The 265845-nt window shown below is 56.2% G+C and overlaps 15 protein-coding genes, 2 long non-coding RNA genes, 2 other non-coding genes and 1 pseudogene across 52 annotated transcripts in view; 13 read left to right on the forward strand and 7 right to left on the reverse strand.

The window, feature by feature from the left end:
- Positions 1-7313: 7313 nt before the first annotated feature.
- MRPL28 (mitochondrial ribosomal protein L28) lies at positions 7314-10529 on the reverse strand. 4 transcript variants are annotated; one of them, XM_032606334.1, is made up of 6 exons: positions 10444-10529; positions 9779-10076; positions 8943-9095; positions 8488-8622; positions 8306-8392; positions 7314-7676 (listed from the first exon to the last, which is right to left on the reverse strand). In XM_032606334.1, exons 2-6 carry the CDS (start codon positions 10064-10066, stop codon positions 7590-7592), a joined length of 750 nt encoding a protein of 249 aa, XP_032462225.1. In that variant the 5' UTR covers positions 10067-10076; positions 10444-10529; the 3' UTR covers positions 7314-7589. The 4 variants fall into 4 exon arrangements, with proteins under 4 accessions (XP_032462225.1, XP_032462222.1, XP_032462224.1 ...); XM_032606331.1 differs by having other exon boundaries at positions 7314-7697; XM_032606333.1 differs by lacking the exon at positions 10444-10529 and adding an exon at positions 10404-10424 and having other exon boundaries at positions 7314-7697.
- A 1357-nt stretch (positions 10530-11886) lies between these two features.
- PGAP6 (post-glycosylphosphatidylinositol attachment to proteins 6) lies at positions 11887-21059 on the reverse strand. Of its 5 annotated transcripts, none has more exons than XM_032606328.1 (13): positions 20794-21059; positions 17098-17275; positions 16824-17016; positions 16501-16595; positions 16032-16300; positions 15629-15948; positions 15142-15229; positions 14944-15067; positions 14389-14525; positions 13803-13981; positions 13588-13734; positions 12651-12767; positions 11887-12302 (listed from the first exon to the last, which is right to left on the reverse strand). In XM_032606328.1, exons 1-13 carry the CDS (start codon positions 20921-20923, stop codon positions 12006-12008), a joined length of 2274 nt encoding a protein of 757 aa, XP_032462219.1. In that variant the 5' UTR covers positions 20924-21059; the 3' UTR covers positions 11887-12005. The 5 variants fall into 5 exon arrangements, with proteins under 5 accessions (XP_032462219.1, XP_032462218.1, XP_032462217.1 ...); XM_032606327.1 differs by having other exon boundaries at positions 13588-13713; positions 16501-16628; XM_032606326.1 differs by having other exon boundaries at positions 16501-16628.
- A 2440-nt stretch (positions 21060-23499) lies between these two features.
- Positions 23500-23606, forward strand: LOC116741057. The gene has a single exon (XR_004346032.1). It is a non-coding gene; the product is annotated as a U6 spliceosomal RNA (small nuclear RNA).
- A 5714-nt stretch (positions 23607-29320) lies between these two features.
- On the reverse strand, positions 29321-40232 carry LOC116740312. Its single transcript, XR_004345858.1, has 2 exons — positions 39589-40232; positions 29321-29495 (listed from the first exon to the last, which is right to left on the reverse strand). It is a non-coding gene; the product is annotated as an uncharacterized LOC116740312 (long non-coding RNA).
- Positions 35813-39254, forward strand: NME4 (NME/NM23 nucleoside diphosphate kinase 4). 3 transcript variants are annotated; one of them, XM_032605821.1, is made up of 5 exons: positions 35813-35989; positions 37611-37744; positions 38016-38117; positions 38215-38327; positions 38715-38851. In XM_032605821.1, exons 1-5 carry the CDS (start codon positions 35899-35901, stop codon positions 38734-38736), a joined length of 462 nt encoding a protein of 153 aa, XP_032461712.1. In that variant the 5' UTR covers positions 35813-35898; the 3' UTR covers positions 38737-38851. The 3 variants fall into 3 exon arrangements, with proteins under 3 accessions (XP_032461712.1, XP_032461711.1, XP_032461710.1); XM_032605820.1 differs by having other exon boundaries at positions 35821-35989; positions 37614-37744; positions 38818-39134; XM_032605819.1 differs by having other exon boundaries at positions 35824-35989; positions 38818-39254.
- Positions 40233-40343: 111 nt separating the features above from the next.
- DECR2 (2,4-dienoyl-CoA reductase 2) lies at positions 40344-60114 on the forward strand. 5 transcript variants are annotated; one of them, XR_004345857.1, is made up of 10 exons: positions 40353-40642; positions 46517-46585; positions 47674-47725; positions 48311-48446; positions 49946-50070; positions 50139-50232; positions 50379-50483; positions 51010-51227; positions 51784-51934; positions 52263-53318. XR_004345857.1 is itself a non-coding variant. In XM_032605816.1 (9 exons), exons 1-8 carry the CDS (start codon positions 40563-40565, stop codon positions 51225-51227), a joined length of 879 nt encoding a protein of 292 aa, XP_032461707.1. In that variant the 5' UTR covers positions 40353-40562; the 3' UTR covers positions 57241-58959. The 5 variants fall into 5 exon arrangements, 4 of the variants coding, with proteins under 4 accessions (XP_032461708.1, XP_032461709.1, XP_032461707.1 ...); XM_032605816.1 differs by lacking the exons at positions 51784-51934; positions 52263-53318 and adding an exon at positions 57241-58959; XM_032605814.1 differs by lacking the exon at positions 51784-51934 and having other exon boundaries at positions 40359-40642.
- LOC116739788 (small nuclear ribonucleoprotein Sm D2-like) lies at positions 48451-49026 on the reverse strand (the record flags this gene model as incomplete). The annotated part of the gene is made up of 1 exon (XM_032604493.1): positions 48451-49026. A coding segment is annotated over exon 1 (492 nt), but the record flags the coding sequence as incomplete, so codon positions are not given.
- Positions 60115-64514: 4400 nt separating the features above from the next.
- RAB11FIP3 (RAB11 family interacting protein 3) lies at positions 64515-143653 on the forward strand. 4 transcript variants are annotated; one of them, XM_032605560.1, is made up of 15 exons: positions 64515-65208; positions 104776-104869; positions 112624-112718; positions 121074-121231; positions 125171-125320; positions 127788-127922; positions 131118-131153; positions 134820-134913; positions 135627-135730; positions 138581-138721; positions 140859-140940; positions 141488-141625; positions 141719-141874; positions 141983-142123; positions 142197-143653. In XM_032605560.1, exons 1-15 carry the CDS (start codon positions 64642-64644, stop codon positions 142308-142310), a joined length of 2205 nt encoding a protein of 734 aa, XP_032461451.1. In that variant the 5' UTR covers positions 64515-64641; the 3' UTR covers positions 142311-143653. The 4 variants fall into 4 exon arrangements, with proteins under 4 accessions (XP_032461451.1, XP_032461453.1, XP_032461452.1 ...); XM_032605561.1 differs by having other exon boundaries at positions 64609-65208; positions 112627-112718; XM_032605562.1 differs by lacking the exon at positions 127788-127922.
- Positions 143654-147942: 4289 nt separating this feature from the next.
- CAPN15 (calpain 15) lies at positions 147943-169069 on the forward strand. Of its 5 annotated transcripts, none has more exons than XM_032606229.1 (13): positions 147943-148335; positions 156165-156459; positions 161962-163387; positions 164172-164380; positions 164469-164652; positions 164732-164955; positions 165708-165833; positions 165905-166057; positions 166404-166565; positions 166668-166894; positions 167049-167227; positions 167309-167487; positions 167573-167716. In XM_032606229.1, the coding sequence occupies exons 2-13, from the start codon at positions 156278-156280 to the stop codon at positions 167580-167582; spliced, it is 3261 nt and encodes a 1086-aa protein (XP_032462120.1). In that variant the 5' UTR covers positions 147943-148335; positions 156165-156277; the 3' UTR covers positions 167583-167716. The 5 variants fall into 5 exon arrangements, with proteins under 5 accessions (XP_032462120.1, XP_032462119.1, XP_032462117.1 ...); XM_032606228.1 differs by having other exon boundaries at positions 147944-148335; positions 166737-166894; positions 167569-169069; XM_032606226.1 differs by having other exon boundaries at positions 147946-148335; positions 167569-169069.
- Positions 169070-174530: 5461 nt separating this feature from the next.
- Positions 174531-180410, forward strand: PRR35 (proline rich 35). 4 transcript variants are annotated; one of them, XM_032605822.1, is made up of 3 exons: positions 174531-175108; positions 178179-179310; positions 179576-180410. In XM_032605822.1, exons 2-3 carry the CDS (start codon positions 178217-178219, stop codon positions 180195-180197), a joined length of 1716 nt encoding a protein of 571 aa, XP_032461713.1. In that variant the 5' UTR covers positions 174531-175108; positions 178179-178216; the 3' UTR covers positions 180198-180410. The 4 variants fall into 4 exon arrangements, with proteins under 4 accessions (XP_032461713.1, XP_032461717.1, XP_032461714.1 ...); XM_032605826.1 differs by having other exon boundaries at positions 179744-180410; XM_032605823.1 differs by lacking the exon at positions 174531-175108 and adding an exon at positions 175316-175363.
- A 2539-nt stretch (positions 180411-182949) lies between these two features.
- NHLRC4 (NHL repeat containing 4) lies at positions 182950-183351 on the forward strand. Its single transcript, XM_032604058.1, has one exon. It carries the CDS (start codon positions 182980-182982, stop codon positions 183349-183351), a length of 372 nt encoding a protein of 123 aa, XP_032459949.1. The 5' UTR covers positions 182950-182979.
- Positions 183352-183827: 476 nt separating this feature from the next.
- Positions 183828-204160, forward strand: PIGQ (phosphatidylinositol glycan anchor biosynthesis class Q). Of its 8 annotated transcripts, XR_004345882.1 has the most exons (12): positions 185002-185136; positions 188539-189234; positions 191049-191180; positions 191322-191442; positions 192956-193082; positions 193392-193545; positions 193683-193794; positions 194389-194469; positions 195017-195131; positions 196659-196720; positions 197185-197405; positions 197551-197689. XR_004345882.1 is itself a non-coding variant. In XM_032606051.1 (11 exons), the coding sequence occupies exons 2-11, from the start codon at positions 188546-188548 to the stop codon at positions 197701-197703; spliced, it is 1746 nt and encodes a 581-aa protein (XP_032461942.1). In that variant the 5' UTR covers positions 183828-183879; positions 188536-188545. The 8 variants fall into 8 exon arrangements, 7 of the variants coding, with proteins under 7 accessions (XP_032461942.1, XP_032461943.1, XP_032461941.1 ...); XM_032606051.1 differs by lacking the exons at positions 185002-185136; positions 197185-197405 and adding an exon at positions 183828-183879 and having other exon boundaries at positions 188536-189234; positions 197551-197703; XM_032606052.1 differs by lacking the exons at positions 185002-185136; positions 197185-197405 and adding an exon at positions 183857-183879 and having other exon boundaries at positions 197551-197703.
- Positions 204161-204670: 510 nt separating this feature from the next.
- Positions 204671-235313, forward strand: RAB40C (RAB40C, member RAS oncogene family). Of its 4 annotated transcripts, none has more exons than XM_032604999.1 (7): positions 204716-204846; positions 205606-205824; positions 222626-222686; positions 223170-223230; positions 232296-232373; positions 232657-232879; positions 233411-235313. In XM_032604999.1, the coding sequence occupies exons 2-7, from the start codon at positions 205683-205685 to the stop codon at positions 233689-233691; spliced, it is 846 nt and encodes a 281-aa protein (XP_032460890.1). In that variant the 5' UTR covers positions 204716-204846; positions 205606-205682; the 3' UTR covers positions 233692-235313. The 4 variants fall into 4 exon arrangements, with proteins under 4 accessions (XP_032460893.1, XP_032460890.1, XP_032460889.1 ...); XM_032604998.1 differs by lacking the exon at positions 204716-204846 and adding an exon at positions 205389-205513; XM_032605002.1 differs by lacking the exon at positions 205606-205824 and having other exon boundaries at positions 204671-204846.
- On the forward strand, positions 223782-229390 carry LOC116739981 (annotated as a pseudogene).
- Positions 235314-235748: 435 nt separating the features above from the next.
- WFIKKN1 (WAP, follistatin/kazal, immunoglobulin, kunitz and netrin domain containing 1) lies at positions 235749-239673 on the forward strand. Its single transcript, XM_032604997.1, has 2 exons — positions 235749-237386; positions 238095-239673. The coding sequence occupies exons 1-2, from the start codon at positions 237216-237218 to the stop codon at positions 239571-239573; spliced, it is 1650 nt and encodes a 549-aa protein (XP_032460888.1). The 5' UTR covers positions 235749-237215; the 3' UTR covers positions 239574-239673.
- A 337-nt stretch (positions 239674-240010) lies between these two features.
- On the reverse strand, positions 240011-241817 carry METTL26 (methyltransferase like 26). Its single transcript, XM_032605665.1, has 6 exons — positions 241491-241817; positions 241176-241338; positions 240895-240954; positions 240469-240536; positions 240302-240380; positions 240011-240222 (listed from the first exon to the last, which is right to left on the reverse strand). The coding sequence occupies exons 1-6, from the start codon at positions 241685-241687 to the stop codon at positions 240175-240177; spliced, it is 615 nt and encodes a 204-aa protein (XP_032461556.1). The 5' UTR covers positions 241688-241817; the 3' UTR covers positions 240011-240174.
- A 352-nt stretch (positions 241818-242169) lies between these two features.
- On the reverse strand, positions 242170-242240 carry TRNAG-CCC. Its single transcript has one exon. It is a non-coding gene; the product is annotated as a tRNA-Gly (tRNA).
- Positions 242241-245114: 2874 nt separating this feature from the next.
- On the reverse strand, positions 245115-248475 carry LOC116740805. The gene is made up of 2 exons (XR_004345953.1): positions 248341-248475; positions 245115-248040 (listed from the first exon to the last, which is right to left on the reverse strand). It is a non-coding gene; the product is annotated as an uncharacterized LOC116740805 (long non-coding RNA).
- Positions 248476-248720: 245 nt separating this feature from the next.
- On the forward strand, positions 248721-253958 carry MCRIP2 (MAPK regulated corepressor interacting protein 2). The gene is made up of 5 exons (XM_032606745.1): positions 248721-248900; positions 249006-249123; positions 252877-253004; positions 253240-253341; positions 253570-253958. Exons 1-5 carry the CDS (start codon positions 248849-248851, stop codon positions 253638-253640), a joined length of 471 nt encoding a protein of 156 aa, XP_032462636.1. The 5' UTR covers positions 248721-248848; the 3' UTR covers positions 253641-253958.
- An 852-nt stretch (positions 253959-254810) lies between these two features.
- WDR90 (WD repeat domain 90) overlaps positions 254811-265845 on the forward strand; it is a 16405-nt gene continuing 5370 nt past the window's right edge. The window contains 34 exon segments of the mRNA XM_032606091.1: positions 254811-254926; positions 255167-255258; positions 255388-255564; positions 255654-255762; positions 255975-256136; positions 256395-256509; positions 256598-256665; positions 257045-257142; positions 257220-257438; positions 257577-257639; positions 257903-257971; positions 258615-258725; positions 258795-258940; positions 259011-259068; positions 259515-259633; positions 259726-259774; positions 259776-259870; positions 259973-260103; positions 260175-260291; positions 260581-260816; positions 261023-261162; positions 261369-261499; positions 262023-262153; positions 262443-262604; positions 262804-262932; positions 263115-263245; positions 263334-263373; positions 263532-263697; positions 263843-264001; positions 264086-264175; positions 264305-264402; positions 264974-265076; positions 265304-265425; positions 265598-265757. Of these exon segments, the coding sequence (XP_032461982.1) occupies positions 254917-254926; positions 255167-255258; positions 255388-255564; positions 255654-255762; positions 255975-256136; positions 256395-256509; positions 256598-256665; positions 257045-257142; positions 257220-257438; positions 257577-257639; positions 257903-257971; positions 258615-258725; positions 258795-258940; positions 259011-259068; positions 259515-259633; positions 259726-259774; positions 259776-259870; positions 259973-260103; positions 260175-260291; positions 260581-260816; positions 261023-261162; positions 261369-261499; positions 262023-262153; positions 262443-262604; positions 262804-262932; positions 263115-263245; positions 263334-263373; positions 263532-263697; positions 263843-264001; positions 264086-264175; positions 264305-264402; positions 264974-265076; positions 265304-265425; positions 265598-265757 (4006 nt within the window). The 5' untranslated portion in view covers positions 254811-254916.

Raw genomic sequence — 265845 nt, forward strand, 5'->3', positions numbered from 1 at the left:
TCTGCAGCAGGCCATCATCCCATCAACGGTCAGTATAAATTAATCCATCAGAGTGAGGCCAGCCTCAGGTGAGGATCCTGGGGTATGGGACAGAGCTGACCCATGGGGCAGTGTCAGGCAGGGTGTGACTGCCGTGGTCGCCCCGAGTCGGCCTTGGGACCAGCAAGAAGGTGCCACCTTGAGCTTCCTGGGCTGGCCAGCTCCATGACCACCCTGGGCTGGGGCCTCCCTGGGCCCCGACTCTGCCTCAGGCAGGTCCCCCACCTCTTTCCACCTGTGTCTGGCTCCTCTCACCCTTCCCACCTGGGGGCAGGTGTGTCCTCCAGGCTGCCATTTTGCATCTCTCTTGTTGCCTGGAGTTCTCTTGCCAGCCTGCAGCTGAAGCTGCCGCAGACAGACGCCCAGGAGCAACCCCAGTCCCAGTGCCAAGCTAGGGAGGTGAGGGGACAGGAGCAGGGCTTTGCTTCAGACAAAATGGCTTCAAGGTCACCTCAGTGGTGCAAGACACTTTCTGACCCTGCTGCTCTCTGTCATCCAGTCCTGGTGGCCCCTGCTCCTCGGAAGCACTTCATCCTGCCCTGGTCTCTTACAGGCCAGGAGGTCCCACCCACAGAGATGGAGAGCTGAGCACTCTGCCATTGCCGGTGCTGGCAGTACGCTCACAAATGGGCACGGTGTGCACCTGCTTGCTCCCGCTCGCTCAGAGCCCGGAGTCCCAGGCCCCGCAAGCCGGTGGCATGCTTGTCTCAGGGTCCCTGCACAGACCACTCACCCAGCAGACCTGACACAGCTCCCCTCATGCCTGCCGGCCCCCAGGAGTCAAGGGCAAAGCCCCAAAGCCAGCACACTCCATGCCAGGGTGCCCTCCACACACCCCCAACTCAGGTCTCACCCTGTGTCCTGAGGGGGTCCTGTCAGTCCAGGCTGAGGGGCACAGCAGGGACACCTTTCTGCACTGCCTCTCTGGAGGATTCTGACTGCAAGGGTGTGTCTAGTGGGCGCAGGGATGGAGGATGGGCATCGAAGTCTCGATGGCCAAGACGGCTCCCACCAGCCCCAGGGGCTTGGGAAAGAGGAGGGGTGAGCAACCCACCCACCCCCAACCCAGCACCTCCCCAGCTTGGGGGCCTCAGCGTCACCTGCCCTGCTCCTGCCTCCCTGGACACTTAAGCGTCTGCCTGTGTTTTGGGCCCGCCAGAGACTCTGGGCAACTCCTCGAGCCAGAGTATCCTCCTTAGCAAAGTGAGAGTCCCAGCGTGATCCTGCTGGCCTCAGAGGTCTGTGTGTGACCCTCCATGAATGGGCCCAGGCCACGAGATGGAGCCCACACTGGCTGTGGTCTCAGACACATCACAAACAGAGGACTGGGCCTCCTGGCCTCGCCCACCCCCAGTGCTATTTCCCCAGGAGCACTGGTGTCCACATGGAAGGGCCAGGTTCCTAGGGACCTCGGCCCAACTTCTGGAAGCAGCAGGTAAAGTCCCACCTACCCAGTCAGCCTCAGGCTACTCCCCTTCTGGTCTTGGGGCTGCCTGCCCGCCTGCTGCACTGACCCTCACGCCGGGCAGACTCCCCCTCTGTCCTCTCTGTCCCTGTCCTGGCTGCCCCATCCCCTAAGGCCTCTCCCAGTGCTGTGAGCACTCACACCCATCTGAGGGTTATTGTTTCTCCTTCCACCTGACACACCTCATTCCAGCCCCAGCCCCCACCCCGGCCAAGTCCCCATAGTCCTGGGGACCAGGGCCACCCCTCGAGCTGATAGCTAGGGGCCTTGGTGGTGGGAGGCAGGGAAGTGCTGCCCCAGGTGGGCCAGCTGCCCCTGTCCCCAGCCCACCCCTCCAGGTCTGCCTCCGCCACCCGCCCTCCACTTTGCCATCCTTCGATGTCTCTCTCGGCTGCCTAGGAGCCCTGCGGCTGCCGCGGACCAGTTGTAAGTATGTGATTATGTATGCCGGGTCCCTCTGGCCCCTTTGTTGCTGCAGAATCTGTCATGGCAAACAAAAGTGCACTGGATTAGCCACAGTGGATTAAAAGATTTGCTTCTCAGAGTTTACCTAATAACCTAACAATCGCACTGACAGAGGCTTTGAACCTCCGAGACACACTCGCCAGGCCATCTGGGAGCCCTCAGCCTCTGCGGGCAGCAGGACGGTTGGGATGATTATAGGCAGCCTCCGCCCGTCTTCACACCCGGCTCGGCCGTGGCGGGCCTGAGCGCTTGGCTCCTGCCAGGCCCGTCTGGGCCCAACGTGGAGACGAGACCAGACTCCAGGAGAAGAAGACGGAGGCCCAGGTTGGGGGCCAAGGCCCAGGCAGGACATCCTTCCAGAGGGCCCGCTGCCCAACGCCAGGTGTGGGTGGTGGGCACCAGCCTTCGCCTGCACGGGCCCACCCCCCCAGGGGCATCCACACGTCACACACAGCAGCAAGGACACTGCAACATGGAGTGCGGCCATGGCCGGCAGGTGACACTCTGGGCTCCACCATGCCATGGCGCACAGCCCCACAGCCAGCGCCCCTCAACGCGCGTTCCTGCACACACGCGTGCACACGCGCACACACACACGAGCGCGTCCCTCTTTGATCTCCAAAGGACATTCCATTTACAAGCTCTTAATCGCAGCTGCCTTTTCGGGCCCGTCCTCTGAAGTCCCGAGTAATGGGATTTGGCGCTTCTGATCCATCTTGGGCTGACCACTCCCCATTATAGGTGGACGTTTTTTCCTTTTTTTCCGCCTTTTTTTTTCTTCTCGAAAAAATGCTTCTGAAATCGCACTGCCTTGACATGCCTGTTGCCTAGCCCTGGGAGCAGTGGCCGGGCAGCTGTTACGCCCAGGGCCTCGGCCAGTTGGGGGTCTTTGATGCCGCCTCTACGTGAAATCTGCCGAGAAAGACCCACGAGAGCGATTTTCGGACCTCGGTGCACTGGGATTCACCCTGCCTTGCGCCGTTTCCTTTGTCTCTCTTCCCATGACCCTTCCTTGGGGTACCTGGGGAGAGGGGCCCGGGGTGAAGGTGCAGAGGGTGGGGTGGGCTGAGGGCTGTGGGCTCAGCCACAAGAACAATGGGCAGCAGGGAGCACGTCCACCTGTCTGCCTGTCTGCCCGTCTATCCGTGCGCCCACCCAGCTTACCTCACCTGCCTGGCTCCGTGTGCCTGCTCCCGCCCCACCGGCCCGCGCTCCGCCATGCTGGGCCTGGCTGTCCGTCCGAGCACTCTGAGCCACTCCAGGAAGCGGGTCCCTGCTCTTGGCCACTGTGTGGCTGCAAGGAAGAAGCGTGACTCTAGGCTGCAGCTCGGGCTCCCACCGCCGATTGGCTGAGGCAGGGACCAGATGACGGCCTCGGAACCCTATGGTAGCCATGGCAACCAGCCCCTTTAGACACCGCCACCCCCGAGCCACTCCTGACTGCGGAGGGAGCAGGCGGCACCGCTGGTGGGCCCGCGCCAGGGTCCCCTTGGAGGGTCGGGTCAGACGTGGCTGGATGGTTGCTGCTCCTGCACCAGCTGTTGGGTGTTTTTTTGTGTGTGTTTCATGCATGTCCAGTGTTAGGGGTCCCCGTCCCTCTCTTGGGACATGTGCTAGGCCACTCCATGAATGCCCTTCCTGATGCCCTGGCAGTGGCAGGAACAGTGTCCTTGCAGCCCCTACTGAGAGGAAGACTTCAGGTCAGGCTTGTCCCAGGAGCTGAAGGCCAGGCCCAGTCTGGTGAGAAAATCATGTGTGAGGGCAGCAGGAGGAGGAGCAGGAGGAACTCCCCACCCCCAGGAGGCAGATCCAAGCTCTCCTCCACCTCAGACCCCACAGGGCCTCCAGGCCTCACCTCTGCCTGCCAACCCCTCCGCAGCCCTCTCCTTAGTCCTTTGGACACACAGACACACACAGCCCCAGCATGGCCCTGCTGCCCCACAGACCTTGTGTCTCCACCCAATAGGACCCTGGGACACTTTCCAACCCTGTATCTTTGCATCCGCTCTCCCTGTGGCCTGTCCCAGGGTCTGCTGGCCTCAGTGAGGCCTTCCTTGATGTCTCAAGGCCACAGCTATTCAGCAAGGGCACAATGCAGCATCACTCCAAGAACTGGCCATCCTGGGTGTTGCAGGACAGAGAGCAGCCCAGAGCCACCCCCACCCCATCTCCATGACAACCCCTGGCCTTTCAAAAAGCCCGCGGGGTCAGCACCTCCTGGTCAAGGCCCCCACGTAGGGCACCTCAGAGCCCTAGGAGGCCCAGCCCCACCTGCTGAGAAGATGGAGGAACAGCTGCAGGGCTTGGAGAAGCAGGTTTGGGCCTCAAGCCCCCAGGAAGAAGCCAAGGCTGAGGCAGGCCCCTGCCAAAGCCAGAGGGACCCAGGAGTAAGGGGGAGCACGGAACAGGAGTCCAGAGTGGTCACACATCTGAGGGAACAGGCACAGGGCAGGCTGGGCTGGGCCCAGAGTCACAGGGCACAGACGCTGCTCGGCCAGCACCCTGGACTTGTCCTGAACTCTTCACACTGGCCTGGCCACACCCCAAGCTGCCCAGTCATGGGGCTTCCACCCCTAGCCTTGGGGCATCCCCTGCTGTGCTGGATGCCATGCGCAGACAGATCTTGTCCAAGGGCAAAGTGGGCTGGGTCACCTGTGGGTGGTAAAGGGGCCAGGGCCTGAAGCCTCATTCTGGGGCTCAGGGTGAGCAGGGGAGGACTCTGGCGTGCTACGGCACAGAGTGCCAATCTGCACAGGGCTGGTGCTGCTGGGCAAGTTCTCCTGACCCAGGGCTCCAGCTAGGGGGCAGCCAGTGGCGGTGGGAGGAGAGGGGCTCAAGGGGGCAGCAATGGATGGTGAAGGTTGAGGTGGGTCCCAGTGCGTGTGGATGGGCCCCACAGCGGCTCCCTTATGCTCCCAGCACCCTGACAGGGCTCCAGTTTCCCTCTGCACACCTGCCACCCTGTAGACCCTGATAGTGAGGGGTCAGGCACAGAGCCCTAGACTGAGCCCTGCCCCTCTCAGCCTAGGCTGTCCCCTCTCTAGGTAGGGTTGGTCCTTTTGCCTGCCCTGGGACACAGGGACAGTGGAATCAGGCAGTGGACACAACAGGGCCTTGACACATCACGGTGTTGACAGCCATGCTACTGTCAAGGCCTCCAGTGCTGGTCCTGAGGGCCCGTCCCCAGTCCATAGCCATAGTGATGCTTCACCCTCCTGTCCACAGCCCAGCATGGAAGCTGACTGGTTGAGCTGTTGTCATAGAAACACACAGGAGGGTCGACCCAGCTGGTGCAGACAGGGGCATGGCCTGTTTGCAGCCATGGGTCAGTGCAGGGCAGCTCATGCTTCCACAGGTTCGACCTTGATCAGCACAACCCCCTGCCCTGCACCAACCCAGGGTTCTGATGGGCTGCAGGGCCTCAGCCAGGGCAGAACTGGAGCTCTGACAGAGCAACAAAGAGGCTGTGGTTGAGACTGTGCAGAGGTGTGGTTGACGGAAATGAAGGCAGCTCAGGGGCCTCCGCCTGACCAGGGCCGGGAGGGCAAGGACATGTGGCTGATGGGCAGCTCAGCTCCTGGCTCCATGCTTGTGGGTGAGTGCAGCCCTTGTGTCCTCTCCCCACTCCCACCTCCCAGAGGAAACCGGAAGGTCTGGGTTATTGTTTTCTTGGGGCTGGGGAGTGAGTCTGTCACTCAGTGAGGGCTTCTGAACCTTTCCTGAGTCAAGGATTTTTGTGAGAATTTGATGAAACTGATGCTGCACCACCAGAAAAATGCTCATGTTTTAGTTCTGGGGCCAGGACCACACTCAGACCCCCACCTCAGTCCAGCCTCAGGCTATGCAGGGGGCAAGTGACCTGCTAAGGGCATGCCAAGCTCCTCCCAGGAGCCAGCAGAAGCCAGCCTGGGCCCACCAGTGCTGACAGGGAGGCCAATTCCACCCTCCATCCACCTCTCCCCTCCCCCGTACTGCTCACACCTGGCCCAGCCCCCACCCTGCTCAGGCCACAAGCCCTAGGCCAGCGCCAGGTCCCTCAGTTCCCTCAAGGCTCCAGGAATGGCACAGGTACCCCCTCAGCCTGTGGTCTTAGTTGGGGCGGGAAGGAGCAAGCAAGGAGGGGTACCTGAGTCAATATCAGTGAACCGGGGATGTTCTGGGTATGCATTGCAGGGGTACCCAGGCAACAGACTGGGGGTGGGGGTGGGGGGAAGGGGGGCGGGGCACAGAAAGAGGATCCTGAACATGGGAGGGAACCAGGAGGTGGAAGCTGGGGAGACTGGCCCACCGAGAGCACCAGCAGTCTGTGTGGTTCAGACAACTGGGCTGGGCATTGAAAGCCCACAGAGCCGGGCCAGGCGTGAGCTGGGCATCATCAGCTTTTGGTAAAATTCTTAAAAAATTAAAAGGGTCACAGAATAGGGATAAGGACACGTGGGGTCTCAAGGCATCCCCGGAGGAGACTGGGACTGGTGACCTCTGGGGCATTCCCCCCAGGGCGCTGACCCAGAGGCAGCCCCCAATCCTGGATGACATCCTTGCAAGCCACGGAGCCTCCAGGGCCCTCTTGCAGCTGTGCCCACTGGCCAGCTGCATGCTCCCTATGGCCTCCCGCCCCATAAACACAGCCCAGGTGGCATCACTTCCACGGCTCCCTCAGGGGAGCCTGGTGCCCCTCAGTCAGTTGCCAGGACCAGGTCAGGGGAACCCACCTGTGTCCTCCCAAAGAGACCCAAATGGGTCTCAGTGCTCAGGACTTCCAGGTAGGGTCAGTGAAGAGGGTCATGCCACCCCCAAATCTCAGAGCAGTAAAGGCCTCAGGTGCCTGGTCCAGTCTCCCACTGGGGGCCACATCCCCACCCAAGTTCAGGTCTGGGTCAGCTAAAGAGGGAACATCTGTGTCACAGGCCCCACAGGCCATGTCGCTTCTGCCTCCTTTTGGACTGTGACAGGGAGGTGCTAACAGAAGCTCCAGACTCAAGGCCTTCCCTGCGAGACACTGGCACCAGCAGCACCTTCTGGGGCCCCTGCACCTCCCAGAGCTGGGGGGGTGGTGCTCGCCACCCCAAAGGCAGTGCTGGTGTGGACACCATATAGCCACTCCCAGAGCCAGAGCATAGCACCAGGTCTCTGCTCTGGAGAACATTCCAGGCAATGTGCCTTGAGCAGGAGCGAGCACAGTCCTACTCTATCCTAGGATGCCTCCCACAATGCTGGGTTCTCCCAGAGAAGAGAAAAGCACCAAAACCTTGCACACCTAGGGACCACCACCCACCTCAGCTGCGTCCTGGGTCTCTGAGGCATGGGGTGAGCCTGATCCTCTAAGCAAAGCAGCACACACACAGCCCAGCTCAGACTTTACTCACACTGTCCCCCGAGTGTGGTGACCTGCCTTGGCAGGGCCTCCACTGCGGGGAGGGGGGGACAGAGGCAGCGAGAGGGCCCCAGGCCTCTGGGGATCCTGGGACAAGAGACCTCCTGGGGCCTCCACAAAGCCCACCCCACCCGGGAGCTGCACGGCCAGCACACACGACCATGGGTGGCCCTCACCACCACCCCAAGCTCTGTCCACGGTGCCAAAGGTGCTGAGCCTGGCTGCCAGGTCCAGGTCCCAGTGCGGCTACGTCCTGCTGGCTCTCTTCTGCATCACTGCTGGCTCAGACAGCGCTTGCTGCTGAAGCTGCTCGATCAGCTCTTCCACGTAGACCTTGAACAGAGGAACGGGGTCCTAGGGAGACAAGGCAGGTCACAGTGAGGCGCTCTGGGGAGGGTGGGGATCCAGCTCCTGACCAAACACCGAGAGGAATCGAGCATGAGAGGACCAGGCCCCTCCGGCTTGGCCACGGGGTCAAGCAAGGCTACTTGCCATCTGCTAGCCCCCAGCCCAGAGGACAGTGCTCTGTTCGTGGGAGAGGGGCTGCAGGGCCCTTGGCTGCAGAGACTCCGGGCAGAGAGAAGAGGCAGCAGCTGCGACGGGCCCCCTGTCCTGGCAGCTATCACACGCTCCAGACTCCTCTAGTGGACAGACACAAAAGGCCTCAGTGCAGTACTGGGCAGACCCTGGGGAATACTAGGTGGCCACAGAAATCGATGGTGCCAAGCATCCAGCTCTTATCCATCTTCCCATCCACGAAACCAGCCAGCAGGGGCAGGAGAGAGTCAGGACCTGGAGGGGAGGGAGTGGGCCACGCGGAGACCACAGCCCATGGCTCCCGCTGGGCAGCAGTGCCTTCCCAAGCCCACCCAGTGCCCCTGTCAACGCACCCCAGCGGCTGCTGCTTGGCAGCTGTGCCCACTCCTGAGAGGGCAGGGCAGCTGGTGCTCACACACGCTCACCTTCTCTTCCAGGAGCCTCTGCTTCTCCACGGCCTCGTCCAGCGTCAGGCCAACCCACTCGGCTTCTGCCTCCGGGATGACAAACGCCTGGGCAGACAGAGATGGGCTCGTGGGTGAGGTCAGGGTCAGGCAGCCGGCCAGGGGGCCCATGAGGAGCAGTAAGTAAAGGCTGGAGCCCTGACCTTGTACTTGTCGTAGATGGCCGCCCTCCTGTCGGGGTCATCTGGGTGCAGCTGGGGGTCCTGTCGGGCGAGCCGCAGCAGCATCCCTCGCTTCAGGTCCATCCCAAACTTGGAGCACAGGTCCTCCTTTGGGGTCTGGCAAGAGTCTCTGCATGGGGCCAGGTGCTGTGGGCAGGGCCCTGCCCACCCCACCAGCCGGCCCTTCCAGCTTCCTCCCCAGCAGCTGGCAGCCCCCAGGCCAGCCTGGTGGAGCACTTTAGGCCAGGTGGGCAGCCCCAGCACCCAGACCAGAAGCGAGGAAGGTCTAAGAGCAGAGAAGGAGACAGCTGTGCTCCCTTGGCCACATGGGCAAGATGGCCATCCACAGTGATGGACTCCCACTGGGGCTGCCCAGAAAGGGACATGGTCTCATTTACATCTCACAAGGAACCCCAGTGTGGTGCAGATCTGCTTGCCTTGAGAATGTAGAAGTCAAACCCGTAGGCCTCGTCGATGAGGTCCAGGGTGCGCATGGTCACGGTCACGGTGAACCTGGTATCCAGGATCTCACTGTAAAGCTCACGCTGGAACAGCTGCGGCTTCCACACCTTCTTCACCCTCTTGGAGAGCTGAGGGAGCAAGAATCTTGGTGAGCGTTGCTGCTTCTCCCCACACACTAGAGTGGGGAGACTGGGCATGTGGAGTTGCACGAACCAGTCCCCACCTGGGGACCCAGTTGCCCACCCAGAGGTCAGCTTCTCCCCAGACCCTGCCCAAGTTGCTGGTGTTTATTCCAGACACACCGCACACACAACCATAACTCCACGGTTCACAGGTCATCATATCCCAAACCAGGGACCAAGGGGCCAAAAGCAAAGGGAGACTCTAGCCTAGGTCTCAAAGACATAAGCCCCCTCCTCCCCCCTGCCTCCCCACCAGAGGCAACACAGCTCAGGGAGCAGACTCAGGAGACCTGCTCCCAGGTGAGCCTCTCAGCCTTCCCAAATGCCAGCCCTGTAGGTGTCACAAAAAGTAGGGAAAGTATGGCGGTCAAGCTGATAGGTGACCTTAAACCTCATTCTCCATCTCTTCTCTCCACTCAGGGCTCCTCATCTATACACTTAATCTGGCTGCCAGAACTGTGACTTTTTACTCCTGAGGATACTCTTCAGATGGAGCTGTGTCTCCACCAGACTATAAGCTCCCTCTCCCCGAGGGGTGGGGGTCCCTTTCACTGTCCAGGTACTTCCAGAGCCCGGAGCAAGGCAGCGAGGCCCAAGAAGTACCGCTCAAGCCCGTCCTGCTCACCCACCTTGTCGTTGTTGATGTATCTGTGACCCTGCACCCAGCCCTCGCCGCCCCAGAGCCCCAGCTGGGACTCCGGGGGATAGTGAACGGGAATGGGCACGTCCTCCACGCGCTCCCGCTGTCCGTTCTTGGGGTTGATCTTGATTTTGACCCCGTGTGGCCTGTAGTGAACGGGAGTGGGCGTCCGCGCCTCCTCCAGGGAACGCAGGTAGTGCTGGGGCAGGCGGGAATAGATGCCCTCCCGCAGCCGGAGCTGCTTCCACAGGCCGACTGGGACCTTGTGCAAGGGCATCGCGGCGAGCCTGGCAGGAGGCAGGGGCCACCGTCACGCGCGCCCGGCCGGACGCGGGCCCCGACCCCCACCCCCGACTCCAGCCCCCGGCGCCCCGCCCCATTCCTACCCTCACGCGCCGCCTCGACCCCTGCCCCATGGCCCCGCGCGGCCCCGAGCCCAGCGGCGTAACTCCAAGCGGCCCGACCCCCCGACTCCCGCCCCCGGCCCCCAGCCCCATCCCGACCCCCGGCTCCGCCTCCGTGCCCCCCGCGCCCGGCCCCCCGCGCGGCCCCAACCCCGACCCCGAGCCCCCGCGCGGCCCCGACCCCAGCCGCGTGACCCCGGGCGGCCCAACCACCGCAAGACCCCAACTCCACCGCCGGGCCACCACCTACCTAACCGAGTCCCGCTCCCCGGCGGAACCGGAAGTTGTGTCGGGGCACCTTGCCCTCCACTCGCCGCTGACTGGCTGCAAAGCCGGTCGGTCTACACCCACCTCGTCCCGCCCCCTTTCACGTCTTTAGGGACCGTGGAAAACTCGCTGCGGAAACGGCGGCAGCTGCAGGCACCGTCGGCAAGTGTGGGCCCATTTCCCGGGAGCAGGGACTTGTCATTCTCGGTCCCACCTCCCCTCCTCCCGGAAGAAGAGCAGAAAACAATGTAAAAACTCTTTTGCCTTGAAACATCATGTGGAATATTAAATTCACCAATCACAGTGCAATCAGAGCTACAGAAAAATACGTCTTAAATGTCTTGAAAAAATTCCTCCCCAAAATACTGTATACAAATGTTTCCGCTTTACAAGCCTAGAGAATGCTCCAGTGGCCAAGTGCTGGGTGACTGGGGGTACGGGAAGCCTCCAGGGAGGCCGCAGCCTGGACAGGACTCAGAAGGGAAGACGCCAGGGCCAAAAGATGGGAGAGTGCGTGCCCCCCACCCTGGGCTCCGCAGCCCTGTCCAGCACCCTCACATAGACAGCAGCCCCTTAGGGAGGGGCAGGGCACTGCTCCTGGGGCAGTCAGCAGCCCTTACCGTGCTTCCACCACAGAGGAAGGAGAAAGGCAGGGCCAGGCCTCCAGGAGCCCCTCCCCAAACGTGTGGTTGGGCCAGTGGGGGGCGGCAGCCATCACCTTCTCTCCTGGGAGTAACTCAAGGAGATGCTCCCTAGACAGGGCCCAGGAACCCAGGGGTCAGTGGGACACAAAGATGGGACAAGGTGTGTCCTGCAGGCCCAGCACTCCCAGAGCATCTTGGCAGCCCCCTCCCCAGGAACCTCATCTCAGGGGCCTGCAGCTCCAAAACTGAGAGCCAAAGGGAGTGAAGGGGGAGGGCTGGACAGCCAGAAGTCAGCCTCCCCCATGCTACCCATGGCAGCTGGCCCTTACGGACACCCCAGTGACATCAGCTCCCTGGTAAATGTGGTCACTCCTTCACATGGCAAATGTATTAGCAGGGGGAATCCCCATGCCCGCGGCAGGCTGGCATTCAGGGGCACAAAGTGTCAGTGAGCCAGGGATGGCATAGCTCCCAGCCTATGGGGCAGGGGCCCATGGGAGGTGGGCTCAGGCCTCCTCGGCCCACCTGGGTCTCTCATACCACAGCCTCACAGGGGAATAGGGCAATGGGGGACTCTTACACTATATCTCCCTCCAACCATCCCCAGGCCAGAAGAACTCAGAACCTGACCCCACATGGTACCTGTGGTCTCCAGGCAGCGAGGCCCAGGCCCCAGGGGCCACTGCAGATACCAGCTGGGACCTGCAGAGTGACCAAGTCAGCTGGCAGTCAGTGGGCACAAGGGAGTTGGGGGTGTGGTCCTCTCCTCAGAAGGAGAAAGCAAGAGTGCTCAGGGCAATTTTATTCAGTTGGAAATGGATCTGGACGTGGTCCCTCTCCCTTGGTCCTGCCCCTGGCTAGAGAGATCATCAAAGCTGCAGATGTCCCCAAGCCGGCTGTGTCATGTCACTGTGTACAGCTCGTCCCGGTGGTTCTTGCAGATCTCATAGTGGCAGGTGAGCTTCTGGGAGCAGGCCCAGGGCTTGGTGTGCTGTTCACGTGGTGGCAGCAAGAAGGCTGCGCTCCCTGCCAGCAGCATGTGCCAGATGCTGTGGGTATAGTAATAGTTGTCGCTGGTCATCATGGAAGTGTAGATGGTGATGGCCACAGCGGCCATGGAGATGCCGGGCAAGAGGTAGAAGACCCAGCGCTGCCAGGAAGGGGGGTAGCAGTGGCGCCGGCGCCCGCAGCGGTACACCTGGAGAAAACCACCGCCCGAGTGTTGGCACAGGGGCTGCAGCCACAGCTCCCAGGGGCCTGCCCTGGTCTGGGAGTGTGGGCTGCTTGGAGGGGTTCAAGGGCACAAAGATCTATGGGTTCCTCAGGCCCAGGCCCTGGGCATGAAGCCACACTGAGCCCCTGTGGGTGCCACTGGCAGCCCTCAGCAGATCTGGAGGACCCAGGCCCAGGACTGAGAACATGGCCAAAATGAGGGACCATGCTCTCTCCTCCCAGAGTGAGGGTGTATGGAGAGCCCATGCTCTTTTACCCCAATTACCAGGAGAGGGAGCCTGGGCAGGACCCCAGGCCTGCCCTAGTTCCTTACCCACATGGTGACCATGACCACAATGGCAAAGAGGCAAGGCCCCATTGTGTTCCAGGCGGCCCTGCGGTCCAGCTGCAAGGACATGGCGAAGACCAGAGTGCCCAGGAGAAACAGAACCTGGGCAAAACACAAGGACGATGGCAGGGTCACAGGAGCCCTAGGCCTGGTTCGTCTTTAATGGCACAAGGTCCAGCAGAAGCAGGTGGTTTGGGCCTGCTGGTCATCCCACTGTCCCTACTGCCCCCCAGCACCTCTGCCAGTCCCCTTGGAGCAACTGGCACACCCTGCCCTGCTCCGCTGGCTGGGAGGGAGGTGCCCCTCCTCCAGCTCCTGTATTGCTGGGATCCATCAGTCCCAAGGGTCCATCTACAGGTGGATTTCTAATGTGTTTTGTTTTGGCCACGCTGCACAGCTTGTGGGATCTTAATTCCCTGACCAGGGATTGAACCCACGCTGCCCTCAGCAGTGAAAGCACGGAGTCTTAACCACTGGACTGAGAGGTAATTCCCCACAGGTGAATTTCTGGGGCACAAACTTGGGCAGGCAGGGCACCAGGGCACGCATCTCCATCAGCCAAGCCCAGCTACAGCAGAAAAGTCCCTGAAGTGTCCTCAGCACCAGGGACTCCAGGAGCACAGCTGGGTGCTTCTCAGGGAGGTCTGGTCCAGGGTTGGGGCTCCAGGCCTCCTCTCTGAATGGGGCCCTGGGAGAGAAACAGGCCTCGCCCAACCCTGCCCACCACCTTCCTTTCTTGGCATCCTCCGAGCAGCAGTCCCTTCAAAACTGGAGGCAGCCTCTTCCAGCAGGCGACTGGTCAGTACAAGAGGTTTTGAAGGGCAGCGGCCAAACTCCCTTTCTGGTGTCTCCCTCGACACGCTGTGCACAAGGGCCTCCACCCACCCAGAGCCCAGACCCCGGGTATCAGGAAATTGCTCACATATTTCAGGGCAGCCTTCAGCCGGGCCATGCAGAGGACGGTGACCCAGATGGACACTCCAGAGCCCAGGAAGTCGCAGTACTGCAGTGTGTCATAGTTGAGGATGCACAGCACCGCTTCACCCGGCTGGTCGCAGGCATGGTAGAACTGTGGGGCCGGGCGGTGAGCGGCAGCCCAGGTCCCCCTACCACCCCCAGGGGAGGAAGCAGGCCTACCGTGGAGAAGAACATGGTGTAGGCGTAGACGGAGGCCTCCACCAGGAGGGAGCGGTGCACGGAGATGGCGATGGGGGCCAGGAACACGAGGTTGCTCAGGGTAAGCAAGAGGGCAGCCGCCTTCTGCTGGGCCGCCGACTGGGCTGTGCTGTTGTCTGTGCAGCTCCACCCACGCCAGCCTGTGGGCCAAGGCAACGCAGGGGGTCTGAAGCCGGGCAAGTCGGGCAGGCTTGGCAGGGGGCGCTTTGGAACCTCAGGGCCCGCCCCTCACCCAGGGCCCTGCAGAGAAACCCCTTCCTCACCCCTGAGCAGGCCGGGACAGGTGTGGGTAGGTGTGGGGCACATGTGGGTAGGTGGATGCCAGTGTGGGTAGGTGGGGGCAGGTGTGGGCAGGGGAGGCCAAGATCAGAAGGCAGTACCATCTCTGGAGGTGCCTCTCTGTGCCCGCACGGGGGCACGGTAGGGGTGGGAAGGGGGCATCTGTCCTTGCTCTTCGGGGGCAGAGCTGGGATGGGCTCCCAGAGGAAGGTACAGGGCTGGGAGGCCAAGGGCACGAGTGGGGGGAGACATCAGGACTGTCCCTCACCTGCCTTGCAGCTGCAGCCCGCATACAGGTAGCCATGTCTGCGCAGCAGGAGGCACTGGCCGTAGGGTCCACAGTCATTCAAGCAGGGCACCAAGTTCAAGGTGGTCTCCACGAGGACCGAGGCCTGCTCACACTCCCTGTGAGGAAGGGGCCATAGGAAGGCTGGCTGCTGAGGTCTGCCGGTCAGTCCCCCACCAGTGCTCCCAGCAGGGTCTTGGACACATGAACCCAGAGTTGAGGCCCCCCGAGCTCCGAGCCCTGGAGGACAGCAGCCACAAGCTCTGCGAGGCCAAGATGCCCCTCTTCCTCCCGCTGCCCGAGTACCAGCCTGTCTGGGGCTGTGTCCTGGACCAGTCCCCCTGCTTGTGTCCGGACTCTCAGAGCTGCCACAGGAAGAGTGGCCAGGTGGAGGTGGGGAACCCTTTAGAACTCCCAGAAGTCAACTGACCCTGCACGGCTTGCAGGAAGTTGGGTCAGTCCCAAACTGGGATGCGGGCAGCCCTGTCCATGGTCCCAAGCGCAACCATGTGGCCGGCTACCCTCAAGTTTACTTACTCAGGTCTCTCAGGGCACATGAGCTGCAGGGAGAGGTACCAGTTGTCTGTCTCTGGGTAGGGGATGATGAGGTTGGCCGTGGGAGAAGAGGCACTCAGAGACAGGGGGTGGCCCTGGAAGAAGGCTGCAGGGGAGGAGGAAGCCTGGTCATAGGGAGCCAGAGGGCCTGCTGGTCCCTGGGCCGGATGCCGCCTATACCTGTGGTGCAGCTGAGCGAAGCGTTGAAGCTGAGCAAGGGTGAGGCAGCAGTCACACAGGCTACCACTGAGGTGTTGGCAATCGCAGTCTGGAAAGGAGGCCGTTCAGGGTCAGTCCCTGGCCTCCACCTCAAGTTCACCCCTGGTGCTGGGTGCTGTTCTCTGTGGCCCCCGCTGGCTCAGGGCCTACCAGGACCCTTCCTCTCCCAGCCTGGGGCACCCAGCTTCTGACCCTACCTGCAGCCCTGGGCCTGCTGACGGGGACCTGCTGCCCCGCAGAACAGGCCTTCTGTTTCTCAGATGGTGCCTGTTCTGGCCCAAGGCGTGCTGGGCTCACTTTGTTGCCCGAAAGGCCACCCCAATCCCGTCTCTGTGCCAAAGTCGGCACAGGGAGGCCTGAGCAGCATCACTCCCCCCAGGCAGGTCTGAGCCCTGGGCCCTGAGCCCTGATCCGAGCCAGGCCTCTAGGAGCTCTTGAACCAAGGTACCTTGTTGACCCGCATGGAGATGGTGAGGGAGCCCCCGCTGTCCATGCCTGTGTTGAGGTTCAGCCGCATCACTGAGGGCATGTCTGACTGCACGACCACCGAGACCCTGTCCAGGGGCTGGAAGCGCACAGATACCACGTCCACGTCTTCCCGCAGGACGGGGAAGCTCCTGAGGCAGAAGGAGCCGCCGCCCACCCTGCCCGTCCGGTCCAGGTCCTGGTAGCTGGGGGTTGGGGGCAGCAGAACAGTGGAGGCGTTGCTGCTCTGGTTTGGGGTGCTCTGCAGAAGGTGCTGGAAGTTCACACTCCACGGCCTGCAGGCTGTCAGGACCACAAGGGGCTCAGCTGGAGGAAGGCCTGAGGGCGGAAGGCAGGGGGCAGAGCCATCTCCCCGCTCAGCCCACCTGTGAGGGCAGCCACAGCACTGAAAGCCACGGACACACGGGGCCCGGCAAGGCTCTTGGCCGTCACTTGCAGCCACCGGTCCCAGGGTGGTGAGGGCAGCAGCAGGTGGCAGGCCTGGGTGGGGCTGCTGCAGGTGAGCACCTTCTGGAAGTTTCCAGGCAGGGTGGCCGAGCCCACGGTGAGGCGCACAGGGCAGCCCAGGCTCCCGTTGGACGCGCAGCCCTGCAGCTCCAGCCGCAGCTCCTGGGTGTACTCGGGGACAAAGACTCTGCAGCCAAAGGGATATGGCCTCACTTGGGCCCTGCAGCTTCAACCAACCTCCCCATATACTTCACCCTCAGAGTGGTAGCCAAAGGGGGCGAGACACCTAGCCCCCACTTCTTAGCACGACCCAGAGACGCAGACCCACCGCTCTTTCACCCACAGTGAGGACAGCAGTACCACCCACTCCACCCAACCTCCACTCACTTGAGGTAGCTGGGGTGGGAGAGAAGGGTCTGTGGAAGAGGCACGTCAGGATCCAGGATGGAGACCTCGACCACTCGCACGACCAGCATGTCAGGCTGGAAGATGTAGGCACAGGTAGGAACAAAGCCCTAAGGAGAGAGCAGGAGAAGGGGAAGCAGGAGGGGGCAGCAGGGCTGGACCAGAGAGCCCTAGGGTTGGGGGAGGTGGGGCTGGGCAACAGAGCCCTGAGCAAAGTCTGCCCTGGGGAGATGAAAAATAGGGACTGGCCATTCATGCATTGTGGGGTCCTGCCCACCCCCTGTCCCTGGAGGGAGCCCCCTTACCTTCACCTCAATCTTATGGGATGAGGGGGGCAGGTGGGCGGCCACAAACCAGTCCCCGGGTGCTGGGTGGGAGATGTTGATGGAGGCGTTGCTGTGCAGCATCTTGAGGAAGAAGGAAGGCTGAACGGAGGTGTTGTCAGGGAAGCTGGTGCCCAGTGGGTTGATAACCGGAGGGGCACCATAGCGGAAGTACCTGGAGGCAGGGAGAGCAGGGCAGGCTCAGGTGTCACCCAGGCAGCTCAGGCGGGGGTGGGGGCAGTGGGCAGGCACCTACACGGTGATCTCCACGTTGGTGCAGGTGGGGCCACTGCCCCTGGACACCTGCAGCAGCCAGCGCAGCAGCACTGTGTCTGGGGGTACCCGGAAGTGGAAGAGCCTGGCGCTGCCATACCAGCTGTAGAAAGCCAGCTTCTGTGGGGCCTGCGAAAACTGCTCCGACACCAGCCTGGCATCTGCGGAGAAGGCGCTGTCAGCCGGGCCAGGGTGCCCAGGATCCCCCTCCCCTGGGGAGAAGATGGAGGCCCTCATGCCTGGCCTGGGCCGGAGAAAAGGGGCGAGGGAAGCCATGGAGCCCCTGGGATGCCTGGCATGCCCACTCTGACCTCGGAAAGGTCACTGCTCCCCCCCAGCCCTTGGCAAGGGCCCTGGGCTCAGAAGTTTTCACTCAGGCATCACGTTCCCACTCACGTGCACACATCCATCTTTCTAAACCCCTCCAGCTCTGCCAATGATCTCTAGCTCACAGGCTCAGTCTCCCACAGCCATTCCTCTGCCAACTTTCCCCAGATCTCCACATCCCAACCACCAGCCACCCCTTATCAACAAGGCCCAAGCCACCCAACACCGATCACCCCAACGGTCTCAGACCTTAGAAGCAGGAAGAGCCCCACTCAGATGGCAGCTCCTCTCCACACTGGTCACAGCCCCCCTCCCCTCCCTCCACTGCAGCCCTGGCACATCCAGGGCTGAGGGATGGAGTCTGAAGGGCACAGGAAGTGGTCAGGGTGGGAGCCCCCCCAACTGCCCTGGGCACTGGACGCCAGGACACTCTCCCCCACCTCCTCTGAGCCTCCCCAGCTCCAGCATCCTTGATCCTGGTTCCACTGGACAGGCCAGGGAGTCCAGGTCTGGAGGCTGGCCGCCTGCTCAGGCCATGATTTGGGATACAGTTGCACCAGAGCCGTCACCCCTCCTCACCCAGACAGGAGGCAGGCAGAGACCCTGTGGGGAGGGGACCTAGGCTGGAATGGCTACGCCCCAGCTCCAGTGGGCACAAGCCCCTGCAGAGTGGCCCCAGCCCGGGGCTCCCCTGCGCCCCAGTACTGGCAGTAGCTCCCAGGCCCCCACCTCCGTGACTCCCCAGCTGCCCTCCCCCACACACTCCAAAAGTTTGCACTTGCAGCCCCCTTTTGTCATGCCAGCCTTTCCCAGACCAGCTCTGAAGGTCTGCTGGGACTGGGCACAGAGGCCTGTGGCCCCAACCTGGATTAGGACCCTCCTGGGAGTGTCCGGCACAACCTCGGCTGGAGCATGTGTCTGGGCCCCATGGTGTAACCCCCTGCCCCATGAGTGGGTGAAGGTGCCCACTCAGACCCCCCCTCTAGGGCCTCCCAGAGAACAGGCATGCTCTGGTGCTCTCTGTGTCCCAGGGGTGGCTGACAAGGCACCTGGGCTGCATGGTAGGAAGCGTGGCCCCAGTGGCCCCAGCGCCAGCTCAGGCCTTGTTCTCCGCGTGACCTTGACCATCCCTTCCCCTCTCTGGGTCCTAGCTTCCTCTGAGTTGGCTGAGGCGGACAGCACCTCCCTTTGGCTGCCCCTCCCTCCATGGTTAAAGGATGTTAAAGTGCTTTAAGAAGAAAGGCATTGTGGACACAGCAGGGTGTGGTCTCCCTCTCCTCTGAGCTGGGTACCTCCCCCTGCCCCACTGGGAAACTGGCAACTCACACCACCCCAGCAGCAAGCCCGGGCCCTTCCAGGTGGGCCAGGTGAGCAGGTAAGGGAACCAGGTGAGCAGCTGGCTTTCCTGCCAGCCTCCTGACCCTGCCATGGAAACACCCTGAGAAAAGATAACAGCCCACTTGCAAAGCCAGTCTGAGCTCAGAGGAGCCTGGTATGGGGGGCTGGGCAGGGGTAGGCATCACATAGGACACACTCCAGGCTTTCCAGGTGTCTACTGGCCACCAAGTCCCAACTGCCAACTGTGGCCTGAGTGCCAGGAGACTAGCAGCCACTGAGCTAATACAAACTTTCTCCTGAGGCTGCTGCAGCCCTCCCCCCACCCCACCCACCCCACCCCAGGACCACAGGACCTTAGAGAAACAGTCAGCCAGCCCACCGGGCACCCAGCTTCTAGATGGGGCCAGGCAGGGGAGGTCCTGCTGCAGTGTGCAGCCCCCTGACCAGAGAGTGTCCAGGTCCTCTGGCCCCTGCCAGCCCTGGACACCTGCAACCCAGCTGGTGGCTGTGAAGTTTCAGCAGGTGCATGAGAGGTAAGAGAGGTCACCCTAAGACCCAGTGGTCCCCACTCCCAGGCCACACAGCCCCTCCAGCACCCCACCCCCAGCTCTGCAGCTCTCCATCTGAGCCAGATGTGGAAGACACATTTCTGATATCAGGGAGCACCAATCACATGCACACCTGCTCTGCCCACAACCCCCTCCAAGGACACAGGGCTGGGGGTAGGAGAAAGAAAGTCCCTGAGCCTGTCCTGGGAACCCTAGTAAGGGCACCCTGTCCCACATCCTCCAAACCAGGACAGGCACACAGTGCGGAGACCCTGCCCACCCAGAGACCCCAGAAGCCAGGATCACACAGAAACCAGGATCACTTCAGCAGGCCTGGGAGGTGAGCGGCTGCCCCAGGATTTTCATCTCCATAAACTCTTCACCAGTGACCCCTCACCTAGCCCTGATCCCGGAAAAGGAGGAAAGGAGAAATTAAGCATGACTTTCTCATCTGTACCCGATGGAGCAATTTCATCAGGGGCCCTTCTCGGGGAAACTGCCTTTCATTTCAAGCTGTGCCAAGCTCAGAAACCAGAGGCACAACCCTCAAAGAAACAGGAGCTTGAAGAAGCAAGATTTCAGAGAAGGGGGGATGGGCTGGGAGCCAGCCCCAGGCTGTGCTGGGTAAGCTGCCTACTGCCCGGTGGGGCATCTGGGCCCTCCCAGCCCCACCAGCCCAAGGCCTCAGGAATCAGGCAGTTTACTCAGCATCCTCAGGTATCCTGCAGAACCCCAAGGACAGCACCTTCTGGTCTAGCCACCGCCTTGGGCCTTCGTCAAAGGGAGTGGAAGTTCCCAGACAACACAGAGGTGCCCATTTCTCAGAACCACTCTGGCCTGCTAGTGTTCTGAGGACGACTGGGAGTCTAGCCTCCAACAAGCAAGGCCAGCTGTTGAAAGTGACCGCAGTAGGGCGGTGGTCACCTTGGGAGGGGTGGAGGCATTACACCCACCCCAGCTGCTAACTCTAGGATCTAAGCAACTTTTTCCCAACTCTGGCCCTCTCCCAGACCAGATGAGGACCCAGGAATCCCACGGACCAACGTTTCTTCCCAGGGGGTCTTAGCTCCCCCCCGCAGCTCTTGGAGTCCCAGAAGAATCCCCCTGGGCCACTTCACCCCCACGTTCTGGTGTGCGAGGCTTGTGCCCGACCAGAACCCGTTGGGAGGAGGAGGAGCAGGAAGGAAGGGAGGACTCGCTCCAAGGGGACCGTCTGGCTGAACCCGGCCCCGAGGACAGAGGAGGGGGCGCGGGTGTCCCTTCTACCGCCCGCTGTCACACTCGGTGCCCCGCAAGGGGCCGCCCTGCGCCCCCAACCCAGGGTGGGGACCTGGGCCCTACGTCCGCGCCAGGTGAGCGCACAGGTGCCCCTAGGTGACTCACAATCCCGGCCGCTCCCCCCGCTGTTCCCTCCGCCCCCCAGCCCGAGCCCCCGGGATGGCGCCCACGGGTCCGCGCTCGCTCACCGTTCTTTTGGCCGTCGCCGGCGGCGGCAGGCGGGGACCGAGCGAGCAGCAGCAGCAGCAGCAGCGGCACAGCCACCGGCACCACCACCGCCACCGCCGCGCCCCCGGTCCCGGTCCCAGCCTGGCGCATGGCTCCGCGCTCGGCCCGGCGCTACCCGACCCGCGTACCCGGCCGCCCACCCCCGCCGCCGCTCGGGCAGCCACGGCCGCCACTGCGGCCCCAGCCGCCGCCTCTGCCCTGGGTTCCCATCGTCCCGGCCGGTCCCAGCCGCCGGCGCCCCGGGCACTTCCGCCTGAGAGGCCCCGCCCCACCGGGAGCTGGGCGGGAGAGGGGCGCCGGGCGCACGGCGCTGAGCTGGGCTCGGGGAGCGCGCGGGGAAGGCGATCTTAAGGAGAGTGTGGGGCGGGGGTCGACGCGGGGCGGGGGTCGATGCGGGGACCAAGAGGGCGCGCAGGGAAAATGGGTCGGAGGGAGGTCCGGACTGGTGGGGAACTCGGGCCCGCGACAGTGCGCAGGTGGGGGAGGCGGGGCGGGATGGAGTGGGGCGGAGGGAGGAATGGGGGCGAAGGGTGGCGCGGGACCCCGGGGGCCGCGGGGGTCTTGGTTCAGAGGGAGAAATGGTGGGGCGTGACTTGGAACGCGCAGGAGATTCGAAGCGTCCGCGGAGTGTCCCCACATGCTTTCTGGATGCGCTGGGGGGACGCCGGGACGCCAGTGTCTTTCGGTCCCTGCTCGTGGGCCGGGCGCCGCGCGAGGTCCGGCCAGCCTGCGCCGGCTCCTGCCTCCCGGAGCTGGACTCCCCGGCCGGCCTCCCGGCGCGTCACACCACAAAGGCGCTACGAGTATGTGTGAAAAACACTTTCATGGAAAAATGAAAAGGCTCCTTGTACATATTTCGTACACTGTGAAGGTGGCGATTCACGTCAGTGGGTGGGACTCACTCACCCTTGACATCCGGGTAGATTCCAACAGATTAAGAGTACCTGGGGAAACTTTTTCACAGTTTAGGGGAAGCGAAGGCTTTTCTACATGTGACCCAGTAGGCTAGAGGCAAGATAGAAATTCAGCTACGAGCAAAACTGAGTAACCACACTCAAAAAACAAGCCTCAAATGGGAGGACACTTGCAACTCACATCACAAAGAGCCGATCTTAATGAGATTACTAATAATAAAAAGTTCCTACAAGTAAATAAGAAATATCAACTCTCCCACAGCAAACCACCAGAGAAGATTCCTGGAAAGGATATGCAGATGAATATTTCCCTCCTTAGAGAAATGCAAACTGAAAAGCACCCAGAGGCCTTCTTTCACCTAACAAATCTGCAGAGATCAAAAAATTTGATCCTACCGAAAGGGTGGCATTGCCCACAGACTTGCTTAGGTTTGCTGAGCCTCCCGGGAGCCTCAGTCCTGCCACCGCTGTGCATTTTCCCTGCAGATATGGTCACAGAAGCGTGAGGCTGCATTCGAACGCAGCATGCAACCAGATATTGGTCATGAGGATATGGGCATTAGAGTCATGGGTACCCAGATCGAAATTCAAACACTGTGATATTATAAACACTGATCCAGTGGGCTGTAAAAGGAAAACCAGGAAGCTCTGTGTACTAATTGGGAATGGTCTACCAGGGGGACTATTAGCTGAAAAAAGGGAAGGGCAGAATAATGTGTTCAGAAAGCTACCATTTTTGTAGAAAAAAAATTTTTTTAATTTGCATATCTTAAAGACATAGAATGCCTGGAAGCATCCAGCAGCCAGGGAGGGAAGGGAGCCCTGTGGCCGAGGATTGGTAAGAGGGGCTATACCTGTTTGCACCTTTCGAACTTTGTATGTGTGGGTGTGTTCGAGCGTGCGTGAGGGTTTACCGGTCGGGAGGGAAAAGAAGCTGACCGGGGAGCCCAAGGGCACTGAATGCTGGGGGGTAAGGGGGGGGGTGAGGCATGGTGGGAGGGTGGGGGAAGGAAGTCCCAGGTGTGAACCCTTAAAAGAGACCCTTTATTCCTCTGGAATCTAGGCTGGACCCCCCTCACCCCTGGCCGCAGGGGGCTCCCAGATTCTCAGTTTAAAGGGACAGAGACCAATTCTGGATTTTGCTGAGCTTCGATTTTAGTGCACTGTACTGACCCAGATCATGCTGGGGACAGCAGCTGTGGTCAGCACTGAGCCCTGCAGACTGTTCCAGCCGAGATCCATCCCTGCCCCAGGCTGGGCTCAGCGGTCCCCCAGCAGCCCTACCCACTCTGAGGGTCACCTCAGTGTGAGGTTCCCGGGCCAAGCTCCCCAAGCAGGCAGGAGAGGAGGCATCGGTGCTCCATCTAGGGGGCTCAGGAGAACTCTGCTACGTAACAGAGTATTAATAATGGAAAGGAGGGACTTCCCAGGCGGTCCAGTGGGTAAGACTCCATGCTCCCAATGCAGGGGGCCAGGGTTCAATCCCTGGTCAGGGAACTAGATCCCACATGCATGCCGCAAAAAGGTCCCGCATGCCACAACTGAGGCCCAGCGCAGCCTAAATAATAAATATTTTTTTAAAAATGGAAAGGACCCACCTGGGAGGCCAAATGTGAAGATGGAAACAGGCCCAGTGGCAGGAGGCCCCTTCTCGAGGTCTTGCGAATACACGGTTCTGTATCCTACCTCACACTACACAGAAAAATGAATTCCAACTGGATCAGGCTGTCAACTGTCAAGAATAAAATGATAGTGCTCACCTCAGCAGCACATATACTAAAATTGGAACGATACAGAGAAGATTAGCATGGCCCCTGCACAAGGATGACATGCAAATTCGTGAAGCGTTCCATATTTTTAGGCGGGAAAGAGGGGAGGGATAAATTGGGAGATTGGAACTGACATTTACATACTACTATATATAAAATGGATAATTAATAAGGACGTACTTTATAGCACAGGGAACTCTACTCAATACTATGTAATGACCTATATGGGAAAAGAAACTAAAAAAGAGTGGATATATGTATATGTATAACTGATTCACTTTACTGTACACCTGAAACTAACATAACATTGTAAATCACCTATAATCCAATAAAAAATTTTTTAAAAGAATAAAATGATAAAAATATTAAAAGGAAACTAGAACACGTCCCTTAGAATACAGTCATGGGAAAGAATTTCTTGAGCAAGACAGGGAACCGGGGAACATGAAGAAAAAGTTACTTATTTGACTACATTTTTTAAAATGCTATGTAATTATAAAAAGTGTGAAAGGATAGACGTCATCAATTAAGTCAAAAGACAAATGGGAGAAAACATGTGCTTTGTGTGATAAACGGTGAATATACCTAAGATAGAAAGGAAATTCACACACTGAAAAAAAGACAGTCCAAAAGAAGACACTGGAAATATCCCATATCCCGGCAATTTACAGGAGAAGATGAGAAAGATGAAAGTGGTCCCCTGGTGGCAGTGAGTGACAGGGGCAGATGTTGCCAGGGTAGGATGCCCCAAAAGTGATGCTCTGGTTTGAGTGCTCCCCCTTGGCAGCCCTCACCAGCTTCCCTGGGCTGGCAGATGCAGGTCAGGCTACCTGGGACCCCAGCTCCGAGAAGAAGCCACCCACACTGGCTCCTCCTGCAGTGACCCGAGTAGGGGTGAAAAGAGGTCTAACATGTTTAAAGTTGCAGTCCCAAAAGGATAGGAGAGAACGAGGCAGAAAAAACATGAGAAATTTCGTGAAAGACATTAATGTACAGATTCAAGAAGCTCAGTGAATCCTAAGAAGAAATTGTACAAAGAAAATCACACCCAGGCACATAATAGTCAACTACTGAAAACCAAACAAAAAGAGGAAATATTGAAAGCATCCAGAGAAAAATGACATTCAAGGGAATAACAATTCAAACAACGTATGACTTCTCTGCAGAAACAATGGAGCAGACAGGACAGGGGGGAGGAGAAAACAGACCTACATGGTTGCAAGATTCTTGCATCTTACATGAAGTGGCACAGTATAAATTCTAAATAGTCTGTGAAATGTTAGGGATGTAATTACAATCCCTAGAGCAACCAGTATAAAAATAATGCTAAGGTATACCTAAAGATCCAATAAATAAATTAAAATGTATTTTAAAATATTCATTTAATCCGAAAGAGGTCAGGAAAGGAGGAAAATAATATAAATCAGAGGGGGCAAACACAAAACAAATAATAAAATAGGAGACCTAACTCCAACCATATCAATAATTACATTAATTATTCATGGACTACACACTCCAGTTAAAAGGCAGAGATTATCAGACTGGATTTTTTTAAAAAGCAAGACCCAGCTATCTACATCCATAAAGACACAGATGGGTTGAAAGTAAGCAGATGGACAAAGACCCAGCATGCAATAATAAACATGAAAAAAAAAAAAAAAAAAAAAAACATGAGAAACTGGAGCCCCTATATTTCTATTAGATAAAGTGGACTTCAAGGCAAAAGGTATCACCAAAAAAAAATTTTTTTCATAACCATAAAAGGGTCAATTCATAAGGAAGAAATAAATATGTATGCACCTATTAAAAGAGCGTCAAGGGACTTCCCTGGTGGTCCAGTGGTTGAGACTCTGTGCTCCCAATGCAGGGGGCCTGGGTTCGATCCCTGATTGGGAAACTAGATCCTGCATAACACAGCTGGGAGCCCGCATGCTGCAACTAAGACCCAGTGCAGCCAAATAAATAAATAAATAAATAATTTTAAAAAACCAGTTCTTGGGCTTCCCTGGTGGCGCAGTGGTTGAGAGTCCGCCTGCCGATGCAGGGGACACAGGTTCGTGCCCTGGTCCAGGAAGATCCCACATGCCGTGGAGCAGCTAGGCCCGTGAGCCATGGCCGCTGAGCCTGCACGTCCGGAGCCTGTGCTCCGCAACGGAAAAGGCCACAGCAGTGAGAGGCCCGTGTACTGCCAAAAACAAAACAAAACAAAACAAAAAACCAGTTCTCCATAAACTTCAAAGAATTTGGGTGATACAGAATATGTTCTCTGACCACAATGGAATTAAATTAGAAATCTATAACAATAATTAGGTAACTAGAAATCAGTGAAAATCAGACTCAGGGTCTCCTGAGAGACATGCTGGTTTGCAGGTGATGGGGAAGGGGCAACCTGGAAACTTCCACGTTTACCCAAAGAGGCACAAGATTAGAAACAGCTGGAGAGCCGGTGTAGGGCAAGGAGACAGCAGCAGCAGGGCTGGTACGGAGTCTGGTTCTACTGGGTTGCCCCCTCCTCCCACCCTGCAGGGCAGGGTCTCTCCAAGCAGGAATGTCCCAGAAATCCAAGGCTGTCGCCCCTCATTCCCCACCCACCTCATCCTTAGTCAGGCTGCAAAAGTGTCAACCGGGGCTTCAGTCATCTCAAGGCTAGACTGGGGTAGGATCTGCTTCTAAACTCACATCCGTGGCTGTGGCCTCAGGTCCACACTGGTTGTTGGCCAGAGACCTGGGTTCCTTGTCACGTGGACCTGCCCGTAGGGCAGCTGGAGCTCCACGCAGGATGGGGGGGAGGAGAAAGGAAGAAGCAGATCAGCGGGTCTGGTCACCAATCCCGAAGGCAACCTCCCATCTCCTTCTGTTTTCTCCTTGTCACTGGGTGCAGCCCACACTCAAGGGGAGAGGGTTACGGGAGGGTGTGGGCGGAGTGGTTTTCTGTTATTAACTTGTAAGAGTTCTTTATAAATTCTTCATACTAGACCCTGATCAGATTTATGAGTTGCAAATATTTTCTCTGGCTCTGTAGCTTGTCTTTTCCCTTTCTTGATAACTCCACGCTGTTCATCTAAATGGGTTTGGTCAGCTGAGATTCTCACTAGCAGTGAGGGGTTCTAGTGGTCCACATCCTCGCTAATATCTGGAATTTTCAGACTTGGAGATTTGTACCATGACTTTATTTGCGTTTCTCTGATTACTCCTGAGGCTGAGCACCTTTGCGTTATTTACTGGCTGTTAAAATTTCCTCTTTGGAGAAATGAATCTTCAAGTATTTGCTGTGCTGTTGGGCCATTGGTCTTTTACTCACTGATTTCTGGTCATAGAGCACTAGACGTGCATAGGTTTTAAGTGGTGGAAATGTTCTTTCCTGTTCTGTGACTTGTCTTTTTCTTTCTTCATGGTCTGTGTGTGTGTATTTAATATATTTTAAAGAGTTTTAGATTCATAGCAAAATTAAGCAGAAAGTGCAGAGAGTTCCCATATACCCTCTGCCCCCAAACATGCACAGCCTCCCCCACTATCACCATCCCCCATCAGGGCGGTCATTTGTTACAGCTGAAGAACCTACATCCTAATCATCCACAGTCCGTAGCTTACATTAAGGTTCACTCTTGGTATTGTACATTCTATGGGTTTGGACAAATATATAATGACATGTATCTATCATTATAGTACCATACAGGGTAGTTTCACTGCCCTAAATATCCTCTGTGCTCTGCCTGTTCATCCCTTCCAGTGCCCAACCCCCGGCAATCATTGATCTTTTTACTGTCTCCAGAGTTTTGCCTTTTCCAGCATGTTATATAGTCAGAATCATACAGTATATAGCCTTTCCAAACTGGCTTCTCTCACTAAGTAATATGCATTTAAGTTTACTCAATATCCTTTTAGGACTTGATGGCACATTTCTTTTTTCTTTTCTTTTTTTTAAAGACCTTTTTTTTACCTTTTATTATAGAAATTTTCAAACATACACTGAAATCAAATCATACACTCAAGCCCTCACATACCTATCACCCCAGTTCAACAATCATCAACATTTTGACAGCTTTGTTTCATCTACTCCCCACCCTTTCTTCTTTTTCTTTTAATATTTTTATTTTTTTAATTTATTTATTTTTGGCTGTGTTGGGTCTTTGTTGCTGCGCACGGGCTTTCTCTAGTTGCGTCGAGCGGGGGCTACTGTTCATTGTGGTGCACAGGCTTCTCAATGCGATATCTTCTCTTGTTGCAGAGCATGGGCTCTAGGCGCGTGGGCTTCAGTAGTTGTGGCACGCAGGCTCAGTAGTTGTGGCTCGTGGGCTCTAGAGTGCAGGTTCAGTAGTTGTGGCGCATGGGCTTAGTTGCTCCGTGGCATGTGGGATCCTCCTGGATCAGGGCTTGAACCCATGTCCCCTACGTTGGCAAACGGATTCTTAACCACTGGGCCACCAGGGAAGTCCCCTGTATTTTTTTTTATTGTTGAACAATATTCCACTGTCTGGATACACCACAGTTTATTTATCCATTCACCTACTGAAGGACATCTTGGTTGTTTCCAAGTTTTGGCAATTTATGAATAAAGCAATTATGAATAAACCTGCTATAAACATCCATGTGCACTTTTTTGGGGACATACATTTTCAACTCATTTGAGTAAATACCAAGTATAATGATTGCTACAGCACATGGTAAGAGTATGTTTAGTTCTGTAAGAAACCACCAAAATATATTCCAAAGTAACTTCCATTTTGCATTTCCACCAGTGATGAACTAGTGTTCCTGTTGCTCTACATTCTTGCTAGCACTCGGTATTGTTAGTGTTTTAGATCTGGGCCATTTTAATGTCTTCATGGTGTTTTTTATGAAGTTCTTCATTTTAATGTAGTTGAATTTGTCAATCATTTTCTTTATGATTAGTGCCTTTCGTGCCTAAAGAAATTCTTCCCCTTAGAAGGTCCTGCTTATAGTTTCTTAACTTCTGAAAGCTTTATAGATCTGCCTTTCATATTTAGGCCTTTAACCTACCTGAAATTTATTTCTGTGTATGTAGGATTAGGTCTCTCTCTCTTTCCATATGGATACCTGATTGACCCAGCAATGTTTATTGAAAAGTCTGCATTTCCCACTGATCTGCAGCAGCTCCTCAGTCATATATTTGGTGCTCGTACATGTATGAGTCTGTTTCTGGGTTCTCTATCCTGTTCCCTTGGTCTACTTGTCAATACCTGGGCCAACACATGGTCGGAATTATTACAGCTATGTAACAAGGACTGATAGCTTGCAGAACAAGCCCTCTCACCCTCATCTTCTTCAGAGAGTCTGGGTAGTCAGGCAACTTGCATTTCCACATTGTAATTCGAGACCACAAAACAATCCTGTTGGAAAATTGATTGGGGTCTGTGGGTCAAGGTGAGGACAGCTGACCACTGGCCCTGGGCCCTGGCTCTATCTGAAGGGCTCAGGGGTGCAGGGTCCGAGACAGGATGTCTGTCGTCCTAAGTCTCAGAAGGAACTAAGGCTGCCTTGCCAGGAGGAAGCTGAATGTCAACAACTTGGAGACAAGAAAGTCATGCACCAGATGAGGACAGAGACTGAGAGAAAGGACGTTGTTGCAGACCAGCCTCACTTGGACCAAACCCGGGTGGCATGGGGGAAGGAGAGAAAGGACTCTTCAGGTGGATACATGGCGGGGGTTTTAACCCACGTGAAACTGGACCTGTAACAACTGAAAATGATGTGAGGGCTATGAGATCTACTCCTCAAAAGATGCAAGAGGAGAGTCTAGAAGGGAGGAATGCAGTCACGGAGAAATAAATACCGAGCAAATGTATTGATAAAGTGCTTCCACGTTTAGTGCTGGATGCGGGAGGAGAGTCAGCATCAGAGGAGAAATGAACAGCCTCATGTTTGTGCTCTGCTGTATCAAATGTGGTCATAAAGTGCTTCCTTCTTGTATCTTCCTTTCTGAGGCTGGGTTTCCTGGATGTGGACCCTGATGTGGACCTGTGTGAAAATGTGAGAACGATGTTTTAGGACGTGGTCCCAGAGAACACTCAGGGGGAGTAGGAAGTGGGTCTGGAAAGGGAAGAGAAGGAGGCCCAGGTCATGGAACTCTGGCCTGATCTCTCGGGAACATCTGAAGGCACCCCAGAACTGTTGCGATATGGGGGCCAGGGAGATGCGGGGTGCACATCTCTGCCTCTGGGGGAGGTAAATCCCTCCAGCAATCCCATCTGACACAGTGGCAGTGGGTCTGGAAGCCTGAGGAGGGCGTCAGGGTGCAGGAGAGGGACAGGAGCAGGGACCAGAGGGGACAGGACGAGACAGGACAGAGCAAGAAGCAGCCCATGTGCCAGAACCCTATTCCCTGAGGCACCGTCAGCAGCACTTTACAGAGGAGGGGATGGGGGCTCAGGGCGGATAAAGGTGTAGCCTTAGAAGAAGGACCAGGGTCGAAACTCAGGTCTCCTAACTCACTCAGCCAGCCACCTGTGAGCCTGAAGTCTTCACACAGAAGCTGCACAGATCCTGGACAGAAGAGGATGCAGGGAACTGTGGTCGGAGGAGCAGTGGACCTAGGGCCACTCTTCTACTTGAGCCCTGGCTTGGCCACAGAGAAGCCAAGGGATTCCACATCTCAGATGAGCTCAGTTGAGCCAGGCTTGGTTGAGTAGGAGGCATCTCAACAAATTACCCCAAATCTGAACGGCTTCACACAACAGCCAGGATATTTTCTGCTGATTCTTTGCTGAGTCAGGGAGTTGGGCAGGGTTCAGCTGGTGGCTCTTCTGCTCCCTGAGGCATAAGCTGGGGCTGGAACTCTCAAGATGACTACCCACACTTATGGTGCTTTGGTAGGGATGGCTGGGGGCTGGTGGCTCTTTCTTTCTCTTTTTCTGTGGCTGCCTTAGGCTTCTTTACACAGAAAGGAAAGTCCAAGCCCGTGCACCCCAAATGGCAAAGGCAGAAGTGTAGATCTCTAAGGCCCAGATGAGGATGTTACCCAGCGTTTGTGCAGACACAACCAGCCACAGGGCCAGCCCAGATGCAAAGGGGGTGGGGAAGCAGGCTCACCTCCCAACAGGAAGTGGCCACCTTGCACAGAGCAGTGCTGTGAGCCATGTGCTGCACTGTCTCTGGGAACAGGGATCAGTCTGGGGCTGGGCTACAGCAGCCTCAGAGTCCCAGAGCAGTGTAGGGCCTGGCCTGTGCAGGGTTGGAAGTGGTTTGATGAAACAGCCAAGATGTCTCAAGACATTTAAAATATGTGACATAATAATAAATGCTTTTTCATTTTTTTGGTCTTTTTTTTTTCTTATTTTTTGCTTTTTCATCTTTGAAAAACCAGCTTTGTTGAGAAATAATTCCATACTAAACCATTCACCCATTTAAAATTTACAATTCAGGGGCTTCCCTGGTGGCGCAGTGGTTGAGTCTGCCTGCCGATGCAGGGGACACGGGTTCGTGCCCCAGTCCGGGAGGATCCCACATGCCACGGAGCTGCTGGGCCTGTGAGCCATGGCCACTGGGCCTGCGCGTCCGGAGCCTGTGCTCCGCAATGGGAGAGGCCACAACAGTGAGAGGCCCATGTACCGCAAAAAAAAAAAAATTAAAAAATGAAATAAAATAAAATTTACAATTCAATGATTTTTGGTGTGCTCACACATATGTGTAACCATCACCACAGTCAATTTTAGAACATTTTCATCTCCTAAAAAGAAGCTGCAGGGACTTCCCTGGTGGTCCAGTGGTTAAGAATCTGCCTTCCAATGCAGGGGATGCAGGTTCAATCCCTGGTCGAGGAACTAAGATCCCACATGCTGCAGGGCAACTAAGCCCGCATGCCTCAACTAGAGGGCCCGCACGCCGCAATGAAGATCCTGTGTGCCACAACTAACACCTGAAGCAGCCCAAAATAAAATAAAATAAATATTAAGAAACTCCATACCATTTAGCTATCACCCTCCCATTTCCCCACCACTCCCCAGCCCCAGCCCTAAGCAACCACTAATACTACTTTCTGTCTCTGTATACTTCCCTATTCTGTACTTTCACATGAATGGAATCATACAATATGTGGCCTTTTGTGACTGAATTCTTTCACTCAGCATAATGTTTCCAAGGTTCCTTCAAGGGAATTCCCTTGCGGTTGAGTGGTTAGGGGAAAAAAAAGTTCATTCAGGTTACAGCATGTGTCAGTATTTCCTTCCTTTTATGGCCGAACACTATTCCACTGCATGGACTGACCACATTTTGTTTATCTATTCATCAACTGATGGACACTTGGGTTATTTCCACCCTTTGGCTACTATAAATAATACTGCTGTGAAAATTTGTGTACAAGTTTTTGTGAACATGTACTTTCATTTCTTTTGGGTATATACCTAGAAGTAGAATTTCTGAGTCATATGATTCGATTTTTAATCATTTGAGAAATTGCCAGACTATTTCCCAAAGTGGCTGCATTATTTTACATTTCCATCAGTAATGTAGGAGGGTTCCAATTTTTCCACATCCTCACCAACACAGGTTATTATCTGACCTTTTGGTTCTAGCCATGATAGCGGGTATAAAGTTGTCTCTCGGGGTTTTGATTTGCATTTCCCTGATGACTAATGATGTTGAGCATCTTTTCAGGTGCTGAATCAAAGTGATTCAGTTATATTGTAAAGCAATTATACTCCAATAAAGATGTAAAAAAAAAGTGATTCAGTTATATATTCTTTCTCATATTCTTTTCCATCATGGTTTATCACAGGATATTGAATATAGTTTCCTGTGCTATGCAATAAAATCTTGTTGTTTATGCATTGCATACATAATAGTTTGCATGTGCTAATCCCAAACTCCCAATCCATCCCTTCTCCACCCTCCTCTCCCTTGGCAAGCACAAGTCTGTTCAGTGAGTCTGCTTCTGTTTCACGGATAAGTTAATTGTTTTAAGTGATACTTTTTTTAATACATTTTTATTGGAGTATAATTGCTTGACAATACCGTGTTAGTTTCTGTTGCACAACAAAGCAAATCAGCCATATGCATACACATGTGCCCACATCCTCTCTCTCTTGAGCCTCCCTCCCACCCTCCCTATCCCACCCCTCTAGGTCATCACAAAGCACCAAGCCAGTCTCCCTGTGCTATGCTGCTGCTTCCCACCAGCCAACTGTTTCACATTTGGTAGTGTATATACGCCAATGCTACTCTCACTTCGCCCCAGCTTCGCCCTCCCACCTCACGTCATCAAGTCCATTCTCTATGTCTACCTCTTTATTCCTGCCCTGCAACTAGGTCCATCAGTACCTTTTTTTTTTTTTTAGATTCCATATATATGCGTTAGCATACGGTATTTGCTTTTCTCTTTCTGACTTCCTTTACTCTGTATGACAGGCTCTAGGTCCATCCACCTCACTACAAATAACTGTTTCATTCCTTTTTATGGCTGAGTAATATTCCATTGTATATATGTGCCACATCTTCTTTATCCATTCATCTGTCAATGGACATTTAGGTTGGTTCCATGTCCTGGCTATTGTAAATAGTGCTGCAATGAACATTGTGGTGCATGGCTTTTTTTTTTTTTTTTTTTTTAATTATTTATTTGGCTGCACTGTGTCTTAGTTGTGGCATGCGGGATCTGATTCCCTGACCAGGGATCGAACCTGAGCCCGCTGAATTGGGAGCACAGAGTCCTAACCACAGGACTACCAGAGAAGTCCTGTAGATAAGTTAATTTGTGTCATATTTTAGATCCCACATATAAGTGATATCATATGGTATTTGTTTTCTCTTTCTGACTTACTTCACTTAATATGATAATCACTAGGTCCATCCATGTTGCTGTAAATGGCATTATTTCATTCTTTTTTATGGCTGAGTTATATTCCATTGTATATGTATATCACAACTTCTTTACTTATTTATCTGTTGATGGACATTTAGGTTGTTTCCATGTCTTGGCTACTGCAACACCATTTGTTGAAAAGACTATTCTGTCTCTCATTGAATGGTCTTGGCTTCCTCACCAAAATCAGTTGACTATAGATGTATGGTTTTATTTCTGGACTCTCTATTCTATTCCATTGGTCTATATGTCTGTCCTTGTGCTGGTACCACACTGACTTGATTTTTATTGTTTTGTGATAAGTTTGAAATCAGGAAGTGTGAGTTCTCCTGCTTTGTTCTTTTTCAGGAGTTTCTGGTTATTCCGGGTCTCTTGCAAACCCACTGAATTTGAGAATCAACTTAACAATTTTTACAAAGAAGTCAGGATTTTGACAGGGATTGAGTTGAATCTGTAGATCAGTTTGAGGAGCATTGACATATTAACATGTTAATTCTTCCAATCCATGAATGTAGGATGTTTTGTCATTTATTTAGATTTTCTGTAATTTCTTTCAACAATGATTTGTAGTTTTTAGAGTATACGAAATCAAAAGGGAAATCAGAAAATACTTTGAGATGAAAGAAAATGAAGACACATCAAAACTTATGGAATATGGTTAATGCAGTGTTTAGAGGGAAATTTATAGCTGTAAATGTCTATACTAAGAAAGAAAAAAATATTTCAAAACAATAATCTAATCTCCTGTCTTAAGACAGTGGAAAAAGAAGGTCACTTGTATTTAACATTGTACTGAAGATTCTAGCCAAGCAATTGATTAATAAAATGAAAAAAAAAAAAGACATCCAGATTGGGAAGGAAAAAGTCAAACTATCTCTATTCCTGTATGACATAACCTTGTATGTACAAAATCCTGAGGAATCCACTAAAAAACTATTAGAATTAATAAATGAGTTCACCAAAGTCTTTGGATACAAGATCCATATACAAAACTCAATTGTATTTTTATATGCTTGTAATGAACAACTGAAAATGAAATTAAGAAAACAATTCCATCTACAACAGTATAAAGAAGTATATATGCTTTTTCAAAAACTCATTACAGGGCTTCCCTGGTGGCGCAGTGGTTAAGAATCCACCTGCCAATGTAGGGGACATGGGTTCGAGCCCTGGTCCGGGAGGATTCTACATGCCACGGAGAAACAAAGCCCGTGCGCCACAACTAGTGAGCCTGCACTCTAGAGCCCGTGAGCCACAACTACTGAAGCCTGTGTGCTACAACTATTGAAGCCCGCGCGCTTAGAGCCCGCCTGGGCTCCGCAACAAGAGAAGTCACCGCAATGAGAAGCCCGCACATTGTTATGAAGACTAGCCCCCACTCCCCACAACTGGAGAAAGCCCGCGTGTAGCAACATCCAACGCAGCCAAAAATAAAATAAATTTAAAAAAAGAAAAGAAAAGAATCCACCTGCCAATGCAGGGGGCACGGGTTTGAGCCCTGGTCCGGGAAGATCCCACATGCCACGGAGCAACTTAGCCCGTGCTCCACAACTACTGAAACCCGCGCGCCTAGAGCCTGGGCTCCGCAACAAGAGAAGCCAATACATTTAGAAGCCTGTGCACCCCAACGAAGAGTAGCCCCCGCTCGTCGCATCTAGAGAAAGCCCGCGCACAGCAACGAAGACCCAACACTGCCAAAAATAAAAAAAATAAAATTAAAAAAAAAAGAAAACGAAAACTCATTACATAAGATCTTGCAGTTGATCTCATATTTCAGACAGTACTGCGCCATCTTCTCAACTGGAACAATATAGTAAATGAGAATATCTGTGATTTCTGCTTGCGATAAAGTCACAGGCACCGTCATGGTTTCAGTGGAAGCTAAATTCCTTCAGTTAGAGGAATGCAGTTACATGTCCACTTGAGAATAAAGGTGGGATTTTCCCCATCCAAATGCAGAGATTTCCTGCCTAACCTTGCCTGACCATCCAGGTCCACCCTCCCCAGATACAGGGTGTAATTTCCGAGGGAGACTCAGGTGGGAGGACACCCCCTGCCCCAGAAGCAGGTCCTCCTGCCAGGACGGGGTGCAGCCCAAGACAGGCGCAGGAGGACTTGCATGAACTCAAAACTGATACTTAAGGACTGTGTTGGTATAAAGACGAATACAATCCATGCTGCGTTCATCATCATTGTTTTTTTCTTCTGATTTTAACAGAAATTGACATTAAATACTTCCCGAGGCCGCCTGAGTGAATCAGGGTCGGTGTGGGGCCGCGAGGGTAGAGGCCATGGGGGCCTTGCGCCGCTCTCCCTCCCTCCACCCCTCCTCCTCTCCCCTTTCCCCTCCCTCCCTCCTACCTTTCTCCCGCTGCCCGTTCCCCGGGTTCCTTTTCTCCCTCTGCCCCTCCACCTCCCTCCCCCTTCCCTCCCTCCCCCTTCCCTCTGTCCCTCCAACCCTTCCCCAGGTTCCTTTTCTCCCTCCACCCTCCTCCCTCTGCCCCTCCCCCTCCATCCCCGGGCCTCTCTCTTGCGCTCTCAGACAGCACTCGCGGGCAGGGAGTCATGCGCGGTCTCTCCGGGCGCGCGGCGCTGCGGGGGCTGATGTGCCGCACGCGGGCCTCGGTCGCCAGCCTGCTTGCGCGCTCCAGCTCTGGTGAGTCCGCCCACCCGGCGGCCATGCGCGAGGTGGGGCGGGCTGAGGCGCCGCAGGCCTCTGCTGGCGCACGTGCGGGCCCTGGCGCAGGGGGCTTGAGGCCTCGGGACTGGCTGGTTGGAGCTGCGCGACCGTCGGGTTCTCGCCGGGCTGGGGCCCTGCGCGCACCCCCCCGCCCCCGCACCGCTCACTCCCACCCAGCCCCCCACGGCCCCGCTCACCTCCTCACCGTGCTCAGGGCAGGGGGTCCCCAGGGTTCCAGGGCAGGAGGAAGCCAGAAGCCTGGTGGCCACACTTTGCGGCGGACTTGGGGCTCCTGAGAGGGGTCATTCTCAGCAGATGAACACTGCCGTCCTGGGGCGTTTTTCCCTCTGGCCTATCTCTGCCCGCTGGGACCTCTGCCCTAGCTGCTGACCCTCAGGCCCTTCGTGAGCGGCAGATGTCCTGGCGTTCCAAATGCTGGCAAGAGTGAACTGCCACCGGCTGAGGCACAAGCCAGCTGGCAGCAGGGCGCCCAGGCACTGGGCTTGGGGGATGGAATAAGGATGGGGGGACTTCCTCCAGCACGGTTCATTGAAGGGATGTGGTGGGTACCCACTGCCTGCTCTCCAGGCCCTGCACAACTTTGGTTTATTTTCCTCCTGGGGATGGGAAGGCAGCTGCAGATGCCTCCAGGGACACTGGCCCTCCTGGACCCTACGTCTTATCTCTCCTCCAGTTTTCTCTTCCCTCTTTGCAAGAATTAGCTGGACATCCAGGGTCTGGGCTCCTCTCAAAATTACACTTGACCCTGGACCCAATGCTGAGGGTCAGCATAACTCTGGAAGTGGCCTGAGGCTGTAGGAGGGTGATGATGCTGGGGGGTCTTCCGGGCAGTGTCTCCCCAGAATGGGGAAGACTGTGGCAGTGTTGACTTTAGGTCTGGAAGCATCCCACCCTGGAACCCCACAGCAGCCTGGTCAACAAAGGTGTGAGGGGAGGAGCCCTCTCAACTCTCCCCACCTGCAGACAGGAACCCCTCCACCTTTCTCCTCAATCCCCAGGTCCCTTTGTCCTGCTGTCTGTGGCCCAGCCAGTGGGGAAAGTGCACTTCTGTCTCCCTGGTCCCCTGCCATTCCTTCACCTGAGACCCAGAAGATGGGTGGTAGTTCCTTCCTGATGTGGCAGGTTGGGGGTTCAGACATTGTCTGTGCTAGCGCCACAAAGGACAAGAGTGAAAATCAGGCCAAGACTTGTACTTTCTTTCCAGTGTGGCATCTTTGGGCCTCCGGGTGGCCTCTGAGCTGGACTGTGCCTCCCTAGGCCTCCAGGCCTTCTAAGATAGATGCCTTTTCAGGGGACATCAGCTCTATCATGGGCAGCTTCTGCCACTGCCTGGGAGGGCCCATGGCCCCTCTGACAGGCTGAAGTCCCCAGGGACCCCCTGTGCTGCTTGTCCCAAGGGGTAGCACCATGCTAGACAGTCCTGGCTGTGGACACCACACTACTCCCCTCCAGAGCTGCTCTGCCTGAGGCAGACACTCTGAAGTCCAGGTGACACCTGGGTCCTGGCAGGGGAACCCAGGTCCGGGAGACATGAAAGGGTGAGGCCTCGGCAGCCCCGAACCCCCCTCTTCTAAAGGAGGACCCTCCTGGACCCTGGAGCGGACCCTGGTTGCGGTGAAGCCAGACGGGGTGCAGCGGAGGCTCGTTGGGGATGTGATCCAGCGCTTTGAGAGGAGGGGCTTCAAGCTGGTGGGGATGAAGATGCTGCAGGTACCAGGGCTCTTGGCCTGTGGGTATCCCTGAGGGGACTGGGATGGGGGGCTTCTCACATCTCAGCCCTGCCTCAGGAAGACATCCTGGTGTTGGCAGTAGAAGGGGAGGGGTGGGGAGGTGTCTGCCTTGTGCTTTTGTGGCTGGAGTGCTGCCCCATGTAGGTGTCATCTGCAAAGGGCCCTGTGATCATACACCATGTCACTGTCCCAGTGCCTGGTGGGGCTCCCTCTCCAGGGGCTCCTCTCACCCCCTTCCCCCAATGCACCAGGCACCAGAGAGCATCCTTGCCGAGCACTACCACGACCTGCAGAAGAAGCCCTTCTACCCAGCCCTCATCAGCTACATGAGCTCTGGCCCGGTGGTGGCCATGGTACAGCGGGGCAGGGGTGGTGGGAGGGGTGGAGGGTCCTGGACTGAGCCCTTGGTGATACCCACCTCTCCCCACCTCCTTTATCTCTGTGCTGCAGGTCTGGGAAGGCCCCAATGTGGTCTGCACCTCGAGGGCTATGATAGGACACACCAACTCGGCTGAGGCTGCCCCTGGCACCATCCGGGGAGACTTCAGCATCCACATCAGCAGGTATGGGGGCCCTAACACACTCGGCCACTTGGAGCTGAGGGCCAGCTCACTAGGGGCTTAGGGTGGTGGCTTGCTGCTAAGGCAGATCCACCAGACCTGGGCTTCTTGCTCAGGGGAAAGTAAAGCCAGAGGAGACTTTTACTGATGGCCCATCACACCTAACGTTTGCTAGTGCAGTTTTTTTAAAAACCCTTTCATGCACACAGGAGAAGATAAAGCATTCCCTGTATGTTTTATATGTGCTCTGCCATCGTTGTCTGTCACCTCACTTTATCGCCAGACACCCCGGGGGTTGGCACGGGACAGATGACGTTGTGGGTAAGAAGCTGACATCAGGCTGGAATCCAGTTTTGCAGCTCCCCTGTTCTTCCTTTCACCTCTGTACAGTCACCCCGCTTGCTCCCCTTGACAGTAGGGGATCAGCAGACTGTCCCTGGGACCCCCAAGGTGCACACTGAAGCCTGTGTCCTACCTCTGCCACCTGGCACAGGAATGTCATCCACGCCAGCGACTCCGTGGAGGGGGCCCAGAGGGAGATCCAGCTGTGGTTCCAGAGCAGTGAGCTGGTGGACTGGGCAGACGAAGGCCACCACAGCAGCATCTATCCAGCCTGAGCACTCAGGGTGCCCTCGGTCACGCCAGCATCCACCCAGGACCAACTACCTCTGTCGACAAGACCTTGAGCCCACACCCATGCTCTGCCCATCTGTCCCAGACCCACCCGCCTGTCTGCCTGCTGCCCCACCCCCGCCCAGAGGGGTTGAGCCACCAACTTTATGTGCCTTTTAGTATTATCCGAAGCAAGCAAGTGATTGGACAAAATCCTTTCTGTACCAAAGTGCCAGACAAGCTTTGGGGTGCCTCCAAAAGCTGGTAGTGTGACCTCCCTTCCCCCAGAGTGGGGACATTAAAATTCACTGTGCTGTGCGTGGGGGTGGAGTGCTCATTACAGCCTCTGCCATCTCTGAGGTAAGGATGAGGCCTTTATGCAAAGTTGTAAGCAGCTTGAAAGTACAAATGAAGCTTACCATCTCTCACACACCAGGAGGAAATCAATAACTTTGTTGAATGTATGAGACAGGCAGAGGTCCAGAGACCTCCAGCCTAAAATCTGGAGAATCCAAGCTGAGCCCCTGAGCTAGTGCTCTCCCTGGAGGAGGAGCCCTAGGCAGGACTGGAGGGTTGCAGGAAGGGTAGGCAGGGAACTGAAGCCGCCCCCAGGGCAGAAAGGCTGGTGACCACACTGACACTACACACTTACGCCTGGTCCTCAGGTGTGTCCCCGGTCACTTGTCACAGGTACTGGACACCACACATCATTACACCTGCTCAGGCCGACTTGGTCCTCACTCAAATTTGACGTCTTGCCGACGGAAGCGCTGGTCCCGGATTCCCGGCTTTGGTTGCTCTCTGTGCCTACGCATGAGGGCACGGATGAAGTGTACTGACTTTACTGGCCGCGAGAGGGTCGTGTTGGGAGCCAACCCTGGGACTGGCCATTCGAGAGAAGGGCCTTCCTTGTTTCCCATGGCTTTTCTGGGCTCTACTCTCCTACCCTCTTCTACGTCACACTTATGCAACAGGAAAGGGAAGCGTCCAGGAGGCGAGGAACTCTAAATGCTGGGCGAGTCCGACCAGGTGTTTTAAATGCACAGCAGGGCCCAGGGCGGTGAGGGAAGCCGAGGGGCCCTGGGCCGGCCCGCGAGCTCCACCTTAGCCCAGGAACCGAGTGTCCCCTGTGTCCGGCCGGCTCCGACCCCGGCACTGACGCCCAGTCTTGTGAAAAGCAGTCGGGAAAGCGGATAGCTCCCAGCCGCGTTCACCGCGCCTACGCCGCGAGAACCTGCCCGCCGCACTGCGCCTGCGCACACCTTGGCGCCCAGAGTGATTTCCAGTCCCAGCCGGCCGCGCGGCTATGGGGCCGGACGTCCTGGGAGAAGCGGGGGGAGGGCCGGGAAGGACTCGGTTGTCCTGGGAAGAGGGAGGGCCGGGGTGGTTGGAGCGTCCTGGGAGGAGCGAGGGGACGCGGAGGCGGGGCTTCCTGGGAGGAGCGAGAGCACGCGGAGGCGGGGCGTCGCGAGAGGGGCGAGCGCCGGGTGGGCCGGGCCTCCTCTTCCCAGGCCAGCCAGAGAGGAGGGCGCGGGCACAGCGCCACCTGTCCCCGGAGGACGAGGTCGGAGTACTGATCCCGGCGGTCCCGTGCTGTTCTAGCCTCCCAGGCCCGCACCGGGCGCCATGGCCCAGCCACCGCCTGACGTCAGCGAGGACGACTGTCTCCCGGAGTACCGCCACCTCTTCAGTCCGGACTTGCTTCGGTGAGGGCCGTGTCGGGGGCGCCCCAGGGAGCCGGGCAGGGGGCGGGGGCGCCTGCGGTGCGGGCTGCACGGGGACTGCGGTTTTACTGGGACGCGTGAGGACCCCATGCCTGGTTGCCAGACTGTCCGGAGGTCCAGGTGCCCCAGAGATGCAACTGCTGGTGTTCTGATCTTTGCATGGCTGTGAGCACGGTCTGTTTGTCCTGTGGGTGGTGGTGGGTGTTCATTAGCAATGCTCCGAGGTGGGGGTGAGTGTCAAAGGACACAACCAAGCCAAAGGTCAGGAGAGGGAAGGATTTATTATTGCCAGCAGCAAGTAAGGAGAACATTGGAGATTTTCCCCAAAGCGGAGTCTCCCCGCACAGCAAATTTGGGGAAGTTTTAAGCTAAAGGTGCATGCATATTCATGAAGGGTTTGGGCGGTTGAGAGACCAAGCTTTAATTGATTGAAGTCACAAGGGTCATCATCCCTGAGGTTCCAGTTGATCTGATGGTTGCGCACTTCAGGCTAATCTTTACCATGGAAACAACTGGGAGTCTTTAAACCTGATTTATTATCTTTGCTATTGTTACTTCTCTTGATGATGACAATCGTTAGTTTCTGTATTCTTTTTTTTTTTTAACTTGGATAGAGTTTGACCCCTACCCATTTTTTAAAAATTTTATTTTATTTATTTTTTTATACAGCAGGTTCTTATTAGTTATCTATTTTATACATATTAGTGTATATATGTCAATCCCGAAATCCCAATTCATCCCACCACCACGCCTCCCCGCCACTTTCCCCCCTTGGTGTCCATACGTTTGTTCTCTACGTCTGTGTCTCTATTTCTGCCCTGCAAACCGGTTCATCTGTACCATTTTTCTAGGTTCCACATATATGTGTTAATATATGATATTTGTTTTTATCTTTCTGACTTACTTCACTCTGTATGGCAGTCTCTAGGTCCATCCACGTCTCTACAAATGACCCAACTTCATTCCTTTTTATGGCTGAGTAATATTCCATTGCATATATGTACCACATCTTCTTTATCCATTCGTCTGTCGACGGGCATTTAGGTTGCTTCCATGACCTGGCTATTGTAAATAATGCTGCCATGAACATTGGGGTGCATGTGTTTTTTTGAATTATGGTTTTCTCTGCATATATGCCCAGTAGTGGGATTGCTGGGTCCTAGGGTAATTCTATTTTTTAAGGAACCTCCTTAAGTTTTAAGTTTTTTAAGGAACCTCCATACTGTTCTCCATAGTGGCTGTATCAATTTACATTCCCACCAACAGTGTAAGAGGGTTCCCTTTTCTCCCCACTCTCTCCAGCATTTGTTGTTTGCAGATTTTCTGATGATGCCCATTCTAACCGTGTGAGGTGATACCTCATTGTAGTTTTGATTTGCATTTCTCTAATAATTAGTGATGTTGAACAGCTTTTCATGTGCCTCTTGGCCATCTGTATGTCTTCTTTGGAGAAATGTCTATTTAGGTCTTCTGCCCATTATTTGATTGGGTTGTTTGTTTTTTTTAATATTGAGCTGCATGAGCTGTTTATATATTTTGGAGATTAATCCTTTGTTGCTTCATTTGCAAATATTTTCTCCCATTCTGAGGGTTGTCTTTGCATCTTGTCTGTAGTTTCCTTTGCTGTGCAAAAGCTTTTAAGTTTCATTAGGTCCCATTTGTTTATTTTTGTTTTTATTTCCATTACTCTAGGAGTTGCGTCAAAAAAGACCTTGCTGTGATTTATGGCAAAGAGTGTTCTTCCTATGTTTTCCTCTAAGAGTTTTATAGTGTCTGGTCTTACATTTAAGTCTTCAATCCGTTTTGAGTTTATTTTTGTGTATGGTGTTCGGGAGTGTTCTAATTTCATTCTTTTACATGTAGCTGTCCAGTGCTCCCAGCACCACTTATTGAAGAGACTATCTTTTCTCCATTATATATTCTTGCCTCCTTTGTCATAGATTAGTTGACCATAGGTGCATGGGTTTATCTCTGGGCTTTCTTCCTGTTCCACTGATCTGTATTTCTCTTTTTGTGCCAGTACCATATTGTCTTGATTACTGTAGCTTTGTAGTATAGTCTGAAGTCAGGGAGTCTGATTCCTCCAGCTCTGTTTTTTTCCTTCAAGTATGCTTTGGCTATTCGGGGTCTTTTGTGTCTCTACACAAATTTTAAGATTTTTTGTTCTAGTTCTGTAAAAAATGCCACTGGTAGTTTGATAGGGATTGCATTGAATCTGTAGATTGCTTTGGGTAGTAGTCATTTTCACAATATTGATTCTTCCAATCCAAGAACATGGTATACCTCTCCATCTGTTTGTGTGATCTTTGATTTCTTTCATCAGTGTCTTACAGTTTTCTGAGTACAGGTCTTTTACCTCCTTAGGTAGGTTTATTCCTAGGTATTTTATTCTTTTTGTTGCAACGGTAAATGGGATTGTTTCCTTAATTTCTCTTTCTGATCTTTCATTGTTAGTGTATAGGAATGCAGAGATTTCTGTGCATTAATTTTGTATCCTGCAACTTTACCAAATTCATTGATTAGCTCTAGTAGTTTTCTGGTGGCATCTTTAGGATTCTCTATGTATATTATCATGTCATCTGCAGTGACAGTTTTACTTCTTCTTTTCCAATTTGTATTCCTTTTATTTCTTTTTCTTCTCTGATTGCAGTGGTTAGGACTTCCAAGCTATGCTGAATAATAGTGGCGAGTGTGGACATCCTTGTTTTTTTCCTGATCTTAGAGGAAGTGCTTTCAGGTTTTCACTATTGAGAATGATGTTGCTGTGGGTTTTTTCATACATGGCCTTTATTATGTTGAGGTAGGTTCCCTCTATGCCCACATTCTGGAGAGTTTTTGTCATAAATGGGTGTTGAATTTTGTCAGAAGCTTTTTCTGCATCTATTGAGATGATCATATGGTTTTCATTCTTCAATTTGTTAATATGGTGTATCACATTGATTGATTTGCATATATTGAAGAATCCTTGCGTCCCTGGGATAAATCCCACTTGATCATGGTGTATGATCCTTTTAATGTGTTGTTGGATTCAGTTTGCTAGTATTTTGTTGGGGATTTTTGCATCTATATTCATCAGAGATATTGGTCTGTAATTTTCTTTTTTTGTAGTATCTTTATCTGCTTTTGGTATCAGGGTGCTGGTGGCCTCATAGAATGAGTTTGGGAGTGTTCCTTCCTCTGCAATTTTTAGGAAGAGTTTGAGAAGGATAGGTGTTAGCTCTTCTCTAAATGTTTGATAGAATTCACTTGTGAAGCCATCTGGTCCTGGACTTTTGTTTGTTGGAAGATTTTTAATCACAGTTTCAATTTCATTACTTGTGATTGGTCTGTTCATATTTTCTATTTCTTCCTGGTTCAGTCTTGGAAGGTTATACCTTTCTAAGAATTTGTCCACTTCTTCCAGGGTGTCCATTTTATTGGTGTGGAGTTGCTTGTAGTAGTCTCTTAGGATGCTTTGTATTTCTGTGGTGTCTGTTGTAACTTCTCCTTTTTCATTTCTTTTTTTTTTTTTTTAGTGTTTATTTATTTTTACTTGTTGACAGTTTGCTTTATTTATGGCTGTGTTGGGTCTTCGTTTCTGTGTGAGGGCTTTCTCTAGTTGTGGCAAGCGGGGGCCACTCTTCATCGCGGTGCGCGGGCCTCTCACTATCGCGGCCTCTCTTGTTGTGGAGCGCAGGCTCCAGACGCGCAGGCTCAGTAATTGTGGCTCACGGGCCCAGTTGCTCCGCGGCATGTGGGATCTTCCCAGACCAGGGCTCGAACCCGTGTCCCCTGCATTGGCAGGCAGATTCTCGACCACTGCGCCACCAGGGAAGCCCTCCTTTTTCATTTCTAATTTTATTGATTTGAGTCCTCTCCCTCTTTTTCTTGATGAGTCTGGCCAGTGGTTTACCAATTTTATTTATCTTCTCAAAGAACCAGCTTTTAGTTTTATTGATCTTTGCTATTGTTTTCTTTGTTTCTATTTCATTTATTTCTGCTCTGATCTTTATGATTTATTTCCTTCTGCTAACTTTGGGTTTTGTTTGTTCTTCTTTCTTTAGTTCCTTTAGGTGTAAGGTTAGATTGTTTATTTGAGATTTTTCTTGTTTCTTGAGGTAGGCTTGTATTGCTATAAACTTCCCTCTTAGAATTGCTTTTGCTGCATCCCATAGGTTTTGGATCATCGTGTTTTCATTGTCATTTGTCTCGAGGTATTTTTTATTTCCTCTTTGATTTCTTCAGTGATCTCTTGGTTATTTAGTAATGTATTGTTTAGCCTCCATGTATTTGTGTTTTTTATGTTTTTTTCCCCTGTAATTGATTTCTAATCTCATAGCGTTGTGGTCGGAAAAGGTGCTTGATATGATTTCAATTTTCTTAAATTTACCGAGGCTTGATTTGTGACCCAAGATGTGATCTATCCTGGAGAATGTTCCATGTGCACTTGAGAAGGAAGTGTAATCTGCTGTTTTTGGATGGAATGTCCTATAAATATCAATTAAATCTATCTGGTCTATTTTGTTATTTAAAGTTTGTGTTTTGTTATTAATTTTCTGTCTGGATGATCTGTCCATTGGTGTAAGTGAGGTGTTAAAGTCCCCCACTATTATTATTATTTTTTTAAATTTAATTAATTAATTTATTTTTGACTGTGTTGGGTCTTCGTTGCTGCATGCGGGCTTTCTCTAGTTGCAGTGAGCAGGGGTACTCTTCGTTGTGGTGTGCAGGCTTCTCATTGCAGTGGCTTCTCTTGTTGCAGAGCACAGGCTCTAGGTGCACAGGCTTCAGTAGTTGTGGTGCGTGGGCTCAGTAGTTGTGGCTCACAGGCTCTAGAGCACAGGCTCAGTAGTTGTGGTGCATGGGCTTAGTTGCTCCACAGTATGTGGGATCTTCCGGGCCAGGGCTTGAACCTGTGTCCCCTGCATTGGCAGGCGGATTCTTAACCACTGAACCACCAGGGAAGCCCAAAGTCCCCCACTATTATTGTGTTACTGTCGATTTTCTCTGTTATAGCTGTTAGCAGTTGGCTTATGTATTGAGGTGCTCCTATGTTGGGTGCATATCTATTTATAATTGTTATTTCTTCTTCCTGGATTGATCCCTTGATAGTTATGTAGTGTCCTTGTCTCTTGTAACATTCTTTATTTTAAAGTCTATTTTATCTGATATGAGTATTGCTACTCCAGCTTTCTTTTGATTTCCATTTGCATGGAATATCTTTTTCCATCCTCTCACTTTCAGTCTGTATGTGTCCCTAAGTCTGAAGTGGGTCTCTTGTAGACAGCATATATATGTGACCCCTACCCATTTTTATTTTAAAAAAATTTTTATTTATTCGGCAGCACCGGGTCTTAGTTGTGACATGTGGGATCTTCAGTTGTGGCATGCGGGATCTAGTTCCCTGACCAGGGATCAGGCCCCTGCATCAGGAGCACGGAGTCTTAACCACTGGACCACCAGGGAAGTCCCAGTTTCTGTATTCTTTTGAGACCTGTTCGAGGACAAGACTGTGACCAGGCTTAGATCATAGAATGGCTTAGGCCAAAAATGCTTCTCTTATGTCAAAAAAGCCATGCGTGTTTCTCTTTCTCCAGGAACCGTCTACTCTATCCACTTAGCAGGTGGCTGGAGGAAGGCTTGTATGTTTTGAAAACATTTCTCACTTAATTGATAACTTTCTGCATGGAGACTTTTATGCATAGAGACATTCTTCCCAAAGATTCAAAAAGCTGAGGAATGCAGGCTTTAAAAAGCAGCATTTCTCAAATTTGACAGAAGTGCCCAGTGCAGAGGGTCAATGTCCTTCAGGAGCACCTCCTCCCCACCCCCATTTAACAGGGGCCTCTTTAAAGAGCCTCTATTTTCTTCTCTCAGGGACAAGGTAGCCTTCATCACAGGCGGTGGCTCTGGAATCGGGTTCCGGATTGCTGAGATTTTCATGCGGTAAGCACTGCTCTGTGTGCTCTGTGCCCCATCTTGCTCCCCACCCCCTTGCATGGACCCCACTGGACCCTAGGATCTTGGGCAAAATGCCGGTGGGTGGTGGGAACCCCTCTAGCCCCAGGGCTATCAGAGAGCATCTGAAAGGGGTCAAGTGCTGTCCGGGGAGAGGCAAGACTACAGCCTCTCCTAGAGATTAGTCTAGACTGTTGGGCTCTGGCCTCAGCACCCCCATTTGTACAAAGCGGGAGGATCCAAAGGTTGAGGTAATTCTACTGCAGTGTCCCCCAGGGTCTTGCTGAGCCAGGGTCAGGGTGGGCCGAGTTGGACCCTGGCACCATGCAGAGCACAGTGTCTCCTGGGACACAAGGTCTGTGGTCTCAGGCCCAGGTCAACAGTTTGTCACCCCCACCTAGGAGAGGCCTAGAGTTAGGCTGGGGTTAGGGGAGGTGAAGCTGGTTTCCTCCAGGACCCTGCTTTTCAGAGATGTCCCACTGGATGAGATTTTGGGACTCATCCATTCCAGGTGAATTTGTTTTCCGAGCTGGAAGCTTTGTTGCTTCTCTGAGCAAAGCGTGGCCAGCTGTGTTATGATGTTCTGAGGATTCAGTGGAACTGGCTTAGCAGGTGGTAGCTGGTACTATTACTGAGTTTGAGGCTGGGTTTGTCGGGAGGTAAGGCAGGGGAGTTGCCCTGGCCCTGGAATGGGCTCTCTGTCCTTCACTCCAGCCTCCCGGGGAGACCCAGGTGGACCCAGCAGGACTCATGCAGAGTCTGGGCCCTGTGTCCAAGACTCACAGCTGCTCACATGGTATTTGGGGCAAGGCCCACATCCCCACATGGCTGGCATACCTCATGCCAGAGAGACCCAGCCCAGAAACCAGTGGTGCCTGCCTGAGGTCCTGCCACAGTCACTCAGCCCCACAGAGGCCCCTGTGTCCTCTGCTAGATGTGCCTTTAGCCCTAGGCTGGTGTTTAAGCCTGAGAGACCCTTTGGGGAGGGGGACCTTTGCTTCAAGCGCCAGGCAGGAGCCCGGCTGGGCGTGTCCCTTGCACCTTGCTGCCCTCACGCCTGCCCTCTGGCTTTGCAGGCACGGCTGCCACACAGTCATCGCCAGCAGAAGTCTTCCCAGAGTGTCGATGGTAAGGGGTCTCTCCTGTGCCCACATGTCCATGGGTAGCTTTGGGGGCTGGGAGCCTGGGCCTGGAGGGTCCTGAGATCCAGAGGATGATTACACCAAAACCTGCCCCTCTTCCAAATACAGAGCTTCCATGGAAGTGGCCCGCAGGGACATCCTTATCTTTTTAAAGAATCTACTTATTGGGTCCTGTGTGGGAACCCTTATGTTGGGTGGTACTGTGGCCCCAAGACAGATATCTGGGCTCACCAGGGTCATGAGGGTGGAGAGTCTCTCCACTGCCATGGCTGGTCTCGGGGCAGGGACTGGACGTCAGCTGGAGCTGCCGTTGACCTGTGACTAGTGACCAGGGGCCTGGAGGGTGATGAAAGGGGAGAGGGTGCAGGCTGTCTTAGCAGCGTCCACCAGGGGTCATGGCCCTAGGGAGTGGCCCCTTGCCAGCTGTGTCTCTGCAGAGTGGGTTTCAGCAGCAGAGCCCGGCTTCCTGGCAGAACCTGGCTCATCATCCTTATCAGATTCTGAAGGGCTGTTCCTCCAGGCTGAGGCCACCGGCCTGCTGCCCACCTCTCTCTTCCTGTCCGGCTTCTAGGCTGCCAGAAAGCTGGCTGCTGCCACTGGCCAGAAGTGCCTCCCTTTATCTCTGGACGTCCGAGCTCCCCTGGCCATCGTGGCAGCCGTGGAGCAGGCTCTGAAGGAGTTCGGGAAGATCGACATTCTCATTAACTGTGAGTCACTGTTGAGCGAGGCCAGGGGGCTTCCGTTTTTTTTTTTTTTTTTAGAAAAATCACAGTACTTTATTATTCCCAGCGCAAAGGGCAGGTCTTTGAAAAACGAGGGGGCAAGTTCTGACTGCGGGGAGGAGGCCCCTTCTTGCTGGCTATGCATGAGCGAGTTCCACAGGACCACAATGACCGAGTCCCCACACAGGACCATCTTGGAGATGTAGTGGTGCTTGTTGACTGGCTTGGACTTCTTGCTCCTGCCATTCTTGGGGACCTCGGTCCACACCTCCTTCACTTTCTCCAGCACCATGTTGCGGTGCCTATCAAAGGCCTTCACACGGCCCAGGAGCTTCTTGTTGTGGCAATTGATGAGCACTTGGGTGTTGTTCTTGACCGACTGTGTGAGCACGGGGAGTGGACCCATGTTAAATTCTTCCTCCTCCCGCTTCTGCAGCTCCTCTGGGGTCATCTCACCCTTGGACTTGTTGAGGAGGCACATGGTGGCAGTGGTGGTAGCCGTGCTCTCAAGTCACTAATGTCTCCTCCACGTTGCTTCGGCGTCTGGCCTGGGGGCTTCTGACAGGTCAGCAATACCAGATCTCCCTGTTTGGAGGCCCCAGGACTGTCCTGGCTCCAGGCCACTGTCTCAGCCCAGCTCAGCTCCTTCCGGGTCAGTGCAGCTGTGGCTCAAGAGGATGCCCTGTGAACTAGGCTGAATCATAGAGTAGGACCACTCTTGTGTCCTGAAATTCCCCCTTAAAGAAAAAGGACTACACGTTACTGTTTTAGTATAGTTTTAGATTCGCAGACTAATTGAGCAGATAGTACAGAGAACTCCACATACTATGAACACCTTGCATTTGTTACAACCGGGGAACCGATATTGATACATACGGTTAACTATAGTCCCTATTTTACATTCAGGTTCATTTTTGCTGAAATTTCCTTTAAAAACATCCTGTGTCTTATTTTCCTGCCACTAACAAAGTCATAAGCTGGGCAGCTTAAAACAACAGAAATATATTCTCTCACAGTCTGGAGGCCAGAAGTCTGAAAACAAGGCTCGGCGGAGCTTCTGTCCCAGGCCCTGCCCTCAGCTCCTGGAGTTGCTGCCTGGTCAGCCTTGGCTCTGGGCTGCACCCCTCCAGCCTCTGCCTCCTTCACACTGCCATCCCCTGTGCACGTCTGTGTCCCCTTCTTTTTAAGGATGCCAATCCTTGGGCTTAGGCCACCCTAATTCAGTATGATCTACTCTTACCTTGATGACATCTGCAAAGACCATCTTTTCAAATAAGGTCACGTTCACAGGCACCAGGGGTTGGGACTTCAGCGAATTTTTTTTAGGGACACAATCCAACCCATAAAACCCATCCTGCCCGTCATTCAGGAACTTGTCCAAGTGCTCAGGTTTCCTTCCCTGGCGAACCTGGGCCACCCCGAGGGTCCAGATGCTTCAACTGCCCGGGGCTCCAGCACCATCCACTCTCTCCTTCCACTGGCAGGTGCAGCCGGGAACTTCCTGTGCCCTGCCAGTGCCTTGTCCTCCAACGCCTTCAAGACCGTGATGGACATCGACACCTTGGGAACCTTCAACGTGTCTCGCGTACTCTACGAGAAGTTCTTCCATGTGAGTGTCCCGCAGCCAGGGCCTCCCTGCTTCTGGCCACTGCTCACTGTCCCTCTCGTGTGTTGCAGGGCCATGGAGGGGTGATCGTGAACATCACTGCAACCCTGGGTACCCGCGGGCAGGTGCTCCAAGTGCATGCAGGCTCTGCCAAGGCGGCCGTGGGTACGGGCGCCCCCTCTGGTCTGCCCACGTGGGTTCCTCCCCATCCCTGTCCCCGGAGGCCGGCAGTGTCCCCCCACCCCCACCTGGGCCTCCCTAAAGGCAGAGCAGCCCTGCTTCTACCTCATGCCTGCCGGCCTCCCATGCAGATGCGATGACACGGCACCTGGCTGTGGAGTGGGGCCCCCAGAACATCCGCGTCAACAGCCTTGCCCCTGGCCCCATCAGCGGCACAGAGGGCTTCCGGCGGCTGGGTAAGGCTCCCGGGGAGCCCAGGCCCCCCAGCGGGTGCTCCCCTAAGCACAGGCACCCCCGCCCCCTCCACCGTGCCTCCGAGGGCTCCCCTCCACCGTGCCTCCGAGGGCTCCCCTCCCACCTGGCTGGGACAGGCCTGGGATCAGTGCCAAATCCTCATGGCTTCCCAGGGTGGGCAAAGAGTCCGTCTCCAGGCTGGGGACAGTTCGCACAGCCCTGCAATGGACTAAGGGTCAGCTGGACTTGGGCAGCTGCCCCCTAGAGCTAGAGGCCAGGGGCTGCTGGCCTTGACGTGTGAGCCGGACACAAAGTGGGCCTCCAGAGCCTTGGCAGGGTGAGCAGAGAAAGGCCCTGTGCTGGTTCTGTAGTGGTGTTACTGTACCTGGCCTGTTCCTGCTCCCCCAGGATGATGCTAACGATGCCCCCAACATTCCCGGGTGTGGTTCAGGGAAAGCTGGGCAGGGGAGGGTGGAGGGCCCCGGCGTCCTGGGGCCCACAGGGGCTGAGCCTCCCACTGCTTCCCAGGTGGCCCACAGGCCAGCATGAGGGCAAAGGTCCTGGCAAGCCCCCTGCAGAGGCTGGGGAACAAGACGGAGATCGCCCACAGCGCCCTCTTCCTGGCCAGCCCTTTGGCATCCTATGTGACGGGGGCCCTGCTGGTGGTTGATGGTGGGGCCTGGCTGACATTCCCTAATGACATCCAGTCACTGGCGGACTTCTCATCCTTCTCTGCTAAGCTCTAGGTGATGTGCCACTCCCACCTTCAGGGGTCACCTGTGTCCTTGGCCCCCTCCCCAAAATACCCACCTAGTGGACTGATGGTCACTGTGCTGGGCCTGATGCCTTTCTCCTCAGTCTCTTACGTGTATTTCTAGATGTATTCTCAGGCACTGTTGGGTTCCCCTGCTCCACACGTAGGGCAAGGCTCGAGCCTTCCAGGGCAGATGGGTGGTGCTGGGAGGGGCCAGCCCCACGGAGCTGCACCGCAGACCTCGGGGCCTCCCTGAAAACCAGAACCTGTATGGTTTGCCTGAAGAGGCTGGGAACCCTGTCTCTCTTTGGGAGCTCCCCTGGGTGACCCTCTCTGGGGGCCTGAGGGCTTGCTGGGCCCATGGGGGTGGGGGAAGGTGCCACTGCTCTCTGCTTCCCCTCCTCCTCCACCAGTCCCAGGGGTATGGCCAGCCCTTGAGACCTGCTCATCCTAGTCCTCTGAGCAGCAGCTTCCTTTGAGGATGGCTGAGGAGATGTAACCGCCCTGGTTGGGACCTGGCCTCTAAGCCTCCTGGGTCCCCATCGCAGGGTGGTGGCAGGAACGTTCTAGGACTTTGGCTGGCTCCTGTCCTGTCCTGGGGGCGGGAGTGCTGGAGGGACACCCAGGAGCTCACAGCGTTCAGTCACACCATGAAGCTGCAGTTGGCGTGGGCTTCTGTGGAGAACCCCAGTCTCAGAGGTGGGCTTGTTTGTAGGACAGGAGCTGCTGATTGGCCATCTGTGGTTTGGTGGCCGGCAGACACGTTCTCAGTGCCTGGGGCATGCGGGTGACCAGGCGGCGGGAGGGTGTGGGTGCTGGGCAGGCCCCCCGGTCGCTGGGGTGAGGAGTACTGATGGAGGGCTGGGAGGGGGCAGAGGGGGCCACTGTATCCACCTCCAGGAGACGCACATGGCCTGGTGGCCTGCTGCCCGCCCCAGCCTGGCCACTCACACCCCCAGGGCTGTGCAGGAGGTGGGTGCCCCTCAGTGCTCTCCAGTGACCTTGTGTCTGCTGGCATTTCTGACAGGCAGGGGACAGTGTGCTGCAGAGGAGCTAGTCCACACCTGCTCTCGGATCCCTGCGACCTGCCTCCCGCCTGCCCAGCCTGAGCGCCAAACCTGACAATTCCAACAAGAGTGTCTGAAGCAGAGACTGGCCTTTCCTCTAGGAACCGTGCTGCATCCACATTCCCTCCCCATGGCCCTGTCTCCCATGCTTGGGGGGCAGGGACTAGGCAGTGTGGCTGGCCTGCTGACCTGCTCACACACGCCGGGGAGGTCTGGGTTCCAGCGCTTCGAGAGTGTTGAGGCCAGGACGCAGGGGTGTCCCCCTTGCACAACCCAGGGTCAGGGCTGTCCCGCCACCCCAGCCCCTGCCTAGGCTGGCCTCCTTTCCCCTCCTGCCTGCATCCAGTGGGTGTCCTGAGGTGGCTCCCATGGCCTGGGTGGAGAGAAGGGGGCATTTCAGGCTATCTTCTCTTCCTTGCTCTCCCGCTTTGAGACCTTTGCTTGGCAAAGAGATGCCAAACTAGGGAGGCTGGAGAAGCGTGTTTAAGCCTCTCCACAAGACCTGTGTCCTGGGTCCTATCCCCGGGGGTGTAGGCTGCAGAAGGGACCTCTGCCGGCCTCCAGTGACACGGGCAGGGTTGCTCCCCATCTGCCCTGGAGTCTGTCCTTTGCTGGGACATCCCCAGAGGACTTAGTCCTTGGTCATTTAGGGGCTCACTTTCTAGGTCCTCCAGGTGGCCTGTCCCCATTGTCACCAGCACCCTCCCTCAGGCCCAGGGGGTGGGGGATCTCTGGACCCTCAATTCTTCCCCAATGACCACTCTTTGACACATACCCAGGCCAGGACCTAAGGGGGCCACTTGGATCCTGGGCTTGTTTTCTGTGCTGTTTGTTACAAACTTCAAGGTGCTCAAAGCTGTTGGTCTGCCCTCGGCTGGACATGCGGCTTGGGTGCCCCCTTCCTCCCTGCCTCCCACCCTGCCCCCATCTGTACCGTCCATTTGCATAAGCATGGGTCCTAGAGTTTTGCCAGCAAATGCATTTACTTAAAAAATAATCATTTTCCTGTGAAAATATCTATTCATTGGACTTCACAAATGTTTTTAGAAGGAGGAGGAGGGCACCTGAACAGAATCACTGGTGATCTGGGCGTTTAGTGGTGTGTCTACTTCCTGTCTTTTTCCTGTGAAGAGTTTAGAAAACACTTTTTACCTAATGCGTGAAGCCCTGGTCCTGAGGCAGGGGGAGCCCACCCTGAGGCGAGGGGAGGCTGTCTGCTCCCCTGGTGGGAGGGGTGTCCTCCACAGCTGGTCCTGGAGGGGGGCGGGGGGCGCTGCCTGCCCTGCAAGCTCCTGGTGCTGCCACTAGAGTCCTGAACTTGAGCCCTCTGCCCCAGATATCCACACCCACCTGAGTTCCTTCCCGCCTTCATGGGTGCAGGGGCATGGCAGGGAGGCCACCGGGCAGAAGGAGCTCCGCTTGCCATTTAAACAGAGACCAAGGTGTGGTGGCATCAAGTCTACCACCAAGGCAGGCAGATGGGCACTTGTGATGCCACGGGAGGAGGAAAGAACCATGAAGGCAGTTCCTGGGGAGCTGCAACCATAGACCCCACGTGCCAGAGAGCTGAGGCCTGCCGTCCCTGGAGGAGACAGAGAAGGCCCTGGGGAGGGTGTCCCGCCAGCCACATTCAAAGGCCTGGGACTCAACAGCAGCGTAGCTCCAGGAGGACAGAAGAGAATGAAAGGAGTGAGCCTTTTATTACTGTTAGTCAGGATTCTCCAGGAAACAGAGCCAGTAGGATATATATAGATCTGCAGGAGGAGATTTATTATAGGGACTGGCTCATGTGACTGTGGGGGCTGAGAAGTCCCATGATCTGCCAACTGCAAGCTGGAGACCCGGCAAAGCAGATGGCGTGATTCAGTCTGAGCCCGAAGGCCCAAGAACCAGGGGCTCCGACAGCCAAGGGCACCGGAAGGTGGATGTCCCCGCTCAAGCAGAGAGCGAGGGAACTTGCCCTTTCTCAGCCCACATTGATGAAGTCAGGTCTTCCATCTACTGAATCAAATGCTAATCTCTGAGAAATACCCAGAGATACTGATTTACCAGCTATCTGGGCACACATTAGCTCCGTAAAGTTGACACAGTTAAACATCACAGTTGCACACACCATGAGGTCCGTGCCCATGCTCATCGTCTGCATGTGGTGGTCAGTTTGGCTGTAAGGAATCTGCCTCGCTGTTTGGCTTAGTCCACCAGCCCCGGCTGTCATCCTGCAGGTCCAGGACACCTGCTGGGGGCTTGTGGGTCATGGGCACACCTGGCGCGTGTCACTTGCCAGGTGGGCTCTGGGACGGGCTGGCAAGGAGGGCCAGGTGCACGTGGTGAGGGGGTTAACACCGGCCCCAGCAGTGGCACTCGGACTTGGTGGCAGTTGGCAGAAAACTAGGTTGTCCCCTTCCACATTAACAATCTCTACAATTCCCTTAGAAAATGCCAGGTTCTCTGAAAGGAAGGATCATCTTTTATGTGTGAACCTCAGCTGTGGAAGCTGATTTACAGACCCTGCCCACTCCGAGTCCCCCTTCCATGGCATGAGGATGCCTCACGTCTTTTCAGAACTACACATAAAAACATCATGGGCTGGCTTCTCTGGTGGCACAGTGGTTAAGAATCCACCTGCCAATGCAAGGGACATGGGTTCGGGCCCTGGCCTGGGAAGATCCCACATGCTGCGGAGCAACTAAGCCCGTGTGCCGTAACTACTGAGCCTGTGCTCTAGAGCCCGCGAGCTACAACTACTGAGCCCGCGTGTCACAACTACTGAAGCCTGTGAGCCTAGAGCCTGTGTTCTGCAACGAGAAGCCCGCGCACCGCAACGAAGAGTAGCCCCTGCTCTCTGCAACTAGAGAAAGCCCGTGTGCAGAAATGAAGACCCAACACAGCCAAAACAAAAACAAAACAAAACAAATAATTAAAAAAATAAACAGGAAACATCATGGCTACAGCATAGGGCTGCCTACCACTGGGGTGCAGCCTTCCAGCCCCTGCTCCACGTTGTACATTTTTATTTTTATTTTATTTTATTTTTTTGGCTGTGTGTCTTCGTTTCTGTGCGAGCGGGGGACCACTCTTCATCGCTGTGTGCGGGCCTCTCACTATCGCGGCCTCTCTTGTTGCGGAGCACAGGCTCCAGACGCGCAGACTCAGTAGTTGTGGCTCACGGGCCCAGTTGCTCCGCGGCATGTGGGATCTTCCCAGACCAGCGCTCGAACCCGTGTCCCCTGCATTGGCAGGCAGACTCTCGACCACTGCGCCACCAGGGAAGCCCTGTACAGTTTTTTGAATGAATATGTGAATGACCCCTGTGTGTTGTGAGCCACACAAGGTGTCCCCGAGGCGTCGCCATGATGCAGTGAACTTTAAAATTCACTTAACTGTTAACTTGGGGGAGTTTCTCTGCCGACTCCTGTTGCCATGGTAACTTGGTAAAACTCACTGGCTTGCCTGTGCTTTGTCTGCGGTCACCGTGGAAAGGGCTGGAGGTCATGCTGCTTTGTTTCTTGGTCCCTTGGTTGGCATCCTCCACATGTAGGTCTCTGGTGGCCCCACGCACTGTGGGACCTGCCAGGGGTGGGCCACCCCGATGGAGGAGGAGACTTGGGAGGCTGAGGCTGACCTCGCCCGGACGTGGTCCACCCACCAGGTGCACATTGAGCCCTTTGCCTGGTGCCCTGGCTGGGGGCTGGCACAAGCACGACTGTCCCTCTGGAACTTCCTCTCGGCCATGCATGTGGGCTCACGGAGTGAAGCAGGGAGAGATGGTAAATCCCCAAGCACCTTGCCAGTTGGAGGCTCAGCAGATGTTCCCCTCTCCTCTGACCCTCACACTGCTTTGTCCTTCTCGTGTGGGTCAGACTGAGCCTGCCTTGCAGTGGTCACGCCCCCACCCTGGGCTGTGTATCCAGGCGGGGTCCTGCTCGCCCCTGGCTCTGCCCTGAGGCCCGATCATGCTGCAGCCGGGCAGCCGTGTCCTCTTGAGCAGGGCAGAGGGGCTCTCCGGGGTCAGGGCTTCCCAGGCCGGGTAGGGGGCTGGGCGTGGGCCCCTTGGGGCATTTCCCTCTGGGCACTTAGGCTGGTCTCTGCCGGATGCTGCGACAGATACAAAGAGGGGATGTGGGGGGAGATCCTGGGAAGTTCACAGGCTCCAGGGGTGGGATGCACTGGAGCTTGGGGACAAAGCTGGGGCCCAGGGCTCGGGGGTTCTTCCTTCTCCCACTTGACCTGCCCTGTGAACCTGCCCCTCCCCTCGCTGCCCTTCTGCTCTCTCTGCCCAGGTCCCAGCCGCCCTGTGTGCAAGCTGTAGCCCAGCCCCCTGAAAAGAGATGGCATTCCTTGTGTCAGACACACATCCCCGTTCTTGGGAAAGGTGCTCCCTTCGGGTCAGGGTCTGGCTCTTGCTCAATAAACCATGGCCAAGGGTTGACTGCATTATATGAACCTGGCAACTCCCACTGCTTCTAGAAAACGTGTGTGAGCAGGCATCCCATGTGGGTCCTGACTCACATCAAACACACTCACTAGAAACCAATGTGTAGACCAGCGTGCTGAGAATGTGTGTGTGCGTGTGTGCGTGTGCGTGTGTGTGTGTGAGATCACATGAGTCTCAGGTCCCCTCTCTGGCAAAACCCGAGGGCCAGTGGGAGATGGCAGAGGCTCCCTGCTCACCTCTTGGGCCAGAGTTCTGCCCAACTCGGCTCTTCTGTCCTAGGGGCCGTGGGGGACCGGATCCTTCTTTGGACTTCCCTTTTCCTTGATTGTGCTAATTGGGCCCTTCAAGGGAACAGCCCCTCAGATGGGATTGCTGGATTTCATGTTTACCACTGCATCCTGGTTCAGGTCTCTGGGATTAAACCCACATTACCCTGTCAGCAGACAGAGGTTTCTATAACTCTTTAGTCATTTATTTACTGATTATCTTGCATTATTTCCTAGGTGACACATGTTATTAGTATGGAGTTCCTTAACTCAACTCCCAGAGGATAACTTTATTTTCACATTTTGGAGTATTTGGGGGGCACCTCATCGCATCCCTACATCAGAGCATCTCAATGAGACAGCACCTGACAGGTGTCTGCTGAAGAAGGAATAAGGAATGTTAGGAATATGCAGAATTAACGTTTAACTTTTCCACCATCACATGTAATTTGGACAATTTTTACTCCATGGGAGGAGAATGGTGTGAATTATATCTTCACCTCTGGAAAATGTGACCCGAGGCTAAGAAAGGAAGTTCTGAATCTGCGTACAAACCTCGCCCCGCCTGGTGCTTGGCGCCCATCCCCCCGCCGTGGGCTGTGATTCTGGCTGCAGGGGAGGCGTGGGAGGTGTGGGATTTGGGCGCTGTGGGGACTGGAGATGCCTGTCCTCACAGGAAGATGGGACCAGGTGCCAGCAACTGCAGAGTGAAATGTTAAAATAAGAAAATCATCCAAACCTCGGCTGAGTCAGGAGGAATTAAATTGTGCCTTACAAACTCATGGTCTATTTTTACTCTAAGAAATGTACTTTACTAAACTTGAAGGTGAGAAAAAAATCCTTCCCCACGAATATCAGTAAACAGAAGTATGGACTGTGCTCTTGGCTTCAGGAGGCCACGGGGAGGGTGCGTGTGATCTAGACCTAAAATTGACTCTGTTCTCAGTTTACCTACCCTACACAAAATGTATATGTAGTTTTTAAAATTTTTAAATTGAAAATATTTGGCCAGCAGTTTGTAGCTTGATTGAGGTATAACTGACATTCAGAAGAAGACTGCACATGAGTGAAATCTACAGTTTGGTGAGTTCTGACATTTCTACATCCGTGAAACCATCACCACAATCAAGAGGATGAACATACCCATCGCCTGTAAAACGCCTCCTCCCGCCCCTTGGAAACCCCCTCATTTCTCCCTGCCCCTTCATCCCCAGGTGACCCAGCCAGGATGGCAGTTCAGGACTGGGAGGGGGAGGCCAGCCTCTTCTGGGTGGGAGGAGAAGGTGGGACAGGAGGTAGAGGTGCTGAGCCCTCAGCCAGGTCCAGAACCCCTTTCCTGGGGCGCCCAGTGGCAGGCTGTTTGGTGGCCCTGCTCCTCCCTTGCTCTGGCCCCATCACGGGCCTGTGGCAGGTCACTTCGTCCTCCAGAATAAAGCTCTGCCCCCTCCTGCTGTCCATCTCCAGGGCACATCCATGGCCTCCCTGGGGCACTAGGTCCACCGCTGGCCAGCTGAAAGGCTTCCCCTTGACTGCGGGCTGGCTCCTCCTGGAGCTCTGGGTGGAGGGCTTGCTCCAAATGCAGATGTCCGGCCCAGCACAGCCCGTAGTGCTCGCTGAGAAGGGACCTGTCACAGAAGCATCTGTCCTGTCCCCATGGGAGGTGGGCTTCTTTAGACCCCCCGAGAACTGCTCCACAACTCCCTGGTCTGGGTTCCCAACATCACTCCACCTTGGACACAACTTACTTTCAATCTTCAAATGGCTGATAGGGATGGTCTCACAAATAGGTGGTGGAAGAAAAGATGGTTCTGGGAAACCGGCTCATTAAGTGAGAGAAACAAAAGTAGGTCCCTATTTTACATCACATTTTTAAAAAGTCCAGGGACTTCCCTGGTGGTGCAGTGGTTAAGAATCTGCTTGCCAGGGCAGGGGACATGGGTTCTAGCCCTGGTCCGGGAAGATTCCACATGCCGCAGAGCAACTATGCCCATGTGCGCCACAACTTCTGAGCCTGCGCTCTAGAGCCTGCGAGCCACAACTACTGACCCCATGTGCCACAACTACTGAAGCCCGTGCACCTAGAGCCTATGCTCCGCAACAAGAGAAGCCACCACAATGAGAAGCCCGCGCACAACAACAAAGAGTAGCCCCCGCTCGCCACAACTAGAGAAAGCCCGTGCCAGCAATGAAGACCCAACGCAGCCAAAAAAAAAAAAAATTCCAAATAGCTTAACGACATACTTGAGAAAGGAAAAGCTTTCCTAAATAGAGGTGGATATCTTTGAGACTTTGGGTACAGGATTTACTTACTGAATTTAAAAAGTGTTTAATTATGAAATCCTTAAAATATGTGGACAAGCCCGGACGCACATGTACTCACCCGCCAGGTTTACCAGATGTTGGTACTGTGTCCTGTTTATTCCCAGTCTGCCTGTTTTGGGAGGAAATAAATGTTACAGGTACAGCTACCTTTTACCACTTTCCTCCTCTGTCCCCCTCAATATAATTCCCACTTTCGTTTTGGTATTTTTACTACAAATGAAGGTGTTCGAAAACAATATATGTATTGAAACTTTGCAAAAATGGTATTACACAGTATCTGTTCTGTAACTTGCTTTCTCACACAGCTTGTTTTAGAAGTCTGCCCATGTGGTTGTGTGAGGATGTGATCCATTTGCTGAAACTGCTCAGTATTCCATCGCAACAGACTTCCCCTCAGCCAGCCAGCAAGCTCTTCACGGGACTATGGAAACCAGGGCTGCCTCAACACCCCTTTCCTTCCTCCTCTTGGACCTGAAGGTGGAGAAGCAGGAGTGCCAGGTTAAGGGGACACTGAGCTTCAGATGTATTAGTTCTGTGAATCCCCACAGTTGGTTGACCTCAGACTAAATTTCTACTGATTGATGTCAAATGCTTACTCATTCCCTTGATTATCAGTGTGGTTAAGCATCTTTTTATATGTTTATTGGCCAATTGAGTTTCTTCCTCTGGAACTGCTTATTTGTATTCACTGCTGATTTTTTTACTAGGTTGCTGTTCTTTTACTGTTTTTTGAGGAATTCTTGTGTATTCTGGAAATAAATCCATTGTCAGTTACATCTGTTTTAAATATCTCTTCCCAGTTGCTATGGACTGAATTGTGTCCCCCCAAATTCATATGTTGAAGCCCTAGCCCCCAAAGCAATGGTATTTGGAGATGGGGCCTTTTGGGAGATAATTACCATTAGATGAGTTCATGTAGATGACCTCCCATGATAGAATTGCTGCCTTATAAAAAGAGGAAGAGGGAGAGATGGCTCTCTTCACCATGCTAGGACACACCTAGAAGGAGACCCTCACCACAAGCTAGGAAGAGAGCTCTCAACAGGAAGGAATTTGCTGGTGTGAAAAGTAATGAAAGGAAACCTCACCAAAATGGAACCAGGGTGCCAGACGGGGGAGCTTTCATGTGCATACCACTCAACATCAGCACAGACCCCAACATGTCCCAGCAGGAAGGGATACTACTTTACTACCCAGCAGGAGGAAGAAACAATTTCTCTTCCACCAGCAACAGTCCAGCCAATGAAAGACTGTCACAACTCAGCCAATGAAAAGCCACTGCACCTAGAACTCCCAGTTTCCTCCAATGGGCTCTTTGTTTATGACAGCTCCTCTCAACTCCTCCTTCTCTCCTATAAAAGCATTTCCTTTCCTTTGCTGGACATAGTTGCATGTCTCCAATTACAACTCTTTGTGGCTTCTGAGTAAACCCATGTTGCTGGTAAAATAACTGGCTTTTTAATTGTTTTAGGTTAACACTGGCATCTTGATCTTGCATTTCCCAGACTGCAGAATTATGAAAAATAAACGTGCTTTTTAACGAACCAGTATATGGCATTTGGTCACAGCAGCATGAGCAGACTAAGACACCAGTCTATGATGTGTCTTCCATCAAACAGAAGGATAATTTTTTTAAATTAATCTTTACTAAGGCATAATTTACATACAGTAAAATTCATTCTTTGTAGTGTACAGTTCTGTGAATTTTGACAAACACATTCAGTTATAGAACCACCATTACAATCAAGATATGAAACAGTTCCTTCACTTCAACAAATTTCCCTCTCCCCCAGCCCTCCCACTCCCTATTTGATTTGTGTCCCTTTACTTTTGGAAAGCTTAAATTTTAATGTATTTAACTTTAAATCATTGTCTTTTTTTAAATGGTTTGTAATTTTTATTCTTGTGTAAGAAACTTTCTTTCTCCAAGGTCATAAAGATATTTTTCAATGTCTTCTTAAAGTTTTGCTTTTTTTTTTTTTCTGGCCACACCTTGTGGCTTGCAGGATCTTAGTTCCCTGACCAGGAATCGAACCTGCACCCTCAGCAGCATGAAGTCCTAACCACTGGAGTGCCAGGGAATTCCCTTGCTTTCCACTTTTATGTCTTTGATGGCTCTAATTATTTTTGTATCTGATATGACATAGGGATCTAGTTGTAAGGTTTCTGTACAGACAACTAGCACCAGCTATAGAAAAGTCCATCTTCCTTATGATTAGCAAAGCCACCAAGGATAAAAATGATGGGTTTGACTACCCAAAATGAAAGATTTATGTCTAATCTTCCCTAACAGGTAGAGTTCATGAAGGTGTCACAGGCAGGGAGAAGATACTTGCAACATCAAAAACATATGAGGGATTTTACCTAAAGAAGAAGTCAGAGAACCCAAAAGAAAAGCAAGTGCTACAATTGGGCAATTCACAGATCCTTGTGGTCAGTAAACACAGTAAGAAACACTCAACCACATTAGCATTCAGCTAAATTCAAATAAGACAAGATGAGCTGCCGTTTTAAGTTCATCAGACTAGCAAAAATGGGAGAAATCATATGTAATCTCTTTTGTAATTTTGGTGTATTTCCACATTTTTAAAATGTGCATTAAATAAGATAGATTTGTGATCAAATTTATCCTTGCCTGTCACCTTCCCCTTCCTCCTGTCAGTGGCCAGATCTCATCCAGGTGGTGGAGAGGCCCTATCCCAGGAGAGACATGTGCATTCTTCCACTGAGGCTTCTTGACCTACTTTCCCGTTGCTCCCTTGTCAGGTCCAACAGGGCTGTGCTACACAGCTAAGAATCTGCTGAGTCACCTTGCTGGTCTTCATTTTCCCATCTTTCTCCGTAGGTCAGAGGTCACCAGGGAAGAGGGATCAAGGAGACCCATTTGCTTGAGAGTTCCAAAAGATAACTGTTTAACCCAGGTACCTTTCAAAAAGAAAGACTCACAGAGGGAGGTTTTCACAGACATTCACTCAGACTCAAAAGCCAACAGATGTGAGCTGCACCCCACCCTCTCCCTTCCTCTTCTGGGTACCTGTTACATGGCTAAATTAAAATGTGCATGGGGTGGGCATGGAGGAGCAGGTTAAAATGGCAGCAGGGGCTGCTTCCCTTGAGCTGATTCATTTCATCCTGAATGTTAGAGATCAAAAATGTCTAAAGGGAGGACTTCCCTGGTGGAGCAGTGGTCAAGAGTCCACCTGCCAATGCAGGGGACACAGGTTTGCTCTCTGGTCTGGGAAGATCCCACATGCAATGGAGCAGCTAAGCCCATGCACCACAACTACTGAGCCTCCACTCTAGAGCCCGCGAGCCACAGCTACTGAAGCCCACATGCCTAGAGCCTGTGCTCCGCAACGAGAAGCCACCACAATAAGAAGCCCGCGCACTGTAACGAAGAGTAGCCTCTGCTTGCCGCAACTAGAGAAAGCCTGTGCGCAGCAACGAAGACCTAACGCAGCCAACAGTAAATAAATAAATAAATTCATATATTAAAAAAATCTCTACAGGGTATGCTTGAGGTCCAAACGCCCAGTCCAAGTGCCCAGGAACTTGTTACCTTTAATATTTCAAGAACAGAGTTTCTTGAAGTGGTCTAAGCAGGTAGGTGCATGCTTTCCATGCTGGGGTTCTGTTTGGGTGCATCAGCCAGCCAAGGAATGCAGATTTTTCATGAACTGGAACAGTAGCAGTAGGAGTGCTGCTTCCTCGGGGCACAGCCCTCGCCTCATTTGGTTTTACCTCCTCCACATTAATACCCTCATTTAGAAAGGTTGACACATCATTGTAACTACCTCTGAAAACTGTATCTGGCCAAAGGCACCAGTCCAATTTCAGATTCTTGCCAAACTGGAGATAATTTATTTTCTTTGAATGCAGTATCTTCCTCATGAAAGCATACAGCTCTTATAAGAAATTGAGAATATAGTTTTTGGGTTGCGGGGTGTTATTCCTTTGCCCTTCTTTTCCCCAATGCCAACCTCACAAAATCTGGTGCCATGTGCCCTGGGATTTTGTCATGGGAGATGAATCAGTTAATTAACACACTGCTCCTCACGGTACACTTGGAAACAGGTTCAGTTTCCTTTGGTTCTTGCCAAAGATGCTTATGAACATACCTAGTGCTGGTGCTTTCCCCGATACATCTCATTACAGGCTCTAAATGAAGCCTGTAATGTTAAGTGCACCTCGCCTGAGGCCTGGCAGCTCACCGGCTCCTATCCAGCATGTCTCCGCTTTCATGCCTGCTTCAAGGTTCCCATGTTGCTGCCTGGCACCCTGTGTCCCCACTGACGATAGTGACATCTAGAGAAACACATGTCAGTTGTCAAAGACAGCCGCAGTGCTTGGGAGGCTTGACCGTACACCGGTGATGAACACTGGATATCCTACGGGAAAAAAAGCACTTGTCATAGATTTTTAAAAAGGTATCAGTGTTTGGCCACGCGTTCCTTCGGTCACAAGTGATGGACCTCATTTTCAGGGCCCTTCCACACTCAGGCGGGGGCTGCTGCTCTTGCTGCCGCAGGTCAACGCCTGGACTTTTCCGCGCGACGGGCGTCTGCGGAGGGCGCCACTTGCACTTCCCCCGCCCCATTAGAATCGTGTTCGTTGCTTATCAATTTGTGGGAGCGCTTTACACTTTCAGGACTCAGTCCATCCGTCCAGGGCGTGGGTCTATGACGTCACGCCCGGGCCCACAGCCTCTTGCTCCCACCTCTTGCTCCCAAATATCGGTACACGGCGAGGGACCGAAAACTCCAAACCACGCAGCCGCGCCGGCGCCTGCCTTTATAACAAGGCGGCGAGGGGCGGGGCGAGCGTGCAGCGCGACGTGATGACGTCAGGCCGAAACGGGGGGCGGGGCGAGGGCGGTGGCGTGCGCTCCGGTACCTCGGGTGCTTTCTCGTCGTCTGCCTAGGCTGCGTCCCCCTCAGCGTACAACCCCGCGTCGTCCTCCTCATCAGGGTCTTCTTCCTCCTCCTCCTCCTCAGGGTCCCCTCCTCGGCGTCCCCCTCCTCGGCGTCCTCTCCCCGCTCTCCCCCCTCGACTTCCCTCGGCCGCCCGCCGCCGCCATGGGCCCGCGCCCGCCGCGCCGCCGGGCCGAGGACAGCTGAGGCGCGGCGCGAAGATGGGCGAGGGCGAAGCAGGGCCCGAGCGCCAGCCCGAGCAGTCCGGGCGCCCCGCGCGCGCCCGCCCGCGCCGCCGCGGGGATGCCCGCGCCCGCCGCCGCGCCCTGAGCGCCTTTGTCTGCCGCCCGCGCCGCCCGCCGCACCACTGGCCTCGCGGGCCCGCGCCGCGGCTGTGGTCGCGCCCATGAAGATGGACCCGAGCTGGCCGGCCTCCCCAGCGGGCGGCCCGGGCCCCGACCCAGAGCCCGGTGGGCCCGGAGCGCCCGCTGCCCCCGCCCCGCGCCCTGGGCTCGGCCCGCAGGACCTCGCGGCCGGCGCGGATGCTGGGCGAGCTCCGGGGCGGGAGCGGCAGCCGCAGCGCTCGAGCCGGGACTCCGACCCCGACCCGCCTCTGCCGGAACTCGGCCCGCTCTTTTCCTGGATGACGGAGCAGGAGGGTGACGGCCCCCCGCACAGCGCGTCTGTCCGCGCTCAGGACTTAAGCCGCAGCCATCACCTGAGGGGCGAGGTCGACTTCTTTCCTTCCTTCGCGTCCCCTGCGGTGGGCGAGCCGGCCCTGGAGCTGGGCCCCGGGGACCCGGACCGGCCCTCGGACTTTAGCCAGACCTGCCCCCTAACGAGCGAGCCCGCGGGGTGTCCGGAGGACGGCCCCCGCCTCCGAGCCGTATTCGATGCCCTGGACGGGGATGGGGACGGCTTCGTCCGCATCGAAGACTTCGTCCAGTTCGCCACCGTCTATGGGGCAGAACAGGTAACTCGCAGCGTGGCAGACGGGCCCCGTGCGGTGTTCGCGGAGTGCCGGTCCCGCGTTCTCTTTTGATTCAGTTCTTCTGCTCTCACCTCTGGTTGAATTTCGCTGAAGCACCTCTTCCCCCTTTAAAGAGGTTCTATTCCCGGGAGTCAGTTTCTTTCCCTGCCATCCCAAGCCACACAAGCTTATCTCTCCTAAATTGAGAGATGCTCCTGGCATGGGGACATGCCCCTAGGCTGCCGAATAAAAGTGCCCCCTGCATGGAGAAGTGCCAGCGGTTCCCCCAACTGAGGGCCCAGGTCTGGTTTGGCTGAAGTAATTCACTTCTTCGGTCTGCAAAGGACAGGCTGCACTTGGACGCTTAAGATCATGTTAATCTATTTTGAGCGCAGTTACTTTACTGTGTGTGTTTGGCTTATGTTTTAGGTAGATTCGTTGTTGGGGAAACAGTGAACGTGAAAAACGGTCATTTCCATACCTTTTGTGCGGAAGGGAAAGGGATGAACCCCAGAGGGAGGGGAATGAGCCTAAGAAAGAGCACAGTGGTGAATACAGACTCGAGCAGAACTCCATCAGGGCCATCTCCACTCTTGTAGGACAGGTGAGGTGCTGGACAGGTGACGGGAATGCACAGGGCAATGTGGCAGGAGTCCTGTGCAGCTCCCAGGGCTGCGGCTGCTCTGGGAGAAGGTGGGCCTCAAGATCCAGGCCTTCCTCCATCTCAGCACTTATGAAAGTTTATGTGGAGACAGCAGCAGGGCTGTGTATGTTCTGCTGTTAACTCAAATAGACATCAAATAGGTTACTGGTGTTCATTTTTAAATATTTTACTTAGTAGTGGGAAATCACAAAAGGTTGATCTGCTAGTTTCTGTATTTTATTGACTTTTCATACATGTGGGTATTTGTTAAGTGGGTGTTCAGGTACATATGCATGTTTAAGCCAAGAGGTAAAATTGACATCCTGCTATTTAGGGTGTCTGCCATAACATTAAGAACCTTTATAAAGGATCTGTGTGCTCCCTGAGTATTCACAGTGTCCATTGAGCTGTCATGTAAAGAACTGGGTCGTCCTGAGTCAGGGCTCCTTGTTGAGTTTTCAGCGTGGGCATGTCCCTGTGGGGCATCCTGAATGTTGGCGTCTAGGTCAGTGTGAGCTCCTGTTTAGCTCTGGGTTGAAGACATTTCTCAGGACAGGTCTTCCATCTCAGTGTAATGGGCAGAGAGAGAGAGACGTGACTGACAGTTTCCTGTATGGTTAGTATGGATTGTGATTGCTGGTCTAAGTTTTATGTATTTATTTTTTAAATAAATTTTAAAATATTTTATTTATTTATTTTTGGCTGTGTTGGGTCTTTGTTGCTGCACGCGGGCTTTCTCTAGTTGTGGTGAGCGGGGGCTACTCTTCGTTGCGGTGTGCATGCTTCTCATTGCGGTGGCTTCTCTTGTTGGGGAGCATGGGCTCTAGGCACGTGGGTTTCAGTAGTTGTGGCACATGGGCTCAGCAGTTGTGGCTCGTGGGCTCTAGAGCACAGGTTCAGTAGTTGTGGTGCACAGGGTTAGTTGCTCCACAGTGTGTGGGATCTTCCCGGACCAGGGATTGAACCTGTGTCCCCTGAATTGGCAGGTGGATTCTTAACCACTGCGCCACCAGGGAAGTCCTGGTCTAAGTTTTTTTTATGCTTTTCCTTCTTGTCCCTCGGCTGGAGAGCACCTTGGGTATCCTTGGTTGTTTCTCATTAGTGTGATGTGTCTTCTCTGCAAACATTCCCTTCCTCATTACACCAATCAAGAATGTTAGGAAAGTGGCACATTTGTTCTTCTTTACCATAATCTGACTCTTAATAGAGTGCTTTATAGCTTATATGAGGTTCATTTATGTTTTCACTGGATCATCAACCTTTCTCTGAGGTGGTAGGAGGCAGAAGGGATTCATCCCACTTTACAGGTAAGAAACTAGAGGCCCAAAAAGGTTAAGTTACTTTCCAAGGCCTCACAGATTGTCAATGCAATAACAGGGACTACACCTAGGTCTTCTGGGCTCATAATGTTTAGGTGGCTCTCAACTTCCTAGGTTTGGTGCCCCTAAATAAGCCCACAAAGTTTCATCTTATTGACTTAATAAAACCATTTTCATTTGAGAACCACCTTTTGTTGTATCATTCTTAGTGATCACAGTGGGAAAAAATTGGGGTTGTTATTTGGGGCTGAGCTTTTTCTAAATACAAAGTAGAAATGAGTCAACATTCTTTGTTCTGGTAGCCCCTGGTGGAATTTTAAGTTTGGGGGTAAGGCCAGGATGACTCAGGATTTGGTGGGGATGGGCAAGTGAGGGAGATCTCTTGTGACATTGCCCCTTCCGTCTGCTGTCCCAGACTTCTCAGGAAGAAGCAGTGTTGGATGTGATCTAAGTACCGGACTTGCACAGGCTTCCTGGGATGGTGGAGGAGAGCTCTTGTTTTGGAGCAGATAATTAACAGTGTAGCAAAAGGTTAATTTTTGTGTCTGTGTAAGGTTTGCTAGCCTTCATTATGACTCAGTTTTGCTTTTCCAAGTCCAATGTCAGAATACATTATAGAGGAGCAAAGAGAAGAAATATTCCTTGATAGTGAAATAATTTAGAGAAAAGTGAAGAATTCTACCTCATGATAAATATTTTTAATTTTTTAAAATGAAAAGTATTGAACATACATAAGAGTAGAGAGCATAGTTTAGTGAAACACTCTACCTGCCCCCAAGCCATTGCGCAGTTTCCCGAAGTCTTGGTTCATTTGTGAACTCCCTACTCCCCACCCCCAGATTACTTTTGAAGCACATACCTGACATATCATTTCACCCATAAATATTTCAGTATGTATCTCTAAAAGATAAGAATTCTTTTTTAAACATTTATGATTTTTTTTAACTGGAAGAACAGTTTGGATAAGCTGGATAACAGCAATAAAGACCATAAGTTGCTATACTTTCCACCTTGAGATTTCAAAATACTGAGTTCATGAGTCTCTTAGGCCGGTCACATTACTGTCCTTGATGATCGCAACTCAATTATCTTGATTATTGTCAAATTTTCAAAGGTAGCACTTTCAGTATCTTTTAAGTAATCTGTTTATGAAGGAAGTGTTTTAAATTATTTAAGTGGATTATCTGAATTTTTAATAGAAGCAGTTCCCATTCATAATACAGATGGCTTTTGTGTCCCTCTTTCTTTAGCAATGTCATGGTGTGTTTGGCTCTCATTACCTCATCTGGTGATAGATCAGGTGTGGTGTAATAGAACACAGTGTTGGCAGGAATTGAAAGGGGAAAGAAGACTACAGCGGAGCTTTCTGGTTGTATTTTCTTGACCAGGAATTTATAGTCAGATGTGCCCAGGCACTAGTTCTGAAGTTGCAATAGGTTATCTTTAAGGCCTTGACTGTCTATGAAGATTCCTCGTTGACGTGACCCCTTCGTAATGAGAGGACTGATGCTTTGTAGTCATCACCAACTTATCATAAAGCAGAAATTGTAAAATAAACTGTGAAAGTATTGTGAGAAGGATTCATTTCTTTTGGTGTTATTTTTCAAAGGAATTAATTATAATTGTAAAGATTATTTTCACAGTATAGCACTCACTTAAGCATTTACATTTTAACACTCACGGGTCCTTTCCAGAGAGCCCTGCACGTTGGAGCCATGAATGCCCTTCAGTAACCTTGTGGGCCCTGTCCATCCTCCTCAGCACTTGCAAAAGGAGGCTGCTGGAGGAGGTGTCAATGCACAGAAGGTCTCCCTGCTTTTCATTCCATTCCATTTCTCTGCTGGTGGGCAGTTGGAACTCCCTGGGGACGTTTGGCCACACCTTTTAGTTGCTTCAGTTTCCTTTCCAGTTTCTGTCCTAGTCTTGGGTTTGTGTGTGTGTGTGTGTGTGTGTGTGTGTGTGTGTGTGTGTGAGTGAGAGAGAGAGAGAATGAGTGTGCGTGCGGGAGCAGGTGCACGTGAGAGCTGGTAGTGTGTGTGTGTCTGGGTCTGTGTGTCGGAGGAATTGCTAAAAGGCAGATGCATGTTCCTTTCTGTGCTTGGATCCCAGGCAATTTTGTTAGTGTCTTAAAAAATGTCTTTTTCATAGTATAAAAGTAACGCATGCTTATTATTTTTAAAAACTGGAAAATACAGAGTTATAAAATATAAAACAAAAAATGACCAATAATCCCACTATCACAAGAAAAACAGCATTAGCATTTTTGTGCATTTCCTTCCAGACTTTTTTGTATACACACACACATAACTGTATAGAAGTACACAATTGAGGTCATATTGGGTAGAAGCTAAATTATTTTTATAGATGTTTATTGTTTATTTTCTATTATTATTTTTAAATGTTTATTTATTTATTTGACTCTTCCTGGTCTTAGTTGCGGCATGGGGGACCTTCGTTGTGGCTTGTGGGTTCTTTTAGTTGCAGTGTGCAGAATCTTTAGTTGCAGCATGCGAACTGTTAGTTGCGGCATGTGGGATCTAGTTCCCTGCCCAGGGATCAAACCCAGGCCTCCTGCATTGGGAGCACGGAGTCTTAGCCACTGGAACACCAGGGAAGTCCCAGATGTTCATTGTTTAAAAAAATAGAAGTAAGTAACACCAGTAAGCGAAATATAAAAATAAGAATCACCTATAATCCACCATCCAGAGATAACTATTTAAGTATTTAATGTGTAAATTAAAATATATGAAATAATGCTTCATTGTCCAAAAATGGTATAATTCCATGTCTGTTGTTTTGAACCTGCTTTTTGACCTGTTTTTTAAAATTGAAGATCTCAGATGTATACATTCGTCCCTCTGTATGGAGGGTAGGATTGGTTTCAGGACTTACCCCCCTTGGATACCAAAATCCATGGATGCTCTAGTTGCTTATACATAATGGTGTGATATTTGCATATAACCTATATACATCCTCCCATATGCTTTATTATTTTTTGTTCTATAATATTTTTTATTGAAACATTGTTGATTTACAATGTTCTGTTGATTTTTTTGGTTTTGTTTTATAATTTTTTTCTCCTATATGCTTTAAATCATCTGTTTTACTTATAATATTTAATACAATGTAAATGCTACATAAACAGTTGTAAATACAGTGTGAATGTTAGGTAAATAGTTGACAGCAGGTGGCAAGTTCAAGTTTTGCTTTTTGGAACTTTCTGGAATTTCCTTCCCCCAATTTTTTTGGCCACTCTGCACAGCATGTGGGATCTTAGGTCCCCGACCAGGGGTTGAACCCATACCCACTGCAGTGGAAGTGTGGGGCATTAATTTAACTTCCCTGGACCACCAGGGAAGTCCCCCCAGCCCCAGCCCCCAAAATGTTTTTGATCCTTGGTTGAATCCGTGGATGTGGAACCCACAGATACGGAGGGCCAGCTGTACTTTAATGGAAGCCTAAGGCTTACTTGTCCTCAGGGAGATTCAGAGTCATGTGGGAATTATTCCAGTGTAGGATCTAACATTTAGGAACAATTAAATTCCATGTGGACTACACAGACCACATTGTAAAGGGCACCAAGTTAGGGGTTGCTTCCTTTTCAAACACTTATTTTGTTTAAATTCTGGGCACAGGGTCTAAACATTAATTATAATCAAAATATCAGACAAAGGGGTTAGGCACCCACTGAAGACTGTTTAGGTGGCCATTGAAAGTACTTTTATGATAACTGCAAAGTCTCCAGTGTAGCCTAGATTATCACTTCTGATATAAGTGAATAGTCGTATATAAATTCATTGTATGTATACCACGATTTTAACTGGGTAAAAGTTATCCATGTGAAAATAAAAGTCTTGAAGGAAGTATTAAAAATTATTTCTCGGGGCTTCCCTGGTGGCATAGTGGTTACAAATCTGCCTGCCAGTGCAGGGGACACGGGTTCAAGCCCTGGTCTGGGAAGATCCCACATGCTGCGGAGCAACTAGGCCCGTGCGCCACAACTACTGAGCCTGTGCTCTAGGGCCCGTGAGCCACAACTACTGAGCCTGCGTGCTACAACTGCTGAAGCCCATGTGCTGCAACTACTGAAGCTTGTGTGCCTAGAGCCCACACTCTGCAACAAGGGATGCCACTGCAATGAGAAGCCTGTGCACCACAACGAAGAGTAGCCCCCGCTTGCCGCAACTAGAGAAAGCCCGCACGCAGCAACGAAGACCCAGTGCAGCCAAAAATAAATAAATAAAATAAATAAATGCATTTTTAAAAATTATTTTTCGTTGTGTGGGTGCATGTGGTGGAAATGGGGTGGTTTTATTTGAAGTATTGGCCAAATTTTCTATTATGTTACTCATTTTAATTATTTTGAAAAGTAGTGCCTGTACATATACCATAAATTTCAAACAGTATAAAAAGGAATCTAGTAAAAAATTTCATTGTCATCTTTAGAAATAAAAAATGTAAATAAACCCGAAAGACAAAATATTTACATGTTTTACTTCGACTCTGTTAAGGTTTTAGATCAATATACAAAATACATTTAAAGAAACTCAGATTTTCTAGTAAACTTAAAAACTGCATAGAATGTTGAATTAGCATGTTCAGATGCTTATTGAAGATGGAATTTTAATTTTAAAAATTTATTTTTAAAATTTATTTATTTATTTTTGGCTAAGTTGGGTCTTCGTTGCTGCGCGTGGGCTTTCTCTAGTTGTGGCGAGCGGGGACCACTCCCCGTTGTGGCGCGCAGGTCTCTGGTTGCGGTGGCTTCTCTTGATGCGGAGCACGGGCTCTAGGCGTGCGGGCCTCAGTAGCTGTGTCTCACGGGCTCGAGAGCACAGACTCGGTAGTTGTGGCGCACGGACCCAGTTGCTCCACAGCACGTGGGATCTTCCCAGACCAGGGCTCGAACCCATGTCCCCTGCATTGGCAGGCGGACTCCCAAACACTGCGCCACCAGGGAAGCCCTTTAATTTTTATTGATATTTGGAGAAATGCGTATGAGAAAATGCCTGTAATTTTTGAAGGTTGGCATTTAGCTTTCATCAGCATCTAATGTAAGTAAGTAAGAACTTCCTGGTGAAAAGAATTGCACTGATTGCATTGGAAGTTTCAAAAGCTTTTGAGATTAGTCGATTAGTATAAATGGATTCAGTATCATGGTTAGGGAGAAAAAGAAATTTTTTCAGTAGGTACATTTTGTTTTTTCTGTCTAAATATTTAATACTTGTTTTGGCAAGTTGGTATTACTCTGGTTACAGTCTTGTGGTGGTGTGTTTTTCGTAAGTTTCAAAACCAGAGCTAATGTTGAGCCAGTGTCCTGTCTGTGCTGATGGATCAGCTGTCCCAGCTCCTTGTCTGTAAACCTCTTGCTGGGCAAGCTGAACCTTGGGCTGAGAGCAGCAAGCCTGGAATGGGTGCTGCCCCCTTTCAGCAGGGACATATAGTGGGCAGAGTGTCCTGGATGGCTGCTCTAAATATGACACAAACCAGAGAGCCAATAACATTTTAGTATTATTAGCTGTAAATTACTTGAAGCACTGTCAGATGCATATTAAGTCCTTTTGCATACAGTGTCTGTATGTCTATTATTTGGGATTTCTAAAATCCCAGGTATTTTTAGCTATTTTCTTGAAGTCCCAGCTATTTTTTTTTTTTTGTCCCAGCTATTTTTTAAAGACCCATGTCTTCAGAAGGATTTAAGGATATATAACTCCTGTAATTCTAGTTTGTTAAATGACCTACTTTGCTTTTTCTTTTGTTGGATAATTTTTAAAAGCATTTACAAAAGTTTTATAGCCTTCTGTGCCCACAGGTAAATAGTCCTGCTGTGGTCAGAAGTGAGCTTGCCTGTTCATATCCCTGTTCTGAGCTAGGGCTCCATGGTGTTGGGACCTCACCCAACCTCACTTCATCCATGGTGTGGATGTCAGAGGCTTTAATGATCCATTGTTCTTTTTTATTTCACATACTTTACTCTGATTTTTCTTTAAGCGAGTTTAACCAGCTTAAAGCCTAAAATTCCGGTTATGAATGATGTGGTGGCACCTGTTGGCTGAGTCTGTTGGCAGGTGGTTTATGTGTTTGGACCAGAGGCATTGTTCAGGACTGTAAAGGCCTTTATTGCCATAAATCACTGGGTCAGTAAACAGAACAGTGGCTTAGCATTTTACTGTCACTAGCAATCCAGGGATGTTTTATAAACCTTATTGTTTAGATTAAGCTTCCTGCCAGTGAACTGATTAATCATATATATTTTAATTTTTTAATTAAAATTTTTTATTGAAGTATAGTTGATTAACAATGTGTTAATTTCTTCTGTACAGCAAAGTGACTCAGTTTTGTATATATATTCCTTTTCATATTCTTTTCAATTATGGTTTGTCACAGGATATTGAATATAGCTCCCTGTGCCATGCAGTAGGACCTTGTTGTTTATATATTTGTCAAGTTAATTGGTAATTTTGGGCTTCCCTAGTGGTGCGGTGGATAGGAGTCTGCCTGCCAATGCAGGGGACATGGGTTCGATCCCTGGTCCGGGAAGGTCCCACATGCCACGGAGTAGCTAGGCCCGTGCGCCACAACTACTGAGCCTGCGCTCTAGAGCCCGAATGCCACAACTACCGAAGCCTGCGTGCTTAATTAAAGCCTGTGCTCTGCAACAAGAGAAGCCCCCACTCCCCGCAACTAGAGAAAGCCTGCGTGCAGCAACGAAGACCCAACACAGCCAAAAAACATTTTTTTAAATGGTAATTTTAATTTTACTCATAGATTGCTTGAGCCACAATAAAAGTAAATAAAAATTTAAACTGATTAGAGAGATTAGCATTTCCTTTGAAAGCCTACTAAAGTACCTTTAAAAACTTCAACCAGTGAGAATATTTTTCTCGCTTGACAAACAGATGAGGATGGTTCGAGTTGCGGGAGAGATCTGAGCAGAGGATGGCTGGCCTCCTGGCTCTGCCAGAGTTGATGGCTGGCTCTGTGTTAGGTCCATCCTGGAGCTCCTGACCACGCCCACACAGGAGCACAGGTCTTCATCTGGGAGAAGCGGGAAGCACAGCCAGCCCAGGGCACCTCTTTGGCCCCAGTGTTCTGGAGTAGGAGCTCTCAATAAGATTTTTTAAAAACATGTGAATCACAGATGATATAAAAACTCTTAAAAGTCAAAAGGAAAAGAGACCAAAGCTGATAGAAAAATGAACAAGAGATATGAAGACATTGCACAGAAGATACACAAATGGCCCTTAAATATATGAAAAGATGCTCAGCTTCGCTTATGATAAAAGAAATGCAAATTAAAATTGCTGGGATAGCATTTCTCACTCTTGGCATATATGTAAAAGCTTGAACACATTCTCTTGGTGAGGTTTTGGGAAACAGGCATGCTCTTGTATTGCTGTGGGAGTGCAGGGTGGTACAGTCCTCTTGGAGGGGAGCTTGGCATTATCTGTGTGTGCATTTACCCTCAACTTCACAGTCCCACTTCCAGTCATTTACCCTGAGGATATACCTCCCCAGGTGCGAAACACCAGATGCACAGGGTTATTCACTGCAGCATTATTTGTGATATAAAAATGGAAACAACCTAGATGTCCACCCAGGATGAGTGAACCAAGGTACATCAACTTAACTGAGAACTGTACAGCTGCAAAAATAAAAAAGGAAGATTTCTATGAACTGGTAAGAGTTATTTCTAAGATGTATTAAGTGAAAAAAGAAAGTATTGATACAAATTAATATGCATACTATGTGGTAGGAAAGAATGGATGCTTATATGAGGCCTGCTAGAGTAAACAATGGGGATAGAAAGTAGAATGGTGGGTGCCGGGGGAGGGGGATTAGTGTTTGATAGGTAGAGTTTCAGTTGAGGCAGATGAAGAAGTGCCAGAGATGGATAATCGTGATGGTTGTACAACAGTGTGAATGTACTTAATGCCACAGAGCTGTATACTTAAAAATGGTTAATTTACCACAACTTAAAAAAGAAAAAGAAAAAAAAAAAAAAAAAAGATCTGAGGTCCAGAACACTGAGTGATGGACTTCAGTCTTCAGTTCAGAGGAGGAGGAACTGACAGGAAGAAGAAGGACCCTCCTGGCCCCCAGAGCAGGCTCTTCTCACCTACCCTCTCAGCCTCTAGTCTGATCCTCAACCCGTCTGAGGTTTCCATAGTCAGAGGCTCCAGGACAGGGCCTGACTGAAAGGAAAAGAAGGGAGAAAGAATGTGAAATAAGAAAGAAGAGGAAGTAAGAATATGTGTATATTGTAAGTCAAGTATACTTCAATAGAAAAAATTTTTAACTATATATATTTGCTTCTCTTTGCAAAAAGAAACATAGGAAGGATAGACTAGAAACTAATTAAAATAACTTATCCAAGTAGGTGAGGGCAAGGGGTAAGGGATCTGGATGGGAGTGAAACTTATCCGAGTATGCCTTTTTATATAATTTTGACTTTTTGAACCATGCAGATATTCTGCATGGTTCAAAAAGTAAAACAACAATGATAGAAAAAGAGACTAATATTGAATTCAAATAGAAACAGGTGAACCTAGAAGTATATTGAATTAATAACATAACCACATAAGAAAGAGTAATTCCAGTCACACACACAGTACTCTGTATTCCTTTAGTGGGATATATTCAGAAGAAAAAAAGAACTACAGAGAAATATACTACAGAGTAGGTTTGTTGTTGATAGATCAGAGTAGTAGTTCTGAAGTGACTTTGGCCATATTTTAGGATAAAATGAGCACATGTACTGGTGTTGGGAACCAGGGTTCCCTGGGAGGAAGGAGATGAAATGTGAAGAAGAGGTGAGGAAGGACCCTGCTGTCTGGTGATTTAAATCGGAGGTATGAGTATGAATACATGATTAACAAACATTCCTAACCCATTTTCTGAGAGGGTCTAGGAGCAGTGATACCCCAGTAGCACTGAGTACACCTAGTCCCCAGATCTTGGTTGCCAAATACCATTTTCCACTAAAGGGATCAGGGATCCTTGGAGAAATGACGTATTCCAGGTTCTGGGCAGGGAAAATTCAATGTGAGCCTGGATTATCTTGTACCAGAAAGCAAGGAAGTGTTCAAAAATTGATGGGGACATGTCAAAAAAAAAAAGAGCAGCTTGAATGGGTTCCTAATGGGCAAATCTGGGGCATTTTGAGCACAAAAAAAATAACGATCATGGATACATTGAATTTAAAAAGTCCATGGCACAGAGAATAAAAATCACTCATAGTGATACTCCAAAGGGGGTGCATGGGTCTTCTTATAGACAAATGCCAGTTAAGGTAGAAAGTCGGAAAGATTTAGACAATCAGTATTTTGCAACCACCAAGGTAATAATTGATTCAGGCAAGGATCATCAGTGGTTGTCAAAAAACGTGGTTTAAACATTTTGTTGGTGGCAGGGACGGCAGGATACTCACACAGTCTAAAGTGTCTTTCCAGTGATGATTGATTACAAAGGGAAAAGATCTCTTTACGTTGGAGAAGTCTGGTGGATTCCGCCTTGATCACATGATCAAACTCAGACTCCCCGGTAGTGGACAGACTATGCCCCTCCATGGGATGCAGTGGGAGGGACAACATTCTTGCCAAAAATGTTTGACCTGAGTCAAGTAATGAGAAAAAAATCAGACACATGCTGTAGGACATCTACAGGACAGCTGCTTGGACTCCTCAAATATGAGTGTTGTGGAACTTCCCTGGTGGTCCAGTGGATAAGACTCTGCGCTCCCAGTGCAGGGGCCCCAGGTTCGATCCCTGGTCGGGGAACTAGATCTCACATACATGCCACACTAAGAAGTCCACATGCCACAACTAAAGATCCTGAATGCTGCAAGACTTGGTGCAGGGCTTCCCTGGTGGCACAGTGGTTAAGAATCCACCTGCCTAATGCAGGGGACACAGGTTCAAGCCCTGGTCTGGGAAGATCCCACATGCCGCGGAGCAACTAAGCCCATATGCTACATCTACTGAGTCTGTGCTCTAGAGCCCGTGAACCTAGAGCCTGTGCTCCGCAACAAGAGAAGCCACCACAATGAGGAGCCCGCACATAGCACAAAGACCAGTGCAGCCATAAATAAATAAATAAATAATGACCTGGTGCAGCCTAAATAAATAAATATTTAAAAAAACCCGCATATAATAAAATATCAGTGTCATAAAAAGGGTTGGACATGTAGATTGAAGAAGAGTAAAGAATCATGACCACTAAGGCCTGGCCCTTGACTGGATGCTGGATTAAAAGAAAACAAAACAAAACTACAAAGGCCATTATTGGGATGGTTGGGAAATTTTGAGTATAGATGGAACACTTGATAATAACAGTGTTAAATTCCTTGTGGGTCATAATACTGCTGTCATTATGTAGGGGGGTCTTGTTCCTAGGAAATACATGCTGGAAGGGTTAGAGAGGTATCAGGATGTCTGTGGTTTACTTTCAGCAGTCCCACAGAAAAAGCACGTGTGTGGAAAGAGACTTATAGCAAATGTGGAAAGACGTTAGTCATTGCTGACTCTAGGGGAGGGATGTAGGTGTTTCTTGTGTTCCTCAAACTTTTTCAGTGAGCTTGACGTATTTAAAAATAAAAAGGAAAAATACAATATGGGAAGTTCATTGATATAATCTACACTTCATCTTGTACGGGATGTTAGGTTGTGTGGCTTTTATCAATCTTAAAAACAACCAACAAAAAGAAACAAAAAACTCCTTTATTCCCAAACAAGTGAAAGGAATGTTACACCTATGCACCCAGGTTTTCCTTCTTATTGACTCAGTGCCCCGTCTAGCATTGTTGGTTCATTGAGTACACAAGGTATGCAATGACCCCTCTCTTTGACACAGGGGTTGAAATGGGAAATTAAAACTCCTCTTAAACTAGGAATAACTTGTGATAAAACCATATTCTTATTTATCAGGAGATTCTGCTCCCCCAAGGGGCGTGACTGTCTTGTTCAGCCTAGAGTCTCACTAAGAAGGGAATTTAGAGAGAGCCCCTTTCCTCTCTCTGGTGACAGTACTCAAATGGGATAAACCCATACTTGAACAAATGTGTGAAAGGACCTTAGAAATGCTTAGGGAGCTAAAAATAACTTCTTGTTTCAGGGCAACTTCATGTATTTTATGCTTTGTGCTTTGTCATGAAAATGGCTGGGTGCTGCTGTGGAGCGTGTACATACACATACCTTGAGTGTGTATGGCGGGTGTTGCACATTGCGGTCCTGAGGTTCGATCACTGTGGGTTTTAGATTTCAACAGAGTGCAGCAGAATGGACTTGTGTGGGGTTGGTTTTAATCCACAAAGATCCTGTCATCACTGCTAGTGATGTAGAAAGCCTTTAAAGATGGTACAGTATAGGGCTTCCCCGGTGGCGCAGTGGTTGAGAGTCCGCCTGCTGATGCAGGGGACACGGGTTCGTGCCCCAGTCCGGGAAGATCCCACATGCCACGGAGCGGCTGGGCCCGTGAGCCATGGCCGCTGAGCCTGCGTGTCCAGAGCCTGTGCTCCGCAACGGGAGAGGCCACAACAGTGAGAGACCCGCGTACCGCCAAAAACAACAACAACAAAAAAGATGGTACAGTATATATTGTGACCTTTGGGTGATGGGCAGGAGACTCCTTGTGTATGTAGGTTGTCAATGCCTTAGACCACTGATTCATCAACTTTTTGTCTCAGACTCCTGTACATTGTTCAGTGTCGTTAAGTACCAAATAGCCTTTGTTTATGTGGGTTATTTCTGTTGGTTTCTGCTGTATTAGAAAGTAAAACTAAAAACATTTAAAGTATCTTTTTTTTTTTTTGCTGTGTGGTGCGGCATGTGGGATCTTACTTCCCCGACCAGGGATCGAACCTGTGCCCCCTGCTTTGGGAGCGTGGAATCTTAACCACTGGACCACCAGGGAGGTCCGTAAAGTATCTTTTTATTAGTTCATTAAAAAATAATCTATCACATGTTAACATTAATGGCATATTTTTGAAAAATAACTGCTTTCTAAAATAGTGAGAGGAGAGGCATTATTTTACATTTTGGCAAGTGTCTTAAATGTCTGGCTTGATTGACGAGAGCTGGTTTGTTTAATATCTGCTTCTGCAAGCGATCTGTTGTGTCATGTAGCCTCTGGAAAACTCCACAGTACATTCGGGAGAAAGTGTGATGAAAGAAGGCAAAGGACGTCTTAGGATGTTATGGAACTAGCGTTGATTTTGCAGACCCCCCTTCCTCAGACACTAGGGTCCCCTGGGGTCCCTGGACCACTGGTTGGTTGAGAACAGCTGTCTTACACTCCTGAAGTGGCTAAGTTGTGGCCTGATCTCACATGTTTACACGCATCCGAATCACCTGTAGATCCCGTAATCACTGGCTGCTGGGCTGCCCCAGAGTGTCTAATTGATCTGGTCTGAGTGGGGCCTGTTTCCTTGGCACAGTTCCTGGCGATGCTGCTGCCCCTGGTCCTAAGGTCATGTTTGGAGAGCCACTGTCCCAGAGAGTTCTGAAAATGTTTGCATCTCTTTAAAGACCACGCTCCCCCGTCATATTTTAACATGCCTCTTTTCCTCACTGCTGTATTTATCTGGACATTAATTTCACCAGTGTTTACTTGGGGCCCACTCTGCCGGCCCCTCAGGAGGCCTCTGGGCTGCCCTCTGCCCTCTCTGCTTTGTCTGGTAGAAAAGCACAGACAAGAAGCCAGGACCCCGGCGGAGAAGTCTATTCACCTTGGCCCGTTCTTCCTGCCGTGTCCCTGCTACTCTCTCACTTCAGCTTGCTACGTGTGTTTGGTAATTACTTTATATTCTTTCTTTCCTTCCTTCCTTCCTTCTTTCTTTCTTTCTGTGTTGGGTCTTCATTGCTGCATGCAGGCTTTCTCTAATTGCGGTGAGCGGGGGCTACTCTTCATTGCGGTGCGCTGGCTTCTTATGGCTTCTCATTGTGGAGCACGGGCTCTAGGCATGTGGGCTTCAGTAGTTGTGGCACGCCGGCTTGGTAGTTGTGGCTCATGGGCTCTAGAACGCAGGCTCAGTAGTTGTGGCGCACGGGCTTAGTTGCTTTGTGGCATGTGGGATCTTCCCTGGACCAGGGCTCGAACCCGTGTCCCCTGCATTGGCAGGTGGATTCTCAACCACTGTGCCACCAGGGAAGTCCTATTTTATTTTTTTCTTAATTTATTTACTTGGTTTTGCGGGTGGGCTCCTTAGTTGCGGCCGGCGGGCTCCTTAGTTGCGGTATGCGAACTCTTAGTTGTGGCATTCATGTGGGATCTAGTTCCCCAACCAGGGATCGAACCCGGCCCCCGTGCATTGGGAGTGTGGAGTTTTATATATTGCACCACCAGGGAAGTACCTACTTATTTTAGTTTTACGTTTCTGTTTGATTTTTTGTCATGTGTATAGTTTAAAAAGTCAAATAGTGTACCACACGTCATATGACGAAAGTAGCTGCACTCTCCTGACTGCCACCTCCCGCTCCCAGGCTCCTGGCTGTTTCCTCTGTTGGTGTTTTCCTCCGATTTTAGGTACTTTCTATTGACTTTTTCTTGTGGAAGGTACACCCACATATTTCCCTTCCGTCTCCTCCATTCTTTCAACGTGGTTAATCCCAGTCTTGGGTAAGTAGGCATTCTGAGTTTGTCTTATTTTGACTGCAGATATTTTTGATGGCTGACCTGTTTAGTGTGCGGTGATTACACTTCCTTTCTAATAAAGCCTTTTGCTTTTCCTGGAATTAGTGATCACATTAATGTTTCCCTTTGCTCAGTTTTCTGCATACCTGTCAGTATTTCTTTCTAGCCTGTCTTCCGGGGTCTGACTGTTCTGCTTGTACCCTGGGGCTCCAGTGGGGCTCACCTCCCACCTCTGGGAGTACCTGTGGTTGCATCTCCTAAGTCGGCCTACCTGCCGGGGCTTCCCTGTTAGACCCTCTACCAGGCTTTTCTTTTCAGGTACGACGCCCAGTGCTGCGTCGTCCGGCATCCCCTCTGTGTGCTTACATCTCTGTGTTCTCTGCTCTAATCAACTTCTTGCTTGTCTGTTCCTGTGCATCTTCTGGAACCTTGGGGCCTTGCCTCTGGAGCTGCGTTTTCCTGGACTTCGGGAGGGAGTGGAGAGAAGCTTCCGTGTTCTGCATTTAGCTCCGTTTTGGCCCTTCTCTCTCCTCAGCGTCCCAGACGTGCATTTGTCAGGACAGGCTTAGGCATCTGCCTGCAGGCTTTTCTGTCTGCTCCACCGTCATCCTGTGACCCAGGCAGAGTAGGACTTGTCAGTGTCCCCTGGCTGGGGGGACATGACCAGATGCAGGCTCTGCTGCCCCTTTCCATTCTCCCCTAAATGTTATCTGCAGGAAATCTGGGTCAACAGATGATTTGACTTAGCCTTTCTCGTCTGTATTTCACATGTGTGTGAAAGTTTTTATATTTTGACAAAGTCCACAAACATGAACTTAGGTTGTTTAACCTTAGAATATTCCATTACGTTGCTGTGCTGTGACTGGTAAGCATTTATTTTTTCCAGTGTTTCTCTACTAGGAGTAATGCTGCCGTACCCCCAGCCACACAGGTCACTTTTCATGTACCTAAGTTCTAAGCAAGAGCTAATTTTTGTGATGGGGAAATGGAGGTCATTGCCTTGGGCTTGGAGTCATAGATACATGCAAGAGGTTTACTCAGGCTTTTTTGGCATTTCAGAGCTTTTCTGTGGGAGCCGAAGTAGGTAGTAAAGAGAGGAGGCAGAAAGCCCTTGGCTGTGCTTCTGGAAATACCTCAGCTGCTCAGCGAGGGCTTCCTGTTACTGGCTCTGAAATGCAGTCCCTGGAGAACCTGCAGGCAGTGCTCCCCGCCCACAGGTCCTTCTCTTCCTGGTTTGCAGGAGCTCAGCCCTGGACGGTGCTGGGAGTGTGACCCCAGGGCGCTGGCACCCACGTGCCAGGGACCTAAGCCCAGGGCACTAGGAGTCCTTTGTGCTGTAGCACGTGGCCTCCGGATGTAGTGTTCTTTCATGTTTGGGCCCCTATTTTTCCATCTATAAGGTGGATGTTATATGTGTTCAAGGACACAAAACAGTCAGAGGGACCCGGGTGTGGCTTCAGGCTCGGGCACCTGTCATTCGTTCACTCAGCACCTATGTGCAATGGCGTCTGTGAGCACCTAACCCATCCAGGCGGTGCCGTGGGTGCGGGAACATGGGGACATGGTGGTGAGGAGGGCTGGCCCACTTCCTGCCCTCCTCAGGACGTGGGACAGGTCGTCCCCAGGAGCTGCAAGATGATACAAGTGCTGCGCAGGAGAAGCAGAGTGTTTGAGGTTGTGTAACAGGGAATCCAGCCTAGTTGGGAATGTTTCCCTCAGGGAAGTCGGTTTATTCTTGTTTATTCTTCTTCTTTTTTTTTTTTTTTTGAGGTAACTCTTGAGCCTACATACTGAGGCTGAGCGGAATTAGTGAAGCAAAGGGTGGAGAGGAAGAGCGCTTCAGGTGGAGGCACAGCCTGTGGAGAGGCCTGAGTGGGAGGAAAGGGGGCGCTTGAGGGGGACGAGGAGCCTCGGGGGCAGAGGAGGCACTGGGCGAGGCCTAGCAGGGGATTTGGTCTTTAGTCCCAGGGTGGGTTGAAGGCGCCAAGGAGTTTAAGTAGAGAAGGGTCAGAAATGAGACTGACTCTTCCAGAAGATGGTTTGTTTGGAGAGGACAGACGTGGATGGGGAGACCCGACAGGAGGCTGGTGAAGGGTTCGGCCAAGGCTGGTGACCGCTTGGATTAGGTGGTGCTCAAGGGGATGGAGCTGGGGGAGGCTAGAAGGGACCCTGGGGGACAGTAACTGTCCCATCCTGTGGCCGAATAGGTGCGGGTGGGATGGAGAGCCTAGGCCTGGGTCTGGGGGGCATTTCCATGGATGTCCAGTGCTCTCTGGCCTGGAGCTTAGAGACCAGTCTGGGCTGGACGTAGAATCTGAGAGGTCAGTATGTAGAAGGACTCAGCAGCACGTAACACAGCCAGGCTCCGAGAATGAAGAAAGTGCGTCCTCACACGGGACAAGCCTCCGGCGGGTGACCCTTGACAGCGTCCTGAGATCCTGCCCGTCTGGGCTGCAGCAGCCAGGTCCCTCTGTTTCTGTCTGAGGAACTCTCCCCCAGTCTTCCCAAGGCCCACTGGCCCCCCTCCGCTTTGTTGGCCAGTTTGCTTGTAGGCACTCCCCGGGCTGGTCCCTGCAAGTAGGGTCCCTGGACTGGCAGCAGGGCCCAGAGGCTTATTAGGGACACAGCATTCACTCTGCAGGGTGAGGTGTGTGAGAACCACTGGTTGACCAGTCAGGACCACTCTGCTGGCCTGGCTCCAGGCAGCCTTGCCTGCTGGGCCTCCCCCGCACTAACAGGCCATTCCTTTCCTCTAGCATTCTCTGTTCCCCTTTCCCCACTTTGCTTTTCCCCTTAGCACTTAAAGCATCTAGCAAAGTCCATGTTTTACTTATGCTGCTGTTTGTCATCTCTGTCTCCATTCCCACCTGCACACCATGAACGTGCCTGGTGGGCCTCCCAGGTATTTGCAGACACACATGGCTGAAGGAAGGAAGACCCGGACAGGATGGGAGTCTGTCAGCAAGGACAAGGGGGAGTGCTATGGGCGACCAGCCGTGGCCGATGGCGTTCAGCTGGAGTCACCAGTGAAGCCTCCGGAAAACATGAATGTTGAGGCCCCCGGGGGATGGAGAACGCAGAGCGGGCTGAGGAAGGGGGTGTGAGGGCCAAAGGCTGGGGGCCCTGGCAAGATACTCACCTGCTCCAGGCCTCTGTCCAAGTGAGGGTCCTGGCAGTGCCCGGTTCACAGGTGCTTGTGAGCAATGAATAGGGCAGGTGTGGTGCTGACCCGGGGTGGGGGGTACTCTGAGTGATTGAGGGCTCACTGTGTGCAGAGCCGTGTTCTTTAGATTTTAATTCCCTTTGGGACACCCTAGAGGAACTTTAAAAAGTTGCATGTATATTTATGGCTTGTGGCTCAAGGGCCCTGGGGCGGTGTGTGGTTACCTGAAAGGTGTGCAGGAAGCTAGTGCTGGCCTTTTAGGGGGAGTTGCCAAAAGAAATTAGGAACACATTTCCTGCCTTCTAGGAATTAATGGTTTGGGGGCTGTTTGAAATTGGGTAGGAAGAGTAAATACTTTTCTTTTAAAGGGAGGCTTTGTTTCTTGTCTGTGGTTTCTGTGTGTTTGTTTTTGCTGTGTCTGATTATTTGGGACCCTTCAACAGATCCGACCCTATTTTTTCCTTTGGTTGATTTTTAATTAATTTCTGTTTTGTGAAAAACATTTATTCTGCCTCCTAAGAATCTCCTGTTTCCAATTCTGTATGTATGAGTAGCATATTCAGTGTTAACCTTTTCACTTCCTAAGTATAGTCATGTTCCAAAACCATGTTACATTTACCTGGTTATGTGTTAAGTGTTATTATGTTGTATTATTAATGTTACATGTGGTGAGCTTGTAAATAGTTTCAAAACTTGGGAACTGCTTAAAATATTTCTGGACCTTACCTTGCTGTGTTCCTTTTCTTTGTATTGAAAACTTACTAAGTGGCTCAAAAGACTCGGGATACCATGTTGGGGATGAAACTGGTTTCTGTGGAAGCCAGAAGTGCAGGGAGAGGTGGACCAGGCGGCTCCTTTCTCCCCCTCCTTCCCCTCTCCCCTGAGGACAGGTGATGGTGGGCGCTCCGTGGCCTGGCTGGCACTCTAACTTCCTGAAGGACGCCCTCTTGCTGGAAGAGAGCCCCTTGCGTTGCCCCAGCGTCCTGCCTCTGGTTTCTCAGAAAGTTGGAGATGCATCTTCCTCACAAAGCTGCTCAAGAGACACAGTGAGACCCTTCTATCCCTTAAGGAAAGACAGACTCACTTCTGAAGATGCTGTGTGCTGAGTCTGGGTGGCACAGCTGGGGAGGCGAGCTCTGTCCATGCCTGACCACCTTCTTCCTCATCCAGCCTCTTGAGACGTGAGAAGATCAGCTTGGGTCCGTGTTCCTTCAGCCTTTGATGTTCCTGATGACTGAAGTCATATTTTTCCATTACTGCAAAAAATGTTCCAGAAGTGTACATCCTAGGACATGAAATCTCTCCCAGTTGCTGTTGACAGTGGAGCGTGTCCTGTCTCCACATCCACCCCCTCCCTGAGAAAATGCTGCTTATTTATTTAAACACCCACAGATAGACAAGTCACAAAAATTAAATATGGATTTGAAATTTCCTGTGATGGTAATAAAATAATCCCTTATGTCTGATACTCTAGTTTCTACTACAAAGAGATTTTGTACACAAACTCTCCTGCGAGCTGGGACGTGCCCAGTTGGTGGCGCCATGCATGGGCTGGAGCACTTCGTCCTGCCCTGCTCTCTCCTGTCCTGAGCGATACACACTCGTGGCCCTGGGCCCTCTTCCTGTGTTGTAATAACACAGTCTGCCCTTTGATTGTGTATTTAAGGAAGGAGGAATCCAGGTTCAGATTCACAACCTATGAAATAGGAGGGTCCCTACATGGCACTGTTTTTTTTGGAGGTGGGGTTAATATTCCCGCTTGTGGGTGTCTCGGGGAGTCTGGGGATGGTGGTTGGAGTTACATTTAAAAAAAAAATTTTATTTATTTATTTTTGGCTGCGTTGTGTCTTCGTTGCTGTGCGTGGGCTTTCTCTAGTTGCGGCGAGCGGGGGCTACTCTTCATTGCGGTGCACGGGCTTCTCATTGCGGTGGTTTCTCTTGCTGCGGAGCATGGGCTCTAGGTGTGCGGGCTTCAGTAGCCGTGGCTCAGAGGCTCTAGAGCGGAGGCTCAGTAGTTGTGGCGCACGGGCTTAGTTGCTCTGCGGCATGTGGGATCTTCCCGGACCAGGGCTTGAACACGTGTCTCCTGCATTGGCAGGCAGATTCTTTAACCATTGTGCCACCAGGGAATCCCCTGGAGTTACATATTAACAAACAAGGTCTTTGGCTTCTTCAGCCCCGTCCTGTCTGGTCCCGTGAAGTCCTCCTGGGGCCAGGCCTCTGCTCCTCCCTCTGCTCAGAGGCTCTCAACCTGCAGTGGCATCGGATGGCCTGGATGGCTTGTTAGAACATAGTGCCAGGTCTCACCAGCAAGTCCCCTTTTCAGCAGTTCCCGGGTGGGGCCTGAGAGTCTGCATCCCTAACGAGTGCCCAGGAGGTGCTGCTGCATCACTGGGAGACTTCTGCCCCAGAGCCGTGCATCTGGACCCTGGCTGCACACAGTGACCCGAGGGCCCTGCTGTGCCGTGGGCACTTTCCGTCCCACTCTCTGGGGTGGGATCAGGAACAGAGGTGGAGAGCTTGGCTGTGAGGGAGAACCCTTGTCCTGCCCGAGCAGGTGTGTCGAGGGTGAGACCAGGAGCTCGCTGAGGAGCCGCTCTGAGAAGACACAGTTGCTGAGAGAGGCTGCATCTGAACCTGGAGCTGTCAGACCCAAAGTCCCATTACTTTCCACTTTGGGGCGCTGCCTCCTGGGGAGAAAGTCCCAGCGCTGTGGTGACGGGTGACTGGGGCCTCGCTAGCTGGGTGTGTTAGTGGGGCCTTTGTGGCCTTTTTAAGTCATCAGTAAACAAGTATGTTTTTTGGTCAGGCTTGAAAGTCAGTGCTTGGGCCTGGACACAGGCTTCCTTTGTGGCGGTCACCATAGAGGTTCCCTCCTGGGTCCTGCCCCTCTGCCTCGCCCAGGCCCAGTCAGTGTGAGGGGTACTTGGGGAGAGAATGGGGGGCCGGGGGCGCACATACTTTGAATTAAAGCACTTTTTCCTTTCCTTCTGGAGCCTTGGGTACTTCTCGTGAAGGCTGCTGCTGTTTGCAGAGGAGCAGAGGCTGGACAGGGCTGTGTGCAGGAGCTGGCTCTCCTGCTCAGCTGTCCACGGTCCAGGGGAAGGTGCTTTCCTGGGAGCAGCACTCCAAGGGAGTTGGGAGGAGATAAATTGTTTTCTGTGCTGTCGGAGTGGCCCTGTGTGCTGAGCTGTGGGAAAGCACAGAGCTGTGCTTCCCGTGTGTGCGTAGGGTTCACGGGCAGCGCCTGTGAGTGACCCTCTGGGCAGGAGCTCTGGCTCCGTTGGTTGCTTATCAAGTGGCTCTTTGACCACAGAGGGGACCTCAGGACAGTCTCCCTTGTCGAGTCTGGTTCTCCCAAGAGTCAGGAGCGACGCTGCAGGGGCAGGTGCCTCCCTCTCCTCCCCTCCTTCACCCACCCTTCTCCTTTTTCCACTTGTTTACGGTTGTGTTTCATTCCAGCTTTGGGTGGGTTGGTTTACTCTACTAAAATCCAGGAAAAACAAGGCTGACTTTTTTGCTGTGGGAAACAGAAAGCCCTTTTATGAGAAGGTCCATCCTTATCAGCGTGATTCAATTCACTCTGGCTGGTGAGGAGAGAAAAGCCACAAAGTCGCCAGACATTTTCCTCTTGGTGATTTTATTTTTAAAAACTGCCTTCAAGGAGCCTGCCTTATGATGCCTTTTGCGAGAAGTACTGGTTAGTGGGGCTTAATCCGCATTTAGAGGAACATTTGGCTTTCTTTCTCTTTTACACTAAGAACTTTCTCGTAGGAGGAATCTTAGCATTTGTAACATGTGAATCAAGAACCTGTTCTCAGGTTGGTATTGCCTTTAAAGCAATAACAAGGTAATGTACATTTACATAAAAAACATGCAAACAAAGGAGAAAACAAAAATCCCATCTGACACTGTGAATCATTTCAACCTTCTAGGCTTTAAATCATTATTTATATAAGAGAGATAAATAAAACCAAAGTCACAGTTTTAATTTACTTTAAATCAGTATATTGTCATCATCTCTCAATGTTGGTAGATTTACTCCTACAACATGATTTTAATGCCTACTTTTCCATCATATGAATGAATGTGCTAGAATTTATGCAGTTAATCCTCTGTCTTTGGTATTTTAGGTTTTCATTTTTCTGCTGTTATAAGCTTTTTCCTAGCTGAATCTTCCTACACAATCTTTATTATGTCTTTAGGTTAAAGTCTTAAGAATGAGGCTTCCCTGGTGGCGCAGTGGTTGAGAGTCCGCCTGCCGATGCAGGGGGCGCCGGTTTGTGCCCTTGTCCAGGAGGATCCCGCATGCTGCGGAGCGGCTGGGCCCGTGAGCCATGGCCGCTGAGCCTGCGCATCCGGAGCCTGTGCTCTGCAACGGGAGAGGCCACAGCAGTGAGAGGCCCGTGTACCGAAAAAAAAAAAGAAGAATGTAATTGCTGGGGAAACATGTGTAGATCTTAAATGATTTTTTAAATGTTTTTAACACCAAATTGTCCTCTAGAAAAGTATTGCCAGTCTGATACAGGGACAATGGTATATCAGTGTCGTTTTAACTTGCATTTTTCTTATGAGTTTGACCTGATGTTTCTCTAAAAGTGTTAGTGAACAGTATTTTTGTGTGTGTATCTTTTGTGTCACAGTGAGTGCTGACTGGCCTCCATTTCTTAACCTGTGATGTGGGGTCAGCTCAAGCAGCCTCTAAAATCCTGTGGAGCTATAAAAATGTTATGAGTTTCTGTAGAGTTCCTTTCTTTTGTGCTGTTATCCCTTCTTATATGTTTCAGATGGATGCCATCAGTCTATATCATTAAGGAATAAATACTGTCTTTGTTTTGGTTTAGCATTCTGCTTTTAAAGAGCAAAGTGCAGAAGATGAAGGCAGAGAAAACAGGCTGATAGTGGACAGAATGAGAGCCTGAAGAATTTTCATTTTGTGCTGACTTAGAAGTTTTCTCCACTGTTGCATGATCTCTTGATAATTTTTAAAAAATTGTGATGATCATAGACATTAGGCCCGTTCTACAGTTAGCTTTATTTAGCTCCAAGGTTTAACGCTTCACATTTTAGAGCTTCTGGAGTTTTTTTTTTTTAGTCCTCTCAAGATTTGTCCTAGGTACTGTCACAATCTAGGAACTGTCACTTTTAGGTTTAAACAAATTTCAAAACAAAACAAAACTACTGAAACCCAACCACAGACTACATGGGTGTGGCTGTTTCTGACCTGGTCTGGTGCTGGGGAGTGACATCTGAAGGGCGTTTTCCCCAGTCAGGTGGCTGAACCAGGTAACTGTTGGCTCCTGTACTGGGTTTCCTGTGGGGAAACGGTTCTGCCAGAAGACCCGAAGGGCTGCGGGAGAGAGCCTGTCTTCTGGGCACTCGTGCATTTGTTCCCAGCCGTGTGCCACCCTGGGCCAAGTGCAGGTCGAAACCCCAGCAAGCAGGCTGGGGTGGGGTGGGGGAGAGATTGTGCTGAGTGCCGTGTGGGGAGTGGAGGAGGTATGTCCTGATGGTTCTGGGGTGGGGGTGTCGGTCTTCCTGGGTCTTCTGGGACCTGCATGGGAGGATGTTGTTTTGCGTCTTGTCATCTCTTCTTTCCCCTGCCGATTGCCTTGGCCTCTCTGGCCCACGTCACAAGTCGGTTGTCCAAGTGAAGCAAAACACTGGCGCTACTTGAGGGCGGGGCGCTACTTGAGGTTTGCCTCATTTCTGGTGGTGACTTTGCAGCATCAGCTCTCCTTATAGAGGGTGTCTTCTTCCGGGGACTTAAAGAGTGACGCTCGCAGGCCGTCTTCCCAACATCGCCCTTGGTACAGCTCACCTGGGGGGCTTGGCTCACCTGGGCAGCCTGCGGGGGGCAGAGGACCATCTCAGAGCTCTTTGTTTAAGCAGAATGATCACATAATGAAGTCCTTGTGCCACTTGTAAATCTGTGCCTTCAGATACACCCAGGAGGGAGCTGAAGGCACAAGGGAAAGAGTTTTGGGTCCGGGGCTGTGCTTACCCAGTGCCCTGGGGTGTAACCGTCTGGAGCACACAGGGGCAGCCTTAGGGCCAAGGGCAGTCAGGTACCTTAAAGTAGGGGTTTTATCTGTTGTTTCACATGGCCTGTGGCGCTGTGTCTCTTCTTATCTAGAAAAGTGAGTATGTGCAAATCAGAGGCTTTGCCATGTTCTGGAGCTGTGGCTGCTGGAAGGCCCTGAAATGTGTGCCCCCAGCTCTTTCCTATGCTTGTGTGACCTTCCTAGGAACAAAGCGAGGGTTGTACCACACTTTTATGAGAAAGTACATGCTAATCGGCGTGATTCACTCTGTGAAGAGCTTGTTTTCAGGGGCAACTCATGCCATGCCAGCCTGGGCCCAGGGGCCACCAGTAGCAGCCTGGGCTTCTGTGGCAGTGTCTTTCTTAGGCACTGTCCCTACATGGTGACTCTGGGCTGCCTGCTCCACCAAGGAGAGAGAGGCCTTTCCTTGAGGCAGAGCACAGGGTCCAAGAGGACATTGGTTCCCCAGTGGGGAGGTGGGGGTCTGTCCCCATAAAGGGGGACATGAAAGTCCACTCTGGGCAGCCACCTGCTCTGGGAGACGCATATGTTCTTCTGGGGCATGGTTTGATCTGGCCGCATTAAGGGGGTCTCGACCAGCCCCCCCCACTGTTGCGTCCAGCTGCTGGTCCCTGTGACAGAGCCCTCCTTTCACTGAGTAAATGTTTACTGAGCACCTGCCATGGGCCAGGCACCATTCTCACCCTGGGGTATAGCATTGAGCAAAATGGACCATGGCAGTGGGCCCCTGCCAAACGGGTGAGAATAAAGATTTAAAATCAACATTCAGTACAGCAACATGGATGCAGCTAGAGATTATCATACTTAAGTGAAGTAAGCCAGAAAGAGGAAGACAAATACTGTCTGATACCACTTAGATGTGGAATCCAAAATATGATGCAGATGAACCTATCTGTGAAACAGAAGCAGAATCACGGACATAGAGAACAGACTGGTGGCTGCCAAGGGGGAGGGGGTTGGAGGAGGGATGGAGTGGGAGGTTGGGGTCAGCAGATGTAAGCTTTTATATAAAGAATGGATAAACAAGGTCTTACTTTATAGCACAGAGAACTATATCCAATATCCTATGATAAATCATAATGGAAAAGAATATATATAAAAAAGAATGTATATATATGTATAATTGAATCACTTTGCTGTACAGCAGTAATTAACATTGTAAATCAACTCTACTTCAATAAATAAATAAATAAATAAATGTTAATAAAGTAAAATAAAATCAACATTCAGGTAAGCTGAATTTCTTCCAAGAGGAGTTGATTGACTTAAAACAGTAAGGGTGGAAATTGTATCTCAATAAAGTGTTATTTTAAAAAAGTAAGTTGGATGTGGTAGGTTGACAGTGGCCCCGGAAGATATCCAGGTCCTATTCCCTGGAGCCTGTGAACACTACCTTACATGGCAAAAGGGACTTTGTGGATGTGATTAAATTGAGGGCCTTGAGATGGGGTTATCCTGGTGGGCCTTCAATGGAACCACCAGGGTCCTTATAACAGTGAGGTGGGAGGAGAAGAGGACTTGGCTGTGTGGCGATGGAAGTCGGGCTTGGGGTGTCCAGCCTCAGTGAATGCTGGCAGCCAGACGGCCAGGGGGCAGATTCTCCCCTGGAGCCTCCAGCAGGGACCAGCCTGCCAACTCCTTGATTTCACCCTAAAGACTCATTTTGGACTTTGACCTCCAGAACTGTAAGAGAATAGGTTTCTGTAGTTTTAGGCTCCTAAGTTTGTGGTAATTTGTTATAGCAGCCACAGGATGCTAATACAGTAGGGGAAAGTGTCCATGATCCAAGAAAGGAAAACAACCAGTTTCAAACAGAGGACATAAAATTCAAAGTGCTTCAGTAGCTGTGGAAGGAGACTAGGAAATGGGAAAAAACCACTAGCGTTTTACACGTAGACCCTCTTGAGAAGTAATATGATAATATTTACCCAGGTTGCTAAATGTCATTGTGTTAGAATCACACAGCATGTACATTTTTTCTTCTTAAAATTATACCATTATATATTTGCACATCCTTGTTCATAGCAGCACTATTTACAGTCAGCAAAAAGTGGAAGCAACACCAGTGTCCATGGTCAGATAAATGGATAAACAGAACGTGGTGTATGCATACAGCGACTGCCATTCAGCCTTAAAAGGAAGGACATTCTGACACACACTGCAACATGGACAAACCTGGAGGACATTTTGCACAGTGAGATGAGCCAGACACAAAAGGACAAATCCTGTATGATCCCTTCTACGAGGTCTCTAGAACATCAGGTTCAGAGACAGAAAGTAGATAGAGGTCGCCAGGGGCTGGAGGGAGGGTGTGGGGTGTTAGTGCTTAGTGGGGACAGTTTCAGTTGGGAAGATGAGAAAGTTCTGGAGATGCTGGGGGTGATGGTGCACAGCAGTGTGAATGTATTTAATGCCACTGAGCTGCGCACCTAAGAATGGTTAAGATGGTAAATTTTATGTATATTTTATCACAACTAAAAGATTTTTGAAAGCGTGCCATCATAGCCTTTCTGAAGGTAAAGTAGCAGTAGGCATTAAAAGCCTTCGGAAAGTGAAGGCTCAACGAGGCAGCCCCATTTCTAGGTCAGAGTGAGGAAAGCCACAGATGCTCTGGACACCTGTGCTGTCATGGTTACGCTGGTTTGTGACTGTGCGTCACTTGCCTGGCCTGCCCTGCCACACGCAGCACTGAACACCACTGGCTGTTGAGTCTCACTTCGCTGGTTCCTCACCCAGGGCGGAGGCCCAGGGCTGCTCCTCCCCCCTCGGTCTCACTCACTCCCAGGCTAACACTGTAAATGTGGCCTCTGTGCTGATGACCCCCAACATCACTTCTCCAGCCTGACGCACTCCTGGATGCTGGGATGTCAGATGGACGTCTCAGACTCATGGCTGAAGCTTTGAGTGCCACCTGCAGTGTCCCCATCTCAGTAAACAGCAGTCCCACCCTTCTAGCGACTCGGGCCAAAACGTCTTTCTCTCACCCGACTTATGATCCATTGGGAAACGCTGCTGGCTCTGTTGTCAGGATACGTCCAGAGTCCCACCACTTCTCAGGCTTCACCTGTTGCTCTGCTTGGCTTGTGGCAGCACTGCCTCATTGCTCCACCCTGCAGCCTTGGCTCACAGGCAGCCAGATAGTAGTGTTAAGGCAAATCCTGTGATTCCTGTGCTCAGAGGTCTCCCAGGGCACTGACCACTTTTCTGCTGCCAACCCCTCGCTCCCTCTGCTCCAGCCACTGGCCTCCTTGAGGCTCCCTGTGTGCCACGGATTCGCCTCCTCCGGCCCTTTGCACTGGCTGTGCCCTCTGCCCGGTATCTGTCCAGGCTGCATTCCCACCTGGGACTCAGGGTCCTCTACCACGCTCATTCAGTTCCTTGTGGTTGTAGTGCTGGGATCCCTGTTTTCTTGCTGGTGGTTGGCAGGCAACAGCCCTTGGGTCCTACTGGCCACCCTCAGGTCCAGCCATGTGGCCCTCACAGCACAACAGCTTACTTCTTTGTGACCAGCTATCTGCTACAGTTAACACACACACTGGCCTTCACGTTTGCCGCACACGGCTATCCCATCATATTCACAAGCCCTCTCAGGACCCTGTCCCCACAGCGTCCAGTCCTGGAGCAGCTGACGACACAGAGCCAGGTCTCTGCCCAAGGCACCTGCAGTAAGGTCCCCAGTCGACAAGCCCAGCTTGTCAACTTTTTAGTGACCACTTTTAAGTATAGAGGGATGGTCAGGGACCTCAGATACTTTAGGGAAGCCTCCAGCAAGAAAGGCAGAGACCAAAAACAAAAAAGAAAAAGTGGAAGGCACTTGAAGGGAACAGAGTCAGTGCAGAGAGCAGAAAAAAACTTGGAAAATGAAACGATTTATATTGTCAGGTTAAAGAACACATCACATTCAGAGAAATAGAACACACCCTGAGAAATTAAAAACGAAATAAAAGCATTTCTTTAATAAGAAATTAAAAATGAAGATCAAGTCAAGAATACATCCCAGAAACTTCTTTAAAAGGCAGAGATACTAGGAGATGAAATATAAGGACGAGAGCGTGATTAATGAGGTGCACTGCCGGACCAACAGTTGTGGGGAGGGGCCCAGAGACACCGTCATAGGGACCTTCAGGAGGACTGCGTCTCCAGCTGAAAGGGCTCTTCCTGTGAGGAAAAAGTACCCCCAACAAATATGGCAAATCCTGCCAATAAAGAGAAGGGAGATTAAAACAGGCCGCACACAAAGCATTATGATGGGGTTGGTATCAGAGGCCACAGCACGTGCAGGAGTGGGGTGGATGGCCTTCCCACTGCATTAGGACAGGTTTCCACCCTACAGCCGGGTGCAGGCACCTGCCCAGGTAAGGGGAGAGTGCTGGCCTCAGATAAGGATGCTCAGGATGCACACCACGCACCCCTTCCTCACGAAGCTGCAGGGGCTTCTGTGAGATGAGGGGCACTAAGAAAGGAGGACACAGGGTTCCCAGCATGGAAGGTGGGAACGCGGGCTAGGAGCAGCGGCATGAGGAAACACAAGGAGTCGGGTGGGGCCGGGGGGTGGGGGTCTGGGGAAGGTTGCATAGAGCAGTAGGTGTGTGGACAGTGGAGGCATGGAAAGCAAGGGAATTGCTAAGCAGAGGAAGAAATTATGTAAGAAAGGCAGTGCTCTCCAGTGAAAAATATTTCTGTACTCCATGATGTGAACGCTGCAGAAGGCCTAGCTAAACTGGGGTGGGAGGGTGGTGTTGAATTCTTGCTTTTCATCATAGGAGGGCAAAATGCAGCATGTAAATTTGACAAGCCACGAAATAGCACCAGGAGCACATTAGTTAGACGTAGAGGCAGTGAACCCCCAAAACCATCCAAAGCTGAAGAGCAGAAAGAAGGGCTTCCGAATGGAGCCAGGCTGGCCAGAGTGGGGGTGGTCTGTCCTGTTTCAGCCTGCAGCGCCGCGGCTGCTGAGCTGCATACCTGTGCCTACCTGTGCTGGATAACTGTGCGGTTTCTTCCTTTCCTCCTTTACTTATTCTAAGGGGCCTGGGTTAGGCTAGGAGTCCAGGGGTGTCCTGTAAGGAATGACACCTCCACTTCTGTTATGTGCAGAGAGGTGACAGGCTGGAGGGCACACTGCACGCTGCCCTCACATGTCCGGGAGCAGGGCCCGATCGTCCTTGATCCAGAGAAGAGCCGTGAGGGGGAAGAGCCTTTCGTAGCCCCTTGGGGGGGCCCACAGTGCCCCTTCTGGGAGTTGAGATGCAGGGAGGGGTGGAGAGGCCTCTGCGTCCAGCGGTGCCTCCTCTTCACCCTGATTAACGGGTTTGCATAAGTTGAACAGACATGTTCTCTGTTACTCCTGTAAATTCTGTTTCATCTTTTTTTTTTTTTTGCGGTACGCGGGCCTTTCACTGTTGTGGCCTCTCCCGTTGCGGAGCACAGGCTCCGGACGCGCAGGCTCAGCAGCCATGGCTCACGGGCCCAGCCGCTCCGCGGCATGTGGGATCTTCCCGGACAAGGGCACGAACCTGTGTCCCCTGCATCGGCAGGCGGACTCTCAACCACTGCGCCACCAGGGAAGCCCTCTGTTTCATCTTTTCAGCACGTTTGCATAAAGCTTGAGTGTTTCCACTTGACTATTTTCCCGAGTATTCTTGTGTCCATTTTAAGATTTTATTGTCTTTAAAGTAACTTGGAGACGGCTCTGTGAATATACGAAAAACCGCTGAATTGTACCCTTTAAATTGGTGAATTGTATGTCCATAAAGCTGTTAAAGAAATAAGGTGGTCGGAACAGCTGCGTTCCCTGAAGCGGCTGGAGGTGCCCCTGCCCCAGACCCCAGCCTCCCTGACCCCCACCTCCCACACACCAAGATCTTCAAAGAGCAAGCCTCCAAACTCCTAGCGATGACAGACGTAGGGAGACGGCAGCTTCTGGTGTCCCTGTCCCAAAGCACAGCAAGAAGAGCCTCCCAGTCACGGGGTACAGCTGGGCTCTGAGTGGGCGCCTTCCATCCACAAAGGACACGGCTGGCGACACTGCAGCACCTGTGTCTAAAGACAAAAGTGGATTCCTGAACGTGATACATGAGGAATGACCTTGTCCATCTAAGACCAGCACGATGCTTTTATTTTAGAATTTTCTAAGCCCTCCCCCTTAAACCAAGGGCGGTTAATCAGTTCATCATAACAGGTGATCTAGAATCACCCCTCCAGGTGCAGAGGCAGATGGCCTCTGGATGCCTCGGGCACTGGCTGGTCCTTCCAGGTGCTTGGGCAGAGCAGCCCAGGACAGCTGAGAGGAGTTCTCGGCAGCAGGGAAAGCCGTTGTATATATACGGCACGTAGTTTAGCTGCTTTATAGATGCTCCTAGAAAGAAGGTCAGATGCCTTTAGGTGGGTGAGCTGCAGGCCTCGTTGTGGACATTCGGGATGAGCTACCATCAGCTTCTCTCCCGCCCCCGCCTGCGCACCCGCACGTCGGTGTGAAGTTTATGAATTGCTATAGGAGGCCCTAGAGCATTTTGCTTCTTGTCACCATGGCTGCTGCTGCTTATTTTTTCCCCCCATGGAATACCACATTTTATACATTCTTGTGTGGATGGACATTTGGGTTGTCTCCATTTTTTTGGCCATTACAAATCAGGCTTCTGTTATCCTTTGTCTACAAGTCTTGTTTTGGACGTCTGCTTTCATTTCTCTTGAGTAACACCTAGAAGTGAAATGACTTCTTTTGTGTGATTGTGTGGTAGGAATAAGACTAACCTTCTTAGGAATTTCCAGACAGTTTCCCAAAGTGGTTGTGGAATTTTCCAGTTGGCAGCAGCGTGTAGGAGAATTCCAATGCTCATCCTCCAAACACTTGGTGTGTGTGGTGTGGCCAGTCTTACATTCTGGCCACTCGGATACACATGCACCTCACTACAGTGGGGATTTACATTCCCTAATGGTTAATGATGTTGACTTGAGACCTGAGTCTTTTGAAACTTGTTCTATGGCCCAGTATATAGACTGTCTTGATAAATGTTCCATGTACACTTGTCAGGATTCTACTTATATAGGCTGGAGTGTTCTGTAAATGTTAGTTAGGTTGAGGTGCTTCTGATAAAAGACAAGCTGTTTTGAAAATGTTACAGTTCAAGGACAGTGGTAAGGAGCAGGTGCAGGAAGGAGGATCGCTCTCCTTGTGAAGGGCTGTGCTTTCCCATGATTTCTGTGACTGGGGCTTCTGTGACTGGGGCTTCTGTGGCTGGAGTTAGCTGGGGTTGGAGAAGTTGTTCTGGCTTCTGCAGATTATGTCTGCACGTCTGTAGCAGAAACAATATGATTTGCCAGTAAATTTCTCTTGTTAGAATAACCGCGTGGAAGCTGGGCCCGTCTGTCTGCAGCTGGTTGCAGAGTGGGGTTCTCTCCTGGGGTGTTTCTGTGGTCTCCTGTGTCTGTCTGCCTGACGGGTGTTAGCTGGCTTGGATGGGGTGTACTTCTCTGAGCTTGGTTTTCTGTCTCTTCTTTGCAAGAAAGGGCAGGTTCTTAATTTCCAGGCTCGTTGTTTTTCCTGAAGGCCTCTGAATGGAGTACTTTGGGCTTAGAGAATAGAACGATCCCCCAATCATCAGCTGCATGGACATTGATTTATCCTCCAAATTATAAAGAAAAATAAAGTGGACTTTTTTTTTTTTTTAATTTTGGCTGTGTTGGGTCTTCGTTGCTGCGCATGGGCTTTCTCTAGTTGTGGCAAGTGGGGGCTACTCTTCCACGCAGTGCACGGGCTTCTCATTGCGGTGGCTTTTCTGGTTGCAGAGCACGGGCTCTAGGCGCGTGGGCTTCAGTAGTTGTGGCACTCGGGCTCAGTAGTTGTGGCTTGCGGGCTCTAGAGCACGGGCTCAATAGTGGCACACGGGCTTAGTTGCTCCGCAGCATGTGGGATCTTCCCGGACTAGCGTTCGAACCCGTGTCCCCTGCATTGGCAGGTGGATTCTTAACCCCTGGGCCACCAGGGACGTCCCCTTAGGAATCTTAAGGACATATTGGCCGCTGTGGATTTCAGGTCCCCAGCAAGCGAGGAGCTTTAGGGATGAAGGCCTTCGTGAGATAAGGAGGGAGGATTCAGACTCCATGGTCTCAAGAAGTCAGCTGCTGCGTGGACTTCCAAGCCCAGTGTCTCAGGAACACATGGGCCCTGGGATGGGGGAAGGCTAGAGAATCCTGAGCTGTGGGTCAGTTGGCTTGAGCTGGTCCCTGTCCACGCACATCAACAGATGGGGGAGAGGGCTAACTGTGGCAGTGTCCACCAGCCTGCCCAGCACAGAACAGTGCTTGTGGGGGGCCTTGGCCAGAGTGGGTTCTCCACCACTGAGCGCCCTTTTTGCCTGTACCCCTCCCCGAGTGTGCCCTGTCCATGCGTCAGCCCTTTGTGGTCCAAGGTCCGCCCTATCCCTGGCTGACTGCCTCCTCCTTTGCTCCCTCTCCTCCCCCCATCTTTCCTCTCTTTCTTTCTTGCTCTTCTTTGGTCTTTTTCTCCTTTTCTCTCTTATTTTCACTATGGAAAGTTCAAGCCTATAGAAAACTAGAGAGAATTGTGCGATGCCTCCCTGGTGTGCGCCCCCCTGCCCTGACACTTCTCAGCCATGCCAGCTGGGTACGTACATGTAACCACATATATGCCTTACCCTCTAAATATTTCAATAAGTATATATGGGGGCTTCCCTGGTGGCGCAGTGGTTGAGAGTCCGCCTGCCGATGCAGGGGACACGGGTTCGTGCCCCGGTCTGGGAGGATCCCACGTGCCGCGGAGTGGCTGGGCCCGTGAGCCATGGCCCCTGAGCCTGTGCGTCTGGAGCGTGTGCTCTGCAGCGGGAGAGGCCACAACGGTGAGAGGCCTGCATACTGCAAAGAAAAAAAAAAAAAAAAAAAAGTATATATGAAAAAAGCAATGTGCTGGGACTTCCCTGGCAGTCCAGTGGTTAAGACTCCATGTTTCCAATGCAGGGGGTATGGGTTTGATCCCCGATCAGGGAACTAAGGTCCTACATGCCACATGACGTGGCCAAGAAAAAAAAAAAAGCAATGCACTTGGAAAAATTACCAAAATATCATTGTCACACCTATAAAAATTAACCGCCGTTCCTCAATATCATCAAATAATCAGTGTTCAGTATCCTGCATCAGTCAGTATTCAAGCTTCTAGTTACCTTATAAATACGATTAAAAGCTTTAAAAAATTTGAGTCCAGGGCTTCCCTGGTGGCGCAGTGGTTGAGAGTCCGCCTGCCGATGCAGGGGACACAGGTTCGTGCCCCAGTCTGGGAAGATCCCACATGCCGCGGAGCGGCTGCGCCCGTGAGCCATGGCCGCTGAGCCTGCACGTCCGGAGCCTGTGCTCTGCAACGGGAGAGGCCACAGCAGTGAGAGGCCCGCGTACCGCAAAAAAAAAAAAAAAAAAAAATTGAGTCCAGACCCAGAAAGTCCCTGCATGGTAGTAGGTTGATGTGTGTCTCCTGAGTCTCTCTTTTTTTTATTAATTAATTTAATTTATTTATTTTTGGCTGCTTTGGGTCTTCGTTGCTGTGCGTGGGCTTTCTCTAGTTGCAGCGAGAGGGGGCTACTCTTCGTTGCAGTGCGCGGGCTTCTCCTCGTGGTGGCTTCTCTTGTTGAGGAGTACAGGCTCGAGGCTTGGGAGCTTCAGTAGTTGTGGCTCGCGGGCTCTAGAGCACAGGCTCTAGTTTTGGCGCACAGGTTTAGTTGCTCCGTGGGATGTGGAGTCTTCCTGGACCAGGGCTCGAACCGATGTCCCCTGCGTTGGTAGGTGGATTCTTAGCCACTGCACCACCAGGGACGTCCCTCTCCTGAGTCTCTTTTTTTTTTTTTTTTTTTTTGTGGTACGCGGGCCTCTCACTGTTGTGGCCTCTCCCGTTGTGGAGCACAGGCTCCGGACGCGCAGGTTCAGCGGCCATGGCTCACGGGCCCAGCTGCTCCGCGGCATGTGGGATCTTTCCGGACCAGGGCACGAACCCGCATCGGCAGGCGGACTCTCAACCACTGCGCTACCAGGGAAGCCCCTGATTCTCTTAATAAAGGTTCCTCTCCATCGTTTTTTCCCTTAAAGACAGCAGGTCCCTTGTCTGTCTCTGTCAAGGGTCTCACGGACTGGGTTTTGTTGATTATATTCCTCAGTATTGTTAACACATGTTGATCATTGTATTTCCCGTAAATTGGCAGTTGGATTCCGGGTGGATTCAGGCAGTGTCTCGCGGTTCCATCAGGAGACACGTGGTGTCTGGGTGTGTCTTCTGTGCCCTTGGGGGCACTGAACATCGTATTGTGTGATGTGTGACGTGTTGTTACCTCACCAAGGATCGCGGGCAGGACCTGCTGTTCTGGTCCCATCGCTGCTGCGCTTAGTAGCTGGGATGCTCTGTACAGAGCTATTGCCCTCGTTCATATACTGTGGCCCCATTATGCCTGTGTAGGGAAGGCAGACCCACCACTTGATTCTTTCCCTTTATGGGTTAGTTTTCACAGTAATAAGTGGGTTCCCTAGTGTCTCCAGTGATGATCAGTGACTTTTACTGCAGTCGCTCCATTGTGGGTTGAGGCGAGTTCGGTGTGTCCAGTCAGTGCTCAGGTCAGCTCCCTTTCAGGTTGGCTCCTGAGTTCTTTGATGTTGACCTGACAAAGTCTTTCACAGCATCTTTGCTCTCAGGGATGACAAGATAGTCCAGGCTCAGCCTGCACTTTCCCTAGCACTTCTCCAAGGGTCCTGGTTCCCTCTAATGGGAATTGGAATGTAAATACCTTCACCTGGGTGGGAGGGGTGCTGACTGCTAAGTGGACAGAATAGAAAGTGATTGTTTTGTTTTTAGTACATCATGAGTGATGCTTCATGGTGGTACTTAAAATTCAAAATCAGGATTATAGGGTATTTGCCTGGCATCTTCAGTCTTATATCTTTTTCTCCTTTCTGAGTCGTGTTGGGGATCCCAGTCCTCAACAACACATGGCCTGGTGGAATTCGAATATCCCTTGTTACTTGGTGTTGCTGCCAGAAATGTTAATGATCATTTAATTTTCTTCTATAAATCACTTGATTTTTGCATATTCAAAGGATTTTTTTCTTTTCCTTTAAAGTCTAAGAAATTCACCAGAATAAGTCTTGTATGAGGTCTTTTGGGGATGGGAGTTGATATTCTTAGGGATGTGATATATTCTCTCGATAGGTAGTTGACCCCTGAAACATGGTAAGTCAACTGTACTTCAATTAAAAAAATAATAAGATAAAGTCTCAAGGAAAAAAATAAGGAAGAAAACAAATATGTAGTTAAAAACTTTTTTTTATTCTAGGGATATTTTCTTAAGTATAGTTTTCAATTTTATTTATTTACTTTTTATACAGCAGGTTCTTATTACCTATCTATTTTATACATATTAGTGTATATATGTCAATCCCAATCTCCCAATTCATCCCACACCCCCACCCTTGGTGGCCATACGTTTGTTCTCTACATCTGTGTCTCTGTTTCTGCCTTGCAAACCAGTTTATCTGTACCATTTTCCTAGATTTCACATACATGCATTAATATACGATACTTGTTTTTCTCTTTCTGACTTACTTCACTCTGTATGACAGTCTCTAGGTCCATCCACGTCTCTACAAATGACCCAATTTCGTTCCTTTTTATGGCTGAGTAATATTCCACTGTTTATATTTACCACATCTTCTTTATCCATTCGTCTGTCGATGGGCATTTATGTTGCTTCCATGACCTGGCTATTGTAAATAGTGCTGCCATGAACATTGCAGTGCATGTGTCTTTTTGAATTATGATTTTCTCTGGGTATATGCCCAGTAGTGGGATTGCTGGGTCATAGGGTAATTCTATTTTTAGTTTTTTAAGGAACCTCCATACTGTTCTCCATAGTGGCTGTATCAATTTACATTCCCACCAACAGTGTAGGAGGGTTCCCTTTTCTCCACACCCTCTCCAGCATTTGTTGTTTGCAGATTTTCTGATGATGCCCATTCTAACCCGTGTGAGGTGATACCTCATTGTAGTTTTGATTTGCATTTCTCTAATAGTTAGTGATGTTGAGTAGCTTTTCATGTGCCTCTTGCCCATCTGTATGTCTTCTTTGGAGAAATGTCTGTTTAGATCTTCGGCCCATTTTTTGATTGGACTGTTTGTTTTCCAATATTGAGCTGCATGAGCTGTTTATATATTTTGGAGATTAATCCTTTGTCTGTTGCTTCATTTGCAAATATTTTCTCCCATTCTGAGGGTTGTCTTTCGTCTTGTTTGTTGTTTCCTTTGCTGTGCAAAAGCTTTTAAGTTTCATTAGGTCCCATTTGTTTATTTTCGTTTTTATTTCCATTACTCTAGGAGGTGGATCAAAAAAGATCTTGCTGTGATTTATGTCAAAGAGTGTTCTTCCTATGTTTTCCTCTAAGAGTTTTATAGTGTCTGGTCTTACATTTAAGTCTTTAATCCATTTTGAGTTTATTTTTGTGTATGGTGTTAGGGAATGTTCTAATTTCATTCTTTTACATGCAGCTGTCCAGTTTTCCCAGCACCACTTATTGAAGCGACTGTCTTTTCTCCATTGTATATCCTTGCCTCCTTTGTCATAGATTAGTTGACCATAGGTGTGTGGGTTTATCTCTGGGCTTTCTATCCTGTTCCATTGATCTGTATTTCTGTTTTTGTGCCAGTACCATATTGTCTTGATTACTGTAACTTTGTAGTATAGTCTGCAGTCAGGGAGTCTGATTCCTCCAGCTCTGTTTTTTTCTCTTAAGATTGCTTTGGCTAATTAATTAATTTATTTGGCTGTGTCGGGTCTTAGTTGCGGCATGCAGGATCTTTGTTGCAGCATGCGGGACCTTCGTTGCAGCATGAGGGCTTCTCCAGTTGTGGTGCGTGGGCTCCAGAGCACGCAGCCTCAGTAGTTGTGGTGTGTGGGCTCCGCAGTTGTGGCACGCAGGCTTACTTGCCCTGAGGCATGTGGGATCCTAGTTCCTCCACCAGGGATTGAACCTGTGTCCCCTGCATTGGAAGGCAGATTCTTAACCACTGGATCACCAGGGAAGTCCCTTAAGTATAGTTTTAATATTTGTTCTTTGCTTTGATTTTTCTTCTGAGGGACTTCTAATATCCATATATTAGATCTTCTTTGCCTTACTTCAGTATTTGTCAGTTTCCCTTGAATCCTTTTTACCTTTCTATTCATTTGTTTCTTGAGAGTTTTGTTGAAGTATAACATATATACCAAAAAATTCATCCATTTAAAGTATACAGTTTGTGAATTTTAGCAAATTTATAGAGTCATGCCCTTCACCTCAGCCTAGTTTTACAACATCTCTAGATGTTGTAAAGGGATCCAGAAAGATCCCTTGTGCTGTTTGCAGTCAACCCTTGCTTCTACCCCAGAATCCCAGGAAACCACTGAGCTCTATAGGTTTGTCTTTTCTGAAAATTTTCTGTAAGTGAAAAGATATAATTTGTAGTCTTTTGTGCCCAGCTTTTTATCTAGCAGAATGTCTTTGAGGCTCTTTCATGTTGTATGTGTGTCAGTATTTCATTCCTTTTCGTGGCTGAAGAGTAGTCCTTTGTATGGAGGGACCACATCGTGTTTGTCCGTTCCTCAGCTGGTGGACATCTGGATTGCTGCTGCTCTTTGGCTGTTTTGAATAATGCCGCTTGCTGTAAACATTTGCATACACGTCTTTGTTTGGACCCACGTTTTCCTTTCTCTTGCGAAGATCCCTAAGAGTAGAGTTTCTGGGTTGTGTGGTTGGCCCTGGTTTTCCAGATTTCCCAGACCATTTCCCACCCTTCCTGGCGGCGTCGGAGGTTCCTGTGCCTCCACTTCCTCGGCAACACTTGCTGTTGTCAATTGTCTTCATTACAGCCGTTTATGGTTTCAGTTTGCATTTCCCTAAGGACTCAGGATCTTGACTATCTTTTCCTGTGCTTATCAGCTATTTATTTATGTTGTTTGATGAAATGTCTGTTTAAATCTTTTGCCCATTAAAACGAATTGTGTTTGTCTTCTTGTTGAATTTTAAGATTTCTTTATACATTCTGGATGCAAGTCCTTTATGAGATATATGATTTGCAAAGATTTTCTCGCAGTCCGTGTCTTTTAGTTATACTAATGGTGTCTTTTTTTAAAATTAATTTTTATTGGAGTATAGTTGATCTACAGTGTTGTCTAAGGGTGTCTTTTAAAGAGCAAAAGTATTAAATTTTGATGAAATCCAGTTTATACTTACAAACAGAAACTTATCTTCTTTTTGGAGAGTTTCATTCTCTGGAACATCATGTGTGTATTATCCCACTTATTCTTTATTATTTCTGATGTCCAGGGTCTACTTGCTGGAGTCAGTTTTACTAAGGCCTCTGCACGGCTGGGGTGCCTGTCGGGATGGGCGGGTCTGTGCTGTGCATAGCGCCTGGATCCTGACTGCAGTAATGCCTAAAACTTCAGCACACTCAAGAAGCATGGCTTTTGGCCTGAGAGCAGGGTCTTATTCTGTGGTTCGTGGTTCATGGTTCTGGGCACTGTTAGCAGCATCTCCCCAGATGCCACCTGTGCCCTGTCTGGAGCTGTTGCTGGCACTCCAGTCAGAGGACCTAATGGCCCTTACTTGCAGCACTGCCCCTTGCAAGCCGCCTGCTTCTCTGAATGTGGTGAGATGTCACATGCACGACCCCCCCACCACCCAAAGTGTGAAGGCTCCGATAACATTCTCACTTGGCCATTGCAGGTGAAGGACTTAACGAGGTACTTGGATCCCAGTGGGCTCGGCGTGATTAGTTTCGAAGACTTCTACCGAGGAATCACAGCGATCAGAAATGGAGGTCAGTCACCCCACCGTGGGCTTCTGTCGCCTCACCCCTTCCTCAGCCCCCTCCCTCAGCCCGCCGCCCCCCGATTAGTGAACCTCACTCCTCAGGCTCCCTTTGCTGAGTCTTCTCCTTAGAGCCCCTGAAACATCCCAGGTTTCAGAATGCCCTCTCTCCTACCTCGTTCTTTGCTCCTCACGCACTGTCCTCCAGAATTCACTGACTCAGCTACTTATTTGTAAGGTTAGAAGTCTACTGCCCCTTTCCCCAGACATTTTTTTTTTTTTAATATTTATTTATTTGGTTGCACCGGGTCTTAGTTGCAGCAGCCCGGCTCCTTAGTTGCAGCTCCAGGGCTCCTTTAGTTGTGACTTGCCGGCTTCTTAGTTGCAGCACATGGGCTCCTTAGTTGTGGCATGCATGTGGGATCTAGTTCCCTGACCAGGGATCGAACCCAGGCCCCCTGCATTGGGAGCATGGAGTCTTATCTGCTGTGCCACCAGGGAAGTCCCCAGAACTGTTTTTTTTGATGAAAACTTCCAAACATACAAAAACATTGCAAGACTTACACAATGAACACCCACACGTGTGTTTGCCATCCACAATCTGCAGGGAACATCTTCCTGCATTTGTGTCATTATATGTCATATATCCACCCATACATCTGTCCAAAAATCCATCTTTTTTTTTTTAATGGGATGCACTTTAGACAGGTATACTGCCATACACTCCCCCAAACACCTTGTCCTGTGTATCAGTCATTACTGATTCATTAGAGTTCAGTATTTGTTTGCAGTCTTATTTTGAGTCAAAGTTTACTTTTTGTGAATGCACAAATCTTGTGTGCCCTTCTGTGAATGTTGATGTTCTCCTGCTGGGATGCAGACCCCTGCCCAGAGCCTTACTGTCCCCGGAGACAGCTCCCTGCCGGCCTTCCAGTGATCCCCTCCCTTCTGCCGGCATCTCCTTGGCTGGTTCTGTCAGCATGGATTAGCCTTGCCTCTCGTGGACGTCACATAAATAAACCATTGGCCACACTCCCGTGTTGTGCTCGCCCACGTGTGACGCGACTCACCCATGCTGCCGCGTGTCAAGGCACTCTTCCCGTGTGGAGCTGTGCTCGCCTGCATGCCTATGCAGTTTGTCCGCCCCCCAGGTGATGGACAGTAATATGTCTCCAGTTTGGGCCCGCAATGAATGAACCTTCTAGTGACGCTGAGGTCCAAGTCTTTGTGTGGACAGTGTTGTCATGGCTTTGGGGCCTGTGGCCAGGGATGGGATGGCTGGTCGCGTGCTGGCTGTGAGCTTAGTTTCATACAGAACTGCCAGAGCGAACGTTTCACACTCTCACCGGTTGCCCATATGCTGTCCTTTTAAGTAAAATCCCGAAGCTCTGAATAGAGCTTTCCTTCTCATTCCCCATCTGTGGCCACGTGCTGGGGTGAGGGTGATGAGAGGTCCCAGTCGCAGGCTCGTTCCCTCCTCCTGCTCTTGGCAGAGGAAAAGGAGGACTTGCAGACCTGGGCGGGACCATCAGTTACCTGATGGGGCTGGGTCAAGGGATGCCCTTGGGTCTTATCAGCAGTTGTTGGTAGTGTCACCTGTCTTGTCTGTCCCCGCCCCAAAGTTATTGCCTAGCAGTGTCACGCCGGCAAGGTTTCCTAAACCCCAAGTCCCCACTGGCTCTTTCTCCCAGTCAGTCTGCATGCACGCCGTCTGAGGCCCCGTGCAGCCTGGGGACCCCATGTGTGCGCGGTACATGCCGAGGCCGTGTAGCTGCCCTCAGTGTGGTGGGTGAGCCAGGCTGGAGGACCTCACGGGCCAGCTCCGGGCTGGCAGCCCTCTCTGGGGGCCAGCTGGCGTGAGGCTGGTCCAGGTGGGGGGCAGTCCCAAGGCCCGTGTGGTGAGCTGGGTAGTACCACCCAGAGGTCGTACTGGGGGTGGGGTGGGCGAGGTGAACCCTGGGCTCCAGGCTGAGAGTCTGCAGGCAGAGGCTTCGTGCCTGTGTCTGGATCTGTGTAACCAGTGGGTTGTAGTCCTTCAGTGATTTTTTGGAGGTTAGGTGTGCGGTTAAAACAGAAAGTTGTTTAAAGCTTCATCCCTTGCACAAAATTTTTTGGTGGCTTCATGCAAATTTTTGCTTCTCCACCTCCAGTGTGTCTTGGTGCTTCCTGGTATGGTGTGCTCACCACCCCACAGCAGGCACCCAAGCCAGGCCTTTGGGAAGGTCACCGGGGCCACCGCAGGCACGCCCAGGACATGGGTGGGGGGTGGGGGCTGGCTTGTTCGCCCACAGCTTCCTTGGTTAACCTTTGGGAAACTCTAGGTGTAGGCTTTTTTCTCTTAGTTTTAACAAACCAGTGTGATTTTTTTCTTTGACTCATCAATTATTTTAAACAATTTCTAAATGTATTTTAAGATCTTGTCGATAATTTGAACCTAATCATGTGTGTGATAGTCAGAGAATGGGATCTCTGTGCTGTGCCTGGAGTTTGAGGTCTGCCATGTGACTGGTTTTCACGTGTGTGCCACGTGTGCTTGAGAGCTTCCCGCTGGGTCCGTGGGTGTCCGGACCCAGTGGGGCTGGAGCCGCCGCATTGGGCTGCCTGGTCTCAGTCCCGGGGGTCAGTAAGGAGGTCACATGTCCCGGAGGAGGTGGCTCTGTGGGTCTTTGTCTTCAGCAGCTTCATTTCACCTTCACCCCATGTGATGGGTTGGCCACAGGTTGGCGGTGATGGGAGCCAGGGCCCCAGGACTGGTGGGTCATTGGAGAAGGCTTCGCAGCTCTGTCCGAGGGCTTGGGGGTGGGAGGGTGGTGGGTGCATAGGGGTCAAGCCCAGGACACCAGCAAGCAGTCACTCATGCCAGGAAAAACAAGACGTGGAGTAAGAGGAAAATGTGCTTCTGGAATACTCTTAGCCAGAGGGGTCAGTGTTTATGTGGTCACAGTAATTAAACAAATTGAATATTCAGGTAAGCAGAGACTAAGCCATTTTGTGGGGAAGAAGGTGCTAAAGTCCCTGAGTGCTCTACTGGGATGTCAGCAGAACATTCTAGAGTTTAAGAACTTATGGGAATTGCTGGGACACTTGGCCTGACATGAGCCAGGCTAGGCATGCTGCTGTCCACCCTCAGCCCATGGCCTTGGGGGGAGTGGTGTGGACCACTCCCTGGGGTGACCACGGAGCGGCTGCTGACCACGGGGCACCTTCCAGCCAGGGCCGAAACTGGGCTTTCTCTGGAGGGTCAAGGCCCCTGGGCGTGGGCAGGAAGGAGCCCAGGACAGTGGCCAGCGAGAGACGGTGCCGGGGCTATCTGTGTGGTTCTGAGGCCCTCTCTGAGCCTCTCTGAGCCCACGTCCCTGATTCTGTTGCTGGGCAGTGGCTGCTCTGTTCTGATAGGCCCACAGGTGATGAGAAACAGAGCAAGCTCAGCTGTAGGAATTCCTGGGGGGTCGTGACCTAGGGGGTCCCAACCCTGGGCCTCAGGAGTCAGAATGTGCTCCCTGGAAAACTCATGACCAGGTGGGCGCGACCCAGTACACTGTCAGAGCTCTCCAGCCACCAGCCCGTCAGACCCCGGCGTGGGAGCAGAGTGACCCCCATCTGTTGAGCTGGAGGGGTGCCAGCTGCTGTCCCCGAGGCTGTCCCCTGGTTGCACGTGTCTCGAAGTTTCGTGTGCATAGATTTATCAGCCTGGTGAGAGAAGATGGTTGTCTGAGAATGTCTTGTCTCCTGGGTCCTGCTTGTCCCTTGTGGTCAACCTTCCACCTGATGCTGAGATGGGGCTCGCCACACCCCTCCTCCCTCCTTGCCTTGGCCTGGGCCCTTCCCCCTGCAGCTGGGGGGCCCTCTGTCCTCACTTCCTCCTGAATCAGAGCCTCGAGGTCAAGACAACTTTTTTTTTTTTTTAATTATGTTTTTGGCTGTGTCGGTTCTTGTGGCACACGGGATCTTTCGTTGTGGTGCGCAGGCTACTCTCCAGTTGTGGCGCATGGGCTTAGTTGCCCCACAGCATGTGGGAATCTTAGTTTCCTAACCAGGGATCGAATCAGCGTCCCCTGCATTGCAAGACTGATTGTTAACCACTGGACCACCAGGGAAGTCCCCAGGTCAGGACAACTTGGTGAAAGTTCCGCCTCTGGGGCCCACACACATCACTGAGTCTCATTATTTTTGCATTCTTTTTTGGTAACATTTCCACCGTAATTAAATATAAAAGCTTCTTAGGCTGTCCCAGAGTTAGCCTGAATGCTCTAGGAAGTGGTGCTGTGATTCTTCAGTGGCACGAATATTCTGGAACAGCAGCGTCTCACGTGGTGGTGTGGGAGGGTGAGGCTCGGTCTCAGCGTGATGCCACACTGCAGCTGGTGTCCCCCGCCCCAGTTTAGCCTATGCAGAGCAGACCCCACTCCTGAAGTATGTGCTAGAGGGAGCAGAGAGGGTAGGGGGTGGGGGGCAGGGTTGGTCAGGGGCCCAGCCTGGCCAGCAGATAGGGTGGGGTCCTCGGGTGGGCAGGCTAAGGGGAGGCTGCTGTGATGAGAGCTTGAATCAGGCGGATGAAGGGGCTGCAGCTGTGGGAGCGGGCAGCTGAGACCTGTCAGGGCCGTCGGCTTTGCCGAGAGGACCATTCCAGGCTCGGGGACACAGCACCGGTGGAGCTGGCTTTCTAGTGGAGGACAGCCCGGACAACCCCGGGAGGTGATGGGACTCGGGGGATGGTGAAGCTGGGGGCACACAGGTCTCCCAGAGAGTGTCTGGGAAGGGGACCTGGGGCCACGCTGCACATTTGGGGCTGCAGGAAGGCTGGGGGGCTGGGCTGGGCAGCTTGGGTGCTTCAGGAGACTCGGCCTCTTCTGGAGTGGGCAGTGCTGGTGGGGACACCCTCCCCGCACAGTGGGTGAACTGCTGGGAGGGTCAGGGCTGTGGGCCCTGCTTTTCCTTTTTTTTGTTTTTCTTTTGGCCTCGCTGCTTGTGGGATCCCAGTTCCCCAACCAGGGATTGAACCCAGGCCCTGGCAGTCCTAACCTCTGGACTGCCAGGGAAATGCCCCTGCTTCTCCTTTATTTTTTTGGTAATTTGACGTCATCATTTAACTTTTGTTAGGAATGGAGAGTGAAAATAAAATTAGAATAAAAACAAGTCAGACGATTTTGAAATTGTTAACTCGTAGCATTTGGGAGAATGGGAGCGTGATCACCTGAACTGCTTTCAGCCAGAGCTCACCTCAACGTCTTCCTGCCGGCACCCCTGCCATGGCCATGGTCAGCCTGTCGCGTCTGTCAGGCTTCCGTTCTGCGTCCGGGAGTGGAGCACTGACTCCGTGTACTGACCCAGTTTTGCAGAGGAGCGCAGGAGTCTGCTGTCCTCGCCATAGGCCTTGTTTCAGGAATAGAATGAAATCAAGCCGGGTTGTTACAAATGGGCCATTGCTCTGGCTCATCCCCCACCCCCAGGCTCTGGAAGAATAAGTTAAATAAACAGTAAAAACTGATACTTAATTGAGAAAACTGATAGAAGAACCATATTTAGTTCCCATCGAGATTGTAGAAATGCGAGCTGCGTTCACATGTGCCTCCACTGCATGGGGCAGGACCCACCCCTGGAATCTGAGCACATGTCCACCATGGCTAAGATGATTGGCTGCTTTCTGAGAGTTTTGAATTCTCTGTTTCAGTTTTTGAAGTGCAAGCAAGACTTAACATTTGAAAGTGGAAAGATAGGCAGAGTCAGCCTAGCGTTTTACAGCTTTGATTTACAGCTTTGAGCCGGAGTAAGTGGTCCTCCCTCCCCTGCCCCAGACGCCAGAGTCTTCTGTCCATAGTCACCCTCTCCCTATGGTTCTGCCATAGTTCACCTGCACCAAAAACCAGGCCTCCAATGAGGGGCTGCAGGGCTGTGGGCTGGCATGGTGGGCAGCGAGCATGGGGTCCAGGTCCAGCCTGTCACGCTCTGAGGCTCCTTCACTCCAGCCACCGTCTGAGCTACACTCCCCTGGGGAAAATGGTACAAAGCAACTGCAGCAAAAGTACCTGTGATTCTTAAGACGGAAGCAGCCAAAGGGCTTTTGCAGTCTTGAATTTGGAGCAGCATCTCACAGTTACTGAACATGTAAACGTTTGAATCTGCTTGATTGTCGAGGGGAAGCATGATTATTCTGTTCAAATTGAGAGCTCTTCAAAAACAGTACATAGCCACGTGTCCTGCCACTGAGGGGTCCGGCAACGTCCATCCCCCTCCCCAGGCTGTCCTGTGACTCCAAGCCTCAGAGCCCTGTGGGCGTGGTGTCCAGATGCCAGAGAAGAGCATCCTCTGGCCAAGGAGGCCAGTGCTGACCCTTCAGAGTCCTTTTCCCAGGAGCATCAGGAGGCTTGCTGGTCCACTTGGCCCTCAAAGGCCTCTACTCCATACGAATAAGTGACTGATGTTTTGTTAGGTCACGTGAAACACACTCAACAAGGAACTGATGTGTGTGAGTAGTCACTGCTGTGATCTGTGTTGTGGATTTTCCTCACCACGCAGTCCTCTGTGCTCTGTGGATACCACCTGGGACACCAACTGCCCAGGTGCCCGAGTCACCCTCCCTCCTGTCTGACTTGACTGCAAATCGAGAGTTCCAACTTCCTCCGCAGGTTTGATAATTTGCTAGAATGGCTCATAGAACCCAGGGAAGCGCTTTACTGACTGTTACCAGTTCATTATAAAGGATATTATGAAGGTTACAAATGAACAGCAGATGAAGAGGTATATGGGGCAGGGTCTGGCAAGGAGAGGTTTCTGTCCCCATGGAGTTTGGGATGTGCCACCCAACCCGGGTTTGTGTGGAGGCTCCATTACACGGGCAGGACTGTTTAATCCCTGGCTGTTGGAGATCAGCTGCGTCTCCAGCCCTTCCCCATCCCGGGAGGTCAGAGGTCAGGAGTGGGGCTGAAAGTTACCTGGCAAGCAGCCCCCATCCTCTGAGAGTCACTTCACTGGTGTGAACCCAGGTAAGGCTGAAAGGGACTTGTTATGAATAAAAGATGCTCATTTCACCCCTTCACTCAGGAAATCCCCGGGGTTTTAGGAGCTCTGTGCCAGGAACCAATGGAGACAAAGACCAAATAAATATTTTTTATGATATCACAGTAATGAAGCAGCTTCAGGAAACATAGGCGTCTTGCATGCTCTTTGGGACGGGCTATGCCCCGACATTGCCTAGAGGCCGTGGGAGCAGAGCTTTTTCTGCAGAAGGGCCACTGCTGTGGGCTCGTGTCTGAGAAATGGGGTCTCTGGTGCTGACGTCAGTGTTATCCAGCATGAAACGATAGCGTTCCTTCAAACTTATTATTATTATAAAATAAAATGTGTTGTAGAAGGTAAAGTTAAGTAAAAAGGGAGAAAATAAAAGCTGCCATGGATCCAGCACCTTGGACAGATGTTATCACACTGACACCTCCCCAGACAAGACAGATTCTTTAAAACGTGGAGTCTGGGACTTCCCTGGCGGTCTAGTGATTAGGACTCCGCACTTTCACTGCCAAGAGCCTGGGTTCAGTCCCCAGTTGGGGAGCTAAGATCCCGCAAGACGCGTGGCATGGCCAAAATAAATAAAACGTGGAGTCTGGCCCAAAGCCTTGTTTCCCCGGGGGCTGCACTGCTGGCCTCCTTCCCCCGGGGTTTCTCATGGCCAGTCCAGGTCCCGCTCACGTCCACCATGCACGCATCTTCCCCCTTGACCTCTCTGGGGATACTCTGGGCCACCTGCTGAGCCGGGTCTTCTTTCTCTAGCAGATCCCGACGGCCAGCTCTGCAGTGTCACGCCTGCCCCCAACGAGGAGCCACCAGCCTGCCCCGAGGAGTTCGATGACTTCGTTACCTTTGAGGCAAGTGGTCTTCCCGGGAGAGCTGAGTGGGCATCTGACAGATACACCCTCTCTTCCTCATGTACCCTAAATCCTGCTTCACTCATTCGTCCCCACGGCTGTTTTTTTTTTTTTTAATCTTTACTGGAGTATAATTGCTTCACAATACTGTGTTAGTTTCTGTTGTACAACAAAGTGAGTCAGCCATATGCACACATATGTCCCCATATCTCCTCCCTCATGAGCCTCCCTCCCACCCCTCCCTATCCCAGCCCTCTAGGTCATCGCAAAGCACCGAGCTGATCTCCCTGTGCTATGCTGCTGCTTCCCACTAGCTATCTATTTTACATTCGGTAGTGTATATATGTCGATGCAACTCTCACTTCGCCCCAGCTTCCCCCTCCCACCCCATGTCCTCAAGTCCATTCTCTGTGTCTATGTCTTTATTCCTGCCCTGCAACTAGGTTCATCAGTACCTTTTTTTTTTTTTTTTATTTAGATTCCATATATATGCGTTAGCATACGGTATTTGTTTTTCTCTTTCTGACTTAACTTCACTCTGTATGACAGGATCTAGGTCCATCCACCTCACTACAAATAACTCAATTTCATTTCTTTTTATGGCTAAGTAATATTCCATTGTATATATGTGCCACATCTTCTTTATCCATTCATCTGTCAATGGACATTTAGGTTGGTTCCATGTCCTGGCTATTGTAAATAACGCTGCAGTGAACATTGTGGTGCATGTCTCTTTTTGAATTATGGTTTTCTCAGGTATATGCCCAGTAGTGGGATTGCTGGGTCATATGGTAGCTCTATTTTTAGTTTTTTAAGAAACTTCCATACTGTTTTCCATAGTGGTTGTATCAATTTACATTCAACCGTGCAGGAGGGTTCCCTTTTCAGCACACCCTTTCCAGTATTTATTGTTTGTAGATTTTTTTGATGATGGCCATTCTGACCGGTGTGAGGTGATACCTCATTGTAGTTTTGATTTGCATTTCTCTAATCATTAATGATGTTGAGCATCTTTTCATGTGCCTCTTGGTCATCTCCACGGCTGTTTCTGTGGGGAATGGCATGAAGGGCAGGCAGGCAGGGCTCATTCTGACACTGGTGGGGACACTGTGGTTGGCGGGCATCTGCTCTCCGTGCTGTGCACCCGGGGCTGGTGGCCTGTTGTCAGCAGAGGGGCAGGCTCTCCTGTGACATTGCTATCCCCTTCTGCCAGACTGCCAAGCAAGGCCAGAGCACGGACTCCTTTGTGAAATGAAGAGCTTCTGAGAGTCCCTGTGAATGGTAACACCCCACAGGATCCCACTGCCCTCTTCTGTGTCTCTGTAGCTTGTTCCCTACTCTGAGAAACTGCCCAGGTATTAGTCACCCCTCAGATGACACAGGTTCACTTCCTGACTGTCTCTCACTTCTGCCAGCACAGGCCTCCAAGCCACCTGGGAGCATTCACCCCTCACAGCTTTCTCCTAGAGTCCCACCAGGGCCTGAGCCCCTGAGGGCAGGGACAACCCCACCTTGCGTCCCCCATTCAGCAACAGCTGGTGTGTTCATTCTTTGTGTGACCTGGTGGTGCCAGGCCCAGTCCTGGTACATGGAGGCTAAGTGCCCAGCTGGGACGTGTGCTGGCTGTGAGGCATGGTGTGGCCGGGCAGGGCTGAGGGTGTGCAGGACCCTGACGTGTCAGCTGCTAGACCCCGAGACTGTGGGATGGCGAGGCGTGGAAGGCTATGTGTGGAATGACACACCTTGAACTTTCCAGAAGTGCAGCTAGGTCAGGGGAGAGCCTGCTTTTCTTGTTCAGAGTGTCTAGAGAACCCCGTTTCCTCACTTAGTGGTCGGTCAGCAGCAGACCTCTCTCCTGCCTGTTGACACACCAGCACACACTTTACCATCAATGTCGTCCGTTTTGTTCTTGTCTCGTATTTCCGTGAGGGCATTATACTGATTCTTTGTATTTGATGTGTATGTGGGTGTCGTGGGTTGAATGGTACTCCCCAGAAGGTACATCGGAACCCGTGAATGTGACCTCATTTGGAGAAAGGGTCTCTGCAGATCTCGTTAAGTTAAGGATCTCAAGATCGGATCATGCTGGGTAGAGTGGGCCCTGAATCCAATGACCAGTGTCCTTTGAAGAGAAAGGGAGATGACACACGGGGGAGAAGGCGGTATGAAGACGTGGGCAGAGCTGGAGGAACATGGCTGCCAGCCGAGACATCCCCTAGCCACCAGGAGCTGGACGAGGCAGGAAAGGTCCTCCTCTGGAGCCTCAGGAAGAATTCAGGCCTGCTGACACCTTGATTTCCAACTTTTGGCCTCCAGGTCTCAGAATATATTCCTGTTGTCTTAAGCCACCAGTTTGTGGTAGTTAGAAATTGGCAGCCCTGGGACTTCCCTGGTGGTGCAATGGTTAAGAATCCACCTGCCAATGCAGGGGACACAGGTTTGATCCCTGGTCTGGGAAGATCCCACATGCCACGGAGCAACTAAGCCCACGAGCCACAACTACTGAGCCCACGTGCCACAGCTACTAAAGCCTGCACACTCTAGGGCCTGCGTGCTGCAACTGCTGAAGGCTGAGTGCCCAGAAGCCGTGCTCCACAACAAGAGAAGCCACTGCAATTAGAAGCCAGTGCACCACAACAAATAGTAGCCCCTGCTCGCCGCAGCTAGAGAAAGCCCAAGCACAGCAATGAAGACCCAATGCAGCCAAAAAAAAAACCACCGAAATTTAAATTAAATTAAATTTTAAAAAGAAAAAAGAAATTGGCAGCCCCAGGGAACTAATACAATGAGTTTTGTTACTCAGGATAGTAAAAGGCGTCAAAACATTTGATCCAAAAGGGTGAGGCCCGGGCTTCCCTGGTGGCGCAGTGGTTGAGAGTCCGCCTGTCGATGCAGGGGACACGGGTTCGTGCCCCAGTCCGGGGAGATCCCACATGCCGCGGAGCGGCTGGGCCTGTGAGCCATGGCCGCTGAGCCTACGTGTCCGGAGCCTGTGCTCTGCAACGGGAGAGGCCACAACAGTGAGAGGCCTGCGTACCGCAAAAAAACCCCAAAAGGGTGAGGCCCACTGACGCTGGGGCTGCCTCCTGAGGCCTGGGCGGAGCAGGCTTGGGGTGCTGTCCGATCTCTGGCTCCTGTCCTCTGCAGGGTGGACCCCCTTGGCATCCCACAAGTATGGCCCTCCCACCTTTTTTTTTTTTTTTTTTTTTGTGGTACGTGGGCCTCTCACTGTTGTGGCCTCTCCCGTTGCAGAGCACAGGCTCCGGATGCGCAGGCTCAGCGGCCATGGCTCACGGGCCCAGCCGCTCCACGGCATGTGGGATCTTCCTGGACCGGGGCATGAACCTGTGTCCCCTGCATCGGCAGGCGGACTCTCAACCACTGTGCCACCAGGGAAGCCTGCCCTCCCACCTTTATGGTGCCTCAACTCTCAGGTGTGCCATCCCCCACCTCGTGCTTGTCACCTTCCAAGGACGTGGGTGGGAACCTGACGTTTCAGAGTATGCAGCAGGAATGCTTCTCAGGTTTTTAGATCTTAATTTTTTTTTCAACAAGGAGGGAATATTTCTTTTTAAGTTTTTTGGTTGCTTTAAAAGAATTAACACACTTTACATTTTAGCAGTTTTAGGTTTTCTGCTCCACAGAAAATGGAGCAGACAGTATAGAGAGTTCCCATTACACCCCACACACATACACAGTTTCCCGGCAGTGAACATCTTCCATTTGTTATAAAGGGTGAACCAATGTCGATACATTGTAACTAACTGAAGGCCATGGTTTACATTAGGGTTCACTCCTGGTGGTGTACCATCTGTGGGTTTTGATAAATTCATGACATGTATCTACCATTGCAGTTTCGCTGCCCTAAAAATCCTCTTTGCTCCCCAGATTCGTCACTTCCTCCCACTAGCACCTGGCAACCTCTGATCTTTTACTGTCTCCATCGTTTTGCTTTTTCAGAATGTCGTAGAGCTGGTTAGAATCATACAGTATTGGGCCTTAAAAGTTCCTCCGTGTGTTTTTATGCTTTTCAAGGTTTTTATTTTATTTATTTATTATAAATGTATTTATTTTTATTTATTATTTTTGGCTGTGTTGGGTCTTTGTTGCTGCGTGCGGGCTTTCTCTAGTTGCAGCGAGCAGGGGCTACTGTTCGTTGTAGTGCACGGGCTTCTCATTGCGATGGCTTCTCGTTGTGGGGCACGGGCTCTAGGCACGCGGGCTCAGTAGTTGTGGCACACGGCTTAGTTGCTCCGCGGGCTTAGTTGCTTCCCGGACCAGGGCTCGAACCCGTGTCCCCTGCATTTGCAGGCAGATTCTTAACCACTGTACCACCAGGGAAGCCCCCTTTTCAAGGTTTTTAGTTGTAATTTTGAGGGGAGTGGAATTAGGTGCTATACAGAAACTTGTAGAAAGCTGTTTTTTAAAAAACTTTTGAATCATGTAATCCCAATAAGTACCATAACAATATGCGTGAAGATTACGTGTATTATATCCAATACCACATCTGGAGACCCTCTGCTGGCGATCTTCAGAGATAAATAAGCCTTTTGTTGAACATTTTCTGGCTGGGCACACACTGGTGCTGGTCAGGGTGCACTATGCAGTAACACTTGGTGGACTGCTGCTCCCGAGTCCTTTCCTGCTGGGGACGCTTTGGGGGACCCGTGACTTCCGGTGTTTGACTGAGCATCCCTTTGGCCCCAGCTTGTAGGAGAGCTCCTAGGAGAAAGTTTTTATTTTTTTCAATTTTAAAAAAATTGTTTTGGGCTCACCACATGGCTTGTGGGATCTTAGTTCCCTGACTAGGGATTGAACCTGGGCCCTCGGCAGTGAAAGCACGTAGTCCTAACCACTGGGCATCCAGGGAATTCCCCAGGAGAAAGTTTCTGATTCTTTTCTCCCCAGGAGAAAGTGGTGATTCTGAGAAGGGGAAGGGCGGGGCGGTGAATGAGGGTTGTCGCTGACGTTCTGGGAATGAGAAGAAGGTTCCGGGTCTGAGAGTCTGAGCAAGGTGGAGGGCGGACTGGCAGAGGACCTGATGCCTGTGGGGACGAGCGCGTGTCAGAACTTCTAGAGGGGCGATGGGAAAGTCGCAGAGAGCAGGCGCCAGCGGAACGATAAGCATGGTCTCTGCTGTGCCTTCTCCGGCCCTCCCTTCTCCTCCAACTCTTGGCCTTAATGAGATGATGGAGAAATAGGTCTTTTGTTCAGACTCTTATCAGAAAGGTTAGAAAATCAAGAACAAAAGCCACTCTGTTTGGAGATCTGACTGTGAAAAACCCAGCAAGCACTTCCTGAACTTTGCCCCCCTTGCCAGCTAGAGCAGCAGGTTTAATGGAGCATATCTGGGAGTGGGTTAAACTCCTTCCGAGACAGTGATGTACCTTCAGGTGGACACACAGGTTTTGCAGAACCTCAGCACGATGGGCAAATAGAAGGCCTCTGGAAGCTGACGACCGGTCTGGACAGAGTCCCCAGCGCTCCAATTCCATGGAAAGGCTGTCTCCACGAGCGCGCCCTTCCTGGAGCTGGTGTGAGGAGCTGGGCCCTGGCCAGGCTGGCATCTAAGGGTAAGAGGAGGCTGGACACCGACCACGGTCTGCCCGGCAGCTTGTTCCCCTGGGAGGGACCATGACCAGACAGCGAGGGCCCCAGGCAGGCCTGGGCGCCCTCGAGCCCCTCACTGATGGCCGTGAGCACGGTCTTCCTTGCCCACCCGCTGGCCCAGCGTTTGTTAACCGGTGAGGAAACACAGCCAAGCTTTCTAATGTGCACTTTGATTTCCACATGAGCTTATCCTAACGTGTAATTTGTAATCATTTTTAAGCTGGCGGCATAGACGGTGGGCTGGCAAAGCGAGGTCCTGTCTGGCGGCACATGGGGGCTGCTGGGGTGCCTCTCTGAGCCCTCGGTGTTCCTCCAGTGGACCACGCTCACAGACAGTTTTCTGCCCTCTTAAAAGGCAGGTGTTCGCCCGCCTGCCCTAGAAAACTATCTGGCTTGCTGAAATTTATTCAGGACAGCCTGGACTTCAGGGGGTGAGCAGGTGGGTAGTGTCTGTGAAACGAGCTGGCCCCGTCCTCCCGGTCCCCTTGGCCCTCCCTGGGCCTTGCCCTGGGGTCCTCTTGGAGCCTCTGGGCCTCCTGCCCCTGGGGCTGCTCTGTGTGCCCCGGGGCCGGGCTTACTTTAGGAATGAAGATGGAAGGTGAGCATGTCTGCTTGCGAGGTGTGGGCGCAGTCGGGTTTGCATGGCATCTGCCTCGTCTTGCATTGTGAGGAATTACTTCCACCCTGAACCGTCCTCCAGGCCCCAGGGAGGGTTTCGGCTGCAGCCCGGCCTCAGCAGCATGACTGCGGGTGAGGTCAACAGGCCTGAGCTCCGGGCCTCCCCCGGCACCGAGCTGGCCGGCGCTTCTGCGCACCCCGCTGCCTGCGACGACCTGGGGCCACACTGGCCAGAGGAGCCTCTGCTGGAAGTGGTGGTGGTTGGCTGTCTAAACGCTGACCTCAAGAGTCACGTTCTGTCCCCTACAGGAAGCCATCTCTGAGGCCCCCAGTCCAAGTCCCAGACCCGCCTGCTTCCGGGTCGAGGGCAAACAGAGGGGAGGGGAGGGCTCCGGGCAGCTGTCCCTCGGCCCAGGAGCAGCAGGCCCAGCCTCGCACATGGTGGAGCCTGCCTGGCTCGGACAGTGTCCCTACCTGCAGGCTGAGCCCAGAGCCACCTGCTTGGTGGTGAGGAGAAGGAGAGTGGAGGCCTCTTGAAGGGATTTCCTGATTTCAGATTTTGAAATGAACGCTCTTTGTGAATTACTTAGTTGCCTGAGATTCCAAGGAATATCAGGTTTTCCCTTGGAAATAAGGAGCGGCATGGAATGCGTGCAGTAGGTACCTCGGGTGCCTTCCCTGCTTCATTCTGTCCTATGTGCAGGAGGCAGGGGTTGCACCACCTATGACACGTGAGCCCCCGGCTTTCAGCCTCTGTTCTCGCACCCGCCTGTGTGATCTCTAAGTCTTGAGTGGTTACGACCTCTTGAGATCAGCATTGCAGCCCCTGATCTACAAATGAGGCAGCACAGCTCGGATGCTCGAGAGCCCGGGCTGGGGTCACACGGCTGCTGGACGGCAGACCGAGGATGGGCCCTGGGTCTCCATCGGGCGCAGGTGCGGAGACAGCCGTCAGGGACCCTCTAGCCACCCCCCCATCTTGTGACACCAGAGCCCGAGGACAAAGTGCACCGTCTCCAGTTGCTTCTCTGAATTCTTACTTGTTTGCAAATTGTTAACCTCAGACTCTTTCAAGCATGAAAGGATGGCTACTTCTCCTAACCAATGAAGTTGCACTTCAGTTAAAGCTGAGATTGTACATTGAAAATGGCCTGTTTAATGGTTTTTCAGTTTTAAGTTCATTTGGACAATCCACAAATATCTACTGTCTGCTGTACGCCCAGCCCTGTGCTCGGTACTGGGTCCACAAGAGTAAAAAAACAAAGATGTGTTTAGTGGGAAAGTAGACCTTTTTAAAATTAATTAATTAATTAATTAGTTTATTTTTGGCTGTGTTGGGTCTTTGTTGCTGCACGCGGGCTTTCTCTAGTTGCAGAGAGCAGGGGCTATACTCCTCGTTGCAGTGTGCGGGCTTTTCATTGCGGTGGCTTCTCTTTGTTGCAGAGCACGGGAGGGCTCTAGGCGCACGGGCTTCAGTAGTTGTGGCATGTGGGCTCAGTAGCTGTGGCCCATGGGCTCTAGAACGCAGGCTCAGTAGTTGTGGCACATGGGCTTAGCTGCTCTGTGGCATGTGGGATCTTCCCGGACCAGGGATCGAACCTGCGTCCCTTGCATTGGCAGGTGGATTCTTAACCACTGCGCCACCAGGGAAGTCCGGGAAAGTAGACATTTAACCAGAAAACATAATTGGTCAAATAATTGATGAATTCGTATTTTGAGGTTAGACCACGTAATTGAATTTCAAAGCAATAGCTTGCACGTACAGAGCAGATATTGATGGGGACTTTTTAAAAGGCATAGTCTTACACTGTTGAACGTTAGTTGCTGGGGTAGAATTCATTCCAGTGCTGGAAAGCCACAAAACGGGCTGTTCTGGCATGTATCCTGTGATGTTGGGATACTTTGTGTCCATTTTAGGCATATTTCTATAACTAAGTTTAAAAATCCCTCCAGTCATTTTTTCTGCTCTTGAACATGTGCCTATTTTTCATTTTTGAAAATACTGAAGTGTTTTGTAACCTACTGTTTCTGCTTAGAAGTACAGGAGGGACATCTCCCACGTGCAAGCTCCCGCTCCACGGGGTCCTTTCCCGGGCCCCGGGACTGACTCTTGGCTCTCTCTCCTAGGCCAACGAGGTGACAGACAGTGCATACATGGGCTCTGAGAGCACCTACAGTGAGTGTGAGACCTTCACGGATGAGGACACAGGCACCCTGGTGCCCCCCGAATGCCTGGACGCCACGGAGGAGCCCGGCCACGGCGCCCTGCTGCTGCTCCCGGGCAGGTCTGTTCCTATCTACATGGCCCGGGGCCGATGGCAGATGGGTTCATGGTGGGGTTCGTGTCAGGTGATCCAGAGGGGAGTGTGAGCCTGCGGCGGGCTGCGGTCCTGGGAAGAGCCTGTGCCCAGCTGACCGTGCAGCCTCCGTCAGAAGGTGCTCCTCTGTACAGATAGGAATCCTAGGAGAAAACGTTCGCTTGGTCTTTTGGATTTTGTCATCACAATTCTTATGACCCAGGGCGAGACACATTTCAAACGTCTTCATCTTTATGTCACCCTGACTCCATGCGTTTGAGGACAGTGAGGGGGAAGGGCCGGATCAGAGAAGCCAGGTGCCAGGTGGTCCATGTGGGCCCAGGTGACAGCTGGCGGTTCTGCCCTGGGCTCCCCGGGAGGCCTTGAAACTGGAATTTTGCTTATTTTATTTTGTTTTGTTTCTTGTTTGGCCCCTGCAGAGCTTGTGTTTTTCCTCCCTAATTGAAGATGGCATGCCTATCCCAGGCGCCAGCCCTCCTGCCCCCCCGCCCCCCCAGCTCCTTCCCTGGTACCCTGGCTCCTGGTTTGTTCCTCACTCAAGGGTCATCACACAGTGTGTATCCTTTCTCCACCTGGCTTCTCCCACTTGGTATCGTGGCTGTGAGGTTTATCCGTGTCTGTGTGCACCGTTGTGAGTGGTTTATTCTGGTTATTATTGAGTGTTCCATTAAGAAGCCCGCAGCTTCTTTATTTCCTGTCAGTGGGCATTGGGGCATTGGGTTTGCTCACAGTTTTGGTTTCATGAATAAAGCTGCTGCCTGTAAGCAATCACGTCTTTTGGTGGCCGGGCTTGTTCCTTGGTGGCGTAGGGCGCACCTGGGGCACAGGCTCCTCTGTAGGGGTTACTGCAGGTCAGACACTTACAGGTGGGGTTTGGTAGTTCCCTGCCTGCCAGCCGCCTGCGGGTTCCAGCTGCTCTCCATTCTCGCAGCGCCTGGCATCCTCCGCTTCTTCACGCCTGTTGTCTGAGGGCACGCAGAGCAGGTGGTCCTCACTTGGGTTTCCCAGGTGCCTGACGGGGGCAGTGCCTTTCTTGCACTGGCTGCCCATGTGGAGACCCTCTCCTGTGCGGTGCTTGTTCCAGGCTTTCGCCCCTTTGTTGATTGCAGGACTCTGAAAGCTTTTCTGTAGAGGCCAGATAGTAAACAGGCTCGTGGCCCGATGGTCCCAGCACTGCTTCTCAGCTCTGTGTTGGCTGCCTCTGCAGATACAGGCAGTGGGTGGATCTGGCCTCCCCGGGTCCCGTGGGCCGTCTTTTCCTCTGTCTTCAATTGTGGGAGCTCTTCCTCTGTCTCAGGGGACTCCTTTGTCCCGGGTGTGTTGCAGGCATCTTTTTCCCCCTCTGCAGGTCATCTCACTTCCCTGGGGTGTCTGAGAACAAACGTTTTAAATTCTACTGTAGTCCAGTGTATCTGTTTGTCTTTTGTGGTTGGCACGTCTGTGTTCTGCTTCAGAGGTCTCTGCTTACTTCACATCACTGTGACGTTTACTTCTGCTTTTCTTTAACAGCTTTATTGTTTTGCCTTTGTTTTCAGCTCTTTCATCTCCCCGTAAGGGAGTTTTTGTGCATGGTGTGAGGCAGGGGTCATTTTTCCTGTATAAATGTCCATTGGCTCAGGCTCGGTTTTGAAGCCCCCTCCTTCCTCATTGCCCCACAAGGTGGCCGAGTGCATGGGCTGTGCTGGACGCCCTGCTTGGCCCTGTGTGCCCTGTGCAGGTCAGCATCGCTCAGTCCTTCTGCTCCAGGCTTGTCACCCGCTGGTCCTGCCGTTCGGCCATGTGCACCCTCCAGCCTCACTCTACAAGGCTGCGTTGGCACCTTTGGCCTTCACATTTCCATGTGGATTTTATATAGATTCAGCTTGTTAGTCTCTGGAAAAAAGTACCTGCTGGGATTTGGGTTGGGATTTTGCTGGATCTGTAGATTATTTGGACAGAACCAACATCTTGTCCCTATGGGTCTCGCAGTCTTTGAACATAGTTTATTGCTCCATTTATTGGGGTCTTTCCTTGATTGCTACGGTGTGGGGTGACCGTCTGGTAGGGAAGGGGGCGTCGTGCATGCGCGTTCGGCCATTGGGCTCTGTTGGGACTGGAGGAACACCTTCCAGGGCCACCAGGGGCCAAGCCCAGCGTGTGGAGATGGGAGCCCAGAGTGGCTTGCAGTGACCAAAGAGGGAGGTGTGAGGGTAGAATACGTGGGGCTGGGGATGCCACGTTTGCTGTAGCTTCCTGATCAGTACTTTTTTTTTTTTTAAAGAATTTATTTATTTATTTATTGGCTGCATTGGGTCTTCGTTGCTGCGTGCGGGCTTTCTCTAGTTGTGGTGAGCGGGGGCTGCTCTTCGTTGCGGTGCGCGGGCTTCTCATCGCAGTGGCTTCTCTTGTCACAGAGCACGGGCCCTAGGCGCACGGGCTTCAGTAGCTGTGGCTCAAAGGCTCTAGAGTGCAGGCTCAGTAGTTGTGGCGCATGGGCTTAGTTGCTCCGCGGCACGTGGGATCTTCCCGGACCAGGGCTTGAACCCATGTCCCCTGCATTGGCAGGCGGATTCTTAACCACTGTGCCACCAGGGAAGCCCCTGATCAGTATTTTTTAAGGTAATAGGTAAGTTCTTTTAAATTTCTTTAAATATTTATTTATTTATTTGGTTGCACTGGATCTTAGTTGTGGCTTGCGGGCTCCTTAGTTGTGGCTCATGGGGTCCTTAGTTGTGGCATGTGGACTCTTAGTTGCGGCATGCATGTGGGATCTAGTTCCCTGACCAGGGATTGAACCTGGGCCCCCTGTATTGGGAGCGTGGAATCTTAACCACTGCACGACCAGGGAAGTCCCTAAGTTCTTTAAATTCAATTTGGGTCAAGTAATCGAAGTTGAAGTGTCAAATCTGGGAAACCATTATGAGGTCTTAGTTTTTCTCTGGAAGTTTCTAAGCTCTGGGATGTTTTGCTGCTTAAGCAGTGACTTGCCCTCAGGATTCGTTGAAGTCACGTTGGTGTCAAATGAGAAAATCTTGAATTGCCACGAGGTTGCCGATTATAATCTAAAGTCATCCGTTTTCTGTCGATGCGGTGCGTGACGGCTGCGTGGTCTGCCCCGGGTCCCCAGCACCAAGTGCACATCCCCTCTGACATGAGGACAGGCGCTGGGCTCCTCGCCGCCCACGGGCGTCCACGTCCTGCCCATGGAGGCTGTGCATGCTCCCTCTCACTTCGGGGGCAGCTTCCTCTCCCGGGGTCTGGGCACGTGGATCCACGAAGCAGCTCATCTACAGAAACAGAAAGCAGCTTAGTGTGAAATGGTGTCTGTCGGAAGGAATCATTTCTTCCTGTCTCTGTGTGAGAAGGTGAGGGCTGGTAGCAGGCGGGAGGCAGTCAGACTCGGACACGCTCTTCAGAGAGCAGTCGGACGTCCCGAGACCATTGGGGTCAGGTGCCTCGGGGAGCTTGCGCTGCGTGTCGTGCGACTGTGGGTCTGGGCAGCGGACAGAGACTGGCCCCTCCTGACTACCAGGCCTGCCCCTCTGAGGGGGCAGCTCCTGCGCCTGCTCACAGGATCTCGGGGGGTGGGGGGGTCCGTGGTGAGGTGGTGGCCCGGCCCCGGGGCGGGGAGCACCTGCCGTGTGCCCGGGGTGCAGCAAACACCAGATTCGAAAGCTTATTATGACACAAGGACATAGATGATATAAAGATCTTGTTTTGGAAGTGATGATTTTGGGTATGTTGGGCCAAGTGAAGTACATTGTTAAAGTCAGTTTCACCTGTGCATTTACCTTCCCTAGCGCAGCTGTTAGAACACGAACTCACACGTGTGGTCACTGCACGTTTCTGCTGGAGGCTCAGGTCATGCCCGCGGCTCTGGGGTGCCCGCAGCCCATGTCGGCAGCTGACACTCGTTTGCCTCTGCAGGTCCCACCTGCACAGCCAGTCAGTCGTCACGGTGATAGGAGGCGAGGAACATTTCGAGGACTATGGTGAGGGCAGTGAGGCGGAGCTGTCCCCAGAGACCCTCTGCAACGGGGAGCACGGCTGCAGAGACCCCGTCTTCCTCACCCCCAGGTAAGAGCCCTGCACCAGGGCCCTGTCTCTTCACGTTCTGTTAAGGGGGAGCGTCTCCTTTTGGTTCACAGAGAACTTGTTTTATTCACTGTAATATAATTGAACAATGCCACAGTCAAAATTTTAAGATTTCTATCGGGATAACAGTTGGCTGTGGTTCCTCTCATCGGTTATGGTCCCAGTCACTCCCCGTTTATGGGGCCTCAGCCGAGTCCCAGGGCACAGAGCTGGGGTTGGGAAACTCGGCTTTACGGGTTTCACAGTGCTGTTTGTGGATCACATTGTGTTTTGCATTGAGCTTGAGGGAGGCTGTGTGTGTGAGAGTGTGTGAGTGTGTGTGTGAGAGAGTGTGTGTGTGAGAGAGTGTGTGTGAGTGTGTGTGTGTGAGTGTTGACACCCTGCTCAGCAGTCTCAGTCTTGCTGTGCAGGTGGACCTCGTCCTGCACTTCCCTTTGTGTTTTTTACTCACTGAAGGCCTGTGGATGCCCTGCATCATTTTTCCAAAGCCATTGCTTGCACCGTGTCTCTGTGTCACGTTATGGTAATTCTAACAATATTTCAGACTCTCATTATAATTGTTTGTTGTGGGAATCTGTGATCAGCAATCCTTGACGTGACTGTTGCAAAAGGATTACAGGGCTTCCCTGGTGGCACAGTGGTTAAGAATCCGCCTGCCAGTGCAGGGGACACGGGTTCAAGCCCTGGTCCGGGAAGATCCCACATGCCGCGGAGCAACTAAGCCCGTGTGCCACAACTACTGAGCCTGCGCTCTAGAGCCCACAAGCCACAACTACTGAAGCCTGTGTGCCTAGAGCCCGTGCTCTGCAACAAGAGAAGCCACCACAACTAGAGAAAGCCCACGCACAGCAACAAAGACCCAATGCAGCCAAAAATAAATAAATAAATTTTAAAAAAAAATAGAAGGAGCTCCTCTCCCCAACAGGGAGCAGCCTTCTACTTAGGAAAAAAAGAAGGATTACAGCTCCCTGAAGGCCTAGATGCTAGTGAGCATTTTTCAGGAATAAAGTATTTTTTAGTTAAGGTATGCATGCACATGGGTTTTCTCTTTCCTTTTTCAATTTTTAATATTTTAATTTTTTGGCTGTGCCGTGTGGCTTGCGGGATCTTAGTTCCCTGACCATAGGGCGAACTCACGTCCCCTGCAGTGGAAGCGCAGAGTCCTAACCACCAGGGAATTCCCTACGTTGTTTTTTTAGATGTGATACTTTTACACACTTATTGGACTACGGTACAGTGTAAACTTAACTTTTACATGCACTGGAAACCAAAAACTTCGCATAACTCACTTTATTGCAATACTCACTTTATTGCGACGGGCTGCAGGTGAACCCGCAGTATCTCCAAGGTCTGATTGCACGGTGTTATCATCTGTAGTGTCCTCGGACCTTATTCCTCTTGCTGAAAGTTTGTGCCCTTCGACTGGCCTCTGAGGGAGGTTTAACATCACAAATGGCTGTTCGGATTCATTTTCTTATAATCACCTGACATCCCCAAACTCTCTGGAAAATTCTGGCTTTGAATAAACTCAACTGTGGCATCTAAAGGGCAGGACCTTCACTCACGGAGCTGGCTCCTGCCTGGCTCTCCTGCCTCTTCGGGCTGCAGGAGGCCCTGGGAGAAAGCACCCACCCTGTATCCAGGTCAGGGAATGTGCCAGCCCCTCGGGGAGACCCTGGCCTGGTTGGACAGCCTGCACATGTTAGTTACCTCTCCCTTCTGCCCCCAGTTCTGGAAATTCTCCAGCTGTGCTAACAGCAGAGGCCAAGGGCCTGGCGGGGGCCAAGCCAGCAGGGCTGCCTGACGTGCTCCAAGTGGTGCTGCCCCGAGGGCCAGGCTGTGGCCCTGCGGGGCGTGTGTCTCCCCATTTTGGTGATCTCTCCATTTGTTCCGTGTGTCCGTCCCTCATCCCATGTCCGCAGGGTTACTTCTGCGCTACGATTGATGTCTCACTTTAACTTTTCTGTAGCCTGGGGTCCTAATGTCCACAAGACGTGGCTGCCGTTACCACTGCCCTGAAAGCCCACTGAGATTAGGTCGTGGCACGGCTAACGGAATTATGAGTTATGAAAGTCATCTACGCATAGTTCTTGGTTCTGGTGGTTCTTAGACAGTTACTGACAGGGTTACAGAACAGAAAGTAAGACGCCCCCTAGGCCGTGTGCGTTGCTCTCGCGCTGATGTGTTTCTGACAAAGGAGGATGCAGTGTGTCCAGTCATTTACTTCTTGGCAAAGCAGGGTTCTTCTTTTACAACGAGCCGCGGGGCTGCGCCTGTGTCTTCTGAGAGCCTGACCAGGAAGGTGCCCCCAGCCGCTGCGCCGGGTGTTGCAGGTCCCGGAGGTGGTGCTGAGGGTGACAGAGGCCTCCGCGGCATCCGCCTGACAGCTCACCCTGTCCAGCCACCCGATCCTTGCTCTCTCCTGAAGCCACACCTCTCGTCCCTCCAGCGCTGACCCACTTGCCGCCAAGCTGCACAGCATCCTCACAGATGAGGCTTTTGAGTTTTACTGTAGCCAGTGCCACAAACAAATCAACCGCCTTGAGGATCTTTCTGCTCGCCTGAACGATCTTGAAAAGAATAGGTAACCTATGCGGTGCCTGGCCTGCTCTCTGTCCCGGGGGAGGCAGACTCCGCCTGCCCGCAGCCGCCCCCACTGCCCTGGCCCAGGTGCCACTCCCTATGCCTGGCCCACTCCGGGGGCTTCCTCCAGAGGCTGGGCAGACGTGCGGACAGCGGACTCTTCTCCGGCCCCTGCCCTGCATGTGCTGTTCCTGGTCTGGTGCTCTGTGTGCATGCCACGGTCCAGTCCCCTGCCTCTGCCCTGCCTGAAGACAGCCAGCATGTGGGAGAAAGTCTGCTTTTAGAAAGATGTGCTTTCTCCGTTTTACTGAAAGATGTTTGAAGTTGAGAGTCACAAGAAGTAGCACTGGGAAATCTAAAGTGAGAGTAGGTCTTCAGTGCAGACTTGTGAGCAGCTTTCGGGGGCGTCAGTTTGAATCGGGGTGAGCCCTGCCCTGAGCTGGTCTCTGGGAGGCTGTGCAGCCTCCGTCAGCGGCAGAGTCACTGGCTGCTCTGTCCCCGGAACGGGCCGCTGGGCCCAGCATGCCTGCTGCTCTTCGCTTCTCCCTCTCCTCATCTCCTGGTTCCCTCTCCGCCCCCTGTACCCACCCCCAGTCAGAGTCCCAGGAGGAGGCACCTGGCTCCTCACAGCCTCACAGGCTCCAGCTGCAGGAAGCATTTTGGGTGGTTTGCACATGCTGACATGTCCGTTAGGCAGATTGCTGATTAGCTTGTGTGGAGGAGAGATGGGCCCTCGTGTGGCGCACCCCACAGCCCCAGCCCAGCGGAGGGAGTGAGGGACTGCCAGGCGTTCTCATGTGGGCAGCAAGGAAGGGGTGGGACGTGCCGACCAGTGCTGTGGGCTCCCATGCAACTTCCTGGAGGCAGGGGCCTTGGACTGGTGGGAGTTGCATGGAAGGTGAACCATCCTAATGGTTTTGGCATGTACGCTTCCTCCTGGGCCTGCCGTCTGCCCTTGGGGCTTGGCCTCGGCCGCTCAGTCTGCCTGGTGGGCCCTGCGACCAACAGCCAGTAGTGTCCTGGTGCTGGTTCAGCCCTTCCTCCTGCACTTGTGTAGCTCAGAGCTTGGGCCGGGGTCCAGCCAGCACCTGGTCAGGTGAGGGATAGGGCCGATCGGCAGCTTCAGAGGGGAGCTGGGGGTGCCAGCAGCACTGAGGAGAACTGGAGGTGCTCTTTGAGGAGCTTCTAGGGAGACCAGGGATTCCAGAGACCTGCCAGCCTCCCTTTACCCCTCGTGTTCAGCCCCGTGCTCAGCGCTCCAGGATGGCCGCTCAGCCTGGCGGGGATGGTCATTTGTCCTTCCCGAGCAGGGACCTGCCTTCCCCGTATCTCAGCTCTCACCCTCCGAAGGTACTTGATGTGGAAGTGATCTTTTCCCACATTGAAGACCTGCCCCAGGGTGGCCACAGTTGCTTCTGCTAGGCTTTGTGGGGCAGAGAACAGACTGGGACGTGGCCGAGTCCAGCCAGCAAGTCCAGGGGGTCTCACATCCAGTTTCAGCCACCTGTTCCCTAAGACAGGCACTAACAAGGGGGTTAATATGCCATCAGAACCCTCGTTATAATCAGTCAGGAACTTTCCCCTACACACTCACTTAAGGAGATGTGAATCTTACCCATTGGTTTCCATGGAATTGCCTCAAAATAAACGTATTTGGTCATGCTTTGTGGTTGGTGAAAGGTGATTTAGTCCAAACCATATTCAGACAGCAGCTTTGACGTCTGATATAATTTCTACCCAGTGAACCTCAGAACATACGTATTTTCCACATACCTGGGAGCCTCTGTAAAACGGTTCATTTTGTAGAAACTGAGACGTCTGCTTTACCCAGAGGTGCAAGTGATGCCAGCCCCTGAAGTGGGACAGCACACTGGACAGTGGTCTGTCCTTTCCTGTTGCTCCAGGATGAAATTAGACTTGTGTTCAAATGTACAGCATCAGTCAGGGCCCAGTCAGAAGAGGGGACCACACAGTAACTTGAATAGGAAAGTTTAATAGAGAGTGACCATTGTAACTGGGGATTGGATTAATGTGGCATTGGCTGGGAGGAGAGCTCAGGAGGAGACAGGGCAGCAGCTGTGAGGGAGGAGCAGCGGCTCACGCCACCGGCTGCAGAGGGCGTAGCCGCACCTTCTAAAACTTGCAGAAGTCTGCCCTCTGGCTGCCAGGAACGCTGTTCGCTGGGAGGGGTCTCACCAGAGGGACTTCCACCACGGAACTGCCTGGGAGGTGTCAGGTGCAGCCGCCCAGGTGGGATTCGGGAGTGTGGGGATCAGGGCCCAAGTTCAAACCGTGGTGCTGCCCAGGCAGCAGGGGCACCTGGAAGCAGGCCCTTTCCTGGGTCCCTGTCCAGCACCCTCTGCCGACGCAGCATCACAGGGTCCAGGAGCTGGTAGGCAGGACGAGCCCAGAGCGGAGAGGCAGTGCGTTGGTAATGGGTACAGTTGCTGGTGATGGGAACAGCGTGTCTCCCCAGACAGGGTTTCTTGCCCCAGCCTGAGGGGGTCACAGTAACTGATGGGTGTGTGTCTGTCTGGCCGTGACGCTATTCTTGTTCTCATAGGTTGAAGCTAATAGTTTAGCAGTTAAATTGGGAAGCAAACAAGGGGTACGGTAAGCTTGGCCCTTTTGCCACTGCAGGTGATCACGTCAGGCAGGCGACATGGGGCTGACTTTCCTGTCCTGAAACGGCAGCAGGAAAGCTTTGCGAGTCTCTGCGCAGCTGGGCTGGTAGAGGTTGAAATGTCAGTGCCAGAGTTAAAACGGACAACAGAGCTTTCCTGTACACACGGGCCCGTGTCACGCCTTGTGTGGAGCCTCTGACGGCCGAGCCTTTGGAGGGCAGTGTGGCTCCAAAATCACTTGGGACGTGCCATTGGCCGATGGCTCGAACCCAGCATGGCCACCTGTGGGTCCAGGCGCTGGGGCCAGCCCCTGAACCGAGGCCCGGTTGTGACACCATCTGAAACTTCCTTGAGGGCTGGGACCAGGTGACAGGCCCCTGAGATTGTCCCCGTGCCCCTGAATGTTTTGCTGAGCGAGCCTTTCCGTGCATGGAGCTGGCCTCGGGAGCGGGTGCTGCATGCCTGCGGACACGCCCCCGCCCCATATCTCTTTCGCCTGAGTTTCCTGCTTCCTCTCCATCCTCCCTGTCTGTTCTCTGACACCGTTTTCCTGTTTGTTTTGATTTCTGCAGTCCATCGAAGCAGCTCTCCAGCAAGAAGGTGGCAAGGTAGGAACCCTGGGTGCCCACTGAGGTGCTCTTCTGAAATGTGTCACTGGTCACAGTGCTTTAAAAACTTGTTTAGAAAATACTATTTTCAAGGTATTTTTTAAAAACTTCTGAAAGTTACTTCTCATGGTTTGGGATTGAAAATAGTTTGAGGGGACGGGTTGTAAAAAGAATTTCCAAAGCAGTAGATTTGGACCTGTGTTTGTGGCTGGGGGTCCGTGGTGGAAACTTTTGTCCTTCCTCCTGTTCAGTTGAGTCTTTCCCATGTGAGGGCTGTAGGCTAACCTGGTGGGGAGGGTCAGCGGGGGCCCTGATGCCACAGCCCAGGTCTGGGTCCACCTCCTTCAAGGGCTGTGTCCTTTCCACCCCTGCTGGCTCCCCAAGGTGAGGAGGAGGTGGAGGAGCTTCTAAAGAACAAGCGTTGGTGACCACTTCTTCATTTTTCAGTTTTGGGAGCTGCCCACTGGCTTCTTGCAGTGAGAGGTAACAGCACATGCGTTCACCCCTCCTGCCAGGCCTGCTCTAGGCTTGTAAGATGCCGGCATTCTTCACAGGAAGCCATGTGATGTGTTACTGGATTTCCTTTCTAAGATGAGTTGTTGCTTCTCCTGGAGGCAGTGATTGCCTTTATGTTTTTATTTGCGTCGTCTTCTGCCTCCACTGCCTGGCCCTGCTGCTGCCTGAATGGTTCCCCCAGAGCCCTAACCCTCTCCGCCCATGCTGTGTGGGCTGCACGGCTGCAGCCCCGCATGTCTCCCTGATGCCGGGTCCTGGTGTCTGTTTCAGGTGTTGGATCATCTCGCCCCCTGAGCCCCTTCTTCCTTTTTTTAATCTCCATTTTCTATCCAGCACGTCTTCTGGTAGCTTCTTGAGAAAAGACGTGCCCAGGAAATAAATTTTCGAGCCCTTGTTGGACATTTTACTCCTGTGGTTTGGCTTGGGGTGGAATTCTAGATCAGAAGTGGTTTCCGTTTAGCCATTTTGTAGGCGTTGCTCATTATCCTCTAGTCCTGGTGCTGCTGCAGGACAGTCTAGCGCTTGCTGGTTTTTCTTTGTGACTGCTTTTCCCTTCTGGAAGCTTTTAAAAGATGTTCTCCCTGTCCCTGAAGCTCAGACATTTCAGGACGAATCTTGTGCGTCCTTTCCACCGTTAATTACGCTGGGTGGTTCCAGTCTGGAAGTGCCTGCCCTGAGCTCTGCGGGCCTCTCTGGAGCGCGATCCGATCCACAGAGCCCTCCACCCCACCTCCTGGTCCTGGAGCTCCTACCCCCGGAGCCCCTGCCCCCAGAGCCCCTGCCCCCGGAGCCCCTGAAGGCGGCCTCTCTGCTCTGGCTCCCCCACCCTTCCCTGAGCTCTGTCTCTCTTGCTAGAGGTCTCCCTCTGAGTGGGGTCCTGCCTGGCTGCCGACCTTCAGGTAGTTCATAGGCTGTGGTGCAGCCCATTTGGAGGCCTGCAGTCCTGAGTTGGGTGCCTGGTGGGGGCCGCCCCTCCCCCATCTGAGCTCCTCCCTGCTGCCCCTCAGGTGCCAGCCGCCTGGGCTCTCCTCCAGCGTCCGGCGCCCTGGACATCTCATCTCTGGCCCTGTCTACCCTCCTGCTTCTGTCCCTGAGGATGTAAAACACTTGTTTTTCTTTTCCTATCATGTTAAGGGCTGAGGGTCCAGGGGAAGCAGAGGTGAATCCAAAGGCCCACCCTCCTCACTTGCTCTCTCCATCACCTGGGTCTTGGGAGCGTCCTAGTAATTCCAGACCATGCTTTGATCATAGTTTCAGCATTCCCTTCTCGCTCCACCTTTTACCCAAACAGCCTGCAGCTGGTGAGACTAAGGAAGCTGACTTGCCCTCCCAGCTCCCACACCAGGCACGTGGACGGACCTGGAGCCGCCAGGGCCCAGCTCCTCGGCTTTTGGCCTCTGTGGCTGCTGCTCTGAGAATTCATCTTCCTTTGCAGATACCCTTTGGTATAAAAAAAGGCCAGCCTGCAGGTGTTTGTTGTTTACAAACAGGCATCGTCTGCAGTCGGTGCGCGCGCACACACACACACACACACACACACACACGTGCACTTTGAATCTGCTGCTCTTCTGCCCTTAGAACTGCCACCAGCCTTCCAAAGAAACTTAAAATGCTTGCTGTCATTTCACTCTTGTGGCATCGTTTCAGCCCAGGCCTCTGACCTGGCTGTGTGCTCGCCTGGGTGCAGATGGCTCTGGGATCGGTGTGCCTGGGGACCTCACAGGGCGACAGCAGGTCTGGGGTTGGGTGACATTTAGGATGCAGTCCCGTCCACCGGCCAGGCTTGACCTGACTCCCTTTGGGGTGGATCAGGCATCCCCCCACTTCCCCTGGTAGGTCTCCTGAGCCAGGATGGGCTTAAATAAACAAGCTCCCCACCCACCATGGGAGGAACCTTGGCCTTACCCTAAGGTGGCTACATGCTGTGGCCACACACCCCAACCCCAGATTCAGCCCTTGGAAAATGCCTGAACCCCTGGTCTGAGATCAGGATCGGGTGTCAGCCCCCAGGCTTTGGACCCTCCTCAGGGTGGTCTCTGGGTCTGGGGTGGGCAGCTTCCTGCCCCAGGAGTGGGGTCAGGAGCTCATGTTTAGGTCAAGGTCATGGATGTTAAGAGGAGTGATTAGATGGCAACTTGATGGCCTGTCCTCCCCTGGCCCTTGGGATTCAGCGCCCTCGGGGAATTCAGTGAAATCCACAGAAATGCGCTGATACGTACCCCCCAGGGCACAGTTGGGGATTGTGGTCTACAGGGTTAAAGATGCCCTTCCTTTTTGTTCCCCTGAGAATGTTTCTGGAAAAGAAATGTAAGGAATGCGCAAGCTCAGTCAGTGCTGAAAAGGAAATAGAACTTCTTATGTTTGGTAAAGAGACTGTACTTTTTTTTTTTTTTTTTGGCCATGTGGCACGGCATGCGGGATCTTATTTCCTCAACCTGGGAACGAACCCGGGCCTGCTGCAATGGAAGCACAGAGTCCTAACCACTGGACCACCAGGGAAGTCCTGAGAGTGTACTTTTTAACAGTGTTTTATTGAACTGGCTCTGTGCTGTGTCCTTAGTTATGTGACAGCCTGCAGATCCCCATTCTGTAGCATAGGGAGGGTGCCTAGATTCCTCAGGGTCACACAGTGCTGAGGCGTCTTCCGCATGTGTCAGAGCCAAGGGCCTGTGCCCTTTTCATGGTCGGCCCCCAGAGGCCCCGAGTGTGTCTTGCCATGGCTGCCCCAGGAAGTGTGCCTGGAAGTCAGAGATGGAGAGGACGTGGAAGTTACGGTGTGCCCACAGGTCACGACCTTGAATTAATGTTTCACGGCTCGGGGAAGATGAGATTATTTCATATCACTGAGAGGAGTGACGTCCTGTTTTATTGCCCAAGTTCAAAGTATCTTGGCCCAGTAGCTGGTAGGGAAGGAGGCCGGGCCCGTTGGGCTCCACAGACTATGGTCTGTTCACCCAGCCCTCAGTAGCGGTGTCCTGCCCGGAGTCCCCTTCGGTGGAGACCTGGCCGCCTGCTGCTGGGTTCTGCTTTCCAGACCAGCCTGGGGGTGTTCACGTGTACAGGCCTGGCCGCGAAGTTGTCCCCCTTCTTTGCTCTCCTTGCTCTGCTGAAGGACCTTCTCTGGACAGGGCTGTCGTTTATTCTCCCCAGGCACCTGCATCAGTCAGGGGCCCTGACCATGGAGGCCCTGCAGGACCCTCCCCCAGACCCTGTGGAGGGCATGGAAGAGGACATTGCTGACAAGGTAGGCCCTGGATGGATGGCAGGGCCGGAGGGCCACGTGTGGACAACTCAGTGGCCTCAGGCACAGGCCCTGGTGGGTGTGTTGAGTGAGGTGCGCAGAGGGCACAGTGGGAGGTGGTGATGGCGCCGGCAGGGCTGCGCCGTCCACCAGCCCTGATGATCTCTGGCGGGTTTCCTCGGGTTGGCAGCCGCGGGGTGAACAGGAGAGGTGTCACGTTGTCCATGGAGAGGTGCTGGCCGGGGAGGCGGGAGGGCCCGCAGCCTGCAGTGATCCTAGAACCAGGACGGTGGAATTGGCCACTCCTGAGAGGTTGCTGGGGGCAGGGTGGCCACAGACAACCCCCCCACCTTCTCTCCCACCTCCTTCTGTCCCCCTCGCCCACCTCACCCTGCCCCCCACCTCCTGGACCTCTACAGCACCTCCAGCATCTCAGCTCTGCAGAGCCCTCCCCAGCTCTCCGGTCTGGCCGTCATGCCTCCCACCGCCTGGTGAGCGTGTCTGGCTCCAAACCCCGGGCCTTTCTGTCACTCGAGTCCCCAGCGTGAGCCGCCTCTGTGGGCTGTGTCTGGCCGAGCAGTGGCCCTGCCTGCGGTCCCTCAGCTCCTTTGCCTTTGAGAGTTGAGGGCACCACGTGCTCCCCCGTCCTCACTGGTGCCCATAGGGCTGCGCTGCCTCGTTCACGGGGCGTCTCAAGCCACCATCTTGTTCCCCAGGTTGTCTTCCTGGAGAAGCGAGTGTCGGAGCTGGAAAAGGACACGGCTGCCAACGGGGAGCAGCACAGCCGGCTGAGGCAGGAGAACCTCCAGCTGGTGCACAGGTGAGTTCAGGCCTCTTAGTGCCTGTGGGATGTGATCCGCCCCCTGGTCGTTCTCCTCCCCTCAGGTTCTCTGAGCACCACCCTCCATTCAGCTGCTGGATGGTGTGGGGTGAGCAAGGCTCCTGCTGAGGGCTCTCCCCAGAGGAAAGGGCGAGGGAGGGACCTCTCAGGAGAAGCCGGGGCCGACACCCGGCCTGCAGAGTGCCCGGCTGGGATTCCCGTCTGGGGGTGTCTGGCGTGTGCCCCGCTTCCAAGACCTGTCCTGACCAAAGGTGCGCCCCCCACCCCACGCAGGCTTGCTTCATCTCCGCATCTCCTGGACAAGGAAACCAAGGCAGCAAGTGGGGGCTCTGGGCTGGGGCCAGTGCCTCCAGAGCTCCCTGTGCTCGGGTACTTGACCCACCCTTGAAGCATGGGGTCCTCATGGGGCATAGCAGTGCGACCGAGCCCCACGTGGAAGCCACGAGCTCTGAGTTAGAAATAACAGCCGTGTGGAAGTCGGTGTAAGGAGGGAGCAGGTGCTTCCCCATCTCCTGTTTTGCAGACTTTTCACAGCACGTGGTGTGGTTTTCGGTGTTGGGAAGCTGGTCACGCTGTGTACCTCACCCCAGTTTACAGCACTTCTCCTGCAGAGGACAAGGGACTTGGCCTGTGTGCAGCCAGAGGCTTGGGGTCACAGACCCCTTTCAAGAGGTCCAGAGGCTGGGAGCACGGCATGTGTTCTGGGCAAAGCCTGGCCCTGCCGAACCCTCTGCAGCCCCAGGCTCCTCACCCTCCGAGCACTTGTACCAGCGCTGGACACTGGCCCTGAGGCTCTGGGGGACGCTGGCCTCCTGTTGTGGCTTCTCCTGGGCGAGATGGGCCTTCATGACCTGTCCTCCTGCTCTTGGAGGCTGGGAACCGGGATGTGCCATGCTGTCCTGGGCGCCTCGCCCACTGCTATAACAGAGCAGCAGAAGCACGTTCTCCTGTGTGGTCGAGACCCTGGCTCGGGGGGCCACCTGCTTTCCTGCCCTGCTTTGCTGCTGCAGAGCCAGGGGTGGGGTCGGCCCTGCTCATGCGAGGGCTGGGGCTCCAGTGCTGCGTCTGCAGGACGTTCCTTACTCCCTCCCTGTCCTTGTCCAGGGAGATCTGGATGGGCCACCAGACTCCCTTCTCCAGCTGACTGGAGGTTCATCTCATCCAATGGGCACTTATCAGTTATCCACGTTTGTGGTGGAAAGTCCACACTCTGTGCCCTGCCCGGCCACCCAGCCCCAGGGCCTGTCATATCCACTTCCTGGGGCCGTTTCTGCCAGTGTTTGCCTAAGTTCCCCTCAACCACACACTCCTGCCGCTGCTGCTTGGCGTTTCCCAGCCGCACTGACCCGCCGCACTGCTCTCCTTTCTTTTCATCCTAGGAGTTCCACCTGCTTTCTCCACATCTGGTTTCTTGTTCTCCAGATCCCGCATTTCTTCTTTGCTTACTCGCTTTCTGAGCAGATGCCCTACTCGCAGCATAGGAGCCAGGCTTCCTAAGGCCTCACGTGTCTGAAAACGGGGTTGTGTCGTGTCCCCCCTCCACCCCCACCATCGATAGTGTGGCTGAGTCTGGGATCCCGCTGGGAGCTGGGTCCCTGGAAGCCGGCTCCGCTGCCGTCTGTCCCGTCTGTGACCAAGGCCCTGGCACCGCTGGGCTCACTGCTCTTTGGGGTCCTATTCTCTCCCGATGCCGTGAGGGTCTCTTGTTGTTTCTTGTGCTGAGGGCACGTGGTTTCCAGCCTTTAAATCTGGAAAACGTGTCTCTCAGAGTTTCTTCCATTTTCTTGTCTGTCTGAACTTCTGTTAATCAGATATCAGACCTTATGGACCTTCCTTCTCATTTTCTTTACTTCCTTATTCTCTAACTTTCTCATTATTCTTTTTTTCTGTGTAATAATCTTTGGTTTTCTCCTTCAGTTATTCTATTGAATTTAAAATTTTGTCGTGTCATAGTTTTAATGGCTAAGAGTTACTTCTGTTACCCATTCCTTCTGCAACAGCTGCTCCTGTTTCGTGGACGTGGTGTCTCAGGCCTCCGAGGGTGATAGTTACAGGGCTTCTGTGGTATTTCCCACATGATGTGTGTCTCCTTCAGGTCGTTTTTTCTGTTTGCTTTGGCCACTTTGTATTAAGAGCTTTCCTGTGATGTCTGGTGGTCTTTGGCTGTCTGTTCACTCTTGGGTGCGAAGCACCAAAAAGCAGATGAGAAACCCTGTGTGGACGGGCAGCTTAGAGGCATGGGCTCCAGCCATCCACAGGCAGGGCCCAGAGCCCTTCTCTGTGGTTTGGTCCGTTCCTGTCTCCTGCACTTGGGAGTGGTGGTCTGGGAAGAGGCCAGGGTCAGGGTCCTCATGTGTACCTTCCTTCTGTCCCCATGTTCTTGCTATACCTGCCTTCGAGTCTGCCACGGCTGACCTGGGTGGGGTGGGTCTGTACACCATGTCTCCAGCCTGGAGTATCAGTGCAAGGTGCCCTGGGGCCAGGGGCCAGGCACCTGGTGGGCTTGTGCCCGGGAGGGTCTCCTGCCCACACCCAGTGAGCAGGAGGCAACTGTGGGTGCAGGCCAGGATGGGGGTAATGCCCCCTGGGAATGATGGGGACTGTCCTTGCCATCAGGACTGTGCCGTGGTCTGAAGGCCAGTCACCCTCTGTGAGGTGAAGGGTGTTTGGGGGGATACATGTCCTGCTTCAGAACTGCCCTTGACTAGAGCTGTGGGCCATTGGGGGACGTCTCAGTGCCTTCCTGTCCCCTCTCTGGGCAGGGCCGCTCTCTCCAGCTCTGGGCTTAGCATCTCAGGACGGTTTCTCCCCTCCCCCTCTGCCTTGCAGAGCCAATGCCCTGGAGGAGCAGCTCAAGGAGCAGGAGCTGAGAGCCTGCGAGATGGTCCTGGAGGAGACACGCAAGCAGAAGGAGCTCCTGTGCAAGATGGAGCGAGAGAAGAGCATCGAGATCGAGAACCTGCAGGCCAGGTGGGGGAGAGGGGGGACCCGCGGGCCAGGTTGGGGAGAGGGGGACGAGGGACCCGCAGGTCAGGTGGGGGAGAGGGGGACGGGGGACCCGCAGGTCAGGTGGGGGATAGGGCTGATGAGAAATGCAGCTGGGCTCTCACCACAACAGCTGGCCACCCCAGGAGTGCACGATACCTAGGAACAAATTTGATTTTACGAACAGTGGAAAAACCTTTGTGAAGAAAACTAAAAAACTCTACTGAAGGCCACAAAGTATTTGAAGGCAAAGACTGACACTACCTGGATGTCACTTTCTCTAATCTTTCTCCAGTGGATGCTGCACCATTCAAAATCAAAGTCAAAATCTTTTTTTAAGGCAACTTGAGAAAATTACCCCTATGCTCCCCTGAAGGCATAAGCCTTAGATAAGTCAGGAAAAGAGGAGCATACTCTGTGCAGACACCCCACAAAGGCACAGGAGTGGACCAGGAACTCAGGCTGGGGGCGTCCACTCACGGTGACGCGTGGATCTCAAACGTTGTTTGTCAAACAAAACCAGCAGAGAACCTAGATGTCCACAAGTTAACAGTCACCTGGAGGTTCCTGCTCATCCTCCCTCTGCAGAGCTTGCTCCTGGGTGGGTAGTGATGGGGAGGCGGGTATTTCACAGTCTTTTTAACTGAATGGGCACCACTCTCAGCCTTCATCGTGCAGCCATTTTACCCTCGTGAACAACTCTAGGCTCTTTAGCATGTGTTTACCTCCAGCTCTTAAAGCTGGAAAATACATTTTGACACATTTTCAACAGTGGGAGGTGGCAGGAAGGACTGCACACAGAGCTGTGCTGGGGTCTTCCTGGACGGGAGGCCTCCCTGGGGGCTGGCCTGCGGTATCACCTCCCGGGAAAGCCTTCTTCCTGGGCCTCGGCACAGTGCCATCCAGTGGACCTGCAGGCCACAGCCTCTCCGTGGGGCCCTGTCCACCGGGCTGTGGGTGCCTAGGGGCGGGCCGTCCTGCCTCCCGTGTCTGCCAGCACCAGAGCCTGCACGGCAGGGGGCATCCTGCTGGCTGAGTGGGACATCCTGCTGGCCGAGTGGGACAGCAGCTGCAGGGGCCCGAGGTGGACAGGGCCTCATGAGGCCCTCACAGAGCAAGATGGGACTCGGGGTCACCACTGCCTGCTCTTTGCACCTCAGTTAGCAGCTTCATGTGCCTGGACCCTGGTGGCCTCCCTCAGCTCCCTGGGGTTCTTGCGGGGGTGAGGACAGCGGGGCCATGGAAGGAACTGGGGATTCTTGGAGAAGGGCTGGGTCTGTGGCTGGGACAGAGGAAAACCGGCAGAGCCTGGGGTGCCAGGAAGCAGAGAGGTGCTTGAACAGAAGCACACACAGACGACGGTGTGTCATGGCTCCCAGTGGGCATAGCTGGGGCACAGTAGGAACCGCCATCCAGAGTGTAACCCAATGTGGACTCCTGCAGAGGACACCAAATAACACACAGACACGTCCGCTCGGGGGTCCCTGAAGCGTGGACTGGACCCCATGACTGGCCTCCAGACAACAGAGAAGGAACGGGAAAAGGAGAACTTGACAGAGGAGACACCTAGCAGACACACCCCAACCAGGCGATCCAGGTCAACGTCACCCATGATGCGAAGGGCACCTCTTCTCTGTGGGATTCTCCCCAAACCCACAACCTGTCCAGTCACGAGAAGACACCAGACAAACCCAGTCTGAAGGACATTTTACCAAATACATGACCAGACCTGCTCAGAACTGTCAAGGTCATGAAGAGCCCGGGAAGTCCAGAGATTGCTGCAGACCAGAGGGGACAGAGGAGCCATGACGGCTAATGCGGTGCGGGGACACCAGACGGGAAGGAGCGCTGGTGGGAAAGCTGTGTTGAGTCCATGGGTTGGTCATTTGCATTTCCAGCATGGGTGTGATGAACGCCACGATGGTGAGCAGATGCCTGGAGAAGCCGAAAGGGGCTCAGGGTCCGTGGAACTCGCTCTGTGTCTGCAGCTTCTCTGTAAACCGGAGGTGTGTGGAGACACCATCCTGGCTTACAAGAAGCTTTGGCCCAGGGCCCTTGTGTTGGGTGCGTGTGGTGGCCGGGGGACAGCTCTGCGGGTCCCAGCCTTGTTCTTGTGACCCAGGCTGCAGCAGCTGGACGAGGAGAACAGTGAGCTGAGGTCCTGCATGCCCTGCCTGAAGGCCAGCATCGAGCGCTTGGAGGAGGTAAGCTGCCGGCCAGACTCTCCCCGCCCTCCGCCCCAGGTGACTTTGGGCCATCAGGACCTGAGACAGGTTCTCCAAAGCAGGGCAGCCGCACTGTTGGCCGATGGGCCTGTGGGGGTGTGGCTGCAGGCCAGGAAGCTGTGCTGCTTGAGAGCAGGCTGGTGGCCCCGGGGGTGAGGGAGCCAGGACACACTGGGCCTGGCCGTCCCTTTCCTGGAAGATGCGCGACCCTGCCTGGCTTCCCGGCATCCTTGGGCCTGAAGAGTCACGCATAGATTAACACCTGGTTTGAATCTAGGATGATGTCCTTGAGGGGCTGACTTCAGCTTGACCCCTTGTGCCCCGTGGTCCCCTCCCCACCCAGGGATCCCTGGGCAACTCTGCACCCTGAGGACATCTGAGAGCACTTGGGCTCTGGCCTCCTCCCGGAAACAGTCCCGGGCGCCTCGCAGGCCCACCTGCCACGTGTCGGGCACAGACAGCTGAGGAGAGCTGCATGGATGGGCGGCAGACGGGCATGTCTCCGGCAACTGTTTCGTTCTTGCAGGAGAAGCAGAAGCTGCTAGATGAGATTGAGGAGCTGTCTCTACGGCTCAGTGAGGAACAGGAAAACAGGAGGAAGCTGGGGGACAGGCTGAGCCACGAGAGGCACCAGTTCCAGAGGGACAAGGAGGTGACCCAGGAGGTGAGCACAGAGCCCCGGGGTCCCCCCCCCCATTGGCGTTTAGACCACCCCAGAGGTCCTGAAGCCAAGCTGAGCCAACTCCCGCTGCTGCAGCTGATCGAGGACCTGCGCAAGCAGCTGGAGCATCTGCAGCTCTTCAAGCTGGAGGCCGAGCAGAGGAGGGGCCGCAGCAGCAGCGCAGGCCTGCAGGAGTACAACAGCCGCACGCGGGAGAGTGAGCTGGAGCAGGAGGTCCGGAGGCTGAAGCAGGTGCGGGCTGGGCTCATGCTTCCGGGGGCCGACATGGGGGCGCGTGGGGGCTGGTGCCCGAGTTGGTGGTCCTGCCTCGGCCCAGAAGTGACGCCCCGTGTCCCCCAGGACAACCGCAGCCTGAAGGAGCAGAATGATGAGCTCAACGGGCAGATCATCAACCTGAGCATCCAGGGCGCCAAGAACCTCTTCTCCACGGCCTTCTCTGAGTCTCTCGCCGCAGAGATCAGCTCCGTCTCCCGCGATGAGGTAACGCCCCGCCCCGTCCCCTGCGGGTGTCCGCAGTCTGGGCACCTGGACCGACCCCTAGCTCCTCCCACAGCTCATGGATGCCATCCAGAAGCAGGAGGAGATCAACTTCCGCCTGCAGGACTACATCGACAGGATCATCGTGGCCATCATGGAGACCAACCCGTCCATCCTGGAGGTCAAGTAGTGCCACTCAGCGGGGCTCCAGCACAGCACACACGCAGCTGAGACCGAGGTCCCTCACCCACCGTGGAGCACACAGCTGGGCAGGGCAGGGCGGGGGAGGAGGGATGCTGGGACCGGAGCCTGCGGTGGCTCTGGCCTCTCGCTATGCCCTCCTTTCTGCAGAGAATGAGGGACAGTCTCTCAGGCTGGGGTGAACCCCTCTGTAACCTCTCCCACGCTTCCTGCCTTGTCAGGGAAAAAAGGAATGAAATGGGTCCCCGCTGGGGGTGCTGCTCCCTGTGCCCGCCAGGCACCCTAACCTGGTGCCATCCAAGTCTCAGCCACTCCTGGATGGCATAGAAGCCCCAGGACCCTGGCGCCAGACATGGTGGGGCAGGGGGAGGGCAAGCAGGAGAGGCCAGTGTGTGTCAGGGTCTGGCCAGGAGCTGCAGGGCCACCCCCCTCCAGCTTTCCTGGAGCTGCTCAGGCTGGCATCCAACCAGAAGGGGCCCCTTGGTCCAGCTTCAGGCCCAGGGGCCTCTAGGCCACGGGCCTGTGCTCACGGCCAGCCTCTCGCTGCAGTAACTCTGGGCGCTGACGCTCCTGTGACTTGAGAGTCATGGCATGGAATGTGCTGTCTGTATCGGGTGGGTGTTGCTGTTCCCCTCTGACCCTGGGGGTTCAGGCAGGGCTGTGGCTCACAGGGGTGTGTCCTCTCCTCCCTGTGCGGATCTCCGCTGGCCCGAGGAAACCAAACGTCTGGAACCAGTTTCCTCTGGGAGTTTGAGGTCTTTAGGAGTCGTCCTGTCTCCACAAGGTGCACTTTGCAGGAGGCTGGGGCGGGCAGGCTCTCACAAGTACACAGTTCAAGGCCTTCCTGGTGGCTTGGGGGCTCCTTCAAGGAAGCCCCTGCCCGGCACTTGCACTGCCAGGAGCAGCAGCATCACCCACAGGGGCTGCTGGGCCTGCCCCCCGAGCCTGAGCACCAGCCAGGAGCCTCTGGGTGCTCCCAGGTGGGCCAAGACCCTGCACACAGGTGGGCCACTGTTGTGTGCGAGCGCATACGTGAGGGTGTGTGTGTGCGTGCGTGCGTGAGCAAGCGTGTGTGTGGCTCTGTGTCCCTCCACCCTCCACGTGGCCCACCTTCTACACTAAGATTTAAGACGTTGCCTCGTATTGTATATTTTGGGGAAAGCTTTGGGTGTAAATCAATGTAAACTTGGAGGAGAGATTTTTCTATCGTGTAGAGTAGGTATTTTTTATAGATTGAAGGTTGATCAATTTTTTAATACTTCTAAGAGAGAAAACTATCTGTGTATACACATGAAATATATATATGTACGATAATAAACACTGGAACTCTGCTCCCCGCCCAGCTGTGCCCCGCCACACAGACTGGGTCTGTTTCTGTGAACACAAGCTGCTCTGAGACCTTCACGCAGACGCCGGGCACTGGCTGGCACGCTGACCCTGTTTTCACCCCCTCGAGAAGAATTTCCAGGCCGAGCAACAGTGGCCTGGATGATGTAGGAGCACGAGGCCGGGGGCCCCAGCAGCGATGAAAGTTGGTGCTGCATGTGAGGGGGCTGAGGGGCGGACCAGGAGCTCCCCATGGCGTCATCTGGGCTTGGACAGCAGGAGGCCTTCTGGTCCAGCCAACTCCTCTCAGAGGCAGCAGGATTCCCCCTCCCGGCTGGGCCCACAGGGGAGTCCAACTGGGGATGCTCCTGGGGTGGGGTGACGTGGTGGGGCCCCAGGGCCATGTGTTCATGGTAGGACACAGCCCCCAAGTGCAGCCTGGCTGCTGACATGGTGCTGACGGCCAGCCAGGCCGAAGTGGGTAGGGGCAGACACAGTACCCAAAGGAAGACACAGGAAAGGCAAAGGCACCATGGGATTGGGCAGGAAAGGCTTGGCAGGGAAGCCAGGGAAGGAGAACTCAGGTGCCACTGCAGTCATGGGGATGCCACCAAGGAGCTTCTAAGGGTGAGTGACCAAATCTGACTTGAAGGGGGGCTGTTAGCTAAAAGTCCCCCAAACTTGATTCCCTGGCCTAGGCATCTCCCACCTCCTAGCACGGAGCTACCTGTGTACCAGACATAGATGGAGAAACTGAGTCCCCACCCGACCACCCAGTGGGGCAGAGAAGGGTTTGAGCCCAGGTCTGCTGCCCACTCAGCCCCCGGGTGATGACAGGTTGGCCTGGCCTGCAGCAAGCAGGGCCCCCAAGGCCTTGTCCTCAGCTGGGGGTGTGGCATTAAGACACTTTGAGGGTCACCAGGAGTCCTGGGTGCTGTGTGAGTAGCACCGAAGGGGCAATTGGAGGGTGTGGATGTGTCGCAGGAGTTCCTGCCTGGAGCCGGCATCCCAGCCAGGATTCAGGGGAGGGCCTGGAGAGGATGCAGGCCCCCAACCATGCTCCTGGGGCTCAGAGGGGGTCGCTCCTCAGAGTCAATACATACATCATCAAGTTCATTAGTGGGGGGCTTCCCTGGTGGCGCAGTGGTTGAGAGTCCGCCTGCCGATGCAGGGGACACGGGTTCGTGCCCCGGTCCGGGAAGATCCCACATGCTGCGGAGCGGCTGGTTCCGTGAGCCATGGCCGCTGAGGCTGCGCATCCGGAGCCTGTGCTCCACAACAGGAGAGGCCACAACAGTGAGAGGCCCGTGTACTGCAAAAAAAAAAAAAAAAAGTTCATTAGTGGGGCTGGGACTTGTACCTGGCCACCCCCAGGGCCCAGTGCTTGCCAGGTGCAACCAGTGGGCCACGTGGCCAGGGCAGCATTGTGGTGGGGCCTGGGGTGCGGGCTTCAGCCCCAGACTCCTGGTGGAGTTGCACAAGGGGGCCGGCTCAGCACTGGGGGTACCGGGGTGCTCCAGCAGGTTCAGGAGGTCAGTGGGGGCCTGGGAGGGCCTTGTCCCTAGCCTTGCTGCACTGGGGACATCTCTGCTGACCTGGGAGGAGGCCAGTGCCTCTGCTTTGACACCGGCTGATGTCCCGGGTCTGTCTGTCGGGAGCTTGAAGGGCCCGTCTCTACCTAGGAGAAGCTGGGTGTGGGGAGGGGCCTTTCCATCAGGTTAAGCCAAAACCAGGAAAGAGCTCCTCCCCGTACCCCACTGAGGCCTGCCAACCCGTTCCATTTCCACTCTCAAACGTGGGGGCCTGTCTGCAGTCCAGCTGGTCCCACCAGCCAAGGCTGAGATCCTTGCCCTGGTCCTGCAGGGATCCCAGCCCTACTAGAGACAGAGCCCCCTTGGGACAAGGTGGGGTGGGAGAACACATGACAAAAACCCATTGTAAATGGAAATGGCAGTGCCTCTCTGCTGCACAGGAAGAGCTTCCCGGAGAGCCCAGTCAGGTGGCCCAGGTGGAGTGTGCCCAGAGGGTGCTAGAGGGGACCGCGGAGTACACATGAGGCCACTGTCAAAAGTGCATCTCTCCCGTGTGGGGAGCCCCCACCCCCAGCCCCAAAGCAGATTCTGTCTCAAGTCAGCTCCTCCCTCACGTTGCTAGAGCCCCGGCTTCACCCTTTCAGGTCTTGGCCAAAGAGCACAGAGCAAGACTCTGCCCCTCCCCTGGAAGCAGACTGCTGGCAGGTGGCTGCACAGCTGGCCCCAGCCCCTGGTTCCTCGTGCCCCACGTGTACTGCCCGGGTCCTTGGCTCAGCCTGCTCCAGCCTGTCCACACTAAAGGAAGGGGTGCCCGCCTTTGCCCCCAGCCCTGTGGCACCAGCGCCTGTCACTCCACCTGCTGGTGGTTCAGAGACCAGGAGATGGAGGCCCTGTGAGGGCATCTCACAAAGCAGGTGATTACGGGTCGTTAGGTAAAACCTGCCAGAGCACAGGTGTGTCCTGTCCTCAGCCGCCTGCTGGCCTCAGGTCCCACGTGCCTGTCACACCACGGAGGGTCCCTGTGCCCTCATCCCCACAGAATCTCCACTCCTTGAGAGCACTGGTTCACTGCTGTGTCCCAAAGCTGTGAAAAGCGCGAGTGAGACCTGCACAGGGACACTTGAACTAATGCCGCCCCCCACCCCCTCTCCCCTCTGGGTGGCTATCTCCTGAAGGTCACTTATCTTCTGCTTTATAGTTACTTAAAATTTACACCTATGTGACTGACAACATCTAAGATGATCACAGGTTGACCGTACAGATGCGTCCCTGGTCTCGCTGCTCTCGTCCTCCTGCTGCCCCTGCACATGAAACCCGTTCCTTCCAGTTCTCTCCTGGGACAGTCTTGAAGAATCCTCCTGAGGTCCTCTTCTGGTGACTGGGCTTTCTCCCTGTGACAGCAGGCCTTGGCCCCTTACTGGGGAGAGCTGGGATGCTCCTGCTCTCTCCCCACCCCCACGTAGGGACTGGCTCTGCAAAACCCTGCAGTGAACTGGCAGGAACCTCAGCTATCAGGTCACCAGCCTCAACTTTGGCTGTTTTTCTTGTTGGGAGGTTATAGGGCTGTGGACACCGGTTCTGGCCCAATCACCCCAGGCAGTGCAGACGGAAGCGGGCTGGGAAGGAAAGGGACTTGTGGTCACTGAGCCACCACTAGGAGTCGGCCCTTAACTCCATCCTCTAGTGATTCTGCAGCCACCAGGCCTTGGTCAGAGGCCTGTCATTGTCACCTTCGTGCAGGTGAGGAAGCTGCAAGTGGGCTGAGTCCCCAGAGGCACTCAGGAAGCAGCTCTGTCTCGGCTGTCTGAGCCCAAGCACCTATGATTGGGACGTGGGTGTCCTGGCTGCAGCACCTGGAGAATAAGATGGTTTTCCAGGAGCATTGAGCGCCGTCCCTGAAGGTCCTACTGACTGGACGCTGGAGCAAACATTACCTAACCTCCCCTTGCAAAACTCCTCTCCATCTGGAGGAAGAACTGGACCACAACCACTCTCCTTAAATCTGTCTTAGCTTCGGGGCCTTGCTTCCGTGTCTCCTGCATGGGCCGTGCCTTCTCAGGATCCCCACGCGCCCCTGAATACCAGGGTCCCTGGAGCTCCGCCCTCAGCATCCCCACTCCCCACTGTGGCTTCTCCGTGCTTCGGTTGTGCCTGGTAAACCGCTGACACCAAAGCGCTTTCAGCAGGTCCTGCTGCCTTCACAGCCTCTAGGCGACAGAGGGACCTCCGGCTGCCCAAAGGACAGGGAGCGGCCGCCCCTGAGGAGGCTCTTTGCGAATGGGGGCGGATTCTGCTCAGAGGCCCCCCGCTCACCACACCGGCTTCCTTCCTGCCAGGCGCCGGACTGCGCCTCCCTCCGTCCTCCCAGCGGCGCGGGGGTGCTGGTTTCCCCGGTGGCCGAGGAGAAACGGGGGCTCAGACAAGCAACGTGCCCAAGTCACACTGAGTGGCACGGCCTTGGATCAGCCCAGGTCGGTCCCAGCGAACCGGAGCTTCGGACCATGAAGCCTTTGCGGGGACCCGAGGAAGCAGACAAGCCCAGAAGGACCCCATAAGGGAGGTGTCCGCAGACCTCAGGGTCCCGAGAGAGGTCAGCGGCCGCAGCCCCGCGCCTACCTGCACGGCAACCGGAAGCGCCGTGACCGGGGAGGGCTGGAGGTCCCGCCCCTTCCTCCAAGCGGGGCATTCTGGGAGTTGTAGTCCCGGTCCCGTCGGGGCCTCCTCTAGCACGGAGCGCCGCCCGGGACCGGGCTCGGCCACCTCCCTGGGCGCCCCGGGAAGTCGGAGAGCCCCAGTAGAGGCGGCTACTGGCCATCGCCCCGGACTCCGCCTCCCGGCCTGCCTCGCGCGCCGCGCCGCCTTGTGGGAGTGGTAGTCCGGGCAAGGGATTCACAGCGCCGCGTGCGCCCCGGGCGCGCCGTAGCCGCGGGGCCCCGGCAGGGCGCTACGCTACGGAGGCGGCGCAGGGCGCTGCGCGGGACGGGTCGGGCCGGGTCGGTGCGCTTGCCCGCTCCGCCACTCAGCGCGGGAGGCCGTCGGGGCAGCGCGCCGGCGGCAGAGGGCCCGCCCGCCCTCCGAGAACAAGTTGTGGGCCGGCCGGCGCAGGCGAGCGAGCCCGGGCCGCAGGGACTGAGGAGGCGCCGCGGGTTTGCGGAGGTGAGTCCCGCTCCTGGGCCAGGCCAGGGCCGGGGGCGCGGCCTGGACCCCCGAGGGGCCGTGGTCGACGGGCGGCACCTCCTGGGCTTTGGCCGGTACCGGCCGGGCTGGGGGCGCTGCTGGAGAGGGGAGCCGGCGGGACCTCGAGCAGGGGGAGACCAGCCCGGGGTGCTAAGGACACGGGAGGCGGCCTCAGCCCCTCCTGCCCTTGAGTGCCCTTACCTCCGGGCAGTGTCTCGGCCTTGGCGACGTTAGGGGTTGTATCCCGGGGCGGCCCCGTGGAGTGGGGGAGCAGGCGCGCCCTGTGTGCCCACTGGCCACCAACCACATTTCCTCCTCCCGTCCCTGTCTTGCTGGCGGAGCGAACCGAAAAGTTACCTATGGTGGCCCTGAGAATGTTTGCTAGGCTGCCGGCCGACCCAGCTCTTCCTGTTGCCCACAGGAGGGGCCCTTCTGATCCTGACCAATGCAGCCTTGTTGTGTGGTCAAGTGGCCCTGACTGGGCTGGCTCTCGGGACCCCTTAACACACAGGAATTTGTGACCGAACTCCAGGCAGCAGGACCCCAGTGAGGCCAGGCCTGGGAGTTTGGGGTCCTGTGGCTCGGAGCCATGGCGTCCTGTGAGGGAAACGGGCTCAGCTGGGTGCTTGGTAGTTCTGAGCTCTTTCTGGGAGCCCCTCCTTTGGAGATCCCTGAGCTCCTCCCTCTGCCTGGGTCTGGGGGGCTGTGTGAGCCACTGTTAGGAGGATGCTGGTAATCACCTTCCCGCCCCCAGAGGCTGAGGGGAGGGGGTAAGTCGATCCTTTCACTTCTGAGTGCTTTCCTCAAATGTGGGGAGAGAGGTAGTGTTTCCCTGGCCCAAGTTGCAGAAGGAGGGCCCCAGATGGACGGGGAGCCTGAGAGCCACTACTCTGCAGCCTGGCTGGTGGGAGCAGGTCTTGGAGAGGCCAGCTGAGCCTGGCCCTGGTGTTGAGCTCCTCTTACTTCTTCTCAGGTCGTTCTGCTCCCGGGACGAGCACCCCTCTTTTCTTCTGCATCTGAAACTCTATAGAGCTGCTTCCCCTGAGCAGCCAGACTGGTGATCTCGTGACCTACTGAGAGCCAGGCTTAAGCCCCGCTGGGCCCAAAGCTCAGTGATTGCACAGCTTTAGACAGGGACCTTCGGTCTCGGATCTTGTGTCTCTGCTTTGAGCCCCGGGGCTCTGAGAGCAGGAAGTGGCTGGGCCCTCCAATCCTGCATCTGGAGGATGGTTCCAAACCCCTCTGCCCTTCTTGACAGGGTAACTTTGCTGAAACTCCTTGCTCTCAGGCCCTGCATGAAATTCTCTGGGCCCCTGTCTCTCAGGTAGCACTCTACTAAGCCCCACTTTACAGACCCGGAGGCCGAGGCTGAGGGGCAGCCGTCGCTGTTGGGGAGGGTTGGATGGGGCTGCACATCCAGGTCTCTGATCCACGAGGATGCCTTTCAGCCTCTTCCTTCCACCACCGACGGTTTGTTTTTTATACATGGAGTTGGGAAGGACTCTGCTGTCCTAAAAATTCTCTGAAACCACAGATGTTTTCACCGGCCTGAGCTGGTTGGTGAAGAGCCTAAGTGGTGCGGCCCACACCCTGACCAAGGGTGCTCCATGGCCTCCGGGTCAGTTGGCTCCTCACCCTGCTCTTTTGCCTGGACTGCCTCAGGCCCTCCCACCCGGCACCCACAGGAGCATCCCAAAGCAGGAATATGGTTGTGTCTCTCTTGCCTAATCCCTTCTGCCAAGTTCACAGGCAGGGACCACTCCCCCCCACCCCCGACCCGCTCTGCCAAGAATGCCCAGCAGGCCTGTGGTATCCCTTTGGCTGTCTCCGGCTCCCCCTGTGCCCAGCACTGCCCCATTCGCACCAAGGGCAGGGTGGTCAGCGAGCATCCTCTGTCAGCTGCTCGCTGGCAGGCAGCTCTGGTGACCCAGCTCTGAACTCGGAGGGGAGCTCCGGGGTTGGAGGGGGAGGCATCCAGAATGGCCCCTCTCAGCCTCTCATGGATGAGGAAGGGTCACTGGCCTCCACCTTCTTTGAATGAGCTGGAAGGAGGCTGTGCGTGGAGTTTCGGCTTGGAGACCTGCCCAGCCACACCCTGTCATCCTGGGTCACTCTGCAGATGGCTGTGCTGGTGCTGCCAGGACAGTGCACGGAGCCGGGGGCTGTGGGAGAGCAGCATGGGGCCTCCCGATGCCTGCAGGATGTGCTGTCCCTCCAGTAAGGACTTGTCTGGGGCACCCAGGGTGGACTCGCACAAGACCGAGTGGGACACATGGCCTCACTGCCTGTCCTGGCAGCACCATCTCACTTGAGCACCTGATCCACACCCTGCTGTCTGCTTCCCCCTTTCCCTGGTGGCCAGGCTGGGGGACGTGCCTGGATGGTGCTGCAGAATATCAGAAGGAAAATAGGTTGATAGCTGCTGTTGACGAGAGTCATGGTGTCTTTGTCCTGAGGAAGGCATCCATGGCTTCTGCTCCTCTGGGTCGTCTTGGCCAAAGGCCAGGGCAGGGGAAGTCCTCCCACACCCGGCCCCCCCACATCCACACTGCTAGAACCTCCTGCCCCTCCCCCCATGGAAGGGGAAAGGCCGCGTGTTTGGAGGCTGCAGCTCCTGAAAAGGTGCCTCCCTTTGGGGTGAGCTGGAGGCTCCAGTGCCCTCACTGTGAGGTGGCTCTGCCACCCTCAAGGCCCGAGGTCACTAGGCTGCCTGGGCCAGGGCTGCTCCTGCTGCCACTGGGCGAACAGAAATGTGGCAGTGCCAAAACCAAGCGCACTCATCATCAGACGGTACTGAACTCGTGAACTAGAAACGAGATCTTGGTGGCATCCCTGATTCCCTGACAATAATTTCCTTTTCCACGACGTACGACTGAGGCAGGTACAACTCAAAAGACACAGGACACGCTGTGACCCTGTCCCCTTCTGGGAGGCAGCCCAGACCCCCGCAGCTTGTCCTTCAGCCTCCGTGCTGGCGAGCTGCCCCTCACACATGGGTTTGATTTTGAGGGGCCTGTCTCCGCTCCTCCCTCCCCAGAAAGCAGGGGCCCGAGAAGCAGAGCAAATCCCACCTGACACCTGCTGGTCGTTTATGTGACCAGTACCATCGGGGCCCTGACTTCTGACCTGTGGCTGGATGCTTTAGGGCTGAGGTGCTGGACAGGCAGAGAAGTCCAGAAATGCCAGCAGAGCGGCCACCTTAGAGTGTGTGCAGGCAGGGATCTGGGGCTCCAGCATTTCTCCCCAAGTTGGATGACAGGGAGGGCTCGTTACCATTTTGTTCCTAGGCCTGGTTCTTAGGGGCGTTGATAGCAATTTTCAGCAGAACCTCCACAGTCTCCTCTCAGAGGTCGACGATGCTGTTGTGGGGTTCTGGCCTGGCTTCGGTGGGGGGGGGACATCTGGGCCTCACAGCACTCCTAGAAAGGACTGGCAGGGGGACATGTGCCCTGTGGGCAGTTGGAGTGGCCAGATGGTGCCAGGACCTGGGTCCAGATGAGTCTCAATGGCTACTGGCTGCTTGCCCAGAGCCCTGCCCCACCTGGGCACCTTTCCCTGGTGGCCCCAGCCATGGGCAGAGCCAGGCTGAGGGAGGCCTTGTTCCCTATGGCCCTGGCTGGCCTAGAGGTAGTTGTGGCCTTGGACCAGGTAGCGAGGAGCAGCTGAGTCAGGCCATACCCCTGGGGCCTCCAACCTCTGGGTGAGGGACAGATGCAGCTTCTAAAGGGACATAGTCCCCGGTCACTTCCCATGGGAGTGTTTCCCTGGGGCAGCGGAGGTGGGGCGGCCTCTGTGTGACCTTTGCCTAGGGGTTGGCCCTGGTCGGTCGACACCACTCTCTGATGGACTCTGGCTCCTGCCGATAAGCCTGGGGGCTGGGGCTGCTGCTCCAGGGGCCAGAGTCCAGACCCTTCCAAGAGAGGGACAAGGCATGCCCTCTGGGTGGATGTGCTCTTGGCAAACCTGCCACGAAGCCTCACCTCCCAAGGCAGAGCCCAGGCACGAGCACCGTGGATTTGTCCGGCTGCAGTGGAGCGGTGTGGGCACCCCCCTCAGAACCCTGCTCCTCACAGCCCTGCAGGCCGCCATGCCCCTGAAGCTTGGGGCTGTGGTCCCGGCACTCTGGGCACACTGCAAGGCAGACATGTCTCCTGGACTGTGTCTGCTGTCCCTTTGGTGCTCCCCAGGTAGAGCCACCACGTCCCCAGTGGCCCAGCCCCTAACTGTCCACCCCACTGCCCTCCCACCTTGCGGGTTTGGGCCCATGAACTGCTGGTGCCTGACCCCTCGAGGGTGACCGTGGGAGGATGCTGTCCTACCCATGCTGGGACAGGGGCCTCCTGGCATGTGGGGGGGGGTGTCCCAGCCTGGTTTCTGGAAGGGATGTAGGTGGGTTCATTCACTGTCCTGGCCTGTCCCTCCCTCAGGCAGGAGTACCAGGCTTCATGTCTGGTGGGTGCAGCTGGGGCACCCGGGCACAGGGAGCAATGCTCTGGGAAAGCCTGGGGTCCCCTCACGGCTGCTCTCCCTTCATGCCCCGTCTGGGCTGGTTTTGGGTGGCCTGTTGGGGTTGCTGCAGTTGCGAAAGCACCATTGTTACGAGATGAGATTTAACGAGACTTGCGCCCGGGGCCCTGAGTGGGAGGTGGTGTGCAGTTGGCACATGGCAAACCAGCCAGGCGTGGGGCACGTACACTGTGAACACGGCTGGGCGAAGCGTGTACACGCGTGTGGAAGCATCATCAGGCGGCCCGTGTCTGCAGAGCCTGGCTGTCCCAAGGGACTCTGGTGCCCCGTGTGTGTGCCCCGCAGGCTAGCGGGGGCAGTCTGTGCTGATGCCCGCAGGACTCGCGGGAGCCCCCGGAGCATTGGGGGTACAGGGAGTAAGGATCCCGTGCCTCCCCACCCTGGACCTGGGGTTCAGCCTCTGCCAGGTGTTGGCTCAGCCCTAGTCCTCAGTCGGGTAACCCACCGCGGGAAGTGCCCTGTGGGCGGTGGGACGAGGTGAGCTGGGTGAGGCTGTGGGGTGTCACCCCCGGGACCCAGCTTGCCACCACCAAGACAGGCGCGTTCCACGCAGGGTCCTGAGGAGGCTTCACCCTCGTCCGGCCCTTCATGCTCTTGTCACTCTGGGGGAGGGTCCCCTGCTGTCCCCAGCCGCTGGGGAGTGCTGGTAACGCCAGGTGGGGGGCTGCCATAGCCCTGTGCCTGCCCTTCCCTGAGGCCAGATCTAGGCCACCATCCCACTCAGATCTAGGGCAGCAGTTCCCGAACAAGGGCAAGGAGGCACTGGCTTGGTCTGGGCGGTGGGATAGGCACACCCACCCTTCGGGCCCTCGGGAGGCTGGCATTGCCAGCGTCTGAGCCCAGGCTTCTGCCGGGAGACGCGATTATGTTGCATTGTTCCTGAGACAGAGCAGCCAGGGAGCGGCCCTGGGCAGTGCCGTTGGAGCCCAGGCGGCCTGGGTGCTGGTGAAGGAGTGAAGGATGCAGGAAGGCATGGATGAAAGGACCTGACTCAGGGCGGGAGCACAGGGCCTGGGCCAGGCAGCCAGGGCTCCCCATCACCCCGGCGGGCCGAGCAGGGTGTGGGGGTGTTGGTGCTGCCATCCCCAGAACTCCCCAGAGAGGCCCTTCCAGGTCACCCTCCCCCAACCCTCTTGATTGCAGGGTCAGAGTTTCCTGAAGGTGTGTCGGGAGGCTGGCACGTAGGGTACAGCTGCTGCCGGGCTTGGGTGCAGAGCTGGCCCTGCTTGGTGCCTCGTGTGCTGTTCACATGCGGTACCCCAAGTGTCTGTGACAGGCCTGAGCGCTCAGTCCCCTGAGGCTAAGAGCGTCGGTGAAGAGCAGGCAGGTCCTCACAGGACCTTGGTGCTCCTTCCTCCCAGCGAGCCAGGCCCACAGGCCCCCGGGAGGTCCAGGGCTGTGTCCTCACTCTTCCCTCGGCTCTACCTGCATCAGGCACACGTGCTGCCAGCCCTGACCTGGCTGCGGGTGGACTGTCTGCCCTCCCCCGTCCTTTGCTCTCACAGTGGATGCCGGCCTGGGCCCAGGCTTGAGTAGTCTTGCTCCAGGGACACCTTTCACTGGGCTCAGCTTCAGCTCAAGCCCTCACCTGCTCAGGATTTGGCTGTGAAAGGGGAGTGTTGGAAACGCTTGGGCTCTTTTCCCACAAAGGGTTCCTATGTGGAGTGGGATTCAGGAGCCTGGGGGCTGTTCTAGTTGTTGTGGTGTCCGACTCGTAATCATGGGAGAGGCAGGTGTCTTGAGTGACCCTGCTCGAGGTGGAAGTGACCACTGGGAGTGTGCTCTAGCACAGCCCAGTATGGAAACCTTGGGCAACCATGGCTGCTGCCCCTGGAGTGTGGCCCATCTTCGTGGAGGTGAGCATCAACCACAGTGGAGGAAGGACCTCAACTCAACATAGGTGGTACGTGGTTCACACGGGTTTCATCCGGATTCCAAACTGACCTGGCAGTACATTGGACGTGTTGGGTGATGTAACATATGCTACAGAGATTCTGTTTACCTGTCCTGCCTTTCTTTTGTGGCTGTCGGAGGGTTAGAAATGACACTTGAGGCTCGTGTGATGCTCCCACTGGACGGCACTCCTGTCGGCAGGAGCCTCAGCCCTTCCTTCAGGGTCCAAGTGGGCAGTGTCGGCTTTAAAGGCCACTGGGGCCTCTGCCCCCACCATCGGCTCTGGTCGTACTGAGCAGGGGAGGCCTGAGAGGTAAGTGACTTTCAGGATCTCCAGGCCTTTCGGGCCCTACGCTGCTCTATCCTGTCCATGTCCCTTGGAGGAATGGGTCCAGGTGAACAGTATTGCTACAGGGGACTCGGCTGGTCTAACTGAAGCTGTTATGGGGCAGGGACCCAGACTTCTCCCACCCCTTCAGCCTCCAGAGCTGCGTGTGCTGCTAGCCACTCAGGTGTGGGCATCCCCACCCGTGTCCCCTGGACGCAGCATGGACCAGTGCTTCAGAGGCCTGGGCGCCCTCCAGCCTGCCTTTGTGCAAGGACGCGTCCACCATTTCCACCCCTGCTGCTGGCCCGTGTCCAAGGGACTTGTTTGGAAGCTGGGAGAAGGGTGTCATTGGGTGACGGTGGACCTGGGGGTGGGAGCAGGGCTGCTGGTCACCTCTTTGGCCAAAAAGCCAATTGGACGCCCACCTTGGCCCAGAGCCTGGCCCAGGCAATCTTCCCTGAACCTGACTGGAACTCGCCTTATTTGAAATGAGGTGCACCTGGCCTCCCATTTCAGGGCGGATGATCTTGGGCCCATTGGCCTCCCCCTGGAAGGCGGGCAGCCTCCCAGGTCCCTCCTTGGTCACCCATCTCTGGGTGGAGGGAGCTGTCCCTCCGGAAAGGCCATGGTGGTGACTGCACCTCCCTGTGACTTTGGACTCTGCCCAGTGCCCCTCCCAGAGGCCATCCTGCCAGGGCTCGCCTGCCTCGCTGGGCTCTCTTCCCTTGTTTTTCTTTTCTCTGCCTAAATATCCCCTAAATCCTTTCTTTTAAGGCTGATACCCTTTTGGCCAGCGACCGTGGCACAGCCACTCCTCCCCTGTGGGAGCAGAGAGGGGGGTGCCACTCCAGGGTGGAGGCGAGCTGTGCGCCAGGGCTGCAGCCCTGTCGGGACCCTGGCTGTGGGGACCCCTAATTTGGGCTCTCCTTTGCCACCCCAAGGCCACTTGTGTGCTGGGAACCTCCCTGGGCTCCTGGGGGCTTGGTGCCTGTGAATCACGCTGTCTCTTCTCTCTCTATTCTCTGTGTCATTTCTGTTGTTGTTGTGTGACTCGGACCAGCCCGGCCGCCCTGTCTCCTGCGTGGGTGCCCTCCTCCATGCTCCACCTCGCCAGCCGCCGCCGGCCACATGTGACCAGGCCTGGCTCTCAGCGTGGCCACTGTCGCAGGGGCCATGGGGAGCTCCGCCTCCTCGCTGGCCACTGAGACCGAGTCGGACCACGGCTTCCCCAGGGGACTGCCCTACCCAGGGCCCCCGGCAGCGGCCGGCTGGTGTAGGAGCAGCCCTGGGGGGCCTGTCTGGGGTGACACCCTGGTCACCCGACAGCACCAGCCCCCACGCCCCCGGGCCCGAAGGTAAGAAGGTGGAGACGGCGTGGCCCCAAGGGACCCTGCGGGGCGGGTGCTGCTGTCAGGTGCCCCTTCCTCAGCAGAGGGACTTTCAGAGAAGTGGGGTCCCTGTTCCTTAGGGTCCTCTGGCAACTCATATCCCCCCAGACACCTGAGAGGCTCTGGGGTTGTTCACTCAGTAGAGAAGGCCTGGGATGCTGGCCCCTCCTGGAGCCGGGCTTCAGGTCTCGCCTGGCTGGTCGGAGGTGGTTGGGACGGGACCTTGCAGCCCACCTTGAGCCCGGGGGCTTGCTTGTCTGCTGGAGCTGGAGCTTCTTGCTGGGTGGGGAGGGGCAGGGGCACAGCATGCACCAAGAATGCTGGCTTGCTTCCCATGGGATTTGGGGGGCACTGCCCTGGCCCCCCAGCCGTGCGTGGTACCCTGCGCTGATGTGGCTGCCTGCAAGGGAGCAGAGGGGGGCGTGGGTCCCCGCTGGCAAGGCTGCACACGCCAGCTCCCGCCAGCTGCAGCCGTGGCTGCACTCAGACCCACCCAGGCTGTCCTGGATCACCTGGAGAGCTTCCCCTTGGGGTGCTGGGGTGACGGGCGTGGGGCAGCCCGGGTACTGTGCCCACTGCTCACGTCTGGGTGGGTTGGGCTCCAACGTCAGCCACGCACACACTGACGCCCCTGCCTTTGCCCCGTCCTGTGGCCTCACTGGAGGGAGAGGTACCTGGTGCACAGCAGACACTCAGGGTCCATGGACCTCTGGCCAGAGGTAGCCTCACTCTCCTGGGCCCACACGCCTGGGCTTAGTGGGTAGCAGACACCCTCCTCCATCTCCCGGAGGCCCCTGCCAGCCGCCCTTGGCTGTCACTTCTCTCAGACACAGCTCACTTGTGCAGGACAGTTTCCTGGTGTCTGTGGGCCCCATGCATGTCCTGGGCTCACCGTCTAGGTGGCCAGCAGGCGTGTGGGAGCAGGACCCGCCTCCTGGGAGGCTTCAGGGGTAGTATGAGTGGTCTTGTCTGAGTTACCCTTAGTGGATGGAGTCATGAGGGCTTGAGGTCCAGGGGGATGTGCTGGGAAGCAGATGGTGGCAGGCACCAGGAGTTAGCAAATCGCCTCAGTTCACTTGTTACTGTATCAGTGACGCGTTTTATTGGGGTGTAACGTAACCTACCGCCAGATCCTCCGCTCCTAAGCGTGGGGCTCAGTGGTTTTAGTCCATGTGTGCGGTTGTGCAGCCATCAGCACAATCCAGTTTCACAGCATCTCCGAGACCCCATCTCCTGCCCATCTGCAGTCACCTCCCACCCCCTGGAAATCACTCATCCACTTTTGGTCTTTGTGGATTTGCTACAGAGACCAAAAGTGGACATTTTACGTTTTACGTCAAGGGAATCATACCTTTGTGTTTGCTTCTCTCACCGAGCATTGTGTTCTCTGGGCTCATCCACGGTGTAGTATCAGTGCTTCACTTCTTTTATGGCTGAATGATGCTCCACTGTGTGGAGTTTATCTGCTTAATAGTTGATAGACGTTTGGGTTCTTTGCCCATGGATTTTATGAATCTGCTGCCGTGAACATTTGTGTACCAGTTTTTGCATGGACGTGTGTTTTCACTTCTCTTGGGTAGATACATAGAAGTGAGTTGCTCGTGTTTATTGTAAGTTTATGTTTAACTTTCTGAGAAACGGCCAGGCTGTTTTCCACAGTGGCTGCAGTGTTTCCTATCCCCACCAGCCGGGCAGGGAGGGTTCTGTTTTCTCTCAACCCTCCCAATGCTGTTACCGCCCACGGTTCTGATCCTGGCCTCCTGGTGGTTTGAGGTGGTCGCTCATGCTGGTTTCATCAGCTTATCCCCAGTGGCTGGTGCGCCTCTTCACGCCTTTCTCCATGCACACGTGTCATTTTACTTCTGCGTATTTATGTCCTCAGGATAAATTGCCAGGGGTAGAATTACTGGGGCAGGGGGCGGGGGGGCTGCAGCGAGCAGCAGAGGTGGCGACCCTGTGCCCCAGCGCGTGTGTGCCTGTTGGATCTTGGCTCACACTGACCAGCGAGCGGCCTGGGCGGGCAGCGCCCTCTCTCACTCTCTGGCCTCCCGCCAGGCCTCTCCGCAGGCTGGCGCATCCGGCCTGGCACTCCAGGCAGGTACTGTCTGCCCCTGGGAGCAAGTTGTGGGAAGAGCTGCCAGTGACCTTGAGGAATCCAGACACCCAGCATGGACACTAGAAGGAGCGGCGCAGGGGGCTGGGCGCCACAGATGCAGGAAGAGGGGCAGAAAGGTCGGCTGCTAGGACCCCTCCCCACACCCATACCTGGACACGTGGACATGCACGTGCGGACGGTCCGGCTGACTCTTCCCCTGCTCTCATGGGCCCCGAGCATCGTGCGGACACCCGCCGCACGCAGCCCACCCTTCACTGAAGAGCCTCCAGGTCTGGGCATGACACCCACCACCAAGCCAGGCCAGGAGCTGCGAGGCCTTGAGGAGTAACGGGCATCCACCACCTATGAGCTCGGGCCTCCCCTGGGTACACAGAGGCGGAGAGGACAGCCCAAGGCTGGCTGAGGACGACCTTGGAGGGAGGGGCCCACGTGCACCTCAGAACCAGCAAGGGGTCAGGTGGCGACATCCTGCCTGGGAGCCTGGGCTTGGGTCTGCTGGCCTGACCGAGCAAGGTCCTTGAGTGGGGGCAATACTTAGTCCTCTCAGCTTTTTTGCGGAGGAAAATGCCGTCCCCAGGCTCCTGCAGACCCTGCGTGTCACAGGCCCTTCCATCACCTCCCTTTTGAATTGGAGCCGAGTGTTGCAGCCCCAGAGAATTGAGGGCAAAGCCAGGTATTTGGTGTCCGTTTCCCACTTGGCTGGCCTTCCTGTCGTGCGGAGTAACACCCGTGTCCTGGAGTTCAGTATGCTGGTCTCCGACTTGCAGGCTTTGTCTGGTGCTCTGGCCTCACCTCGGACACTCTAGGGATCCAGGTCCTGGGCCCCCAGTGCATCAGGGTGGCCGTGAGGGTGACCCTGTGTGTGGAGACCGGAGCAGGGTAGTTGAGGGGGTGGGGCAAAGGCCCAGGGCTCCTCTGGACACCTGGTCGCTGACCCCAGAGCCACTTCATCTCCGCCCACCTGGTGACGCTGAGGTGTGGGCCACAGGTGTCCCTGAGGGAGCATAGCTCCCACCGCCTCCAGGTGTCACCTGCTGTGTGTCCTGGGTGTGGCCTCATGTTCATCCGGCCAAGGGACTGGCCAGCTGTTGGGTCATGAGAGTGGGTGGGACTTGGGCTCTCTCCCCATCCTGTGTCTTCTCAGCATGTCTGGGACCACCAGGGGCCTGGAGCTGAGGGCAGGTGTGTCCTAGGAGGGCCCCAGGCCCACCTGTCCTGTGCTGGGGGCGGGAGCCCGAGTCTTCTCCCTGGACACCCCTCTGCCAGGAGCAGGTGGGGCACCCAGGGCAAAAGACCATCCTCTGAGCCTGGGGCCCATGTGGAGGCTGCCCGGGACGCAGCGTGTGTGTGCACCTGTGTGTCTGTGTGGGCACACATGTGCCCACGCCTTGACCGTGGGCCCTTCTGTCAGTGGGGAGCAGCAGGGGAGGCTCCAGTCATCTCCAGGCAGATTTCTTAGGCTTTTGGTAGTGCAGAAGACAAGGCCAAAGCTGACCTGGCCAGGCCCCACCCCCGTGCTGGTCGCCCCAGGGCCCATCCACCCACTTGGGTGCTGTGGGCAGCCTGTGAGTCTCAGCCACATGCCCGAGAAGACGGCTTCACAGTTTGCTCTGGGCCAAGGAACAGTCGCGCTGCTCGGGGGACATTTTTTGTTTGTTTTTTTAAATATTTATTTATTTGGCTGAGCTGGGTCTTAGTTACGGCATGTGGGATCTTTAGTTGCGGCATGCGGGATCTTTAATTGAGGCATGCGGATCTTTAGTTGCGGCGTGTGGGATCTAGTTCCCTCACCAGGGATCGAACCCAGGCCCCCTGTATTGGAAGTGTGGAGTCTTAACCACTGCACCACCAGGGAAGTCCCTTGTTTGTTTTTTTTGAAGAGGGAAGTTTTCTTTCTTCCTGAAAGATTTGGCACAAACATACCATAAGAAGCACAAGCTTCATGACTTGTTATGAAGAACAGTTGACTTTTCTGCCAAGCAGAGCAGCTACAGTCAGGGTAGGAGACTGTGTGTGGAGTGTGGACGCCCCTCGCACCCGGGTTAGTCCTCAAGAGGCGGGTTGCGGGGCCAGCTCTGCCCACCCCAGAGGCTGCCAGAGCCCTGCTCCCACCCCCCTCCTCAGCCCCCAGGAACCATCAGGCTCCTCTCTGCCTTTGGGTTTGCCCATCCTGAACATTTCCTGTGGATGGAATCACACCACGTGTGGCCTCTTGTGTCTTCCGGGGCTCGTTGGTGTTGTGTGTTGGTGCTTCGTTCTTGGTTGCTGAATGATATTCCATGTTTCGTTTATCCATTTATTCATTGATGGATACTTGGGTTGTTTACACTTTTTGACTGTTGTAAGCAGGTCTGCCATGAACATGTGTGGGTGTGTGTTTGTGAAAAGCACCAGTTTTCAATTCTTTGAGCATATACCTAGGGGTGGAATAGCAGGGTCACAATTGTGGTAAGTCTGTTTAACTTTTTGAGGAACCGTCACACTTTTCCAAAGCAACTGTAATATTTTACATTCCCACCAGCAACGTAGGGAAGGCCTGTGGTTTCTCCACATCCTCACCAGTGCTGTTACCGTCTGCCCTGTTGGGTGTGAGGTGGTACCTTGTAGTAGTTTGATTTGCATTTTCCTGATGGCTGCTGGTGCTGAGCATCTTTTCATGGGCTTTTTGTGTATCTCTGGGGGAGTCTTCTCAAGTCCTCTGCCCATTTTTAAAATAATACTTATTTACTTATTTGGCTGTGCTGGGTCTTAGTTGCAGCATGTGGGATCTTCTAGTTGTGGCGTGCGGGATCTAGTTCCCCAACCAGGGATCAAACTCCAGTTCCCTGCATTGGGAGCACGGAGTCTTAACCACTGGACCACCAGGGAAGTCCCCATATCTGCCCATTTTTAAAAACAGGTTGTTTGTTGTGTAGTTATAAGAACTTTTTATATATTCTGGATACTAGACCCTGATCAGAAATAGATGATGGGCATATATTTTCTCCTGTAGGTTATCTTTTCACTTTCTTCATGGTGTGCTTTGAAGCACGGAAGTTGTTAATTTTGATGAAGTTCTTTTTTTCCCCCTTTGTTTGCCTGTACTTTTGGTGTCATATCTAAGAATACGTTGCCAAATCCAAAGTCATGAAGATATACTCACATTTTCTTCTTCAAAGAGTTTTACAGATTTCGTTCTTACATTTAGGTCATTGATCCATTTTGAGTTAATTGTTGAATATGGCATGAGGTAAGGCTCTGGCTCATTCTTTAGCATTTAAACCCAGCACCATTGATTGAAAAGACTGTCTGTGCCCCATTGAATAATCTTGACACCCTTGTCAAAAATCACTGACCGCGGCCTTCCCTTGCAGCCACACGCACTCGCCCGGGCCCATGGCTGCAGTCGGGGAGTGGTCCTGCGCGCGCTGCACCTTCCTGAACCCGGCCGGCCAGCGCCAGTGCTCCATCTGCGAGGCCCCACGGCACAAGCCTGACCTCGACCAGATCCTGCGGCTCAGCGTGGAGGAACAGAAGTGGCCCTGCACCCGTTGCACATTCCGCAACCTCCTGGGCAGGGGAGCCTGCGAAGTGTGCGGCTTTGCCCCCGAGCCTGTCCCCGGGGCCTCCCTGCTACCCGTCATCAACGGGGTCCTGCCGGAGCCCAAGGGCAGCTGCGGGGAGGAGGCAGGGCCTGCACAGACGGCAGGGCTGGCGGCCATGGAGCCAGCTGGGGGGCAGCCGGAGGAGGTGGAGGGGGAGGAGGGGGGCGCGGCCGCAACTGGGAGTGGCTGGGCCTGCCAGCGCTGCACACTGCACAACACGCCCGTGGCCAGCTCCTGCTCGGCCTGTGGGGGGCCGCGGAAACTCTCGCTGCCCAGGATTCCTCCCGAGGCCCTGGTGGTCCCAGAAGTCGTGGCTCCCGCAGGCTTCCCCGTCATGCCTGCCCCGCCCCAGCCCGGGGAAGGCGCTGATGCCAACCCTCCTTCTGCTGCAGACCAGGAGCCCCCCCGGGGGCCACCCTTCAGCCCCTTCTCGCCTACCCTCCAGAACAACCCTGTGCCTCGCAGCCGCCGCGAGGTGCCCCCCCAGCTGCAGCCACCGGTGCCTGAGGCCACCCAGCCCTCGCCCTCTGCTAGCTCAAAGGGGCCCCCCCAGGGCCTGGGGCGGACCACGGCTGGGGCCTCCCGCCTGGCAGAGCTACTGTCGGGCAAGCGGCTGAGCTTCCTGGAGGAAGAGGCAGCGGAGGGTGGCACCACGCTGCGCCCACCTGGTCCCGCCAGCCCTGCCCACTGTGAGGCTGGCACCACACCGGGCAGCGACGTCATTGACCTGGCCGGCGACACCGTGCGCTACACGCCCGCTAGCCCCTCCAGCCCTGACTTCACTACCTGGTCGTGTGCCAAGTGCACGCTCAGGAACCCCACAGCTGCCTCCCGCTGCACGGCGTGCAGCTGCTCCAAGCTGCATGGCTTCCAGGAGCACAGCGAGCCTCCCACCCGATGCCCCGACTGCAGCGCGGACAAGCCCGGGCCCTGCTTGGCCCACAAGGCTGGCCACCTCTTTCCCACAGCACCGTCTGAGCGCCTGGGCCAGTGGGCTTGCCCAGCCTGCACCCTACTCAACACGCCCCGAGCCAAGCACTGTGCCGCCTGCCACACCCCCCAGCTCCTGGTGACCCAGCGCCGGGGCACAGCGCCCCTGAGACGCAGGGAGAGCATGCACGTGGAGAAGCGGCGGCAGACGGACGAGGGCGAGGCCAAGGCCCTATGGGAGAACATTGTGGCCTTCTGCCGGGAGGTGAGGCCCCTCTGCATCGTCTGTCCTTCCCCACTGTCTCTTCTCCAGCTTGGGGGAGGGTGGGACTCTCTTCCCAAAGCTCAGAGCACTAGCTGGCCCTGAACTTGGGTGGGGCCACCAGGTCACTGCCCGCCTGAGTGTGCTGGGCCCTTCTCGCTGTGTCCACAAGGGTCCATGACCCCACATTCCGTGGTCCTGACCCCTCGGCCCCGCTGTGAGTTCCTGCAGATGGTGGCCCCACAGGGAGGTGGGGACATGTAGCAGCTTCACGCCAACAGGCAGGCCTGGTGCTTCCCACAGCCGCAGAAACCCTGCTGAAACTCAGGGTTGGGGTGCCCCTTCATGCCTTCTTCCCTTGGAGCTGCAGGAGGGCTGAGCCCAGGGCATCACCCACCCCCAGGGGCACCTGGAGAGGGTGTCCGTCCCCTCTCATGCTGCTACCCTCTGTCACTGCTGGCAGCCCATCCATGAGCTTGTGTTCTGGCTACCCTGCCCCTGTCAGGTCCCCCCACTTTTCTTCCTGGAGCCTTCGGTGCAGTGGGCTGTGCAGGGAGGCCACCCAGGCTCCCTGCGACCCATGCCCACCACGCAGCCTACAGGCTGGGCACTGCACCCTCTCCCTGGGGCTCACATACTTCCCACTGACCTGTTGCCCGGCCAAGCCATCCACAGGGGTCAGGGGGCTACACATGTGCCCACCTCTTCCTCTGGGGCTCAGGCAGCAGGATGCTCTCTTGGGCAGTGGGTCCAGCCTGACCTGAGCCTGTGGCCATGGTCTCTGCAGAATGGCGTGAACTTTGTGGATGACAGCTTCCCCCCTGGACCTAAGTCTGTGGGCTTCCCCGCGGGCGATAGCGTCCAGCAGCGTGTGCGACAGTGGCTGAGGCCCCACGAGATCAACTGCTCCGTGTTCAGGGACCACAGTACCTCGTGGTCCGTGTTCCACACTCTCCGGCCCTCAGACATCCTTCAGGGGCTCCTGGGGAACTGCTGGTGAGTTTGGGGCACCCACTCGGGGGTGGGCTGCCAGTGGGCGGCAGGCAGGCAGGCCGTGTTCTCCGTGAGCCCCAACCTCACGCAGGTTCCTGAGTGCGCTGGCGGTGCTGGCCGAGCGGCCGGACCTGGTCGAGCGGGTGATGGTCACGCGCAGCCTGTGTGCAGAGGGCGCCTACCAGGTGCGGCTCTGCAAGGATGGCACGTGGACAACGGTGCTGGTGGACGACATGCTGCCCTGCGACGAGGCCGGCTTCCTCCTCTTTTCCCAGGTGGCGCCGGCGGGCGCGGGGTGGGCGGCAGGCATGGGCCGGGCGGCAGCAGGCCTCACAACTCCAGCCCCCCCTGCAGGCTCAGCGCAAGCAGCTGTGGGTGGCCCTCATCGAGAAGGCTCTGGCCAAGCTGCATGGCTCCTACTTTGCCCTTCAGGCCGGGCGCGCCATCGAGGGCCTGGCCACACTCACTGGCGCCCCCTGTGAGAGCTTGGCCTTGCAGCTCAGCTCCACGAATCCCCGCGAGGAACCAGTTGACACTGACCTCATCTGGGCCAAAATGCTGAGTTCTAAGGAGGCTGGGTAAGAGGGGTGGCCATGCTGGGGCATGGAGTAGTGGGAGAGGCAGGGCCAGCGCCCTCTGACCTGTACCACGTCTCACAAGATATCTCGGGCATGGGCTGACCCCAGCTGGAGCCTGGCTCCCGTGTTGCACTGGCCGTCCCACCTGCCCTGGCAGGGTAGCAGCAGGCAGGATGTTGTCTGTTGGCCTGTACATTGAAGGCCCTGTCCTGACTTGGGCTGGTGGTGGCCATCAGCGTCCTTGTGGAACTGTGTGGAGTAAGCCCCACAGAGGCACCTGGCAGCAGCAGCCGGGGCAGACAGGTTGGGGGAGTCGGGGGACTTCTGAGCCCCAGCACGCATTGGCCAGTGTCTGGGGAGGGTCCTTGACCCCAGGCCTGGGAGAGACAGCTCATTGGTGTTAGGACCCTTGCACTCAGCTGTTGCTGGGCAGTTAGGTGGCCCCACCCCTCAGGGAGCCGCAGCCCTGAGCTGGCAGGATCAGCCGGCCTCACCAGGCCTCCGAAGGCCCTGGGTCTGCCTGTCCCCCAGCCCAAGCCCTCTGAGCTCTTGGGCCAGTACTTCCTGAGTCCCATGTGTCTCATGTGGGTCTCCCAGAGGCAGGGAGGGTCCCCTATCTCGTGCTGCACCTCCCCGGAGGCAGGTCTGGGCCGGCAGGGGTCCCCTGGAGAGTGAGCCCACCCCCCCTCCCCCATCATTAAGGCCCGTTACTCAGGGGCTCCCTGGTCAGCGTGGCTGCTTTGCCTGCACAGATTCCTCATGGGCGCCTCCTGTGGGGGAGGCAACATGAAGGTGGACGATGCTGCCTACGAGAGCCTGGGCCTGCGCCCCCGCCACGCCTACTCCATCTTGGATGTCCGTGATGTCCAGGGCTCCAGGTAAGTGTGAGCGTGTGGATGTGGCAGGGGCGTGGGGGCATGAGAGTGGCCTTCAACCCTGTGGTCCGCAGGCTCTTGCGCCTTCGTAACCCGTGGGGCCGCTTCTCCTGGAACGGCAGCTGGTCGGACGAGTGGCCGCACTGGCCGGGACATCTGCGGAGCGAGCTCATGCCACACGGCAGCAGCGAAGGCGTCTTCTGGATGGAGTACAGCGACTTCATCAGGTACTGGACGCTGGGCAGCCACGTCCAGTGTCGGCCCCATGGCTGCCCTGCTCGCCCCAGTGTATGCGGTGTCCTTCCTGCCAACCAGAGGCCTGGTCCATCCTGGAATTCGGGTCAGCACAGGGTGGGGGTGTTTCTGCCAGGACTCTGTCTGTGGGTCAGCCTTACGGCCTGACGCCCCCTGGTGGTGTCCACAGGCAACAGCCAAGACCAGGGCTTCTGGGACACTGATCCCAAGAGATCCCGATGGGCAGGATGCCTGCTGGGGTTACCCTGCCCAGGGACGGGCGCCGTGTCCGGGGGGAGGGTGGGGGCTGCTCAGCAGGGCTGTCCTCTCGCTGCCCAGGTACTTTGACTCCGTGGACATCTGCAAGGTGCACTCGGACTGGCAGGAGGCGCGAGTGCAGGGCTGCTTCCCCAGCTCGGCCAGCGGGCCGGTGGGCGTGACGGCCCTCACGGTGCTGGAGCGTGCATCCCTGGAGTTCGCCCTCTTCCAGGAGGGCAGCAGGTGGGTGGGGGCCGGGCGGCAGGGGTGGGGCCTGGCCGGGGTGCAAGGGGCGGGACAGCTGGGCAGGGCCTGGCCACCCGTGACCCCTGCGGGCCACCGCAGGCGCACGGACTCGGTGGACAGCCACCTCCTGGACCTGTGCGTCTTGGTGTTCCGGGCTTCCTTCGGCAGTGGTGGCCGCCTGAGCCTGGGCCGCCTGCTGGCCCACAGCAAGCGTGCAGTCAAGAAGTTTGTCAACTGCGACGTGATGCTGGAGCCCGGCGAGTACGCCGTGGTGTGCTGTGCCTTCAACCACTGGGGCCCTGCACCGGGCCCACCAGCCGCACAGGGTGAGCGACCCACGCCCGCCCACACGACCCCCACCCCGGCCCAGCATGGACCCCCACCCATGCCTTCTGGCCGCTCCGCAGGGTAACCGCCCTGCCACACCAGCACAGCCCTGCCTGCACCCAGTGGGGATGTCTGCCCGCTCTCCTCACCCAGTGCCCCCCACAGTCTCCGGCCCCTCAGCGGGGGTCCCTCGCGGCACCCCGGAGCCGCCCGGTCACGTGCTGGCCGTGTACAGCTCAAGACTCGTCATGGTGGAGCCCGTGGAGGCCCAGCCGACCACGCTGGCAGACGCCATCATCCTGCTCACGGAGAGCAGGGGCGAGCGGCACGAGGTGGGCGTGGGTCCGGGGTGGGGTGGGGGGAGGCGGCTGCCCACCCACCCACCCACCGACCCCTGCACTACCTGCACCCAGGGACGCGAGGGCATGACCTGCTACTACCTGACGCACGGCTGGGCAGGGCTCATCGTGGTGGTGGAGAACCGGCACCCCAAGTCTTACCTGCACGTGCAGTGCGACTGCTCAGACAGCTTCAACGTGGTGTCCACGCGTGGCAGCCTGCGCACCCAGGACAGTGTGCCGCCCCTGCACAGGTGGGCACCCCCGCACCACCACCACCCCACCGCCCCACGGCCCCCAGCCTCCGCAGGCCCTCATCGGCCCCCCTCCCCCAGGCAGGTCCTGGTGATCCTGTCCCAGCTGGAGGGCAACGCCGGCTTCTCCATCACCCACCGCCTGGCGCACCGCAAGGCGGCCCAGGCCTTCCTCAGTGACTGGACGGCCTCCAAGGGCAGCCACATCCCCCCACTCACGCCCGAGGTTGCTGGCTTGCATGGGCCCCGGCCGCTGTGACCACCCTGCCCCTACCTGCCTGCCCCCACATGCACTTTACGAGGACGACCCCAACACAGGATGCTTGAACCAGAATCTCAGGACCCCCACCCAGGGAGCGCCAGCGGCATGGCGCAGCTTCCCCTGGGCCTTCCTTCCTGCCCCTCCCTCCTACCCAGGGCCTCATAGCCACCAAGCAGAATACCTCGAAGCGGCCTCTAGCTCGAGGGAGCTGTGTGCCAGCTCCTCTGACCAGCCCACCTTGAGGTCTGGCCCAGATTGCCAGGGCCAAGGTAAGGCTGCCCCTTCCCATGGCCTGGGGCCTCCTGCCTGGCAGCAAAGAGCTCCATTCACAAAAACAAATCTGGGGGGTCAGAGGCCAGGACCCCAGCGTAGGAGCAGGGACCGCCCCTGTTTTGAGGGGTCAGAGAACAGGACCCTGGGGTGAGCAGGGACCACCCACCCTTATGGGGTCAGGCCAGGACCCCAGGTGAGAGCAGGGACCACCCCCCCTTGTGGGGTCAGGCCAGAACCCCAGATGAGAGCAGGGACCCATCCCCTTTGTGGGGCACGAGGTCAGGAGCCTTTTCTCCGCAGTTTGCCCCTAGGTCCCATCTCCCGCCAAGCCCTCATGAGGCAAGCAGTGGTTCCTGGAGTCCCAGCAGTGTCCCAGGAGGCAGGTGCCTGGTGACCACGGGCTCAAGCAGTGGTGGGGAGGGACACTATGCAATTCCTGGAGCGCCAGCCAGGATCGAAGCCATGCCCCAGGCTGGGGTTGGGGCAGTGGGTCAGGTGGTCCTGAGCCCAGGCCCAGCCCTGTGCTTGGTGAGGGGGTTTGTCCTCAGCACCACCTGACCTCTGCTGGGAGGAACAGTCCAGGAGAAATCCTTGGCCAGCCCTGTCCAGGCACATGCAGGGTGTGGCCCTTCCCAGCCCCTCCACACCTCAGAAGCCCAGCGTCCTCCCTGTGGCTGCTCAGCCCTGAGTTCTGTGTCTGCCTGAGGATGACTGAGGCCGGCTTCCTGGGCCGCCTGGCCTCACTGTCCTGCAGCCCCCAGGCAGCAGGTGGCCCAGTCTGTGGCCCCTCGCTTCCCGTGGGACTTGTAGGCGGGTGGGTTTACACCTGGAGAAGCACCCAGAAGCACTAGACTCCCCTTTGGGCCTCCTTTCTATTCTCCTTTTACTCTGAGCTGTGAGTATTTTTAACCCTGTACATACGGCAGCTCTTCTGACACAGAGGCTATTTTATCAGTCGTCAGTACCATCCCTGTAGGATGATTCTCCGTGGGTGTTTCCAGACTCAGGCTCCGATGGACCAAATAAAAATGTTTTGTTTTGTAAGGATTCCTCCTCATCTGTCTCTCCCAGGGGTTCCTGGCCCCTCACCTCTCCTCCAAGGGCTGAAGGGCACCAAGGCCCACCTGGTGACAGCTCCTCGGGGTGGCTGAGCCAGTGCCCAGGCCAGCCTCACAGGGAGCCTTTAGGGGTACCCTGTTCACCAGCTGCCTGCATCCCAGGAAGGACTGGGTATCCAGGTGGGACAGAGGCTCAGGCCAGACCCCACAGTGGTTGGCGGACTGGTCCCCACGAAGCCTCAGAAGGACCGTATGTGTGCTCGGCTTTTCCCAGAGCCATCTGCGTTCAGGGTACCTGTCTGGATCCATCAGAGTCATGGACGGAGCAGAGGAGTGAGGGGCAGGGAGAAAAGTTTGTCTCCCGCAGGTGGTGGGGTCCTGTGCCCCCTCCCTCCTGTCCCATTTTACAGATGGCAGCCAGGACCAGGCACACAGCCTGCAGCCCCAGCCTGGGCTCCCAGGTTGGAACGGCGGCGGGCCCAGCCTCCTGGCCGAGAGGGGGGCTGGGGTGCAGAGGCCGCTTGGCGGGTGTAAGAGGCCTGTCACAGGCCAGCCTCTCGTATGTGAAAGCAATTAAAGCCACCAGCAGTGTTGGCTCCAGGCGGGCCTCGGGCAGCAGGGGAGCTGCCACAACACATCTCCCCTCAGCACCCAGAGACGCCCGCCCTGCTCCACGGCTGCGCGGCCACGCCGGACCTTCTCCCGTGGGGTGGGGGCTGGGCTCCCCCATCACTACTGGGATGTCCCGGGCAGCCTGAACCCGCGTTTCTCCAGCCCCAAGATGGCCTAGGAAGCAAGATCAGAGAGGTCTGGCAGGGGTCTCCACAGTGGGGTGGGGGCTGCGTGCCCATCCTGTCGGCTGGCCTGGAGACCCTGGCTCACCCCAGCCAGCGCCCGCTCCCCTGGCACCCCTGCTCCAGCAGGGAGGGGCTGAGGGAAATGGGAGCTGGGGGCCCCCCGCGGTGGGGACGCAGAAGCTCATGGGAGGTGCCGGTGGGGGCTGAGGTGGGGGCCCGGCCAGGGGCGGGGTCAGGGCCTGGGGCGGGGGCGGCCACTGTGATGAGGTTCGAAGGAGGGGGAGCCGGCCTGAGGATTGGACTTGGCCTGCTGGGCCTTCGGCCTTCATCGGGTGGCACCTGGACCAAGGCCTGTGCGAGGGGTGGACGAGGGTCGGAAGAGGGCAAGCCGCCTCCACACCGCCCGGCCCCGCTCCCTGCCTCAGTCTCTGACCCTCCGGCCACAGGGGCCCCTCGTCCCGAGCCCACCCCCACTCCCCACAACCCCGGTCCCCTCCCCGTCTCTGCTGGGCCAGATCCCCCCACGACCCCCTTCCTGCCCCTCACCCAGGCCGCCTGGCTGCCCACCCGTTGGCCGTGGTGGCCTTCCTGAGGCGGGTGGTGCTGTGTTCTCACTTGTGAGGCATCCCTGTCAGAAGCACTTAGTGTACAAATTAGCTGCGGCCTCCCGCCTCCTCCGCACGGCTCTGGGCACTGGGCTGACTCTCCCGCCTGCCCTGGGCGCCCACCCACGACGGAGCAGCGGGTCTGGTCCCGCTGACCACCTCCTCTCCCGGGCTCCTCTCTGGGCCCCCGACCTTGACCTGGACAGGGGTGACCGCAAGGGGCGGGTGTCTGGCGGGATGTCGGGGTCTCCCACTCCAGGCCCAGCACCTGCGTCTGCCCCGACTGGCAGGGTCAGTGTCAAGAGCCGTGGGGGACAGACCCAGAGTACGCACAGGCTCTACAGCCCCCGCCCACCCCGCCCGCTGGCCGGCCTGCCACTCAGGCAGGGAAAATCGCCTGTGACAGGCCCAGGAAGGCTGGGCCCCGGGGGCCGCGGAGGGACTTGCGCAGCTCCTCTTCCAACATATGGTTGCTGTCGGCCCCAGGCGCTGCTCTGCCAGGACAGCTCGGAAGCTGGGTGGGGGCTCTAGGTTGGGGCTCGGTGGCCTGAGCCATTCCTCCCACTCGCCTGGCCAGGCTGCTCCCTCAGTGATTGGAAAGGCCCCTGCCCCAGCTGGCATGCCTCTCATAGCAGAGAGCTCACTCCCGCTGCAGCCTCTCTTGGCGCCTCCAGAGAGCGTCCAGGAGCCTCTCCATCCCAGGGCCTGAGGCAGATGGAGGATCAGATCGCACCCCACCCCACCTCACCCCAGGGTGGCCGGCTAATCAAGCATGCAGGGAGCGCTGGCCGGGGTGACTTCCAGAGGAGGGAGCTAATTGGGGGAGGGGTGCAGTGAACAGGTTTGGGACCAGAGGCCTCCTGGGGTCCCCGGTGCCAGGAGCCTCCCAGCCAATGTCCTTTCCCTCAGGGGGGCCCGCTCCACCCCACATCCCTGGACCAGCTTGGGCAGCACCCCCATACACTTCCTGGAGAATATCTGGGCCCTGCATGTGCCCGCCATGGGCCACACCGCCCACCCCTCAGAGGTTTATAGTGGAGTTCCCCAAACCTGCTTGCAGCCCTCTCCACACAGTCAGTCACCCAGCACCATCTCTCTGGCTCTGCTGCTCCCTCACAGACCTGCTGTGAACCTGCTGTGGCTCCCCAGTGCCCTCAGATTCACTGGACTCAGACTGGCACCCAGGGCCCTCAGGTGTGACCCTGCCCCTCTGTGGGTGTTTTGGGTTTTTAAAAATTATTTATGTGGCTGCGCTGGGTCTTAGTTGTAGCATGCAGGATCTAGTTCGCTGACCAGGGCCCCCTGCGTGGGGAGCTCAGAGTCTTAACCACTGGACCACCAGGGAAGTCCCAACCCTGCCCCTTTGGACCAAGCCGTGGGTCCCTGAGGCCACCTCAGATGGGCAAGGAGAAGGAAGTGCCAAGGACAACTCACGCACTGGCCTGTGGAGGGGCCCTCAGACACTCTGGGGGCTGCCATGTGTCCCAGAGCTCATCAGCGAGAGGGTGAACATGCGCCGTGGCCATCATCCTGCATGGCACTGACCCCTCCCAGGGGCTCCCAAACCCTGCCTAGAGGCTCTACCACCGTCCCTCTACCCACGGGGCAAGCAGAGGCTGGCCCAGCCCCGACACCTGTCCTGGTGAGGCCGTGTGTGGACACTGAGGGGAGGAGACAGACCTGCCCTGGGCACTGCACCGCCGTCCCCCTGCCTTCCCTGGACCCACTGTCTGTCCTGCCCACGTGCCCCTGGCGCACAAGTACCAGCATTAACGGAGGTGACAGGCGGGCGGCCTTGGGCAAGCAGGCAGAGGACGTTAATGGCCACAATGCCTCTGGCTGGGGGCAGAGAGAGGGGCTGCATGTCCCCACCCCACCCTACACCAGGATAAGCTGAGAAGACTGCTCCCTAGGACCCCACTGGTGCCAGAAGCACCCAGAGACCAAGTCTTCCACCATCCAATCTGCAGACAAGGGGACTGATGCCCAAGGAGCATGGGCAGGGGATTCAGGGCTCAGGTCACATGGGGGACCAAGCCCCAAAGCTCGGGGATCCCTGGCACTGCCTCAGGGAGCAGGGGCCACCTCCCTGGGCCCAAGCTTTCCCCAACATGTTGCAGGGTGGGGTCCAGTGGGTGGGTCATGACCTACCACCACGCCCCACTCCTTGGTGGAAAGTGGGACAGGCCCTAGGCACACTGTGCCAGCTGTGAGGGAGCAGATGTGCCTGGGAGTGCCTCAGGCAGAGAGCACAGGGGCACAGGGGCTGGCACTGCTGTCCGGCCTCGCCTGGCTGCAGACCGGAAGACAGTCTGTGCACCTGATGGGCTGACCTGACTCGCACACCCGTGTACAGGCCATTAGGCTGCAGCCATGGCCAAGCTCTCGGGACCCCTGGGGCAAGTTCAGGGCCCACCTGCACCCCTGGCAAGACCCCTCCTGGAAGCCCAGTCATGCCTCTCAGGTGCTGAGCCCCTTGGAGATGCCGACACCTCTCCTCCCACCCAGACTTCTGGAAAGGCCCATCCACAGAGGCGGCCTCCACGGCTTCTTCTGAGCTGCCCTCCCTGGACTCCTGCTTTTCCCAACATGCTGAGGCCTGGCCTCCTCCCCCCTCTCCGGTGCTCCTTGGTCACCTGGCTTCACTGGGCTGTCCCCTCCGCACCCTGAGAGGCCCCTCCCTTCCCTTGGAGGACGGTAACACCCTCCAACCTGCCCGGCCCCTGTGCTGGCAGCATGGCCTCCCCAGACCCTCAGAGGAGTCAGCAGTGCAGGGCCAGGAAGCACAGAGCCGTCCCTGAGACCCCCCACCCCCACCCCCACTGGCTCAGGGTGACCTTTGCCCCCTGCCCTCTCTGGGCAGTGCCCAAGATAGGGGCCTGGGCCTGGCTGAATATGTCCGGAGTGGGGTCTGTGTGCAGAAGGAGCAGGCCTCCCGGCCCCCACTCTCCACAGGGCTGCTGGCGTGACGACTGCTCAAGCTGTCTCCCGGCCTGGGGCTGCCTGCACGGTCAGCTGGTCAGCTGGGCCAGGCCAGGCGGGCAGAGAGGAAAAGGCTGGTGGGCTCTGCCACCCACAGCAGTCCTCCAGGCCCCCACTCTGCCCTGTGGACTTTATGGGGAGAAATGGGGTCCCCCAGGTTGTGTCAGAGAAGGTGGCACTGAGCAGTCACCCTCACATCAGTGTCCTTGCACTGGGCACCCCCAGGACATGGCACCCTGCTCCTTACAGATGTCTGTCGTGGCTGACCAGAGCCCCAACAACTGGGCCATGGCCTCTCACCCTCCTGCACAGCTGGGGAAACTGAGGCCAGGTTCACAGGGCCCAGGAGGCACTAGACTCTGGACCTAGTGTTCTCCATCCCACAGACCCCTACTGGATACTCCTTTTTTCCCCAAAGCACCCCAGCCCCCCAAGCTGAGCTTGAGATACCCCAGGAGCCTGTAGCTGAGCCTACAGGGAAGGCCAAGTAGACACTCACAGGGACCTCTGTGCCTCCACAGAGTGGGCCTGGGGCAGCACACACCCCTCCGACGGCAGACCCCACCCCATGCCTGAGATGGCACATCGCTCATCTCTGGGTTAAGGCACCTTCCCCTGAACAAAGGCAAAAATTTCTTGAGAAACATGACTGGCCTGTCTTGAGTATCTGTGTCCACTTCTGGAATGGTCCTGGGTGATCAGATGAACTTCCGCTAGGACCCAGCTGAGAAGTGGGCTCCAGACTGTTAAGTCTGGATGGTTCGGGGATCAACATGGAGTCTAGTACCCTGGGAGGTGGGGCTGGGAGCAGCTCTGGCCGTGAGGACATTAGGGGCGGGGGTTTTCTGGTGGGCCCTTTCCCAGGCCCCGCCTCATTCACCCGGGTCCTCCCAGGAGGGACAGCCAGTGGAGAGGAGTCCTGCCAACAGCAGGCAGATGCAGCCCTCCTTGGGCACCTGCCAGGGGAGTGAGGATTGGGGGCTGGGGGGTGATGCTTCTAGAAAGGGGGAGTGAGTGCATGTGACCCTCTTTCTGAGCCGGTGGCCATCAGTGGGCAGGACAGAGGTTTGGGGGTGCAGACCTTCTGTTTGGAGAAGTGGGAAGGGTACTGCAGGCAAGTCTTGGCCAGAAAAGGAGGCTTGCTTCGCCGTGTGTGCTGGGCTCTGCTGCCGGCTCTCTGCTGCAGCCCTCCCCGAGCTAAGTTCTGTCCCCTCTCGGACTGGGCTGCAGCCCTCCCCAGGCTGGCTCTGTTCTCCAAGGTCCCCCTGTCCCGGGGCTCAGCCCAGAGGCCCTGGCTCAGGCGGAGGGGCTGTCAGGGGCCAGAGCCCTGCCCTGACGGATGAGTGCTGACGGCCCCACTCCCTGAGTCCTCGGCCGCTGACACCCCATCACACTGCTGCGGGGACCCCGGGAGACCTGGCTGCCTCTGCGCACCCCCGCGGCAGCCTGCAGGCGAAGGGGGCGGGGACGGTGCCAGGAGCCCCTCATTCGGCAGCACACCTGCGTCTCCACTCTCGGCTCCGCCGCGACGCTACCCGTCCCTGCCCTGCTCTGGTGGCGCCACTGGTGTCACCGGCCACGGCTCCATCCAGGAGTTGTCGGCGCGGCGGAGACTGCTGAGCGGGTCCCGGGCGCGCGAGGCCGGTGAGTGCGCGGAGGGGGCGACTGTGGGCAGGGAAGTGGGAGAGACGGGGGGGTGCACCTGAGGTGGCCGGGGGGAGACCGCTTCCGGCGCTCGCACCCCCACCCCCACCGCGAGCCCGGGTCGGAGGTCGCCGCGCCCCCCGGAGCCCGGCGCCGTGGCGCACGCGCGGCCGCTCCCGCCGCCAACTTCTGTAGGTGCGAGTCGGCGTCGGGGGGACGCGGTCCGTGGCGGAGGCTTCGGGGACTCGCTGCCTAGTGAGTGACCGCAGACCGCGTGGGGGCCGCTCCTCAGTTTCCCAGGCCGGAGTCCGAGTTGCGCCCCGAGAGCTTGTGCGGGTCCCGCGGGGTGCGGGGTCGCGGCAGGCGCCGGGCGGGGAGGGGCGCCGGGCGGGGCGGGAAGTTCCCGCGGGGTCCCGGGGCCACGCGCTGACTTATCGGGGCGCCGCAGGTTCTGCTCCGTCCGGGGCGCAGGTACGGCGGGCACGGGGCGGCGGCGGGTCGGAAGTTTGGGGGCCGCGCGGGGCCCGGCAGGGCGTGAGGGGCGCCGGGGTGACGGGACGCCAAGCTTGTCGGGGCGCGGGCGGGGTAACCCCAGTCCCCACGTCCCCCACTTAGCGGCGTCCAGGCTCGGCGCACCGGGACCATCAGGGCGCAGCAGACCCATCCTTGTAGGAGGGCGCCCTCCGGGCTCCGCTGTGGAGGGAAGGGGGGAGGGAGTTGGGGTCTCGACTTCAGCCGAGGAGGAGCCTGGTCACCTCCTCTGCACCACGCCCTGTGGGGTGCTCCCAAGTCCCAAGGGCGCCAGCCGGGATGGGTGAGCGATAATCAATCCCCTGGTGGCTGGTGGTGGCTCCAAGCACTGGGTGCCCCCTCTCCCACCCTGGGGTGAGGCCTCCTGTGCCTGGCCTGCCACCAGTTCTGCCCCAGACAGGGAAAGGTTAGTGGGACCAGGTGTCTGCGCAGGCACACTGCGGGTGCAGGCCGCCCTGGGCACACGCACCCAGTCACGGGTTGGGACACATGTGCGAATGAATGTGCCTTTGGGGGTGTGTGCTGCTGTCTGTGGGTGTCTTCTGCTTGTGTACAAGCACGCTGGGCAGGTGCCAGGTGTTCTCTGGGCCCCTGTGGGGTCAGCAGGTGCTGAGATGGCTCCCAACCAAGCCCCCCCACCCCAAGCCAGGTGACTGATCTGAAGCGGGAGCACAGGAGGGGCCCCTCGCCCCCTTAGTCCAGAGGCCTAGGAGGAGCCCCCCCAGTTCAGGGGTCCGGCTGGGAAGTGGGGCGGGTGGTGGCACCAGGCGGCACAGCTGTGTGGCTCCCAGGGCTGGGTGATCGATGGCCCCAGCACAGCCGCCTCTGTCTCCAGAGCACACACACCCATTTGTCATCTGTATCTTGGGGGGGTGGGGGGCAGGGATGGGGCCTGCCTCTGCACCCACCACCAAGTCGAGGGAGTGTCTGCAGCCCCTAAGGGAGCCCCAGTTCCTCTCCTGGGCACAGCCCCCTCCTCCCAACCATGCACTCCTCTTGGAGCCCTGTCCCCTCCCCGATGTGGACATCCCTGCACAAGCTACTCACTTAGCCTCTGCTCACCCGGCTCTCCACACTCTAGCCATGGCCATGCCAACCCCACCTCCGCAGGGCCCATTTGGACAGGCAGCCCTCTCCACCCCTGTGGCTGTTTCCATAATGGGGGTGCCCATCCAGTGTTTGGGGGCAGCAGACATGACTGCCTGCCATGTACAGAGCCCGAAGGCCAGCGGGGAGGACAGCTTGCTCCCAAAGGCTGCCCAGCTACCCCAGCCCTGCCCTGCTCAGTGCCCTGGCCATCCCTGAACCCCGGGAGCAGAGCAAGTGTACATGTGTCTACATCCGTGAGTGACTGTGACCCTGTGTGTCCTCGGGTGTGCGTGTGTGTGTGTGCATGCACCCTGTGCCTGTTCACACCCCCGGCCGTGCCGAGTGTATTCATGTGTGCAGTGACCCCGTCCACTCTGAGTGGAGTGTGAGCCTCGTGTGCCTGGGCCCCTTGCATTTTGGTGGCCGCCCTGCTCTCTGTTCCGAGTCAGCCCAGCCGTGCAGAGGTGGTCCCTCCAGGCGCTGAGTGAGGAGGGCTCAGCGGGAGCTGTACGCTTGTGTGCACACACTCGCTAAGCACCCGGCTGAGGCGCACACTGGGGCGGTGGACAGCCCAGGTGGCAGCCCAGATGGAGTGCAGAGCGGCTTCTGAGCAAGCGTGCGGGGGCATGGGGAGAGGAGGGTCTTGGCCAAGCTCGGCCGCTGCAGGCTCGGCTGCCGACCTGCCGGCAGCCACCCAGATGGAGCCAGGCTGAGCAGGTGGCTGTGCCGTGAGGCCATGCTGGACATCCACGCCCCCCAGCCTGGCCTGGCCCACGCAAGACTGGCCCCCTCAGAGACCACAGTGCCCACCCGACGCCCTGCAGACCAGGGACACTGTGTAAACAGGCGCTCAGAACCTCTGCTGGTTTCTCATCTCACGGCTCTTATCTTGGCTTTCCCGCGGGCAGGAAAGTCTCTGGAGGGGTTAAGACAAGGAAGGGCCGTGTCCCCAGGAGTGAGTCTGGTCATACTTGACTTCCTCCAGTCACTCACCCAGTGCCTGTGGGGTAGACGGAGACCCGGGCTCTGCTGGTGTCGGGGAGATGGGCGTGGATGGAATCACACCAGAAATGGGCCTGCTGGGGACTGGCCAAGCCTGAGGGGAGAGATGCTTGTAGGGTCAACCAATAAAGTACAGGACTTAAGCTTTAATTTCGGATGAACAACAAATAATTTTTTTAGTGCACATTCCAAATATTGGCTAGGTCATACTTATACTAAAAAAGTATTTCCCGTTTACCCGAGTCCCATTTACCTGGGCATCCTGCATTTTTTCTGCCATGTGTCTGCTGACCCTACAGAGAGTGAGGCAGGGAGGCCACTTCTGCTGGCAGAGGCCAGGGAGGGGGACGGGGCGGGTGCCGGTGCCTGGATGCTTAGCCTTGAGCTGTGACGGAGGGGAGGGGGCATCGGCCGGGGCGGCTGGCAATGACCGAGGCCCTGTCCGCAGGTGGCCATGGGGCCGGGGCTTGCCCGTTAGCAGCTGCCATGTCCGGAGAGGCAGGCTCATGCCGCCTGGGCCCCGGGGCACGGGCCCGGGCGAGGAAGCCTAAGAAGCCACACTATATCCCACGGCCCTGGGGCAAACCCTACAACTACAAGTGCTTCCAGTGCCCTTTCACCTGCCTGGAGAAGTCCCACCTCTACAACCACATGAAGTACAGCCTCTGTAAGGACTCCCTCTCCCTCCTGCTGGACTCCCCCGACTGGGCCTGCCGCCGGGCATCGGCCGCGTCCCGGCCACGTGCACCCACCCCAGGCCACCCCACGGATTCCTCGGACCCCGTGGACCCCAGCGGCCGGCCCCAAGGAGCGCTGGACGCTCCCGCCACACCCGACCATATGGTCACCGATGTCTTCTCCCTGCGCCGCTGGGTTGGGGGCCCCAGGCCAGGGGCTGAGGGGTCCCCAGAGACACTGCTCCCTGAGGCCAGGGACCCCCAGAAGGGTGTGAGCCTCGGTGGCCTCCTGGCCGAGTCGTGGAAGCCGGGGAGGGGTGGGGGCCCGAGGAGCACGTCCGGGGTGGACGTGCCTGCCACGGGCCCTGAGAGCAGTGTCCCCTGCTACCCCCCGCCCACCCCCGGGGAGTTCCCTGAGGCCCAGAGCCTCCACCTGTCCCTGCTGGGCGTCAACTACCCTCTCGGCCCGGGCCTCTTTTCCTACCTGGGGCCCTCCCTGGCCGCTGCTGCCCACGTGCCCTTCCTGGCCTCAGCCAGCCCCCTACTGCCCCCGGCCACTGCCTTCCCTGCCCCACAGCCCCCAGAGCGCCCGGCCCTGGTCCCTCGCCTGTACTACCCCCTACTCCTGGAGCACAGCCTGGGGCTACCGGCAGGCAAGACTGCCCTTGCCAAGCCCTCCGCCCCGCCCAAAGGGCCCCCCGAGACTCTGATCCCTGGGCTGCTGAAGTTGCCAGTGCCTGGGCTGGGTGGGCCCTGGCCCCGTGGTGCTCTCAGGGACCCGGGGAAGGAGGCGGAGCTGGAGCGGCCTGCCCAGAGCGACCCCAAGAGGAAGCTGGCCCCGGGAGGCAGGCCAGAACCCCCACAGGACCCCTGCAGCAGGATGAAATTCAGTTCCCAGAGCAGGTGGGTGTCAGGGGCCCCAGTCGTGGGGGTGTTAGGAGAGGTGGGAAGAGGGCTGGGGGGGAGGGTGGCTGGGCCCCCAGCTGGAGCTCAGTCACCAGGAATAGGGGCTTCAGGCCGCAGAGGGGAGACTGAGACCAGAGAGCCAAACTGTCCTTCCTTCTGGGGTTCCGAGGCCCTAGGCCAGGGCGCCAGGCTGGACAGGGGCGTGAAGGGGGTGGGGCACTGTGCGCGCAGCACAGCCTCCTGACTGGCTTCTGCCCCCCAGCCTGAGGACCGGCCCCTCCATGATGCTGTGGCCTGAGGACAAGGAGCTAAGTGACCTTGAGAGCCCTGGTCCTGCGGCCCCCCTGCCCCAGCAACCGCTGGGCCTGGTGCTGGGGGGCCCTGGGCACGTGGGCGAGGACCTGACTCGGGCCCTTGGTGACTGTGCCAGGGTGGAACAGCGCCTGGGCCAGTTGGCGCCTGCTGGGGGCCTGGCCCCGCGGCCTCTGCGGGAGCAGCTGGGGAAGATCCGCCGGGAGCTGCTCACCATCCACCAGGCGCTGGAGCGGGCTGTGCGGCCACCTGACACTCCCCTCGACCTCTCTGTGAAACGGGCACCCACCAAGGCGCATGAGGTGCCCCCAGGGCTCTGGGGGCAGCCGGAGCTGGGCCCCATGCTGGTCCGGGGGACCCCCAAGCCACCCGGCATGCTGGCAGCCCAGCCTCTGTCCAGCCACACCACCAAGTGTGAGGCTGACTCCAGTGTCCCTCCACCGGGTCTTCCCCTCCAGGCCCCAGAGGACCCTGTCCTTCCTGGCAGCTGGGGCACCCGTGGTGGGCCTGGGGGCTCCTGGCCCCCTGAGGCTGTCCCTGGCCTGCAGAACCCCACGGGTGCCGAGGTCTGACCACAGCCCCTGGTGACATCTCTGTCCTTAACAGACAGGGGCCCTTCTCCAACCCCATGCCTGCTGCCTGGCCCCACACCTGCCCCAGCATGCCCGTGGACAGACCCCACCCGCCGTGGCCACACCCATCTCTGGGGCCACACAAGCACAGCAGAGGGTCATGGCTCTTTAGTGATCACAGTTGTGGACATTAAAATGGAAACCACCTTCACACCCCGTCTGGGCCTCCTTCATCCCTCGCTGGTCTAGCGTCACCTTCTGCAGAAATGTCCCCAGACTGAGCATCAGGGGGGCAGTGTCCAGACCTCCTCTTGTGGACTGGGCCCTCCCTAGGGGGCCGGAGTCTGGGGAGAGAGTGGGGAGCTTTCTATGGGGGGGGCAGAGTGGGGCGGGGGGAGGCAGGTAGGTGTGCACGGTCACAGCCCTGGTCAGGCCTGTGTTTCTGCACATGGGCTGTGGACAGGGACCCCTGGACATGCTTCAGCCCCCGTCTGGCAGGACAGGCCTAATGTCAGATTCATGCAGGAGGCCGCTCCCTCTGTGGTTCAACGGTGCCCCCACATTCTGTGGCCCAGGGCTGTTCGCCCAGCGTGGCCTCCGCTGGGCCCCTGCCAGCCCCTGCAGCCACGATAGGCATCGGTGGCCTTCACAGCTCGCTGCCTCCCTCCCAGCGCGACCAGACTTGGCTTTTCCCACAGGCGGGGGTGGGGGGCGGGGGGCAGGCGGGGAGGGGTGCCCGGGGGACCCTCGGACCCAGCGAATCACTTCTGTTCCTGGGAGCTGGCCACACCTCCACGCCCACCCAGCAATGGCCCCAGGGAGGGCAGTTCCTGCCTGTGCCTGGCTCCCCACGCTGGGCCAGCCGGGCTGGGGCCAGTCGGATCAGGACCTGCGGCCGCCCCATTAACCGCGCCGGTAGCAGATAGCATCGCCACCCGCCCCTCCGCAGTGTCCAGAGCTGGGGTGCAGGCGGTCAGGTAGGGAGTGCTGTGGGTCACAGACACGGCTGACCCCCACCTTCCAGGGGCTTCCTGGAGGGGCTGTGGGCTGAGTCAGGCGGTGTCTGGAGAATCCCCAGGTCCTGAGTCTGAGGGAGACCCACCCCACCTTGACCTCCCATTAGCACCCCTACCTAGCTACCGCACCCCGACTTCTTATCACCCAATGGACAGACATAAGCCTGACCCTGCTGGCAGGCTGGTGCAGAAACAGGATCAGAGAGACAGGACCCAACCTGTCTAGTCTGTGGGGGTGCAAGATGCAGCCCCTGGAGGCCCTCGCCCTGGACTCTGGTGAGGGACCCAGCCAGCAGGTTGGGGGCACAGCCCCTTCCCCCAGGTCCTGAGATTTCAGTCCTGCTGGAGGACGGAGGCGGTGCTGTCTCCTGAGACAGCAGGTGGTGGAGGCCCTGGGCCCCTGGGGAGGGTGGGCTGAGAGGACCGTGAGTGCAACCAGCCGTGCAGGGGCAGCGTGAAGAATGTCCCAGAGGCCAGAGTAAAGGCCCCGAGGCAGGAATGTGGCAGCACTGGAAGGTACGTGGTGGGGTCAGCAGCTGAGTGATTGGACTCCTTAGAGCTTCCTTGGGTGCTGCTCAAAGGTGGCCCAGCCAGAGCTCTGCCTCCCTGCCCCCCTTACCCCCTTACCCCCCTCCTCTGCCAGGTGGCTCCCCCTACCCCCTCAGGCTCTGGTTTCCAACAACAGAGCGCGAGCCCCCCAGGTAGGAGATCCCTCCCCACAGCCAGAGAGGCCTAGGAAATCACTCCTGCTTCACCCCTCAGGAGTTGGAAGTCTCCAAGGGCTGTGTGGGGCAATGGGCAGGGGCTTGGGCTGCCCCCAACAAGGGCCACTTTCCCTGCCTGGAGAAAAGGTTCTATGGGCAGAGGCGTTTGAGAAACACTGCTCGTCTGTCACCCCTCCCCCCACATCGGACACCTAGACGCCCCTGAGCTCATTCCGGCCTCAGAACAAAACCCACAGCAGCCCTCCTGGGTCATGTGTCTCCCAGAATTGTGTTCAGGGACCGCATCTGGGAAAATAGGGCCCAGAGGCACGGCTGGAAGTCGGGACCTGGTGGAACAGAGTCAAATTTGTAAAACAGGAGGAACCAGCACCGCCGGGAAGTGTGCAGGGGGACCACTGTCACACTGCTTGGCACATGGTGGGGTGTCGTTTCTTTTGCAGCCCCAAACTTGGCCCAGTTGGAGGACTGGCTCAGAGAGGCTGAGGCTGTGATGTCTGCCTACCGGCCAGCTCTCTGGCCTCCTACCCTGACCTCCTGGGCCTCCCCCACCAGCGGGTCAGCCGCGTCCCAGGGACCACGCCTCATACTGGACCTGCCTGGAGACCCCGCGCACTCCTGGTGGCCCTGGCTGCTTGGGTGGTTGCCAGTGCCCGCAGGGGCTGGGGCCTGCACTGCTCCCCAGATGGCCTGCTCTTCCTGACGGCTGGGACTGCACCCTGCATCCACGTGCTGGACCTCTAGGGACCCTCCATCTGCCACCTGCCCTGCCTTGTGCCAGGGGCCAGGGCCTTCGTGACGGAGGACGTGGCTGTGACAGCTGCTGGGCTCGTGGTGATCAGTGACCTGGTCCACAGGGCTGTCCGTGTGCTGCAGCACACCATCCGAGCCCCTCAAGGCCGCTGGGTGACAGTGGGCACCTTCTTGGACCCCAGGGGGCTAGCTGTGGACACCCTTGACCACCTCTTGGTGACAGACTACGTGCCCGGGGCTGTGCACAGCTTCACACTGGGCCCTGCCTTGGAGCCACTGGCCCCCGCCTCCATGCTGGGCCTGGAGGGCCCCTGCTGGGTGGGCCTGGGGCCCGATGGGGTCCTGTCTGTGAGTGAGGAGTTCGGGGACGTGTGGCTGTTTGGCAGTGCCCGCCAGCCCCTGTGCTCCCTGGAGGACCTGGCTGGGCACCACTTTGGCAGCCCAGCAGGCGTGTGCACCGACGCAGCGGGCAGTGTCATTGTGGCGGATGAGCAGCGACACCAGGTGACCCTGTTCCCCTGGGCCAGGGCGCCCATCTGCCTGGTGTCCGAGAGGCTGAGGTGGCCCCTGGGTGTGGCCTGTGCGCCCCAGGCCCAGCTCATGGTGGCGGATGCAGAGGACGGCTACATCAAATTGTACCAGTCCTACTTGGAATTGGCCTGATCCGGTGGGCTTGAACGGGAGCAGCCCCTCACTGTGCATGGGTCCAGCCCCCCGAGTTTGGACCACGACAGGAGGAATGTTCAGGGTTTGCAGGGTCCTCCAGGGCTGTTGGCCATGCCTTCCTGACCTTGTACATTTGCTGACACTCCTGAGCACTGCTGTCGGGCCCCGGCCTGGCCTCCTGTCTTCCCTCTGAGGAGGATTCAGACTTGGTCCACAGCCTGGATCAGCTGCCTCCCAGCCTCCAAGGCCCAAGAGGCCTGCGCTTTGGGGCTGGCAGCTGAAGCCTGGAGATCTTCAGCGTGTTGGGCCAGCTACCAGCACTTACCCAGGCAGGATCTCCCACCAGGTGCCGCAGCCCCAGCCTCCTAATCAGACAGAGGCAGGCAGGGAGGGTGTGGCTGGGCGGGCAGGGCCGGGCTGGGCTGGGCTGGGCAGCCTGGGCAGGGGCGCGGCCCTGCACTGTCCACCATTTTCAGAGGTGCCCCAGGTGCCAAGCCTCCTGAAGCTTCTCTGGGCCCAGCTGAGGTAAGGGGGGAGCAGAGGAGGGGCCCCCCCGGAGGTGCCCTGGGGTGACACATGGCTGGGTTGGAAGCCTCCATGCTCCTGGCCCACTTCTCCCATGTGACACTGTCTGAGCCTTCATTTTCTCCACTGCAAATGAGGATCAAACAGCTCCAAGCTCATGGGTGGGGTTGCTGGGAGAGTTCCGGGCAGTGGTCAAGTGCAGAAGAGCCTTCCTGTGAGGACAGACTCTTGCTGCTTAAAAATAGCAGGAAAATGAGGCCAGAAAGGGTAGGGGGTGTGTGGGGTTACTCTGAGTCAGGAGCCCAGCCAGGCTCCTAGTTCCAGTGGGTGGTCTTCAGGGGAAGGGGCCAGTGCCTAGTCCTGCCCCTGGGGGCTGGTGAGGGGATGGTCTCAGGGGTCTGTGGTTTAGGCCATTGCCTGACAAGGTCCCCTCCATATGTCCCAGCCCCTGCAAAGGTGGGGCAGTATTAAGTGGGTCAGTATAAGGAAGTGTGTGGGGCAGGTGCTCTGTAAACTTTAGTAGTTGCTGCTGGTGCTAGGGCTATTGTCCCCTGGAACAGGAGGGGCCAGGGACGCCTCCTGACCATCAGATCAGATGGCTTCAGACCCTGGGCTGGCCCTCCAACCTTCGTAGCTCACTTGGCCTCTACAGGGACTAGGGTGCAAAGGGGCCAGTCTGGGGCTGGGGTGGCAGCTTCTTCTGGGACCCCACCCAGGGCCTGGGGATCCTTTCACCCTGGGATGGTGTAGACAAGGTGAAGTCTGGGACCCTCAAATGTCAGGTCTACTGGATCCCTCAGATGAAGAAACCAGGCATGGGGGAGGTTTGGTGGCTGTGGGAAGGTGGGGAACTGGAAGGCAGGGGTGTTGGGGACACTGTGGGTAGACTGGAGGGGGAACAAAGATGCTGCGAAGGGGACAAGGACATGGGGGACAAGGACGTTGTGCACAGGGCATGGGGAGGACAAGGACGCAGGAGAGACAAGGGCGCTGCGCGCACGGGCCACCGGCTCCGGCGACCGGAACGTTGCGTGCACGGAACGCTCCGGCGAGGGCCGGAGGGCAGCCCGGGTGCCTTTGGAGCCGGACCGTCGCGCGGCAACGCCGGGAGCGGACGGAAATGGGGCTTGTGTCCCGCGGCGCCGCCGAGGCGGGGCTGGGGGCGGCCAGTGCTGTTGACCGCCCGGGCCCGCCCGACGCGGTCCCCAACCCCACCCCGACCCCGCCAGCTGAGGGCGCGGACCCGGGGAGCAGCCGGTGAGCAATCGGGGGGCGGGCCGGCGTCCTTGCGGCGCGACCTTGGGGAGCCGCCCCCGCCGGGCTGTGGGCCCCGACTCTTGCCGCGGCGGCCGCGGAAGCAGGGCCGGGAGCCCGAGGGTCTCCGGAGCCTCCTCCCGGAGACGGCGCAGGCCTTTTGCCTCTCGGAGCCTCTATTTCCTCATCTGTAAAATGGGGACGCCGCCGGCCGCCGGCCAGGGTGGGCCTGAGACTTGGGAGGGCAGTGAGGACCCGCCAGCCCCTGCAGGAGCCCGCCCTCCCATCCCCACGGGCCGCGTGGATGCCCTGGCGGGGAGTCTGGACCCCCGCCCTGTGGGGTGAAGGGCGGCCGGCCGGTTCCCTCTGGCCCACCCCAACCCGGGTCCCTCTGTGGACCCTTTGGAAGGGCATTCATGGTCAATGGAACTGGCTGTCAGAGCTTTAAAGTTGTTCCTGACTGCAGTACAGGGCAAAACCCAGAGCCCTAGATTCGTGGGGAAGAGCATTCTTTACTGAATGCCTGTTGTTTTTTAAACACAAACACATGGAGTAACAATGAATTCTTGTGAGCTACTGAGGAGCAGTGACCAGGAGGCTCCGCAGAGGACGGTTTTAGCCATTTAGATGTCCCTGGCCAGTCATAACTGGGCTTTTGCTCTGAATCAGTTCTTGTGGAGGATGACAGGATGTCCACTTCACAAGGTGGATGGTTGAGTTCAGGTTATGCGGGGAGGGTCGTTCTAGTGACTGCATGGCCTGACTGATCTGGAATGGGCTGGGTCACAGGGAACCAGGTGTCATTCATAACAGAGGCAGCTTTCCCAGGCCTGTGCCCTTGTTTTTATCATAGTCTTTAAAGATGCACACAGCTGCGTGTTACTGCCCCGCTTTCTCCCATCTGCACCTCTGCTATCGATTGCCTCCTCTTTTATCTTTTCCTGGCTGTCTGATCTGAGCAGACTTCTTTGTGTTGGTCACTCCCAGAGGCTGAGGTAGTGGTGGGGATGGGAACTTACCCCGTGATTTAAGAGTTCTCTCTTACTACCCCACAGATGGGAACACCAACCTCTGCCCTCTGCTCTTCCCCAGACATGAGGAGCTTTTTTTTTTTCTTTAAGGTAAACTTTGTAGATGAAGCATAAAACACACAAAGAAAGTGCACAGATCGTATGTGTACAGCTCAGTGAATTTTCTGAAAGTGAACCCACCGTGTAACCAGCTTCGCCCAGAGCATCTGCTCACTGTTAGGCCAGTTGTGTTTATTTTCTGACAGTAGCTCTGGGCAGTTTTCCTTAGCTCCTGTGAAAGGAGTCCCTGAGCAGGGTGTGATTGTGTCATTTGGCTGAGCTGGTGGGTGCCGACAGGCTGGTGCTGAGAGGCTTGGACCATGATGGCTGGTCCCCTATGGTGGTCACCAAGCGAGATGTACTGGGATCCTCACAGGCAGAATTGCTCTGTGTCTCTCACGATGCCCGTGCAGAAGTGTCAGGAAGACAAGGTGGTCCTTGATACCCTTGCTGATGGCCACAGGAACTTAGCCCCGGGGCTGCCTTTGGGCTCCAGGCTTTCCCCTGCTGACACCCATGTTGCCTGCCATCTCTGGTCTCTGGGGGGGAGTGGTATTTGGGAGTCCAGCTGCTGCTGGACTCAGAGGGATGCTTTTCAGTCAAAACCCACAGGTGGGAGAAGCCTCGCCCCTCCAGCCCCACTCTGGACTGCAAGGGAGGAAAGCGTCTTCACCAGTTGCCTTTTTTTTTTTTTTATTTATTTATTTTTTGGCTACATTGGGTCTTCGTTGCTGCGCGTGGACTTTCTCTAGTTGCAGCGAGTGGGGCTACTCTTCATTGCGGTGTGTGGGCTTCTCATTGCGGTGGCGTCTCTTGTTGCAGAGCATGGGCTCTAGGCGCGCGGGCTTCAGTAGTTGTGACACACAGGCCTAGTTGCTCCGCGGCATGTGGGATCTTCCCAGACCAGGACTCGAACCTGTGTCCCCTGCATTGGCAGACGGATTCTTAACCACTTTGCCCCCGTGGAAGTCCTACCAGTTGCCTCTTAAGCCCTGGGCATTTGAGGCTCCTCCCACAGCCCCCCTGACCCTCAGGAAAGGGCTCCCTCAATGTCGCACCTCCCCAACATGTGTGTCCCTCTCTCTCCCCCTCTCTCCGAGGGCCTGTTGAGCACTGGGGCCTGGAGGACCAGGCTCAGTCTGAGGCCTGTGTCCCTCCCTCAGGTGTATCTCCAACTTGGGGGTCTTAGCTCAGGGCAGCTTCTCTGCCCTTTGTGCTGACACAGTGGGGTCGTTAGTGTCTAGGAAAGGGCGAGCTCCAAGGTGAACCCTCACCAAGGTGAACCTCCTGCCCGTCAGGCCCTGTCTAGGAGGGCTCAGGTGGGAAATGAGTTGCTTACTGAGAATCCACATCCGCAGTGAGCTGACTCCCGTGCAAGGCAGGGCTCACAGTCCCACAGGATTCAGGAATTGCAGCTGCTTGGGGATGTTATTGCTGCTCAGAGGTCCTGGGAAGGCTGGTATCCCCTCAGCCATTCTCCAGGGCTGGAGAACTTCTCCCACCCCCATTTCTAGAACACTGCCTGGTTGCAGGAATAGGTCGTCCTGAAGGAGGTGCTCAGCTGTGACAAGAGGATGGGGCTCCCAGGGAAGGATGGGCACAGCCGCAGGCTGGAGGGTTGGGATAGAAGCAGAAGCCCCATGGAACTGAACCTGTTCCCTGAGCACCAAGGCTCCCCCAGGGGGCTCATTGGGAAGGGAGGTGGGCTTTGGCACCAGGCATGTCCCCAGGCATCTTCTGGGGCACCTGTACCAATGCCCACAGCTGCCAGCGGTGTGGACGCATCTGATTTCCCTCAGCTCAGCAGCAATTTGTTTAAATGTTCATCTTTATTCTTGCTAGCTTAGTAAGTAAATCAAGGTTTGTTAGATTTTTGATTTAAATTACTTTAATTGTTAATGAGATTGTAGATTTTTCCATGTGTTACACATCAAAAACTAATCAGTTCCCTAAAAACAAAAATTAAACCCTTGTGCTCACCCTGGCACAGCCTGTGAGTGGTGCTGAGCAGGTCATGTGACCTCACCTGTATCAGCCTGCCTGCATCTGGAGTGGGGAAGCGTTGCCCTGCCTCAGGGTAGGAATGTGAGTGGCCTGGGCCTGTACTCACAGCAGCCAGGGGCAGAGATGGACAGCTGGGCCCCCCTGCCAGCCTCGTGACCAGACCCAAAGCTGGGTCGCCCCCACCTATGGGCCCAGTGGCCACGTGGATGTGTCTGTCAGGGCCACCTGTTGGCCAGGACCTGCAGCCCTGGCACTGCCAGGCACCCCGGGTCCTCGGGGCACAGTGGCACCAGCAGCAGCTCTGAGCTGAGCCCCTCCTCTCTTCCAGCAGCCCCAGCATGGTGCTCAAGGCCTTCTTCCCCACGTGCTGTGCCTCGGCAGACAGCGGTCTCCTGGTTGGACGGTGGGTCCCGGAGCAGAGCAGTGCCGTGGTCCTGGCTGTGGTGCACTTTCCCTTCATCCCCATCCAGGTCAAGGAGCTCCTGGCCCAGGTGCAGCAGGCCAGTCAGGTGGGCGTGACTGTGCTGGGCACCTGGTGCCACCGCCGGCAAGAGCCGGAGGAGAGCCTGGGCCACTTCCTGGAGGGCCTGGGCGCCATCTTCTCCCACAAGCCCTGGTTCCAGCTATGCCGGGAGAGAGGCAGCAAGTCCTGGAGCTGCAAGGCCACCCACTGGCAGGGGCCCGCCTCCCCTGCCGCCTCCGGCGAGGACCAGGTCATGCTTATTTTCTACGACCAGCGCAAGGTGCTGCTGTCCCAACTGCACCCGCCCACGGCCCTGCCCAACCGCCAGGCTGGGGACACCACAGCCAGCGCGGGGGGCCTGGCTGCTGTCTTTGACACTGTGGCGCGTAGCGAGGCACTCTTCCAAAGTGACCGGTTCGATGAGGGCCCCGTGCGGCTGAGCCACTGGCAGTCGGAGGGCATGGAGGCTAGCATCCTCGTGGAGCTGGCCAAGTGGGCAGCAGGGCCTGTCTGCCTGTTTCTGGCCTGCCTGCTGTCTCTCATCTCGGCTGCCAGCGCCTGTCGGTAGGTACCCCTTGGCCAGGCGAGGGAGAGTCGGGCCCCTGAGGCCTAGGCCCACCCCTTGGTGTGCAGGGATCATGGAGGCCCAGATGGCCCTTCTGAAGCTTACCGCTGCCCCCTGCACCCCTGCTCTCATCCCACGCTCCCTCCGCACTGTAGCTCAGAGGACACCCTAGTGGTGGTTTCTGTTCTGGTGTCCCTCGCTCCTGTGGCAAAGCTAGGCTTCCTGGAAGCCCCTGTGGTTGCGTGGGACACACTGAGTAGGGATATATGGTGACGCTCAGACAGCTCAGGTCCCTGAAAGGAGAATTAGATGATGAACAGACCGGGTTGTTGCCGCGCAGGGGCCACCGTTTTCCTTGCTGGCGAGTTGCTTGTCCTGCAGACCCACAGGCGCACCTGCTTCCCTGGCCCCGACCTCGCAGGAGAGGCAGCCCTGGGAGGCTGTGGGACAGCATCCACTTGCTGTCTGTGGGGCTGGGGGCGTGGTCCCCAGCCTGGGCCGCTCTCTAGAATTACCGGGACACTCCTGGCTGCGGGCCTGGTCGAGGGATTTGTAAAAGCCCCTGGGGGCCCTGAGGATGCTGGGGCAGCACGCGGGTGTTCTGGCGAGTTAGCCACAGGACCCTCTCTCTGTGAGAAGCCACCTCCCTGGTGGCACCACCTGGTATGGGACAACTGTGCTGCATCCTGAGGTCCAGGGTTTCGGCTGTCAGGTTTGGGGACTGGCCTCGCCGGCTCACCAGGGGCTCTGGGAGCGCTTGGGCCTGTCGCTGCAGAGAGACCCCAGCAGCTATGTGTGCACACCACCTTGGGCTGTGGGGGCTGCTGGGTATCCTGTCCTGAGTGGTGGGTTTCAGAGCTTCACAGCCCCTTGGAATGAATCGTGTGTGAAAGTGTGTCTGGGCCTGGGTGCAACTTTGGGAAGAGAAATTCCTTTTGTCAGCTCTCAAAGAAAGCAAGAAAGGTTATGAACCGCTTGAGTGCCCCGAATCCCGATCTTCCCCTTAGGTAGGCAGGTGCTGGCTGTTGGTGGAGGTCAGGAGCCCTGTGACGTCCATGTGGGGCATGGCTGTTGCTGCCCAGGGCAGGTGCAGGTGCTGCCCACGGCTGGTCTGAACCTCGGGGAGACCCTGCATGGGGGTCTCTGCAGCCCATGCGAGGCTGCCTTCCACTGGACTGGAATGGGGGGTGCAGTGCAGACCACACTTCACTCTTGGAATTGGGTCAGAGTGGCTTGGCTGAGGACAGAAGCTTCAAACCTTCAAGGTCAAGACCTCCTTCCTCCTGAGGGCCTGAGCGTGATCATCTGGCGGCTCTGCACTTTGCACGAGCCCTTTAGGTCCCTCCTGCTGGCAGTGGGGCTCTGGGTGGGAGCCAGGCACTGAGTTGCCATTGGACGCTTTCTCCACCTTTGCTTGAGAACATCTCCCCTCAATGCCTGCATGTCTGTGAAGTGTCTGGTTCTTTCTTTGCTGCGTGAGAAATCATTCTCGTTGAGCAGTCAGGTCAGCTGAAACCCTTGACATGGACACCCGTCCGGCAGGCACTCAGCTTCAGTGCCTGGAGTCAGCACCTTGCGTTCCCAGTTGATGGTCGTGAGTGACCGCAACCCCCGCTGGGCTGCCCACCTGGGTCCTCCCCCCGTGTCCCTGCCCCGCTGAGTTCAGGAGTGTGGCTACTGGTATTTGGGGAGACCAGGGCCCTTCCTCTCTGCACGTTGAGGGATATCGGCCATGGCTGAGACGGCCCTCCCTCCCTGGTGGGCAGAAGAACCCCAGAGACCCAGAGGTCCATCCTTCTCCCCTCCTCCGCAGGGTGTTCAAGCTGTGGCCACTGTCCTTCATCTGGAGCAAACTCTCCACGTGCGAGCAGCTCAGGCACCGGCTGGAGCAGCTCACACTCATCTTCAGCACCCAGAAGGCTGAGAGCCCCGCCCAGCTGATGAGGTGCGGGTCCTGCCCTGGTCTCCTCCACAGTGGCCAGACGCGCCACGGGCCCAGCCCCTTCCCCACAGCAGGCCTGCCCAAGCTGACCCTTTCTGGCCACGCCACCCTCACCACTCGCTCCTGTTGGACCCCTCCTTCCAGGAAGGCCAACATGCTTGTCTCTGTGCTCTTGGATGTGGCCCTTGGCCTCATGCTGCTGTCCTGGCTCCACAGGAAGGACCTCATCGGGCAGCTGGCTGATGCCCTCATCCCTGTGGCTGACGTGAGTTGGTTGAGGTGTACTTGAACACCTGTTTCCCAGGGTTGGGGGGCAGGACCCTTCCTGGGGGCAGCAGAGGCCCCTCAGCCAGCCACAGCAGCTCACCCCTGACCCCAGACAAGTCCCCTAGGAGCTGCTGTGTCTTACAGAATAGGTGGAGCTGTGTAGACCTGGGCCCTCCAGCTCCTGGCCTCTTCCTGCAGGTGGCCTGTCTGGAGCCCCCTTGTGTTGGAGACTTTTAGGGGGAGCCACCTCCCTGCCAGGCTCAGTGTCATGGCATCCCCATTGCCTCCCCACCGTGCATGACCATTTCTGCTCTCCTGGTTCTTCGGGGTGGCTCACTTTCGGCCTGGGCGCTCTGCACAGTCAGCATCACAGAGACCTTGTGTGCGTGCCGGTGTCTGTGTGGTCGAGCTCAGCCTCCCACCCTGATGCCTGCACCAGTTCTGCATCTCCCATGCTGACAGCCAGAGGCACCAGCTCATCGGCTGTGCTCCTGAACTTGCCCTGCACAGTCTGTGCGCTGTTCCCAGGGCCTGGGCACCGCCCCAGCCTCCTCTCCCTTCCACAGTCATCCTCCCACTGTCTGTCCGTGCTGGCTCTGAGCCTTCATCTTCTTTGCCTCCTTCAGAGGCCCTGTCACTTCTATTGGGAGATTGTCTTCTTGCCTAGGGCAGCCCCTCTGGTCCCTCAGTGCCCCACCCCCCCGCGCCCTCTGCCCAGGCCTCTGTGGGGCTCCTGGCCCTGGCTGTGGTAGAGCCGCTGAGGCCTGGCTGCGAGGTCCTTGTGGGCTCAGCTGCTGCCTGCTGTCATCAGCGTCCAGGCACAAGTGTGCACTGGGCCTGCTTGTGGCCAGGCCAGGACCCTGCAGGCAGGAGCCCCTACAGGCCAAGAGTCCCATAGCTTCTCAGGGAAGCCTGGCCCAGGAGGGAGGAGGGTGCTCTGCCTTTTGGCCAGCTTCATCCTAGGCCTCCTTTTTGCAAAATTGCTCAGAAATATAAATATTTAATTTAAAAATGAAAGCCTCTTCCTGCTGCCAAGCTCTTATCCTTTAAATATTAAATAAGGTCTATTTATAAAGAACATTCTGTTCCCCTTCTCACTGCTCCTGACACGGCAGAGGCCTTCACCCAGGGTTGGGAAAGGCCTGCATTGGTACTTGGGAGGGAGGTGGCAGACTTTGGGGCAGGGATGTCGGTCCTGTGGCCTCAGTGTTGGTGATGAGGCCAGGAGTCCTGCAGGCCTGCCTCCCAGGGCTGGCACAGCTTTCCTCCTGGGGCGGCCAGGACAGTAGTTGGCCCCCCTGCTTGCTTGTGAGGGTCCCTGTGCTATCTCTGGTCCTCACTTGACATTGTTCTTCCCTCTGTGGGACCCTCCAGCACCCACCTCCGCCCCGCCCGCCTGCTACGGGGGCCCGTGATGGGCTTGACCCCCTCACTCTCACTCAGGGTCACCCAGATGGGTAACTGGGGTGGGGCCAGTTGATGGACGGTGTGGCCCTCATGTGTCCCCACAGCACGTGGCTGAGGAGCTCCAGCATCTGCTACAGTGGCTGATGGGCGCACCTGCTGGGCTCAAGATGAACCGGGCACTGGACCAGGTGCTGGGCCGCTTCTTCCTGTACCACATCCATCTGTGGATCAGTGAGTGCCAGCGGTCAGGCGGGCCGCCTCGGGGTTTCACCCAGCCCCACTGACCCGCACTTTGGCTCCTGAAGCCCGTGCCCCCAGGGACATAGACCCTGGCTGAGGGGGGGCAGTGGGGCCCAGCCAGGCCCTGTCCCCTTGGTCTCTGCTTCCTGTTGACCCAGCATCCCGTGTGTGGAGCCTTGCTATGCTGTGCTGGCCACTCACAGTTTCCAGAAGCTTGGGGCAGCCATCCTCATGGTGGACTTGGGGGGGGACCAGGACCTCCCTGGGCTCCCCGCTCAAGGCTGACCCCCATCCCACCAGGCTACATCCACCTCATGTCACCCTTCATTGAGCGCATCCTGTGGCACGTGGGCCTCTCAGCCTGCCTGGGCCTGACGGTTGCCCTGTCCATCCTCTCAGACATCATAGCCCTCCTCACCTTCCACATCTACTGCTTCTATGTCTATGGCGCCAGGTGGGTGTGCACCCCGCCCCCCACTCCTGCGGGCTGACCCAGTGCAGCCCCCCGAGCCCTGGGCACCACAGACAGGCTTCTGGGGCCGGGTGGGCATGGGGTCACCAGCCCAGCTCTGATGGTACCACGTCCTGCAGGCTATACTGCCTGAAGATCCATGGCCTGTCCTCACTCTGGCGCCTGTTCCGAGGGAAGAAGTGGAATGTTCTGCGCCAGCGCGTGGACTCCTGCTCCTATGACCTGGACCAGGTACTGGCTCCAGCTCCAGTCCAGCTGCCCCTTCCGATGGGCCGGTGCAACTGCTCAGGCACCGCAAGGGGCAGCCTCACTCCTGTTTTGCAGGGCTCCGGGGTGTATGGGGAGCTGCAAGGGGTAGGGTGTATGCAGGACCTCAGACAGGGCAGAACCTTGCCCAGGTGGGGATGGACCCTGCTCTCAGGAGGCCGTGGGGCTGCAGGTGCTTAAGGTGACCTCGCCCAGGGCTTGGCTCTGGCTAGTCCCATTCGCTTGCTCAGACCTGACACAGGGACCCTGAGTGCTGCCTTCCAGGGCACGTTTTTTGCTGCCTAATTTTCACCACCCTCCTGTCTTTAGTGTATGGGCTGTATACCCTGTCAGCTGGTCTCCCCAACCCCTGTCACCCCATGTGTCACCGGGTCTGGAGGCAGGTGTCCCTCCCAGTACTGGAGAGAGCTGTCCTGAGTGGGCTTCCCCAAGTGGTCTCAGGAAGCTGGCAGGCGTTCCATCTCTGCTCAATTACAGGATGGATTTAGTGGGATGGGTATCGGGTGTGTCCAGTGCTGGCAGGGCTGTCGCCGATGCTGGCATCCTTTCTCCCTGTAGCTGTTCATCGGGACCTTGCTGTTCACCATCCTGGTCTTCCTTCTGCCCACCACGGCCCTGTACTACTTGGTGTTCACCCTGGTGAGCCAAGTGCTGTGTACCATGGGGGTGCTGGGCGTGTCACCTGGCCAGTGGACCTAGCCCACGGTGCTTGGAGTGGTGACTGCTAGCAGCTGTGGGCAGGTCGTCCATCCCTGCCAGCCACATGGGGTGTGGCTGTTCTGGACTCTGGGCAGTGTGTGCTGGCCCTGGAACAGGCAGGGGTCCCACCCGCGGGGGACACCACCCACTACTGCTCTGGGACACGCAGCTGGGTTCACAGAGGGCAGGGGTCTCCCATGTTATGGGGGAGGCGAGCACAGACAGCAGGAGGGGAATGGCCCCCGGGTGGCTGGGCTGAGGGCCCAGTGGCATGTTTCCCTGGGTTGGAGCACCACCTCCTCTGACCTGGCAGCAGGGCAGACCGCTCCAGCCTGTGGCTTCCCTGCCTTCCTGTGCTCAGGCCTCAGGTTCAGGGCGGGGTCCCTGCCTCCTCTTGGGACCCGTCAGGCTGTTCTGCTCAGGGGCATGCATTGTGGCTGTGGCCACAGTCCCAGGTCAGAGACCCTGAGCACTGTCTGTGATGCAGCTCCGGCTCCTGGTGGTCGCTGTACAGGGCCTGATCCATCTGCTTGTGGACCTCATCAACTCCCTGCCACTGTACTCACTCGGCCTCCGGCTCTGCCGGCCCTACAGGCTCGCAGGTAGGTCTGCGTGCTGGCTAGGCGGCGCACCTGCGGGCCCTGGATGCAGCCATGTGTGGGGCGGGCAGGGAGGACAAGAACCTGGTCCCGGGGCCTGAGCTGGAGGGAGAGGCTCCCTGCCCTCAGGTTCAGAGGCCACATAGGCAGCCCTCCGCCTCCTCAGCCTCCCCTGTGACGAGTGTGGACGTTTGCTCTGAGGTCTGTCTGCAGTAGTCCTGTAGGTGGTGCCTGAAAGTGGCTCAGAAAAGACGTGTCTCGTGTGGTTGTGTGGAGCTGTGTGTGCCTGCTGGTGCCTCTCCTCCTGGAGGGGACCGGCCAGGGTGGAGGACGCAGGGCTGGCCAGAGCTGTGTGACAGGCGTGCCTCCCGCCCCGCCCCCAGCAGGCCACCACCTGCGGGGACAACACGCACCAGCTCAGCTGCTCCTGTCATCCCCTCTGCAGGTGATGCCCCTGTTTGCATGCTGACACCAGCCACGGGTTGGCCAGATGCCCCTGACAGGAGGCTGTCCCCACTGCAGGCCTAGGGAGGCCCGACCCAACTGGTCACTGAGTTGTGGATTGGCTTATCCGGTTCAGGGGCTTTGAACATAACAGGAAACTTGAGGAGTTGCTGGCACGGCCCCGGAGCTGACCAGCATGCCCAGGAGGCCCTGGACTAGTTTGCAAACGGCAGCTCGGCCGCACGCCAGAGTTCACGGCTGCTGCTCCCAGCCAGTTCCGAGTCAGAAGACATGAATGTGCATGTTCCCTGGGCTTTGGGCCTTGAGTCTGCCCGCTGGATGTCCTCAAACCCTCTTTCCAAGCCACGTTCTCCACAGACCCCCAGGTGGCCCAGGCCAGGGGCCCATGTGTAGTGCTGCCCATGCTCCCTGGTCCCCCAGCCCCCACCCACACTTCAGCACGCCTGGAAGCAGGCAGGTGGAGAGCCTGGACCCGGCACCTTCCTCTCCCAGCCCTCAGCTCACAGCTAGAGCAGAGTCCTTTTAACTTGACATAAAAGGCCACAGATGCCGCCTCTTCTCTCCACCGAGTTTGCCTTGGGGCCTCTTCATCAATTGATAATTAGCTCCTGTTTCTCCTTTCAAGAACCTTCCGCCTTGGGAATCCCCAGGCTTGAGAGCCCACACTGCAGGCCAGAGTGTGGTGGGTGCCTGAGTCAGCCACGCGCACAGCAGTTGGAAGGCACTGAGATGCCAGCAGGGTGCCCACCACCCAGCAAGTGCCTCGTCCACTCTGGGAAAACCCCCGTCCTACTCAGAAAGCAGCACAACCTGCCCGCTTTTCCCCACCTGCTAGACCCGCGGCTTTGGTCTCTCAGTGCAGTTCTGCAGGAGGCCCTGACGAGGGCCAGGCTGCAGCTCAAGGAGGTAGATGGGAAGGACGGGCTGGAGAGGCGAGCTGCTGCCCGGGCAGCCTGTAGCCCTCGGAATGCCGCTCGGAGCAGGAGCGCTGGTGAGGGCGGCCTACAGGGCCCTGGGAGCCCTGGAAGGCCACCCTCCCTCACAGGGACCTTGCTCTCCTTACAGCCGGGGTGAAGTTCCGAGTCTTGGAGCATGAGACTGGCAGGCCCCTCCGCCTCCTGATGCAGGTAAGGCCTCCACACAGCCCTCATGCTGTTGCCCGCCATGAGGCCGCCCATGTTCTGAGGCATGTTCTGTGTCGCCCTGGGTGTGGGCCTCACAGGCCTGGGTGAGGTGCAGGCAGGAGGGCCCAGCAGAGCTGAGGGGTGGGGTCTGGGGGAGGCTCGCCCACCCCCAAGGCCTCTGGGCACCATCAACCTCTGTGCCTGGAACCTCCCCCAGCAGGGCCCATGTATGGGGTCCCGTATGCTGTGCCAGACACCCTCAGCCACCCAGGGCACCTGCCTGCTGGGCCTGCATCCCTGTCTCCTGCCCTAGGCCCCCCGGGCTCTCCTTCCAGGCAGAATAGCAGAGACTTGGCAAAGGCCTCAGGACACACCTGAGGCCTACTCTGTTGAGCTCCTTTATCTTAAGCTGTCTGGGGCCTGCCTTGCGGGAGGGAGTAGGCCAGGTGCCGTGTTGCTGGATGCAGGTGTCCGGTTGGCCTGAGGGGAGAAGTCAGATGCTGAGGCAGCCAGGCCCTGTGTGGTTTTCTCGGGAGTGTCCTGAGTCCCACTTGAGGAGGCTCCAGGGAGCTGAGTGAGTCCTGGAATGGAGGGGTCGGTGCCCCGCAGCCGGGCCAGAGCGGAGCCCGCCTGACCGTGGCCCAAGCCTGCCTCCCAAGCTGCTCACCCTGACCCCCGTGTACCCCAGGTGAGAGCGCATCTGGCACAGAGCTGGCCCTGCCCCATGGTTGTCCAGCCCAGGGACCCCCCACGCAGGCCTGCTGGTCCTAGAGAGCTGGACTCCCAGGGAGTTGGGGGCTGTGTCCCGCTGACCGCTGCCCTTGTGCTTCCAGATAAACCCCCTGCCCTACAGTCGCGTGGTGCACACCTACCGCCTCCCCACCTGTGGTTGCCACCCCAAGCACTCCTGGGGTTCCCTGTGCCGCAAGCTGTTCTTCGGGGAGCTCATCTACCCCTGGAGGCAGAGAGGGAACAAGCAGGACTGACGGGCCCTGGCCACCAGCCGGCCCAGCACCACCTCCTGCCAGGGTGTCAGGGTAGCACATGGTCCTGCTCTTTGCCTTCCTGCCCCTGGTTGCCTGGGGCCTCTGCAGGCCCTGCCGGGGCCCTGCCTGCCACATCTCCTCCTGACTCTGAGGTCGTGGGAGTAGTGAGCAGGAGGATGCGGGAACGGCCAGCCAGGCCAGCGGCCCACGCTCCAGCACCAGCACATTTGCCTCGGGAACCCCCTGCTGACCTGTTGTGATGGCACGGTAAACCTGGTGCGCACCGGCCCCCCAGGCCTATCCAGGAGCCCCGTCCTGCCCCCCACCCCAGTCTATACCCAGGCCCTAGGAGGGGGTGCAGAGCCCTGCCTCTGCCCACCATGCCCGTTCCCAGTGGGGTGGGCTGGCAGGTCTTTCTGGCTGCTCATTGGCGCCCCATCCTGTCATGAGGTGGAGGGGATCCTTCCCAGGGTGCACTCAAGTGTCCTTGAGACTCTGGCCCCCCAAGCATCTCCTTCTCTGGGGGATGCCCTCCTGGGTCCCCAGTGCCTTCCAGCTGTCTCAGTGGAGCCACCGCCAGCCAGTCTGGGGGATCCAAGCCACTGCTGACCCCCAGCGCAGTCCAGCAGCTCCAGGAACCTGGGCAGCAGCGCCCCTCACGCCCTGATTCGCACAGGGCTTACTTGTTGATGCTCCTGGAGAGACTGCTCTGCAGGAGGAGCTGCCCTCAGGGCTTTGGGTGTCCCTGTGTGAAGCCAGGCCACATGGGGTGCCTGGAGCTGTCAGCAAAGACCCACGCACCCGGCTGCCCCGTTCCTGCCCTGTACCCCTGCAAATCTTCTATCTCGCTCACTGGCTTCTCCTGGGCAGATGCTCCTGCAGCCCCCAGGGAGGGGTCCTAGCACTCAGGCTGCATCTCCCTGCTGGCCACAGGCAGAATCTGAGTGTGGGTGTGAGCCCCAGAATCCCCAGGGGGAGGAAGCCTCAAGATGCGGGTGGCGTCACATACGGTGTGTCATCGTGGAGTTGGAGATGTTCATGCTGTAGGCAGCGGGGCAGTGCTCTCTGTCCATCCCAGGCACTTGGGACTGTCCACTTCTGCCACCCACGCTCCTTGGCTGTGGACCACAGTGGGAGGGGGCCTGGAGGAGTCCCCACCAGCCCAGGGTCAGGCAGGAGGGGTACTGGCTCTGTCTTTTCTGCTGGGACAATAAAACCTCCCACATATTTGGAGTGTGCGCTCTGCCTTCCCATCACCACGGTGGGCAGTGGGTCTGGGGAGGCGCTCCTTCTCCTGGGGTGGCGGGACAGCTGGCCCCCACTTTTAGTCTTGAGATGATTACCATGCCTGTTTCCTATTTGTTGCCAAGCTGCGGGGCACTGGGCTCCCTGTCCCCTAGAGCAGGCCTCTTTGCAGGTCTGGTGTGTGTGTACGTAGGCTCTGGCCTCTTGAAGATGTCCTCGTGTGGATGGACGGACCCAGGGCCACTTGCTTTCCAGTTTTGCCCTTGCCGTGGCATGAGGAGCTCCCAGGGCAGGGCTGGGGGCAGGGGGGCAGGGCTGGGGGCAGGGTTGCAGACCTCTCTGGGAGCAGGGGTGAGCTCTGATATATATATTTGTCACCACCTGAAACCTGTGGACTCTACACAGGAAGGGGCTCTCCCTGATGGACTCTGCCTGACCTGCAGCCTCCAGGGACCCTCAGGTGGCTTCCTCTGTGCCTGCTGTACTGGCTATGGAGGCAAGGGGGTTGGAGCGCAAAGAGGTCACTCAGCAACTGCCAGGCCTACATCACCACTGAGGGTCAGCAGAGGGCCCCACATGGCTCCTGGTGGGCAGGACCACACCCCAGAGCCTGCTGAGAAGAGCCTCCATCACCTGCATTTCTGGGGCCACCTTCCCAGTCACTAGATGCCAAGACACAGAGATGGCCCATGGGGCCTGCCTCACCTCCCGCTGAATTCTCTCCCCTGCTCCGCCCAGCCTGCTGGGCAGTGGTGGCTGTGTTCCAGGCCTTTTCTGGCAGCTGTCACTCTCATGCCAGGTGCGGGGCTGCCTGCCCATCTCCCAAGGGCCAGCCCAGGCCTGGCACCAGAGCTGGCCAAGGGAACAGGGGTCACTCCAGCCACTAGCAGCCACCAAGACGTGCCACCTGCATGTCCCAGGCTGCTCCTATCCTGTGTGTCGTCCCTGGACCTGTACAGCCCTTGCCTAGGGACAACCTTCATCTGTGGCCCCTCATCCTCAACCCAGGGCTCTGACCACTCCTGCCACGCTGACCTGGCAGAGCCTTGTCCTACAACTTCTCCGAGGCTGACCCTCAGGCTGCCCTGAAAAGTGGATGATTCCCCTTTCAGCTGGGGCCACCACCTCCCAGACAGGTCCTCACGGCCACCCACAGAGAAGGGCCCTGTGCTCTTCCAGTGTGGAGACAAGCTCAGAGAGGGGCGGTGAGCTGCTGAAGCAGGCGGTCTGAGCCACATAGTTCACTCCCGCCAGCTCCCTCCTGTCCTTGAAAACTTACTTTGATGTGATTTCAACTCAAAGAAACAGCTAGCACATCACAACCTTCAGCAAATTCCCTGGGGCTAATGTTCTGCCACAGCTGCTTTTTCGTGCTCGTGCTCTAACTTTTCTAAACCATCTGATCATCAGTTGCCCCTAATTGTGCTCCTAAGATGCCCAGTATATATCTTGTAAGGCCAAGGACTGACCTGTGTAATGAGGGCACGGCAAGGAGCATGGGTGGAGCCACCTTGCTTCCCATGCTCCTGGGCACCAGTCTCAAGAACCCTTTGCCCTCAGCCACCCCACAGCCCGTCTCTGCCTTTCCCAGCACTGGGGTCCTCAAAGATCCAGCCAGGCACTTGGTAGCCTGTCCCTATGTGGGGTTCGTCTGATGATTCTGAGATTCAGCTCCTGTGCTCTTAGTGGGAACATGTAAATGCCGCTGTGTCCTTCTCAGGCATTGCCTTGGGAGGAACACTGTGTCTGCCCAAACCAGTGACGTCAACCTGACCCACCAGGTTCTCTGCAAAGCTACTCTCCCTTTTACATAACAAGTGATTAGTACAGAGATATTTTCAACCATGTGACCGACCAGTCCCTCCTCCCCCTCTGGCCCACTAGCTGGCAGCGTCCACCATTGATTCTTGCCGGGTGCACACAGCTTTCCACGCCCTCTGCCTGTAGGACTTGAGTGGGGCCTCTCCTGGCAGCAGGCCTAGACTGGGGGTCAAGTAACTGACACTTGTGTGAGAGCTCCTAGGGCACCAGGGCCAAGGTCTGTTTGCCCCAATGGGTGGTCCCCAGGCCCTTCTGAGTGGACAGCTTTGGGTATCCTGGAGTGGGGGGAAGGAGACACCCCAGACCACTCGTTTGTCCCCTCCTGGACAGAGGCTGAGTCTGGAGGCCTGGCCCCCATCCTCGCTCGGAGCCAGTGGTGTGGGAACTGCAGGGGAGACTGTCAGGGCTCTTCACCAGACACCTCTGGGCCTCCAGAGGGACTCAGAGTTACCCTCGACCACCCAACACCTGGGCGCCTCGCAGGGCTGACCCAGGACCTGTGAGCGGAGGGCTGTTCTGGGCTGCTTTGTCCTTGGCCTGAGGTTCCTCCAAGGTCCCCTGGGCCAGGCCTGGCACTTAGTGGGTCCCAGAGCATCCTTGCAGAAGGGCATGCAGCTACGTTGGAGGCCAGCTCCTCCACCCACAGGGCCTCCTGGACAGCAGGGAATGGCACCCCTCCAGCCATCCCTCCCTTGACTGGGCCCCACTGCCCCAGACCCTGTGGGTTCCTGCGGTGCCTTTCTGCTCTGAGGTTGGGAAGTCGTAGGTCAGAGGGAACCGGAGCAGCACAGGAAACCAGTAAATCAGGACAGGAAGCACCTGACAGGTTGCTGAGTCTTGCTCCCAGGATCAGACTCCGTGGACAGGTTCTAGGGATGGTCACGCCTGCTGCACAAGCTGTGCTGGGAAGGACCCAGCCGGCCTCACTTCGTCCCTGGTGATGGAGAACCAGGCAGCGGGGCCTACAGCTGCTGGAGCCCCTTCGGGGGAAGTCCTGATGTACAAAGGGTGCTTTTGGTTTAAATTCTCTGCAAAGTGGAATGATAATAGTTTCTCACCCCCCATCCCTTCTGGGCAGCCTCAGAAACCGAGGACATGTCAGCCCCACATGGCTTCCAGCCCCAGAGAGGGGCCTCAGTGACTTCAAAGCAGGGAGTAGGCAAAGCTAGGCTGAGGCAGGCTCCAGCTTGGGTGTAGTGAGCTCTGCCAGAGAGGCTGCCTTGGCCGTGGTTGGGGGGTGGCAGGTGGTGGGGACTCAGCTCCCCGCCCCCACCAGCTGAAGGCTAACAAGACTCTGCCCACTGGCTGTCGTTGCTGTAAACACTGTGCTGTGGGTGCATGTGCCCTTTCTCTCTCTTTTTTTTAAAATAAATATATTTATTTATTTTTGGCTGTGTTGGGTCTTCATTTCTGTGCGAGGGCTTTCTCTAGTTGCTGCAAGCGGGGGCCACTCTTCATTGCCCAGGCTCATTAGTTGTGGCTCACGGGCCTAGTTGCTCCGCAGCATGTGGGATCTTCCCAGACGAGGACTCGAACCTGTGTCCCCTGCATTGGCAGGCAGATTCTCAACCACTGCGCCACCAGGGAAGCCCCATGTGCCCTTTCTGTACACGCTGGGGGCCATGTCTGCTGTAAGCCATCATCCAGGGTTTGGCCACTCTGTGGATTATGAATGAGCAGGTGGCCTTGCCCATCCCTGGCCAGCCTCTGCTCTTGAATGTCCCTGAGGGCCAGGAGGATACCAGGAAAGCCTCTCCCTGAAGGCAGGTGAGAAAGGCCCAGGTGCTTGCTGCCCACCCAACAGAGGGACCAGCTCCTCAGGAAGCCTCCCCGGGCACCCCACCAAAGTGAAACAGCAGAGTCCACATGGCTCACTGCCCAATGAGGGTTATCTGCAGCTTGTGGGGGGTGGTCACTCGGTGTTGTGCCCTGCCCATGCAGGGGTCTGCTCTCTATGAAGACCACCTGCTGCTGGAGACACAGCCCAGGCTCAGTGATCCCTTGGGAGGAGTTCTTGCTGCCCTGTTTCTCACCTGCTGGACAGATGTGCCAGCCCAGCTGTCCTTGGTGCAGCCCTCGGGGCCTGGTCACTATGATGATGTGCCTGTTCTCTCTGCACAAATCTGCTTTTTAGGGAGCCCCAACCCACACGTGGCCTCTCCCTAGCACGCACCCTCAGTGCCTCGTCCAGCTGAGTCTAGTGGCTCAGCTTGGACAATGTATCCTTTTGATTGATTTATTATTTTTAACAGCTTCATTGAAGCATATTTTACATATTATAAAATTCACCCATTTCAAGTGTGCAATTCAAGGATTTTTAATAGCTTTACCAACTAGTATAACCATCACCAATTTTAGAACATTTTCATCACCCCAAAGGGAAACAGGGTACCACTAAGCAGTTACTCACCATTTCCCCCTCCCCCAGGCGCTGGCAACCACTAATCCACTTTCTGGGGATTTGCCTATTCTGGAAGTTTCACATAAATGAAATGTAGCAGGCATCAGCACTTTATTCCTTTTTATGGATGAAAATCCATTGTGTGGATAGGCCACATTTTGTTTATCCATTGATTTGTTGATGGATGTTTGGGTTGTTTCCACCTTTTTGCTGTTGTGAGTAATGCTGCTGTGAATATTCATGCACAAGTTTTTGTGTAAATGTATATTTTCATTCCTCTAGGAGAGGAATTGCTGCATTGTATGGTACTTTTATGCTGAACTTTTTGACTTACTAGTTGTCAATTACATGTCATATGTGAATATGTTCTCGTGAAAATGTTATCAATGACGAGAACATCACTCTCCACCTCCAACCCCAAAGGAAACGATGCTGTCCATTTGGTGAGCATCATTCCAGGTTTTATCCTGTGCATACATTATATTTTGCTATATGTAAGTCTAGAATGAAATGAATTAAGCTTTTAAAGCATAATCGTTGAAGTTACACTGAATATACTGTACTATCATTTGCTTACTTGTCTTCTCAGGTCAGTATTGCCTGCATCTTACCTTGTTCATCGAAGGGGCTGCGTGAACCTGGTTGATTTAATGGCACCCTATCGGGGGCTCCAGATGGCTTCACTACTTTCACCATCACCACAGCGCTACAGTGAAATTCTTTGAGCTAATTTCTGAGAATTTCTCCAGGCTCAATGAGATACGGAATTATTAGGCTGTTCAACCAACCTCCCAGAGAGCTGTTCCCCACATCCTGGCCCACATGCGACATTGCCAATCTAATATGAAAAGGGTATTACTTTGCTTCACTTTCCATCTTGCAGAGTAAAACTGTATCTTCGCACGACTTCATACGCTTTTCATAATCCATCCATTCTGTAAACAACCCCAAAGTCACTTGCTCCTCGAGTGCCCCTGGTCAAGCCTCAGAGCCTCACGCCCTGACCCTCTTCCTGGGCCCTCCTGGGTCCCCCACTCGGCCTGACCCCGATTGTTCCCCGGGTAGGAGGCTCAGAGCCGGTGCTGCCGTCGTCTCTGGAGCTGGAGGACCACCAGCCCACTGACCCCGACGTTCCGCAGCGTTGGGCTTTCGGAGCCCCGCTGTCACCTGCAGGCCTCGCCCAAGGGAGGGGCAGACGAGGGGCCAGAGTAGAGCCGCCGAGCTGGGGACCCTACGCCCCCGCCAGCACACATGCGTCACCCGACCGCCACCTGCGCCCCCCTCTCCGCGCCCGCCCCCACCTTACCCCACCGCCCCCACCTTACCCCACCGCCCCCACCTTACCCCACCGCCCCTCGGCCGCGCCCCCATGCATGAACGGAAGTCCCGCCTCCTCGGCCACTCCGAGCGCCGATTGGCCGCCTTCATCCCGCCACGCCCTGCCACGCCCTCGCCGCGCCCCCGCCGCGGGACAGCGGCTTCCGAGAGCGCTGTTCTGGGTGGGCCCCGCTGTTCTCTCCGGGGTCTCTGTGGGAGCAGCGGCCACAGCTTTCTAGGGGGTTCAGTATTGCTGGACCCAGCCGCGTCACCTCAATTCGGGGACAGCCACCATCCTGCTCCGTCTGCGGAAGGAAGGGGGCGTATGCAAACAACTTGGAGTTCCAAGTTCCTGATTGGTGAGCGTCTCGGAAGGGAGCGGGAAGCTCGGGGTGAGCAGGGCGGGCTTAAAGGGCTGTGATCGACGTGCGGACGGTCCAGTGGCTCTGGGAAGATCGGCAGCGGTGGCCAATGGCGAAGGGGAGGGGGCGGGCGAGGGCCGTGAGGAGGTGCGGGGGCAGTGGGCAGGGTTGCTGGTGAGTCTGGCATGCTCTGCTGGAAGCGACGGGGGCGGTAGTGCTGTGACGGACGTGCAGGCGGACCACTGTTTCTGGGAAAGCGGGAGGCGAAGGGCCAATGGCGACGGCTGGAAGGAGGGGCGGGGCGACGATGGGACGGGGCAACCGGAGGCTTCTCTGAGCTGCGTGGGAAGCGGTGGGGGCGGGGTATCTGTGATGGACGTGCGCACGGGCCAATAGCCGCGGGAAGGGGCAGTGGGTGACCTATGGCAACAGTGTGGTGGCGGGGCGGTGACGGGGCGGGGCGAGCGGAGGTCTCGCAGCGAAGTCTGGGAAGCGGGGAGGGGGCTGGGGCGCTAGTGGTGCTGACGGACGTGGGCAACGGCCAATGGTCGCGGGAAAGGAGGTGGCAGGCGGCCAATGGCGGCGTGCGGGGCGGGGCGGAGCGGCGGGTCTGCGCGGCGCTGTGCGGGAAGCGGCGGGGCGGCGGCGGCGGCGCTGAGCCTGAGTAAGAAGAGTCCAGGCGGGGGCGGTGGAACAGGTGCGGGCGGGGCGGCCTCGCCGTCCGCCGGCCCCGCTTACCCGCGTCGGCGCCCGCAGGTCAGTCGGAGGCCTCCGCCGCCGGGCTCCGCGGCGCAGTGGGCATGCGGGTGAGGCCCGCGCGCGCGTGAGCGACGATGGGGACGCAGGGCAGCCCGGTCAAGAGCTACGACTACCTGCTCAAGTTCCTGCTGGTGGGCGACAGCGACGTGGGCAAGGGTGAGATCCTGGAGAGCCTGCAGGACGGCGCGGCCGAGTCCCCGTACGCCTACAGTAATGGTAAGGCCGGCCGGCGGGCCGCTGCGCGCACCTGGCGCCGCCCGGCGACCTGCCGTCCGCCTGGTCTCGAGCCGGGGCCGGGCGGGGGCCGGGGGAGCAGCGACCCGAGCTCGCCGAGGCCCTCTGGGGCCCGCAGCGTCTTTGGGGGCGGAGATTTGGCCGCGGGCCTCCAGAGGAAGAAGGGCTTTTCTTTGGTCGCGGGTCCGCACCAGGTGTGCATACCTGGGTGTACTCAAAGGCAAGCCGTTGGCTCAGGGCTCAGAGCATCAGTGCCTTGTGCTGGAGGAAGATAACCGTTCCTGACGGGATTAAATGTTCTCTCCAGATTTCTGGACGTGTGGCCAAAATACACAGCAAATACCCGTCACTGGTACCTGCCTGAGCTCTCCTCAGCTTCTGCAGTTGAAGGGGCCAATGCGGCCCTGTGGCCGGTACCCCTGCCCTGCGGCCCCTCCCAGGCTCACGGGCCCTCCCTCCCCGAGGACCTTCGTGCTCCTGGCTGGGCTGTCTTTCCTGACGAATTCTGCTTCTTGGCGTCCTCATTCTGCACACCCTTTGTGGCTTTGTGTTTTGGGCTGTTGTCGGTCCCGCCTGACCACCGCGAGCGGCGACTGTTTGCTAAACTGCTTGCCTGTAGCGGCCGAGAGTGTGGGCGCTGCTTTCCCACCCTTTCGTTTTAGGACTCGTTAGGGTCGTGGGGTTACCTGGGCTGGCCGAGCACCCTTCCTGCTGGGGGCTGTGCCGCCTCCCCGAGCACATGCTCCCAGCCCCAGCGAAGGACAGGAAAGCAGGGCCCTGGGTTCGTTTTAGGGGCGGGAGGGAAAGCAGGAGGTCTCCGGGGCTGAGCCAGCCCCTTCGCCACCACTGCCAGGTGTTCCTCCAGATGCAGATGGTGGGCGCTTGAGTTGCCTCCCCAGAGGTGCTGTTGCTTCCCGGAGCCCCGCGCCCAGGAAGCTGGCAGTGTGTGTCCGGCAGAGCATGAGGGCCTAGGCTCCATCAGGGCGGCAGCGGTTTCCCAGGACGTGATCACTGCTTCCAAGGGTCCTCTAGCCGGGTGCAGCGAGTGCTTGGGGACACACAGCCACAGGTGGAGAGGGGGACCCGCCTCCTGTCACCGCTGTCAGGGAGTGATGTGTTGCCGCACTTCCTGTGACACGTTGACCGAAGCAGGGCTGAGGCCTGCCTGAGGTGGTGGAGACGGAGGGACTCACAATGACCTGGGCCAGCGGGACGGCCGTCTGCCAGACCGGTGAGGAGAGCCCCCTCTTAGACAGTCCTTTCGGTCAGGGCATCAGCTCGCTCCCCTCGGGAGCTCTGATTTCCTTTCTCTTAATACCCAGTAGTGGTCTGAGGGGAGGGGTCTGTGCCCGCTTCAGGACTTGGCAGCGGTGGCGGCGGCGGCGTTGTCAAGGCTCCTGAGGGCCGGCCGCTGGCTAGTTAGGCTCAGAGCATGGGCAGCAGGAGTCTGCATGGTGGAAGCTGGCTGGAGGGAGGGCCAGGCTCTGGAAGCAGCTTCTCCCCAGGGCAGCGCCAGACTCTGCTCCATGCTGGTGGGCCCTTGGGGCGCCAGGCTAGTGTTGGCACAGAGGCAGCATTCCGGGTGCGCCCTGGAGCTCGGGAAGTGTTCTGCTGCCATGCTTGGGCCCTTCCCACTCTACCGAGGGCGGTGAACAGCCTCGGTTAAGGCAATTCCATTCTCCGTACCCTGGTTCCCAAGAGTCTTCACATGGAGGGTTGGGGGCCTACAGGAAAACACATCGTGGTTGATGTGCCCACGTCCTGGAAGGCTAGAGAGTGGGCATAACTCCATCCTCACTGTCCACTCCTCGGGGTCAGTGTTGGTGGGAGCTCGCCTCCTTTGAGCCCAGGGCGTGGGGGAAGGAAGGAAGGAAGGAGGTCTGATGGCCAGAGGATCAACGTGACTGTGATGGGTGTGCACAAAGCATGGCCAGTGTGGAGGTCTTCCCTGAACCTGTGGGGCCTGCTGGCTGTTTCTGTTTCTGGGACCCAGCGATGCTGTGTGCCTGCGCCCCAGCGTGCCAGTGCGTCACCATGTCCCTGGACAGTTCCAGGTGTTTCTCTGGCTGGAAGTTGGTTTCTGTCCTCAGTGAAGATCTAAGGGAAACTGCATCTTCAGACGCTCTCGTGCTGGACTGTGCACGCCTGGTGTTTTCTCCACTGCTTTGTCCCCAGTGCGAGCTTGAGAGCTGCACACAGGAGGTGCAGGGAGCAGCTTGGTGTGGCACCCCTGTGCTGATGGTCACCACGCAACCCCTCCCAGTCCCTTCTCTTTCTCTGTGCTTGCCTGGGTGCCGGTGTCTGGATCTCACCCATTTTTCTGGGTGGTTTTTTTTGGGTTTGCCTTTCCTCTGGGAGGTGCGAGGTTCTGAGGTGAGGTGTGGGCCCAAATGTGATGTGTGCCAGGCACTCCTCATCCTTTCCTCCCCACCACCCTGGATGAGACACCAGTATCCTCCCATTTTATGGGTGAAGAACCGAGGCTCAGGCAGCGCTGGGCAGCTGGGCGCTGAGCTCCCCCAGTTAAAGTCTGGCTGCCAGGAGCCCGGCACTGTGGTTGCGGGGGTGACCCCTTCTCACCACTCACTCTTGGGCCCTTACCCTCGCCTCCACCCTGGGCCTGGGCCTGGCTCCTCTCTCTGATGACCACAACCCTCCCCTCCAGCGCTTCCTGTCCTCAGTGCATCCCAAGCTGAGCTCTTTCTTTTCTCCCTGCACTTTCTTGCCCTCCTGGCATCTCTGTCCCAGGTCCTGGGGCCCCTCCCTCTGCTCTGGGGCCTGGGACCAGGCACCAAGGCCCATTTGTTCTAACTTCACTGCAGTGCTCCTGCTCTGCCTGCCTCTCTCCTGGGTGTGCCAGCAGAGCAGAGTCCCAAGAGTGCCCAGGGTCAGCCACTAACCCGGACAGCAAACCACCAGTTTCCAGAGAAGTTTCTGGAAGCCAGACAGGGTCACACGTAGACCCATCTGCACGCCTGGCGAGATTCCTCTAGTCTGCCCCTTTGTGGGAGGTACTCACATGCTACATGTGGTGTAAAGACCAACCTACCCTACCCAAGAGGATGGCAGGCTTTGAGGGATGGATTTTGGTACCTGCTTTGGATTATGCTAGTTACGTTGATTTGTAATTTGGGTAGGCATGGCTTTTGCTAGATTTTCAGGTAATAGTTAAGTGTGTAGCTAGAATATTTTCAGTTTTAGAAAGCCTTTCCCCAGCTTTCAGCACATGCCGTAAGTTTGAGCAGAGGACAGCGAAGGCTTCAGTGGCAGGCGCGGGCAGCGCAGAGCTGGTCTCCCTCGAGGGGTTGCGTGGTCCTAGCAACACTGCTGTGTTGTGTCGTGCACACATGATATCATTGTTTCCATCAGCAAGAGTGTTTGTGGCTTGGATGATGAACCAGGTAGAAGTGTGTTTCAGGAAGGAAATCCTAAGAGGGGGTGGGGAAGCAGGTGGGAAGGGTCCTGGGGCACTTTTGGCTCCTGTTCTCTTTGAATTGGAATTGGCAAGGTGCATGGTGGCTGGTCCGTGAAGAGCTGGCCACTTACCTGGTCTGGGCCTGGGCGGGGGAGGAGGAGGAGGAGGCAGGGTTGCAGCCAGGCCGGGGAGCGGGGAGTATCTAGTGTGGGGACACGCCGCTTACAGGGTGTCGTGGGGCCTGGGGCCACATCAGTCAGGACGTCGTCCATCAGGCACTTGGAGAAAGTGGGGAAGGTCTCAGTGTCCGGCACCCTTGCTTGGAGTGAGCTGCAAAAGGAATGCGCGAAGGGAGAGAGAGATGGCGGGTAGGCCTGGATTTACTGCCCTGGGCACTCGGGAGAAGGGCGTTGGGACTGAGTGCAGGCATCAGAGACCGAGATGGGGCCGTCTGCGCCAAAACCGGGTCTGCGGGGTCACCCTTAGTGTGGGAAGGTGGGCCGTTTAAGTCCTTTGGGAATGAGCTGGGAAATAAAAGTGAATAAAGTGAACTTGAACTCTGAGGGTAAGGTGGTAACCTAGGTTTTCCGGTCATGACTGGGGTCTGATAGTGACGGACAGACTCCGGTGTCCACAGTGCTGCACGATTTTCTTCTGCGGAGGTCAGAATGTCCAGGACCTCGTTGGCTGTGGACAAATGTCTTTCAGAAGGTAGAGGAGGGACAGGGGAACAGAGGTAACGGGGTAAACTGATGCTGATGGAGGCGGTGGGGCGTGATCAGGCAGCCTCGGCTCTTCACAGCCCTTTGGCTAGAACGCAGAAGAGGGAAGCTGTTCACACAGGAAGAGGGCTGCTTGGCAGACAGGCTTCCAGAATCGTGAGGAGGGAAGGAAAGTGAGGAGGAGTCTAACCAAGGTTTAGCCAAGGAGTGCAGAGGGTGTGGTGTCAGGAGGCCAGCATACAGAGAGGAAGCCCCCATCCCCAGAGAGGAAGAACAGAGTGGAGAAGGCCCGAGCCCTGGACATGGACCGGCTCTCTACAGGCAGCCAGGTGCCAGGTCTGGGCGAGGGAGTCAGTGTCACCCCTGGGCAAAGGTCTTGGCTGGTGATAAACACGTTTGTGAGCCCGGGAGGCCACCCGGTGTGTTCTGTGAATCGGAGCACAGCACTGTGGTCCCTGGGGTTGGGCAGATGCGCTGGGACTGAAGCGGTTCTTGAGGGAGTAAGCTGAGCTGTCGCCGGCCTGCACCTTCCCGGGCAGTGGTTGTCCATCACCTGGGCAGAGGTAGGGTGGGTGCCTACAGATGAGGTCTGTTGCGACATCTTGCTGGGAGGGCTGATAACAGGGACATAAGATGCTTTGTGCAGCCTTGGAACACGGAGATGTCTAACAGGGTGCTGAGGGTCTGTGTTTAGGTCCAGAAGCCACCACGGAGGATTTGGGAGCTCCAACTCGGCAGCAGCGTTGCCTGGCCACTTTGCCCACCTGCTGCTGTTGGCCATTGCCTCCTAAGCCCTGGGCTGGTGTGGCTTATAGCAGTCCCCTAGTTTTAGCCAGTTGTTTTGCATTGATCTCTGCTTTCCCTTGTTTAGGCCTCTCTCTCTTCCTGGGTCCGATGTTGTTGGTCCTCAAACTGCTGGAGTGTGTTGGGAGCTGAGTCTGATTTTCCTGCTGATGTAGTTGGGGCAGGAGGAGGTGTGTCCCTGAGCACGGGCTCCGGTGCGGCATGGCCGGCAGAGGCCCCTTTCAGCGCGGCCCATGCTCACTGGCTCACACATGCACAGGCACACGCATGTGCAGGCACACACATGCGCACAGTTTTGCGCACACGGCTTGGGTCCCAGTCGGCAGCGATGAGGCCCCTCAACAGGTAGGAACAGCTTGATTGTGTTGTCATTGCTGGGAGTATCTTCCATACTTCAAGTCACTTGGCAACACGTAGACCCTTCAGAGAGGAGGTCCTGGTGAAGAATACATGGAAGATGTTTAACCTTAAAATCCAGCAGGATGGAACATTCACCCAGGAGCTCCTCATAGAGCAAGTCTGATGGCGCTTGCCATCTTGCCGGGGGACTCAGCAGCCTGTGTCCGAAGCTGTGAGACACTTCCCTTTCCACCAAGTGATCAAGAGCCTATCCTAGGGAACATAAGGGGACACAAGTGGAGAAAAGCAAGGCTTTTTTTTTTTTTTGCGGTACAGGGGCCTCTCACTGTTGTGGCCTCTCCCGCTGCAGAGCACAGGCTCTGGATGTGCAGGCTCAGCGGCCATGGCTCACGGGCCCAGCCGCTCCGCGGCATGTGGGATCTTCCCAGACCGGGGCACGAACCCGTGTCCCCTGCATCGGCAGGCTCAACCACTGTGCCACCAGGGAAGCCCTTTTTTTTTTTTTTTTTTTTTTTTTAATAAAAATGAAAAACTTGAAGCAGCCCAGGGGTCTGGCAGGGGACATATGGTATATCTGTAGAGTGAGATATTATAGGGCCTTTAAAAATGCTGGTTTGGAACAATATTTAATGAATATTCAATGATATGGGGAAATCTCTCTGTTATCTTGTTAAGTGGGGAAAAAAAGCATGTCGAATTACATAGTGTATAAATGTATGTAAGATGAAGAACAGAATCGTCGAGTGAAATCTAGGAGAATGTTAATGGTAACCTTTGAGTTTTGGGGTTATGAGTAGTTGTGTTTGTTTGTTTTTATAATGTTCCGTGTTTCGCCAGGTGTTGTGTGCGAAGTGTGCTTGCTTTTTATGGACGGCAGAAAGCTTTTGCTTTGGTTTGGTCTGGTGTGGTTTTTAAGGCATTGAGGAAACCAGCCCACAAACCGCCCTCAAGCTGCTCCCCATCCCATGTGCCAGCATACAAGGACGTCTTGAATTGTATGAGGTGCCTCTGTGTCCTCTCTGTTCCTGAGCAGCCCTGGCGGCAGGCTGGCACATGCACCCGTCGTGCCGACCCGTCTGGAGAAGGGCAGGTGCTGGAGCCAGCAGATCGTCCTTGTCCGTAGAACGTCCGCGTGGTCAGCACATTAAATGTGATTCTCTCATGCCCTTTCGGGTCCCCACTGGCCTGCTTCTTGTGCCTCTATGTTCCTTTTGCCAGCACTTCCTGTAAGTGGAACCATACAGCACAGCCTTTCTCATCTGCTCCTTCAGCTCAGCAAGTCCATTCACATTCGCATACTGCAGTGAGTGCCGTCCTATCCCTGGTGGCACTCCTGTGCACGCAGGCACCCGGTTTGTTTGTCCATTTACCTATCAGTACGGTTTGGGTTTCCTGATTTTGGCTACTGTGAATGATGCTGCTATGAACATTCTTGTACAAATCCTTTAAAATTAAAAAAAATATTTTTTTTGTGGTGAAATACACATTTATCATGTTGGCCCTTTTGTAAGTGTCTGGTTCAGTGACATGAGACATTCAAATGCACAAATCCTCATGTGTACGTGTCTCTGGGAATGGGGTTGCTGGCCATGTGTGTGTCTGCTTCCCGTACAGGGAGTGGTCAGACTGGGTCCTGAAGTGACCTTTCATTTTGAGTCCCTACCGGCAACACGTAGAGTTCTGTGGCTCTACATCTTGGCCAGCCTCGGCTGTTGTCAGCCTCTTTCCCTTTTAATCAGCTTTATTGAGGTGTAATTTATGTAACCCAGAACCTGTATCTATGTAAGGCCTGCAGTTCAGTGGCTGTGCTGACAGGTGCACTCACCTGAGAAGCCATCACCTCCCTCCACTCTTTGCAGACTACACCCCCTACCCCAGACCTGGCCACCGCTGACCTTTACATCACAGACTGGTTTGCATTTCTGGTGTTTTCCTATGAGCGGAACCACACGGTGTATAGTTGTGTGTGGCTTCTTTCTTTCCCCGTGTCGTGTGGGTTTCGGCCACGTCGCTGTGTGTAGTTGTGGTTCATGCCTCCTTTGTGTGCAGCGTTCCACGCGTGAGGACGGCAGTGTATTCATCTACTCTGCACATGGGCTTTGGGAGACTTTCCGTGTTTGGGTCACTCTGAGTAGTGCTGCTGTGAAAATTCTCACACGTGTTTTTGGTGAGTGAGTGTCTGTGTTTCTGTATGGGAAGCAGTGAGGGGTGGGATTGCTGGGCTGCAGGTGCAGCCTTAGTAGATACCACCCAGTGGTCCAGAGCAGTTAAGCAGTTTCTGTCCCATCAGGAGGGTATGAGAGTTGTGTTCGCTCTATATCCTGCTTCCGTCCTCGCCATGCTGAGGGCCATACAGCATTCCATCCTGTGGATCACCTCCTGTTAAATCCTCCCAGTGGGTGGATTTTTAGCCTGTATTGAGTCTGTTTATAATAGAAAACGATGCTGAGGTGAATACCGTCGGTTACTGGTACCCTGGGACGTTCCCTCTCTGTTGCTGCTGTACCTCGTCATCTTACTGTTCTGTAGGTGTAGTGATCAGTCACAGTGTAGGACCACGGTCCCTGTTCCTTTGCTGGCTGTGAACAGAGGGCTGTCCCAGCTTCTCAGGGTCACCTGCACTCTTCACCATGTTCCCCTCCTCCACCTTCAAAGCCAGGTCAGCCCTCCTTGCGTCTCATCTGTCAGACTCGCCGGCAAAGGGTCCCCACTCTGAGGGCTCCAGATGACATTGGGCCCACCCGGGTAACCAAGGGTCCTCTCCCTTCTTGAGACCCATAACCCATCACATCTGCAAAGCCCCTCTGCCCTGTGGGAAGCATGTCCCCAGGTTCCAGGGACTAGGACTCTCCCACCACAGCCTGATGAAAGGTTCTTTTTGTTATTTTGTGTTGGTAGGGTTTTACAGGCTGGTCGGAGGAGTGCACATTTGCATTTCTGCGAGATGCTGCCAGGATTAGTTAACTGCTGTGGACTGAACATGTGTCCCCCCAAATTCACACACTTACACCTGACTTTCAAGTGGTGGTCTTAGGAGGTGGGGCCTTCAGGAGGTGATCAGGTCAGGAGGGCGTGTTATTGTCCTTGTAAAAGAGACCCTGGAGAGTTTCCTCACCCCCTCTGCCCCTGAGGACACAGCGGGAAGCCGCCCCACCAGGCACAGAATCTGCAGCCACTGTGGTCTTGGACTCCCAGTCTCCAGACAGTGGGAGATAAATGTCTGCTGTTTGGAAGTCCCAGTCTGTGGAATTCAACCCAACCAAGAAATACCACAAACTGAGTGGCCTAAAACAGCACCTACTTATTAGCGCCCAGTTCCTGTGGGTCAGGAATCTGGGCATGGCTTGGCCGGGCCTCACAGGGCCTCTGTCTCTCACAGGCTGTGCTCAGGTGTGGGCTGGGGCAGAATCCCTTCTGAGCTTATGTGGTTGTTGGCAGCAGCTGGCCACCCTCCTTCCTGGCCATGGGCCTCTCCCCGGCACGGCTTGCTTCACGGAGCAGCAGGGCAGTCCCGTGCAATGTGATCACGGAGGGGACGTCGTCACTCAGCCCTATTCCAAGGGTCAGAAGCCAGTCTCAGATCCCACTACCCTCGGGAGGGGCATGTTTGGGGTGGGAGTGCCGGGAGGCGGGACCTGTGCCCACCTGCTAGTGCCCACACACTGTTCTGAGACCCTCCTCTGTCTCCACGCACACCGTGGTGCGAGGTGTGTGGCCTTGACAGAGGCCTGTGCTGTGGCCTCCCCCTTGGGAGGATGCATAAAGGATGGTCAGGCATGTCCAGGAGGACCGCTTAGCCTAGGGCTGCCTGCACGGCAGTGTGTGGGTCCCAGACACTCCTGTGTGTCTGCCTGTGTCACTGGAAGTTTTTTCTCGTTCCAAGAGGACCTAGACATTTTTTTGTTTTTGTCTGTCTCTGGGAACTTGGCGAGACCTTATTTTCCCTCCCTAAGGAGTAACACTAAGAACAGCGGCTGCCTGTCTTGAGTTTGGGAGCAGCGCCCTGACGCTGTGCGTTGGCTTCGTGTTGGAAATGCATGGGGAGCCTGACTGGGTCCAGGAGGCGAGGTCTGGGAGCTCTACTGGAAGACCAACTCCTCCAGCGTGGGGACTGAGCTGCGTCTGCAGCGCCCCCGTGAAACCGCGGGCTCCCCTGCTGCCTGCAAGGGCGTGTGCTTGGGGCCACGCTGCCCGGGAGCTGCGTGCCAGTTTCAGGTGCTGGATTTAATACTGCAGAGGAAGGCATTGATTAACATTTTCTCTTTCATTCCTAACTCAGTCTTTTATCACTCAGTTTTTGTTCTTTGTTATGAATTTTTAACAAGTTGTCCTGTGGCTTTTCATGTTGTTGGAAAGTAGCTGGATGGTTAGGCACTTAGTGTTGACTGAACAGACATAAAGACAGAAGAGAGGTTGGGGGATGTGCTGTGTGGTGGGATGTCCCTCCTTGCCATTCCCTGCAGGTGGGTCTGAGTTGAGCCTGGACAGGTATGTGGGAAATGCCTCCACCCAGGGTCACTCAGGCTGTGCCTAGTGGTCTTCATTCTCACTGGCTCCTGCTCCCTAGGAGTGATGGACAACTAGGCTTTGAAACATCTGCAGTCTTGGTTTGTACACACAAGCTGAAGCTGCGAACTAACTTGGTTTGTTCCCTTTGCCCTGATTACCTTGTAATTTCCTAGGGGTGGAGTGAAGATGAATTTTCTAGGGGTCTTTTGTTCTGAGTTGATGCCAACAGATGTGGAAAGTGTGACTCCTGAGGGAGGACCAGCCATGCGGGAGAAAAGGAGCCCAAGGAACGTGGCTTCTGCACCAGGTCAGGTTGTCCTTGACAGGCTGGAGCCGTGGCTGTGGATGCCCCACTCAGATGGAAACACCCCATGCCTGAATGTGGGAGGCTGCAGAGACAGGGGTGTGTCCTGCTGGTCAGTGCCACCCAGTGCTCAGCCTTCCTCCTGTGTGTCCCTGTCTCAGGGGGCCTGTGGGGGTGCCCGGTAGACTCCCCAAATCACTAGGATGTGAGCAGCTGTCAAGATGAGACTTGAGGAATTCCCTGGTGACTCAGTGGTTAAGAATCCACCTGCCAATGCAGGGTTCGAGCCCTGGTCCGGGAAGATCCCACATGCTGCGGAGCAACTAAGCCCATGCGCCGCAACTACTGAACCTGCGCTCTAGAGCCCATGAGTCACAACTGCTGAGCCCACGTGCCACAACTCCTGAAGCCCGCACGCTTAGAGCCCGTGCTCCGCAGCAAGAGAAACCACTGCAATGAAAAACCTGCACACCACAATGAAGAGTAGCCCCCGTTCTCCGCAACTAGAGAAAGCCTGCACACAGCAACGAAGACCCAACACAGCCAAACAAACTAAATAAATAAATAAAAGAAAGAAAATATTTGTTAAAAATCTTTTTAAAAAAAGATGAAACTTGAGTGACCTTTTTGGTAGCCTTCTTCCTTCTGCCTCCCCCGTCTCTTGAGTCTGTGCTCTGAAGCACCTCTTGCACAGGCGGCAGCATCAGCAGCCAGGCAGTTACAGTGCTCCTGCCTCTCCAGCCTGTCACGTTTTCCCAGAGCTGGTGAGCTGCTTGGTGCTTAGCTCCTCCCTGCTGGGTGCAAGGCCAGCGATGCAGAAATGGGGTAGGAGGCCAGCAGGACCAGTGCTCTGCAGCATCCCCTTTACTGTCCTGAAAAGGAGTGAAGTTAGTAGATCATCTGTTCTACCCACACTAGGAACTAAAACACACACATACGTATACATACTTCGGTAATGTAAAGGAGGAAGAAAGGGGTGCAGTGGGATGTCATAAGATCGTTTGTGGTTAAGCAAGTCAGTGCTTGGGGACAGTTGTACTAGATGCTGAGAAAGTGACGAGGAAAATGTACCTGATATAGGTATTACTGTGGGTGATGTGATTTTTTTTCCAAAATGGTGAACAATTCTCGTTAAAATTCTGAACAAACAAGACACAGTCTCCTGTGATTCACAAGGTGGAAGCATCCCTGCAAAACGTGGTGTGAGGGTGGGGCCCACACGTTGTGCGGGGCGGGTCAGGGTCTCGGCACAGAGTGAGAGCCACCGGTGCTGCGCCGTGAATACCCAGCCGGTAGGGACGCGTCGGTGGGAATCTGAATGCTCAGGCTGCAGGCCCTGGCCGGGTGCTGCCCGAGACAGCTGGGTGCCTGGTGGACAGTAGAAGTTTAAAAAGCCTCTTGTGTCAAGTGAATTGCACTCCTTTCAGAAACCCCATGAAACAGTAGGAAGACCTTCTTAACAACTCGTGAACACCTCAGGTGACAGGGGCTGACAGTCTGGGAGGGGCAGAGAGCTGAAGCCTGGGCTGTGAGGAGCCAGCAGGGACCCCCGAGCCAGGGGCCAAGTGGCTGCGCAGCCCCCAGTGGGGACACAGGAGGTCTACTCTGGCCCCTGGTGGCCTCCGAGCCCTGTGTCCATCAAGGGAGTGTCTACAGTCCTAGAGCCTGAGGCCTGGTCACCTGGGAACCCCTCCTCGTGTGTGAGGTGCCCCCGCCCGCTTGCGCACCGGGCAGCTGCCCCAGCTCCTGAGAGCTGGTTTGTGTTCTCAGCAGTCATGCCTGTGCTGTACAAGGTGTTAGATGCTTTCCGTGAAACCTCTGTTCCTCACGTTCTCAAGCACGGGTGGGGTGAGGTGAGGGAGAGGTGATGGAAGTTCTGCAACAGCAGATACTGAGACCTAAGAGCTGTCAGAGCTGGTTCAGCCGTGGAGTCTGGCTGGCACCATCCTTGCCCACAGGAGGTGCTGCCTCTTCGGGCAGGCCTCCCTTTGGACTTGCTTTGTCAGTATTTTCTATGAATTTATAAAGCACACCGTACATTTTTATCCAGATTTGGGAGGTGGGCAGGTGAGAGGCAGAGCAAGCGTGAAAAATATACGTGAGTTTTTTTGTTTTGTTTTTTTTTATTTTTTGGCTGCACCGCACAGCATGTGGGATCTCATCAGTTCCCCCACCAGGGATCAAACCCTCGCCCCCTGAAGCGGAAGTACAGGGTCCTAACCACTGGACCATCAGGGAAGTCCCCTACTTGAGTTGTTGTTTTTTTTTTTTTTTTTTGCAGTACGCAGGCCTCTCACTGTTGTGGCCTCTCCCGCTGCAGAGCACAGGCTCCGGACGCGCAGACTCAGCGGCCATGGCTCATGGGCCTAGCTGCTCCGCGGCATGTGGGATCTTCCCGGACCGGGGCACGAACCTGTGTCCCCTGCATCAGCAGGCGGACTCTCAACCACTGTGCCACCAGGGAAGCCCCCTACTTGAGATTTTTTTTACCTCTGAGGGAGCATGTCAGCCTGAGGGCTGTCCGTGTTTTCTGCACGGCCAGCTCCCCGGCCATTCTCAGCTGGACACTGCCGTCTGCTGTGGGGACCTGCCGTCCACTGCCCTCAGTCCCCTCACAAGGCTGCTCAGCCTTTCTGGGGGTGCCAGTGCCGTGCTGTAGGGAGGGCTCCTGGGCGGGAGTCTCACTGGTTTAGTGGCCCATTCCCTGGGAACCCTGTTCTCCGGGAGCCCTCTGACCCAGCTGGTGGACTGTGGGAGGTGCGGGGGGGGCGTGCTGGGAGGAGAGCAGAGCTGATCCCTCATGGTGCCTGCTCCTGGCTCTGAGTGCCTGTCCCCACAGGTCTCTCTTGGGCATTTGGCAGAGCTTTGAGCAGAGCCCCTGGAGGGTGGGGACTGGTCATCCTTTCTGAAGTTGAAGTCGTGAGTAAGGGGTCGGTTGGGCGCAGGCGGTGGGTGGGCAAGGTGCCCAGCTGTGCAAGCCTCACGGTGTGCAGAGGCTGGCCTCCTCCCCAGAGGCGGGCAAGGGCAGCAGCCCCGCTCCCTGTGCCCTGCTTCCTCCTGGGCCCTTCCTGGGCGCCCGCTCCTTCCTGCAGCTCCAGGCTGGGCCTTTGGGCCATGGTGCCACCTCGATCGGGGTCCTTTCATGGGGGCTGCCCTTGGCAGAGGATGTCCAGTCCCCATGGCCAGAACCTGTTGGGCTGGTCCAGCACATGGAGGTGACATTGCGTAGAGGATGGGCTTCCCCATCCACAGCCTTCCTGGAGGTTGCGGTTTCCAACACTGTCCTCATGGGGCCCAGCTCTCACAGCAGCTGTAGAGCCAGGACTGAAAGGAGGGTGTCCTGGGCCAAATCTGAGCTTCCTGTTTGACAGAGAATTCCAAGAGTTTCCACCCAAAGAAGTGGGTTATCAGCAGACAATTGGGGGGAGGGGTGGATGCAGAGGAAGGACAGTGGAGACGGGCCTGAGTTCTATTCCTCCCTGAAGAGTGTTTCTTTAGCTTGAGAATATGTGCAGGAGAATCTTCTTTCACTTAAAAAAAAAAAAAATGTGGCAAAATATACACAACATAAAATTTACCATTTTAAATATTTTTGGGTGTATAGTTCAGTGGCACCCCCATCAGCTCCAGAACTTTCTTATCTTCCCAACTGAAACTGTCCCCACTAAGCACTAACTCCCCACCCCCTCCTCCAGCCCCTGGCGACCTCTATCCACTTCTGTCTCTGAATCTGATGCTCTAGGGCCCTCGTAGAAGGGATCATACAGGATTTGCCCTTTTGTGTAGGGCTTATTTTACCAAGCATAATGTCTTTAAGGTTCATCCATGTTGTAGCATGTGTCAGACTTTCCCTCCTTTTTATTTTTTTATTATTTTTAAAAATTATTTTTATTTTTGGCTGCATTGGGTCTTCGTTGCTGTGCACGGGCTTCCTCTAGTTGCATCAAGTGGGGTCCACTCTTTGTTGTGGCGCATGGGCTTCTCATTGCAGCGTGCGGGCTTCTCATTGCAGTGGCTTCTCTTGTTGCAGAGCACAGGCTCTAGGAGCGTGGGCTTCAGTAGTTGCAGCACTCGGGCTCGGTAGTTGCAGCATGCGGGCCCTAGAGTGCACGGGCTTCAGTAGGTGCAGCGTGTGGGTTCTAGGGTGCGTGGGCTTCAGTAGTTGTGGTGCGCAGGCTCTAGAGCGTGGGCTCAGTAGTTGTGGTGCACAGGCTCAGTAGTTGTGGCACACAGACTTAGTTGCTCTGCAGCATGTGGGATCTTCCCAGACCAGGGATCAAACCCATGTTCCCCCTGCATTGGCAAGCAGATGCTTAACCACTGTGCCACCAGGGAAGTCCCTTTCCTTCCTTTTTTTTTTTTTTTTTTTTTTGCGGTACACGGGCCTCTCACTGTTGTGCCTCTCCCATTGCGGAGCACAGGCTCCGGACTCGCAGGCTCAGCGGCCATGGCTCATGGGCCTAGACGCTCCGCGGCATGTGGGATCTTCCCAGACCCGGTCACAAACCCGTGTCCCCTGCATCAGCAGGCGGACTCTCAACCAATGCACCACCAGGGAAGCCCCCTTTCCTTCCTTTTTAAGGTGGAATAATATTTTGTTGTACAGATGGACTTCATCCATCTTTGGACGCTTGGGTTGCGCCCACCTTTTGACTATTGTGAATAATACTGCAGTGAACGTGGATGTGCAAATATATACATGTTCGATTTCCTGCTTTCACTTCTTTGCGGTATAAACCTGAAGTGGAATTTCTGCATTACGTGGTAATTCTGTGTTTAATTCTCTGAGGAAATGCTATACTGTTTTCCACGGTGTCTGCACCATTTTCCATTCCCACCAGCAGTGCACAAAGGTTCCAATTTCTCCACATCCTCACCAATGCTGCTTACTTTCTGGGTTTTTGATAATAACCATCTAGTGGGTGTGACGTGGTATCTCATGTGGTTTTTTCTTTATTTTAATTATTTTTTTGGCTGCATCAGGTCTTCATCGTTGGTTCTTCATTGCTGCACACAGGCTCTCTCCAGTTGAGGCAAGCGGGGGCTACTCTTCGTTGTGGTGCAGGGCTTCTCATTGCGGTGGCTTCTCTTGTTTCGGAGCTTGGGCTCTAGGTGCGTGGGCTTCGGTACTTGCAACACACGGGCTCAGTTGTTGTGGCTTGCGGGCTCTAGAGTGCAGGCTCAGTAGTTGTGTCACACGGGCTTAGTTGCTCTGCAGCATGAGGGATCTTCCAGGGCTCGAACCCGTGTCCCCTGTATTGGCAGGCGGATTCTTAACCACTGTGCCACCAGGGGAGTCCTTCTCATGTGGTTTTGATTTGCATTTCCCTACTGATTAGTGATGTTGAGTATCCTTTCGTGTGTTTATTAGCTATATGCATATCTTCTTTGGAGAAAGTCTTTTGCCCATTTTCTAATTGGATTTTTGTTGTTGTTGAGTGGTAGGATTTCTTCATATTTTCTGAATATCAGTTCCTCATCAGATATGTGATTTGCAAATGTTCTCTCCCATTTCGTGGATTGTGTTTTCATTCCGTTGAGTGTCTTTTGATGGGTGGGAGCCAGGTTTTGACACATGGTTAGAAGTTAGCCAGATGGAAGGACGTTGGGGGTAGAGGCTTCACGTGCAGCTCTCTGAGGTTGGCTTTGCACATGCACACACAATGTGTGAGAGCAGTGTCTGCATTAAAAATGCCCATTTCCAAGCCTTCTTAGAGCAAGTGTTGTAAACAGCCAAGAAGCTGATGACATCTTTAAGGTTTAAGGGAGGAGGAGGAAAGACAGCTTTTAGGAAGTTTCCTGATGGCCTATAAGCCAGTTGAAGATCTTACATCTAAAGTAATGCATCCAGCACTGGCCCTGCTCCTACCCACCTTTCTTGGACTGACTTTTTTCGCTTAAAAGTATGAAAAAATAATAAACAAGGATCTACTGTGTAACATAGGAAACTATATTCGATATCTTATATAAATCTATAATGGAAAAGAATCTGAAAAAGGATAGATAGATATATATAGCTGAATCACTTTGCGGTACACCTGAAACATAATTCAATTATACTTCAATTTTTAAAAGTATAGGGCTTCCCTGGTGGTGCAGTGGTTGAGAGTCCGCCTGTCGATGCAGGGGACATGGGTTCGTGCCCCGGTCTGGGAAGATCCCACATGCCGCGGAGCGGCTGGGCCCGTGAGCCATGGCTGCTGAGCCTGCGCGTCCGGAGCCTGTGCTCCGCAACGGGAAAGACCACAACAATGAGAGGCCCGCGTACCGCAAAAAAAAAAAAAAAAAAAAAGTATAAAGAATAAAAACTAAAGACATGGCAAGCAGAGGTTCTCCAGATACCTCTCCAGAGAAATGGCATTTTAGACGTTACTGTACCACTAAATCATGCTCCAAGCACGCTCCCGTTGTCAGTACCTGGGAGCTGCGATGAACCCAAGAACTCAGAAAACCCATTAGCTTTGAGAAGCACACGACGTGGGCCGATGCTGAGACCAGCTGCCCTCCCTTTGGCCGGTGCCATTGGTACCCGGCTTGGGTCTCTGGGGTGACAGGAGGGTGGCCAGCTGGGGTCACTGGGCTCCCTGGGCTGGAGCCACACTTCTGCTTGGCTTCAGGGACTGGGCGCTGGCCAGGTGCGTCCTTCAGCCACCCTCTGCTTCCTTGCAGGGATCGACTACAAGACTACCACCATTCTGCTGGACGGCCGGCGGGTCAAGCTGGAACTCTGGTGAGTCGGGCTGTGCGGCCAGGGTGCCTGGCTGCCACATTTCAGTTGTGCGGGCCGGGAAGCCAAGCAAAGTGACTCAGGAATCCTTAAGGAGACTGGAAGGCGCCCTGTTTACGTGTCAGTAGGCTAGCTATTGATACCGCCCCTGTATAAACATGGGCTGGAACGTGATGCAGAAACCAGAAGGCCCAGGGCTGCTTGTTCGGGCAGAGCCCAGCTCCCTTTGCCCACAAAGACTCACTTCCACAGGGGCCACAGCCCCTCTCGCCTTGCCCTTTACTGGGCTTCACATTAAGGGCATTTCCAGAACCTCAAAGTTGAGATGTAAATTCCTCCAGGTTTGGGGTTCTCCAGCCCCACAGGGCAGTCTTCTGGGGTGCCCAGGCCCATGGAGGTTGGCCAGCATGTGCAGCAGAGTAGGAGGGGGTCATGCTGTGCATGCTGGGGTCCCACGGGCCGCATCCCCAACCGCCTTTGTTTCAGGGACACATCGGGCCAGGGCAGGTTCTGCACCATCTTCAGGTCCTACTCCAGGGGCGCACAGGTAAGACCAGCGGTGCTGCCGGGGCTGTTCTCCAGAGGGGCCGCTCTCCTCACATGTGCGGTGCTGTCAGACACCACGTGCAGGGTTCTTTCCAAGGAAGTTTTTCGTTTGAACATCAGCCTTCCAACCAGGAGCCCAAACAAGGATGCCCCCGAGTGGAGGGGCCTCAGCCTTCAGAGGGTGCCAGGGCCCCATGAGCTCCTGTGGCCCTTGCTGCCCAGAGCTGCTGCGGGAGGTGTGTGGGAACCCTGTACTGTGGAGAGGTCCCCCATCACCTGGTTCACCGGGGTGACTTCTCCCTGTGCTGAGTGAGGAGGCTGCTGGAGCTCCCAGGGCCAGCCGGTCTGGATCACTCATCAGACTGCGGGACTGGGAGCAGGAGCCGCCGTGGGAGGGGCTGCCACAGGTCCTAAAGGGCAGGGCATTAGCAGGGAGCGGAGATGGGGGCTGTCCCAGGCGGGGCCTGCCCTGGAAGAGCACCTAAGCTGTGGCCTGTGCAGGGGCGAGGGGGCTCACTGGGGGCCTGGGGACTTGTTCGTCCCTCTCTGTGTCTCCTGGGCTCCCTACGACGGGCTTGCATGCTGACCGCGTCTGTTTGTGATTCAAGGCTGGAAGGAGGGGAAGAAGCAGTTGTGTGAATAGACCAGCTACCCACTCGCTGCTTCAGCTTGAGGGGACTGGATTCAAGACCAGCCCTGTCTGTGCAGGGCGGGGCCATGACCCCTTGGGCTTCTGGAATTGCTGAGGAGAGCCCTCAGTCAGCCCTGTCCAACCATTCTCCCCAGACAGGGTGCTCTGCAAGGGGGCCCATGGGCCTGTGTCAGGACCTCTGGCTGTGTAGAGCCTGTCACCCCTTCAATCTGGCCTGGGTAGTGGGGAGCCCCGGGCGTCCTTTCTGCCTGGTGAGCAGGAATCGATGGTGTCTTCAGGTGACCAGGCTCCCCCTCCTGAGACGCTCAGGGGTGGTGAGAGCGCCTCTCTCCCTGCTGAGGTGTGAATGTGGGTGGAGGACCCTCAGGCTGTGCTCAGAGGCTCCAGACTGCAGTGGTGCTGCCTGTCCGCTGGCTCCACCCCCCAGTGTGTGCCTGGTGTGAGGGGCCACAGAGGTGGTGCTTAACCTGGCAGTTCCACCTGGAGCAGCTGGTGCTGGGTGGTCAGGGACAGCAGCCCTCAGGTGTGGACGGCACTGGATGTGAGGTTAAGGAAGGACAAGGCCCTCACAGCCGGGCCCTCAGTGGACGCACGGGGAGCGCTTGAGCACCAAGGAGTGTGTTCCGTGGGCCACCTTCTGTAGAGGAGGGACCCTGACAATGATTCATACATACAAGGAAGTGAGAAAGCCATGTTCCGAGGGGAGGTGTTCATTATTTCTGGACCATGGGATTACTGATGAGTTCTGTTGTCTTCCCTTTGCTTTTGAATGTTTCCCAGTTTTTTATGGCACACACATTGTTACTTTTTCGATAAAAAAAGAAAATGAAGAGATAAGGGGAGTAGTTACCTTGGGTTATGATAATTGGGCGATTGGGAAATATCAAGGAAGGTCCTGGGAGACTGAAACCTGAACGGGCTCAGATGTCGACTTGCTCGGATGTGAACATGGAGCAGGACAGAAGGGCACGCCTGAGAACCTGGGCATTCGCCAGGGCACGCGCTTTGGGGAAGGGAACACCTTTACCACGTCCACATCCTCTCCAGAGCAATCAGCAGTCAGCGTGCATGTGTCGTTGCTTGCGCTTAATTCTGTGCTAATTCCAGAGGTTCTTGTTGCTTCTGGGCTGGAGGAGCCAGTTGCAGATTCTGAGTGCGCATCTCGGGCCTGGATGGTGGGTGGATAGGTGATTTTTGGCCGCAAAGCTGACCGTGGGTGCTCCTACCTAAACAGTAGTGCTTCGCCTTTCCTGTTTCCATCCTGCTTGGTTGGTGTTTTCCAGATTTGGCACCAGCATGGCTTTGTGCAGCCCGATGGTGCAGACTGGCATAACTGTCTTCCCAAGTCTTGTTTTTCTTGTCTTGTCACCCTCCTACCCTCGGTTAAGAACAAAGAGGCCTTGCAGATCTCTCAGGGCCCAGGCCACAGAGCCGCCGACCAACCCCTGGCCCTCTCTGTCTTGTGGCCCTTGTTTTCTGTTGCCGAGGTCTGAGGTGGCCACTCGTGGCCCAAGAGGCCCATGCTTCCCGCTCAGGGGGAGGCCGGTCCCCCTGCACCAGTTCCCCCCGGGGCTGTGCATGTGGAGGGAGCCAGCGGTGGGCGACGTCCTGTTTAGTTGGGGTTTGGGATCAGCTGGATTAGGACGAGGGGGAGCTCAGTCAGGCACTAGTCTCCTGGAGGGAGGGTTTCAGGTTTCACATGGAGAGTGGTCTGGGTGCCCAGTGAGTGCTGACTAGGACACCAGCCTGCCAGTTGGCCCCGCCTGGGTGGGGCGCGTGTGGATCAACAGCTTTGACGGCTACTCCCCTCGTCAGTGCGCTCGCTGGCTTCTGGGCAGAGCCCATGCATATGAGTGTGGGCAGGTGTGTTCAGCCACAGTCTCTGGTTCCTTGGCAGCTTCACCACACAAATGCATTACTCACTCCAAAACTAACTTAATTAAAAACCGCACCTCTGTGCTTTAGTTGGGGTGGTGATTGCGCAGGTATATATATTTGTCCAAAGTCATCAACTGTTCATACCTAAAACCTGTGCGTTTTTTGGTGTATAAGCTCAATAAATCACCTTGGCAACAATAAGGGTGCGCACATCCTAGGCCCCAAGCTCCACATCCAGAGATTCTCTCTTACAGCTCGAGTTATATGTATGTACTCAGAGGTTCATCGCTGATGTTTGTAATAAAATTAGGTGCATTACCTGAAACCCAACAGCAGTGCTAGCTGATGAGCCTGGCATGAGGTGTTGGCCGCTGTGGGGGAAGGGCCCTGCGGGTGCCAGGCAGTTTGCACCATGACCCAGTCCGGGTTAGGAAACACCTGGGAGATGCTTGAAAGACAGGTGGTTCCTGGGCGGGTTAAGGGACCAGAGCTTCTATTTATACCCTAGAGTACTTACTAACTTTTAAAAAGCTAAGCAAAAAAAAAGAAAAGAAATATAGTGAGAATCTCTTTGCCCCTCCTCTGGCTCTTTAAGATACACAGCTGATTCTGGAGTCCTTTGAGGGGGTAGTCCTGTTAACCAGGAGCCTCATTTTGGTTTCTCAACTATCCCACCTGTGGTCGACCCTAGGTGTTTTCCCTGCCAAGCCCATGATCACTTTGGTCCCCGTCTGCAGTGTGACCAGCTCTGTGTCCTTCCTCCTGTGACCTCTCTGTCATCACCCTGCCCTGTCAGACTTAGGTGGTGGTTGTTGGTGGTGGGCAGAGGCTGGCGCCAGCCAGGGGGAGCAGCCAAGGGCAAGCTCCTCGACAGCCTCAGGGTGCAGTTGAAGCCTGAACCCAAGAAATGGGCTTCTCCTCATTTGCTTGAGCTTTTAGGCCCGCCCCTCTTCTTTCCCTACCTGCCAGTACTGGCCCGAGCTTTCGCTAGGCTTGGTGGGTCTGTGTGATTGGCCGGGGCCCGTGAGAGCCTGCCAGCAAGATGCGGCAGCCCTGGGGAGGGCAACCAAGTGGGCTGTGACCACAGCCTTCCCCCAATGCCCCAGAGTCCAGCAGTGGCAGCCTCGCACCGATCTGATCAGTGGAGACCTGTGGAGGGGCGGCAGCAGTGACCTGGACAAACCATCTTTCTCTAGACTTTTATACATAGAACATCCTGGAGTCCACCATGATTGGGCAGTTGAATCTGAGTGGGAAGCTAATCATCAAAGCTCAACTTGGGGAGGATATTCAGCGAATTCCCATTCATAATGAAGATAATACTTATGATGAATTAGTGCTAATGATGCAGTGACTCTTCAGAGGAAAACTTCTGAGTAATGATGAAATTACAATAAAATATAAACATGAAGATGGAGATCTTATAACAGTTTTTGATAGTTCTGACCTTTCCTTTGCAATTCAGTGTAGTAGGATACTGAAACCGACATTATTTGTTAACTGCCAACCAACACCCCTTGAATCAAGTCAGGTGAAATACCTTCATTGAGAACAGATGGAACTTCTAAATAAAGTGAATCACTTATTGGATAGCTTGGAACCACCTGGAGAGCCAGGACCATCCACGAACATTCCTGAAAATGATACTGTGAATGGTAGGGAAGAAAAGCCTGCTGCTAGAAAAGGACATTAAAAAAAGAAGCCTGCTGGGCTTCCCTAGTGGCACAGTGGTTGAGAGTCCGCCTGCCGATGCAGGGGATGTGGGTTTGTGCCCCGGTCTGGGAAGATCCCACATGCCGCGTAGCAGCTGGGCCCGTGAGCCATGGCCGCTGAGCCTGCGCGTCCGGAGCCTGTGCTCCGCAACGGGAGAGGCTGCAACAGTGAGAGGCCCGCGTACCGCGCAAAAAAAAAAAAAAAGGCCTGCTGCTTCTGATTCTTCTGGAAAACAGGCTACTCAGGTTATGGCAGCAAGTATGTCAGCTTTTGATCCTTTCAAAAACCAAGGTGAGGGACTTCCTTGGTGGTCAAGCGGTTAACACATTATTGCCCGGAGATGTATCAATATGTTTTTAGAGAGTGATATGATTAACATCAGCATGCAAAGTTGTTAGAGCTTAAAATTGATCATGGGTTCATTATACAACTTACGATTGTCGTTATCATTCACATTTTGCTCCGTTAGGTTTTTGTTCCAACCTTGTGTATATTATAAATGTAAAATTTTCAAAAATGATGCATCGCGAAATTTTGAGTGAAGTAGAATATTTCGGTGAATTTTATGCAGATGCTTTCTCTGATTGTCCAAGCGACATATGCCCTAGTGTCTCAGAAGATGGTAGTTCTTCAGAATATAGTCCTGATTCAGACGATGTGAATAGTAGACCAACAAAAGGACAAAAAAACTTTAGTGATTGATTCTGATACGGAAAGTGAACATGAAACTCCTTTGCTTCTGCAGAAAAGTGGATCGAAGACAACATTTCTCAAAAATTAGAGGACTTTACAGGTGTGTCAGGTGTAACTATTGAATGTGATAACCCACAAAGTGTTAGTGAAATAGAAGAATTAACTTTTTGGCCGGCCAAACTAAAAATTGCCAGCCACAGGCGTTAAGTTTCTGCAAAAATCCTCCGGTCCATAATGAGTTAAGACTCCATGCTCCCAATGCAGGGGGCCCAGGTTCGATCCCTGGTCGGGAACTAAGAGCCTGCATGCCACAACAAAGATCCTGCATGCCGCAGCTAAGACCCGGCATGGTCAAATAAATAAATTAAATAAATAAATATCTAAGAAGAAAAAGAAAACCAAGGTGAAATCAATAAAAATGTCCTGTCAGCGTTCGGCTTAACAGATGATCAGGTTTCAGGGCCACCCAGTGCTCCTGCAGAAAGAAGACTGTTCAGGAACTCGCAACAGCATTGCTGCCTCCTCTGCAGCTTACCCACCAGGAATTCAGCCACAGCAGCCACCATGTACAGGAGCTCAGACTCAAGCAGGTCAGAGTGAAGGTCAGATGTGCCAGCAGTACCTGCAGCAGGCCGGCCGTGGCACTCAGCAGCCACAGGCACCTCCCAGCCACTACAGCAGAATGGTATTCAGTATTCAGGCTGTATCGGCCAAATGCACCTCAACAGCCTCAGCAGTTCCAGGGACATGGCCAGCAACCAACTTCTCAGGCACCGGCTCCTTCCTTTTCTGGTCAGTCTCAGCAACTTGCCTGCTCACCCGGCTCAGCAGTACCGGGCGATCAGTTACCCACCCTCCATAGACTTTCAGCCCACTAGTTACACTGTGGCCCCTGCCTTACAACCCAGTATGGCTCCAAGCCAACCCAGGTCCTGTCAACCAAGACCAGGTTTCACTCTACCTCCTGGAAGTACCAAGTGGGTCTAATCCTTATGCACATAGCCGTCCTCCCTTCAGTTAGGGCTATACCCAACCTGGACCAGGTTAGCGATAAAGAGGCTCAGTTACACTCCCAAAAGACTCTAATACTACTATTTTAATTCGTACTGAAGTACAGAAATTTAAAAAGCAGAGCATAGGGCTTCCCTGGTGGCGCAGTGGTTGAGAGTCCGCCTGCCGATGCAAGGGACGCGGGTTTCGTGCCTCGGTCCGGGAGGATCCTACGTTCCGCCGAGCGGCTGGGCCCGTGAGCCACGGCCGCTGGGCCTGCACGTCTGGGGCCTGTGCTCCGCAGCGGGAGAGGCCACAGCAGTGAGAGGCCCCTGTACAAAAAAAAAAAAAAAAAAGCAGAGCATTTTTTAATGATATCATTATTGCTGTTAATTGAAAGTATAATTTGCTGGGGAAATAAAAGACCAAAATGAAAGGTGTTTTTCCTCCCTTGCTTAAAAGTAGCAGCTTCCTAGTCATTTTGGAACACTACTCTTACATGTGCGCAAAGTGATTGACTTTTCTAGCTTACCTTGTCCAGAGGATATTAAATGCTAGGTTGGGGACTTCCCTGGTGGTGCAGTGGTTGAGAATCCGCCTGCCAATGCGGGGGACACGGGTTTGAACCTTGGTCCGGGAAGATCCCACGTGCCGCGGAGCAACTAAGCCCGTGCACCAGAACTACTGAGCCTGCGCTCTAGAGCCCAGGAGCCACAACTACTGATGCCCGCACACCTAGAGCCTGTGTTCTGAAACAAGAGAAGCCACCACAATGGGAAGCCTGCGCACCGCAACGAAGAGTAGCCCCTGCTCACCACAACTGGAGAAAGCCCACATGCAGCAACGAAGAGCCAACGCAGCAAAAAATAATAAATTTATTAAAAAATAAATGCTAGGTTGAAGTTCAGCCATCTTACTTGGCTTTTTACTGTTAACACGATGTACTAAAGTAGATCCTTATTTTCTTTTTCCCCCCACTGCCACGGCATGTGGGTCTTAGTTTCCCTGACCAGAGATTGAACCCATGCCCCCTGCAATGGAAGCGCAGAGTCTTAACCACTGGACCGCCAGGGAAGTCCCCTAAAGTAGATCCCTTTGAGAACACAACTAGATATTATGTATAAAATGTAACATTGATAGGTTAATAAAGATGGTAGAATCCAAAAAATAAAAAAATTAATAACGTTACATAGGAAGCATAAGCAAGAAAGTCAGTCCCCATCCAGCCCTTCCATGTGTGGTCACGTCCGTGGAAACCTTTTCTGTGTGGTGTGTGGAGTGTTGATACTTGTATTTTTTTAAATTAATTTATTCATTTAATTTTTGGCTGCATTGAGTCTTCGCTGCTGCACGCGGGCTTTCTCTAGTTGCAGTGAATGGGGGCTACTCTTTGTTGCAGGGGTGCAGGCTTCTCATTGTGGTGACTTCTCTTGTTGCAGAGCACAGGCTCTAGGCGCGCGGGCTCAGTAGTTGTGGCGCATAGGCTTAGTTGCTCCGCTGCATGTGGGATCTTCCCGGACCAGGGCTCAAACCTGTGTCCCCTGCAATGGCAGGCGGATTCTTAACCACTGTGCCACCAGGGAAGCCCCTATACTTGTATTTTTTAAAAAACTGCCCTGTCTGTAACGTTTGGGATCCGTGTTTGTCACCTTGCAGTCTGTTATGCATGTGATCAGCACAGGTGCTCTCAAGTGAATCCTTACTTTCATTGCCTGCCTGCCTGCCATGGGAGTCTGCACCTCGCTGGACTGCTCAGCAGCCCTGGGGGCCGCATGTTTAGTTTGTTTCCTGATCTTTGTCTTACGAGCGATGCCGTGATGAGCATCTGGCAAAGCTGGTCTTTAGATACGTCCTCAATTATTTCTTAGAAGGGGGTTTCCAAGTTGGAAGGCGGGTGGCTCTACCCTCATCCCAACACCAAGGGAGAGGGCTTTGGTCCCTGTGCCCCCGGGAACAGGATGAATTCCTTGTCAGTGTACTCTGTCGACCACCACAGCAACTGATTCCCCTCCAGGCCTGGCATTCCTCCCTAGCAGGCAGCTCCGCCCTATTCTGCGCAAGACTTTCTATCCAGGGAGCAGGAGCCACCAGGATGGGTTAAAGTAATCTCAACCTTTGTCTTAACAGGACCTTCATCTTCTGGAATTTGAAGGACATTTTTAAGGGGAAAGGCTTTAAAAATTCCTCATTTTGAGATGGAGGGTGCCCTGTTCCTTCCATCTCAGCTGCACTTTTCTCCTCCCCTGTGTGTGATAGAGACGTGGGCTGAAAGAAGACTTCCTGGGATGGGGAGGGGTGTGAGTCCTGCTTGGGGTTGGGTTCTGGCGGAGACTGCTTCAGGGTGGGATGTAAGGCCAGAGACAGGCAGTGGGCTTGGGGGCCACACTCACTTGCTGGAGTTGCCTTCCTGAGGCTTGTGACAGGTCCCTGCTGAGATGTACCAGGCACAGACGACAAGGAGAGCTGGGCAGATGGAGTAATTGGTCTCTAAGGAACGTGACAGGAAAGTCCCTGCAGCACATCCTCTGTGCGGCTTGTGGGGGCAGCTGCCAGAGTGACTGGAGTCCTCAGCAAGTGTGGGTTGGAAAACTCAGAAACACCTCTGCTCGGTGCCCCCCGGGAAGAATGCACTGCTGAGTAGTGTGGTGATACAGCCCCTCACCATACATGGTCCTTTGTGCACCTGTCTTAGGTCGAGTGACTTTTAAATGATCACAGGGTAATACAACGTGCTTGAAGGAAAGACACTGAAAAAAATGCCAGTTTCTGCCCCAGCTGAGTCCTCAGGGGGAGGGAGGAGGCAGTATTGAGTCCACGAGATCCCTGACAGTCAGGCAGCCCACACACACAGGCAGCGTCCAGGGCCACAGGGCCAGGCCACGGTGAGGAGACAGGGACAGGGCTAGCTGAACCCTGTGCACAGAGCCTCCCTGAAACGCAAAGAGGAAAGCTCAAAGCACATTTCCCACGATGCCACCTGTTGAGTAAACTGTATGGTTCACCTGACAGCTGTCTGGCTGGTGCCCTAGTGTCCCTGGCCCTGCCTGTGCTGGGAGGGAGCGGTGTAGGGCCAAGCCTGAACCAGACCCCTTCCATCCGGGCGGCCCCTGGGCCTCGTAATGCCCGCGTTTCCCTTGCAGGGGATCCTTCTGGTGTATGACATCACCAACCGCTGGTCCTTCGACGGCATTGACCGGTGGATCAAGGAGATCGATGAGGTAGGTGTGCTCCTGTGGACACCCCCTTCCAGGGTCACCCCCTCCCCAGCATGTGCACTCCCATCCCCCATGAGGAGACTCTGTTACCCCCATTTTCAGCCCCTCCTGTGCCCCGGCTCTGCATCTTCTCATGCACTGATTGCTATGGCACTCTCCCAGTGGGGTCCTGTGCCCCAAGGAGCCCCACCTCATCAGAGAAGCGACAGAGGGCCCCCCCGGGGGGGCAGCACAGAGAGGGGGCGTCCCACGTTCTTGCCTCTGCTGAGTCCTGTGCGCTACCTAGCACGCACCTGGGGTCCCCCGGATCCTGGTTGGGAACCGGCTGCACCTGGCCTTCAAGCGGCAAGTCCCGACAGAGCAGGCGCGTGCCTACGCGGAGAAGAACTGCATGACCTTCTTCGAGGTCAGCCCACTGTGCAACTTCAATGTCATCGAGTCCTTCACTGAGCTGTCCCGCATCGTGCTTATGCGGCACGGCATGGAGAAGATCTGGAGGCCCAACCGAGGTGAGGAGTGTGCCCAGCGGGGCCGGCTGTGGGGCTGGGGGTGTGGCTCAGGAGGGGCGGGGCCGTGACTGACCTGTCCCACCCCCAGCAGGCGGACAGGTTCCAGGCTCCGCCTCCCAGGCCCTTGGACTCAGCAGTCCCACCAGAACAGAGCTGCCAAGGCGGCCAGGGAAGCTCAGTAGTTGCCCAGGCTGAGGGGCTGGAGGTCTAGCCGCCGAGCCCTGCAGGGTCTCCCAGGGCACCTCTCAGTGTGCCGTGGCTCCGGGGATGAAACGGGAGCAGGGCGTCCAGTGGCTGCTCTCTGCATGCCTGGGGCAGGGGCAGGGTCTGGGGGTGTTCTGGTTCAGGAACCCTGGGAGCTTTGCAGACCTCCCCAATCCCCAGCCCCCTCTAGGCGTCAGTTGTGCTTACCTGCTGGCGAGATTGCCACTGGCCACCGAGATCTCCCCGCGCCTCACGCCCACCTGCCCATGGTCTGATCCCCTCCCCACGGTCTGACCCCGCCCCCCATCTTCTGACCCCCACCTGCAGTGTTCAGTCTGCAGGACCTCTGCTGCCGGGCCATCGTTTCCTGCACCCCCGTGCACCTCATCGACAAGCTCCCGCTTCCTGTCACCATCAAGAGCCACCTCAAGTCTTTCTCGATGGCCAATGGCATGAACGCTGTTATGATGCACGGGCGCTCCTACTCACTGGCTACTGGAGCAGGGGGCGGTGGCAGCAAGGGCAACAGCCTCAAGCGGTCCAAGTCCATCCGACCACCCCAGAGCCCACCCCAGAACTGCTCGCGGAGCAACTGCAAGATCTCCTAGCTCGGCAGGCTGTGCCCCATCCAGATGCACTCTGGGAGGGCTCACACTTGGGGAGTGCTCCCGGCTGGGCGCTGGGCCCAGCGCTGTGTGCAGGGAAAACTTTGGCCACACAGTCCCTCCTGGGAAGCGTGGGGATGCCCCTAGTAGGCTGGTGGTCTCAGCCAGACCAGCTCCACAGGACAGTGGAGGGCCATGCTGCTGGGATGGTGGCAGATCACGCCCAGGACCCTGAGGTGTGGCTGAGAAGACCCCTGGAGGCGGCTCTGCCTGGCCCCAGCCATGAGGGGGCTGTCCCTGGGGACTGGGAGACCAGGTTCCCTTTCTTATTTATGTAAAAGATGGTTCACTCCTTTTGTACATTTTTAAAGGACCAGCAGGGAAGCCTCCGTGCAACCACGTGGTGAGCCCATGACAGCCGAGGGGACGAGCTTGGGGACATTGGGAGAGAGGAGGTGTTTGAGGCAAAGATGGGAAAGAATCCACCATCAAGGCTTGAATCTGAATTCACATAACACTTCACATGGGCTATGGACTGTGTGGGGGCCAGTGGAGAACATGTGGAAGCTTTGGGCAGCAATCTTGGACTCCCCAGCTACATGCATTGGCCTTTCTGAGCATGGTGGTCAGTGTGCCCGCCATGTGCTGAGGGTGCGGGCCCCAGTAGTCTGCGTGCTGGAGCTGCAGTTTCCAGGGCTCCCGCCGGCCTTCCTGGATGACATCCGTGTGTGTCATGGAGCTACGGGTTCAGAGCCAGGGGCGACTCGCAGGTTCCCACGTTGCTTGGAAAAGAGGAAGCGGGGTGCAGCCCCCACGTCCCTCCCCAGCCCCCTCTCTCCCCACGTGGGGGCCATCAACCTTTCTTCTGTGATTCTGCACCTTCAGTTCCGTTTACATCTGTTGCTGCATGAAACTGGCTCGGTGTCTCTCCGAGTTGACACAGAGCTATTTGTAGGCAGTGCTCACTGGGGCCACCAGGCCCTGGGCAAGTCTGGACTGAGCCTGCCCCACTTGCCTCCTGGGGTGTCTAGACCCTTCTCTGGCCAGCTTCTGTCTTCTGACCTTGGGTGTGATCCCATAGCTGCTCCTCACCCAGTTGCACCCTTATGTGAGGTCACATGTCACCAAAACCTTTCTCACCCGTTTCTTAGTGATGGACGCTGAGCCCCTCCTCGAGGACCCACCGGCCAGCCTGAGCTGGAGGCCTGGCCTCCTTCCGTCCACCTGGCTGGTGACGTGGCCACAGGTCACTGGTGCTCAACTCTACCTCCTGCCCACGGGCCCCTCCCTGGCCTGTGACCCCCTTGCTCGGGACTGTTCTGTGGTGGGTGCCCCGAGGGCTGCTGTTATAGGAGGTGAGGTGGGGAGGGGCTGCAGCGCCTGTGAGCAGGATCCTGGCTGAGGCCTGGCTGCCAGCAGGGTTGGGTGGGCAGAGGAGGCCCCACCCATCCTGTCCTGCCAGCAGGAACCCCTTCTTTGGACATTGCTTTGAGGAAACGGACGATCTTGCATTCACCATATCAACACTACCCTTTGCTGCTGTCCACACTTGCACTATTCCTGGGCTCGTTTTGGACAGTTTTAGTTTCTTTGTGTAGTAAATATAATTCAGCTCTGGCCTCCAGGCTACGTTGTGAGTGCATGAAAGTCTGGCTTCAACCCACTGGGCTGAGTGGCGGTTGGAGGGGTGGCACTGCAGAGGGCTGCTTTGTTCCTGCTCCATCCCCCATGACTCCCTTGCTGAGCTCCGAAGGGTTTCAGGCCTCCCTGCGTTTCTAGGTGGACCTGGAAGCAGCTTTCCCCAGCTGTTCCTGCCTGTGCAGTAGTTCAACCCATGGCCGCTGGGACCATCTGCTGCCTGCTGCCCCCGGGGCTGGAACCTGGGATACTGAGCCCTCACTAGTGTCCTGGGCAGGGCCTACCAGGTTCCTCTGCTGCTTGAGCAGGTGGTGGACCAGAAGAACTGTCCCCCGAGACTCACCACAACTGAGAACCCAGGCCTTGGGGCCAGCACCCTCAGTGGGAGAGCCACCCACTTAAAAGGGTATGTAGGGCTCAGCTCGGGGGTGTGGCAGACGCCCTGGAGGTCAGCAGGGCTGGGGTTAGGGGGACAGTTGCTCTGAACATAGCCCACACACTTGGAGACCGCTGTCTGTGGCTGTGGCTATACAGGGCAGGGGACCCATGGTGTCCTCCATACCTGGGGTGTCTCTTGGTCTCATTTGGACCAAACCAGGCTCTTATTACCCTGCCTCTCGGGTCAGCCAGTCAGACACAGGGTCACAGAACACTCTTCCATCCAGTCTCAGAGCAGGCACTCCTGGGGCCCCAGACCCCTGGGAAAAGCACATTCTGGCAGTGGCTGCGTTTGATCTCCCCGCTCCCCCCACGCCCAGGAGGAGCTTCCATCCTTCCTGAATGTCACAGAGGCCTGGAGGGGCAGGCGAAGACCTTTGGGTCCTTGCAGTTCCTTAAGCTCTCCTGGGACACGCTGTTCTCAGGGTGCTCTTAGATGCCCTTGATCTCTCTCAGGACTGTGCTACCCCACGCAGGGCCACACACAGCTGCTGAGATTCAGATCAGTCCAAGTAAACACCCTCACCGCGTCTCTAGTGTCCACAGCCCTTGTGACCGGCGCCTGTGCCAGCCAGCACACACAGACCGTTCCCTCCCTGCCCACTGCTCTAGTACCCCACTTTTTTGGCAACCACCATAACCCTTTGAGGAAGGGCCTGGACCAGGAGACAGGTGCCTGGGTTTCAGAAGGGGCGGGAAGCAGGCTCTCTAAATGCAAAGTTCTGCCATGCCTCAGCCTCTCCCAGGCTGTGCCCATCAGGTACCTTTGTGCTGCAAAGGCTTCACCTCCAGCAGGAAGGGTTTAGATTTGACCCCAAGACCTGCTGGCACAGTGTAACCACGAGAAGGGGTATGGGGAAGGTTGTGGAATCTTCCTTGGGAAGGGAGCAGAACCCCACCGTTGCTGGGCTTAACACAGAGCCCCTGCACCTTTGCCTGGACGTAGTGACTACCAGGTGGCAGGCCAGGGTTGGATGGGGGAGCCAGAGGGGTTGGCCAGCCCTGCCCCCTCTTGCAGGGCAGCTTTGATCCCAGGGCCTGGAGGGAGGAGGGGCTCCGGTTACAGCGTTTACCCCTCCTCTCTCCGGCCGGAGCCGCCCTTCTCCGCCCCTTGGTGACCCTCATGGCCAGTGTTTCTGTGCTCCTGGGCGCTGGCCCCTCCCCAGCCTTCCTCTCCTCTCCCCGCCCCCTGCCCTGAGCTGACCAGAGGGGCCAGGAGGGGGAGGGGCCGGTGCCACAGGCACAGACTCAGCTCGGAGAGACCCGGAACCCACCCAGCCTGAGACTTGAGCGTCTGCTGTGAGCTCCAACCTTGGGGGACAGAGGGGAGTCCGGGGGCAGGGGCACCGATCACAGATCTGGGAGGGTGGATGCCTGCAGGGAGTGGGGATCGGCAGGGCCTGAGGAGGGGCTAGCGGCCACACCCCCCACCCCCTGGTCCCTCAGTCCCCATGCCGGCCCTGAGGCCACTCCTGCTGCTGTTGCTCCTGGTTGGGCTGACTGCGGGGGCCAGCCTGCCGCCGGGGCCCAGGAGCCACCCGGGTGTGTGTCCCAACCAGCTCAGCCCCAACCTGTGGGTGGACGCCCAGAGCACCTGTGAGCGTGAGTGCGTCAGAGACCAGGTGAGCACAGGCACTGTCACCACTGGCCCAGCTTGGGGGGAGACAGACTACGTTGGGGGCCCCTGGTCAACATGGGAGAAGCCAGGACCTCCCCCATGCCCCAGGCCTTGCCTGCAGAGGGGACCCTCAACCCTGGAAGTCCCTCCCTCCTCAGGCTCCCCACTCTTCTGCTGGGGTTTCACGCTGTGCTCTATATGAGGGGCCCTGAGGACAGCCGCCCCGTCTTTGCCTTCATGTCTTAAAACTGGAGGCCCCCTTCTCACTTCTCAGACCTGCCCACCCCCACCCTGCAACTAGCTGTTTTCAGGTCCAGCGGGGCAGAGAGGCGGGAACCTGTTTGGAGGTCCCGCCTTTGCAGCCCGGCCCTGCACCACTGCAGTGGCCTTGAGCACTTTTACGTCCTCCCCGAGCCTCAGTGTCCTCATGTGTATGATGGGATAACAAAAAAAGCTGTTCTGGGGGCCAGGGGTCTGAGGATTCCGTGAGGCCCAGTGAGATGACCTATGTGATGGGTGCGCCAGGCAGTTGTAGTTCATTGTCCAGATGGAAAGCAAACCTGCAGACCTGCTCAGCTCCCAGAGGGGAAACAGATTCAGGAAGAGGCAGCAGGGGACTCACCCCTGCCCTCGCTGGGCATGCTGGGGCAGGGCTGAAGGGGGAGGGGTATTTGGGTGTCTGCTGAGCTGTCCGCTCCCGCCCCCTCCACAGGACTGCACTGCCACTGAGAAGTGCTGCACCAACGTGTGTGGGCTGCAGAGCTGCGTGGCAGCCCGCTTCCCTGACAGCGGTCTGGCCACACCCAAGCTGGCGGCCTCATGTGATGGCTTCGTGTGCCCACAGCAGGGCTCCGACTGCGACATCTGGGATGGGCAGCCTGTGTGCCGCTGCCATGACCGCTGTGAGAAGGAGCCCAGCTTCACCTGCGCCTCGGACGGCCTCACCTACTACAACCGCTGCTACATGGATGCAGAGGCCTGCCTGCGTGGCCTCCGCCTGCACGTCGTGCCCTGCAAGCATGTCCTCAGCAGGCCACCCAGCAGCCCCGGGCCCCCCGAGACCACCGCCCGCCCGACACCCGGGGATGCCCTGGTGCCGCCTGCCCTCTACAGCAGCCCCTCCCCACAGGCAGTGTATGTAGGGGGCACAGCCAGCCTCCACTGTGACGTCAGTGGCCGCCCACCACCCGCTGTGACCTGGGAGAAGCAGAGTGACCAGCGGGAGAACCTGATCATGCGGCCAGACCAGATGTATGGCAACGTGGTGGTCACGAGCATCGGGCAGCTGGTGCTTTACAATGCCAGGCCAGAGGACGCCGGCCTCTACACGTGCACCGCACGCAATGCCGCTGGCCTGCTGCGGGCCGACTTCCCGCTCTCCGTGGTCCAGCGGGAGCCGGCCGAGGACGGGGCCCCAGTGGCGGCCGCCCCAGCCCAATGCCTGCCCACCACGCAGGCCTGTGTCGGCACCCCCTCTGGCCAGGTCCTCTGGCACTTTGACCCGCAGCGGGGCGGCTGCATGACCTTCCCAGTTGGCAGCTGTGCCGGGGGTGCCCAGGGCTTCGAGACCTACGAGGCGTGCCAGCAGGCCTGCGCCCGTGGCCCCAGGGACGCCTGCGTGCTGCCGGCCGTGCAGGGCCCCTGCCAGGGCTGGGAGCCACGCTGGGCCTACAGTCCGCTGCTACAGCAGTGCCACCCCTTTGAGTACAGCGGCTGCGAGGGCAATGGCAACAACTTCGAGAGCCGCGAGAGCTGCGAGGATGCCTGCCCCGTACCGCGGACACCGCCCTGCCGGGCCTGCCGTCTCCGGGGCAAGCTGGCGCTCAGCCTGTGCCGCAGCGACTTCGCCATCGTGGGGCGGCTCACGGAGGTACTGGAGGAGCCCGAGGCGGGAGGCGGCGGCATCGCTCGCGTGGCCCTGGACGACGTGCTCAAGGATGACAAGATGGGCCTCAGGCTCTTGGGCACCAAGTACCTGGAGGTGACGCTGAGCGGTATGGACCGGGCCTGCCCCTGCCCCAACGTGACGGCTGGCGACAGCCCGCTGGTCATCATGGGCGAGGTGCGAGACGGCGTGGCCATGCTGGATGCGGGCAGCTACGTCCGCGCGGCCAGCGAGAAGCGCGTCAAGAAGATCTCAGAGCTGCTAGAGAGGAAGGCTTGCGAACTGCTCAACCGCTTCCAAGACTAGCCCGCCCACCCGGCCCGCCCCGCCCTCCCCACAAGCCACCCACTCCCGGCGCGCCCCGCCCTCCCCGCCCTCCGCCTGAATAAAAGCGTCCTGGACCTCATAACCTGCCTGTGCTGGGGGTCCTGCCACCACACGGGGATTTGGCTCCAGTCTGAGGTCACCAGGGAGCACCAGTGAGGACCAGCCTCTGAAGTGGGTGTCACCTCCCATGGCTGGAGGGCCAGGCAGCCAGCTCAGTCGTGTCTCAGCAGCCCCTGGGTCCTTCCTCCCTCCCTCCTTTCTGTGCCCGAGTGGAGCAGCAGAGTCCAGGATGCCCCCAAGCCCTGACCCACAGGCCAGACCCTTCTTGTCCCCAGGATGGAACCCTTGGAGACACAGCCTGCCCACCCAGCACCCTGCAGGAGCGCTCCCAGGAGGAGGCATGGCAGATACCAGCAATGGGACAGCAGGAAACACTTTATTCCCAGGCTCTTAGCAGCCCTGTGGCCACTAGCTAAGAATCCCCAGTCTGGGGAGGGCCAGTCCCCATAGTCTGGCCCAGGGTGGTAGGGGATGGTGATCAGGGTTTGTCCCAGGGACACAGGCATGGCGGAGAAGAGGTTTACTCTTTCCGGAAAATGAGGCACTTGTTGTTGGCTGGCATGTCCACCTGGGGGAGATACTTTGGCTGGAGAAGCTGCTCCTGGTCCCCAGGGAGGCTGCCTGTGATCACAGTCCTCCCCACTTACCATCCTCTCCAGGAGCAGCTGGCTGGCCTGGCCCAGGTTCTCCAGAAGGGCCGTGTCCCGCAGCCCCCACTCTGGGTTCCTGCAGGAGAGAAGGAGGTGGAATCGGCCCGGGGGTCTACCCAGCCCACCTGCCCCCCAACCAAACCCCCTACCCACCCAGCTCTGACCTGCATCTGAGGGTGAGGTCAAAGTCCACGTTACTCTGGGGAGAAATCTTCCCATTGATGGCATAGGGCTGTGGAGACGGAGAACACTATTCTGTCTGCTATCCACAAGCTCAGCCATCCCCTGTCATCCACTGGGCAGACTTGCAGGATGGCACCCACAGAATAGAAAGGACACACCCCTCGTTGCTTCCCAGAGCGGGACAGCTGAGGACCAGCTGCTGAGCCAACGGGGTGCAGAAAGACTGGCAGATGACAGAGGAGTGTTGGAGAGGGGAGGACCTGGGTGTGTTTCAGTGATAATGGGAAGCTGGGGAAAAGGGCAACTGAAAATACGGAGACAAGAAAGGAGTCCTGAAAGGCGGGGACAGCCAAGGCCGGCTGGGGTGGTCCTGCCAAGAGAGGCCCGTCTCAGGCAGAAGCACTCACCCCATAGGTGATGAGGAGCGCCTTGCGTTTGAGCAGGTGTCCTGCTGCTCTGAAGAGCCCCTGGGAAGTGAGGGAAGCAGGAGAGCAGTGAGGAGCCTTCCCCAGGGCCCAAAAGAGCCCTGGGCCCGGGACTGGAATCTCAGCCTGACCTCCCCCGGCCTGAGTGCCCTGTCTCTGATTCGGGGCAAAACTGGCATCCCGCTCCCTCCCAGTGCAGGGGAAGGAATGCCGCACGACGCAGGTGGGTGGCCCCTGGGTAGCTCACCCACGCTCCCACAGACCTCGGTGCAGCTCAGGGGGCTGATGTGGCTCATGTTGATGCAGAGTAGCAGGTCCAAAGATTGCGGCAGGATCCCGCCCCACTGCTCCCAATCCCACCTCACGTCCAGGTACAGCGGGGCCTTCACGTTGGGCAGTCCCTGGGCCTGAGTGGTGGCCAAGATGCTGCGGGAAGGCAGCCCGTGGGTGGGGTGGCCTGTGCAGCCATTTCTGCAACCCTATTTGGGGGAGGCTTAGAGGAATCACAATAGCGTGGGGATCCAGGGCAGCGGGACGGGGCACATTTTCACCCCCGGGGTCCCGCCTTCCCGCCGCACCTGTCCAGGCAGCGCTGGTCCACGTCGGACGGCTGCCACTCGGCGTGGGGAAAGGCCCGCGCGAAGTGGGCCGTGTGCTGGCCAGAGCCCGAGGCCACCTCGAGCACGCGGACGCCGCGCTGGGCCGGGTCCACGTACTGCTGCAGCACGCGCAGGATGGGTTCCTTGTTCCGTTCGGCGGCCGCCGCCACCAGCATCTTTCTAGTCCCGCGCGGCGGGGCCCGTTGTGAGTGTTAGTCCAGCACCGCCGGGCCCGTTGGGAGTGGTGCTGTGGTACCGCGGGGCCCGTCGGGAGTGGTAGTCCGGCACCGCGGGGCCCGTCGGGAGCTGTGGCCTAGCTGCCGAGCAGCCGGCGCCCCCCCTCCACACACACCCCCACAGACTACAATTCCCAGGAGGACAAGCGCCGCGCCTTAAAGGCCCCGCAGCCGCAGAGGCGGGTAGCGAGCCGCGGCCTCCGCAGGGGGACGGGGCGAGGAGCTTGGGGGGCTGGTTTACAGGCACCCATTGGCTCAGCACTCCGTGCCCGTGGCTGTCCTGGCACATTTTCATAGAGCTTGTTACTCCAAAGTAGTCTCGTTCGTGTCGCATCGGAATGGGATACTTCCCTCTAGTCTTTCTTCGCTTTATGAAATCTCTCGGGGTTTTTTTGAGTTGAGGGGAAAGAAAAAACATGACATGCGCCGCCCGGGAATCGAACCCGGGTCGCAAGAATGGGAATCTTGCATGATACCACTACACCAGCGGCGCAGTTGGTACCGAATTCGCCCGCGAGACTTAGGTGATTGTGACGCAACTACCAGCTTCCTCCACTACCTTTCCCATCCCCGCCTCCCCGGCTCCGCGCAGAGACATTAGTGCGCATGCGTCGCTAATGGTTCGGTGCACCAGGTTTGGCGGGGTCCGCGATGGTGTGGGGGGGCTCGGGGTGTCGCTCGGGCACCCAGCACTCGAGGGGAAGGAGCGGGGATGAGCTACGTGGGCTTGCAGCCGACTGGATTCGAGCGTGCTCCGTGAAAACCACGGCAACCGCGGCATTCGGAATTGTGGGGGCGGGGCCATGGGAGGGCCTTCGTGGCTGGGGCGGGCTCCTGGCTGGGCGGGGGCTGCGGGTGGGTGGGGTTGTGTGGCGGAGCTCCCTGTGGTAGACTGGGCTCCGCTGGGGCGGGGCTGGGGCTGCAGCTGGGTGGGGTTCTGGGGCGGGGCTCTTATGTGGGCGGGGTTGTGCTTGGCGGGGCTCCTTGCGGCGGGTGGGACTCCGGGAGGGGCGGGCCCAGCCTGCCGGAGCTGAGCCTGTGATGCTCAGGGCTTCTCTGTGACACCGAGATGACCAGGGAGAGCCTAGGTAGGGTTCACGGATGTTGTGCGGGGTCGGTGACCTCTGAGTCAAGTCGGAGGCCGATTTGTGTTGTGTCCACGGTTCTTCCCTGGTTGTCTTCTTGGGGCCCATGCCTCAGAAGGGGCCCTTTCAGCAGGCTGGAGACCGTGCTCTGCAGTCAGGACTAGCTTATCTCCTTTGCTGGGCACATTTTCTCGCGTGAGACACCCCTCCCCCCATACCCAACGTCGCTCTGGCAAGAGCTCTGAGAATGGCACTGACCGAGACTTTAGCCTGGGATTGCTGTTGAGGGGGCATGCAGAGTGGGACCAGAGGCCGCTGTCTGAATGTGGTCAGAAAAGGAGGACAACCTTGCATCTTAGGGACGGGAGATGCGAAAATTCCACTCAGTGGGTCGGCCTCCAGACAACCCCTTTGGCATTCTGCATTACGACCACCCTTTTTTCGTAGCTGACTTTCCCCTTTCATGGCCCTGAGTTTTTCATTACCTGACTCACTTTTGCCTCACCTCCTAGTTTGTTGGCTGAGCATTTTCTGTGTCTCCAGGTGGAGAAGAGGTGTCCCTCAATGTGAATCCCTGACCCTCACCTGTAATGATCAGTGGTCATCTGAGGCCTCACCAACCAGGCCCCTCAGCCCTCCTTGCCCACTCGAGAGGCACCACGCTTCCTGGTGACTTAACATGGCATTCCTGGGCACGGGCCACCCTGTCATATTATAGTATAATAAGAAACAGATATTTGGTCTTCGTCCTGGTTCCTGGAATAGAACTCTTAAAACCCTGAAGATTTCGTGAGTGATGGGGTGAGAGGAGCATCTGTTATTCATAACAAGCCCCTTTCAGCCTTACCTGGATTTATACCAATGAGGTGACTCTTGGAGGATGGGGGCTGGTTGCCAGGGGAACCCTGTGATTAGGGGGTTGGAACTTTCTGCCCTACTTAGACTTCTGACTCCTGAGAGGGGGAGGGGCTGGAGACACAGCTAGTCTCCAATCGCCAATGATTTAATCAGCCCTGCTCTTGTAATGGAGCCTCCATACAAATCGCAAATAGAGGGGTTCAGGGAGCTTCCAGATGGTGAACTTGGAGGTGCTGGGAGGGTGGCTCCCAGGGAGGGCGTGGGGGCTCCGCACCCCTTCCTCACACCTTCCCAGGGCATCTCTTCCACCTGGCTGTTCCACAGTCGTGTCCTTTATGATGAACCAGTAAATATAAGTAAAATGTTCCCCTGAGTTCTGTGAGCCATTCTGGCAAGTTATGGAACCCAGGGAGGGGGTACTAGGAACCCTGACTTAAATCTGTTTGGTCAGAAGCACAGGTGACGACCTGGACTCCTCATTGGCGTCTGCGGGGGTGGGGGATGGTGTTGAGGGACTGAGCCCTCAGCCCGTGGGTCTGTGTGGACGCTGGGCAGTTAGAGTTAGAGTCCAGTTAAATTGTCGGACACCCACTTGGTGTCCAAAGAGAACTAGAGCATTCTCACTAGAGAACCAATAAGAACTACCCCCCCACTTTTGGTGTCAGAAGTGTTGTAAGTACAGAAAAATAAGTTTTTCCTTTACACTCATGTCCTGTAAGAGAGAAGGAGCCTGCTTCCGCCATGTTGTATGGTGCTGCTTGAGGAACTGCCCACATGCCCTGCAACGTCTTCTGTTTAACGGCACTTGACCTCAGGTTGACGTCCCCCTGCCACGTTCATCACTCTGGACTGGATGCTGTGGGAACTGACACCTGCCCTCTGCACTCTCCAAGCTCAGAGCCTGGGACAGAAGCAGCTGGGTGCAGCCAAGCGGTGGCCTTTGCTACAGTGCGTGTGTGTGTGAATGCAGGCACGTGAGCATGTGTGAGCTGCGTGAACAAGTGTGAGCACACATTTCCTGTAAAGTGCCGTATGTGTGTCAGACTCTGGGAGGGTCCAAATCCCCCAGGGGATGCTGAACATGGGACACCTGGAAGTGCCCCAGACCCGGGCCTGTGCTCAGTGGTACCTCCTGGGGTTGTGTCTCCTGCGGATTACTCTTGGAGCCAGGGGGGCCTCTCCTGCTAGTCATGCTCATCTACAGAGGGCTGTGGAGTAAGCCCCCCTAGTGTCCAGAGCCAACAGCAGGGTCCAGCTTCCTTCCTGTGGTCCAGGCCCATGTGCCCACCATTCACTGAACTTCCTCCCAAGCCCTCCAGTGCTGCACCCTGGGCACTTCCCCTCCCATCCCCTCACCGTCACCCACTACGGCTTCCCTCTGTATGTTAATTTTCTAGAGCTAGTATAACAGATTACCCCAAAACTTGGTGACTTAAAACAAAAATTTATTTTCTCACAGTTCTGCAGGCCAGAAGCCCAAAATAAAGATGTCAGCTCCCTCCAGTGGCCCTACAGGAAGCCCTTTCGTGATCACAGCTTCCGGCTTCTGTGTGGCTCCAGGCGTTCCTGGGTTTGTGCAGGCTCACTGCAGTCTCTGCCTCTGTCTTCACCTGGTCTTCTCTGTGTCTGTGTCCAAATATACCTCTCCTTTCTCTTACACGGACACTCATCATTGGATTTAGGGCCCATCCTAATCCAGAATGACCTTATCTCGAAATCCTTGCTTTAATTATATCTGCAAAGACCATTATTCCAAATAAGGTCATGTTCTGAGGTTCTGGGCGATGTATCTTTGGGGGGCCACTGTTCAACTCACTGCACTTGGGTATGGGAATGGGCAATCCCTTGGGAATTCCCTGGCGGTCCAGTGTTTAGGACTCAGCACTTTCACTGCTAGGGCCCAGGTTCAGTCCCTGGTCAGGAAACTAAGATCCTGCAAGCCACGAAGCCAAAAAAAAAAAAAAAACAAAAAAGGAATGGGCAATCCCTAGAAACTCAGTGGCAGGTGTGGCAGCATCCAGCCGGAGCCTTTCCTGGGGGCCACCGATCACCCTTTATTGGCAGAAGCCCATCCTCTAGTCTGGGTTGGTGAGGGCATGGATTTCAGATCTGAAAAATGATGGAGGATGACTGAAAACTTAAACATCTTTCTCCTCTAACATGACATTTTTGTATCATATTTAGAGGCTTTTAGAAGAGAAAAACCATACTTGTTTTTATTATAATTAACTGGGGTCAGTGAGGTAAAGGCCTTTCCTTACTATGACACCCATTTTTTTCAGCCTGCTGGGTGAGGCCCCTGTCTCCTCTTCAACTGCCCATGACTCCAACTCCAGGATGGGTTTCCAGCCTCTCTGACAATAGGGAATGTTGCCAGCTGCAAGACGCTATCTCTACGGGGGCTTAGCAGGGTGGCACGCCGTCATGGACAGTGTAGTCCAGGGAAGGCCAGGCTGGCCAGGGTTCCTACCCTAACAGGAGAACCAAACTGAGAACTTGGTTGCAGGCCCATCAGACCCTGACCTCTCCCAGGCTCTGGCTGGGCCCTCCCCACGCCCCTTGGCTCTGTCCCCGGGGCCAGGGCAGGTCTCACACTTGAGTCCTGGGAGCAGTGAGGCTGGAAAGGTGCCTCAGGGGGAGATCAGCCCCACCCTCCTCCCTGCCCTCCTCTGCTGCCTGTCCCCTACAACCGGGCCTTTCTCTCCCTGGCTCCCCTCTCCCTTAGCTCAGTGTCTTTTGGGGACCTCTGGGTTCTCTCACTTCTCCCCTAGGCCCAGCCTGTCCTGCACCCCCTCCTCCCCTGCCTGTCGGGACCATTTCTGTTCTGCTCCTCTTTCCTGGAGCCCTTCCAAGGGGTCTTGGACCCAACCTTTGACATCAGACAAGGCCCGTAGGCAGGGCTGGGACATTAGAATCTAGCAGCCTTGGCCACCATCAAGGCCAGGCCTATCTGCTCATCAACAGGCCCTGTCCTTCCCCTCTTCACGCTGGCCTGAGGGGGTGCCTGGGAGAGGAGGAGCTCTCAACTCATGTCAACCTGGGGGGAGGTACTCCCCCACCCCAGGGCCTGGCTCCTTCTGCCCAGAACATGTGCCTTCAGGACACAGGCCCGCCCTCACCCTGTGGGGCCCCTCACCCAGCCTGAGTGAGTTAGCATTGTGCTCGAGGCCACCAGGGAGACCAGGGCAGCCAGCATAGACCAGGGCAGGAGCGTGGTGGCCTTGACACAGCTGGGGGGCGGGACGAGGGATGGGCACCTCGGGTGGAAAGGGGGGCCAGCTTGGCCAGGGGCTGTGCTCATGCCCAGACTCCCTGGGCATGCTCTCCCCTCTCAGGGTCACAGGCTTTGCTCAGCCCAGCCCCACAGAGCGGGCAGCTGGGGCCGGGGATAGGGGTCTTATCCTTTGGCCTTGGGTAGAACAAGACGCAGAACCAAGGGGCTATGGGGGACTTGGGAGGAAGGACAGCACAGCTGCCCCAGGGAGCAGACTTCCCTGAAGGAGCCCCAGCAGGCCCAGTGCCCCCACCTCAACCAGCAGCTACACAGGTGCATGGGGTAGGGGGGTGGGGGCATCCTCCCGCTGGTTGCCCCCCCCCCCCCCCGGCCATGTTGTACACAGTACTTGTTGTCTGGACATGATACGAGGAGAAAGACGTGCTCTATGGGTGGGAGGCTTCAGGCCAGCTCAGGTGTGGGGTGTGGGGGGAGTTGCACTAGGTGCCCTCCAGGAACCCACTGGGCCACAGTGCTGAGGGGAAGCCCCCTTGCCCCCTGGGGCAGCGGATCCCAGACTGAGACACACCCCAGGCTCTGGTGCTGGCCCGACTGAGCCTCCCCAAATACTTGTGGGAGCAGTGTAGGAGCCCTGAGGGACCAACGTGGTTGCACAAGCCTCTGAGGCGGATACCACACCCCCTGGATGACCCTGGGCAGTTTGTTTTTTTTTTTTGGGGGGGGCATTAAGGATTGAACTCAACCAAAGGGAGGATGGGTGCCTCCTGCAGAATCCAGAAGGCCCTCAGGCTCACAAACCCAAGAGTTGTGTGGTTCCCCCTCCCCCAACCCAGGCTGCTGCGTGTGAGACCCTGTGATGACCCTGCCCCCACTGGCAGCCTGAGGCAGCCCTAAGCAGCCTGTGAACTGGGAGGAAGGGGCATCTCTATCTAATCCTCAGGAAGGAACCCTGTGGGTAGAGCCCCCTGGGAAGGGGCTGCCTGGCAGATTAGGGCACAGCAGCCGCTCTCCTCAGGCAGGCAGGTCTGGCTCCTCCTGAGGCACTGTCACTGAAGTAGGTCTTGCGGCTGACCCCACTGCCTGGGGGGTTTGGAGGAGTAAGTGCTCTTTCTCCCCTGTGGAATGACATAAACTGGGTTGCTTCACCCACCTTCTCCATCCCCAGGATCCAGCCCCCACGATGCTCCTGGATTGGTAAGTGGCCTCCCACCTCCCTGGGGTTGGGGGCAAACATCAGCATGGAAGGCTGAGCTGCGGCAGAATGTACTCTCTGCTCCTGCCCCATGGGATGAAAGGGAGATTCCCAGGGCGTCATGTCTGCCCGAACCCGGGGGCTGACCGCCTTTTCTCATCTCTGACCCCCTCAGTCCCATGACTGGGTGAACCGGCACACTGGCCCAGGCCCACCCAGGCACCTTGGAGGAGGGTCTCCGACGTGAGTGGGAATATCCTTGCTTCCAGGGTCCACACAGCTCACTCCCAGCGTCTGTCAATGCCTCAGCTCCTTGGACATCACCGAGGGCCTGGGCCAGAACCTCGCCACGTCTGTGTGCCTATGGCTCCTGTAGCCTCCTGTGGCGGACGGCGGCCCAGGCCTCAGGGAACTTCCTTGACCTAGGCCTTGGGCCAGAGGGGCGGGCGCTGCTTGCGGCCGCCCAACCCCAGCCTCGGGCCTCGCCGCGGGTCCAGCCAGTTTCCCAAAGGCCCGAGCACCACCTCTGCCGCGTGCCTCGGCGCGGGCCCTTTAAGGGCCGGGGGTGTGTGGCGGGCCCGCCCCCTCCCCGCAGCGCCGGCCGCCCGTTAAAGGGGCCGCGCCCTCGGCACCCGCCGAGTGTCAGCCGGGCGGAGGGCGCGAGATCTGGCCGCGGGCCGGCGGGCGGGGACGGCGCGGAGGGCGCGGGCGCGCTGCGGCCCCTCCGCACCATGTACACCATCACCAAGGGACCCAGCAAGCTGGTCGCGCAGAGGCGCACAGGTGCGCAGCGGGGGCGGGTAAGGTAGGGAGGGGACGACCGGAGTTCCGCACGCGCTGCCCGCCCCCAGCGCGACGGCGGCTGACGCGCCCTGCCCGTGCCTGCAGGTCCCACGCAGCAGCAGGTGGAGAGCAGGCTCGGCGAGCTCCTGAAATGCCGGCATCTCGCGCCGCCGACCCCGCAGCCCCCACGGGCGCAGCCGCCGGGACCCTGGCCCCTGTCGAGGTGAGACGCGCGGCCGCGGCCGGAGCCCGGCCCTCCCCTCCCCCGCCGGCCGCCGCGGGGCCTTGAGGGTGACCTTGGGGAAAGGTTAGCGGAGACTGGGCCACATGCTCCGGGCGGGCGCGGAGGGGGCGGAGCACGCCGACCCCGCCCGCGCGTGCAGCTCTGGCACCGCACCTCCGCCTCACCTGGCACCTGGCTGGGTCCGAGGGGGCCGGACCGGATGTGCGTGACACACCTCCGAGTCCTCTGGGATCCCGCGGACCCCGAGTCGGGAGAAGGCCGACCGGCTCCTGGATCTGAGGGGCTCCGGGCGGCTAAGTCAGGTGCCTGGGCCGACCTTGGGGCTTGAGACGAACTGCTGGGGACTCGCCCTAGAGAGCGGGAGCGCGGTGGCCCAGGACGCTGGCCCGCAGGTGGCCTGCCTCTGCCCGCGGCTGGAGGCTGCCAGCGCCTTGCTTGCGGGACAGCAGGGGGAGAAGTGCACGTGGTTCCCTCTGGCCCTGCCAGGCCACTGCTCGCCTCTGCCCTTCACCCCAAACACCCTGGCTGGGCGCGGAGACCCCCGCAGATGCTTGGGGCTTGCTGGAGTTGTGGTTTTTCCGCCTTTCTTGACCAGCATTTTTGCCATAGGAGGCTCAGTTCAACCACTTTGGCCTCCAAGTGACTGTGACCTGGAGGTCATATCCTCCATCCCCCAGGACTGAACCTTTCACTTTTTGGCTCAGGTCCTGGCTTCTGGTTTCATTTATTCTATGCATGTTCTGGGCCCAGAGCTTAGTCCAGGCCCACACAGGCCTGAGGGCTCCTGAGCTGGGCTGTGGATGGGTGGGGGCAGCAGACTCAGGGCCCCGAGGCAGCGCTGACCAGGCCTTGGGATTTCTTCCCAAGTTGAGGACAAACAGCTTCCAGGATTGGCTAAGAGGTGGGGGCTGTGTGCTGCAGGCCACAGCCTGCCCTTCCCCCTCAGTTACTGGTCTCAAATGCCACAGGTGGGGGCAGCCTGTGAGGACCCTTCTTGGCTGAGGCCCTTTCCTGGGGCCACCTGCTAGGAGCATGTTGACACTTTGAGACTGGTCCTAGTGAGGAAAATGTTCCAGGCCGGCCACAAGTGCATCCTGGGGAGAGGGGTGAGTGGGACCTTGGGGGGCACTTCCCAGGACCCAGCTGTGCTGTGACACTGCCTGTGACATCAGCCTTGGTCCTCACAGCCGCCCTACCTCCCAGGGGAGGGAATAAGGCATAGGTGTGTAGACCCGCCCCTATCACCCAAGCAGGGAGCCTTCCCCCCCCCCCCCCCCCCCCCCCCGTCCCCCCGCTGCTTACCTGGAGAAACTTGTTGCTTCCTCCATGGCCCCTTTGCTGGGGAATGGGGAAGGAAATGTGTGTCTGTGGCAGGATCAGGGTGCTGGGGAGAGAGATGGGAAAGACAGAGCAGAGCCCTTAAGATGTTGCAACCTGCCAGGTCCCGGGGTTCAGGGGGGTGCTGGTGCTTGGCCCCTCAGCCTGCTGCAGTCCTGTGTGGCACTGTGAGTGCAGGGGAGTGGCAGGAAGGCAGAGTGTGTGCTGGTCATGCTGTCCCCCCTTCCCTCTGAAGTCACTCCTTCCCTGAGCTGCCCCCTGCCAGTCTCAGGGACCTTGAAGAGTACCCCCGCTGGGAGGCCAGAGCAGCCAGCAGGTCCTCCACACCAGGAGCCCCTGAAACTTCTGAAATCACTCCACCCAGACTTCCTGTCCACCCTCCCTCACCCAGACTTTGCCCAGGAGGAAGGAGTCTGAGCCACTGCTGCACCCTCTGTGCCTGGTGCACCACAGGTGCTCAAAGCATCTGACCTGCTAAATGTCCGGGCTCAGATTCTGGCCGGGCGCTGCCTGTGGTGGTAGACAGGCCACATAAGTCTGTGCCTGTGATGAGCTTTCCCTTCCAGCGAGAGAGAATAAGATCAACTGTTGGGGGGAAGAGAAAATGGGGCCACCTGATGGTGCAGGGGAGGTGGACTGGTGGGGGAGGGGGCTTGGAAACTGTACTGGGTTGTGGGCTTTGGGGTCAGACAGGCATAGAGTTCTGATGCTGCCACCCACTCACCACATGTAACCTTGGACAGGTCACTTCTCTCTTGAACCCAGGTTCCTGGGCTGAAAATGGGTGGGTGGTCTACCTTGGAGGGTAGTGAAGGGGGTTAAGTAAAAGGAAGCGAGGCCTGTATCAGCAGGCACCTAGCAGGGATTCCGGTGCTGCTGTTGCTGTGGGCAGAGCTTGCCTGTGGGCGGGGCTTTCCTGCAGGCCGAGTCCCTGAGCGCTGGCACAGAGAAGAGTGGGGAAGACGGACGCTGGACTCGTCCATAGGTGCACAGGGAGCTGTGCCCTTTCCCCCAGAGGGCCCGCAGAACTGCCTTATGTAACTGCCGGCAGCGGGCGGCCAGGTGCCCGCTTGCTGGGGCCCCTTCTCAGCCCTGGCCAGGCCACTGTCTAGGTACTTGCGATTTACAGCCTTTGACTGCAATTCTTTTTTTCCTTCTCTGATGTTCAGTCTCCAAATTTTTCTAGGGCTAAGGGTAGCAGGCGAGGGGCTGTTCCAGTTAAGGACAAACAGCTATGCCCTGTGGTTGGTATAGCTCAGGCCTGGGAGGAGCCCTGCCCCTCCACATTCTCTGTGGCCACCTGACCCTGCCAGCCTGGAGCTGGTGGGACTGGTGCCCCTCAAGACGCTCCTCTTTATTTTAGTGCCCCTCTCAACTGAGGAGGAAACCCCAGCGGCGGTGGGGCACCTGAGCCCAGGATGGCGAGCAGGCCGGCGGGACCGCGAGTGCCTGGCGGAGTGGCACGTGCAGCCCAGGACTCCCGGCTCCCACCTCCTGCTGTAGGTGTGGGCCCCGCACTCTCCACGGCCCTGTCCCGGGCTTCATGTGCACAGGGCTGGGCCAGCTGCCACTGGCCAGGGCAGCCCAACCAATGCCCTGGGCCCGGCTTGCCGGGATGGGCCCAGTGGCCACCTGGACATCGAATGCCCACCAGGCCGAGCTCCAGCACCCAGGGCCATCTCCTTACTCAGCATTCCTGCCCCTGTGGGCAAGAGCATAGTCCCTCGTCTGGGGCCTGCAGGGGTGGGCCAGGGTTGCAGTCACACCCTCCCTACTCAGGATGGCCCACTCAGCACTTGGTGCTGTCTAGCCAGACCAGGAGCTGTCCCTGGGGACCTGGGGCAGCTGGGAGAGGGAAGGGCAAAGGCCGTCAGCTCTTGTTTGGGTCCTTCATCCCACACTGGGGGGCATCGTGAGATGGAGAGACTTCTGTGGGGGAGAAAGTGGCCAAGAACTGCGCCTGGTGGGTGGGGTTGGGCCAAGTGACCTTTACGCAGGTCAAAACCTGGGCTGATGGAGGCCTGGCTGGTCCAGGGGAGGTGGGTGGCTGGTGGCAGTGGGGGTGCCTGAGACCCTTGCAGGGCCGCCTATGTGCCTTGAGCATGGAGCTCTGCAGGGGTTCTGGGGACACAGGCCCCACTCCACCCCCGCAGTCTTAGGCCTGGCTCAGGGTAGGGGGGCTGCAGTTGTGAACTGAGCTGCTGGGGGCGCAGGCCTGCATGACAAAGGCCTTGGCCACTGGCTGCAGCACACAGCCTTCCTGTGGTTCAGGGAAGTGCCCAGGCTGGCCTTGGCCCAGGGGTGGTGAGGGTGGCCTGAGGCTGCTCCGGGAGCTCTGCCAGGTAACACCTGGGCTTGGAACAGTTGCTGACCATCTCTTCCCCCTTCCTGCAGTCCAGGGCCGAGGCTCGTGTTCAATCGGGTGAATGGCCGGCGGCCACCTGCCACATCCCCGTCCCTCAAGGGAACCCAGGAGACCTACACACTGGCTCACGAGGAGAACGTCCGATTTGTGTCCGAAGGTAGTGCTGAGGCCTGAGGGTGTGACCTGGGCCACTGGTCCTTTTCCCACTGTAACCTCACTCGAAGTTGCCAGAGGCCTGAGTTCTTCCTGGGTTCTCTGCCTGTTTCTCCTGTGACCATCCAGCAGGCTGCCCACTCCCAGTTCTGGGCTGGGGTCCAGGGTAGCCACCATGCCCTGGGGTGGGAGACACGGTGCCAGGGGCCTGGCTCAGCCTGATGATCCTCTCCCCACAGCCTGGCAGCAAGTGGAGCAGCAGCTGGGTGGTGGCCCAGCCGGTGAGAGCGGGCCGAGGCCAGTGCAATACGTGGAGAGGACCCCCAACCCCCGGCTGCAGAGTGAGCCCTCCCCCGCCCTCAGGGTGTCCCCTCCACCTCCTCCAACCCTGATCTGGCTCAGCCAGGTTCTAGTCCCAGGGGGTTGGGAGGAGGACTGGAGCCTGACCCAATTCTTCCCAGCGTCTGCTACAGCTGGGGTCTGGGTGAGGGGCTTGTGGTCAGCTCGAGGTGGGAGACGCTGGTCAGCCTGGGAGGCACATCATTGCCCAGCCTTCTGCTCCCCCACAGACTTCGTACCCATCGACCTGGACGAGTGGTGGGCACAGCAGTTCCTGGCCAGGATCACCAACTGCTCCTAGTCGCAGCTTTGGAAGGAACGCTGCCCATGCAGGGCCTGGCCCTGCCCCACGCTGGACCCTCTGCCAGGAGAGGACCACGGCGCCCTGTCCAACCGCTGCGGTGTGCCGTGCTTCACCCTGGGCCTGGCCAGGAGCCGGCCACACCTGAAGTGCCAGAATTTGGACTTTTGCTCCTGCTGACCCCTTGGCCCAGCTGTTCCAGGCTGCCAGAGGCCAGGGGTTGAAACTGTCTGACCTCAGTCCTGCTCACTGTGCCCGGGGACCAGCCTGTGGGGCTGGCAGGGAGGAGCTCCAGGCTAATAAAGTTGAGAAACTGCCCTTTGGAAAGGCCTTTACTTGGGGGTGGTGGGGGGTGGATGCGGGAGGGGGCGCTTGTGCCCCAGCACCAGGCCCAGCCCAACCTTCCATTGTAGCCTCATCTCCTCACAGCTGAAGCTTTGTCTAAATTTGGTCCCCCCCAGCCTCTTGCCCAGCTGCCTTCCTGTGTCCTGGGCCAGGTCATTTTGCATAGAAGTCTATAAATGCCACCGCGCCCCACCTGACACCACCCCCCCCACCTCCGTAGTCATTGGCAGGTGTCCGAACCCGGTCTCAAGACCCAGAAATGTTACATAACAGGCCCTGAGATGGTGCCCCAGTCACCCAGGATTGCGGTCAGGTCTCAGGACGCCCGGTGCTGTCTCTGAATCCTCCAGGTCTCGTGGGGAGCCCTCGGGGTCCTGTAGGACATAGCTTTGCCTGTGGGGCCAGGTGACTTTGCCTGCGTCTGACACACGTGCCTCCAGAGAGCTAGGTAGCAACAGGGTAGGTGGGGACAGCTCCTGCCAAGTGCGGCTCACAATTTCTGGGCTGCGTCTCATTCCCTATACAAAGATGCCTCCCAGAGGGAGTCAGGAACCTTCTCGGATCCCACAGCTGGTGGCGCTAGAGTACCCCCAGGGGATCCCAGCTTGGGAGTGGCCGCAGAGGCCTGGGGCCGGAGGCTCTTTATGCCCCGGGGCACGACAGCAGAGAAAAGTAAGTGGTCGGGCAAGGTTTTGGGGCGCCCCGAGAAACAGCTGGTGAGGTAAGGGTCCAGACGCCCAGCGCGGTCACTCACCAGGCCCCGCCCCATCGCGCGGTCACGTGTTAGGCCCCGACCCTGAAGCGCGATCACGTGCCCTGCCGCCGTGACGGCGGAAGTGGCGTTGTTGCCAGGCGGCCGTTGCTAGGCGCGCACTGCGTGCTCTGCGTGGGGCGCGCGGTGGCCGAGGCGGGAAGCGCGAGCGGCGGCGCCATGGCCGGAGGTAGCGGCGCGCGGGGGGAGGGCCGGGGGCTCGGGGCTCGGGGCTCGGGGCTCGGGGCCGGGCGCCGGGGTGTGGGGCCCGAGATCCGGCGCCGCCGCGGACTGGTTGGTGCTGAGATTCGCCCGGAGCCCAGTCCGCGCGCTGCGCTGGCTGTCACAGCTGGGGAGCGCGCAGACCCTGCCCCGGCCCCCTCCCTAGACCCGCGGTGGGTCTGGCACCTCACGCCCCCGTGTCCCCCAGTGTGGCAGCAGCCGTTCCTCAACGTCTTCAGACACTTCAAGGTGGACGAGTGGAAGCGGTCCTCTAAAGAGGGCGACGTGGCCGTCGTGACGGTAAGTGGGCCGGGGTACCTGGCAGCAGCAGCGGCGGCCTCTCCTCTGTCTCCTGGGCCGCTTTGCTGCAGCCCTCCTGGCGCTCCGTGGGGCTGAGCAGGACGCCACGCCTCCCGTGTCTCTCTGCAGGACAAGACCCTCAAGTGCACGGTGTACCGCGTGCGGGGCCCTGTCTCTGCTGGCAATTACATCCAGCTCCCCAAAACCAGCACCCAGTCCCTGGGGCTGACCGGACGCTACCTGTACGTGCTCTTTCGGCCCCTGCCCGCCAAGCATTTCGTCATTCACCTGGACCTGTGTACCGAGGTTACAAGCTGGAGAGCGGGAGCTGCCGGTGGGGGCCCTGCACTCCTGCTGCAGTCTCCTCTTCTCACGGCCATGCTGTATACCCACAGGGCAGTCAGGTCATCCGAGTGTCATTCTCCAACTTCTTCAAGGAGTTCAAGTCCACAGCCACATGGCTTCAGTTCCCTTTCATCTGTGAGACTGGGACACCCAGGAAAGGTAACATGCAGATGAGGTGTGAGCGGGTCACAGATGGTCTGGGAGAGGCAGGCAGCCAGAAGGCTCAGCGGGGAGGCAGGCCAGGGACAGCCTGGGTGGAGGGGCACGTGGCTGTGGCCATGAGAGTGGGGCCAGGCTGAGGACAGAGAGTGCTGTGGGCCAGTTGGTGAGGGTAGGCTCTGACCTTTGCTCCTGTTCTGCACACCTGGCAGATGTGGGCTCCCCTGGTGCCCGCTGGACCTGCCTGCAGCTCGACCTGCACGACATTCTCCTGGTCTACCTGAACCGACGCTACAGTCACCTCAAGACCATCAGGCTGTGTGCTAGCCTGCTGGTCAGGAACCTCTACACCAGTGACCTGTGCTTTGATCCCGGTGAGGGCTAAAGATGTGCTTAGCCTGCAGCCCACCTGCTCTAACTCCCTGTGTGCTGGCCTCCACACCCTCCCTGGCACTTGGTGAAAATGCCCATGCTGTACCATCTTTGAGCCTCCCAGCTCCCAAGGCAGCCACTGGGGGAGGGGGTGGCGGGGCTGGTGGCCAGGCAGTACCCTGCTGGCTGGCACCTGGTGTTGTCTTGTCTGGGCTGGGAGAGGGAGCTGGGTGGGCTTCCTTGGACTCTGCTGTTCGTAGCTGTCACTGTCGGTGAAGCCCGGTGTGCAAAACTGCCCATCACCCCCGTACCTCGAGAAATGGCATTCCCGGTGCCGAAAGGGGAGAGCTGGCACGACCACTATGTCCACATCCGGTGAGCAGCTCTGCCTGTCATGAGGGCGGCCAGGTGGAGGGATGGCAGGGCCGCCCCTGGAAGCTGACTGTCCTTCCACCCCGTCAAGATTTCCAAGCGACAGCTCAAAAACACCCTCCGAGGCAGTTCAGAAGAGCTGTTCCCCTTCTGAGGCAGGTGGGCCTGTGGGACCAGCGGTGACCCAGGTTCAGGCCTGAAGGGCCCATGGAGCTCGGCGGGAGAGGGGGGCCTGATGCTGCATCTGGGGAGGTGAATGCAGCAGCATGATGCCTGCAAGGGTGAGGGGAGGCTGTCTCGAGGCCCCAGACCCAGTGTGGGAGGTTCCGACGAGGGTGCCTGGTGGCTTCAAGCTTTCCAACTGGGAAGGGGTGCCGGGGCCCACGGTAGGGTAGGCTGCAGCTGTTGTTGTGGCTTCCCTCCTGCAGAGTGGGCAAGGCCAGGGCCCACTGCTGACCCCTGCCCAGTGCCTTGTGGCCACGTCCTCACAGGCTTGTCTGCACTCTGCTCAGTGGGTTCTTCTCAATTGCAATCTTAGCGGGGCCTGTGCTGCGGCTTCTCCCTCACCCAGCGGCCTTCAGCAAGCCTGTTCAGGACAGCCTGGCCCTCATGGTCCAGAAGCATGGCCCCACAGCCGTGAGTGCCCTGTGCCCTTGGAGATGGGGCTGAGGGTGGTGGCCACAGGGTGCTAACAGGCACTTGTCCTCCTGAAGTCCCGCCAGGCCCTCTCTGTGCCCAGGCCCCTTCCAGAAGTCAGCGTGTCCTGTGAGCGCTCCGAGGTCTCTAGTGTGGGTGGCCCCAGTGGCCGTAGCCAGGAGCCCTTGGCCTGGGTGGAGGCCACTGACAAGCACGTGGCCAGTGACAGCCTTCACGTGTCTGTGTATCAGACGACTGTGGAGCCCACGGCCCCAGGGGATGCATCCCCACAAGAGGTGAGTGCTTTTCCCAAGGAAGGTGGGGCTGGACTGTGCCACTGAGGGGGGTGGGATGTGGACGAGTTGTGGGTGGAGGGCTGCTGGGCCTCTGTCCACTGGGAACATGTGTGGGGCAGATGGTCCCTTCTCATCTAGTCTCCTGGCAGAAAGCAGAACCAACAGGAGGTGGTTTTGGGCAAGAATCGTTTTCAACAAAGAGTAAGGAGGCGGCTGGTGCCCTGACCCCAGCCCCAGTGGTTTGGTGGGGGGCGGGCTCAGGCTCCAGGCAGGCGCAGGACTGGGGTACTTGGAGGGTCTAGCAATGTGATTGGAATTCTGGTTTTCTGCCATAGAGCAGCTGGCAGAAGGCACTAGAACCAGGTGGCTTTCTTGGGAGGCAGGCACCAGCTCTGGGTGGGGCAGCCCTGGTGGGACAGGAGCCTCGCCACTTTGGGGTTTCACTGTGAGTTTGCCTATTTCAGAGCTTCCTCCCGGATCCGGTCCTGAGGCTCAAGGGGGTCATCGGCTTTGGGGGTCACAGCACCAAATGGGTGAGGGGTCCTCTGTTCTTGCTGGGTCATGCAAGTGTCAGATACACAGAGGGGACAGTGGGCACACCCCGTGTTTCCCTGAGGTGGCTGTGTGGACAGCCGAGCTCCCCCAGGCGTCGGGTCCCTTCACCGCTGCGGACGCCCAGCCCTGCCCGCATCCTCACACGCTCGGTGCTTCCTTGACGTGATGACATCCCGTCGCAGGCGTCCCTTTGTGTCGTGAACACCAGCTGGGTCGGTGCTGGTCCATTCGCTCAAGCTTCCAGAGACCTGAGAGCCCTTGCTCACCCTTTAAAGCTTTGATGTGTGTCGTCCAGCCGAGTGGGGCCGGGTATGGGCGAGACTTGTGGGACCCTGCAGGAACAGCAGCAGGAGAGGAGGCTGTGTGCTCACCAGGCCTTCCAGGACACGAACTCTGAGTCTTTGTGGGCTCTCTGGCCTTTTGTCACCTGAATCCCAAAGTTTCTTGTGTCGCAGACAGGGCTTAGAGGAAGCCCTGCCCTTGCGCACGTGCACCCGAGCTCTTTCTGTTCTTTTGGCACGTGCATCCCATTGACTCCTGTGTGTGGGGCTCGGGGGAGTGCTGGGGTGGGGGGACGAAGCCGACCAGCCTGTGACCTCAGCCTCCGGCCCCTGTGCACAGGCCCTGTGGACCCGGGATGGGACCGCCGTCGTGTACCCTTGCCACGCGGTCATCGTTGTCATGTGTGTCAGCACTCGGGAGCAGCGTCTCTTCCTTGGCCACACAGACAAGGTGGGCACCCTGGCCCAGGGGTGGCTTGTTCTGCAGGCACACACCCTCCCTCACCCTGCTGCCCCCCAGGTCTCTGCCCTGGCGCTGGACGGGAGCGGTTCCCTGCTGGCCTCAGCCCAGGCACGGCCGCACAGCATGCTGCGTCTCTGGGACTTCCAGACCGGGGAGTGCCTGTCCCTGTTCCAGAGCCCAGTCCACACCGTCTGCTCCCTCAGGTGGGTGCAGGGTCTCCAAGGGGGATGGGGGCTGCGCCTGCAACACTGACCTCCGCCTCTCCATCTGCAGCTTCTCTGACAGTGGGGAGGTGCTCTGTGGTGTCGGCAAGGACCGCCACGGGCGGATGGTAAGCAGGCCAGGCCGGGGGAGGTGGGGCGGCCCATCCTGGGGTGCAGGCAGGCAGCAAGGGTCCCCCGCAGGCCTTCCCCAGCCCCGCTGGGCACCACTGCGCCATACTTGCCACAGAGTGTCTGTTTCACTCCCTCGTGGATGGAGCTGACCTTTGACTGACCGGCCTCACCCTCTTCAGTGGCAAGTCCCCCATGCCTGAGCTGGGCGAGTTTAACATGACAGCATCTCTGAAGTTGGGTGCTTCACCCGGGGCCTCTCCTCCACTCGTGGTTGTGTTTCCTGCTCCTTTCTGCATACACATGTCTGTGGAAACCCCGGGTGGGCACATGTAGGTTCCTCCAGGCCGCAGGGGCCAACTTTCCCACCCCCTGCAGCCCAACACGCCTGCTTCTGTGGGAGAGGCCAGGCAGGTGGTGGGTGCTCAGAGTGGACTTGTTGCAGACTGTGGTGGTGTGGGGCACGGCCCAGGTGGGGCGAGGCGGAGAGGCCGTCATCCTCACGAAGGTGCACAGCGACGTTGACATCCAGGCATTCGAGGTGGCCTTTTTCGATGAAACCAGGTGATTGGCTGCTCTCCTGCCCATCCTCCGTGCTGGGACCAGCGAGTTGTGAGCTGGCCCCTCCTCCCTGGCTCACCTCCTACCCCTCGCAGGATGGCATCGTGCGGGCGGGGCAGCGTGCGGCTGTGGCGGCTGCGAGGTGGGGGGGCTGCGCTCCTGCCCTGTGGACCTGGGGGAGCACCAAGCGCTGGAGTTCACTGACCTGGCCTTCAGGCAGGCCCAGGACGGCCATACACTGTGAGCCCCACCCTCCCTCCCCTAATGGCCAGGGCCCGCCCATTCCTTGCCCCGCCCCTCGGTCTCTCCACCTTCACTTGTTACCTCTGCCTCTCTGGGCAGCTACGTCTGCAGCCGTAGCGGCCACATCCTGGAGATTGACCACCAGCGCATGGCTGTGCGGTGCGCTCGCCGCCTCCTGCCTACACGGACCCCCGGTGGCCCCCTCCCACAGAAGCAGACCTTCAGTTCAGGTAGGTGGGCCCTGCTGTGTTGGGAGAAGCGGCCCTGACGCTTTGGGCTGACTGTGCCTCCCCCTACCCAGGCCCCGGCATCGCCATCAGCAGCCTCAGCATCTCCCAGGCCAAGTGTGCCGTGGGCTCCGAGGACGGCTACCTGCGCCTCTGGCCCCTGGACTTCTCTTCTGTGCTCTTGGAGGCAGGTGGGGCCTCGACATCACCTTGCCACCAGGGTTGCCGCAGGAGGGCCGTGTCCCTGGGCTGGATGGCAGTCATGGGGCTCCAAGGGGCTGTGTCCTGAGCTGGGAGGCACCTGTTGTAGCTCACAGGGAGATGGGGCTCCAGGCAGCAGGGAAGCGCATTTCTCAGTGTCCTGGGCAGAGGGGCTGGGCACAGGCACAGCATGGATATGGTCACCCTGCCCCAGTTGGCCCAGGTGCCGGGCCCACCCCACTACAGGCCTGGGCAGTCACCGACCCACCCTGCCTGCAGAGCATGAGGGCCCCATCAGCTCCGTCTGCGTCAGCCCTGACGGCCTGCGTGTGCTGTCCACCACCTCCTCGGGCCACCTGGGTTTCCTGGACATCCTGTCCCGGGAGTACAGCATGCTGGTGCGCTCCCACGCCGCCCCGGTGCTGGCCCTTGCCACTGAGTGCAGCCGGGGACAGCTGGCCACTGTGTCCCAGGACCACACTGTCCGCATCTGGGACCTAGCGACCCTGCAGCAGGTGGGGTGTGGCTGGAGGGAAGCCAGCCAGGAGGGAGGGACTGGAGGGCCGCAGGCCATACTGAGGCCTGGTGGGTGGGGCCCTGAGTCCTTCTGCCTGTGTTTGGGGCCTGAAGGTTCAAGGCATTTGGAGAGAGACTGGCTCTCGGGCCTTGTGGCCAGCTGGTTGCCCCAGCCTGTCCGCCCTCACATGGCCCTGTCCTCCAGCTGTACGACTTCGCGTCTCCGGAGGAGGCCCCGTGTGCTGTTGCCTTCCACCCTACCCAGCCCACCTTCTTCTGTGGCTTTAGCAGCGGGGCCGTCCGCTCCTTCAGCCTGGAGACCACCGAGGTCCTAGTGGAGCACAGGTGGGTGGTCAGCCGGCTCTGGCCCCACAGACGATCGAGGTGGAAGCTCCAGTGGTTTGTGGGTCCCCTGGGGAGTGTGGGAGATCGGGCAGTGCGGGGGAGGGCCGTCTACTGGAAGCCCCGCCCTCTGCTGCCCCTCCGGGATTCTGCAGGAGGTCTGGGACGGTGCAGCTCAGAGGCAAGGCAACGGCGTCTTGTGTGTGCAGGTGTCACCGCGGAGCCATCACCGGCCTGGCCGCCAGCCCCGACGGCAGCCTCCTGTTCAGCTCCTGCTCTCGGGGCTCCCTGGCCCAGTACCACAGCAGCGCGCCCCAGTGCCGCATCCTTCGTGTGACAGGTCAGGCCCCCAGGCCCAGCCCCAGCCCCACTCTGGCCTCCCAGCCATCCCCTGGTCAGGTCCCTGCGGGGATGGGGGTACGTGTCGCCCCCGATCGTGGTACTGCGTTCTACAGTCACACTACTGAGACCCCCAGAGCCAAGTGTGGTTTTAGGACTCACCAGCCCCCCGAGATTGAAGGTCAGTGAGAGTCTGTGCCCACCCTTCCCCAGGAGGAAGTGAGTACCTGAAGCCTGAGCACCAGGCCAGCAGGGGAGTCGGCCCTCTCCCATGGCCACTGTAACTCGGGCCAGCCAGATGGTCACTTGGTGGTCACTCTGGGAGAGCCCCCAGATTTCCTGGCAGTCCGTGGTGCCCACTGGTGTCTTGGTGCCCTCACATCCAGGCCCCATGGGCTCGCTGCTGTGGGATCTGCCCAGCCCAGGCTGGTGTTTTCCGCAACAGTAGGTCTCTGACCAGTGTCTGTTCTGGTGCCCCACCCCTACCCCGACCCAGCTGACGGCCTGTCCCCATATGCCGGCAGCTAACGTGGTGTGCCAGGAGGCCTGCCCAAGCCCCAGTGCCCTGGTGGTCAGTGGGGACAGCCACTTGCTGGCCTTTGTGGGTCCCTCCAAGTACACGGTGACCGTCATGGACACAACCTCACTGGATGAGGTGAGTCAACTGGAACCCTCCCTGTGTGCAGTGAGAGTGGAGTCACGCCAGTTTGGCCCACAGACCCCGTGGGCACCCTGACCCTGGCAGCTGCGTGTTTCCCTGGGTGGGAGGCCGTGCTCATTTCAGAAAGGACTTGGGCCCTGCGCCCCTCATGGCACAGAGGACATGTGAGCTGTGGGCAGCCTGCCGGATGGGTGCCCAAGGCCGCCCACGGCCCGGGCCCCAGCTCTGGGGGCTCGACCTCTGGCCGGAGGTCATGGTGAGGACACTTGCTGCTCTCCGTCAGCTGCTGAGGGTTGACATCAGGACTCTGGACCTGGCTGGCAGCCGCCTGGACTCAGCTGTGGCCGTCTGCTTTGGCCCTGCACCCCCTGGCCACTTGCTGGTGTCCACGTCCTCTAACATGGTTGCAGTGCTAGATGCCACGTCGGGCCGCTTGGTCCGGGAGGTGAGCCCAAGACTGCGGCTGGTGGCCTGGCCTCCCCCGCCTTCCCAGCTCCGGCCTTGCTGCCCACAGTGCCCAGAGGAGGGGAGGCCCTGGGCCGCTTGCTGCTCCCTAGAGGTTGTGTTCTGTGAGAAGGGGGCTCCCCCAACTGGTGGTCCTGTGTGCTCCGACTTTTTCCCTCAGCAACCACCCTGTCTCACAGCTGTCCTGTGTCCCCACTGCGGCCTGCTCTGTCCTAGCTCTCAGCGGGGATGGCCGTTTTCTGCTCACAGCCGCCGACCGGGCCATCAAGGTGTGGGACTACTCAGCACAGGCCGGCCCTGGCTGCCAGGTGTGTGCCCTGGGCGGGCGCACAGCGAGTAAGAAGGAGGGTGGAGGACAGTCCCTGAGGTTCCCCCGTGCCTGCTGGGGCCTGACACTGCACGAGGTCCTCTTGGTCAGTCTGCAGTCTGGTGGCCAGGTGTCTCCAGCTGTGCCTCAGTGGTCTCTATATTGCCACACTGCTGCCCTCAGGTGTACATCGGCCACTCAGAACCTGTGCGGGCCGTGGCTTTCACCCCCGACCAGCAGCAGCTCCTTAGTGTGGGAGACACCATCTTTCTCTGGGACGTTCTGGCGCCCTCTGAGAAGTCCCCTCCAGGAAGGCAAGTTCCTGCCCTCAAACATGCATCTGCCAGGCCTCCCTCTGCACCCCTTCACCCCACCCGACCATCTCTCTTGTCACCTCTGCAGTGTCCAAGGCTCTCCTGGGGCGCCACAACCTGCGAAGCTGGTGAGTGGTCCCACCCACACTGGCAGGCTCCGTGGTGATGTCTGGTGCTGGCACTGTAACCGCTGTGGGTGCACAGCGCTGTTCTTTTCCTGGGGGTCCCGATGCAGAGCTGGTTGGGCGTGAGGGGCTGGGAACGCCTCCTGCTCTGCCCTCCCCAGGCCCTGAGCTCAGCCGAGCTCCTTCCGTCCTCAGGCCTGGGTACAAGACAACTGGAGGACATGGTGTCCGGGGCCAGTGGGCTTCCCCGGCAGCAGGTGCCCATGCCATCCCAGGCATCCCCACCCTGGCTGGACATCTGTGCCAGGCCCCCCAAGGACCATGATGGTGAGAGCAGGGGTCCTAGGAGGGCCTGGAGGGGATGTGTTCCTGGCTCCCATCCTGACATGCTTTGCTGCTCCTGGCCTGGGGGAGGGGCAAGGGCATGGGGGTGCTCTGCTCCCTCGTCTCACTGTCTCCCCACCCTCCTCAGGTGCTTTCTCCATGTCAGATGAGAGCTGTGGCCCTGAGGGTTTCCGCCAGGCCTCAGGCCCACCTGTGCTGGTGCAGAAGGAGGCTGACAGGGCTGGTGATGGGGCCATGGGGGGCCCCTGGGACCTTGGCAGGCCTCCCCACCCCCGTGGTTGGCCCAGTAAGCAGGGGAGGGGCAGCAGGGTGGGGCAGGGTCACTCATAACTGGACCAGGGCCCAGGTGCATGTACCACGTGGACTCCAGGTGGCCTAAGGACAGACCTGGCTGCCCCTGGCAGACAAGGGATGGTCACCTACAGGACAAATGGAGAGTCCAAGGCCCCTACTGGGCCAGGTGGGTGATGGGACGTGGCTCATCTCTACCCTTTGAACCCAAGCGTCTGACCAGCCAGGGCAGGGTGCCTGCAAGGAGGGTCACTGTGTGGTCACTGGGGGTTCACAGCCTCATTCCCTTCCCTGACAGGTGCCTGCAGCACTGGAAGAGCCAGGGCCCAGCCCCCCACTCACCGGGACTCCTATCGGCATTTCACAGCTCGCTACAAGGCCTCCCTGCTGTCCAAGGTTGGCTGGGTGGGGCATCCTCATAGCCCCTGCCACCAGTGGATATCTGGAAGCCCAGGGGTCCAGGTGGCATGGCCCTGTGGTGTCTGGGGGACTCCTGCTCCCTGGTAGACACAGGCTCCCTGGCGTTTCCCTGGGGCAGCTCCCAGAGCTGACAGCAGCCCAGGCCTTGCTGGCAGTTGCCCCACGGGTCACCCCTCTGCGCTGAGCCCCATGCTCTCACCGGGCTGGTTTAGGTTCTCACTGTCACGCAGTGACTGGATCCAGGCGTGTCCTGCTGAGCCCACACACTCACTTCACTCCATGGTCCTGGCTCCCCTTCACCTCCCGCCTGGCAGGCGCCTCCCCATCTCCTCCTCCTGCCTCCCTGTCTGCATGCTGCATGCCAGGCTCCCAGCCCCGCTGGCCACCGCGTGCAGACTTTGGAGCCCACGTACCTGCCGTTTGCCTCCTCCCGGGAGCATGCATCTCCTAAGGCTCAGTCCCACGCCCGGCCTGATGGGCAGAGCTTGAGGTTGGGGGCCTGGGCCAGGTGGGCCGGTGCCAGCGTCCTGGGTCCACTTCCTCACAGGGCCTCTCCTTCCCTGCTGTCGGCGATGAGCGGCTGCACCTGAAGGCCGTCATGGGTTACAACGGGAACGGGCGCGCCAACCTGGTCTGGAGGCCAGACACAGGTGGGGGCCACGGCCCAGACGCTGCAGGGCGGGCTCAGTTCTGTCCATCCCTAGGCCAGGCCCCATGGTGGGGCCCGCAGGTGGTTTGGGCTGCAGGGCGGGCGTGTCCTCCTGGTGGCACTTCCTGCTGTGAGCAGGAGTTCTCCTTGGGGTGGGGTTGGGGGGTGTGGGCACGAGTGCCTGGGGCTGTGGGGCTGATGGGGTGGGCGCTTCCTCCCTGCCCACAGGCTTCTTCGCCTACACGTGTGGTCGCCTGGTGGTGGTGGAGGACCTGTACTCTGGGGTCCAGCAGCACTGGCTTGGCCACCCTGAGGAGATCTCCACGCTGGCCCTCAGCCACGATGCCCAGGTGCCTGTCCTGCAGCCTGCCTTGAATGCCCAGGGCCGAGGTGTGCCCCGGAGCTTGGCTCCTTGAACTGCGTGCGGCTGGCTCTCGCTTCCAGAGCAGCCCTTTACACAGAGTGGGAACGGGCCCGTGGACTGCACCCTTCCTGCTGACCACCCACCTGCCTGCCCACCAGGTGCTGGCCTCTGCCTCAGGCCGAAGCAGCACTGCCTCCCGCTGCCAGATACGTGTCTGGGACGTGCCAGGGGGCTCCTGTCGGCAGCTCCTTTCTCACCACGACACTGCTGTCCAGGCCCTGGCTTTCTCACCAGACGACAGGCTTCTCGTCACGCTGGGTCAGCAGGGCGGGGGTGGGAGGACAGTGGTTTCCGACTCCCCTGCCTGTCCTGGGAACCCTGGGCAGCTGACGTGGTCACTGTGCAT

This window comes from Phocoena sinus, chromosome 15, assembly GCF_008692025.1.
Source record: "Phocoena sinus isolate mPhoSin1 chromosome 15, mPhoSin1.pri, whole genome shotgun sequence".
Taxonomy (NCBI): domain Eukaryota; kingdom Metazoa; phylum Chordata; class Mammalia; order Artiodactyla; family Phocoenidae; genus Phocoena; species Phocoena sinus.

What these genes read in the sequence shown, in the direction of transcription:
- NME4 (XM_032605819.1), top strand. Translation starts at nt 35,899, where the DNA reads ATGCGCGGTCTCTCCGGGCGCGCGGCGCTGCGGGGGCTGATGTGCCGC. An exon ending in GCTTGCGCGCTCCAGCTCTG is followed by an intron (nt 35,990 to 37,610) that starts GTGAGTCCGCCC and finishes CCTCTTCTAAAG; the next exon opens with GAGGACCCTCCTGGACCCTG. An exon ending in CTGGCCCGGTGGTGGCCATG is followed by an intron (nt 38,118 to 38,214) that starts GTACAGCGGGGC and finishes TCTGTGCTGCAG; the next exon opens with GTCTGGGAAGGCCCCAATGT.
- MRPL28 (XM_032606331.1), bottom strand. Translation starts at nt 10,066, where the DNA reads ATGCCCTTGCACAAGGTCCCAGTCGGCCTGTGGAAGCAGCTCCGGCTG. An exon ending in GATACATCAACAACGACAAG is followed by an intron (nt 9,096 to 9,778) that starts GTGGGTGAGCAG and finishes TTGCTCCCTCAG; the next exon opens with CTCTCCAAGAGGGTGAAGAA. An exon ending in TTGACTTCTACATTCTCAAG is followed by an intron (nt 8,623 to 8,942) that starts GCAAGCAGATCT and finishes GACTCTTGCCAG; the next exon opens with ACCCCAAAGGAGGACCTGTG.
- RAB11FIP3 (XM_032605560.1), top strand. Translation starts at nt 64,642, where the DNA reads ATGAAGATGGACCCGAGCTGGCCGGCCTCCCCAGCGGGCGGCCCGGGC. An exon ending in ATCGAGAACCTGCAGGCCAG is followed by an intron (nt 138,722 to 140,858) that starts GTGGGGGAGAGG and finishes CTTGTGACCCAG; the next exon opens with GCTGCAGCAGCTGGACGAGG. An exon ending in GCTCCGTCTCCCGCGATGAG is followed by an intron (nt 142,124 to 142,196) that starts GTAACGCCCCGC and finishes CTCCTCCCACAG; the next exon opens with CTCATGGATGCCATCCAGAA.
- CAPN15 (XM_032606226.1), top strand. Translation starts at nt 156,278, where the DNA reads ATGGGGAGCTCCGCCTCCTCGCTGGCCACTGAGACCGAGTCGGACCAC. An exon ending in CTCTTCCAGGAGGGCAGCAG is followed by an intron (nt 166,566 to 166,667) that starts GTGGGTGGGGGC and finishes GGGCCACCGCAG; the next exon opens with GCGCACGGACTCGGTGGACA. An exon ending in GGGCCCACCAGCCGCACAGG is followed by an intron (nt 166,895 to 167,048) that starts GTGAGCGACCCA and finishes CTCCTCACCCAG; the next exon opens with TGCCCCCCACAGTCTCCGGC.
- PGAP6 (XM_032606326.1), bottom strand. Translation starts at nt 20,923, where the DNA reads ATGCGCCAGGCTGGGACCGGGACCGGGGGCGCGGCGGTGGCGGTGGTG. An exon ending in TTCGCTCAGCTGCACCACAG is followed by an intron (nt 15,068 to 15,141) that starts GTATAGGCGGCA and finishes CCTCCCCTGCAG; the next exon opens with CCTTCTTCCAGGGCCACCCC. An exon ending in TGAAGGCTGCCCTGAAATAT is followed by an intron (nt 12,768 to 13,587) that starts GTGAGCAATTTC and finishes TGTTTTGCCCAG; the next exon opens with GTTCTGTTTCTCCTGGGCAC.
- PRR35 (XM_032605822.1), top strand. Translation starts at nt 178,217, where the DNA reads ATGTCCGGAGAGGCAGGCTCATGCCGCCTGGGCCCCGGGGCACGGGCC. An exon ending in AAATTCAGTTCCCAGAGCAG is followed by an intron (nt 179,311 to 179,575) that starts GTGGGTGTCAGG and finishes TCTGCCCCCCAG; the next exon opens with CCTGAGGACCGGCCCCTCCA.
- PIGQ (XM_032606051.1), top strand. Translation starts at nt 188,546, where the DNA reads ATGGTGCTCAAGGCCTTCTTCCCCACGTGCTGTGCCTCGGCAGACAGC. An exon ending in CCCTCATCCCTGTGGCTGAC is followed by an intron (nt 191,443 to 192,955) that starts GTGAGTTGGTTG and finishes GTGTCCCCACAG; the next exon opens with CACGTGGCTGAGGAGCTCCA. An exon ending in GCTCCTATGACCTGGACCAG is followed by an intron (nt 193,795 to 194,388) that starts GTACTGGCTCCA and finishes TTCTCCCTGTAG; the next exon opens with CTGTTCATCGGGACCTTGCT.
- MCRIP2 (XM_032606745.1), top strand. Translation starts at nt 248,849, where the DNA reads ATGTACACCATCACCAAGGGACCCAGCAAGCTGGTCGCGCAGAGGCGC. An exon ending in GGACCCTGGCCCCTGTCGAG is followed by an intron (nt 249,124 to 252,876) that starts GTGAGACGCGCG and finishes CCCTTCCTGCAG; the next exon opens with TCCAGGGCCGAGGCTCGTGT. An exon ending in CGTCCGATTTGTGTCCGAAG is followed by an intron (nt 253,005 to 253,239) that starts GTAGTGCTGAGG and finishes CTCTCCCCACAG; the next exon opens with CCTGGCAGCAAGTGGAGCAG.
- METTL26 (XM_032605665.1), bottom strand. Translation starts at nt 241,687, where the DNA reads ATGCTGGTGGCGGCGGCCGCCGAACGGAACAAGGAACCCATCCTGCGC. An exon ending in GACCTCACCCTCAGATGCAG is followed by an intron (nt 240,381 to 240,468) that starts GTCAGAGCTGGG and finishes TCTCTCCTGCAG; the next exon opens with GAACCCAGAGTGGGGGCTGC. An exon ending in AGCTGCTCCTGGAGAGGATG is followed by an intron (nt 240,223 to 240,301) that starts GTAAGTGGGGAG and finishes TATCTCCCCCAG; the next exon opens with GTGGACATGCCAGCCAACAA.
- RAB40C (XM_032604999.1), top strand. Translation starts at nt 205,683, where the DNA reads ATGGGGACGCAGGGCAGCCCGGTCAAGAGCTACGACTACCTGCTCAAG. An exon ending in CCCGTACGCCTACAGTAATG is followed by an intron (nt 205,825 to 222,625) that starts GTAAGGCCGGCC and finishes GCTTCCTTGCAG; the next exon opens with GGATCGACTACAAGACTACC. An exon ending in CGGGTCAAGCTGGAACTCTG is followed by an intron (nt 222,687 to 223,169) that starts GTGAGTCGGGCT and finishes CCTTTGTTTCAG; the next exon opens with GGACACATCGGGCCAGGGCA.
- DECR2 (XM_032605816.1), top strand. Translation starts at nt 40,563, where the DNA reads ATGGCCCAGCCACCGCCTGACGTCAGCGAGGACGACTGTCTCCCGGAG. An exon ending in GTCTTCCCAGAGTGTCGATG is followed by an intron (nt 47,726 to 48,310) that starts GTAAGGGGTCTC and finishes TCCGGCTTCTAG; the next exon opens with GCTGCCAGAAAGCTGGCTGC. An exon ending in TCTACGAGAAGTTCTTCCAT is followed by an intron (nt 50,071 to 50,138) that starts GTGAGTGTCCCG and finishes CGTGTGTTGCAG; the next exon opens with GGCCATGGAGGGGTGATCGT.
- WFIKKN1 (XM_032604997.1), top strand. Translation starts at nt 237,216, where the DNA reads ATGCCGGCCCTGAGGCCACTCCTGCTGCTGTTGCTCCTGGTTGGGCTG. An exon ending in GTGAGTGCGTCAGAGACCAG is followed by an intron (nt 237,387 to 238,094) that starts GTGAGCACAGGC and finishes CCCCCTCCACAG; the next exon opens with GACTGCACTGCCACTGAGAA.
- NHLRC4 (XM_032604058.1), top strand. Translation starts at nt 182,980, where the DNA reads ATGCTGGGCCTGGAGGGCCCCTGCTGGGTGGGCCTGGGGCCCGATGGG.